The following is a 271838-nucleotide window of genomic DNA, read 5'->3' as shown; positions in this document are numbered from 1 at the left end:
AGCTGATGATATCTGGAACGAAGATCAATATGAGAATACACAGAAGTACCCTGCAACTGATCAAACAAGTCATCAATACGCGGCAGAGGATATTTATTCTTCACAGTAGCACGATTCAACTGCCGATAATCGATGCACATTCTCATCGTTCCGTCTTTCTTCTTTACGAACAATAATGGAGATTCCCAGGGCGACATACTTGGTCTGATATTGAAACGTCTGCTTAATCGTTTTCTTAAAACGTGCTAGAATTTTTTTTTAAAACCTCACTTAGCATTTGGCCGAACCATAAAATATTTTGACATCATTTTAAAAACAAATTAACCAACTAACATTTGAAAATCAAAGGAAATAGCCCATACTATAACCTCTCAAAAACCACTCATAAATAATTAAAAGTCATAAAAATATTCTTAACATAACTTAAAATCATAAATCATAACTAGTGCGGAAATCTAGCGTCGGTCCTCGGGTTATGTGCACCTTCAGTCCAACAAAGTCAACCATCAAGACCTCCATTAACATATTCATAATCAATAGCACCTGCATCAATCACACCTAGTGAGTCTAAAGACTCCACACGTCATATCCTTGATAACAAGTAATACATAATACAGATCACATGCAACAGTGAAAAATACTTGTACTTAAAATATCGTTTTTATGAAGATGCATAAACTTTAACCATAAACGTTTTCAAAAATATTTTCATGATGCATAAACTTTAAAGGAAAACATTTTCATAATGATGCATCATCTTTAAACTTAAACATTTTCATAAACTTTATCATAAACTTTTGCATAAACATTTTCATATCATCATAAACTTATTCATATTCATATCATCATCAACATATACGTATTCATATTATCATCGACATATACATATTCTTTTTTCTTTTCGTTGAATTCAGATCGTTAATTGTGACTTTCGTGTTCATCTACGTCTACGTCTACGTGTTGGGCGATGGATCCATCTACATGTAACCACAGTACTGGGCGGCGGGGACACCAGCAACACTTTCACCGGTCAACTGGGCCTTGGCCTATCCTCATAATATGGAAATACGATCGTCGGGGCTCCCTCGGGGGCCTTCTCCCATAGACGGGCTCCTTTTGGAGCCTTTTCCCACGCATGGGCTCCCTCTGGGGCCTTCTCCCGAAAATGGGCTCCCTCTGGGGCCTTTTCCCCTCACGTTATCCCAAAGCATATCATCATATACATATACATACCCGTATCCAAGGAAACACGATCGTCGGGCTCCCATTGGGACCATAACCCTCACGACATTTCCAACATATCATCGTATTAGTCACAATTACTTCACTTCCTTCAACGTTTCATATTATCATCACTTTATAAAAATCATACATTTAATATCCTTTTCTTTTAAAAAACAAGCATGCAACATATCTTTTAGCGTTATCGTTTCCTCATAAAAATCAATAAATATTTTAAAAGAAACCTTTCAACAAATAAAAATCCATAAATCCTTTAAATAAACATTTCAACATCATAAACATTTAAAATATGCATTTAAATCTCAAATATTTAAAATAAACATTTTAACATATTAAATCATAACCTTATAAAATAACATTTTGACATAATAAATCGTAAACATTTAAAATCCATGTCATAAAAATTCATAAACATTTGAAATAATCATATTAGCACAAAAAATAGCATTCAGGGCACTGCTATGACGTTTACTAATTTTTAGGTGTGGAAAGACCGTTTTACCTCTAGACGTAAAATTTCACGTTTTTTATTTTTTCTTAATTCCATTGGCTCTAACATGTCCCAAATAATTATTTAAGCCTACACGAATTTTATCATATTTTTATTTAGCCTAAATCGAGGTCTTTAAATTTAATCTTTAAATAAGACGTATTACTGCGTTTTAATCCCGAATTAAACCAAACCTTAATATAAAATTCCAAAATTAAAAACTTAGACTTTTAATAATTATTTGAGCTTAAATATAATTTTATAAATCTTAAAAGTAGGCGTTTCAATTAACTCGTTAATTAGCGTTTCGTGCGGCGATTAAATCCCGAATAAATCCAAAACTCAATATTTTGATCTCAAATTTTTAACATAGCATTTTTATGATTTATTCTACCCTTCCAAGTCATGAGCCACACCCGTGGACCCATGGATTCAATTTTTGTTCTAAAATTCGAAATATTGACCACTAATCAAAACCACCGAGCCATCTCCCAATTTACTCGAGCCGTACCCGAGCCACCTTGAGCCAAATCCTAGCCAACCCACCTAGGGACCGTAATGACCAAGCCCAACCCAAAGAACAAGCACCTAAGTTGCTCAAACCCTCCTGGATAGCAGCACCAAATTCTGATGTGTGTGGGCGTGTGTTTCCCTTGATAAATAAGACTCCCACCTAGTCTAGGACCCTTCCATCCCTTAACCACTTGACCCCTCATGACCCTAACCTTCCATGGACCATGCCCAGACCCAGCTCAGACCAGCCCAAGCCCCTGGACCAGCGCACAACCACCTGAACCTTGACAGCAACCTCATGCATACTTGCTGCCAAGAGCTTCTACCTCTCGTTTTCTGTGTTTGGCTCGAGCCCCATCGAGCCACCCTGCACCAACTCATGACCAGCCCCTCTAGGGACCCTCATGCACCCTTAGAACCCATAGGACTCAGCTCCAAGCTTGAAACCGAAGCCCCACTTCAGCACAAGCATGGTCGAGAAACCCACCTAGACTAGGACTCCATGTTTTCTTGCTTAGCCACTTGACCACCGAACCAGGCCTTGAACCAACCCCTTGTGCACCTTCTTAGGACCCTAAGGACCTAACCTATACCAGCCCAGACCCCCTGGCCGAGCCCACAAGCCTGCACCAGCTGCTGAACCTGTGCTGTTCTCTCCTTGAAGCTCACGGGTGGAGTCCTAGCTTGCTAGGACTCCTTCCCAGCCTCTTGTCTCGAGTCCTAGCTTGGCTAGGACTCTTCCCTGACCCCTCATGTGACTCTACCCCAGCCCTGGTCCAACCGAAACCCAAGCCAAGCAACAAGTTCACAAAACCGAACACTTAGACACAAAAACGTGCAACTGGGTCCAGCTTGTTTCTATTTTGATTGCAGTGTTTTTCGTGTGTTCTAAGGTCCCTAAACTCGCTTAAAACTTGCCCCTTAACCTCCTAATTCATGGCAGCCCCATTAACAACATGAAAACATGATTTTGGAACCACAATTCAAGAGTTTAATACACATGTAAGTATAGTTACGAAAATATCAAGTTGTGTGTCTTGTTTTCTTTCAAAACATGTTCAAATAAATATTATGGTGTGATAGATGGTTGAAGGAAAGAAATATGGCGTGCCTTTGCGTATTTTACGCACGAAAACGAAGCGACGATGCGAAGAACGGCGACGTACACCTTGGCCGAATTTTCCCTTGAACTAACAAAGCTTTTTCCCTTGATTTTGAAACTTTTTCTTGTTATAATTTTGTGCGTGCCGTGAGTTGTGTTTGAGGGGAGAGTTTGAAAGATTTGGGGTAGGGGAGGCGTGAGTTTATGATTAGATTAGGGGTAATTTTGAGTTTAAATAATAATTAAACACTAAAAAAAAGGTTTAGGCCCATTAAGAAAATTTAATTAGGCCCAATAGTGTTCAATAAAAATACTAAAAATTATTTTGTTTAGAAAAGTTTGTGAATTTATTAGTCGGGTTGTTAAAACATTTGAATTTTTGTTGAAAAACCAACACCGATGAAATTTACGTCCCGACGTATAAAATCATCTCAAAACTCCTTATTTTCAAAAATATGAAAAAGCATCAACCACATTTTAAATAATTTAAAAAATTATTTAATAAAAATATTTTCCATTTTCCAGCCCTCGGTCTCCGTTCCTCGATCGCAACTCGAATATCCTTTAAAAAAATACATTTTTTATGCAATCATTTATAAAAATATAATTTAAACATGTAAATATGCACAACATAATTAATTCATGCAATTAAAACATTTAATTAAAATACAAGAGAATTTAATAATTTGCATGCATGTGGTTTGCGTGGACCTTTAAATTTTCGGGGTGTTACAGATATAGCCTTTCTCCAGTAAATCCTGTAGCTGTTCCTTGAGTTCTTTCAACTCTGTTGGAGCTAAACGATATGGTGCTCTAGAAATAGGATTCGTCCCTGGTATCAATTCAATGCTAAGATCTATTTCCCTTTGAGGCGGAAAACCTAGAATCTCATCAGGAAATATATCTGGAAAATCCTTGACAACGGGAATGTCTGAAACTTTCAATCGTTCTTCCCGTGTTGCATCAAGAGCATAGATCAAAAATCTTTCATTGCGGATTGACAACAACCTGAACATTTCCATTGCAGATACTAATGGAATTCGAGACTGTGAATCATAACCATAAAAATTCCATTTGCTGCCATAATACGGTCGAAATCTGACAACTCTATGGAAACAATCCACAGTGGCTCTATAATTCGTCAACACATCCATACCCAGAGTTTGTTTGCGATACACGATGTGTTTCATGTATCTATGCTGCGGAAGTACGAGCCCGATCCTTCTCATGTCTTGAGGAATGATGAGGTGGAGTTAGATAGTTCTCTTAGCTATGTTGAGCATCCAGAGCAAATTTTTAATCGCAAAGAGAAGCAACTGAGGAATATGACGATTCCACTGGTTATGGTGCAGTGGAGTAGACATGGGAGAGAAGAAGGTACATGGGAATTAGAGGCTAAGATGCGTCAGGAATGGCCTCATTTGTTTGAACAAGTAATAAATTATTCCATGTATTCTGATTTTCCTATGTGCTATCAGTGGTAATTGTTTATAAATCACTTCTGTACAAATGTTGTGTATGCTAGATTTCGAGGACGAAATCTTTTCTTAGTAAGGGAGAATGTGAGAGTCCAGCCCAAACAAGAAGCCCAGCCCATGTTTTTTTTATTATTATTAAGCAAATAAGATAATTAAGCAAATAAGAAAAGAAGTTTCTCTCTCCTCGTCTTCATCTTCTCGACCGAAAGCTGCATATTTCTTCTTTTTCAATTTCGAAATTCTTTTCATCGATTGTGGCCGTTTTGATCATCCAAAAATTAAAGTAAATATATTTTCGGATAGCTCTCGTCATAAGCTACACATTGATACTCATTTTGCACAGAAATCTCACGATACTTTTCGAGCCCGTCGGAAACCGTCGCTCGTTTTCACCCAAATTTGTGAGGAAACTCTCGGTTTAAGTTTCCTAGAGCTTTACTTCGAAGCCTTGAGGTATTTAGGGTTTCGAAATTTTGGGTATTTTGAATAATTCGAATTCCAACAATTGATATATGTTGTATTATTGATTGTAGGTGAATTATTGAGTCGATTCGAGGTATTTATCGACTTTTTCAGAATATAGTTAACTGAATTTTGAATTTTCAGATTTATAAATTGGGATATTTCGACTTTTGAGCTGTACATGCGCTAGTCGGACACCGTTAAGATGTTGTGATTTGAAATTATAAGTTCTGGAAATTTAANTCAAATAATAGAAAAATAAATTGAACTTGATATGAAATGTATTATTTGCCACATGATTGGATTATTCGGGAAATCCTTAAGAAATTTCAGTGGTAAATTAGGATATTTCAGTTGATNAAGATATTTTGTGGTAAATTAAAGTCAGTTGAGGTACGTACGAACTATTTTCAATACGATGTCTATTATGACGTGAGATGACGTTGAGTATTTTGTAATGAGTTGTGGAGTGTTTTATGTGCTAATGTGATTACGTGATTGCATTCATGCATTTATTTGAGTTGATCTTATTAGTGCATAGAATTTCGAGCCTTGACTCCGTTGATTGCTATTATTATTGATCTATCGAGTGGTTGCGTCATCGATGAAGCGGGTGGGTAGGATTAGCACTCTTGATGACTTGCATGAGGGCTGAGCGGGTAGCTCCCGTACCCTCGATGCTACGTGCATGGATGAGTGGCGACTTGATGTTGCGTTGCTACGTTCCTGGCACGGGTGGCCACTGTTACTGTTGTTGCTGCGATTCATTTGGACTCCGATTGGTATCCGTTATCGGTTGTTACCTTTCACGCATTGCATTGCATCGCATTTTACTTGATTTTATTTTATGTCAGTTATATTTGTCGTAATATTACTGGTTCGTTGTACTGGGGCCCGACCCCTCGTTTCTTTTTATGCTGTGGTTGTTTTTGATGCCATAGCAGGTTATCCAGGAGGATTTGACGCGTCTGGTAGACCGTCAGGTAGTGGTGCCCAGTCGTCGAGTCATGGTTGAGAGTTCCCATATATATATATATATATATATATATTATGGAGTCATACATTTACCGGGGAGATGCCCCGTGTACCTGTACTGTTATTTTTCAATGTTTTGAATTTATAGTTGTGTGATCGAGCCTTGCCGTCTCTGCATGTGTTTAGTCCTGGCCAGTGCGGCTATAGGTTGTGAATTGTTGTTATGACTTTATTTCGAGTATATAAATATTATTTGTGATGTTTTGTTTTTTTGGGATGTCCTATTTACGAATAGGTCATGCTGAAAGGCCCTGGAAATGGCTGCTGAATAGGACCTCTGGGAGGTGGGTAACTAAACTGCTGAAATGATTGGGTAGGAGCATATGGTCTAAAGACTGGTCCACGGGGAACTTGACGAAACTGTTGTGGCTGGAACTGCTGTCTCCCTGCATTAGGACATACCCTGGCGTAATGTCCAACCTGACCACAAATATGACAAGTCCCCTGAACTCCTACACATTGGTAACTAAAATGTCGACCACCACATCGGTCACAATGCACAGTGCTAGACGATCCAACAGAACATCCCCCTCGTGCACTGCCTGAACTGGAGAAGCTGAATTGAGACTTCTTCTTGAATTGCTTTCACAGCTGAAATCGCCGTCTTCCGCCGCTCAAAACTAAAAATTGATTGAGGGGTTTTGTTCCTTATATCGTAAGCTGTCTTTTGATACCACTTTGGCAAATTTTCGAGAACCCCCTGTTTTTCTGCATAATTCCGGTTATCTTCTCCGGCGAGTTTGCCGCCTGTTGCCGGTCAGCTCCGGTTTAGGCTCGATTTTAGTCACTGCTCTTGGAAGTACAAGCTGTATCGGTACGAATTTTTGTCATGTAAATTTAATTCAATTTCGACTCAAATATTGTATCATTATTGATTAATTATTGGGTTATTGTTGTAGGCTCCGGAATTGTGCGAGTTGGAGGTAAAAGAATATTCTGCGACAATTAAAATAAAAATTATTGATTTTACGCATGTTAGTCGAATATTGGAATTTTAGGAATTTAAAATGCCTAAATAGTTGAATTTGGATTTTTATTTGAATTTAAATGGTTGTAGAATTTTAGATGATAATAAGATCATTTAAATTAATATTCAGGTGAATTATCTGAGTTGACATTTCCAGGACTTTCTTGAGGATTTAAGATATTTTGTGGTAAATTAAAGTCCAGTTGAGGTACGTACAAAATGTTTTCATTACGATGTCTATATGATGTGAAATGACGTTAAGTACTTTGTAATGAGTTTTGACGTGCCTTATGTGCTTCTGTGAATATGTGATTGCATTCATGTATTTATTTGTGTTGATACTATTCGTGCATAGCATTTCGAGCCTTGACTCCTTTGATTACTATTGATATTGATATTGATCTATCGAGTTGTTGCATCATCGATGGAGCGAGTGGGTAGAATTAGCACTCCTGATGACTTGCATGAGGGCTGAGCAGGTAGCTCCCGTACCCTCGATGCTACGTGCATGGATGAGTGACGACTTGATGTTGCGTTGCTACGTTCCTGGCACGGGTGGCCACTGTTACTGTTGTTGATGCGATTCATTTGGACTCCGTTTGGTATCCGTTATCGGTTGTTACCTTTCACGCATTGCATCGCATTTTACTTGATTTTATTTCATGTCAGTTATATTTGTCGTAATATTACTGGTTCGTCGTACTGGGGCCCGACCCCTCGTTTTTTTTTTATGTTGAGGTTGTTTTTGATGCCATAGCTGGTTATCCAAGAGGATTTGACGCGTCTGGTANTATACATAGTCATACATTTACCGGGGAGATTCTCATCAAAAACTGCTTATAGATTTCTCTCGAATGACGACCCATGTGCAGTAAACTAACCCGATGAATCAGTTAGGTCTCCAGATACATGACAATTTTTTTTTAAAATATATATGACAAACTTAATTGAAAAGAATAGAATGATTAACGTATTTTATTTTTCTTACAAGACCTCTGGTTTAGTTAGTAAGTACTGGAGATACTACAATTGGAAAGCTTATCATTTCCAATATATCTCCAGGATTTATCACTTAAAAACGTCCAGGGTTAACATTTTTGTGTTTCCGTGTCCTATGTTCTTTCCTAGAAAAACTGGTGTAGTCAGGGAATCTTCTTGAATGACACCGACCTTGTGCTTAGAATCCTTTAGACAACACTGTCTTTATATTAACTATTTAAAAGAAGTAAGTGTTCAGATTTATTATGACCTAATATCTTGGTGTTAAAGTCATTCTAGAGTGATTTGGTTTCTCCTCTTCTTTTTTGTTTGGCATTGTTTCTTCATTTGGTCTGTGTCTTTCATGCTTTCTATGTTAGAACATATCTGGCTCTAATATCCATCTCAAATTTATCGATAACATCTCCAACTCATTTGGAAATGGATTATTTAATTTTTTTTATGGCTACAACTCGAGTAATTCAAGCAGTGAGTATGATGTGCTAGTTATTGTTTACTTAATTATTAATAGTCTCGATTCTTGTTTTCATCTGTTTTGCATGTCAATATGTGTTCAATCTGTGTGTCTCCAGCTTTCCTACTATGTTTCTTTTCCACTTCCATGTCATTATTGTGACTTTTGATTCACTTTCTGTCTTTTTGGGTTTGCTCTGTGTTTATATATTTGATTTTTTCAATCAACTTCATAGATTGTACGACCTATCAGTATATATAGGTCCTTGATGCCGTATATTTTGCAATTGCAGTATGCTTGTCAGCATTTGCTCAGTTTTATATTTCGGTATGGCCGATATAAGGAGGCTTGCCTGTTGTTTTTCCCTTTCAATTCTGTTCCTACTCCACCTCGGCCATTCCCTGGTTGCGAACTTCATCTTCTTCCTCTCAACGACCAGATCCTTTAATAACTGAGTATGGAATGATCGATGATTTATTTGATCTGTGCATTGATTATGGTACCATTCCTGCCCTAGAGGATGTGATATCATCGAGGATTTCCATGCCACAAGATCAGTCCGTGAATCAGCACACTTCCATTTATTTGAGATAAATTTTATTAAAAATTTACATCAACACTGTCTGCGGAAGGCCTAGCCCAGTTTCTGACATACGTATGACTTCTAACTTGAAAGGAGCCATTGACTGTAAGGAATTAACATAATGATTGATAGATGCCCATCTGGGACATGCATTTCACAGTCGAGCTTATTCTTTTGTACCTGTAAATTAGTTTTTTTGTTCAATGAAGCATTTGTTGACTTAGTTTTCCAGTTTGAAGATCACAATGTGATTTACATTTATGTTGGAATCTTCAGAGTTATAACCACATCACTCAGTGGAATAAAACAGAAATAGGGCCTAGAAGTATCTAAGCAATAGATAGAGATTATTCTTTGTTAAAGAAGTGTTGAACTGTGTAACGACACTAGGAGCACCATATTACTTTCGATTGTTTGAATTTTATAGCTGTAAGAGGTTCCTTATTCTTTTGACTGCCTGGGATGGGCTTTTTTAGCATACTGTATGTCCGTCAAAATTAATTCTAAAATTGCTACTTCTGTAAACCCTCGTGAGACATTATTCGTTAAATGTCTCCTTCCAGAAATTCAGATTACAGATATCCTCTCTCTTTCTAGATACCTATTTAATGAGTATGGTAGCATGCTTAGGTTTCTCTCTCTTTGATATGATTCTTAAGTGACAGTCATATAAGATTTTGTATAGGTTTGTATTTAGGTTACTAATTGTCAGCAGTATTTAGGTGATAAAAAAGGACCATTTTGCTGCTGGGATTTTCTGTATTCAGTTGTTTATGAACTCTGCTTCTCAAGAGGAAGCTTTAAAGCACCTGGAACATGCTACCATATTTATAGCCAGGTCTTCCTTGTTATTTACTTGGTATTATTTTCTCCAATTGATTAATAACTTTTGCAAAAAAAACTACTGTTACTGCTAAGACTGGGGTCCATGGAGGAATCAGCCAGCACATTGTACTATGGTAGCTTTTTTTTGAAGATGGTATATTTGTGTTTTGAAAGTTCTATATTTGCATGTTATATTCAATATTCATTTCTAAGGGCTGACAGCAGATGCATTGAGCACAAACTTGGCATGATTGTTAAAAGTAGGAGAATAAAAAATGAATTATTTTTTCCATGGAAATCGTGGGAATTGAGCACAATATTTTTTATGAATATGGTTCAAATTAATGTCTCCAAATTTATTTAGTTCTTTTTGGCTCTTGATGTGTTAATGATCGGGAGCAGAAGTTTTTGGTCTTCTATAACTGAAGTGCTGACTCTCATGATCTTATCTTTTAACTGTTTTAAGTGCATCATATTTCTAGCCTCTCATACCTAAAGTAATCTGGAAAGGTATCAAAAATTGTGATAGGGTAGCAATAAATAAACAGGAAAAAGACTCCCTGGAAAACAGTAGTGAGTGTAGAAAAAGTATGGTTACTTCAAACTCTTCACTTGGCTATGGTTGTATTTGTGAAGTTCAAAATCCCAAAACGAAATTGTTCTTGGTTTTCTTATGTAGACTGAATTTCATCTTGTCTATGTTTAAATTCAACGAATATTCAATGTTTTTTTATGCCTCGGTACATCGTAATGAAGGTTATTTCAAGATTGAGACGCATCTGGAAAGTACATATAAAATTAGACATTTGACTCCTTAGAAAATTTGATGTAGAATCATAACATAACTCATGACATGCTCCTAGTACAAAAATTTTAAGCTGACAACTTTTTTTCTCGTTCTCATGTTTCTTCATTTTCATATTTCAATCTTTTTTTGGTGTAGAAGCATTTTGATGAAGTGTTTTCAGCAATACAGAGTGGGTGATTCTACAAAACTTGTAACCAAAGGTATTCAGGGAAAAACTGCTTCAGAGAAGCTTGCTGAAGAAGGATTGGTCAAATTCTCTTGCGAATTGCGATTCGGGTAATAATATGGAATGATATGAAGTCACTAAGTGGAAGGAATCATATCACTTGCTAGAGAAAAGAAATGAGCAAGGCACAGATCATTCTGATGAACTTATTGGATGCTTGTTCTTTAACCATGCCACTACGTCATCTTGATTGTGAATATCCATAACTTTCATCTGTACCCTGTTTGGAAATAATTGTCATTTATTAGATTCTTGTCTACATCGCTCTGTAGACTTTGTGATGTCAACATTCATGGGAAAATGTTTTGGTTATATCATTTTAAAGCTTAGTTGTCTTAAAATTTCTTTTTGCATGTGCATTTCTTTTGACCCCTCGACCAAAATGTTAGCATTTTCAGTTATCAATTTTCTCGGAACGAAAAAATATCTAGATTTGATATCAGCTTTGAATATTATGGATTGGTTTCAAGTATCTGGTGACTGTTGGTAACATGTTTTAGTTTTGCGAAGACATTTAACATACAATTGTCCTTAAATTATTTGATTGTCATCTTCCCTTTCATCTGAATCTTTGTTTGAGGCTGTGCATTTCATAATGCAAGTTTAACTTGCATTTTTCCATGTCAACTAAGATAACCTTTTTAACTCGTGGCGACATAGATGGATGTCGTGAGATGCTTCAGTGATGTAGAAGGTCAACAATGGAAACACTCTCTTTTCGGGATTCCAAATGTGCCTGAAACGTTCAGGTTTCGTGATTTTATATTTTTGCTGCTCAATAATTCTCCATCTGTCACCGAAGTACCACTCGTTGATATTTAAACATGCCTTATCGAATTTGGGATGAAAGTTTAACAACCTTATGTTTTAATTATTTCAGTATAAGTCCCTTGACATAGCTCAAAGTCAAGATGAAATCATTTTGTCGAAGTCAAATCATATGATGGGTTATACACGTCAATACAGATTTTAAACCCATTTCCTTTTTCTTAAAAGAAAGCTTCCAAATGGTTCTATGCACCTATTTCTTTCCCTTGTTCTGACAAATGATTGATAGTTCTACATTGAAGAATAAATTTCAATTTTATTTCAGGAGCCCAGATAAGGTTGCGAATGGCTGAGACCCAAATATTATTCTGCATCTGTCGAATTTATTGACGATGTTATACAGTTAAAATGGGAAAGTTAAAGAAAATCTACCGCACTCGTTTTCGCACTTGTACTTTTATTCGATAGATTGAATATTAGCATTGTTGGTCTCTTGAATTGAGATCAAAAGTCTTTTTCTCCTACTGAAGTCTTGATCCAATTGTCTTTCCCTTCGCCTTCATTTTTTGTCGATGCAATGAGCCAATATGTATGATGTATGTACATGCAGGAGAAGATGTGAAATAGCAGACACTCTTGGTGAGGAAAAAATTGACTCGGCTTTCCAAGTAATATGTGAATTTAATCTTCTAGGTATTTATCATGCTATGTCAAGTATGGGCCGCTCTATACCTTAATATGTCATGGTTTTTGTATTTAATCTGTTCTGCAGGTCTTGGGGACAGCAATTAATGTGTATGCTAACAAACATAAGGAACACACTGATCGTCTTATTGGCATGCTAATTAGTAGCCATGGGTTGGATATCTTTTTTACTTGCGACTTTAATCAGAGATTTCGCAATTGAGAGCCAATGTTGGGAAATAATTCATTCAATAGTCTGTTGATTTTGTTAATCAGGAATAAAGGTTGGGGACTCAATCTGTTCTCTCATATGCACTCTATGCATGAATTTGAAATATAAAAACAGTATTTCACTGTTTGTCCTGTTAAATGTTGCAAAATGGTGAAATGATGTTGCTCGTCCCTGTGTCATTTTTGAATCCATCCAGTTAGTGGATAATGAGGAGGGTGAAGGGTCAACTTTCATCTGTAATCGTGATTTTCGGTCTACGGAATTAGTTTAGTCTTTCACGAATCTTGTTTTTTTTATTCCCATCACCAGTGGAATCAAAGTGCCTTACAGTCTAAATTGGATTTTGCAGGAAAGTGTTGGCCTGTGTTGTGTGTGGTCGTCTCAGAAGTGCTTTCCAAATTGGATATAGGAGTGGCAGTGTAGCTGATGTTCAGTATGTTACCCATCAGGTTTTGCTATCATATCCAAATTAAATATTGGGAGAAGGTAAACGAGCGGAAGGTTGGCATTCTTCCCTTCTACCAGCAGTTTTTATGGTTGATACAAACATGTAAATACTAGTGTGTTGTCACTCTGTACAAGATATGGTATCTCAGAGGGATGCCATTTTTGCTCTCTTTTTACCTTCTGAGGGTTCATTTTCATATCACCCTCCAAGGTTGGTACATTGACGTGAATGCATTTGTTTACTCACAGGTGCTTTTTCTTGTGATTATGAATGTGAATACATATCGGCGGTGTATGCTTTATGCTTAACCAGTTATCATTTACGTTTTTTCTACTATTTTATGGTACTTGACATGATTTTAAATTGCAATTTTTAATTGCTATTTCAAGGAACTCCTAACACATGGGATATGAAAATGAATTGAAGATGTCATGGTCTTGTAATGGTGGCTTAGGCTGTTTAGTCTAAAGTATTTTCAAGAAGTTGGAAGACAGACAAACGTGCGGAAGAAATTGAACTGCAAGGAATTGTTTATAAAATATAATGAAATTATATTTATTTTCGCTTTCTGAAATTTGGTCGACAGTTTGGTAGGCCCGACTATTATTTTATGCACTCAAAAAACATCAAGGGGAAAAAAAAAGAAGAAATTCTAAGTCAGCGCCCGATGTTGATGAATAAAGGGTAAATTTGCAATCAGTACCTAAAATGATTAAATTTGTGTTTTAATACCTGGAGAGAAAATATTTTTGAAAAAATACCAAGAGTACCCTTATTCCCTAATTTTATTTTAATTGATCCTCGCGCTTCTCAAATGGTATCAGAGCTTTAGGTTGATTTATTTCAAACACAAAATTTATTGTTACAAAGAAACGAAATGTTTGAGGAGGAGAATTTCGAAAATTATGAATCCGAACTTAGGTTCGAGAAAAATAATTTACAATGATTATTCCAATACTTTGGAATATACACAAGAACATCTAACTATTGTTAGATATTCAGAGCCAAAAGGGAAGCCTCAGCACCCTCAGGTAAACTTATGATCAAATCTAATAAGTTTATGGAAATTATACCAGATTCTTCTAAACTCTCTTTAGATCTTAGAGAAATTCAGAAAACAGTACAAAATTATGGCAATATGCTATATTTTGTACCGCAACGAGTTGAGAAGATCCTTGAAAACCAGGAAGAAATTCTGGGAATATTAAAGGATATTCAAACAAGAATTCAGAAACTAGAACAACAACCAGGTTCTAGTAAAAGAACTTCAGGAGGATGGTTACCACCATCATTTGGTACTGAACCTTTGTTACATCAACAAAGAAAGGCCAGAGTGGTGTCAAAACCCTTGACTGAAGAAGAAAAGATGATCAATCTAATTAATTCTGTCTCAGAAAAGACCCCCCCCCGCTGACAACTCTAGAAAGGATTGGTCTGGAGGATCTACAAGAACTTGCGGAATCTTTTGTAAATCTCAAAGTTGTAGATCTAAAGATGAACACAGCAGGAGGTGAAACACCTGCTATAACTTGGTCATCTTCACAGGAACCACCAAGGGAAAGTGTGGGATCTCAAAATATACACATGAGAGAATCTCAAACTGATTTCCATACTGGTGGAGGTTCACACCCAGCGGGAACAAGGACAAGGAGAAATCAAATTCCTTTGCACCAAACACCCTATGGGAAAACTGTTTTAGATCCTATACATCCTTACGTGGTTATGCTGAACCTTGATGTATTAGATTTCAAAAACAGAGAAGAACTCATAGACGATTGGACATCGGCTATGAGAATTGCAGCAGGAACACTTGATCTCAACAGAGAAAGATTCATTAAACTCCTAGAAATGAGTCTTATGGGATCAATGAAAATTGCTTGGGACATGACTTCGGTGGAAACTAAAGAGTCGGTCCTAGCCGGAGAATCTCTAAGCGAGATAGCCGGAAGAATGGCTACCCTATTTAAAGCACAATTTATAGGGGTAGACTATTTTAATAGTCAAGACACAGAGAAGAGGAAGAAATATACTCAAGCTCTGTATAGTCTTGAATTACATGACATCTGTTTAGTAGATGAATACATTATGTTATTCACTAAATATAGATGGAATTCAGGAGTCGAAGAAGATACAGCTATGTAGCTTTTCTTCGCAAAAATGCCAAGTCCCTGGAGAGAAATGTTCATAAGGGAATATGTACCTGGAAATCCAGATACATTGGCACGAAGAGCTTCTTTCCTAAAAAGAAAACTGGCGGAAAGGTGCCATTTGGCAGCATTACAAAAGAATTACAAACGCATAAGGGGTATCAACAAAAGAACTCCTTTGTGTTGTAAGGAAGATGATCTTCGAAGAATTATTGGAAGCAAACCACAAAAGCATAAAAGGAAAAGTTTCAGAACTCATCCTTATGCTAGAAGTGGAAAAAGTTCTTGGAAACCAAGAACAATATGGTCTAGACAAAAAGCCAGATCGTATAAATCTGGACAAAGAAGCGGACCATCAAGGAGTAGGATATCCTCCCAGGCATCGAGTACATCTTTAAAGCACAGGAAGAACACCTACAAAGAAAACTTTCAGAAGGGCTCATACAGTAGCTAATGAAAGTTTTAAGGACTGTAATTGCTGGACATGTGGAGCAAGAGGACATATCTCGACTAACTGTCCAGAAAATGAAAAAAGAGGTATTAAACGCTTTGATCCAACTCCGGATATAGAAGAAGCAGTTTATTACCAAGATATTATTCAGGTATACCGATTTGAGGACATTGCCTCAGATGAAAGTATATATGAAGAAGAAGAAGTCATAAGTCAGGAAGAATCTGATGGAACTGAATCAGAATCTGACTGAAAACGAGGTGTTTCGACACGAAACACGTGAAGATTTGTCTGGGTTCTTTAGCCAGACAACAATATCCCATAATATGGTCCAAAGGATCATGAAAGAAAATCCTAGTCTACAGAGATACCAAGGATTCTCTGCAGGACAGGTAGAAAAGTTCTTAGGAAATCTTGGCCTAAGAAACAGAAAGCATCATCTGATCTATAAAGTTTCTAGAAGAGAAATGGCAATCCCAATGGAACTTACTGGAAATAGAATGGAGATGCAATTAATTCCTTCTGAAGAAATAAAGGAGGAATTACAAAAACTCAAGATCGAAGTAGCAAGGACTATGTCCTGGATTCATATTGGAGCAATTCAAATTATGATAAAAGCTACTTTCAAAGAAGGTATTGATTCACCCATTGATATTGCTATATGCGATAAAAGAATGGGGAACCTTCAAGATTCAGTACTGGGAACTATCTCAGGAAATCTCTGTGCAGGAAAAATTGTAGGAGTTATCTATCCAAGGATAGCCTACAACCTGGCAGATCGGGATTTTAGCCGAGCCTTGACATTACATCAAAATTTCAAGGAGAAAAGGCTAATGAAGGAAGGTAATAGACCATATTCTATTACCTATCAAATCTCATATGCTTTATCTAATACACATCATTCAGAGTTATTTATTAGAAATGAGTTTATTGAGATACCAGAAATATTTGGAAAAGTTGCTCAGGCAATTTATCCAGAACGAATTGAATTTCCTGAAATACAGGAAACCGATATCCAAATACAAGACAAACCGATTCTACAAAGGAATCAGAGTCTTGGATGGGAATCAAGAAGACTATCTTTTCAAGGAGATAGAATTACAAGCTACAGATGGGGAAAAACCCCTGTCCAAGAAACCCAACAGGAGCTAAAAAGTTTTTCAACCATAGGAAAGCTTAGATGCCCAGAAGGGTGGAAGGAAGTCGAAATAGTATTTGATCTTACGAAACAAAGGAATCAATTTCCTTGTAATACAATTTACTATTTAGAACAACCCATGATAGGAATTTACCAAGGAATGATCCGAGTCGGAGAATTGGAAGTTCATATCACAGGGATTCCAAGAAAAGAACCAGATCAATTGGTTCTTGGACTAGAGTTTCTTGAGGAACATAAACCTTGGAAACGGCTAGAGTAAGGAATGGAGGTTATGGAAGAGGATAAGATTTGGAAAATCCAATGACCACAAGTCCATTCTCGATATACATTCCAGTACGAATGATATATGAACAATATAAGGCAGAATATTTTGCTGCTTATATTGATTCAAGTGCTTAAATTTGTACAGCAAAAAGAGGAGTTTTTCCAAATAATTTGGAAGAAGAATTACCAAAGATTGCTGGAAGAGATTTTTCCAGAAGAATCTTAATATTATGTAAAGGGATTAAGATGACTGAAATAATGATTGGAGGTGCTGGGCAAACACCTTGGTACAAGATGAAAACACCACCAATTTATTTTCAAGATACAGGAGCTGACATTTTACTAGGAAACAATTTCCTACAAATGTTCAAATCCTATACTCAAGAAAATGAGACTAGAAGATTAGTGTTTACAACTCCTTGTAACCACAAAATCATAGTCCAGAGACTAAGAGAGGCATTTTACAGAAAATTTCCGATCCAGTTTCGCAGTAAGCGTGGTGATTCAGGACAACTTCTGAACCCAAAAATGAAAGATTCCAGAAGGTTCGGAGAAACAATGCTCCAGTTAAGAGCAGATAAAGAACTCCAACCAGAAGAGATAGAATGCCTTAAGATAGCTCTACATAAAAATGAAGTAGAGTTTGAATCTAAGGTATCCCTGGAAGATGTCAAGAAGAGGATCAAGGAAAATTATAATGAAGATCCCTTGGCGTGGTGGGATAGAAATCAACTCAAAGCTTGCCTTAAAATCAAGGAAGGCAAAGAGTATGAATTTGTCCGTTGCAAGCCTATCCCAATGAATATCATTGACCAAAGGGATATGCAGATTATAATCAAGGAACATTTGGACCTTGGTTTAATCAAAGCAGGAATGTCACCATATAGTAGTCCAGGTTTTCTGGTAAGAAATCATGGTGAGATAAAACGAGTAAAACCCAGATTAGTTATTAATTATCAAGAAATTACTAAGATTCTGGAGTTTGATGGGTATTTTATACCTAGTAAAGAACATCTAATAAGTTGCTTACGCAATGCTAAGATATTCTCTAAATTCGATTGTAAGTCCGGATTTTATCAGATTCGGATGCAAGAAGAAAGCAAGAAATTCACAGCTTTCTCTACACCTCAGGGACATTATATTTGGGAAGTATTACCAATGGGATTGGCTAATTCACCCCAGATATTTCAAAGAAAGATGGATACTCTTTTTAAAGATTATTTTAACTTTATGTTTGTTTATATTGATGATGTTTTAATAGCGTCTAAAGATATAAATGAACATGTTAAGCATTTGGAGATTTTCTCTAATGTTTGTAAAAAAGAAGGACAGGTTTTATCTGAAAAGAAAGTAGTCATTGCGACAAGAAAGATTGAATTCCTCGGAATTGAAATCGATGAATCAGGAATTATTCTGCAAGAACACATAGTGGAAAAAGTGCAGAATTTTCCAGAAAGTCTCAAAGACAAGAAACAACTTCAAAGTTTTTTAGGAGTTGTTAATTTTGTTGGGATGTTTATTAAAAACCTAGCAAAACACAGGAAAGTGTTTAGTCCATTATTGAAAAAAGATGCTAGATTAATATGGACAGATGAACACACAAAGGAATTAGTTCAATTAAAGAAGATTTGTAAGAATCTTCCAAAAATGGCTATTCCTCAAGATGAAGATGATCTGGTATTATATACTGATGCCAGTGATCATTGGTGGGCTGCAGTTTTAACAAAGCTCACACCAAATGGAGAACAACAATGCAGTTATTGTAGTGGGTTATTCTTAGATGCAGAAGCCATAAGATGGCATATCAACGAAAAGGAATTCTATGCAGTAAAAAGGGCTTTTGAAAAATGGTCATTAATTTTACTTGCAAAGAAATTCACTTTGAAAGTTGATAACACACAGGTGAAAGCTTTCTTAAGGAATAAAATTGAATCTAAACCTGAGAAGGCCAGATTATTAAGATGGCAGGCATTATGTCAAAATTATATTTTTGATATTATGATAATTAAATCTCATGAAAACATTCTTGCAGATTTTTTAACAAGAGATGAACAGCATTGACATTGATGCTATTATCAAGATGTAGAGGCATTTGAGGGAACACCTTGAAATGCTTCAAACCGAGTTCAACAAGTTGGCCGTAAACGCAGAAGTTGCGGGAAGGCTACAACAAGCTGATAAGAGAATTGTCTCTGATCGAATTACAGGATGTTTACAAGCATATACTCAGTTATGGTCCGTAATGCAAAGGCCTATTCTCCAAGGCATTGAGAAACCATTGGTTTCCCAAATGGAGAGTTTTCGAGTACAGGACTCTATACCTGTAGCGGGAGATTCAAATATCCCTTGCACAAGTGTTAAGTCGGGATCATCTCTAGATGAGTCGGCTGAAACAAAAATTGAGACTCCAGATCCTTATCTCGAGTCCTCAAGTCAACCCTTCACCTCGGGGATTGAAGAGGGAGAGATCAACCTTAGGCCTCGTACTGACAAAGGCAAAACTAAGGTTGGTACTAATGAAAATGCAATTTCTCCATTTTAGGTTTACCAACAGAATTGGGAGAAATTAAACACAAGAATTGGCATCAACCCAGCCATGGTTCGAGTTGAGGTTGCAGGAAAATATCCTAGGGTATGGATGAAACAAAATTCATATCCAAAGGAGGTCATAGCCTGGTATGAATTTGGGGCTCTTGCCTCAGTTTATACTACTTCGCCCAGCTTCCCGGAGATATCAGCATTACCAAAATGGATTCAAGAAGCTGTTCATGAGACTTGGGCAAATAATGATCATTTGTCCAGAGTAGATGTTTTGGAGCTATATTTTTTCAGTACAGCACCAGAACCAGCAGGAAAAGGCTTACACGAAGCCTTTCATTTTTTCAAGCTAAGGAGGCCAGACATGAATTCTCAAAAATTTATAAAGGATCCTCCTACAAATGAAACCCCCTTAGTCTCTTCATTTAATGAAGATGACATATCTACCAGGAGAGCATGGGGTATCTGGGTCTGTCTCACAGAGATGGACAAAGTCAAGTTTCCATTTAAGTTTTACCAAAATTCTTTAAATGGATCATTCATGTTAAACACTATGACCGGAAAAACTACAAGCTTTGCAGAAGACCTATTCGAGAAGAAAAGAAATCTTCTGTGGAACAGCAAGCTGCCGGCCAGTAAAGAGACTCGCCGAAAATTCTGTAATATGGCACATATAGGAAGATGGTCAGAAAACATCTGTCCTGAATGCCAGAATCAGAAAGAACCGGAGTTCGGTAAATGTTTCAAACCGAGATCTGATCGGAAACATTCCACCGAAGCAAGGACAAGTGGGGAAGGACCACATTCACATTTTCCTCGAGGATACAAAAAGCCTAAGATTCCTCGACAAAATTAAAAGGGACATGTGACCAAGCCCACTCACCAAAAGAAAATCCACCATGTGAGTGGAAGGACAGGACCACCAATAATCGGTAGAAAAATGACAAAGAACATTGGATACCTTATCTTTAAAGATAAAGGAAATCCAATCAAAACAAGAAACTGGACCCAAAAATTCACAATATAAATACGGATAATTTGGAACCAGTAAAACACACCAGAAAATCAAAACTCAAAGATGTATCGAGTATATCTTAAAGTTTTGAAAAGAAGGATAAATTACAAGAGAAGTGAAGCTGCTGCTCTCAGATCAATAATTAAGATGTATAAAGAAAAGGGTGATGAGATAACAGCAGATCTACTCCAGACTCATCTCTATTGGTATCTCGGAGAGTTAAAAGAAGATGAGAAGTTGATTGTTAGATTAATAATCTAGAAAAAGACAAGAAAAGTATAAGGACCATTCAACCACTACATGGTCCCAAGGCAAGCTGTAAAGGCTTATCAAGATTTGAAGTCCGAGTTTCAAATCCGAAGAAGCCTTCTATAAATAAGGCAGAAAGAAGGAAGTGAAGATCATCGAACATTTTCCTCATTTCTTTCAAAACCAATTGTAATATTTTCTCTTTCAAGTTTATGTGTTTTCAAGTTTCAGCTACTATAAGTAGCTAAGCAAGTTCCTCCTCCTCTACAGGAGGTTTCAATGTAATAATAAATGTTTGTGTTTGAATAAAGAGATCTTTGCTCTCAGCCCCTCTCATGTATTATTTTCAAAATTTTATCTTTTATTGTACACCCTAAGGTAGGAAACGAATTAGGGTTGTGCTAAGTGCTGCTGAAGGAATCTGCGTCTGTAACCATCGGTTGCGATCGTGTGGTTGGATTGTGAGGAGCAGTCCGTAAAATACGGTGGATATAACCCGGTGGCATTCTGGTCAAAGATGTAAAAGATTTAATTTATTTTACGGAAGCATGATGGGCCTTTAATTTAAAAAGAAAAATCAATGTAATTAAAATTAAGGTTGAGGGGTATTTTAGGAAAAATTTGAAAACTAGGTACCAAATCCAAAGTTAAAAAACTTTGGGTACTGATACACAAGTTGTCCATGAATAAATGTTGTGACAGTCCACGCACTTATCTTAAGGCACGCCGGTTTATTTCGATGATATTATTTTTTTTAATGAAGTAATTTCATTAAAAAGGTAAAAATAGTTACAAATACAAGTACACTGGACATCTCCAGGAGATACATATAAAATCGAAATACTGCAATCTACTTACGTCAAACTAGAAAACAAATCAGAGGAACAAACTAGAAAACAAATCAGAGGAAGAAAGTAAACATATGTAAGATTGTATGATTTTGATTATATATGAATATGATAAAGATTGTATGATTATTACATATTTGACATATATTAAAGGTAATTTTGTGATTTTATATAAAATATTTGATTATGTATTATAAATAATTAATATATGTGATAGATTATAATTACAAATAAAAGTTGTCCCAATCGAACTCAGTGAACACACCCAAAAACACGGGTGAAGATGTGTATGGGTCGGATGTATACATCAAGCTCGGATTTGATATGAGGAATATTTGAGTAAATTAAATGAGTATTTGTGCGATAATAGTTACTATGGCTTCATTTGAATAAATATTATAAAATGTTTTCTATAAAAAAAATTATACATTTTTTTAAAAGTTGTTTTAAAAATAAATATATGTTTGACACTTATTTTATAAAAGTGTTTTTACAATTTAAAAGATGTTTTGACAATTATTTTAAAAAATATTTGTGTAGTTAAATAATTATGAAGGTGGTTTGAACAACTATTCTATAAAACCTTAATTCATGTTGGACTCGGTGTTTTTTATTCAAAAAATATCTCAATTATTTTTTAAAAATTATAATTGGAGAAAAAAATTTAAACAATTTTTCATACTTTGCATGGGCGTTAGTCAATAGCATTGCCGCAGTCTCAAGGGCAAATCCCCGAAAAGATCGTGGCAATTTAGTTAATCATATCATAGATCAAATCATGTACATCAATGTTCGATTACAACATTCTGACACACCATTAAACAGTGATGTGGCAGGAGAGGGGACACTGTGAAAGAATCTCAATCTCTTTAAGATAATCTTGGAATTCAGTACTCAAGTATTCTCCACCTCGATTAGATCGAAGTGTTTTAGTACTTTTTCTTAGTTCTTTCTCTACCTTAAAGGTAATGAAGTATGAATGCTCATATTTGGTGCTAATACTTAGCTGATCACACACATTTGTAAGCATCAAATTCAATATATCATACACACATTCCACTTTCCATAGGAATTTCCTTAGCAAATGAGCTTTGGTCATATTTCCTTTCAGACATGACTCACATGTATTAAAAGAGTATGTCTGATAAGTCAAACATGTTATCTCCCACTAACTTATGCAACCTTATTTGAGAAAAATGTCCTAATCTAGCATACCACAAGTGTGCTTGATTTAGACTATTTTGTTTACGTTTGTTTGTTTGTGAAAATCATTTGGACATTGTTTAATGGAATATCGCCATATTCTTTGAAATGTAGTTATTGCTAAAACACTTCTGACCAAGATAATTTCCAATGTTCAAACTTCTTGCAGTAGCAACAAACATGTTTTGTTTTATCGGAACTTTTGCACCTTTTTTAAGTATTCTTTGGAGTATGCTTCTTGTTGGACTTGTTTTCTTGTAATGGCAAGAACAATTCTTTTCCTTATTTTGTAGATCATTTTTCGTCCAAGACGATGAGTCCACTAGGAAAACATATTTTTCATTCTTAGGGTTCCATCGTAAGTCGTAAGCATGTTCGTTAGCTCTTCAAGGATAGCCTCTATCTTATTTATATCAAAGTTCACCACAAAATCCGTCAAATGAGGAAAGCAGTGACAACAAGAAGATGTCATCATAGAACTCGTTGAAAATCACCAATTACAAGTCCACCACCTTCTCAATAAGCATGATCATATATACACCACGTTCATAGGTCGAGGCCCTATATTGAATGTGTGTAGTCATGAGCTTCTTGATAGCAGCGTGCATCATTATATAAGTTTGAGCACCATATAACTCTTGTATGTGTTTATGGATGTTAACAACATTCACTCGAGTCCGAGTATCATACAACTCTTGAAAGTAGGTCTGGTTAGCTTGTTTTGATCGAGTATAACAGATACTGGATTACGTGACGAAATCGTAAATGTACTGAATATGAAACATATAATCATTGCCGACTATTTTAAAATATTTTATAAAACATATTATATGGACTTTGTTTTATAAATTATATCTCACTTTTTTTGACATTTTCATCACTATTTGATGTAAATGGAAAACCATATTTTTTTAACGAGTACGCACGACCTAATTGCTAAATCATGATCCCGAATAATATCAGTCAATAATAATTTCCATAATGTAGAGCCTAATTGAAAATCATGCAACCCTTACGTAATTTGCATCACGTTTGATGAAAACCCAATAATATGACGATGTTTCTTTTCACGTGTCGAGCTCGACCCATCAATGTCGAATCTTAGTGGATTGTCACCATGAGATCTCTCAATAATTATTCATGTAATTCACATAAAGTATATCAGTCGAAATCACAGATTTCTAGCGTCCGAGTATCCCAATGATATAAGTAAGATACTGACTGTGGGTACCGTTCGTCATGCAACCGTTGATGGAAGGCAAGAAAATATTAAAAACTTTTAATTTTTGTTTTAATAGGCATGATATAAATTTCGAATCTTATTCAAAAAGAGGGATTTTAATTTCGAAAATTTGTCTCATTGTTTAATTTTAAAATTATATCATGTTAATTTGTATGTTTTTCAGATTCAAACAACTATTGTTATTATAATAATAATAATAATAACGCACACATTGTTATATATAATATATCACATGAATTATAAATAATAATAATGGTCGATAACTGTGAGCTATTTGATCTGTGAGAGCCATACACGGAACGAAGTCCAAAACCTAGGTAAATGCAGGGATACAAATGTATATTAAATAAGCTTCAGCATTTTATATGTCTTCGATCATCAAAACTGTTGATGATCTTGGTCTACCATCTTCAAATTTTGATCTCGCACTAAATCTAATATTTATATTAAATTTTCATGGTATATTGAGATACAAATTTAAGGGGGATAACATTCCATAAACTAGGATAACTTTAATAATTATCAAATAATTATAAATACAACAATGTAAAATTTCTTAACATACACTTAGCACATTGGTCATAGCTCTCGATAATCCTTTTACTATATAATATCTCATATTATATAAACTATATAGTATCATATATTTTTAATATAATATCATATATTATTATGTATCATGTAAATTTGTCATTAATCACTATAATTAATAATAAATCAATAAATTAAATAAACATCTTCATTTGATTATTCAATTAATTTATTAATAATTAAAATTTATTTTTTACCATAAATAATAAAAATAATATTTTAATTATTTATTTTATAATTGAATTTCATGACTTTATCAAAAATTAGTTTCAAGGGTATTAGTAAAATTTTCATAAAACATCAATTTAGTCCATAAATTTTTCAAAAATCATAAAATCTCACCCGGGCGTAAACAATTCGGCCCGTGGGCTAGGGCTGCCCAAGGCCATCTCGAACATCCTGGCTGTGCATCACTCGTTGTCCGAATTTCTCGAGCAGCCACTATGTACTGCCATGCCTCAAATAAAAAAAACAAAAAAAAAACATTGTTTTAAAGTGTTTTGGGTAGTCGTTGCTGCCCAAACCCACCACGGATGCCTGCGAGTAGACTCGCAGAAAAAAAAATGTTTTTTAAAACTGATTTTCATGATTATGATTTCTGAAATTTCTTAAACGGTTAAAATCAAATAACTCAACACAGTTAAAAAACAAACACCACGAAATATATGAAGGAGAATCTAGGCTCTGATATCACTATTGAAGTATCGTTTTCTCGCACCCAAGCCACAATGAAAATTGAAAATTTTTAGCTTTGACATTCAAAATATGACTTGGGCGTCATATTATTCGAATTCATACATAATATGTTTAGAGTTTATTACTTCTGCATTCTAAGCGATGGACGCCAAATTATTCTGGATTTTAATAAGAGATAGCTCTTCTTGTAATCTCTATGAACGATCTACTGGAAGTCGTCTTTCTTCAATCTACAAGAATTAGGTCTAAGATTGAAAACTTTATCCTTTTCCTAGATTGCACTAGAAATTTAGACAAAATTTGCATTGAGGTTTAATCACGGGAAATTTGTAAGATTCCAGTGGCGGGACGGAGGTTTTGCGGTGGGCAGTGTGGCTCACGATGAAGAGTGGTGGTGCTCGATCATGGGATTGTCCAACAAGAGGGTGGCTGAATTTAGACTGATGTGAGGAGATAAAATATGTAGCATATAAATTTGACATGTATTGTCATATTTATAATTTTCACGAATCAAGTTAGAATTCTACAAAGACTCTTATTTTGGAGTTTTTATCTTGTCAAAAATCTCATTCAAGTTTCCACTGGTAGTTTATACCTTGTCAAACCTCTACTAGGTTTTTATCTAACTAAGACTCCTCCTAGTTAGAGTTGTATTAGGATTCTCCAATCTTATAATCAAATAATCCATTATTGTGGTTCATCATTATTCCAATTGATGATCAGGCTGAGACGGTGATACAAAAAACGTTATTATGAAACAAACTGAAAATTTTGAACATCAAAATTTTTTACTCGTTCATTTTTTTCAGCTTCTAATTTTGGAACTTATTCACTAAATTACGCAGATACACTCTCATAACAAAACTAGCAGTCATGTTAACTTCCACAACTTTTAAATATTGAGTTCACTTATAAATATCTTTACAAGCAATATATTTGACCACCATCAAAACTCAGTCATCAAATTCAACTCATTGAATTCGACTATCTCAACAGAACATAGAATTCAATATTTGTGTGATTGGACATCTCCATGTTGACACCAATGAAATGTGGTGTTACTATCAAAGATGCTAGTCTTGAGCTCGAACGACATTTATCCTTGTTTTAGACGACTGATTCGACTATGAACGAATTTAGAATATACAGTTTCGTATAATAAATTTCATGATCTATATTGTAAGATAGATATTATGGTACTATAATATTCAAAGACATTATCTATGCAGCTTACATGGATATACAGATAGAACAAATGTCATAATTAGACAAAATAGTAAAATATTATTAAAATAAATATTGTTTTTATGCAGAATCAATAAAATTCTAGCCACAAGTTGGTTCGCTGAACATCTACTCTAACAAATTGTACTAAAGTTGCAATTTTTCCTTTGATTTCATGATTATCGCAAAGAGTTGTTGAATGCGCAACGACCGCCCTCTCCCAAGCCAATAAATGAGCTTGCGTGGAAGTTGGGAAGATTCGAGTACCACCATTGTTGTGAGTTATAGTTGTTTATCATAGAGATAAGTCATTCATATATCCATATATTAGGTATGCCTTGGTGTATAAACGAACATGATAGTTGTAATGAGATCAGTGGGATGATAGCAGCGGTTATGTCATGGCTTATGTCTGGGATTCGCCTGTGTATATGTATGAGAAGGAGAAGGGCAAGATAGCTGGTGTTCCGCTAGCATGCAGGCCTCCTATCCCTATCCCTATCTATTTGCACAATATTTGATTTGCGGGCGTGTCAGGTGCAAAATTGCACCGATTTGTGTGAAAATGAGAAAATCTAACTTCTAAATATTCAAGCAACGTGAATTCTAAATTCGACCGTCAGTTCTAGTCTCCTAAAACAAATGCAATGCCAAAATAAAGAAAACTATTGGAAATTGATGCAAATAATCCCCTGACATGATTTTGAATTTACAAAACTGTAAGAATTCATCAAAAACTTGAAAAATATAATAACTGGTTGCTGAAATCTAAAGCGAGAAAACGTAGAGTGCTAGGAATATACTGAAACGATTAAAAACTAGTGCTTGAAGATTGAATTTTTGTAGAGAGTTTTTTGTAGATTTTTGTCTGTGTAGAGTTGAGTTGTGTGTAGAGTCTCATGTGTTTGCCGATCCTTTCATTTTCTTCACTGTGCGGTTGCGTGCGGTTTCTTCTCCACTCCCTTATTATCTTTTCCTATACGTTCCACGATGTCCTCCTATATGCACGCTCTTTGGCTCACTCAAATCAATTTAAATTACTAATGGGTTTTGTTTTTTACTTTTGAGCTTGGGTTTGTTTATTTTTGGGCCTAATTAAAATATTGCCCCAACAAATGTCCCCCGCAAGCATTGGCCCATTGGGCCAAAATGCTTGTATATGAGCCCAATTTTAATTCACTTCGTAATAACCCAATTGATTTTTGTGAATTGGGCCACTTGTAATGGGCCAAGAATGTAGGTAGCCCATTTGCCCACTCTTTCATTTCAAATTTCAAGTGCCCGCTCTTTCTCATCACTCCTCAGCCTTCTCTTTTCTCTGTCGTCCTTCTCTCCTCCTCATTAGATCCCCTTTTCACAGAACAAGGGTATGTCTTTTAAAGTGCTGTTAAATTTCTCCAAAGATGCATTTTTCTCTTTCACCAGTATCTTCATTTTTTCTTCAGGTTCAATCTTTGATTGAGCAAGGCGACGTTCTCATGGATTCAATTCCAGCTATTGTTGCTCAACCTAAGCTGTAATGGCCATATCTCTTCTCTAACAAAATGTTTTTCTCTTCTTCGTAAGCCACTACATCCATGCTTGAGATGTCTTCATCGGGTTCACACATTTATCAGTATCATATTGCCTACTTTTCTCGTCATCAACGAGAAGTTCATACGCATCCTGGATCTTTATAAATCGGTGGACTCCCCCACTACTGTAGGCTTACTCCCTTGGCAGCCTTTTACAGTTCCAGTAAATATAATGGCTCTAAGAAAAGATGTGGATTTGCTGCTTCGTATGCTTTAAGATCGAAAACAAATGAATTCTTTCCAAAGTTAATAGTTCTCTTCACTCTACCTTTGAATAGCATATGTGGGAAACTAAGGACCCTTGACATCTTTATGAATAGTTCTTACTACAACATTGTTTCTTGTGTATCACAGTTTATACCATCTCCCACTGTATCACCAGCTGAGAAAGTTGGGCCAAATGTCTGTCCCTTTCCACCTCCATGATATCCATAACTATTTGTTTCTCATCCCGGCAGGTGACAGAGTTTGAAAGTAGAAGTGGTGAATCCGATGGCAATTTTCCTCTTAGACCTGCATTCTTCACTAAGATCTCAAAATAATAAACCAGCTGCTTCCTTGGTACGGCGCGATTCGTTGCACGACTCTGACGTCGTGTCCATGTAAATTAACGCTTGGATACAATACCGAAAGCTTGTTGGGTCCTACCAACGAAAACCCACTGGAGCTCTTTACTGTATCTAGCGTAGTGGGAGCCTCTTCACCATCCTCGTCAAATTCAGATTTACTTTCCGGGGGTTAGGGAAGTGTTGTGCCAAACCTGGAGGGAGTAGGATCCAGTAAAATCGTTGGGCAATGGCAATTGATTTTGTGAAGTTGTTGCAGACATTCTATGAAGGATGAGTTAAGACTGCCATGGAGGAAAGATGGGAATCTTCGATGGAGAAATCAAGAATAAAACTTAATGCGAGGTATCTTGAAGATTAGGGCGAGAATAACTTTCATTGTTCCTATGTTTTGTATATGTCTTTGGCATGTTTGCTTCTAACAGGTATCACTGGATTGAGGTTGGCCATGGGTTAGCCTCAATTCCCTGGTGCACTTGACACTTAAGCATTGGTGTTATTTGGGGTATCTTGCAACACAGGTACCTCTCAACTCTTATGTGCCCTTACGTGCTCTTACATGTTGCATCCGCTCAAGACGACTCCCTTGTCCCTAGCATTTATGCATTGCACTTCAGTCGGACCCCTCTCCCGCATACACGTATATGCATTTGCACTTCATTCGGACCCCTTTCCCGCATACACGTTTAATTGTTCTTGCGTGCGGTGATTTCGCTTTATATTTTGTTGACTGGTAGTTTGGTGTTGTGGTTGTTGGGTGATGGATGTGAAACGAAGGTGGATTTGTACGGGGTGTAGTGTATTGGATGTTGGGAAGAAGTTTTTATTCGTTCTTAATCCATTTAACCCAACTCATTTCAATAGCTTCAATCAGAACCATATGTTGGCTTAAAACTCCCCACTCGACATCATTTCCTCTCTTCATTCTCTATCGAAACATAATGGATCCAATATGACAAAAGTGGCCTACTGGCCAACTTTAATTAATCTTTCTCGTTTTTTACATCATAACCATCAAACATTTACATTAGTGGCCCGACGGCCTACTTAAAACAAAATTTTACAACATGAAGCTAAAAATCGTCCAAAAATGCCTGGATAGCCTATTTCTATACCAAAGTCCACTTCTGGTTCCTCTCGGGGTTCTCATAACGCCCTCGTTTTCTTCTGCTCTTCTTTTGTTACTCGTTGTTCCGCTCGGTGAGCTCAACTCCCTGCTCGAGGTATTTCTTTCTTGCCATATTCCAAGTGGCCGGAAGGCCTACTTCATGGTTGTCACTGCACATGCAAACAACCAATTTATATAATGGCGGTACGGTCTACTTCACCATGATTTCTCGTACAATAAGAACATTAGAAATATCGACCGAATGCATATATAATAAGTGGCCATAAGGCAGACTCCTTGCTGAAACAAAGGGCCTTCAAAATAATGAAAAGGCTTACTGTCCCACTTTCTCCGATCAATCTTATTGTTTAAACATAAACAACATATATTTATTTTAGTGGCCCTAAGGCCTACATCACATGACATCTTGAAATAAAGAACTAAACCCATACAAAAGTGGCCCTAAAGGCCAACTCCCCGCTGGATATCAGTCTTTCTGTTCGCCTCACTCGCTCGCTTTTTCTACTTCTTCCCTCATACTTGGAAAATACGGCTTGAGATACTTGCCGTTTATGCATCTCTTGTGTGGATGACCATCTAAACTTGACAGCCAATATGCATTTCCGTCTAACACCTTAATGTACTTTGAATGGTCCCTCTCAGTTGGGAGACCATTTGCCCAGCTCCCTATCCTTTGTTCCTAATGGCAGTATGGCCTTCCACACTATTTCCCCTTCATGGAAGCTTTTCTTGTTAACTCTTTTGTTGTAGATTCTCACAACCTTCTGTTTCTGTAACAACAGAGCATTGTATGCTTGGATTCTCAGCTCGTCTAGTTCTTCTAACTCCATGATCATTGCTTCATTATAATGTTCAAGGGAAAGTTCATTTTGTCTTGCCACTCGCATTGATGGCACCATGATCTCTAATGAGAGCACTGCATCGTGGCCAAAGGTAAGGGAAAAAGGGCTCACTCCAGTGGCGGTCCTCTTGGATGTTGTGTATGCCCACAAAGTTTCTGATAATAGCCGTGGCCAATCCCTGGGATTCTCTTCCATCATTTTCTGTAGAATCTTTATCAAAATTTTGTTCGATGCTTCGGCCTGTCCGTTGGATTGTGGGTAATGAGGGGATGAGTTTATCAATTTGATTCCATAGTCTTCTGCAAATTCCCTCATATCTGAGCCCGTGAACATAGTTCCCTGATCCGTGGTCAATGACTCTGGAATTTCAAATCTATGAATAATATTCTCTTTCACAAAGTTAATGACATCCCCTTGCTCCGCTTTCTTCAAAAGCACTGCTTCTACCCATTTGGTGAAAAAATCTGTAGCCACAAAGATGAATGAGTGGCCTTTAGATGATGCGGGGTAGATTTTCCCTATTAAGTCCATCGCCCAGCCCTTGAACGGCCATGGTTTGACAACGCTGTGAAGCTCATCCGCCGGAATTCTTTGGATGTTCCCATGTTTCTGACATGGTTGGCATCCCTTAGTATGTTTGATGCAATCTTTCAGTATGGATGGCCAATAGTAGCCATACCTCCTTATCAACCATCTCATCTTTACTCCAGATTGATGCGCTCCACATACTCCCTCATGAACTTGCTTCATGACCTCTAAAGCCTCTGGAAAACCTATGCATTTGAGGAGCAAACCATCCAAACCTTTCCTGTACAAATCTCCCTCTACTAAGACGTAATTCAGAGCTCTCATTTTTAAACCATGTGGAATATCTCTCCCGGTTGATTCTAACACCTGTTTTATGTCATCCCTCTAGTCACCAGCTAAGTTTATATCCAAGTTGAGCGTGTCTACCTGAATTCCCCTTTGCTGGATTGAAGGGTGGTTTCTCTTCTGGATCAACACATAGCCTGTGTGTAAGTTCTGGAGACATCTTCAATCCCGAAGCAACCTGTGCCAACTCATCAGCCTCTCAATTTTCTTGTCTTGGGACGTGTACTAATGACACTTCCTCGAAATCATCTAGAAGTTGGGATGTCGCGGTATAGTATGGAGCCAAGGACAAACTTGTGCATTTGAACTCCCCTGACAACTGTTTGAGTACTAGCTGAGAATCCCCTGATATTAACAATTCCCTCGCCCCTAAATCTTTCAGAATTTCCAATCCAATGACCAGTGCTTCGTATTCCGCCTGATTGTTGGTGCATGGAAAATCCAAATTAAAGGATAGAGCGGTTTTCACACCTCTTGGGGAGGTGATCACAATACCAGCTCCGGCTGCTGTTTCTGTACTCGATCCATCGAACTTCAATTCCCATGGTCGAAATTCCACTCCACAAACTGGAAAACCAACCTGCTCTCCAATAGGCTCATCAAGTGAAGGGTGGTCAGCTAAAAAATCGGCTATAGCTTGGCCTTTTACTGACTTTTGGGGGTAGTATGTCAATGTAAACTCGGCCAATGCTAAAGACCACTTACCAATCCGCCCAGAGAGGATTGGTCTGTTAAGCATATATTTAATCAAATCGGTTTTAGCCACCACAAACACTCTTGATTGAATCAAATAATGTCTCAACTTAGTACGAGCATAATACAGTGTTAAGCACAGCTTCTCAATTACAGAATATTTCACCTCTACTGGTGCGAGGAATCTACTCAAATAATAGATGGCTTGCTCATTTTCTTCGTGATTATTTTGAACTAGTAAACATCCAATTGATTCATGAGCAGCAGAGATGTATAATTTAAGGGGCATTCCACACCTGGGAGGCATAAGAACAGGTGGGATAGATAAATATCTTTTGATCACATCAAAAGCTTTCTGATGCGACTCTTCCCATTTGAACTCCCTGCTGTCTTTGAGCTTCAACAGCTGTGAAAACTCCTTCGTCTTCCCTGCAAGATTAGAAATAAAACGTCTCAAGTAATTTACTTGCCCAAGGAAGCGTTGCAACTCTTTCTTGTTTCTAGGCGGATTTGCTTCCATAATAGCTTTGGCTTTGTCTTTATCCACTTCAACTCCCCTCTGATGTACCAGAAATCCCAAAAAGTTTCCAGCTTTCACACCAAAGGCACATTTTAATGGATTTAACTTTAACTTATGTTGCCTTATTCTTTGGAAGCTCTTCCTCAAGTGTTCAATGTGATCGGCAGCTTGTTTGGATTTCACAACAATAACGTCTATGTATACTTCAATATGATGCCCTATCATATCATGAAAGATTGAGTTCATAGCCCTTTGGTATGTGGCCCCTGCGTTTTTCGGCCCGAATGGCATGACAAGCCACTCAAACGTACCAACAGCTCCTGGACATCTGAATGCAGTTTTGTGAGTGTCACTTTCTGCTATTTTCATCTGGTTGTAGCCCGAGAATCCATCCATGAAAGATAACAGCTCATGCCTAGCCACCGAATCAATCAACATATCAGGTATCGGCATTACGTACACATCTTTGGGAGTTGCACAGTTAAAGTCTCGGAAGTCAATGCATATTCTGATCTTGCCATTCTTTTTCATGACTGGCACAATGTTCGAAAGTCATTCGGTATATCTGATTGGCTTTATAAACTTGGCCCTCAACAGTTTCTCGACTTCCTCTTTTACTTTCAACTCGACTTCTTTTGACATGCGACGAGATGGCTGTTGAAATGGCTTGAAACCAGCTTTGAGTGGAAGTCGGTGTTCGACCAATTTCCGGACCAACCCTGGCATGTCATCATAACTCCATGCAAAACAATCTCTGTATTCTTTCAGCACACTGATCAGATCTTGCTTCAACTACTCTTCCAGTAGCTTGCTCACATAAACTACTTTTGGATTCTCCCGCTCCCCCAAGTTAATCTCTTCCAATGGGTCTTGCACTTCGTGTTGGCCATCTTCTATTTGAGATGGCGCCATCAACAATTCATCAACTTGGAGCTCATCCTCTTCGTATTCTTCTTCTTGAACAACCTCAGTTCCATAGGTGTCTCATGCTTCCTCTTTCCTTAATTTGTCCAGGACTTGCTGCACATGCGCCTTCCATATGGAGGTTGCAGCTACCTCCTTTTCTTTTTGGTTCAAGTCAATCATCAATCTCCCCAATCAGCGGCTGAATTATCGGCCTAGGCGGCACGATAACAGTAGACTTGAGGATTCTTTCTAACACCGAGCTTGGAGTTGGCGTTTGCATGTACAATGGATTTTCTTTCTTGCTATTGCTACGAATTTTGATAGGCCCGAAATCCCCATTGTAATATCTGGCCTCCACTGCACTTGCACTTGTTTGGAACGGCTGTCCATCCGCTTCTACAACCTCCACATCATCTCCTTTCCAAAATAACAACAGTTGGTGCATTGAGGATGGGATGCACTGGTTTGCATGAATCCAATCTCTGCCTAACAACGCTTGGAAGTTGGCGGAGGAGTTTACCACGAAAAATGCACATAAAGACGACATGCTCCCTACAGTAACATCAGCGGAGAATGCCCCAATGGTCTTGGTGGTTTCCCCGGTAAACGCAACAACAGAAACCTCAGTAGGAATCAAATCTTCTTCAGTTTTGCCCAAATTTCTTAACATTCTTACTGGAAGAACATTCACAGCTGAGCCATTGTCAATCAAAACCCTAGACACTGGTTTCCCATTGACATGGGCCTTGATGTACAACGGCCTTCTGTGCTTGGTCATGGCCAGTGTAGGCTTTTCAAGTATCACCTGTTTAGGCTTATTTGGGTGATCTCTCTTTATAATCACTCTTGAACTCCCTTCAGGGAGTTTATTTGCATGCTCTTCCTTTGGCACTGACTATTGGGACGTCAACTCCCCATTCTCTTCTTCTATCAATTTAAACCTCTCTGGTAGTATCACCACTCCTGTGGCACAATCCACAGTGATGTGAAACTCTCCACCGCAAAAATTAATTGTTTTTTTTCGATCATCCTCTTCGCTTAACAAATCATCATCATCCTCTACAAACTTATCCTCAGTCGCCGATCTTCCAAACTTGGATTTACTCCCCACTGGATTCCTGAAGACTGGAACATCAATTTTGGGTTCATTTCTCAACTTAGCGGACTCCTCTATTCTTGCAATAGCTCTTTCCCTCAACAGCCGTCTCTTTTGAGTCCTAGTCGGTGTCCTAGGGAACTTTTTGTGTTGGGCCACCCTCCAAGACTCACTGACCTCCCCTCTAGCTGGAAGGACGTACCTGGGCCTTGGTATTCTGCTTTCGATCATTTTTCCTTTTGAGATTTCATATGCACGCCGCTCTCTGCCTTGATCAGCTGATATTTTCCTGGTTTCCACCCTTCGTGCCTCAACTTCATATGCATTTCTCATGTCCGAATACCTTTGGCGCTGATCGCGAGATGACTCCCCTCTAAACCATTAACTCTCCACCACTGGTCTTTCAAGGAAATGTTGGTTCCTCGGCCTAGAGGCCGCGGATTCGCCAACATTTCTGGTTACACGCTGCTGAACTGTTCTTAGTCGATCGGTATTATACCTTCCAGTGGCTTCATACAATTGACCCTTAGGGATCCAGCATTTTTTTATTATTCGGTCTTTCACTGCAAAGGATCGGCTTCTTTTCTCATTGAGAAGATCTCTCAAATCTGTCACATTCACATTGACCAAAGCTACTGGGGGAAAAAATCTACCGCCATAGACTCCTGTTTGTTAGGGAACTTCACGACTCCCTTGTTAATCCTGTCTTACAAAATGTTCTTGAACGCCCAACAAGACTTAGTAGCATGATTGTAGGAGTTGTGGTACTTACAATACTCTCGTCCCTTCAGCTCTTCGGTGGGTAGCATCCTGTGATCAGGTGGGAATGTGATGAATTTTTCTTTTACCAAGAAATCAAAAACTGCCTCGGTCTTTGACACATCAAATGTATATTGCATGTCTTTGGGGAGTTGGGAGCTGTTCTTCTTTTCAGGTTCTGTTGGCTTCTTTTTTAGCTGGGGAACTGTGCAAGAACCAGCTGATCAAATCTCTGCCAATGCCACATCTTCCACCTCTTGATAATAAGACCCCATAGCAGTTTCCTTCTTGTACGACTCTTCCCGCAATAGTTTTTCGTATCCAGCCACTTTGGCAGCTAGCTCAAAGAAATCCTTGAACTCCATTCCTTGGAATTTCTTCCTTAATTCAAAATCCAGTCCTTTTTGTGCAATCTTCACGAACTCGGTCTCAGGTAGAAACACCTTGCATCTATTCTTCATCTTTTTGAACATGTCGATAAAAGACTCCACAGATTCTCTTTTCTTTTGGGTTACTCTAGACAAATCGGCAATACACACTTCTGGCTCTGTTCTATAGAATTGGATGTGAAATTGTCTTTCCATCTCTTGCCAACTCATCACTGAATTTCTGGGGAGTGAGGCATACCATGCAAATGCAGTCCCTGTGAGAGAATTTGGGAATAGCCGCAACTTTAAATTGTTGAAGTTCTCCAGGTTGGCTAATTCCCCGCACTGGATAGTAAACCTGGCTATGTGTTCCATGCTGGACTGGCCATCCTCCCCGGAGAATAAACTGAAATCATGAACTCTATAACCCCTTGGGTACGATTTATTCACGTCTATGTAGTCTGGATAAGGTTTGTGGAACTCTGTGCGGCCTATCTGTCTCAAAGCCGGCCCATATAGCTCTTGAACAGCCTCTCTCACCATTTTTGGATCAATACCGTGGATGTTCCGAGCTGGGAGTTGTTGGTGGTAGTAATTTGCTCCCCGAGCTTGAAACCCTGCATTTAAACCAATATTACCTCCCGGGAAACTTCCATCCGCTCCCTGATAATCTATGTGTGACATATCCTCATAAGCTCCTGGTTGATACAGAGGATTTGTCACGCTGTACGCCTGAGTAACAGGCTGCTTCGAGCTCCCCACTCCATGAGCTCTTGGATATGGCTGAGCCCTTCCTTCTAAGGTTTCTTCTCTCTTGTGAGGTGGTGTATACCTTCGTTCTGGTTGATTCAGGAGAGTGAACTCCGGGCGGCGAGGATCGCCAGCCTTTGAGTTTCCAACTCCCTGGTCGAATTCATGAACTTGGTTGCTTCCTTGACCAGTCTCTTTGACAGTGGTATTTTGCTCTCCTTGAAGAGACTGATTTGGTTTAATCAAAATGGTCTTCAAACAGTCGGTCATCGCCTTAGACAATGCCAGTGAGATTTCCTCAATCTTTATAGCAGTAAGTTCTTCCATCACCTTGTTTGATACTTGGTCGTACGTAGCAGGAATATGCAGATCCACTTCTTCAGCCTGTGGTTCAACAGTAGGTTGCTCTGGCTGTGGAACCTGAGTTCCCTCTTGATTAGCTAGAGACTCCCCGCTCTCCTGAGTGACGTTTTCTTTTCTTCTTGGCGGCATAGTGATGTCCCACTGGGCGTGCCAAAAATATGTTTGCACAATATTTGATTTGCGGGCGTGCCAGGTGCAAAGTTGCACCGATTTGTGTGAAAATGAGAAAATCTAACTTCTAAATATTCAAGCGACGTGAATTCTAAATTCGACCGTCAGTTCTAGTGTCCTAAAACAAATGCAATGCCAAAATAAAGAAAACTATTGGAAATTGATGCAAATAAACCCCTGACATGATTTTGAATTTACAAAACTGTAGGAATTCATCAAAAACTTGAAAAATATAATAACTGGTTGATGAAATCTAAAGCGAGAAAACGTAGAGTGCTAGGAATATACTGGAACGATTAAAAACTAGTGCTTGAAGATTGAATTTTTGCAGAGAGTATTTTGTAGATTTTTGTCTGTGTAGAGTTGAGTTGTGTGTAGAGTCTCATGTGTTTGCCGATCCCTTCATTTTCTTCACTGTACGGTTGCGTGCGGTTTCTTCCCCACTCCCTCATGATCTCTTCCTATACGTTCCACGATGTCCTCCTATACGCACGCCCTTTGACTCACTCAAATCAATTTAAATTACTAATAGGTTTTGTTTTTTACTTTTGGGCTTGGGTTTGTTTATTCTTGGGCCTAATTAAAATATTGCCCCAACACTATCCCAATCCTTATAGCTTAAGTTTAAGATGAAGTGAGGTTAATCATACTGTAAATGCTCATAGAATCTATATGTTGAACTCAAATTGTATTTCGAATAAAAACTATGAATTTCTTGCACGAGCTAGCCGATTCGTATTCTGTTTGAGCTAACTGTATATCTATTTTTTGTTTTTATTTTCTCGACCAAAATCAACAAATTAAATAAGTATTCTTCAGGGAAAGTAAATCTGGCACAAAATGCTTTAGGAAGTTAAAAGATGGACTATAAGAAAATAGCTATAATAATTTTATTAATTTCTTGTAAATATAAATGGGTTCGTAAGCATTTCTCCCAAGAATAATCTAACCCACTACTTTGTTTCTCATACTGAACTTTAAGTATCAGACTGCATAATATTTTGAGAAATTTTAACGAGATATGATTTGTTCGTCTCTGTCAAATTAGTACTTCATATTTCTATGCCACGTAAGGTTAAAGTTGTAAGTATTGATTATATTCTTTATGAATGCTGTTTCATTCACCTCACAAAATTTTAAAAAATAGTCACAAAATGAAATAAATTAAATAAAACTAGAACTGTGTTGAAAGGTCAAAATAAACCAACAACTAAAACATATGTAGTCAAAAACAAAAACATAATAAATTAAAACACAAAATTATATACAAGAAGTTATGTTTAATCCTATTTCAGTATCGGTTCCATCTCCCATCACGTTGGGGACCAGGGGGTAGCTGATGGGTCAGCCACCCGCCACTTGAAGGTGAACCCGGCTGCTGGCTCGGCATGTCAACCATACGTTGACTTGGCAGGTGAACCTGCAACGGCGGCTTGTGGCTTTGAGCCACCAGATATGGCTGGCTGTGCAGCTGATCTGGCAGTTGCGGCTGCCACTCAGGAATATCATCGTCGTCATTCCATGGTTTAATGATACCGAGGGTCCTATCATCTACCAAGCTCCTACTCGGTGCACCACCACCACTTTGTCCATATTTTTTAATAAGCTCTCTAACTTGATCTACTGAACGCTGAGTAGAATTCACGCCACGATCATGCAAACCTTGTGGCAAAATCCGGGCCACTGATGGGTTCAAATGCCCAGAAAAATTGAACTCCGGCAAGTCATCATCGATTTTTGCTGCTCGGGCAGAAGACATCAGGCCAAACCCAGGTGGTATATCGTCATCCTCACCGGGTTGAGGCATTAGAGCGGGACGTTCAACTTTGGTTGAAGCGGATGTGAAAGCTCTAGTCTCCGCATTAACGTTAACATTAGATGAATCTTGCATCTTCTTAGGAGGGTCGAAAGATTGTTTTTTCAAGCTGTGTTTGTTGAATGAAGATGAGTTATTAGGTGATACTATGCTGCTTTTATGAGCCTTTCTCCACACAACTACACCAATTAATAGTCCATTTTCGATAGTATTATCAGTCTCGGATTGTTTCATGGGTATGTGTTCATTAATCATATTGGTCATTTTTGAGGTCGGAGGGCATAGATAAAGCTCGACGCCAGCAGATGTTTCCGCATAACCCAGCCTCTCGTCCGCAGCAAATGAATCGATAGCCTTTCATATAGAATAGAATTCACGTCACAAAATTAAACGATAACACTTGGCGTAGCCCACATAAATTTAAAATAACGTGGAATGGGAAGTAATGTTGTTACCTCAGAAAGGCTGGAATGCGGAGTTTTAGATGATTTGTCCCCCAAAACAAACTGCAGAACCTGAAGATAAGAGTAGTTTGATTAACGAATTCAACAAGCAAAATGGACATTTTAACGGTAACCTAGCTTTAATGCTTGAAGATGGATTCTTTACTCGTTTTTCTTTCGAAATAACATTTTAAGATTTAAGACGTCATTCACAACGCATATTCGGAATTTTCACGTTCTATGATTCAATTCTTGTAGTGAGCTCAACTATGTAAGGGTTAACTTTCAGAATAACCATTGCTATCCAATTGACAGAATTTTAAATTGGACTGAAACGACATCAAATAACAATGGTAGTTCCATATTTAGACGATTACGCACAAAACAGAAAAAAGAAAAAGAAAGAACGTAACCTACTCGACATTTTGAGTACTGCCCCATTGAATCACAAGCAAACGCTTGCATCAACATTTTAAATTAATCAAAATAGCAGCACCAAAAATATTCGCTGCGAATCAAAAGATTTAAACACCAGCTGCATATATTAGCTTTACTTCTTTTGTGTCAACAAAGACCATGTACTCACCAACATTTTATATGATAATTTATCTTATAAGGACTTGTGTACCAAAGGATTTTGCATTGTGAAAATGATAAACGATGTCAAAAGAAAGATCGCACCACCTTGTGTCCTAGTTCAAATTGTTTCTAGCAATATTTCAGAAACTCGAGGTTAACATTATAATCTAATTCTCTCTTTTGCTTAAGCATATACTTCTTTTGAATACGTATAACATCGTCACCGATCAAAAATCCAGAAAGGATGCAAGCTGCAGAAAAATCTTTATCCTGAACTAGCCATTTTGCAAAGTTTCGATCCAAACTGCTGTTGTACATCCACATTCCACACTAACACTAGATAAACAACACTACACATGACCAATAAGAGGCCATGTGGATTAATACGAAAACAGAAGGCCAAAGTTAAGAAAAACAGGTGGTACAGATTAGTTGCAGAGAAGAGGAAGAAAAGGCATCGGTATACCATGACTGCACGAGTTCGAGACATAGGGAGCTCTCGAAGGAATTTTTCAAATGAGTCAAGTCTAACTCGTCCCTTGATCTCAAGAGAGGCGGGCCACTCCTTGGTAGATGTCTTCTCACCACTGTTGACAGAAACGAACAAATGAGGGAAAGCAATGAAGTACATAAGTACATTAACTTTCTTGATAACTTTAGAAGAAATTTATGATCAAACATGCATGTCAGTATTGATCTGCATGACAATTACAAACACAAGGCAACTGAAGAAGCGAAAAAGAGAAGAATCAATTGTTTATCAGTACAAACACAATGCAACTGAAGAAGTGAAAAAGAAGATAATCAATTGTTCTAACAGTAATTGGTCACAAATTTGTTCGCTGGGTATCTAACACATACCAAATTTGCAAAAACTTGCATATTCTAGTATATAAATCACAATTCCTTTCACCATAACTAAAGATAGGCCACAATATGAACTCATCAGCAATCTTCAGACACTACAGAAGGATGGGACAAAGAGAACTCAACTAAAAGCTTAGCTTACTGTAAAGGAAAAGAGTCATAACTATAGTAATACACAATCTAAGATTTAGAGTCTGACTGGCTAGACTCATTTCATGTATCTTATGCACTTAAAGAATATATAAAATATTTCAAAACTTATAGGTTCTCAGATTTTATCATATTTTAAAATTAAGCTTTCAAAACATATGATAAAATGAGATTTTGTAGAAGGAAAAAAACTGAAAGGGAAGAGGAATAAAATAACCGATAAAAGAATTGATATAATGACAAAAATGGATTTGAAGATAATTCAGAAAATAAAAATAAGATTTGAGATTATTTAGAATAGAACTACTTACTATTATCTTAAATTAAATTGGTACGATCTTCACTCTTCTAAAAAGATTTTATAAGATCTTAAATTTTTTCACAAAAATCTTGCTTCGAGGACTTTCAAATAACTTATAAGCTAGCCAAAAAGGCTCTTATTTCTACACTGAAAATAAGTTTAAAATGGGTAAATATTGGACAACAGCACAGGTAACTTGAATCACGCAAAAATTACTTTCAAATTAAATTCATGCAATTTGCGATAAAACTCCAGTATGTAGCATAGCAACATAAAAATAACACAGCATGAATCAATGGTCACTATTTAGGCTGTCCACCTATAAAATATCAAACCTTTGAAATATGCCACCAACATTGATTGACGTTGATATATTTAGCTGAAGTATGCCCTCCCAGATGTAGCTAACCCTTGATGCATAACTAGGAAGATATTTTTGCTTTGCAGGACTCTCACTTGACTTATCATTCATAACTTCGAGTTTCTTGACAACATCTGAATTTTTGGTAGAAGCATCCTTTGGAGAAACTGAAGCATGATCAGGAGCCCGAGAGTTGACAACCACCTTGGGGCTTTCTTTGTGTGTCACGAGGGTCTTATGTGTAGCGTCTGGAGATAAATTCTCAAAAGGAGGTTCAGAATTTAAAGACTCCATGAATTCATCCAGCGAAACAATTGGAGGTAGAAATTCTGCATCCTTCAATTCATCAACCATCATTCCTTGCATTAAATCAGTCCCATCAGTTGGAATGATCAGGCTACCTGAAAAATCTTGATTTTTTGAACTCTTCTGACCTGCAGCATTTTCTTTATCTTTAGGACTTGCCACTGAAGGAGGAGTTTCAATCTTCTTTTGTGGATGAGGTTGTGTCAATACAGTATTTCCACCAGAAATCTCTGCAGAAATTCCATCATCACGCTCAATTTCTAATTGATATTCACCCTTGTGTGTTTTCTTAACCAAACGTCTAATATCAACTTCTGTATCAGGCAAAACTACCATTTGGGCCATCTCTTCTGCTTTTGCCATGCGCCACTCTGATAACTCCTTGGAAGCAAGCTCTTCTGCCGACATTGAGCACAATTTCTCAGGAGATATTTCACCAGACATGACACGTTCTCTCAGTTCTGGGTTATTACGATCTTTCAGATTGAACAATAGAGACCTGCCCTTCTCTTTGTACTTTTTGTTCACACCACCAAATAGTTTAAACAGTTCGGATTCGATTTTAACAGCCACATTCTCCGGTGTTGGCATTTCTACAACACTCCCGTCACTGTGACCCATAATTATTAACTCTTCAACAGGCTTGAGCTTTTCTGAAGTTTGAGCCTCCAGTCCTTCCCTCATCTGGACATCAAAGTCGAATGCCCAAGAAAGTCCATTTCCCCGTAAAAGGTCATCTTTAGCGAAGAAACTATCACCAAACGGAATGTCCTCATCGGGTAAAATGGTGCCATACTGGAAATCCTGAAAAGCCTGATCATCACGCCCTCTGTTTCCACCTGTAGGGAGCTCATCAGATAACACTCGACAATCACTGGTTGCGCCGACTACATCTGATCCTTTTAATGAAAAATCCCCAGAAATACAACCTACAACAAGCCCTTTTGTAGCCAAATTGGATTCAGAAACTTTTGAATCCACGGGCATCTGAGGCATATTGGGTGAATTAATTTGGTCTTCCTGGGTATTCAAAACCTTGAGTTTGCTCATATCCACAACAGATAATGCAGCACTTAAAGATTCCCTCATTTTGGACCTTACAGCTTCAAATCCATCCTTGCCAGTTATCGATTTGTTTTGCATCAGTTTTTTATCCACCAAGGGTTGAGCTCGCAAATCAGGAGCCACCAACTTTGACTGAATTGTTGAAGTTCTCCTTTGGGGTGCTGATGGCTGAAGAAGTCTTGCTGAACCAACATGAGCTCCCATGTGTGATTGACGCTTGCTAGGTGGCAGCGATTGCTGTCCAGTAGAATTGCTCATAAGAGGTTCCGGTTCCAGATCAGCCTTTCGTTTAACTGGCAAAAATGCCTTGCCTCCAGATACATGACCTACCATGTTCGACATCAAAATTGGGCTTGATACCGGATTATAACCTGAAATTTCATTTTGTCCAACTTGGTTGTTTTGCATAACTGATGTATCAAACCCAGGATTATTTGGTACTGGCACCACCGAACCCATTTGCTCTTTTGACACGAAGAAAGGATTCGATACAGGATTATTCAACACATGACCTACCATTTTCATTTGCATGCCTGATACCGGTAAGTTCAGAGAGCTGGACGAATGCTCCATCTAAATCACCTTCCAACGAGATACAGGGAACTCAAACAATAGTGCGGGACACAATGGACTGGCTACTCAGCTCAAAATTGTATAAATTATTTGACACTCCAAGAGTTTACCTGCACAGGCAAGATTCAAATGTCAATGTCAATGGGGAAAAAAAAAGCTTTTAGCAAGTAAATTTATTACATTTCGTTCTTTGACTAACCCAACAAATCGATGAAGTTATCCATAATTTATATGCCAAAGAACAAACAATTAACATGGATAACATCGTGTATTTTAGAAAAAAATGACCTTAAAATATGTAACTAGAACTATACATTCTGTATCAACACTAACAATAAGAGTATATATAAAGAAGAATTGAGCCACTCAATCACCTAGGAAATAAAAACCATCATCAAATTCAACCATGACATGTTAATAGCCATGACATTCAGGAATCAGAAGTCACAAAAATTTAATTAGTTACACTTGCGATATCAGGCATAAGAATATAATTTGCAAAAGATGTGAACAAAATCTGACACACAGGGGCATGAATGCAGTAACTTCAATAAAAAAAAAAGCATAGAATCAATCTGTATCTATAGAGAAAAGTTCTCAAAGACACTAGGCGAGAATGTAATCATTATCCTGCAATGACAAAAATAACGTCTTTGCACATACAACATCAAGGAGGAGTTCTCAAGGAGACTAGGCGATAATGTAATCATTATCCAGCAATAACAAAAAAAACTTCTTTGCACATACATCAAGGAGGCCAAAGTGCAGAGCCAAACTAGTTCACGGAAAGGTCACTCATGGTACACAGATGTAAAAATAACCAAATCCATGTTTGGGAAAGCGTCTAACCATTTAACCATAAAAAAACCTGCGCCATAAAAATACAAACAAATAAAAATTAAAGAAAAATGAAAGCCATGGACTTGTACTTTAACATTTGACAGAATTTATCAAAACAAATCTGAATTTAAAAAGAGAAACCAACCAGTTTGTCTGATTAAAATATTAGTACTGTACAGAAGCAAAAATTAAATTAACAATCCAAACCAAATTATTCCAAAACTCAGATCAATTACAGTAAAAAAAAAAAAACTCCTTTTCAACAAAATAAATAGCGACAGAAATATTAAAATCTACTCGAACACTTCATTTCGATCATGTGAGCAATATCTGATTACCCAAAATAATTGAATTCCCAACCCAAAGCAAAAACTCAAAAAACATGCGAAAAGATTAAATCTTTTTAACCTTTTCGAAACCTCAAATCACAACCTCAATAATTAAAAGAATCTCATAACTCAAAACTATTGAAATAAACATCAATTCAATTATATGCAAAAATAAATATACTCCACTCTGATAACACAACAAAATCCACAAAGGTAAAACCTCATCTACAAAACATGAAGATAAGAATTTTACCGACCGATTGAAGAAATCTTGAAATCAAGTAGTAAACAGAAATGAGACTGCCGAGCCACAGAAAAATGAAACCCTAGAAAATCGGTGCACATATCGAATTTATATACAATATTTGGGGCAATTTGTAAAGACGCAAAATCGTCTGCTCATATATGCGTTATTGTGATAACGTTTTTAATAAGACTAACGACTTTTGATTTTAAACGAGAGAAACAAGATTACAAGAATCTGTGTGAAATCTAATAAACACGTGCAATATATTTTAAAATTGATTGAACAAATGCTGATTTGCTTTATTTACTAACTCTATTTCTAGATTTACACAATTATTTTGAATAATGTTGAAATTTTCAAATCATTTAATTTATTTTGTAGGAATATTGTATATTATCTTTATTCCAAATCTATATACCTGTTAGTTTTTTTAACAATTAAGCATATCATTGGAAAATTCAATTATGCAAACAGATTTTTATATTATTCTTGAGAGTTTTAATTATAGTATAAAAAAATGGTTGAAAATAGTTAATATTTTATAATATAATAATAATAATAATAATAATTAAATATATAAGTATATTAGTAAAAGAATAAAATAAATACTACTAAACAGATACACTTGATTATATATATTTGAGACGGTGTTTTTAGAATCGGACTGAACCAGTCAGTTCGACTGACTATATATGAAACGTTCATTACTCGTTTATCTTTAAAATGTACTAGAATTTTTTTCTTCAATTAAAATCAACTCACCAACTAATTATTTGAAAATCCAAAACCCAATTCAAAACATAAAAGCGTAAACCTAAAACTATCATTTTTCAAAATAAAGTGTAAGCATCTTTAATCCCCTCAAAACCACTCAAAAGAATCTTTAAAGTAATCTTAAATCATAAACATAATTACGGAAAACTAGCGACGGTACTCGGGTTGTGTGCACATCAGTCCAGCTAGTTCAACCATCAAGTCCTCCATCAACATCGTGCTCATCGGCATCGATCACACTTAGTGAATCTATTAACTCAGCAAACCTTAATCATGACAACGAGTAATACATATATATTCACAAGCAACAATAAAAATACTTTTAATCAATATAGCTTGTCATTAACATCAACTTTAAACATTTTCCTTTCATCATATACTTTTCTTTCCTTTCATCATATACATATGCATTTCCTTTTTTATTGAATTCAGATCCTTAATTGTGACTTTCGTATCAGCCGTAGGTCGATGGATCCATCTACGTATAAACATGGTATCAAGCGACGGGGACATCGGCGACACTCTCACCTGTCAACTGAGTATTGGCCTTACATATCATATATCATCGTATCATCTTATTAGTCACAATCAATTCACCTCCTTCAACTTTTCATATTTCTATCACTTATAAAAATTCATGCATATATAAATCATTTTTCTGTTAAACCAAGCATGCAACATGTCTTTTAAAATTAAAGTTTCATCATAAAATTCAATAAACATTTGAAATAAACATTTTAGCATTCATTACAACATTCAGGACAATGCTAGGACGTCTAACATTTTTCAGGTGTAAAATGATTGTTTTGTCCCTGAAACCCTAACTTTCCCAATTTATCCTTAGACCTTAAAACGATGACCCATATCCATCCAAACTTAACATGACACCTTAAAATACACCCATAAATATTTCTTAGACGTAAACTTAATCTCATCGACTAATTTCCCAATTCGTTTTTAAACTTAGACTTACATCCCGATTTTAACCCGAATCGACTCGAAACTTAACCAAATCTTACCAAACTTGAACCATAGCTTATTAATACTTAACCATACCATATACAACCCTAATCAAGCCAATTAAAACCTTTTAACATGCATGAACAGCTACTGAAAGTTTACCCCTATTTTTCGAAAACCCTAGCTTACTTGACATGCACCTCTTCGGCCCTAGCTCTCAACCAACAAGACCAGCCCCTATAAGTCCTTCCTAGGACCATGGCTGAAACCTAGAGAACATACTGGACAGAATTTAACACGCCTAGAAGTCGCAGCCCTCAAAGCCGATCGCCCCTAGCCATGCGCGCCCAAACCTTACGTCCCAACCCCTTTGCCTTTGAACTAGCCCTCGTGCAGCCACCCTAGGACCATCATAAAGCCCCTTAGATCTCATGGTCACGCCCTAACAGCAACTAAGAGCCGTGCCTCTCTAGTGAACCTTGGTCGAAACCCTAACCTCTTTTAACCCAAATTTTCGTTCACCTTTGTTACCCTCCATGTACAGCCTTTTCTAGCCCCTAAACCCTCTGTAATTCATCCTTTTTCATGCCCCTACCATCGCCGCCCCTTAGTGCATCATAAGCAAGAGGTTTAAAAAAAACCCTATTTTTTGTTATGTTTATGCCACAAAAATGAAAATATACAAAGTGTGTCATGTTTTTCATGCAATCATGTGTTAAAACATATAATATGATGTGAAAGATAAGTGAATGGAGATTAAAGTGTGCCTTTGCGTTTATTACGCACGAAAAACGACTTGTGATACGAGGAACGTTGGCGGAGAGGCGGGGGAAGAAGCTTGCTGAATTCTCCTTCAAATTCATGTGATTTGATCTCCCAAAATCGTGTGTGTGTGGTTGTGTTGCTGATGGAGAGTCCTTGTGTCTTTCTAGGGTGAGGGGCGTTTGTTTTGTGTGTGTAGGTAGGGTTTGTTAGCTTAATTTTGATATATAATACATGGTGCAAGCTTAAACCCATTAACCTAGTATAATAGGCCCATTAGATAATAGTTAACATATTTTGTTAAGGAAAGTTTATAAAAATATTAGCCGAATTCTCAAAAAAAAAACCCTTATTTTTTACAAAAATTGATTGTTGGTTTAAAATACGGCTCGGTGTGTAAAAACACCTCATTTTCGAACATACATATTAAAATATATCATATATTAAATAATTAAAAATAATCATTTAATAAAAATATTCTCTCTTATATGGTCATCAGTCTCCGTTCCTCGATCGCGTATCGAATAACCTTTAAAACACATTTTTATGCATTCTAATATAAAATTACCTTTTTAAACATGTAATCATGTACACCATATTTAATTCATGTAATTAAAACAATTTAATTAGCCATTTTCCAATTTTCTTAGATTTGAATGCAGTTGGGTTACGTTATCGCATTTTGGATCTTAAAATATATGTTTGGGACAGTGTTTTTAGAATCAGATCGGACTAGTCAATTCGAACGAAAACTGGTCTTGAGTTTGGTCCGGACAAGGCTCAAAAACTGTTTTACCGGTTACAATTATCAAAACTGATCAAGAACCAGTCGGACAGAAGGCAGGAATAAACAAGCCAATCTGCTTGGGTCATGGGTTGGGATATCGGTCAGCCAAATATTTTAAAAAAATTATTATATTATTTCAATTTTTATATATTTTTTATGAGTTTTGAAATGTTTATATACGGCGATGAGTTTTGAATGGTTTATATTATTTGTAATGTTTATTTTTATTGATAAATTTGAAATATTTATATTATTTATGTATGATTGTTAAATTTTTATATTATTTATAATGATTTATGTATGATTATCAGTTGATTACTTTTGAAATATTTATTTTATTTATAATAATTTATTAATGATTTCTTAAAAATATATTTTACTAATTTTTTTTAATTGGCTGGCCTTACTCGTAACCCATGGCGAGTTAGGTTGGGTTAAGGTTTTCCCAACATCTTAGTGGCGAGTTAACCTGTTTGACAGCTTTAGACAAATAGTATATATTTGGCTTAAATAAATCAGCATATTATTTGTCCTAAATAAATCAGCATTATGAAATATTTAATTTCATTTTTAAAAGTTAAATCTGAATATTATTTTTTAATTTATATATAAACATTGTATAGTTCAAAACTAAGGGAGGATAATAAGTTTTACTTGTCAACATTTTGGCAATGAATAATCTTTGATATTCGTGTCGATCCCTAGCACCACCAATGGTATTCAACCCCAAAATAAAATCAAGAAGGATCCGAGTGCTTAGACTACAATTAGGAAGGATCCGATCTAATGTTGAGACAACACATGCATCTTTCGTCAAAAAACTTAAACTATTGCCGACTGCTCAATTTTGTTTTCTTCTGTTTATAATTTTATATGGGTCATTATATGAATTGATTTGTCTAATTCAAATATTTCTTATATTCTTCCACTTAACTCATATACAATATAACATTCATGATACGAGAAAACAAAATACATGAATTATGGCTATAGGTCATCTAAAAACAATAACTTATTGTACTATATCAAGTTTACTTTGCAATGTATTACAAATACTCGACCACCCTACTAAAGATTTAGAAGCACTTGTTCAACCGGTCTCAAGATGCAAAAATATCCAACCATTTCAGTCTTAACTGATCATTTGTTATACTCAACCGCTCAAGCGTACAAGTCTGTAGCATAAGGACTACTCAACCGTTCACCATACCGAAGTACATTTGAAAACGGTTGAGTAAGATATCTTCAAAAATAAGTCATACATCTTACAAGGATCTCACCTAATTTATCAGAAAAAGTTGACTATCTGATCCTGCACTATAAACAAGAAATCAGAAGGTCATAATGTTTCCTGAAAAATGCATAGAGCAGAACTGGTTACTTTTTGCTGTCATCGACCGTTTTTTTCCATATTTGGTAAATGCCAAATTGCCCATTTATTGAAGTGTACTATGAATAAAAAAAGAACAGTAACAACAATGTTTTTTGCATTAATGCTCATTCGTTGAGATGCAGTTGAACGTTGAACGGGCAAATGCAAAAAGCACTATAAATTTAGAATGCCAAGAAGAGCTGAAGTTACGAAAATTACAATAACACGTATTCGTAGCAATTTTTCAAGCTCACATTCTCTGAAAGATTTCTTAGCGCTCTTCCTACTGATATTCACTACTGCTCATCAACCGTTGCTTCAAGAACATCTATCAGATCATCAAGGATCATCAAGGACTTCTGTCAATCTATTCAACTGTTTTCATCTAAAACGTTTGAAGAGTGTTCGACAGTTTGAATATGAGGATTCATTATTTCTGAATATTTGTGTTGTATTAGTTGTTGACTGTGTCTCAATAGTTTGTAAGAATTAACTCTGAGTTTCAATTTAAGCAGTGGATAGGACATAAAATTGAAACGAGTTGTTACACAGAATTGTAAAACCAAATTCTTATAATAAATGCCTTCCTAAGTGGAAGAAGGGGTTACGTAGAAGCTTAAGTCTCTAAACATCCATAAAAATCCTTGTGTCATTTCTTTACCGCACTTAATTATTATGTTGACTTGCCATATTTGAGTATAACGGCAAATTAAGAACCATAGGACCGTTATCCGCACTACTTGTGATCCGACCGTTTCTTAAGTGTTGAGAAAAATAGGTCTTATATAGCTAACTTTATCAAGACTGGTCACATTATTTATCAGTATTTTAAAGAAAATTTAAAGTGTTTATTCACCCTACTAAATATAATTTTGATATTTTACCAAAAATCTTATTAATTTTATATAATTAATTACTATTGATTATCAGAATGTGATCCACAGCCACTTAATGCATACTATTTTATAATAAATGATGATGTGGCTATTCTTCAATTACTTAAAATTATAAGGTTCATTGGACAAAATTTTGGTTTTACTAACGTTTTATATAATAATTATTTAGTAACACCATAAACAGTTTCCAAAAGTTCTCAGAGGAATGATTGGTAGGGCTAAGACATCTTTAAAAAGCAAACTCCTTATACAGAGCAGTATTCTTCAGGAAGATCAGTGACAAGTCAATACAATTTATAGTGTTCTATGAAAAACTTCCTCAAATCATACTTTCATATGTCACTTGATAATTATTATTCAATTTAATTATCTACACTATTTTCAATCTTTATAACCAAAACTATCATTAAATAACTTGATTATTCACATTTTAACTTAATATGTTAATGTAAAATAACAACTTCATTATAATTTAATATCAACTTAATGTGAATATTGAGATGTCATATATTTTCGAGCTTAATTTGAATTAAAAAAAACTTCAAGAATTAATGTAACCATAAAATTATATTTGCATGTTAATCAAATAAATAAATAACCATAAATTTGACATAATATCAAAATTAATTCATGGTAGCCACCACATTCTCATGCCAGATTGCCGCTTGAGTTGCATTAAGAAAGAGAGCTATGGGCAGGAATGGGTTGAAGGCTATTAATTATTAAATTAGATAGAGCAAGGCCTTTGATCGGGCTGAATGGTCTTGTTTAGCTGCAGTCAAGAGGAAAATGGGTTTCTCAAACCATTGGATTGGCAGAGTGTTGGATTTCTTGGGGACAACCCAAATCTCATTACTGGATAACGGCCAACGGGTTGGAAATGGTAGGCCGACACGAGGGATTCGTCAAGGCTGCCGCCTGCCCGTTGTCCACTTATTTATACTTGCTATGCTCGGAAGTGTTGAGTCAGATGGTATGAAGGGGTGTCAAATGTACTCGATCAGCACCTCGAGTCACACATCTGTTTTTTGCGGATTACAGTATTTTGTTTGGAACTATAATATGCTCCGATTGGGCTGCGATTAAGGAAATTCTTACTTGCTACCTGGACACTACCTGGACAGAGTATTAACTTCAATAAATCGTCAAATTACATTCAGTCCTAATACTTTGAATGCTACGAAGCGAGAGGTGTTCTCAACTATGGGCGGCATGGCACACATGAGATATATTTTAGGACGCAAAAGACAGCGTGTTTTTTAACTGTATCTTCTTTTTTGACAGGAGTAACTTATTAAAGCTGTGGTTCAAGCTATTCCTGCATAGCTCTTCTATCCATTCATTGATCTCTAATTTCTGGTGGGGTGATAAGGAAAATGGTAATGGTAAAAAGAATGCGCTGGGTTGGGTGGCATACACTATGCAAGGCTAAATCCAATGGTGGTATGGGCTTCCGTCATCTCTTATCCTTTAATCAAGCTTTACTTGCTAAACAGGGATGGAGGTTGTTGGTTTATTAGGATACTTTGCTGGCTCGTCTATTCTAAGCAAAATACTACACCCGAGCTACCTTCCGAGAGGCGGGACTGGGGCATAACCCTTCATATGTTTGGAGAAGTGTTCTTTGGGGGAGGGAACTCCTTAAAAAAGGACTGAGATGGCGAATATCTTTTGATCGAAATGTTTGTGTTATTAAAGATCATTTCTTGATGAGACCCTATTACTCTTCCTTCCCCGGATGTGCATGATCTGCGCATCTGTGATCTGAGGACCCCATATAGAGTATGGGATTGGAATATAGTTCAAAAAGTTCTATGGCTTATTGACCATGAGGAAGTCCGTCCCATTCCACTGGGGAACCTAGATGGAGATGATGAGATGGTCTGGTTTTACGACTCTTCTGTTGCTTACAAGGTGAAATCTGGTTATCATTTGGTGAGGAGTTCTGATGTGGACGGAAGTCATAGAGATCGTGGCGGGCAACATAAGTGTTACAAGCGACTGTGGAGCCTTAATATACCGCCTAACGTTAAAATCTTTATTTGGCGTGCTTGTTCTGAAACATTGCCTACATGCTTTCTGCTTGCCAAACGAGGAATTTCTGTAGACCCAAGCTGCTCTGGGTGTGATAAAAGGCACGAGGATAATATTCATGCTTTTGCAACGTTGTGAAAGATGTTTGGAAATTTACTGCTTTGTGGCCGTTGTTGGCAAGATTTATTGTTCACACTTTCATGGATCTCTTTTGTTGGGTGATCATGGAACAGGGCTTGGAGGATGACACAGCGATTTTTGCAACAATATCTTGGCGCCTTAAGAATATCAAGAAATAACTTCATTTTTGAAGGTTACAAATCTGACCCACGATCTCTAATTCCTCAGGCATCGAGCTCTCATGCACGAAAAAGATAGATTCCCCCTCTACACAGAATCTTTGTCGCTGGATACCTCCACCTCAAGGTACGTATAAAATGCTGCTTTATTTCCAGATAAGTCCTTTGATGAGGGAATTGTTGATAATAATTGATAAAAATATATTTTAAAAATTATATATATTTAAGGATTAATATAACATACATGATAACCCTTTACTTTTTATATTCATTTAACACCTCTCTTACATGATATTTTTAATTTTTTTGAATAATAGATATGGATAAATCTAATTTACTGAAGAAGAAGGTTCAGATATCCATCATGAAATAATATCTAGCGCTAGGACCGTAATCCAACAATAGAATAAATAAACTAAAGCAACCATATTGTCACCAAGAAACATTTTGTTCCAACCCATTTCATATATCAGGAATGTGTGGTTGAACTTGCAGCAATTTGTATCATACTGAAAAGTATTTGCCATATGTGAAATCATTGAAGGCAAATAAAGAGTAACCTAAATCATAAGTCAAGGGGACCAATTTTTGGGTATCATTAAACTGAAGCATACACATTGTGAGGCTCCCTCCCTTGGTATTGAAACCAAGCTGAATATTTCTTCGTAGCAGTCTCATATTATATGGTGCTATTTCGCAGATTGGCAGTTGTTTCGATAAGGGAACTCGAAATGGTCTCGCCAACTTCGGCTTTGCAGAGTGGACACGATGCATTGATTCTCAGCCATTTGTCAACGCACTCCTTGTGAAATAGATGCAAGCAAGGCAGCTCTCTCAGTTCATCATTATTTAGGTACTTGGCTAAGCAGATACAGCATGCCTGTGGATCAGAATAACCAAAGTTACTTTTCAGGGTCGAGTAATGAACTGGAGGGCCACAGACTGCAGGAACATCATGCAATTTACATAAATCAAGTCCAGCAGATAATGTACACCAGAATACATGCAGTTGCGTTGACAGAAGTAGAAGCGATAAGGCTCAAGTCCATGACGGTTTTTAACAGAGATGAATTAGATTTCACATGATCCTGACCTCATATTTTCATCAATAACGAAGAAATGGGGCGACAGTAGTCAATCATTCAAATGTGGCTATTTTTATCAACAATATTTAATAATTCGAATAGAATAAAATAAATCATACTGCATCCTCTCCTGATATTGCACGTTCATTCTCTGTTCCAGCAGCCACTATCCCACCTTCAGCTGCACCAGAGACACTGTCCTTGCTCTTGTTTTTCTTAACTTTAAATTTATACGTTGGCAGAGAACTAATAGACTCGGGAGTAGCTCCTCTATTCTGAGCCAAATCTTCTCTGAAGCCCAGAACGGAAAATATACAAGGAAGGCAGCAGCAAATTGTAGCACAGAGAATGAAAGGCATTGCATAGCCAATACAGCTAAATGTGAGAAATACTATACATAATCTGTGAGTGAAAAAATTCCAAAAAAAAAATTGTAAATTAAATAAGAAACCGAACAAATCTCAATGCGAATATGCTAAGAAAATGTATTCTCGCAGCACCTGTACACATTCGGGGCTTCAGTGGATGAGGAGTGCCCTCCAAAAATCCAAACATTCCCAACAACAAACCAAACAGCAAAGAAACAATCCAAACCCATCTTGAAGTATTCGACGAACGCCTTAAGCCTGCAAAAATAAGGATGGAGAATTTAGTTCACCACAATGTAATTATCAACTTCATGGTCGCAAAGCATTAAGTTCAACATGAATACTTTTTTGATGCATACGAATCAGTTAACAATTTTAACTGTAGCAAAGATATCGATGTTAAAGCACTTTCCTAAAAACAGTTAAGCAGAACAAGGCAAAGAGTCACTGATAAACCTTCATAAATTTCTCACCCCTGGAAGATCACGGTAAAATATTACCTCATGAATATCACACTAATAGATGTTTAGCTCGTTGCTAAAGATAGAAGATGTACAGCCTTGCTAAGATACACAACTGGTGATGATTTAACTGGAGATGAAACAAATAAAAGCACCCAGAAAACAAATTTCCCAGGAGAAAAAGCAGGAGAAAGTTTATTCGTTTTCCATTTATGAATGAGTACAGAGGCAAGAGAATGCATACATGGACCCAGAAACATGTTATTCTTTAACAACCACAATACCATCTTGAATTAAACCATATATCCTATGTCCAAATTCTTAGTGGCTAATAGAAAGAACTGTGTGCTGGTCTAACTTTATCCTCATACAAACTTTTTCCCCCATTAGGAAAACCTCTCTTCCTATCAAAGTACAAGCTTTCAATGGGATATTACCATCACTTAATAGATTGAATACTCATTACAAAACAGAAAAAACTCCATTTGACAGAATCCCCAAGTTGCCAGCCAAACAAAGGCAACAATGAAACCTGAGATCAAATCTCTCTCTAGCAGGTTCAAAATATTTATATTGTATAAGATTTTAAAGCAATTGGGTTTTCATTGGGTACGGCCAGGGAAAAAAACACTTTTATAGAATTGATGAGTGAAAAAATTCATAAAATCATGGAAGATGGTGATTTAGCAACTATTCGGAAGTTGTGAAAAGAAAAATCTTAGAAGGACCTCGAGTAAATGCATCTCAATTGTGGGAGAACATAAAATATTTTATCTTACTTTGGGCACATTAGGATAAAGATCTTAAAAATCCCGTTTAGCTCATTGCTATTGGCCAGCAAGCTATATTAATCTAAGTCAATATCGTGTCATATGATTGTGTTAAAATTAGGTACCCTAATTGCGTTGTCTCCTTATTCCTCAAAAAATTGGCAAGAAGGATTCCTTATCCTTTCGATTATAAATTGAACGTTTATTAATAAATTTCTTTTTCATTATAAAAATATCACATAAGACAGGGACAATGAGATAAAAGGCTTAAACATGGTAATTAGAACAAACATCCTGCATACCTAGAATTTGGTAAACCATTACTTTGAGTGCCTCTGGCTGCTGTACCAGTTGGCCGGCGATCTTCTCCTCCCATGACTCTCCCTGTCAAAGAGCCAGTCATATTGTTGCCCTGAGAAGAATCCTGACGAAGTTGAAATGAAACCTGTTCAGAACTCTGGTTCCGATAATTAAAACGCCAATATAGAAGAGGTAGGATCGCCAAACAGCCAGATGCATAACCCACGATCCATGTTTTCAAAGGAGCACCTGGCTTTTCGTGCTTTGACAGAGACAACACAATAATAGCTGCAATAATTTGGCTTATAGTCAACAGTAGCTCAACTGATATCCATAAACCAGAATTTAGTGGACTCCTTTGGCGGCCACGATTATTTCCTCTTCGCATCTGTAATGTGTTCCTTGTGGTTGATCCATTGGCAGAAAAAACCGGGGGTTGATAAACAGGAACTCTTGAGCTAGCACTAGGTTGATTTTCACTATGTTGCTGCTCCGAGGCCCCAAACGGCCTGTCATGGGACAAACCAGATGAAGAAGCGTCACTGCCACTAGTAATTTCAATAACATGTTCATTATCGTTGTGGGTATCGGCTCGCTCCATTAACAAAGAGGCTTTGTTGGGTTGGCTTTTACGTTGAAGTCCCAATAAGGGCAGAGCCATCCAAGTCCACCGAACGGACACGGCAACACTTCGATGACATGGGACAACAGACCAGTAAAAATATCTTCAGACCCCTTCCTATCAATGCCAAAACCAAATGCCTGATAAGGTTAAGTCACTCAAATGCCGCAGAATTTTCCAACACTTCACCCAGCACACATAATCATTGTCCTGAACCCCTGGTCAAGTAACACAAGGCAGGCTATTATAATCCACTTCATTCGGTCAGTACATTTCAATAGTAAAACCTTCTCTGTGTTTCGTGGACAAAACCAACCTGACAATCAATTCAAAAGGAAACAGAAGTTTCGTGATTTTCTTTCTTGTTTCTCTAACACATTTTCAGGAAACTCAGCACTTCAAAATTTCAGTCGTTAGAAAACAGATCCCAGCACAGTAAAATGAACAATTATCATGATAACAGACAGCTACAACTCTTCAAGAATAATAAACCGTCAAGGCAAAAGGATAAAAATATTAAGTGAATCTTTAGCATTAGTTCAATCCAAGATGACCAATCAAAACAACAAATTTCGTAACCTAATACCAATACCGACAAATAGAATCGTCAAAACCTTAATATCTAACTTTAACACTCATCAGTCCGTAATAAATTCGATCATTTTGGAATTCAAATTGAGAACAATTTCCAAATTCCACAACCCAGGCAATCAAAATCCCGAGTAGCAATAAATCGTTGACCAACCATCTCATGTCCGTCATAAATAACCAAATCTCCGAAATGCAAAGTCTACATATAAATTCAAACCAAAATAAATTATATACAAAACAGCGAAAAAGGGGGGCACATTAATCTAGACTAAGTAACTTGAAAAATCTGCAGATAAATCATATTCATTAAAGCCAAAAAAAATCATGATTCTAACCAACGTTTCGATGAAGGGAAGATTTAAGTGACCAGATGAAAAATCTGTCAAAGCTTTTCTCTGAAAGATGGCTCTGAATCGTTCATTCCGACGACTCTTGGATTGTTATCAAATGCGAATAATATTTCACTATCAGCTATTTAATTTCATTTTTATTTTCTGAACAATGATTATTGGCCACATTACTAAGAATATTTATTTTTTAAAATAATAAATTGGCATATTATAAATAAAAAAATTAATTGTTATAAAAAACTTTAACTATTGAAATATTTATTATAATTTATTTTCTCGTTATTAAGAAAATTAGTGTTTCAAATAAACTTCAACATGTTTTAAAAACCAAAAAACAGTTAATATAAAAAATTTGAATATTCTATATTAATAATGATAATATATTAATAAAAATAACTTTTTGACTTTCTAAAGTATGCAAATAAAATACTTTTGGTTAGTTTGAGAAATTAGACCTTATGTCAGCATACATTGATAAAGTTGAGACACGATCGTAGAAAATGATGAGCCAAACTGCTTGGGGGAATCTATGACAAAGTGAGGATGAAAATCAGATACTCTACACAACTCATCACCAACAAATCAATAAAAATTTCTCTGCAAATTTCATCGATTTTATTTCATTTAACTCGTTTATTTTCAATTTTCATTAGCTTGATTTCCTTAGATTTAGCGTATTCCATCAACTTTTCTAATTCTAATTGTAAAAATTTCTATTACCGTTCATGATGAAGAAGTGTAATTTGTTGTTCTTCATGATTTTACATTTCATTTCTTAAGTTAATTTCCTAATTTTGTGGCTTACTGAGAGAGTTATAACTAACGATCGATTTTAGATTCACATCGCATGTTTTTAAAAGTCGGATTTCATACACTTGACACAATTTCATGCCTAGCACGCCCGCATAATTTTTCTGTGCAAACAGTTTTGGCACGCCCAGTGGGACCATGCCGCCAAAGAAGCGAGTAAACAATGAAAAAGGAGAAATGATGTTGCAAAGTCAGTAGGTTCACGAACAACTGGAAAAGAATGCACTCAGTAGATATTTGACATGAAAGACACATGATTTATGATTTTTCATATTCATATAATGATCTTTCACGAGATAAGTATGGATTTCTAAGACAACTTCTACTTAGAAAGATTGAAAGAATTAGATGATGAATACTGTTGAGGGAGTTCATTGCATCAACTAAGTACATTAATAAATTATTGGGGACATGAATAATATGTTAATCCTAAATCTTCAAGTTTATATAGTTGTGTTTCTACATATTAAATGTGGATTCATTATGTCTCTTTTACAAAAGAAATGAGTATATATGAATGCATGAACAAAAAAAATGGAGTTCAAACTAGAAGCCAATGAATTAGCCAAATATCTCTGGTCAAACTTTGAATCATAAAGTATGAAATATATAAGCCTCATTTATATATTAGGAAGTATATCAAACACCTTACAAACAAGTAGATGAAAAAATGTTGAAAATTTAAGGTGCATATATGCCATGGAAAATTGAGGAGGACAAGAAATTTACTTGTTCCCTGGAGTTCCACGACTGGATGTGGATGATGTAGACTACGTGTTGGTAATGTTGCGGGCTATGGCAAGAGAGGTGGAAGCGCAACGGCTTTTTAGTGGGCGGGGGAATGAAGCAATGAATTGAAAGGCATGCGAGAGTGTGGGAAGAAAAATATAACTTAAGGAGAATCTTGGAGCTTGGAGGATTTGAAAGGAAAGCGTGATGAGGTAAGAATTCTGTGAATTTGATTCTATCAAGTGGATATAGAAGATGAGAGCATGGAGATTGAGTTATTCCTTCATAAAACTTTGAGAATTGAACTTTGGGCATCTATGTGAATTGAAGAGAACTAGAGAAATCAAGTAGCAAAGGTAAGAACAGTTATAAAATAGCCAAATCGGCACATTGGACAAATTGGCTACATGGGCATTTGTGTTGAGTACAATAATTGTCTCTGTTAGGTACAACAATCGAAACAGAGTATTTGAGCTGTTTTACGATTTAAAATATTTGAGTTGCATTTTTACAATCAGTTGTAGCTTTTAGTAAAGCGGCAAACACTCGGTCTTATATTTGATATCAGATCAAGGTCAAGAGTTCGATTCTCATTGATTGTGAAGAGTGAAATTATTGAAAGGGAGATTTTTAATACAATAATTGTCCATGCTGGGTAGAGCAATCGAAACATGATGCATGAACTGTTGTAAGTTTAAAAGATTTGAGTTGCATCGTTACCATCAGTTATAAATTTTGATAAAGTGACAAGTGTTCGATCCAACAATTTGTTAGGCCCAAATTCTGCCACCCCAAATAAAAAAACTAGAGCCCATTTGAAAAGTTGGACCTTAAGTCCGCACACGTTGTGGAAGTTGAGACACGATCTATCACTACAAGAAAAATGATTTTCCGCAGCACGTCATCAACAACGTGTATTAAAAGCACGCTGCGGAAACTACTTTTCACGGCGTGCACCTATATGTGCGTTGTTCATAGTGTTGCACTTGAAAGAAATAACAGCGTGCATTAAAAGCGCGCTGCAGATAGTAATATCTGCAGCATGCATTTATGTGTGCTGTTAATAAATTATATTTTCGCAACGCACAATAAAGGCACACCGTTAATAGTATTATTAACAGCGTGCATGTTTATGTGCGCTGTTAAAAGTAAATCATTTTTTTTAAAAAAATTAATGTTTATACATTAACGGCGTACATTAATCGCACGCCGTCGATAATATCATTCACGGCTTGCATATTATTAGCACGCTGCGGAAAATGGGTCCGAAATTTAATATTAGCGACGGTTTTAGTAAAACAGTCGCGACTTTAAATTTGCGACGGTTTATATAACATTTAGCGACTGTTTACAATAACCCGTCGCCGATTTAAAATTGGCGACGGTTTAATAAAATCACCGTCGCTTTTAGCGCAGTTTTTTGAAACCGTCGCCGATAGTAAATTAGCGACGGTTTAAATAATAACCGTCGCTATTAGCGACGATTCTATTTTAACTGTCGCTATTAGCGACGATTTATTGGGCAACTGTCGCTAATAGTCCCAAATTATCTATAAATATCGGATTTTCGTTCCATTTCCTATGCACCACTTCTCAACACTTCAAATTTCTCTCACTTATACGATTTAAGTTTCGATTTAGTTACCTTTTTTGTTTTAATTTTTGGTTAATTTTTTATGTGTTAGTTAAGATCATGACTATTGTTATCATAGTTGTATTGTATTTTTTTTCAAAAAATTTACTAAATTACAAAATTAATTTTTTTTATTTTTACTAAAAATTTAGCGTCGCTAAAGTTAAAGACCGTCGTTAATTTAGCGACGGAGTATAAATCGTCGCTAAAGTAGCGACGGTTTTGTCGGTTTTTAACTGTCGCAAATAGGCGACGGGTTTGTCAAAAACCGTCGCTAAATTTTATATGTTTTATGAATATTAACGGCGTACATTGCACGCTGCATATAGTTGTATTAACGGCGTACATATGCACGCCGTGAATAATAGTATTAACAGCGTGCACATGTACGCCGCGGATAATCATGAATTTTCAACGGCTTGCAACTTTGCATTGCACGCTGCGGAAAGTCATTTTTGTTGTAGTGTATGACCAATGATCATGGAAGATGGCCCAAACTGCTTGGAGGAATTTGGAACAAAGCGAGAATGAAAATTAGAAATCCTACACAACTCATCATCAACAAATCAATACAAAATTATTTGCAAATTTCATCGATTCTAATTCATTTAACGGCAAATTGCCAATAGATTCCTATTGGAGTTCTGAAATTTATGGTCAGTGCCCAATAGTTTAAATATTTATATTCAATGCCTGACAAATTTTGTTTGTATGTTTAAACTCCCCAATGAAGGGGAAAAGACCGAATTAAACTAATATTTTATTAAAACCCATTACTACCCTCCTTATACTATTTTACTGATACTATTAATTTATTATTGTATTATATCTTCTATCTCTTCTTCTACAGAGTTGCTTCGACCGAGTGAGTGAGAAAGAGAGAAATCTTGAACTGAGACGCAGCAGACGCAGCAAATGGGGGGGAAAAAGGCGACAAACAAATCTGCAGAAGCTAGCACCTCGAATAAATGTCGAAGAACTAGAAATACGAAGAAATCCAAGCAAGGTACGAACGAGAAATCCAAGCAAGGTACGAACGAGAACCACATTTTTCTCAATGTCTAGGGATTGTTAATTGTGGATACTTTTTTGTGGTTTTGAAACTGTTATTGTTTGTTTTAGGTTATTGAATACTTTTTTTCCCAATTTATAGGCTTTGTTCTTGATATTGTTATTCATTCGTTTTGTTTAGTTGTACTGTTAATATTTTAAGAAATTGCTATTTTTTGTTTTGTGTATATGCAATTATGTTCTGTTTCTTATTCTTTTTTGTAATTGTGTTTCTAATAGTTATTGTATAATTGTTTTATGTTTTTTAATGTAGAAACTACAGCAGAAGACAAACTAATTCATGATTATCACGAGAAGAAGAGTGGTAAAGAATATTTTTAACGATATTCCCCTCCTTATTTTAAAACTGTGATGGGAGAATTGAAGCCAATTCTAGGTGAGCAGCATATGAGTCGGATAAATTATACTCATTTCGCCAAATGGATTGATATGCCAGTCCTTGCTATTAGTAGTGGGCGGATCGATTATTTTCTGAACAGATTTCAGGGTGATTCGTGTTATTTTTTTGTTGGTGATAACATTACCATCCCTTTCAAATCAGCTAATTTCTCTATTGTGCTCGGCCTACATCACATTGGACAACCAGTTGACTTGGACTTGAAACTGGAGTCCAAATTTTTGACACGTCATTTTGACGGCAAGGTCACCAATGCCAACCGAATAGGCATTTATGAAAAATTGATTTTCCTTGCAAGAAGTGACGATGAATGTGATATTGATGATTTTGTGAGAACTTTCATTTTGTTCATTTTCAATTGCATAATATTTCCCACGGGCAATATATCACTCCTGGATTTATATTTCCTTATTTCGATGATCTTACGATATTTTTTAAATATGCCTGGGGAGATGCTGCCTTCCGATTTTTATATCGAGAAATATGTCAAATCGGGAAAAAACTTTATGTTGATGGATGCACGGTTGGATTGATAGTGAGTTTTCAGCTTTACTAATTATGATCTTAGTATTTGTCATTAATTTTTATTTTATTTTTTGTTTTAAGCTTGTTTATATGAGAAAGTCCCAGTTTTAGGAGTAAAGTGTGGTTTAAATGTGTACCCTCGGTTGTTTTGTTGGGGGAAAAGCAAGATCCCACTAAATGCAGCTGGCACTGAAACATTGTTGAAACGCATAGATTCAACTCAGGTACTTATAATTATTTTAGTTTATTAATCTAGTTGTGCAAAATTAATGTTTAGTTGATTGACAGTTGTATTTATTTTTATTTGTGAATAGATTCTGTCGATACATCCATTTTTTGAGGAGGAGAAGTTGTTAATGGACATGAATCTTGTTTTAAACCAAGAAACGAATAGATCTGAAGTAAAACGTTTTGAGAAACTTGTCATGAAACAAATGAATGATTTAAAGATACTGAGAAAGAGATGTGCTGAATTAGAGGGTGAAAAGGTTCGACGTAGAATGAAGGGAAAAAGGTTTGTGGCGGATAAACGTGACAATGTTGTTGAATCTGAGGAAAAAGTTGATAAAACAGAAGAAAATATGACTTTTGAGTCACCACATGATGCAAGAGCTAACTTTGGTGATTTTGTTGACATAGTGGTAAATGCAGTTGTTTCTGATTTGGTTAAAGAAAAGAAAGAGTTAGATGAATCTCATTCTTTGAATGAGACGGTTGATGAGAGCATTGGTGGTAGTTTTGTTGCTACTTCTGAAGTGGAGAAGAAAACTATTTCTCAATCTTCAATTGTGGATCATGTGAGGGCTAGGGATGATCGTGTGAAGAAAAAAAAGGTTCCATGTTTGTGACTCCACCTAGCTCAACACCAAGACGTAAGAGGAAGGTGACAAAATTGGTAAATGAAATGTCAATTATTTCCAAATCGATTGTATTAAGTTTAATTTAGTTTTTCTGTTTTTCAGTACTATTGTTGTTATTGATGTTTGGATTTTCTGTTCTATTGCTGAATATATCGCCGCTTTTGGACAGGAAGTTATAAACGTTGAGAAGAAAGGCAATACTCCTGGCAAGGTTGCCATGGATGAGTTTCAAGGTAGATCAGATTTCTGTGGACATGAAGAAACTGATGATGAAAAGAGAAAATTGTTGACAAAATTTCTTGCTAGAAAAGAGTTGGAGTATGTTGATCTTCCGTATGTTTCTTCTTCTTATTTTCGTAATAATGTGTCCTAATTTTTTTTAATGAAATTGAATTTTCTATTTTGTAGTGTTGTCGTTTGGAAAGATACGGTTATGAGTTTAAGTGGACCGATATTATGTCAATTTCTTTTTGGTGATCCTGTTGAGTCTGAGATAGTTAATGTTTACATGAGAATTATGCAAAAACAAAGTTTGCAGCATGGATTTGAGATTTATTACATGGACACAATGGTGCAGGTTCGTAGCAGTACGAGTTTTGCGTTTTTTTTTTGTTTTCGTTTTACTATATTAAGATAAATGAGTATATGTGTTCTTGAATGTGTAGAAAGAAGTCCTTACGAAATGGGAACAACATGGGAAAAGATCGATGGTACGTCGGGATGATTATGGAGCTTTTCTTTCACTAATGACATCTTTTACGATGGCTAGACTGCAGGAAATGACTGGAGAATTATTTAGAAGATGCAGATACATCATTTTCCCTATGAATGACATGTGGCATTGGTTTTTGTTGGTTTACAAAAGAGATGAAGGGATATTTAAACTGTGGAACTCCATGCATGATCCGTTCTCAGTTGGGAAAGCCAAAATTTATGTAAGTTTATTTTGAAATGTTCAAAGTTTATGTAAATACAAATTAAGATTAAATTTTGAAAGTATTGTTTGTTGCAGACAGTTTTTGGCTGGTTCCATACGTCACTTATGGGGATTCAACCTTGTAAGTGTGCCAGTGTTAAGAGAACCTTGTCGTCAATAAGGTGCAACCCTCGATTGTGGTGTCTATGCATGCATGTGGTTGGAGTGTACGTCTAGCCCGTGACACAGATGAGATCTGGAGCTATGCACAGGATGTGAATATGGACACTTATCGAGCACGTTTGGCAGCCACAATATTATCTGATGAAAATGGATTGTTGAAAAACAAGTTTGAGTAATTAATTACTCCTCACTATTCTGATGGTTAATAAGTTACAGTAGTACTGGATTTTGAACATTTCAAGTCTATGTTTAATTTTTGGTTTAAATTATGTAATGAAGACACAAAAATTGATTATTATCGTGTTTGTGTTAGCTGTTACGCATTTCAATATCTATTTCTGTTAAAATTTATTTGTTTCTGGGAAAGTTTGGTGTATCATTTGTTCACTTTTCAGATTTTGATTTACGTGATATTTTAAATGGTACATATCAATTTAGAAAAGAAAATTGAGTACAAAAATTGCTTTATTGGGTATATTATGTGTAACTTTGAGTATAAATGTTAAATAATCGAGTATATCTAACTAATCTAATATTTAGTCATACATTAGTAAACTCACAATATTATTTAACTAATCGAGGTCAATGTACACACAAATTGAGCACAATATACACATGAATTGATTACAATGTACATATATATTGAGTAAAATGTACGCTTAAATTGAGTACAATGAACACATGAGTCGAGTACAAAGTAGAGTAGTTCATCTATTCATGCTAGGATCACCAAGTCATTATCCGATGAAGTTATTATGTCAATTCCGAAGACCTTAAGATATCTGATTGAGTATATATTTTAAAAAATAGAGCACAATTCACAATAAATCGGGTATACATCTGTTATAATCAGGTATACATGTACATAAATCGAGTACTCAAATTGAAGATGTATAAAATTCATGAAATTGACATATAAAATGAATTTGAGTACTCGATTAATGTGCATGTATACCTGATTTAAACACATGTATACTCGATTTATTGTGTAATGTGCCTCATAACATTTAATACGTACTTTCATCAAAATATAGATGAATATGCTGGATTTACCTTGAAAATAACCTATGTCCACCCGGAAAACACAGCAAGAAGAGAAGTGCTCTTGTACGCTTTAGAAGTTCTTGTACGACACATCAAGTGATGGTACTATAAAATGATATCCATCCTTCTACTTTACTCGGTGAAGTATTGTATCCCATATGTATTCGTTATTATGTCAATTTCGAAGACCTTAAGATGTCTGATTGAGTATATATTTTAAAAAATAGAGCACAATTCACAATAAATTGGGTATACATCTGTTATAATCAGGTATACATGTACATAAATCGAGTACTCAAATTGAAGATGTATAAAATTCATGAAATTGACATATAACATGAATTTGAGTACTCGATTAATGTGCATGTATACCTGATTTAAACACATGTATACTCGATTTATTGTGTAATGTGCCTCATAACATATGATACGTACTTTCATTAAAATATAGATGAATATGTTAGATTTACTTTGAAAATAACCTATGTCCACCCGGAAAACACAGCAAGAAGAGAAGTGTTCTTGTACGCTTTAGAAGTTCTTGTACAACACATCAAGTGATGGTACTATAAAATGATATCCATCCTTCTACTTTATTCGGTGAAGTATTGTATCCCATATGTATTCGTTATTATGTCAATTTCGAAGACCTTAAGATGTCTGATTGAGTATATATTTTAAAAAATAGAGCACAATTCACAATAAATTGGGTATACATCTGTTATAATCAGGTATACATGTACATAAATCGAGTACTCAAATTGAAGATGTATAAAATTCATGAAATAGACATCTAACATGAATTTGAGTACTCGATTAATGTACATGTATTCCTGATTTAAACACATGTATTCCCGATTTATTGTGAATTGTGCCTCATAACATATGATACGTACTTTCATCAAAATATAGATGAATGTATTGGATTTACCTTGAAAATAACCTATGTCCACCCGGAAAACATAACAAGAAGAGAAGTGATCTTGTACGCTTCAGAAGTTCTTTTACAACACATCAAGTGATGGTACTATAAAATGATATCTATCCTTCTACTTTACTCGGTGAAGTATTGTATCCCATATGTATTCGTTGTTATGTCAATTCCGAAAACCTTAAGATGTCTGATTGAGTATATATTTTAAAAAATAGAGCACAATTCACAATAAATCTGGTATACATGTGTTAAAATCAGGTATACATGTACATAAATCATGTACTCAAATTGAAGATGTATAAAATTCATGAAATTGACATATAACATGAATTTAAGTACTCGATTAATGTACATGTATATCTGATTTAAACACATGTTCCCGATTTATTTTGTAATTTGCCTCATAACATATGATACGTACTTTCATCAAAATATAGATGAATATGTTGGATTTACCTTGAACATAACCTATGTCCACCCCGAAAACACAGCAAGAAGAGAAGTGATCTTGTACGCTTTAGAAATTCTTGTACAACACATTAAGTGATGGTACTATAAAATGATATTTGAAAATAAAAAATGCCAAAATGGTATTCCATACAAATTGAATTAAGATGTCTGATTAAGTATATATTTTAAAAAATAGAGCACAATTCACAATAAATCGGGTATACATGTACATAAATCGAATACTCAAATTGAAGATGTATAAAATTCATTAAATTGACATATAATATGAATTTGAGTACTCGATTAATGTACATGTATACCTGATTTAAACACATGTATACCCAATTTATTGTGTAATGTGCCTCATAACATATGATACGTACTTTCATCAAAATATAGATGAATATGTTGGATTTATCTTGAAAATAACATGTGTCCACCCGGAAAACACAGCAAGAAGAGAAGTGATCTTGTACGCTTTAGAAGTTCTTGTACAACACATCAAGTGATCGTACTATAAAATGATATTCATCCTTCTATTTTACTCGGTGAAGTATTGTATCCCATATATATTAGTTATTATGTCAATTCCGAAGACCTTAAGATGTCTGATTGAGTATATATTTTACAAAATAGAGCACAATTCACAATAAATCGGATATACATATGTTATAATCAGGTATACATGTACATAAATCGAGTACTCAAATTGAAGATGTATAAAATTCATGAAATTGACATATAACATGTATTTGAGTACTCGATTAATGTACATGTATACCTGATTTAAACACATGTATACTCGATTTATTGTGTAATGTGCCTCATAACATATGATACGTACTTTCATTAAAATATAGATGAATATGTTAGATTTACTTTGAAAATAACCTATGTCCACCCGGAAAACACAACAAGAAGAGAAGTGATTTTGTACGTTTTAGAAGTTCTTGTACAGCACATCAAGTGATGGTACTATAAAATGATATCCATCCTTCTACTTTACTCGGTGAAGTATTGTATCCCATATGTATTTGTTATTATGTCAATTACAAAGACCTTAAGATGTCTTATTGAGTATATATTTTAAAAAATAGAGCACAATTCACAATACATTGGGTATACATGTGTTAAAATCAGGTATACATGTACATAAATCATGAACTCAAATTGAAGATGTATAAAATTCATGAAATTGACATATAACATGAATTTGAGTACTCGATTAATGTACATGTATATCTGATTTAAACACATGTATTCCCGATTTATTGTGTAATGTGGCTCATAACATATGATATGTACTTTCATCAAAATATAGATGAATATGTTGGATTTACCTTGAAAATAACCTATGTCCACCCCGAAAACACAGCAAGAAGAGAAGTGATCTTGTACGCTTTAGATATTCTTGTACAACACATCAAGTGATGGTACTATAAAATGATATTCATCCTTCTAGTTTACTCGGTGAAGTATTATATCTCATATGTATTCGTTATTATGTTAATTCCGAAGACCTTAAGATGTCTGATCGAGTATATTTTTTAAAAAATAGAGCACAATTCACAATAAATCGGGTATACATGTACATAAATCGAGTACTCAAATTGAAGATGTATAAAATTCATGAAATTGACATATAATATGAATTTGAGTACTCAATTAATGTACATGTATACCTGATTTAAACACATGTATACCCAATTTATTGTGTAATGTGCCTCATAACATATGATACGTACTTTCATCAAAATATAGATGAATATGTTGGATTTATATTGAAAATAACTTGTGTCCACCCGGAAAACACAGCAAGAAGAGAAGTGATCTTGTACGCTTTAGAAGTTCTTGTACAACACATCAAGTGATGGTACTATAAAATGGTATTTATCCTTCTACTTTACTCGGTGAAGTATTGTATCCCATATGTATTAGTTATTATGTCATTTCCGAAGACCTTAAGATGTCTGATTGAGTATATATTTTAAAAAATAGAGCACAATTCACAATAAATCAGGTATACATCTATTATAATCAGGTATACATGTACATAAATCGAGTACTCAAATTGAAGATGTATAAAATTCATGAAATTGACATATAACATGAATTTGAGTACTCGATTAATGTACATGTATACCTGATTTAAACACATGTATACCCGATTTATTGTGTAATGTGCCTCATCACATATGATACGTACTTTCATCAAAATATAGATGAATATGTTGGATTTACCTTGAAAATAGCCTATGTCCACCCGGAAAACACAGCAAGAAGAGAAGTGATCTTGTACGCTTTAGAAGTTCTTGTACAACACATCAAGTGATGGTACTATAAAATGATATTCATCCTTCTACTTTACTCGGTGAAGTATTGTATCCCATATGTATTCGTTATTATGTCAATTTCGAAGGCCTTAAGATGTCCCTTCTACTTTACTCGGTGAAAAATAGAGCACAATTCACAATACATCGGGTATACATGTGTTAAAATCAGGTATACATGTACATAAATCGAGTACTCAAATTGAAGATGTATAAAATTCATGAAATTGACATCTAACATGAATTTGAGTACTCGATTAATGTACATGTATACCTGATTTAAACACATGTATTCCCGATTTATTGTGAATTGTGCCTCATAACTTATGATACGTACTTTAACACATGTATACCCGATTTAACTTATATACTCAATTAGACATTTTACGTGCCTCGAAATTGACAACACATCAACTCTGGCGAATATTTTATTTTGACTTTATCGATGGAAACAATATTGTACTCAAGAAACTGTTAAATTATCCTGAATTATGTAACTTATATGCTCAATCGGGCATTTTATGTACTTTGAAATTAAAAAATTACAAGAACTTCATCGGATAATGACTTGGTGATCTTAGGCATGAATAGATGAACTACTCTACGATGTTTTGGATTGACAAACCATTGTACTCAATTCATATGTACATTGTTCTTGATTCTTTAACGTATATACTCAATCTGACAATTTATGTATCTTGAAATTGACACACTACAATTTCGGCCGAAAATATATCTTTTTCTCTAGCTCAAGATATACTCGATTATTTAATATTTGTACTCCAATTTACACATAGTATACACAAGAAAGTAAATTTTGTACTCAAATCTCTGTTCATATTAATGTATGACTAAATATTACATTAATTAAATATAGTTTGAATAGTAAACAACTTCCAATTTGGACATGTATTTTGTATTTTCGGTATAATATGAGTACAATTTTCTTGTGCACAAAATATACTTAATTATTTAATATTTGTACTCATATTTGCACGTAATATACCAAATTAAGAAATTTTTGTACTCAAATATCTGTCCAAAATTGATATGTACCATTTGAAACACCCCTTAAACCAAACATTAAAAAATGAACAAATGAAACACCAAACCTTCCAGAAACAAATAACAATAAATATAAATACATATTGAAGTGCTTAACACATAACACAAACAAAATAATAAATTCTCCAACTTAAAAGATTAACATAAACAACAACCTAAAGTCCAAGTTTTTTTCCAGAGAACATATAAGAATACAAGATATCAACAAGCACTAAAACAACATGACAGTAAGGAAAACCAAACCAACTCTTTCCCAACATTTTCAAAAACAAAACAATCACATAATGCGTAAACCACCAATGCTTCCACTCGAACGCGTACGACTTCTCACTAGTATCAACATGCTTGATTCCCCATCCAGCACTCTCTTTCTCCTGTTAAAGTTTCGAAAAATATTTCAGGTGTCAATCATAAACAAAAATACTGAATATTGAAATATACTAACAGTAAGATAGTTAGTAATAATAAAAACATTGAAACACCATTTTCATGAAACAATAACCGCTAGTTTATAGCTTCTTTGCAGCTACGTCTGTTATGTCCTCCGTTATGACAACGACTACACTTTGACACACGTGATTCGATTTGCGATGGTATCCTCTTGGTTCTCCTACGACCAGGCTGAATCCTCACATCAGGAGTATTGATTACATTTCCATCATCAAGATAAGACTCATTAATGTCAAACGCTGGGATGGGATTAATAATTCCTCTGTACGTTTGGCGGTACATTTCATTTTGAAATACTTGTCGCAAAAATCATAAAACGACATCAACTTCGACTCAATAGCGGCGCAAGCATGCTTGCAAGGAAGCTTGTTGATTTGCCAATATCTACATGAACAGGTCATGGCTATCAAGTCAATAGAAAATGATTTTTCACCATCGACTACTTCAAACCTCCAATTACAAGACCGGCGCACTCTCAACTTCCGGGATTCCACATATACACTACCAATAGCTTTCTCCTTTTTTGGACTTAATTCTTTAACCATCATAGCTGTTGATTCACGTCTTTGGTGCATCATGTTCATGATCTGCACTCGTATATGGTCCACCATACCCACGATAGGGAGATAACGAGCTGCTGTAACCCAATTATTCCAACATTCGGCAATGTTATTATTTATAACAGCCCATCTATTGCTTCATGATCTGCACTTTGCCCAACTCTGTGGTTCAGAATTTACAATAAAATCCCTAGCAAGTGGCATGGACTCCATGATATTTTTTATATGTTGTTCATGCTCCTGCAAAGATGGAGCATAAGCAGCTTTTTTGAATACCGAAGACCAATGCTTTTTGTTATGTTTTGGATAGCTTCGCAACACGTAAAATGGTTACAAAAAAATCAGAATAAATACATCTATTTATACACGAAAAAAAGAATCGGTCTACATAAAATTAAGTAATTGATTATGTACCACTTTCACAAAATTATCAACTAAATGTCTCAAGCAGTACGCATGGTGACTGCCCGTAAATAGTAGATTAACTGCCTTGATAATCCCATGATGTCTGTCAGAGAAAAAAGTGTACACATTGAATGGAATGCTTTGATACGAAAGCAAAACACTTCTCAGATGATAACAAAACCATTCCCAATTAATATCATTCTCCGCGTCAACTACAGAATAAGCAATTGTGAAAAGATCATCATTGACATCCTTCGACACAGCAAGTAGGATACAACCTTTAAACTTATTCTTTATATGAGTCCCGTCCAAAAAATTCAACGGTCTACAACCAATAACAAAACCAACTACACATGCGTGCAAACAAATGAACAGTCGTTTAAATTTGTTAGTTTCGATATCAATCTCATACTCAGCAACACTTCCAGGATTCGTTTCTTTAACAGCTCGACAATACCATCTTAGTCTATCATAGCATCCCTTATATGTGCCATGAATATCATGTATCGCTAACTCCTTGCCCTTCCACACATTGCGATAGTTTAACTCTACACCATGATCTCTTTGTAAGTCTTTTTGAATTGTACAAGGACGATAAGATGGCTCTCCTATAAGTTTGCCTTTCACCACATTAGCTATCCATGTTGCATCTGCTCTAGGATGTCCTCTACTACGTAGATTATTCTCACCACATGTATGCTCTAAATTGCATTTTCGGATCGCAAATATATTGTCTGTTTTGTATTTAGAAGCATAAATTCTCCACCCACAACTAGTCTCAGTACAAGTAACAGTGACTTTTTCGCTATCATTCTTTCTGTACGAAAATGAACGTCTTGTAGCAACAGCATAATTTTTAACACATCTTCTAAAGTCAGCAGCATCTTTGAATGTTTGACCTACACCACGAATGCAATTAATCCAAGCATCTAGTGTATTGCTCAAAGAGGCTTCATCAGCTTCGTTACCACTATTTCTCTGTCTGTCTTCCTCATCAACCCTTACCAATATGATATAAACTTGTTAAGTGCAAGATACAAAAATAACTTAACATAAAAAAATGCAAAGTATGGAATGTAAATAATATTAGTATTGTCAAATAACTCATATCATGGCAACAAAACATATTTATATTATCATAACATAGAACAAATTATATAACCACAATAATCTCAACTAGTGCACAATTTCATGCTTGATAAATTAAAATATAAAAAATTTATCAAAACTAAACAGGGACATAAATCTAATATATTTTACCACCGAATATTTTGGTTGCGGACATGTTCGTTTTTACTCTCTGCCCTCAATTCAATCATGCTGAGCTTCATACACATATGAAGATGAATCATATTTAGGACATCATCGTCGTCGTTCAAAGTCACGTGCATCTTGTGTTGGGGGGCTACGTATTGCAGAATCATAGCTTCATGAGTAATCTCGGCACATTTTTTTCCAAGCCTCTAAAAAATGTCCATCAAACTACAACCGCTGAAAATTGAAATCACAAACAACTGTTTCTTGCATTTACAGCTACCCAAAAACGACATGTTGCAAGACCCACTTTCATATTCTATTTTGCATCTAATACAAAAAACATACAAAAGTAATTGATATGCAGATTTCAAGAATTTAAATAATTTTTCAGAAAATTTTTAAACAAAATTAACAACTTTCTCATTCAAGAACTAATACATAAAAATTGAGGATAAAATTGCATTAATCGAGAAATCTAAAAATAATTTCTGCATTCATCTTTACACTGCTTTGTATTCAAATAAGGCAGTCGTATGATTAAGGCCACAAGATACTTGTATTGCTTTTACGTTATTCTAAAAACTAATCATAATACAAAACCCTAAATTTTCGAAATTCAATCGGTGAAATTCAAAAAAAATAATGAATTTAAAAAAATAAAAAACACACAATAACAATCAAAAAACATAAAAGAATCATTAAATTGAAACAAATAAACACAAACTCACTCGCCCTAAAAGTTGGAATTTCACGAAAAAAATGAGAAACTTTGAGGAAAGAAACTCACCTTCACTTTATTTTCCCTTCGATGAATTTTTCCTGCACGACGTCTTCAAGATTTTGAGCTTCAAGTAGATGATGTTTCACACAGGCTCCCCCACCATGGGATTTCTTCTCACGAAGCCGATGGGGGATTGGGGTAATAGTATTAAAATCCCAAATACAGATGAATTCAACAAAATAAATAAGGGTAAAAAAGGGTTTTAATTAAAAATGAGGTCAATTAGGTAATTTGATGCTTACAAGGGAGTTAAAACATATGAAATGATTTTGTCAGGGAGTGAGAATATATTTGTTTTACACTAGGGCCTGAACACAAACTTTGAAATGGTATTAGGGATTTTAATACAATTGTCCCTTCATTTAATTCACTTATTTTCAGTTTTCATTATCTTAATATCTTTAGTTTTAATATATTCCTTCAACTTTTCCGATTCTAGTTGTAAAAATATTTATTTTAATTCATGATGACAAAATTAAAATGGTTGTTCAAGAATTTTCTTCCATTTCTTAAGTTAATTTCCTAGTTTTTTGGCTTACCAAAGAAATTAGAACTAACATTCGATTCGAGATTTTCATAACTTGCTTTTAGAAGTCGGATTTCACACTTGACACGATTTCATGCCTGACATATCCACATAATTTTGTCTGTGCAAACAATATTATTATTGATCAGCGCTCAAGTAAAAAAAAAAACAAGTTGAAATTAATTTTAGATAATTTTTATTTTAATTAATTATTTGTCTGAAAAACCAAAATATTCTATCTAATCAATATTTTAGTCATTAGACAAATATTTTAGGTTATTAATTAAATATTTGTGAAAATATTTTGGAATGTTTAAAAATTGAGTAGTTTAAACGATTTAATAAATCTGGATACTCAAGAATATAAAGTGTATTTTGTCAATACAATAATAATAAATAAGATAATAAATAAAGAATACTGCCGTCCGTTCATTCTCAAAAATATAATAATTGTTTACTTGTTATTTTGATGGTTTTAATCTATTTTTTTTTAAAAAAAAAGTAAATCAATTACATTACTTCATAATGTTTTGATTTACAATACTAATTAACCAAGATAATAGTCAGGGCCGATCCTAACAATATTTGGGCCTCTAACTTTTAAAAAGAGATCTCCGAATCATAATGTGTGTTCATATTTTTTTTAGTTCCATATCAATTTTTCAAATTAAATCAATACGTTAAAGAAAATATGAAAAACTAAATGAATAAAAATATCAAATATGTCCAAAATGATCACTAAAAAACAACATGTCTAACAGTTTTAGAGCTAAAAATATTAATCAAGTCTGTATAATCAAGTTGTTCAGTAATTTCTTTCTCAATCGATAACATAGCCAATCCATTCAATCTTTCTTGTGACATGGTTGATCGGATAAAAGTTTTGATGAGCTTTAACTTTGAGAAACTTTGCTCTGCACTTGCTACTGTGACCGGGACAATCAACAAAATTTTATAAGCAATATGAGCATTTGGGAAACACTCATCCATTTTCTTCAAGTAATTCACTACATCAATGGCCTCTTTTGCTTCTCTTGGTAATGAGTACCTCAAGAATGTCAACTCTGAAAATAGATCATCCCCATTAATATCAGAACAAACTTTATAAGCCAGAATTTTCAAGATTTTTGCAAGACCTCAACAAAGTTTCATCGTCTGCACGTTATAACCTCTCTAGATTGAACAAAAAACCAAATGTTTCTTCATGTTTTTGAAACTGTTCAAATCGAGCTTTTTTGAAACCTATTTGCTTGTCTTCATATTTCTCAATCAACCACTCGATTTTTGTGAAGGTGGATCAAACATATTTCGAGATCGAGCCGTTGTTCGGGGTTGAGGCCTCGGAGCTGTATCCAAAGGTTGAATATAAAACAGTGGAAGAGTATTTTGATCAGTTTGTGTGATGTCTGATGTGCCTATGGTATTGTTGGGTGTGTGCGCTTATTTATTTGTTTCTACAAATAAATTTCAATCCCGAATGTGATCGAGTACAATTAAAACACATTACAAATTTGTATCAAGTGCTTGCTAATTGCTATATTTATATAAGTTAGTTAATAATCAGTAATATAACAGATGTAGCCAAATCAACCAAAAATAAAATTAAAAAATTGCTTCATGTTCCGATAAACTAGTAGTTTTTTAAGCGAGTTAAGATCATTTTATCAATCGTTTCAAAAAAAACTACTTGCTCATAAATATGTTTAAGTTTTAATTTACTTATATTTTTTTATATAACAATAATTAATTATTAGTATTGACCAAGGCTAAAATCCCAAAATAACCCTTTATTTTTTGGGCTATCTAGTATTATATATAATAAATTTTTTTTAAAAATTTTTGGACCCCAAAAAAGAGATGGGCCTGAGTCATTGGACTCATTTGACTCTTAATAGGCACGGCCCTGATAATAGTTCACCATTACACCATTAAACACAAAAAGAAGAAGATTTAGAGGCTTGACGAGTCAGCCGATGAGCTACCACCCGGTTTGCCCGTGGACAGAAATGAAAGAATCTGAATCCAGCATGTTCTGAATATCCATCGTGAGCGATCCATTTGAACCCAAAGTCTACTGGAAAACTATTGATGGCCTGTATAGCTTGTAACGAATATGAAAAAACACAAACTTCTTTAATATCAATGATGCGATCCGGGTGAAGGAAGAGCCGGGTCTGGTGCTCCGTCGAATCTGCTATCAAGATAATGAAGGAAATAAGAGCAAGGGAGAGTACATCACCTCTGTAAGAGCCCGGGTCATGGATGACCTGGGATATCAGATGGATTCCCAAATTAGGGTCAATCTGCAGGATGGATTCTTCTTAAGCCAGGCAGGTGCAAGCCCGGGCTCTACTCCCTGGGCAACCAGACGCCCGGGCTCTTATATAAGCCCCCGGTAGGCATTCTAACCGGGTCACCTCGATATGAGCACCGCACTCGAGTACACTAGCAGAATAGGATGTGGGCGACCGTCTTATCTCTGACACTAATCCAACTGGTTGACAAAGTCAGACAGGCGGGATGTGACTAGTGTATGATTTGACATGTCAGAATGTAGCCGCCCTACTATAATTAGTAGGTAGCACGCAGACCGAGGTCATCAATGCATCCCCTACTATAAATACCAGGTTATCTCTTTGCATTTGGGATTCATTCAGTTTTTTGCCTACACTCTTACACCAATATCACAACCATCACTTGGTTACATTGGGCTTTTGTTGAGTCATTCACTGACTTAAGCATCGGAGTGGCCACGTCGGACACCCCTCCGGCGCCCATTCATGAGTTTTTTTCCTTGTGTGCAGGTTACAACTGGAACCATATTACAGAGATATATCTTCATAACAGATATACTCTCCCTTGCTCTTATTTCCTTCATTATCTTGATAGCAGGTCCGACGGAGCACAAGACCCGGCTCTTCCATTTCACCCGGATCGCATCAATCAAGTTTCAAGCAAAACTTCATACATTATCTAATGGCCTAATATCTTTGTAGAATCTATTACGGTGGAGTAAGTCTTACAATTATCTTGAAAAGCTTCCAAGAAAGAGCCTACTCGATCAATTCTAAATCTCTTTTATCATCCAACGAATCATGGTTTATTTTACTTGTTTCTGTCTAGGGGTGGCAAAATGCAACACGATCCATCAACCCGACACGATCCAACACGAAAAAATCAGATTCGGGTTGGGGTTTTTCGAGTTCGGGTTGGGTGGGTTCGGGTTAGTGTCAGGTTAGACTGGTTTCAGGTCGGGTTAGACGGATTCGTGTTCGGGTTGGAGGTTTTCGGGTTGGGTTCTGGTTGAAAAAAAATCGCGGGTTGACCTGAAACTCGACCCACCCGACCCGATTGATACCCCTATTTCTGTCCATAAAAGCCAGCACATAACCACAAACAACTCGAAGTCCTCAATCTTAAAAAGCTTCGATATCACATATGCTATCTCAATTAGGAGTAAATATCTTGTGAGACGGTCTCATGAATCTTTATCTTTGAGACGGGTCAACACTACCGACATTCACAATAAAAAATAATACTCTTAACATAAAAAGTAATACTTTTTAATAGATGACTAAAATAAGATATATGTCTCACAAAATACGACCTCACACAAGTTTTCGCCCTCAATTAAATCTGCTCACCTGAATTTTTTTGGCAAAACTTGTCAAACGCAGTATGCCTTTATATCCGGAGAAAATTAAAGCTTAGACTGTGATTTGCTGATCTATTTAAAAAACACTTGGAAAAATCGAGATATAAACTTTTTGTAATTTTATATTATTTATCAATAGAAAGTTAGAAAAGGCTGAAATTGAATCATCGAGAGCCACAAACCAGCACTCGAGACTAATCGGATTTTAAGACATAAAACTTGACATCACACTCAGAGCAGTTAGTAATATTGGCTAATCAATTTTGTTGAAAAGCAAGTAGTTCCATTTTCACCTTCTTCTTCACATGTGAAAGTTGAATTTTAATTTTGAATTACCGAATATAGCGGTGACACAACAAAATCCAGATTCAGCACTTGAATTTGGTAGGTGGTTTTCACTGTTTGAGCCACGCGATTTACCAGTTTTTGGCTTGAATACACAGATGAAAATCTCTCGACATGTCAATGAGATCTCCAATCTGAATCTGCACACACGACCAAACCCAAAATCCAAGCAAATTTATTGCTTCAGCCCGTCTCTCTTTTCTGACATTTCACGCCCATTAGTGGTACATTTGCATTATTAACCCCTCTCTGCAACGCCTCAGGCACAATCAAAGATTCTTTTTTTCCCTTTTCTCTATATTTATATCGAGGAAAATCTAGGATTTGTTTATTTCATGTGCTACTCATGCTGTTATAGCCATTGTAGATTGGTTGGCTTTCGGGATGATGCATAAATGTCAAATCTTTGATGGGATTATGTTCTTAATTAAGGTTCTTAAAATAGTGGGGTGTTCGTAGATTTTGCTGGATTCATCTGAAAATCGTGGCATGCGTTAATGTGATTTCTAGGCTTTGTGTGTACCTTTTTTCTCTTTATTTGGTTTGGAACTTGTTTGAAGATCTCGCTTTTGTACATTATGCTGTGATTTACCGTTGGGGATTCTCATCCCAGGGGGCTCTTTTTCCAGATCCCTAAGTTCAAAAGTATCATGCCTTTAGATTGAAAACGTAAAGCTCCCGTTTCTATCGTCCTAATTTTCAATCTTTATCGAGTTGAAAACCCCAAAATGTGGAAGAAAATTCTCAATAAACTCCCCCGAAAATCCCAGAAGCCAGATCAAGATTCATCAAGGAACCCTAGATTGGGCCATTATGTATCCTCTCAGGCTTCGAGCCAGGCCAATGAAGCGAACACTGCTGCTAAACGGGCTTCAGCTGCTGCAATCTTTCCATCTAATGCGATTGCTGGAATTGAGCCACTGCTAGCCTTCAAGGATGTTTCAAGTTCCGAAAAAATGAATCTTTACATTAGTAAGGTGAGTCTTTGCTGTGTGGTCTTTGATTTCACGGATCCAGCCAAAAGTGTTCAAGAAAAGGAAATTAAGCGAGCTACGCTGCTTGAGCTGGTGGATTTTTTGTCACAGAATCCACCGAAATTCTCGGAGCCTGCAATTTTAGCTTCTTGCAAAATGTGCTCCATAAATTTGTTCCGTGCTTTCCCGCCTAATCATCGGTTGAGTAATAAAAGTGCAAGTGAAAAGGATGATAATGACGAGCCCAGATTTGAGCCCGCTTGGTCACACTTGCAGATAGTGTATGATTTCTTACTCAAGTTTGTGACTTCCACTTCGTTGGAAGCTAAGGCTGGAAAGAAGTATATTAATCATTCCTTCATTTTGAAAATTATTGAGCTGTTTGATTCGGAGGATCCTAGGGAAAGGGACTGTTTAAAAGCGGTTCTGCATAGGATTTATGGGAAGTTTATGGCCCACAGGCCATTTTTAAGAAAGGGTATAAGCAATGTGTTCTATAGATTCGTGTTCGAGACAGAGAAGCATAATGGGATTGCTGAATTGTTGGAGATTTTTGGGAGTGTCATCACAGGATTCACTTTGCCTTTAAAGGAGGAGCATAAGATATTTCTTTGGAGAGCATTGATTCCACTCCACAAACCAAAATCTTTAGGGGTTTACTTTCAACAGCTCTCATATTGCGTGATTCAGTTTATTGAAAAGGAACCTGTGTTGGCTTGCAGTGTTATTGAGGGGCTGTTGAGATATTGGCCGATCACGAATAGCCAGAAGGAGGTGATGTTTTTAGGTGAGTTGGAGGAGATTCTTGAATTGATCAACATGGCTGAGTTTCAAAAAATCATGGTTCCGTTGTTCTGGCGCATCAGGCACTGCATTAATAGTTATCATTTTCAGGTGACTTTCCCTTTTTTTTTTTTTAAGTTTAATTTGCAGTGGTATTAAACTTGACCAGCAAACTTTCAATGCTTTTTAGCTTTTGTGATTCTTGTTACACGTGCATTAGTGTGTTTCATATATGCATATACACATCAGTTTATAGCAAGACAGTGGTTTTATAATATGCTAGTTTGAAGCTGGAATCCAAAATAATTTCAGGCATTGCTCCATTGAGTCCTTATATTTGCTAAATTCCTTGGGAGCCCTTTAAAACATCTATTGCTTATGTTATCGCCATGTGTTTATATAAGAAGTCTGTTATTGCAATGACCTTTAGGCTTTAGAAGACTAGGATTTTGTAAGTGTACTTTTGGAATCTGGTCCAAGAAGCTATATTAAACTCTCCAGGTGGATGGATAAATGACTTGCTCATGAGAAGAAATAAGACAACATTTGCTGAAATATTTGGTAGCTGATACGAATTGGTTTGGTATCTTGATGCAAATACGTTTAAACACGAGGATGTTAAATTGAAATTAATCAAATGGCACATTGGTTGAGATTTTGATTTTCCTAGACATGTAATTGAGTCACATCAAGTCCTTGGGTAGGTAGAAGGAATTTTGGGTTTATGTTATTTCTGCAGGATTCTTGGAAATTTTGAGATTAGAGAGTTTTGGAAGCTTGAGATTATGTTTGTATTCGATAATATTAATGTGTGGAGCTCAAAAACCAAGTTGGGTTCTCCACGAAATAACTCCGAATTTAATATAAATCATTGTATTATTCCTTTACAGGTAGCTGAGAGGGCTCTGTTTCTTTGGAACAACGACCGAATCATCAATCTAATCACGCATAACCGTCATATTATACTGCCAATAATATTCCCAGCTCTGGAATCCAATTCGAAAAATCACTGGAATCATGCCGTCCTGAACTTAACCTTAAACGTGAAAAAGATGCTTGTAGAAATGGATGATGCACTAGTCATATCTTGCACATTTAATTGCCAAGAAGCGCAAGATACTTCGAACTTGGCCATTGAAAGGCGGAAGGAAATCTGGGACCGTCTGGAAAACACAGCTAGTCTTCAGCCAATGCCGATAGTTGGAAATACCGCTGTTCTGGTGACTCATTGAACCCGTGACCTTTGTAAACTGTCTGTCTGGCTTGTGTCCTGGAAGAGGTTGGTTTGTGCCTTAAATTCAGTTTTTTTTTTGGTATTTGGAGGCCAAATGGTAGATCTGTTGTATAATCTAATCTGCTTGTGCTTTGAAGTGAAATGGCAGTGTTAGGATGTATTTTTTGAGATTACTGTCGATCACTCTTGACTCTGTGCATTAAAGGATTTGCAATTTCTTCATCTCTCCTCTTTTGTTTCAATTTTTGAGGAAATAACTATGCATTCGTTCCTTGGTTGTTGAATGCATTAATGTCGATAACATTTTTCAAATGTCATCTAATTCAAATTTTAATTTAAAAGATTTCATATTATGTATTTATTTCTTAGTACATCTGCATCCCTGGTCATTAGTCTATGTTATTAACCTTCTATCTATTAAAAAAGTGTGGGTTCACGAGCCATATAATCATTATATTAACGTTTTCTCAATATTAATGCACACTAACATTCATTGAATATCAATCTTCGTTATTTATGGGTTTCACTGTCCATTTATTTATCTTTTTTTATTTTATATTAATTAAATATCTTTCTAATTTTGTTTAAAAATTTAAATATTATTGAAAATAAATAGTATTATTATTTTAAAAATAATTTTATTTCAATATTGATTAAAATATTATTAAAAAAATATGAAAAAACAGTTGGGCTCTTTGCTATCATTCTTTAAACTTATAAACTATAATTATTTAAAATAACATAATATTATTTTATTTATAATTAATTAATGTTTAATAGTTTTATTGATTATTTTACGAGTTTCATTTATTTAAATTTAAAATTTTATTATAAATTTGAATGAAAGCATATAACATAGGAAAAAACAGTTGAATAAAATTAAAAACAACATATAAATCAAACATTTTGAAATTTGTAATAAATTGATTTCACTGATTGTTGTTGTACTCTGTCCAAATATGCTCAACTAAGTTGGCACGAAGTTGATCATGTACTTGAGAGTCACGTAGTTCGGAATTTCTTCGGAGATAATCATGAAATCCTCAGTTTGAGCTCTGGACAGGTTGTGCGGTCCGTCACCTTCGTCGTTAGACTAATTTGTCACGTTATATTCCTCATCTTCAACAATCATGTTGTGCAAAATAATGCATGTTAACACACATATTTTCATGATTCTCCACACATGCTCCAGATTAAATACAATGCCATTATTTTCATCACGATACTTTTCATATGCAAGCCACAATATGTCCTTATCACTATGGCCGCTTCGATAAGTATTGTAAACACTATTATAATTTGTGTTGAAGCGATTTAGCTTTTTTGGACTGTATTGTGCCAGTCAGATCGAATCACGTTTAAAGCTCTTCGACATGAACCAGTGGGACGATTGTCATTGTAGTAGCTTGCAACACGTCTCCAGAAATCATTCCCTTTCTGATCATTGTCGATGATTGGGTCATCATCACTCATTGTGACATACAATTTCGCTTGGAGCTCGTCTTCCTCCTTTTTCCATATTATTCGCTTCTTCGTACCCTCAACATTTATATCAACATTTTGCACATTTTCGAGATCAACTCGTGTTTCACGCTCGAACAACTGAGTCTCTGGGACAAACGTAGGAGTTGGTGGCTCGTTTTCGATTGGCATAACGGTTGATTATGGATTATATAATCCATAAAAATAAGGCGGCATGAAATCTGAGTTGTCCATACTTTGCCAATATTCGGGTGTAGGCGGTGGATATGGAGCTCGGGAGGCGTAATTGGATGAATCGAAGGATTTTCATAACTTTGGAAATTTGAAACAAACGGTCGATTTGGATAGTGTGGTGGATATTGTGTAGAAGAAATAAATCGAGGTCGATGTTGTGAGTTCTGACTATTGTAACCTATTTTGATAAAAATTAAGAATCAAGAAACAAATGTTGAAAATGAAATTGAGAATATGAGAAGGTATAGAAGAGATATTGAGTGTGATTGCTAAAGAGAAAAGTGTTGAGATGAATTTGTAAAAAATTGATTAGCATTTATATTGAATAAATTATAGTTTTTTCATATGTAAATTTTTTTTATATTAAATGAAAGAGCCGTTTGGCTTTTTAAAAAAAATAAATTTTTTTGGTTGAAATGCAACGGCTCCTTCCAGCCATTGGTAACCTTTTTATATTTTTTTTAAAAAAAACTAAAATATCGCCTCTTTTCATAATAAAGTACAATTTTTTAAATGGAGAAATAAACAGATTTTTTTTTTAAAAAAAAAATCATGGATGTATGGGTATGTAATCCATAGAAATTTGTGTGTATAGTCTATAGAAAAAAATGAAGTAATAAACAGGTTTTTAAAAAATTAAAAAAAAAGTTTTCAATTTTTTTTTTTGAAAAATAAGGTTTTCAATTTTTAAAATTGAGATAATGGGAAAGACAAAAGAATTAAGAGAACGTAAAATATAGAGTTGGATAGTTAATTAAAAGTATAAACAATAGTGATTACATTAAAATTTAATTATTGGAAGGATGCATTTTTCACAACGAAACAAAAAGAATAGATACATATATATAATTTTAAAAAATTAATTCAAAAATAATTTTTTATAAAAAAAGATTGCAAAAATACTGCAATCCGCGCTTACCAAGCGCGGACGCTGCTCCACATAGGAGCGTCCGCGCTTACGAAGCGCGGACGCTCCACGTGGCGTTACTCCACTCGGCGGATCCTTATCTCCTCGATTCCTTCTTCTTTCCTCCTCCTCTTCTTTCATCCTCTTTTCTTTGCCGTCTCATTTTCGCATTTCTCAGTTTCTCCTTTCCTCACCGAAAATTTTTTGAGACGAAGTTGAGAAGATCTACAACATAATTCAGAATGGCAGATAATCGAAATCCAGAAGATCCCAGTGTCCTCTATTTACAAGCAACACATATGACATCAAAAGTTTCTTCCTTAACCGTTGATGATATTGTCAAAGTGAAGAAGTCAGATAATTTGATTTGGAAGTTATATACTGATAATTACTTACACAGTCTTGTACTAGCATATTTAAATCATATGGGTTTTTATGGAGTTTTAGAATGTGGCTCACAGGTTTATGATAATTATTTGATTACTGCGCTTGTTGAACGTTGGCGACGCGAGACACATGCGTTTCATTTTACATGTGGTGAAGTCTTCTAGTTGAGGTAGTGCAGTTTTAGCATTTATATACCATGAGTTGTCTAACGTGTCACGTACAGAGAAGACTACAATGGCTGGACCTTTATTTATCCTGCAGGTATCATTAATGGGATGTGATTATTTAACACAATTTTTTTGTTAAATTTGTTGAACAATTTTAATTATTATAAGCAGATATGAGCATAGAGCAGGATTAAATGTGTTAACCCCGATCGAGATGAGTTAACATTAGTTGTACCTCCCGTTGATACGGATGCTTTTATTCCAGTTTCTCCATATGGTGCACGGTAATATTTAAAAATTATTTTGGTAATATCATATATATCTTGTATATTTTCTTTACATGTATTTTTTTTTAATTGTAGGTGGATATTTGGATTTAGTTACACACATTCACCAACACATACTGTAAAAATTATAAGGGATTCTCTAGATCGTATGAATAATAATGAGGTATCATAGAATTTTAATATTTAATAGTGATTAAATGAAGACTATTTTGTTTTGATTAATATAATATTTAATTTTAACATATTTATTTTTTACAGTTTAATTGGATCGTTTAACAGAAGAATGACATAGATGTGAAGATCGTTATTGATTCATACGACAACAAAATATGACGATGTGTTTGTCCCCTTATATGCTTTGACATCGTGGAGATGCATCGTCCTAATCGGGTCATGCGACAATTTCGAAGAAAATTTCAGAAGTGTTTGAAAGAAATGGTACGGTCTACCTCTGTAATGTGCCGCGTTGTGGTTGTTGAGATGATGTGTATTCACTTCATCATCAACATTCACTTCTTCTTCTTCAGACTCGCTGTATGACATATCGGATTCAGAATCAGTCCTCCAAATATCATCATTATTGGCCTGATCCTGACAACGAGCACTCGTATCTAATGTTGGATTCGGCCAATATGGAGCATTATTTTGTTCCGATGAAACATTTATATATTGATCCCAAGGCCCACTTACATCATCGAAACTCATATTACCGAGTCCTTCAGTAACCTGTGGAACGTAAGATTCTTGCTCCTGCAAACCACCATATGTAGACGTACCGGGTTGGTTATAGAAACCTGAATCGGATGCATGTGGAACGTAGGATTCAGGATCATCAAATCCAACATGATGCTCAATTGAATTTGCTTCCGCGTACAGATATAAAATATGCATATTGTCACATTGCATTATAAACTGTAAAGCATCGTCATCAACGAGATTGACTTGAATTTCATGCCAAGATGCTCTCTCCATGAATGAATACTTTGTTGACATCTTCAGAGAAAAATTCGCTGGATCGATTGCTAACATTTTATGCACAACTTCAACTAACTCCATCAAATTAATAGATCGTAATACTCGTATTGGTCTAACAAATGGAATGCTATATTCAACCGATCCATTATCACTAACTACATGACCACCAAAATATAAGAGTACGTCGATGTTAGACATTTTGCCAATAAAAATTGAGAGAAAATTTATGAGAAAAGTGATAACTCATTCGTTGAATTTTTCGACAATTATATAGGAGAAGAATGTGAATACTACATATTTGAATTATTGAGGTTCACGTGAATTTTCAGATCTTCAGCTTTCACGTTAAATGGTCAGGCAACGAATATACATAATAAAGCGAAATAAACGAAAGGATAATAANATATATAGGGAGAGTAAAACTGGCTATTTGCCTTTTTTGAAAAAAAGTTTTTTTTTAAAATTAATGGGGCAGTGTGTAATGGGACATATCACGCTCTCCTAAAGTGTAAAATGATCTTTTGTCTTTTTTTTAAAAAAAAGTTATGTAAATTAACGAGATTAATTCAGTTGAATTTCTATGCTGACATGACAACCAAGATTAATAATCTATATATCTGCATTGGTGTTTGAATATTAATTGGTGTTAATAATTACCTATTAATGCACCAATGTGGGTGCTTTTATTAATTTTCAAATATTTAATACGGTAATTGAATACATTAATATTGATATCAATTTTTTTATAGCATTTTATTTTTGTGAGAACTTTTCAATATGACAAAAACTCTTACTATTATATATGAATTATCTATTACTTTTGTTATAGTAGACTAGGGGTGTCAAAATCAGATACGACCCACCAACCCGATACGATTCCGTCCCAAAAAAATCAAGTTTGGGTTTATGGTTTTCAGATTTGGGTCAGATCGGGTTGGATCCGATAGCTGACCAGAAAAAATTGATCGGGTTGGGTTCGGGTCAACCCAGGTTGATCCGAGTTGACCCGAAAATTTAAAATGTTTTTTAAAAAAATTATAAGTAATAAATATTGCCTACATTTTTATATATTGTATGTGTGGAAAATATTTATTATATATTTATATCATAAATTTTTCATAATTTAATATTTATTTTGAACATTTTTTATTTTCTAAACAACTGTTTATTTGATTTAGTAAATATATTTTATTTTTCTACAATTAAACTTTCAAATTTAAATCATCTATTGGTCAGTTATGCATGGAATATATGATTCAGGAATCTATTGGTCAAATTTAAATATATTTATTTTTCTACAATTAGACTTTCGAATTAAAAAGATTTTCATCTATTGGTTCGAAAAAAGCAGCAGCTGAAGTTCCATCTTCATCATTAAATCACATCGAATTGAACCCTTCAGTTATGCATGAAATGTATGATTCAGGAACCTCAACATGTACATTATGCTCGATGAAATCCATTTCGATATACAATTCAATACACTGCATTTCATTAATAGAATCCAGCATAAACTGTAAATTGTTGTCATCATTAATGTCAAGATGCACTTCTACACAATGTGACCTATCTATGTAGGAATATTTTGTTGATAATTTTATGTTAAATTTTAAACTTTCGCTATTTTTCGGACGGTACACTATTTCCTTCAATTCATGAAATTTAATAGATCTTGGTATTCGTGTTGCCCTCAATGCATTAGTACTATATTTTACAGTGTGATGTCCTATAATAACATTACCACCTACAAATAAAAGCATTGGCACACTGTCCATTCCTGTAAAAAAAAAAATCAACAGGTCAAACAAAATAAAAAAAAAGGTGATAACAAATTTTTATATTACAATTGAATAACAAAATGTGGAATATCATAAAATAATACACTCTAAAATTATTTTACATATGTGATGGATCGTGTGAACACCTGCGAAGGTGCTTCAAACACAATATTCTTAATGATCTTCAATAGCTCGTGTTCTAAGAATGTTTACACCGATGAATTAAATCGAGTTTGATTTTAAATCAATCGGAAAACATTCGAAATAATCATTCGTAAAGAAAAACTGATATATTTTATATCATGTGCAACTGAATAACTGAAAATAAAGAGAATCAGTTGTGGCATATATCAGTTCAGTTATGGTAAAAACTGAACTGACAGATGCTCTAATTGATCATATCAGTTTGAAAGCAACAGTTAAACAATTAAATAAACAAGATATGTTTATGGATATTCGGAAACTTCAACTGCTCTTACATCACCCGTTCTACCTCCTCGTGTAGGATACACGAGAAGACATTAATCTATACAATGACTTGCACAAAACTCAGCTTAGGACTTACTCTACTGCCTAATTGAACTCCTAGTCTAGACTGAAGGCAACAACTTCCAACCAACACTTGTTTAACGTCTGTGTGTCAACGACTACATACACAAGTTTATTGTCTTTGTGCAAGACTCACTCAGCTATTCAATAAGCTCAATTCTCTGATAAATGTGAGTGATTGTGTGCGTGTGTGAGAACTGAACAATGAATACTACACAAAGGTGTTCTCACACACTGAGGGAAATAGAGCTTCTATACTAAGCTGATAACACATTGAAGTGTTCTCTCACAACAGGGCTGATTGCTTCTCTCTGTAAGCTGATAATACTTTTAATCGTGCCCTCTCTTCTTCACACACATTTATTCTATTTATTGGTCTTCACTGATATTCTATTTATATGAGGAAAACTGATCGTACAGTGAGACTCAATAATTGTATCCGTTGCAGCTTGAATGTGTTCTTAGATATTTGTGTCTCGACTTTTCCGACATCCATTATGGAACATTTTGTCTTTAAGTATTGCTGCAACGTCCATTATTGTACCTTGATTGTATAATTGCTTTTGTATCCTTGTGCGTAGGTAGAATCCACTTGGATAAGCCTGTCTTGATCTGCAATTGATTGATTTCTAACTGATGCTCCTAACTGGTCATTTGAACTAATCTTCAGTTAGGCTGGTGAAATCAGTTGACTCGTCAGTTGAACTGATTTCACTCTTTCAGTTGAACTGGTCAGCTGGGATCTTCATCAGTTGAGCACTTCATCAGCTAGCCGGGCTTCTGAAGTTCTTCTGCTGAACCACCTATCAGCTGGACAATCAGTTGAACTGTTCTTGATATATCAGTTGAGCTGATTCAGTTTGGGCATTCAGCTGGCACTTTCAGTTTGCGTCTCGATAGCTTTAGTTTTGGCTCGGTAATCAGTTTCATCATCCTGCGCACTTCGATAAATCATTAGAAACAAAATAACAAGTTTTGTTAACATCAAATCAAGAACATGAAATGTTCCAACAATATGCTTTGATTTTTATTAGGATTAATTAAAATAATAATGATGAAATGCTAAATCTGTTTGACTATACTACTACTATCAATAATAATAAAAATAATAATAATATTTTTTATTTAATAAGTTAATAATAATAAAAATAATTATGATAATAAATTTCATACTAAATAGGCAAAAAAAAAATAATAGTAAAATCATTTATATGTATACTTTTTAAATAAAAATATTAGAATAATAAATTTTATATTAGTTCTGTAAAATAAATAAACGGCCATATTAAATACGAATAAAATTAATAATAAAATCATACTACTTATTTTTATTTAATAAATTATGAACAAAAATAAAAATATTTATAATAATAGATTTATATTATTTTTGTAAAATCAATCAACTGTAATACTTATTTTTTTATAATCTACCTAAATAAAACAACAACAACAATACTTACAATTATAAGTATTATTGTTAATTTAAAATAAAAAAATCGTATTTCTTATTTACATCTTACAAGTTAATAATAATACAAATAATAATAAAATAATAATTTTATAATAATAAGTTTTCACAATACGCATGTGAAATAAAATAATAATAAAATAAATTAATTATACAACTTATTTTGTGTTTAATACGATAAGAACAAAAATACAATATTTATAATAAAAAAAATTTATATCGCTTGTATAAAATAAATTAATTGTAATACTTAATTTTTAATATGCTACCTATATAAAACAACAACAACAATAATAATATATAATAATTATAAATATAAGTATTATTATTATTATTTTCTAAACAAAAATTGATTATTATTCTAAAATACAAAAATTGTATTTCTTAGTTGTATTTTATAAGTCAATAATACTACAAATAATAATTTTTATACTAATAAGTTTTCATGCAGATAAAATAATAAGAAATGAAATTAATTGTATTATTTATTTGTATTTAAGTAGTTAAGAACAAAATTAACAATATTTACAATAAGAACATTTATATTATGTGTAAAATAAATTAATTGTTATTCTAATTTTTTTTATATACTACTTATATAAAAAAAACAACAATGGTAATTATTATACTTTTAAGTATTTTTATTATTATTTGCATAATATAAAATAATAAGAATAACTAATACATTGAAACATAATTAAGTATTTTAATCATAAACTCGAAATGTAAGATTATGGTAAATTCATAATTTATATTCAAATACTCAAATAAATTAATTTATATCAATACTTACCTCAAATAGAAGTTTTTATCTGCAAATACATAATCACAAAAAAAAAAAAATTAATGGTTTTAATCAAACATGAAGAACAAACTTAATTTAAAACATAAAAACCTATGTGCTGAAGTGCAATTACTTGATCAAACATCGAACGAAAATCCAGAGGAATGAAGAATGATAAAAGCACAAGAATGATACATTTGAAACGAGGGCAAATGATATATAAGCAAATTTTCGGATAAAAAAACACGTCATGTTAGTACTGATCGGTGATATATCACATCACTCTAACACACGAATTTTAATTAATTTTTTTAACGTCTTATTTGTAAAAGAAGGAAGATGCATGCATATGTTAATGATTAATAAAACTGTAGTCGATCGTCAGTCTTTCACATAGTTCTTCCATCACAAGTTTTCAACAATTATTTTTTAAAAAAATTAAGCAAATCAGGCCTATTCAATGGTTTGACTTACTTTAAAAAAAATTATTTAAGCAAGTCACGTCATCTCATTGGCGTGACTTGCATTTAAAAAAAAAATTGCAAGTCACGCAGTTTCATTAGTTTAAGAAACTCATTTTTTCTTACTTTATTTTATTAAATTATTTAAAATTTTGCTGTGAACAGTTAAAAACCCCTGTCCATGTGTATGTATTTAAGTATGAAATTTTTTGCATTTAAATTCTTTGTCCAAATAATTCGGTTTTGTATATTTTCAATATATGTGTGTTATTTAACTCTGATATTTATTTTATATTGTTTAAATTTCTCAATCATGCATATTTTTAACATATCTTTCTAATTTATTCTGTATAAATAATTATTTTAAATTGAATCGTGCAATAATTATTCTAATTATAACAAATTACCGAATAATAAATTTCAGGGACTTATATCGAGATTCACGGTGAACGATTATTTCACATGATACAATAGCGAGACCTACAGCAATTTAGCACAAAGTCCACATATAAACGAATGAAACATTACCGAACTTTATCAACAAAAAGAAGCTTCCATAGAAGAAATTGTAGGGGTGTCAAAATGCAACACGATCCGTTAACCCGACACGACCAAACACGAAAAAAATCAGGTTCGGGTTGGGTGGTTTCGGGTTAGTGCTGGGTTAGACGGGTTTCGGGTTGGGTCGCGGGTTGACCCGAAAATTTTTTTTTTTAAAAAAATATTACCTATATTTTTATATATTGTATGTTTGAACAAAATTTATTGTATATTTATATGTTAAATTTTCATCATTTAATATTTATTTTGTATATTTTTTATTTTTTTAACAATTATTTATTTGATTTATTAAATATACTTTTAATTTTCTATAATTAAACTTTCAAATTTAAATCGAAAATGTTGTTATTATGTGTTTAAATTAAAATATTATTATTATTTTTTATTTTTTGAATTTTTTTCATTAAATTTTTTTAAAAAAATAAAAATAAATAAATAAATTTCAGGTTAGATGGGTTGATTTAGGTTAGAAGGGTTCGTGTTCGGGTTGGAGGTTTTCGGGTTGCTTCAGGTTCGGGTTGAAAAAAAAGTTTGCGGGTTGACCCGAAACCCGACCCGATTGACACCCCTAAGAATTTGTGTTTATATATAGAAATTGTGTTAACATATAGACTCATGCAATCTATTTGAAAGGTCAAAAGGTTAGCCAGCCACATGAAAGGCCAAGAGTGCAAAGGTAACCAATTTTGACTTGGACCGATCCAACATTCGACATACGTAGATCGTGCGCTCATACACGAGTCAAGTCTTTTCGGTGCAAATAGGACCCTTGATTAGCATCTTCTATCGCACTCTCGTAAAATGTATTACCATATATGCTAACTCATTTTTTCTTTTATGTTCAATATGGGACATTCTCATATGCTTCCGTTTAATTCAATTAATTCAAATGACAAGTCCAATTTTCATTTACAAATGAAAAAAGCCTAATATATATAAGTTCAAATCCAAGAATTGTTATTTTGTTTCACTTTCTCTATTAAAAACTCTTCNGTTATTTACCTACATTATCAATTTAGATTTATTTATTTATTTTTTATTATGTAAATTAGTATTTGATATTTTTTATGTTTACTCAAATTATAATATGTTATTTTTAATCAAATGATTTAGATTTTTTTTATTTATCTTTTCTTAGTCAATTAAATTACTTAAAATTTAAAAATAGTTCATTGTTGAATTATGAATTTTCTTTGGTGTCTTATTAATATTTTTTTTTCATGTCCTCATTATTTATTTTGGTGACTTTAGCTATAACTTATTAGTTTTAAAAAATATTTTTTGCAAAAGAAAATTTCTTTAATAAAATATGGTTAAAAACTTTATTTCATTGTTGAATTATGAATTTTCTTTGGTGTTTTATTAATATTTTTTTTCATGTCTTCATTATTTATTTTGGTGACTTCGGCTATAACTTATTAGTTTTAAAAAATATTTTTTGCAAAAGAAAATATCTTTAATAAAATATGGTTAAAAACTTTATTGTGATATACCATTTTTATAAAAAAACTTCTAATTTTTAAATCTCTTTAATTGTTACAGTTGACTAGAATTTATGTGTTTAAATAAAAAAAATTTGAACCAACATTTTTTTGTGGTTTATATTTATAAATTATTTGAATAAAACACGGTAAAAGATCGTTGTGATTAAATCCGTCAATTTGGGTTGGGTTCGTCTATTTGGCCCACATCGTCAAATAATTTAAGTGTGTTGGGTTGAAATTTTGTCAACCTATTTAAAGGTGGGACTAAATGAGGCCGGACGAGTTTGTATTAAATATCAACATATCTACTATTATCGCTTTTCAATCATGAATTCCTCATATAAAGGGGAGATTATCATCTTGATATTAAGATTATGATGTTACTATTAATTGTGTGTTTTTATTGTTGTATACCCACATTACAATATATTAATTTTAATCCAATGATTCAGTTTTTTTATTTTTCTTTTCATTATGTCAATTTAATTAATTAAATTTTAGAAATAGTTCATTGTTGAATTGTGATTTTTTTTGATGTCTTATTAAATTTTTTTCATGTCCTCGTTATTTTATTTTATTTTTTTTTTGTGACGTTGGCTATAACTTATGAGTTAAAAAAATATTTTTTTGCAACGATTTATATTTAAAATTATTTAATAAAATATGGTTAATAAATTTATTATAATATACCATTTTAATTCTGCTGTTTCTTGAATGGTGTTTATTTTAATAATTATCTTCATTGATTATGGTATTTCCTTCTCATCGTTGATTCTTTTGGTTATGGTATTTTCCTCTAACTGTGGATCTGAATTAATTGTGCCAATATTGTTTTTAATGTTATCTACCTACATTATCAATTTATATTTGTTTATTTATTTTTTATTATGTAAATTAGTATTTGATATCTTTTATGTCTACTCACATTATAATATGTTATTTTTAATCAAATGATTTAGATTTTTTTTATTTATCTTTTCTTACGTCAATTAAATTACTTAAAATTTAAAAATAGTTCATTGTTGAATTATGAATTTTCTTTGGTGTCTTATTAATATTTTTTTCATGTCCTCATTATTTATTTTGGTGACTTTAGTTATAACTTATTAGTTTTAAAAAATATTTTTTGCAAAAGAAAATTTCTTTAATAAAATATGGTTAAAAACTTTATTACATTGTTGAATTATGAATTTTCTTTGGTGTCTTATTAATATTTTTTTCATGTCTTTATTATTTATTTTGGTGACTTTGGCTATAACTTATTAGTTTTAAAAAATATTTTTTGCAAAAAAAAATTTCTTTAATAAAATATGGTTAAAAACTTTATTGCGATATACCATTTTTATAAAATAAAAAAAAAAACTTCTAATTTTTAAATCTCTTTAATTGTTACAGTTGGCTAGAATTTATGTGTTTAAATAAAAAAAATTTTGAACCAACATTTTTTTGTGGTTTATATTTATAAATTATTTGAATAAAACAAGGTAAAAGATCGTTGTGATTAAACCCGTCAATTTGGATTGGGTTCGTCTATTTGGCCCACATCGTCAAATAATTTAAGTGTGTTGGGTTGAAAANGTCCTCATTATTTATTTTGGTGACTTTAGCTATAACTTATTAGTTTTAAAAAATATTTTTTGCAAAAGAAAATTTCTTTAATAAAATATGGTTAAAAACTTTATTGTGATATACCATTTTTAAAAAAAAACTTCTAATTTTTAAATCTCTTTAATTGTTACAGTTGACTAGAATTTATGTGTTTAAATAAAAAAAATTTGAACCAACATTTTTTTGTGGTTTATATTTATAAATTATTTGAATAAAACAAGGTAAAAGATCGTTGTGATTAAACCCGTCAATTTGGGTTGGGTTCGTCTATTTGGCCCACATCGTCAAATAATTTAAGTGTGTTGGGTTGAAATTTTGTCAACCTATTTAAATGTGGGACTAAATGAGCCCGGACGAGTTTGTATTAAATATCAATATATCTACTATTATCGCTTTTCAATCATGAATTCCTCATATAAAGGGGAGATTATCATCTTGATATTAAAATTATGATGTTACTATTAATTGTTTGCTTTTATTGTTGTATACCCACATTACAATATATTAATTTTAATCCAATGATTTAGTTTTTTTATTTTTCTTTTCATTATGTCAATTCAATTAATTAAAGTTTAGAAATAGTTCATTGTTGAATTGTGATTTTTTTTGATGTCTTATTAATTTTTTTTCATGTCCTCGTTATTTTATTTTATTTTTTTTGTGACGTTGGCTATAACTTATGAGTTAAAAAAAAATTTTTTTGCAAAGATTTATATTTAAAATTATTTAATAAAATATGGTTAAAAAATTTATTATAATATACCATTTTTATATATAAAAAAAAGTTTCTAATTTTTAAATCTCTTTACTTATAATCGCTGGCTAGAATTTATGTGTTTAAATAAAAAAAAATTTCAACCAACATTTTTTGGCGGTTTATATTTATAAATTATTTGAATAAAACAAGGTAAAGGATCGTTGTGATTAGACCCATCAATTTGAGTTGGGTCCGTCGATTGGCCAACACTACCAAACCAATTTAAATGGGTTGGGTTGAAAATTTGTCAACCTATTTAAAGGTGGGCCTAAATGAGCTCACACGAGTTTATATTAAATATCTATATATCTAATATTGTCGATTTTCAATTATGAATTCTTCATGTAAAAGGGAGAATATCATCTTGATTTTAAAATTAAGATGTTAATATATTGTCCATAAATTGTGGGTTGTTAAGATATTTTGGTAGTCACTGAAAATTGAGTGTCAAAGTTGACATTTGAAATGTGTTTTTGGATTCCTGACAATATATATGTTCGTCAACATATTATTTTTAAGTTATTTTTATCAGTATTGTGAATAATAAACACGTTTATTGAAATAAATAAGTAATATCATATCTTTAAATTAATATATACTTTCATGTTTGACGTGTTCTGAGTCTTAGCAAAATGTGGAACAGTAGATTCAAGCAAACGAATACACAAAGTCTGATACGAAACCAAAATTATGTGGTAACAAGAATTAAAATATAAACAAATAAATTTTTAATAAATTTATCGAGGTTAAGATGCATAATAAATCTTATATCATAATATATAAAATTTCAACCTTATAAATGAAATAAATCATACATATATGAAATATACAAAATTTTATAACATATACAATCAAGTAATTTATTTTAATTGCATTTTATTCTACAAAAATTCTTGTCAAACTCAGTGATTGTGGATTTAATATCTATTAAATCAGCAAACTAAAGAGCGTGTCAATTAAACTAATTGAGTAATCACATATTCTTGAATTTTTTAATTAATTTTTTATCTTGAAAATTTGTTTCATTTAATATTTTAAATTATAAGACACCGTTACTATAACTAAAGACACGTTTTTTTTAAATGTTCATAAGGACTCAATCACTAACTCCTATAAAAAAACATTTATCGACATACTATATTGAAAACATTCTAATTAATTTGGCGCATTTGTTAAAAATTTTCTAATTAATTAAGAAAAATTCATTTACAATAATCATATTTAATCTTTTTGGGCTAACACAATTTATTTTTATGAGATATTCATCGCAATTCTTTATTTGTATGTTAATCTTTAAATCTGAATTATGATGTATATTGTTTTTCTAAAAGTTCTTAAATAATGATTTAATACATTTATTCGACACTTCAATATTGACATTTTAAAACATATTAATTTTATATTATTTGCGTGCATCACTTCTAATCATGATTATAAAAATTCAATAAAAATTCTAAAAATGAATTAGGTAAAACATAAAAAATTACACAATTAATCAAAAGACAGGAAATAAAAACTAAATAATTGTCTATTACCTATAAACTATTAATAACGACTTCTAAATATTGAAGTCGGTGAGAGTGGAGGCCACTATGTACTAAAAAAATAAAAAGTTAATGCTTGAATGAGTCACACTGCAAAGTTAGTTAAATAAAAACGAAGGACAAAGTTGGTTAATAAAAATATTATAATGGGACTAAGTTGAATGAGACTCATATATATAAGTATCTCACTTGGTCTCACCTTATGTTTTGTCACTGTACAAAGCGAAAGTTTATGCACTGTAGTGTTCTACATTTTCTTAATTTTTCTCTTGATTTCAAATTTAATTTCATCATCTATTGGTCTTTAAAGATATATTAGAATTTTTTCTAAACATCTAATCTTAAATGTGATCAATTAACCAAATAATTATTATACTTTGTATACAATAATAAATAGATTAATATATTTGAAGATATAAAAAGTAATATATTGAGAAGAATAAAAAAAGAATGTTAGAATTAATACTATAATTATCTAATGTCAATATTAAATTTAACATCCTACATTCGAAAATGTGTTTATTGAGATAAAGACTATGATGATAAACTAAAAATAATAATTTATTTATCATTGTAACGTAATAATAATGAGATCATTATATATATGTGTGTGTGTGTGTATATATGATTTTTTTATTTTAAAATTTAAATTTTCAAATAAATGAAAAATGATTTTTTTTTCATACTACTTATGTAGGATATCAAGTATATATTCTACTCAAATGTCTTATAAATTCATATGATATAGTAAAAGGTTATTTGCATAAACTTATTTGTTGAGTGCAATAATTGATCATGTTGGGTAGAGTAATTAAAATGTTGTGCTTGAACTGTTGTGCTATTTAAAATATTTGATTTGCACTGTTACCATAATCTATAGGTTTTGATATAACAGTAAACGCTTGAGCCTACAATTGGTATCAGAGCCAAGATCGCGACTTTGATTTTCATTGATTGCAATTGGTGCAATTATTAGGAGATAGATTGTTTGGTACAATAATTGTCCACGATGGGTAGTCGCTTGAGCTGTTGTATGATTCAATTAAAGATTTGACTTGCATAGTTATCATCATTTATAGCTTTTGGTAAAGCGACAAACGCTCGATCTTATATTATTCGATTGTAAAGCTAGAAGAAACATGTTGCATCAACTTTTAGTTTTGAATTGATCCCTTACATGTTACTCGATTTTTAAATTTAGAAGCATTCTACAGTTTTCAAATATTATTATATATTGAATTATAATTTATCCCTTTCAAATTGGATAAATATAAAATAAAACTCATGTAAATATTATTAACAAAAACATTTAAATGAAATATTGGATTTGTCGATAATCAAAATAAGAAATAAACAAATTTTGATCCTTGAGTGAGAAATAAGATATTTAAATAAAGTTATAATTGCCACAATGAAATAGTGCACCTACATGCATTTATCACTGTATTTTGCAACTAAAATGTCAAAAAAAAATCTCAACATATTGTTTTTATATCATATTTAAAATAATTATGAATCTTAAATTTTATTATTTTGAGTTGGCTTTTGTTATGAAAAATCATTGTGAATAAATTGAATTTAAAAATTATTATATCTATGTATATCAAATATTAATATATCAACCTAAGTCCAGGTAATAAAAAACTACAAAATAAACTTATTCATCTTCAATGTACACAAATTATATAGTAAAGATATATGACATTTAAGACAATGAAGTAAAATAAATGTTCACATATAACAAAATATATACACAAGAAAAACAATAAATAAAAATATTTTTCTAGATATAAATATTTTTTAAAAACTTTTTACAATGAGTTGGAGAAGATATAAGAGAAAAAATATTAACTCTTTTGGGTTACACAAAAAAATAGAAATGAAAGAAGTGTTTGTCATACTATGAATTCAGTTTTCAAATTAAATGTATACTATAAAGTTATATTACCGTTCAAACTTTATAAATGCAATGAATTTTTCTCAAGATAAGAGTACACAAATGTTCCCGTTAAGATATTTAAACAATTAGAAAAATTAAATATATTATTTTTCTGGAGTTAATATCAATATGACATTAATAATTTGATTGTGCAAATTATACTTATGAGTTGATATGAAATATTAAAATAAGTATCATAAGAGTCAGTAAAAAGATGATTTATTGTCAAAAATATTATTATTATAAATCGCAAATAAATGACAACATTTAATCAATATTTTTTAAAATCAATCCATCAGTACTTTTTATGTGATGATAGATTGTTATAATAATTAGAGGTGAGCATTCGGTCGGTTTTGTTACCGACCGAACCGAATTAGTCATAATCAGATCGAACCGAAATATTTAGCAATAACAGAACCGACCGAATTAATTTTCATAACCGATGAAAACCGAACCAAATTAAAATCGGTTAATTCGGTTGGTGACCGGATTAACCGATTAGTTTTAAAAAAATTAGTGATTTAACTTTAATTATATATGTAATTTTTTTAACACTACAGTCTACACAAATGCATAAAAAATAAAATCACATACATCACAAATTTTTCTTTAGAATTAGGGCTGATTTTAAAATTAAAAAGTGAAAATTTAAAAATATATTAAAATTGATAAATAATAAAAATTTATTAAATAATAGTATTTATTTTATCGATTAATTCGATTAGCCGATTTCAAAATTTTGAAAACCGTAACCGAACGGAATTAACCGATATAACCGACTTTTTTTAATTTGAAAACCGAATTTCCGAATTGACTCGGTTCGGTCGGTTAATTCGGTTTAACCGAAATTTTGCTCACCCCTAATAATAATGTGTAGTTTTTATGTTATCAAGTATAAGTGTCTAATAAATTAAAGGTGACTAAGAAAGTAAAAGCATCCAGTAGAAATTGTTGTCAATTTACATGAAAAAGAATAATAATCAAACAACATTGTAAATAAAAAATTGCATATAATTGATTGTCAAAAAAATTGTAATAATTGAATATTATAATAAAATNTATATATATATATATATATATATATATATATATAATCAAACAGAAAGATGTACGAGTTTTTGCTTCTTGTTAACGATTCTATCAAGAAACAAGGAGGATTCAAATTATAAATTTTGAATTACATTTGGTAAAAATATATAGGTGCGTGAGGAAAGAAACTTCACAAAATTTATACAGACAATTAAAAGCATAAAAGTTTGGCAAAAACTTGTGTGAGACGATCTCACGGGTCGTATTTTGTGAGACGGATCTCTTATTTGGGTTATCCATGAAAAAGTATTACTTTTTATGCTAAGATTATTACTTTTTATTGTGTATATCGGTAGGATTGACACGTCTCACAGATAAAGATCCGTGAGACCGTCTCACAAAAGACATACTCTAAAAGTTTTTGAACTTATAGCAATGGAAAGGAGAACAGAAGATGCAAGTTTTTGTATTACTATATCAATTGGTGAACTAGGATAGTATTTATAATTGTTGCAATTATTCTATTTATTTTAAATATAACATTCAAATTTTTTTACTTTATAACTTTATTGTTGATTGTTTGAAAAAATTTCAAACTAAATTGTCAAATTTTATCGTTTATGTTATTTAATATTATTAAAAAAAAAAGATAAATCAACTCAATAGTTAAAAATTGCACTTTAAAAATTTATTGAATTGACCAATTGATCCTAACAAGCTGACATACGTCCTAAAGGCTATCAACTTTTTTATGAGATTTCATTGACAATTATTAAAAGTATTTATTTATTAATAATTTAAAATTTTAATCATTTATAATCTTCTCCTAACGAGTGTGTGTGTGTTTGTGTTTGTGTATGTTCTATCTTAAATTTGGATGGGAAAAAAAAAAGTGGTGCGTGAGAGACTCATCAAAATTCCAAATTGTAGCACGATATCAATGCAAGAATCGAATGTCAACCAAATTATTTTCATTAATAGTAAGCAAAGTTCAATCTTGAGAACAAATACAAATGAATTTTCCAGGAAGTTAGAGCTATCATACCAGCCAGCAGATGGTTGCCGCTCTCGAAAAAGTTAATATCACAATAAAGAAATATATAATCACTTATTTAAATCTTCTCGTTACAAAAACAGTCTATAAGAGACCGGAAATACTTACAACAATTGAGAAGTTGCAGTACTCTTGAGTGAAGAATTACAGTGCTTCCCCATTCACATCCAGTTAGTTATCAATGATCCTCCGGTAGAAGAAAGTCAATCGTCGTCGTAATAAATATGAGCCTGTTATGCTTAGAACAGTGATTGAACAGGTTTTTGTGGGCGAAAAGTTGAAACACACTTGAACTGTCATTCCAAAAACTATATCAGTGGAAGATTTCGTTTTAAATTTTTAACATAAGCATGTTTTTTGAAATTATGTATGATGGAGTTAGTAGTGCCATTGATCCCATATTAGCACACATTTAATTTAGTGTAAAAGAAGAAAGTGCACTTACAAACATATAGTGTAGAGGAATCAGATATCTTACTTTGGATTGCTTATATTTTTCACGAATGGCGTCAAGTGTACATGTCTTGGTGTTAAGCTGTAAATCTTGCAACTCAAGAACTGTGTGTCTCAGGTCAGATGTTTTGTACATTGTGTAGTACTCTAGCGTTGGATTCTGCAAAAAAAAAAGTGTGTAGTTGGTTCACTAGTTGGTTTAACGGAATTTAAGTACTTGGTTTGAATAAAGTTGATTTTATGAGTGTCCAAAGGAGAAAAGAAAGAGGCACAAGAAAACCAACCCATGGATGGTCTGATTGATCAAGTGTCCATCTGGCTAGGAACACTGCTGAGGCAGCAATTAGAGAAGGAAGGAACTTCAGGAAATTGTACTCCATCAGTGTTAGTTCTGCTAAATAATTAGCCAAGAATTCTAGCTCCACAGAAGGAATCTGGAAAAGTGAGGATTTAATCTAAATCAAAATGGCTTCTTTAATAATTATCACTAAACATAAATGGAACACCAATTTTTATATCTACCTCATAAGAAACTTGCGCTGCATGAATGAACCTCCTATAATCAGCATTGAAAGTACAATATAAGAGGTGGTGAACTAAGCAAAACAGCCGTAAGAAAAAAAGATTGCAAGGTGCATCAGGTACCTGAGGAACTTTTTCGTGGTGGGAATAGACAATTGAAAGCCTAAATAGTTCAAAACAAGACCTTCCATTTTCAGTACCTGTCGTTTGACAAGAAATGAGTGCTTCGGGTAAGATTAAAAATTGTCCAGACGAACCGGAAACACAAGCTCCTTCGTAATTGGGAAATGTCTTAAAATTACTCCAGCCAATATGTGCGAGGTGAATTTCAGGCAAGGGCATACGACATACCTCTCCTTTTGTGTAGGTGTTGTCTGTAATAAAGCAAAAATTTTCCACACAAGGAGCACAAATTTCTTCGTATTTCCTTCAAACCATTAACCAGGAGGATAAATGAAAGAAGATTATGAGAACACCAATTTTGATTAATTTTCCATGTGGTATTTACAGGAAAAAAAAGTCTCTACCACAATAGAATTTATAGAATCAACATGTTCAAATTTGGCTAGAAACATGGGATAATCGTTGGCAGAAATAAAATCATGATGTATGTGATAAGTTTTCGAAGGACTATAAAGACAGTTCAGAGTCGTGTTTAGCAAAATGAACTTGTGAAGCTTACATGTGCTCTGATTATTGTATGTAACTTACGAAGCAATTAGCATGCATGTTACTCCAAGGAGTTGCAACTTCTGCTTCTCAATGTTAATTGCCGATAGAAATCTATCTATAAGATTTACAGTTAAGTAGAGTGTATCAGGGATCAGCCTATATTCTTCAGAAACCTGGAAAAAAAAAAAGGACAACACACGTGAAATCATTAGGACAAATTAAATTACAGAATTTGAGGAAAATAATAGGAGAAAACGTTAAAGCGAAAGCCAGAAGGAAAGTTACATAATGGCCCTGGGCATCCCTGCTAGGCTGCTACCATTCCCTCACCTCCCAAAAATGTTTTTATATTTCTTTGTAGCACTTAAGGTCACTCTCATAGCTAAGTTAAATTATTTTACCGAATTTTGTTATTCAATAATTTAAAGATGTAAATGGTAAAGAAAAATGTTAGAATGAAAGGGGAGGACAAGAGACACAAAGGAAGGTGCTGGTTTAGAATGATGAGAAATCAGAACATCAGTAGCAACAGATCCAGGTGAAAATATAAACGTAGGTCAAATAGACACCCCTAAACCTTGAAATGGTAATGGATGGTGCCCCAAATCTAAAAACTTAGATTCAAGAAGTAATATTCCATTGAGTAAACTAACCTCCACAAGCCAATCAACCAGAATACCCCTCATTGCCTCAGTGATATCATGCTGCTGCTTTTCCATGTAATCAACCGAAGGCCTTCGGTAAATCTGGAAGAGAAGTATAAAGTGAGAGCACGAAACAGTACTTCATTTGTTAATCGAGAGAAACAGCAGAGTTTCTGGAACATCTATTTAGCTTCCACAGTTACAACAGAAGTTTAAATTTTTAAAGAATCCAAGTTGTGAGCTATTATGCTGTAGTCTCTCAATTGGTATTATAACTTGGTAGTGATGAGAGAGAACAAAACTAAGCCCCCTATAGGATTGTGACAAGCTGCCTGGAATTCAAGCCATAAAAGAAAGAACTAAGCTCGACAAAATGATTTAACAGAGCTTTGGCAACCTTGCGTACCTGTATTGCTCGAAGATTAGAATATATATCAGCTGCATACATGCTACACATCAGCGGATGCTTTTCTAAATCTATATCAGTGATGCCCCTATCACCCAAGTTTTCCTGCTTACTTAAAAGCTTGCCATTCTCTGCATGATAATCCACAAACTGTTAAAACTCATGAGCAAAAACTAGAGAGAGACCACTTATTCAGTGCATACTTTCTTAATCAATTTTCAAGAATAATATCTCTTCAGAGATCTATAATACATAATGTGATGGCAAAGACAAGGATGAAGTCCCAGCTTCAGGTGGAGATTTTATTTTTAACACAATTTGCATCGATAAACATAATAAGATTAATACTGACGTATTGATAATTTTTGTCAAAAGACAACTGATCGAACCAGAAGAAAGTGCCATGGGAGGATTAATAGCAGTTCTTTTCTTATCATTATTACCCAGACTTCTGTATGAAAACCAACCAAAAACAGTCAATCTAGGTTTCAGAAACATTTTTCCATGTTCTGTTGAGACATGAATATATACTAGCGAAGTTAAATTGCTTTGTGCAATGTTGTGAGCTTATATTGTGTGAAACAATATTTTAATTGTCATGTCAAAGTGCTCATAAAATAATTACAGAGAGATAAACATTTCTTTTCAATATAAAAATTTCAGGGCATTCTTAAACTGTAATTCTACAATCACCAAGAGGAATTCGTGTACAAAGTACAAATTACTAACATGCCGATGGCCAGTCCTCAAAATGTAGGACTACTCCGATTCATTTGAAAACTTAGAGCATTTACTGGGACAGTCAGACTCCACATATTATTATTGCATTTTTTACTAGTCAGTTGGGAAGAACTTCAAGTTTTACTTTTGAAAAGCTTAATACAAAGTCTTACGTCTGTTGTATGGAGTTAGCTGTGGAGTGTGGCTACTGGGCATTGTATCCAAAGGAATTAGAACTGCTGTACTCGACATTTTGTGGTCGACTCCTTCGGTTGGTTCAATTGCCAAGTTCACTATGGGACCAATTTCTTGTGATTCCTCCACCTTTAGAATGTTCATTTTCTCTGTGACGTTTCTCCTTTCATACCCAGGAACCTGAACCTCTTTAGCAAAACAAGCAGTTACCATCTTCCCAATATTTTGTCTCGAGCTTTTACTTTCCTGGTTTCTAGCCTGAGAAAAGAGGAATGTTCAGCATTAGTAAGTTTACAGGTTCAAATTTTGAACTCTAGACACAGCACTTCACAAAATGTAGACTCAAATATCCCACGGACAAAAAAATTGAGATACAAATTGAACATTTGCTGTCGACTACTCGAGATGTACAAAGATCATGAGAGAATATTCTTGTCATCGCAATATATTAAATAAATGCTACAATTCTCAAGTGATGATGATTATCTTACTTGTCCTGCAGTTGCACCAACGCAGTTTGTGTACAAATTATCACAAGTGATGTTAGTTATATCCTTGAGAGTAGCCCTTTTCTTTTGCTGGGGACAAGCAGCTGAACTTGATGCATTTTTGTTGTTATACGATGCTGCTCTTTTAGATTTTGTACGCGAGACCCGTTTCCCATCCTGTTTTGCTGAAGGATGTAAAGGAGGCAAACCTCCTAAAGAGCCTAAGGCTTTTAACCGAGCTCGTGTGATTCGCAGATTTGACCCTGTGATGTTGGAAGACGTATTCTCGTTATTCAGGCCTGTTTGCTTCATGATATGACAGTTTGTCAAAGCTAACTGATATGCCTTCATAATTGCTGCAATTAGAAAATAAATGCGATGTTATAACAGGCTATATCTACTGTAGAAGCTGTATTTATGCATAAATTACATCGAAATTTATGATCATAGCAGCATTAGCAGTGGAACTCAATTGAAACAATAATAGTTTCTGTGAGAAATATTGGCACTCCAACCGTGAAAAGAATTGAAACTGGACATGTACCTGCATTGTCGTCAGATGAGATTCTACACTGTCAAGCAATTAACAAGCTATCTTTGTCAGCACATACCGCCAAGCAGAAAACTGCAGCACCTGTACCACATTTTACTTATATATTATATTTCTGAAAGTGATATGACAGGAAAATCACACTGCCTCGCTCTCAAATATATGCGGGTCTTCAACTGATTATTCGATCGTACTTCATCTGAACGACATGAACTCAACAACGTTCAGTTTTTCATACTATTATTTGTTCTTGTCGTGTAATAGTTTTATTGTATGTAGATATGTATGACCTATATAAGTCACTTATAGCCAACATGCGTAAAAGAAATTCACAGAACCAAAATACAATTACAACTAAGTATCCACTATCCACTCTGAGCTTGAACTCTGAGCTTGAATAAATAATATGAGACGAACAATGATGCAAGATTCGTGAGCCCAAAATGCGTTCATATGGCCATAGACGAAGGTAAATTCAAATTTGAAACCTTCCATCAATTGCAGGGAATATGAAAAGATGCCGCAAACAAAAAAAGGCTGCTTCCATGTGTTCACGATATGCTCTAGGAGACAGGAGCTACAGCTTATTCTGGCAGTAGCAGAAACGCAGTGTGCCAAATTACCTTTTCGGCTGACTATACAATATGTTTAAAATCTTTGTCGAACTTTATCAAAAAAAATATCTGATCAAACTATATATCAAAAAAGTCATAATAATGAAATATCTGTTCAAACAAAAAGCATTACACAATTCTACGAATTCCGCGTGTTACTCAAATATTCTATCAATTTCGATTCTAAATCCGAAATTCAAAATAAATCAGAACAGAACCTATCGGAAAATCAATTTTAAAAATTAATTCATTCAAACTTGAAAACACTTTCCATCGAAAATAACTGCCAGAGCTCCGTTCTATGAATCCAAAATCCCGAACGCACTGAAATAATAGATAGTTAACACCGAAGAGCATTTCCTAATAACAATCTTCTCACGAAGATAACGACCCAATAAACAAAAATCGGAGAACAAATGTCATCTGAGCTGCATTACTTTTACAAGGCGAACTTCGAATTCGAATGCCACCGTATACACTTGTGAATCAATAATTAACATCTGAATAACTAAAACAACGAAATAAAATCAAAATCCCAGCTCAACTTCACAGATCTGCATAATCTCTTAAACTGTCAAAATAGAGCTCAAACGATACTCCAATAAAATCCAAAAAAAAAAAGCAATAATGCCTCGCCGATTTCGTCAAATCTACAAATGCAAGAAACATCACCAGCATAAAAATATAAAGCTAAAACGAAAATGCATTAAAACGACAGGAAAATGGAAATGAAAACTCACTCAGCATTTTCATCGGTAGCTCCGACAGCTCAGCTACTGTTCCGATTCTCGCAGATCGATCATCGAACAGAATGAATAGATAGATACAGGAAAGTGTATATATAGCTATGGTGTGTTTTTGAATAGAGTGAGTGTATGTGAAAGGAGAAATTGGTATTTATATATACGTGTGTGGAGTAGAGGGGAAGCGGGGGAGAAGCCACAGTTCAAAACTTGTAAAAACTCCCAAAAAAAAAAACATAACAAGGTGTTCTCTCCACGCCTATTTTGCTATTTCCAGGTCACTCCTCCATTCATCCATTTTCTTTCTGAAATTGTCCACGTGTTGCCGAGTCAAAAACCCAACTGTCCTGAATTTTCTTAACAATAATAAACGGAAAAGGAAATGACATTTGAAAAAAGATAAAAACTTGTGTGAGACGGTGTCACGATCGTTTTTGTGAGATGGATCTTTTATTTGGGTCATCCATGAAAAAAGTATTACTTTTTATGCTAAGAGTATTATTTTTTATTGTGAATATCGGTAGGGTTGACTCGTCTCACAAATAAAGATTCGTGAGACTGTCTCACAAGAGACATACTCTTGAAAAAATTAATAATCATCAGACATTTTTTTTATGGATTTCCATATATTTATTAAATAATTTTTAAAATTATTTTGAAAAAAATGAAATTATTTTGAAATTTATTTCAAAATAATGTAAATTTGTATATAATTCAGTAGCTTTACTTGATTCTTACAATATTTGTTATTAGCAGCCCGTTTTATATCTTATTTATGTGTTTGGACGATCGTTTTTTGTTAAGGTCTTTAATAAATAATATTTTTTAAGTAAATCAATTAATATATTAGATATTGAGAAATTATATGAACATCAAGAATTTATAGAGAAGATTTTTTTACAAAAATCATATATAGTTCATTATGAATTATCACAATCTTGAATAATAAGGCAAGAAAACTCGTGTAAGACCGTTTCTCGGGTTAATTTTGTGATATGGATATTCGACCTGACCCAAATTACGAAAAATGATATATCATTTTTCATGTCAAAATTATTACTTTTCATAATAATTATATATGGATCGGGTCAACTCATCTCACGGATAAAAATATTCAACATCGTCTCCCGAGAGACATATTAGTGTGTAATGTGGATATTATTTTGTAAATTATTGTGAGTTTGGAAAAATTCTAACATGAAATCGAAAAATAATGACATGACATCGGAAATTACTGAAATATCTGATGTCATATATATCAAAATTTTGATCAAGATAGTCGAATAAACCAAAATCTGAGATCGGAAAAGTCACTGAACAAAAAAGTAATTCTTATACGTTCCACCCGATATTTGTATCCATTGACTACTAATATAATGTATATTAACCGGATGGACGATTATTCTTTGTGCAAAGAAACATTCTAAATAATTAAATCTGCCAAATGTTTGAATTTACGAATTCAAATTCATTCGCTCGAATATTTATTTATTCACAAACAATACTTTATGCAGCTGTCGAGGGCCTGGTGGCATACCTCGAGATCTATGATGTAATTATATATAATGCAATAAATACTACAGCTGAGTCGCACACCAGAAGAGTAAAAGTCTCCGTCTGCTTAGCCTCGTTGCCAAAAACTTGCGTGAGACGGTCTCACGAGTCGTATTTTATGAGATGAATCTCTTATTTGTGTCATCCATGAAAAAGAATTACTTTTTATGCTAAGAGTATTACTTTTTATTGTGAATATCGATAGTGTTGACCCGTCTCACAGATAAAGATTCGTGAGACCGTCTCACAAGAGACATACTGTAGTCCATTTCATTTAACTTACACAAATATTATATATGTTTCCTTAAAAAAATTGTTTATATTAATATTAGGCCAGGGCTAGTTTTAATATTATTAGTATTATATGTTAATTTCACAGTTAATTTAATGTGTGCATGTAATTGTATATGAACGTGGAATGTGCGATGAATCGCAATTGATTTCATAAAATATGAATTCAAGCGTGTCCATGCATACATTTTGATGTTTACACTGTTGGTTGGGAATTCTCCATAACACCTTCACGGGATCTGTAACATGAAGATGATAAATCTCAAGAAATTATGTTAGCAAATTCGAAGTCTAGGCAAGATACAACTCTTCGTCCTTGAGATGAATTTTCCCCGCACATGATCCTCGCGGAACATGGCAATCGTCTCCCAAAATAAAAAGACTTTCAACTTGTAATAATAGCACTATAAATCACGAGTTTTATCACCAGAAAATAAAACAAACTCTCTTTTTAGAAGAAGAAGTTTAATATGAATGTAAATGATCTTCATTTGTTTGATCATCTCAAAGTTGATGTTATTTTAGTTATGTAGTTATTAATTCATTCATATAGATTGATATATATAAGTCACAAATCTAAAAAATATGACCAAATTAAAGACACTTTTTCGAGGTAAAGATTCGTGAAAACTAGTAACTCTTGTCAAACAACACTGTTAGGCACCTCCCTCAAAGTCTTTGAAAATTTCAGAGCATAGAAGGGAGCTTAGGCATCTCCTTTGAGCAAAAGAAAGCACTTAGGCATCATCCCTGCGGCCTGGATTGTTCCACACGACATTAGGGAAGCTAACGAACCCTCCAGGAGCCTCAGCACCTCCTCTTACGCATGGAACATTCATTTGAGTTTTCCTTCATATTTTTTTTGCTTATTTCTATTCATTAAGCCATAAAGCATTTCGACAATCTCTCACATGAATGAAATTAATGTGATGTTGAAAGAGAATTTACACAAAAAATCATCGCATGGGGAGAGGTATTTTTTTGCTTTGAACCTTTCTTAGTAGAATATTATCGGATTTACTAGGCTACGAAGTGAACATGATATCTTGAACTTTTTGGTGATTTGTGTAAAATCAGACAACAATATCTACACTACAACTTTCCTATCATTTGTTTTTTTTTGTTTTTTGGTTGTGTCTGTTTTGGTCATGGAACACATTTTGACTTTATAAATGTTTTGTTGAGGCGGTTCATTCTTAAACTTACGTAGTGTTGTCTCTTTTGAATAGTATCCTACCATAATCTTTTTTTTACAAGTAGAAATGATAAATGATTGAGAGATAAATGATAAAAAAAATGATTGAAGTAAAAAATGATAAAATAATATTATGTTTGATATGATTATTAAGAATGAGATAATTTAGAATCTTTTGATGAATTGACTAAATTGCCCTTTCACTATTGCGACGGCGGGCGGGCGGCGGTGTGGTGGCCGGACGGAGCGGTGATGGTCGGTGGGCGGCTGGCGGCAGTGATGGTCAGCCGGCGACGGAGGCGGCGGTCGGCCGTGGGATGATCGGCTGGCGGTGGTGGTCGGCGGCGGCAGGAGTGGGCAGCCGGCAGTGGTCGGTCGGCGGCCGTCAGTGGGCGGCGATGGTCGGTCGGCGGTGGTGGCGGGAAGTGTTGGTGAGTTTGAATATAGAAGAAGGATAAAATTGGAAAAATAGGATATATTAAGAGTTGGATTAATAATCTTAAGGGGGGAGGAGTGATTATTTTATCCTAGTTAATATAATCTAATCTTTTATAGGAGGAATTAACTTGGTTAAATAAAAATCTTATCAAACATGAGATTAGGTGGGTTTAAATTTTTTAAACCCACATAATCACACTTACCAAACGCAGCGTAAAAGTACAAAGTTGTCATCACTATATTTTTAAAAACATTTATCATCTTAGGAATGAGGATAGAGTAATTATCAAGTTATAGCACAAGTTCTCATGATTTAGTTGTCTCGTTGAACCAAGATCTTTAGATGATTTCCAATCAACAAGGTTGGGTTGCCATTGTGAAAATTTATTATGTAGATTTTAAGCTCGTTCCTCTTGACAAGTTATAAACTTGATCTCTATCCCAAGCTTTTTACTACGGATCCGTCAACTTATCTTATGATTTCACTCAATTAAAATTGATAACACTATTGGAGATCAAGTTTATGATATTATGTACTCGAATTACATATTCAGACCTATCATCATTCATTTAATTTTCGTGTCATATTTTAACATGGTATTTCTACATTAAATATGGCACCCCCACACTTTGAGTTATTTATATGGCTTTATGATTTTTTGAAGTTACACAAACTTTGAAATGCGTAGAGCGCTATTAAACTTGAATTCTAATTGTTAAAACTTATAAATCCAAATCCAATAATTAATTTCTTGCAAACTTTGATTTAAGAGCAATTGCATAAAGAATTCGAAACAGACTTCTAATATAATTCTAAAGTTCGAATTTAAGCGTACAACTTAAAAAATCCAAACTCAAGAGTTTATATCTTGTAAATTTTGGATATTAAACTGGAAAGCTAGTAAAATTTGCATGTATAATTAAATTAAAAAAAAAAAAGGGAAATGAAAATGAAGTAGTTCAATTACAGTAAAGTTTGAATTTAAGTGCGATTGCTTAAAAAATTTAAAGTCTTCCAAATTCTTATAAACTTAAAAATCCAAAAAACCAGTATTTCAGTATCTTGCTAAATTTGGATTAGGAGTGATTGTTTAAAGAACTCAAAAATTTTCAAATTCTAAGCAATATGAATTTATTTCTTGTTAAGTTTGGACGTGATCGTTTTTGCTTAAGAATTCAAACCTTATACAATATTGTCAAATTTGATAACATTGTATTTTTCAAGTTTATCATTTCACTTGTCGTTGAATTGGTTTTGAAACTTGCACATTTTTCAAATTTTAAGCTTTATAACTTTGAAATAAAAATATAAGATTTTAAATATCTTGCAAATTTAGATTTAAGCATGTTAGCTTACGAAATTTAAAACTTAGAATCTCAAATTCCATTCACAATTGAAATTTTAAGCTTAAAAGTTTATAAAACATAATTCCAAATTTAATATATTGCAAATTCGAAGTTTTAAGCGTACACAGCTTACAAAATTCAAGTAGAGTCAAATAACAGAGAATACAACAATTTGTTACAACATATACAACACTTTGTATATAATTGATAAATCATTCTTATGTCCAGCAGTATAAGCTTCATCTTTCATTTCACGAGATATAAATCTTATATTGTGTACTGCCATCAATGAATATGATTAAATATTCGTTTCTTCTATTTAAGGAGTCATATAACTTTCTTATAAATAGATTGAGACCATTTATGTTTCAACGTATATCCGATTTGATGCAGTAAAACTTTAGACATATGATTGATAAACTTTTTTAATCCATAGTCTAAATTTAAGATCTCGAATCTCATTTTGATTTTATGTTTCTTTAGTTTCAAAAATATTCTTAAAATCAATACATAAAGTATTGAATTCTTGAGCAAATTACTACTTGAATGGATTTACTCATATTCATGCATTTAACATTATCATCGGGATTCACAATTTACAATTTTTCATTATTGCATAGAAAAATCAACATTTTAATAGTCTCCAATCAAAAAATTCGAAAGAACATCAAACTTAAAGATTATAACAAAAATAAGCAAAGAAAAATTTCGAAACCTAATATTTGAAATTCAGCGATTCACAATCATCGTATTTTCGTCAGACTGCATAATTTGAAGTCGTTCATGTTAATAGTCAACACATCTTTAAACTGCAAACCAAAAAAATTAATAACCAACCAAAATTCGTCTTAAGATTGTTTGTAGGGATTTCTCCAAAACACCTTCACAAGATCTGAAACTCGAAGATAACACACTACAAAATAAATGGCTTTTCGCAGCGCGCAAATACTCTTTCCGCGGCGCACATTGCACGCTGCGCAATTGCAAGCTGTTGAAAGTTCAAGATTATCCGCAGTGTGCATGCGCACTCTGTTAATACTATTATCAGCGGCGTGCATATGTACGCTGTTAATACAACTATCCGCAGCGTGCAATGTACTCCGTTAATATTCAAGATTATCTATGATCGGAAATTCATATTGGTCATATAATGCACGTGTTTTATATATACACACACATACACACATGCAGTTTATTTTAAATGGATCTCATTTTTTAAAGTTGGATTCCACGAACTTACACCGGTTAATGTTCTCATCTAGATTCAAGCTGAATTGTTTCAGCTTGGCACTCTAACGGGNTAGATAAAATACATTTGACAGATCATGTACAATATAAAACAATTTCCGATAGAGAATAACGTTCCCTAAAAAGCCAATGATCAATCAATTTTTCAAAACCCAGAATCATCTATTACAATGTACATTAAATGTCGTGTACTATCAAGATAAAGTGGCAATGCTCTTGAAAATATATATGATCATTGGAAAATTGTGAAAAAAGGTCATTCAAGAATAAAAAAGACTAGGAAGTGTTTGTTGCTGAGAATAGAAAAAGCAAGTGTGATGACTCAAATTCAAATCTTTCCTGCCCATAAACTTCATTTGGTGAGAGTGAGGAAGAACAAGTTCAATGACTAATGGCAGATGTCGAGCTATAGACTACAGAATTTTGTGCTGAAAACTGCCGATTTTAGCTCAGATAAATTTACATGTGAAGATCTTATCACTGCACTGGACGACATGATAGATGACTTCAAAAGACTTCGCAATCATTTTAGGAATTTATGATAGAAACGAAATGCCTAACAGACAAGCCAAGTGACTCTAGCTTCATGCAGTGAATGGAGCTTGATAGTCTTAGGATAAAGATCAATACAAAACTGGCTTAGAGTTTAGCAATAATGAATGGAATTATTCTGAAGCTAATAATCAATCATGTGTTGACAAAGATAAGTCTAAAACGATACAATTTGTCTGGTCCAGCACGATATATGACCATGATCAGCCAGAAGTCCAATCCAAGCGGACTGTAACTTATGAGAACAAGGCTAAGCGTTGAGGACTCGGCTATATTTAATTAGAGACTTCTAAGTCGAGCCAGACATGCTAAAGTATAGACAAATGTCAGCTTGTTTCGGTTACCATAACAACTTAAACAAGTCTCATCAGAAGCTCAGTCCAGCCATGCATTACTCTGTTAAGGGAAAACCTAGCTGGTATTACAATTTCAAGATGATTTAAAAAAGACACAGTATGAATGATAAGGATGAAAGGCCTAAACAACATACTGTGAGACAAAGAACACAACATATAAGTACACATGTTTATGCACATCCTCACACTCTTTCGGATACACACATTAATAATTAGGTTAATTCAAGTCTGGGTGGGTCCAAAAATATTACTCCGATCTGGACACAACTAAATTTGGGTACCAAGTGTTTTATTTCAATAATTGTGAGTATTTAAGAAAAAGCTTGTCAAGGAATATGTCTGGTATTTGGACAGTGGTTATTCCAGACATATGACTGAAAATGTCAAGCAACCTCTTGAAGTCATTCGTTGCAAAGAGCCAAGAATCACCTTTGTACATAATTCTAAAGGTAGGGTTGTGGGTAAGGATTAGATTATTCATGACAAAGTAGTCATTAAAGATGTATTATTAGTTGAAAATCTATGTAATAACATGATCAACATTAGCTAATTATGTGAAAATAGATATTCTATTGAATTTCACAAACATGTGCAGTGTAAAATCTCCTAATGGTGATACCAAACTAACCAGACTGAGATAAAAAAAAACACTTATAAAATTAGTTGGAATGATGATCAACTTGTTGCCTGAAGGCATAAATTCTTCACTTAAAATTTTCAAATTTCTGCAAACAACTATGATGTTATCAACACCATTTTTCTTGTAAGAAAATGACCATCTAGTGGCAATAGCATATTTTTAAGACAGATTTTGAATTTTGCAGCATTTTTAAATGTTTGGCCTTCACATTGTATACAACGACTCCAAATATCCAAGAATCAATATAATTGGTTAAAGTACAAACTTCAGGCTTGTAGGGTTGAGCGTTTGCCGCCTTACTAAAAGTTATAGATGGTGGTAACTATTTAAATTAAATATTTTAAACTGTACAACAACTCAAACACTACGTTTCGACTGCTCTACCCCGCAGGAACAATTATTGCACCATACAATCTACCTCTCAATAATTGCACTCCTTGCAATCGATGAAAATCGAACCCCTAAACTTGGCTCTGATGCCAATTGTAGGAACAAGTGCTTGCCACTTTACCTAAATTTATAGTTGGTGATAACGGTGCCACTCGAATATTTTAAAAGGTACAACAATTCAAGCATCATGTTTCGATAACACTGTCTAATATAGACAATTATTGAGCTCAACAAAGCTTGTTGTCTCCGTTGAAACAAACTTCACCATCGTAATCAAACATTACTATTTTAATACTAATCAATATAATACATGAGCACCAATTAAATATTATTTTAATGATAAATTTAACTTACATTATAAATTATGCCACATATTTTAAATATACACAATTAACTAACACTACAACAAAAATGGCTTTTTGCAGCACGCAAATACTCTTTCCGCGGCGCACATGGCACGCTGCGAAATTGCAAGCTGTTGAAAGTTCGAGTTTATCCGCAGCGTGCATGCGCACGCTGTTAATACTACTATCAACGGCGTGCATATGTACGCTGTTAATACAACTATCCGCAGCGTGCAATGCACGCCGTTAATATTAAAAAAAATCTAAATATTAGCGACGGTTTTTAAGATAACATTCGCTAATTTGCGACGGTTAAATACAAAAAACAACGTCGCTAAATTAGCAACGGTTACTACTCCGTCGCTAAGGGAACGACGGTGTTTAAATTTAGCGACGGTTACAAAATTGTCGCTACATTTAGCGACAGTTCATACAACCGTCGCTAAATTATGCGTAAAAATAAAAAAAAAATTACTTTTATAATTTAATAAATTTTAAAAAAAATTCCAGTAAAACTATCATCTCTTAACAAACACTTAAAATATTAACCAAACATTTTAAAAAAAATGTACTTAAACCAAAATCAAAAACTCGTATTAAAAAAAAGTTTAAGTGTTGTAAAGTGATGTGAAAGTGGAACGGAAATCGGATATTTATAGACAATTTGCGACAATTAGCGACAGTTTTGCATTAAACTGTTGCTATTAGCGACGGTTTAAACATAACAGTCGCCGATTTACAACTCTTAGCGACGGTTATTTATTAAACCGTCGTCGATTTTAAAACGGCGACGGGTTATTTTATACCGTCTCTAAATTTAGCGACAGTTGTTAAAACCGTCGCAACTTTACATTAGCTACGGTTTAGTCGCTAATTTAAAAATTCACTCATTTCAACGGCGTGCTTTTACTGCACGCCCTGAATGCATAGAGTATTAACAGCGCACATTATTGCACGCTGCGGATAGTATATCATATGACTTTCCGCAGCGTGCTTTTAATGCGCGTCGTTAATATATATGTTATTAACGGCGCGCATTAAAAGCACGCTGCGGAAAGTATATAATATTTACAGCACATATAAATGCACGCTGCGGATATTACTTTCCGCAGCGTGCTTTTACTGCACGCCGTTATATCTGTCAAGTGCAACAATATTAACAGCGCACATATTGAAGCACGCCGTTAAAAGTACTATTCGCAGCGTGCTTTTAATGCACGCTGTTGATGATGCGCTGCGGAAAGTCATTTTTGTTGTAGTGTAATATACACAATTAACAATACAAACTAATAGTCATGTACTGCAAAAGATAAACAAGCACAGAAATTTTTTTGAACATTTCAAATTCTGAACTTTGCAATCAAACCAAAACAACAATACAAAAATTACATCTTGCTCTCAATTTAGTTGTATCCATTTTTATACAACTATGAAGATTTATCATATTTCATATGTCACAATTTTCGTTCAGGTTTACTGTAATCTTCTCATGGGGATAATTGCATAACATTTTCGACCTAAGACTCTGGAATTTCTCTATTAGAGTTGCAACATTAGGAATTAAACAAATAAGTAAAAAATTCGCGCTTTCATATCCAGCTTCCATCAATACAATGACCGTGAAATATCTGAAAAATTAAACAAACAATAAAATTCAAAAAATCATAAAAAGAATTCCTTCAAGTTTCTCTAACCTACTTAAACGTAATATACTAACACAAAGTGTAGTGCCCAAAATCAGTACACGTAAATTCCATGCATTTAGTTAATGGTTAAAATCATTTATTTAAAATTTAAAAGTTATTTAATGATGCATTATTTTATTCAAATTGTATTATTTTAAATTACTTATGTTTATGTGATGCACATTAAAATATTTTCTCGAGTTTCATGTTATAGGCGATGATTCGAGGCGGGATCGAGGAAAAGACCGGTGATGATTCTTGGCAAAAATTTTAATGCGGTATTTTATTTTAAGTTGAGAATTGGGCGTTTTAAATAATTTATTTAATTTCAGCATTTTAAAGCCTAATTATTTATGTGGTGATTTAGAAATTTAAAACCTTTAGAATTTATCCATGTTGTGTTTTAAATTTTAATTTGGGATGTGTAGTAAATTATAGGGGGTTAATATTTCAATTAGTATTTTAATTAACACTTAATTAGTCAATTAAGCACTAATTTACCCCTAATTACCTACACCACTCACGCCACACACACCCACTACCCGTTTTACACACACCCATTCACGTTTACACACACACACAATTTCATTCTACCTTCACTTTCATTTTTTAAAAGAAAAACCTAGGGTTCTTCTACCTTTCAGCAGCCGTCCCTTCCTCTGAAATTATAGCAAGGTTTTGTTATGTTTTCTTCAAAGAAAATAGTGCCACGTTCGTCCCGGATCAAGCCTCGCTCCGTTTCCGCGTCGATATCGTTGTTTCGGTACTTTTAATTATCAAAAGGCACGTATATACTGTTTCTTTCTCCTTCAATCATGTCATAGTATGCGTTGCAATGTATTTTGTATGAAAATCATGTGAATGTTGTGTAGAAGTTTGAGCAATTATGTTTAGATCACGTTTGAAACCGTTTTTGGATCTAAAATCACGTTTTTTGCTGTATTTTTAAATACTGCGAATTTTTGGTCATGATTTCGAGAAAATTTTCAACACAAAAATCGTAGAAATTTTTGATACCTTCGATTTGATATAAAATTCAAAAATTTTGGATAAAAATTGAGTGAGTTATGACCGTTTTAGTGGGACTGCTCAAACTGCGTTTTTCCGAAAAATATGTTATTGATGAATTCTTGAAGTTTTATTGTTGCAGGCTTCGTTGGGGATCGATGGGTGATCGCTGCTGCATATAGGTATATTGTTAATGATGTTGGGATGGTTATTGACGTTTCGTTTCGTGTCGTAGGCACTTGGGAGAACGAGTAGTCGTAAAAACTATTTTGGTGTCAAAATTTGAGGTTATGAGTTTTATTGTATTGTGTGAGGTGCGTCGTTTCTTTGGGAATGTTTGGGACGTTTTGGGGAGTCGAGTTAGTGACATGGTGTCCTAAGATGAGTCTCGAGGCGTTGTTCATTGTCTGTGTAATCGAAGTTGGAGAAAATCAGCTTCTAAGTCGCGGGTCCAGTGCACTCGGCGCCCGAGCGGTAACATAGTACCGCCCGAGCGCCACTCCTTCAGTCCGAGGGTAGGCGGCCAGTATACCTAGCGCTCGAGCGGTAATATATTAATGCCCGAGCGCGGCCCCATCTGTAGGAAATGTTTGGTTTCCACTTAGTTGTAGGTTCAAATAGTGAGTTCATGTCTTTTATTGTTGGGAAATGTTCACACGGCACTTTAAGTATTGTTCGGGGTTCGATGTCATGGTTAATATGATTAAACGAGGTCAAGTCCCGAATGAACTAGAATGTCCTAAGCTACTTATTCACTTTGGTGGTGAGCTTGAGTACCTAAGTCTAAGTTATGCAAGTTAAGTATCTTAAAATCATGTTAGTCTGTGCAGCAACGGCCCCAAAGCGAGCTCCAACGAATCCCTCAACGCCAAGTAAGTATGTTCGACGTGCAAAGAAAATATTTTCAAGTTTTTGAGGTATGCTAAATGTCTTGTGACCAAATTATGTATGGGGTTGGAAAGCGCTAAATCATGAACGAGGACCAACCCACCCCGTTAAATTATGAACGGGTTTAGATCAGGATTGGAAAGCGTTAAAGCATGAACGGGGACCAATCCACCTGTTAAAGCATGAACGGGGATCTCATGTATGTGGTAGTGGATACGTCCCTGTCAGCCCAGTACTGTGGTTTGTCTGATCAGGCACTTATTATGTATGGGTCACTTTCTTTGAAACATGCCTCTACGCGAAAATGATGAAGTTATGTATGTTCAAGTATGCAAGCATGTTTAAGAAAAGTTTTATGTTGATGGCACGTCTATATATGTATGTACATATGTTCAAGCTTTTGATATGCAAGTTCAAGTGCCTGATCAGACAAACCACAGTACTGGGCTGACAGGGACGTATCCACTACCACATACATGAGATCCCCGTTCATGTATGGGTCACTTTCTTTGAAACATGCCTCTACGCGAAAATGATGAAGTTATGTATGTTCAAGTATGCAAGCATGTTTAAGAAAAGTTTTATGTTGATGGCACGTCTATGTATGTATGTACATATGTTCAAGTTTTTGATATGCAAGTTCAAGTTTCAAGTATGTAAGCTCTATTTTGAAGTTGCATGTGGTTTTATTACGTATTATTCGTTACTTCCAGTTTATACGTGTTGAGTCTTTAGACTCACTAGACTTGATCGATACAGACGAGGATGTTTATGAGGAGGCTGGAGGTGGGGACCAAGGAGCAGGCTTGGACTGAGCGGGAGGCTAAACCCGAGGACCGCCATGTTTTAAGTTTTATGAAAACATTTATTTCTTATGTCAAACTTTAAATTTCAAATCTTTTGTTGCAACAACTTGAGAGACGTACAGTTTTACTTCTTTTACCGAATTTTGCATGTTCACTTTTTATTTAAGAAAATTTTAAATTTTTCCGCAAATTTTAAGTAGTAAAAGTATGGTACGTTACACAAAGACATGTTATCCACATACCTATTTGTTTCTCATTATCTTGTATAAAAAATAACCTACAAACAAATTAATTTTCTCAATAATAATATACATCTAAAGGAAAAAATGATTATCTGCATTACATTAAATTTCTATTCAATATTATTTTATTGTAAAAAAAAATCAAAATTCAACAATGTAAGTATGAAAAATGACAAACAAAGACAATATTCTTCATGTTTGGAGGTGTGAATTCCGACAATATGCTTCATTCGCCTTCTACAAACCCTCCTCAAAGATGGAACAATAACTCAAATAATTGAGACAATTGGATTACATAAAGTAAATCAAAACTGAAGCAAATCGCCATGTGTGCTTAGCTAATATTGAAGCAAAAACTCAATTATTTACTAGATATTTCAGCAAAATCATATTAAAAAAAACGATACTTGCTTATGAATACAGATCGATCGATTTGCTTGTCAAAACTAAGGCAGATTATCGAACATATAAAAAAGCATGGCTTGTGAAAAACACAGGCAAGATTGAAGCAGAAAATCGAAATAAACACTTCAGATTACAACGATTTGATATGCAAAATAATCCAAATATCTTAAATTTTTTTCGAAATTACTTAAAATCGAGGACAAAATTGAATTACACTGGTGAGCTTGACCTTGAAATATCTTTTTGCGAGATGTATCGACCGATAGATTACGACTGGGGAGGGGCGATGGATTTGGATGGGGGAGGCGTATACGATTTGATGGGGTCGATGAATATATATTTTAATTTCAATAACTATATGTAAATTATCATAAGAAAATAATATAAATCTGACTCTGAAGAGAGTTAAAACTATATTGTCGGATACCAATTTACAAAATATAATACATAAAACTGAATCTTTATTGAAACACAAAGATTGAAAGATGGACGTTATTCTAATTTAACCATGTTTTATCGATAATCTATACTATTATATTAAGTGTGAGGACATGATAATAACTACCTAGAGAGGATATCAACTTTTTTTTTTCCAATTTTACCCTTATATGATATTAATATTACACTTTTGTTTTTTGTTTTAATTTCAACACACTTTTATTTTTATTTATTTTTATTTCAACAATTCAAATATCAATTTAGTCCCTCCATAATTTATCAAATTTCATTTTAATTTATCGATAATAATAAAAAAATTGTACACATATCGCGTGTACATATTAACTAGTAATTAGTAATAATTATCAAATTGTGCCACCTGATATTGCCATTTTGAAGAACGCACCTCATGAACCGGCTTCCTCCCTCTTACCGCCGCCGCTCAATCCTCGATAAAGGCAACGCCCTCCATCGGAGATTCGAATCCGACCAACTCACCTTCTCAATCCCCATCCGCCCCCTTCCTCCTCCCTCAAACCCAACCCACCCTCCACTGACACCACAATCACATCAAAACCCAAGCTCCTCAGACTTCGCCCGCATCTCCAGTTTGCTTTCAAATCCATCTATCCACCCTGGTCCTGCCCTGGAAGAGGCCTTAACTGCATCCCGAATCAATTGGCGCCCGAATCTTTTGCTGGATATTTTCAACCATTTTGATTCCTCTCCCAAGCCCCTTTTCACCCTCTTTCAATGGGCCAAAAAGCAACCCGATTATCAGTTCTCTAATCCTGTTTTCAATGCCATGATTAATTCCCTTGGTAAGGGACGAGAATTCGATTCAGCTTGGCGCTTGATTCTTGATCAGGTAGAGGGGGATGCGAGAGAAAGGCCGGACTTTGACACCTTTGCTATCATGATCAGGAGACATGCGCGTTCAGGTATATATGTTTTGTTATTCGAAATGTATTCACTACATGTGCCTTTTTGCCTTGAGTTTTTTCACCTCCAGTTACTGGTTTCAATGATTAAGTAGACATGTAATTCTCTCTTATCTCGAGTCTGGATTTATTTTCAGTAGCAAGCCGTTTTGTGTAATTTTTCTTTAGATGCTGTGATACGTGAGAGTGTGAGAGAAGTATCTTGTTTTATTAAGTAAACTATTTTTATATGGCTTTTGCGTAGGATTAATTGGCTACACGAAAAGTTGATTTTACTTGAATTTATCACTTAGGTTGCATCTGGATAAATTTCACATGATTATTTCAGATATATGATTTCAAGTCCCTCGATTTGGATGGATTAAATTCACTGTATATATCAATTTAAGAATTTCTAGTGTTGGTGTCATTTGAGATCTACATTTCAAATTATTTATCAAATCCAATCGATCAGTCCAAACACAACCTTAGAGTATCGGATTGTTGTGCTAAAGATGTGTGTTGTATTGTGTTTTAATAGGGTCTGTTGTGAACGTTTTAATGTAGGAAAATAAACAATTCTTGTTATATTGAATATCATCACGACAAGGAATTTGCATTAGAAAGCTGGCTACTTGTGAAATGGATTTCACAAAAATGTATCAGTTTTCGCACCTGTAAAATACTGAGAATCTGCGAAGAAATATTCTAATTTTTCTTGTAAATTAAGTATGTCGTTTGGTCAGTATGGAACTATGAATCCCTTATTAATATTTGATGGGTATACAGGTAATCCCTTTGGTGCAATTCGAGCTTTTAAATACGCATCAACTTTGGGTATCTCCTGTCAGTTGAACTGTGAAAAGAATTTGTTGGAGATTCTACTAGATTCTCTGTGCAAGGAGGGACAAGTTAGAGTGGCCTCAGAGTATATTGATAAGTACAAGGTGGAAAATCCAAGCTGGTCGCCATCTATTAGAGTATATAATATGTTACTAAATGGGTGGTTTCGATTACGAAAGCTTAAACATGCTGAGCGGCTGTGGGAGCATATGAAAAAAGAGAATATCAAACCAACTGTAGTAAGTTATGGGACCTTGATTGAAGGATTATGCAGAATGCGCCGACCTGACATGGCATTGAATTTAATTGATGAAATGAAAATGGAAGGTGTTGAACCAAATGCGATTGTCTATAATCCGATAATTGATGCCTTAGGAGAAGAAGGCAGGTTTAAAGAGGCACTGAGTATGCTAGAAAGGTTTTCAATTTTGGAATCAGGTCCCACAATTTCAACCTATAATTCCCTAGTGAAGGGTTTCTGTAAGGCTGGGGATCTGGTAGCCGCATGCAGGATACTTCAAACGATGTTAAAGAAGAAATGTGTGCCGACTTTGACGACTTATAACTATTTTTTTAGGTACTTCTCGAAATGCGGGAAGCTAAAAGACGGCTTAACTCTTTATACCAAAATGATTGGACTTGGATATGAGCCAGATCGCCTCACGTATCACCTACTGGTGAAAATGCTGTGTAAGGAGCAGGAACTGGACCTAGCAATGCAGATTATTACAGATATGAGATCAAAGGGTTGTGACTTGGACTTGTCTGCTAGTACTATGCTGATCCACTTGCTGTGCAAATTGCGTCGATTTGATGATGCTGTTACCGAGTTTGAGGACATGATTCGCCGAGGCATCATTCCTCAGTATCTCACATATCAAAGAATGAGCAATGAACTAAAGAGACGGGGAATGCCTGATAAGGCACAGAAACTCCATGATCTGATGTCATCAGTACCTCACTCGATAAAGTTACCTGATACACGTACTAGACAAAGGGTTTCTTCTCGTGAAAGAAGAACATGTATATTACAGAAGGCCGAGGCAATGGCTGGAATCTTGAAGACGAGCAAAGATCTTAGAAAGCTTGGAAAGCGTTGACAATGCCGTCATCAACGTGGATGAAACTTTAGGTTGCATTTGGATGGATGAATCTGAAGATATGGATTTCAAATCCATAATAACAAATCCATTAGTTTGTTTAGGTTAATTCATTTGACAATGAATTTCAAATTCAAAATAGTTATTTTTTGGGTCATTTTGGTGGATTTCAAATTCTTCCCAACACGTAGTCCAAATACATCTTCAAATCCAACCGCAACGGAAGGTCAAATGAGGGGGAGATGGTTACGTTTCATCTATAAATTTTTTGAAATTTTGCCTCATTTTTTTGAAATAAGTTTCGTCATCCAAAATGCACTAGACCGTCTCTCATCTCAAATTCTCTTTTTCGTCTCCGACAATCAATGCATGACAGTTGATGGATGAGGACGAAGGGAAAGATAACTTGACAGAAGTTTAGTTCTTGTAACTAAATGTCTATAGGTTAACAAAGAGCTACGGGGTATCAAAGACGCCTGCAGATACACACAATATTACAGAACTCGGGGTTGAAGGATTCTGGTTTAACTTATTTGTATCAAGTGATGATGGATTGAAAATGATTCGAACCCAACATAATATTGCCCGCTATGCTAGTGTGGATGTCATTTGCTAGCATATTTGTGGGTGGTGTTCGACCCGCTCGCTGGAAACCATTGCTCCAGCGATATAAAAACTCTTATAATACCTGAGACAGATCTGTTATCCGATCTGACTTATGAAAAATTATTAATTTTTATGCTAAAAATATTATTTTTCATTTAAGTATGAATCGACTGTTAGAATAGTTTCACGATCAGAGAGATACAAGAAGGGTCATCTCCGCTAATATCGAATTTGTTTTGAGTCCAGAGTTTAAAACGCACAAGTATACAATCTAAACACCTTATGGATGTTTAAATAACATATGAAACCCAATAAAAGTTTTGAACGTAGAAATTAAAAATTTAAAATTTTCGTACGAGAAACTATACATCAACATTAAGTCTATTAGTGGTCGCACAACAATCCTACTCTTGTTGGACGGAACATTAATGCCATTCAAGTCGAGGACTAGGACAACGCACGTTAAGTTTGACATCTGAAAAATGGAAAATGACATGAGAAAAATTGCATTGTTTGATGATATAATATATATTATACGATGTCATACTCTCTAGTCTGTTAGGGACGTGACGCCTATTACTTTCCACATATCCAAAAATTTAAATGTAAAATGCAACACCCAAATAATTTTAGAAAAAAAATTAATTTTTAAAAAAATATTAATTATGAAAATTGATATTTTCCAACGTTCAATGTAAGAAAGCAAATTGTATTAATAAAAAAGGGATGTGGTAATTGTGGTCTGTACAATTATCAGTAAATTGTGGATGCCGTAGTCTACATGTTGATTAGTTATTATTTCAAAGCAATAAATACGATGGTTATTTTAATATCCTTTTGGTAATAAATACGATGGTTAGTAATCGGTGGAGTACAAGTCTGCAATGTTCATGAGGAACTAACTGGTTTATTTTATGAAATCAGTTCAACCGATTGAACCGTTTAATCAGACGATTAGATCGGAAAATTATTATATTATATAAAACAATAATATAATATAATAAATAATATATTTTAAATTCAAAAAATATTAAATATGTAAATAAATAATAAATATATATATTTATGAACGTTCAAAACAACATACATATAATCAAATATATTTATATCAATACTTTTCATGAAAAAAAAATCAAAATAAGCTTAATAATATAAAATAATACTTTTAGCAAAGTTCAAAATCTAAATAATCATATATATAAATAAAATTTAACATATAAGAAATAATTTTTTAAAAAGAAAAATAAGAAAATAAATAAATTCCAAAAAAATGAATAAAAAGTTCTGAATCGGTTGGACCGATTTTTCACCTGTTCTTGACCGATTTTGTCCGGTTCTGATCGCTTTAACTGTTAAAATGATTTATAAAATAGGTATAGATTGGACCAGTGACCGGTTCCTCGTCGTACCGGCCGGTCTGATTTAAAAAACATAGCAAGTATGCATGTGTGTGTTTTTTTTTTAAAAAATAAATATATATTTTGCATAGTAAATTTTTTTTTTTTGAAATATGCTCATTGTATTAAATTCGTACGCCATATTGATGGAACTGTACTTCCGAGTGTGTATTAAAAAACTTAAGTACTAATCTTTTATCTCTTCTACTAAAGCACAATTTTGTTGATAATGTAAACTAAATTACAGATCACATTATATGGAAAAAGAAGGTCGTAGTGCGGCAACGCCAAGGACGTAGTCACTATTTTATATTCATATCATAATATCTTTTTCATCCGTCTGTTTTTCATGCATTTGCTACCATAATTTTTTTTAATGCCGAGACAAAATCGACTCAGCAAACACAAGAAATTCTATATTCATGATCAATATATCTTTTGTGAAATGATCTCACGTATTTTTATTTATGAGACGAGTCAATCATATTCGTGAATCGAATCAATCGTGTCTTTATTAGTATACATAAATTTATAAGGTATCTGTGGAAATAACCATGTTATTTTGATATATCAATAACATTGACAAGAAAGGACATTTGTTATCTGTACATGCCTCATAAAAGACAAGGCTTTTTCCTTTCTTCCCACAATCAAAAGACAATTGTGATTCACAGTTGTCCTTTTCTGAAAATCGTGCTCCCACTTGAGTGTTTATTTTCTGCGTTTCATACTAAAGATTCTAACTTTACCTTCTTGAAACCCCTTGAGCCAACGGCCACAAACAATTTTTTTTTTGGGGCGGGGATGGAAAATTGGTTTGAGATTTGAGACTCAAAAGGGGTGATTTTGGAGTCGTATAATTTTCTCATTTTTGCTGTTTATGTGATCTTTTTTTCTATTTATTGTTGTTGTTTGTGTTATATGGCTCATGCTCCGAGCAATAGTAAGAATACGGAAGCAAATGGTAATATTAGTGCTGGCGGTGATACTGAAGTGAAATCCGCCACTTTTCATGACTTTCTTGGTAACAAGGGCAAACGTCAAGTGTCTACGACCGGTGGGGGAACCCGGCCGCCTCCGGATTTATCGGTGTCGGCTACTTCCGAGCAGGCCTCTGGTAGGAAGAAACCATTAAATACCTATTTTTACTTTGTTTTATTTATTATAGTATCTTGTAACTGTTGTCTTTGTTGAGTAGCGCGCTTGTCTTTGATTCCTTTTATTTCTTGACAGTTAATATTTGAGTAGTTCAATTGATATAATTTTAATTGTGTGAGAGTGAGTGCTCTAGATTTTTATTTTCAAATGATGGAGTGACCTCGAATCTTCAGGGATTTGGCAACTAAGGATTTTAATTTATTCAGCATATTTAGCCCTATAAGTTTGAATTTGCATAAAAGTTGATTCTCGAGTTCTTTACTTACACAAAGCTATTTTGGTGGATTGGAAGGTTGGTACTTTTGGCGACGGAGTAGCTCTGTGTGTGAGGTCATTGATGGATAGTTCTCTTGATACTGTTATCTTGTGTACGTGTAAAAAATTCGAAATGAAGCTGCTAGGCATAGTAAAGTTTCGTGAAAAGGTTATTGATTTATTTCTACAGTTTCAGAGAAGACTACTAAAGTGAAACATGTGTACATTAGATTATATTTTTGAGCAAAAGTTTATCACACGATAGCAGTTCACATTTGTTGAAGATAATTTAAGTAGGCAGCTTGCTATGTATTGTTGGCAATTAGTATTGTTATGATTTCAAGATTATTGTGATGACTTGATGGATCCTTGAGAAATTAATGGTTTCAATTTTTTTCTACACCAATCATGACAGAAAGACATGTAAATAGTCATTTGGAGGGTATACCTTTCTGTGGATCAAGAGGCGAACTTATGGGGCCTGAAACTAGCTACAGATTCAGTGGAAACAAGCGAAGTAACTCTGACTCCTTTATGGTGTCGTCAAGAGATAAATTGCCACAAGGACAACCAGATTCACAAGATAATCCAGTTTTGACAAAGGTGTGCTCTTTCTTATTTCTTCCTTTTATATTTTCCATTGTATCTCTTGAAGATTAGCTCTTATCGACCCCTGAAAAATAGTGCTTAAGATTCTGATGCCTTTTGCTGGCTGAATTACTTAGCACAACGTAATCTACCAATCTCATATCGAATTTCTTTTCAAGCTCAGCTCATGCGATATTCGGGGGGAGAACAGTCTAGACAACCACATGATGAGGAAACGTTTGGCGTGCATCAATTGAGGCCCATTCCATCCTCATTTATATCGCAGCCATCCCAAGGTGTGAGAACTGATGCTAACAATCCCAAGTGGGATAGAGCTATACCGGCGAATCTTGGATCGGGGTTGCAATATCCTCCACGTTCTGGTCAGGTTGCACCATTTGGATACCAGACACTCTCTAGTAAGATTAGAGACACAAATATGGGTACTTCTGTTGTATCGCAGACAGCTGCCGATGAAGGATCTAGAACTGGAATAAAAGGTTCAGGAATTTTGAGCTCAACTAATACAGTCGGAGGTATCTCAGGGAGACAGCCTTCGGGTGTGCTCATACGTAGGGGTGAACAAAAGTCTGGGATTTGTGTATCTGAACCAGAGTCTTCTATTTCTCCCAGGTTGATTTGGTTGACGTGTGTTGTATTTGATAGCATTCTTGAGTATCAACTTTGAGTCTAAATGAATTTTGATTGTTCAATCTCTATTACTTTATGGCAGCCAACGCGCGACCGAGTCTGCTGGTCGTCAGATGACTATATTTTATGGTGGTCAAGCGCACGTTTTTGACAATATTCATCCAAATAAGGTTTTTTCTACATCTTTTAGAAGTTATTACGAATATTGTCTATAATTCTAGTGCTCTTTGATGGAAAATTAGACTGGTTATTGCTAATATTTACTTGGATACACTTGACAACTAACACCTCTAATCAATGTGATTTTATCTGAAGCAATTATAAGTTCTCTCTGCCCCTCCTTGAAATAGGAATATACACATTCCTCAATAGCTTGTAAAAATTGAGCTCTTTTAGTGCTATAATGTCAGAATTTTTTTTGAAACCGCTTTTCTTTGAAGCTCGAGCTTATGGGAGAGGATCTTAACTATTGTTTTATATTTGACACTCGCGCAAATGTAAGGTATAGATTGAGGAACATAGATTTGAAATCAATATCCAGTACACACGTATGACGGATAGGTCTTGGACAATGCATGGCAAAAAATAATTATTGATGGTCAATCCAAAAAAATATATACAAGGGTTGCTTGTCAAAAGTTTTGAACTTGCTACTTTTTCATTCTGATATCATGTCAGAAATCATTTTTTCTAAAGCTCAAGCTCATGAAAGGTTATGTACAATAATAGGCAGCACTAACAAATTATTGTTTGATATCATATATAATAACCGGACATTATCTCTGAAATCCGTCGCATTTTCTGTGGTATACATCAGGCAGATGTTATAATGACTTTGGCTGGATCAAATGGAGGATCTTGGTCTACAGCATATACTTCTAATTTGGCAGTCAGACCCTCCACCGGAGAAAACCAAATGCCTGGTGGTAATGAGAACGATGTGGCAATTTCTATACTGAGGGAGTTGCAAGGGAAATCATCTGACAAAGAGGATGTCTACCATGGTTTTAGCTCTGGTAATCAACAAATGTTTATCCCATTTGTTTACTTACTTGCACTGTGATATATGTTCGCATGTATTTAATCGAGGAAATTAAATGGTACTCCATTTCTTTTGAACGTAACATCAGTCAACCTCTTTTCACAACTTTGTAAAAATTATTTTTCATGAAGAACATCACCTGCTAAAGGTATAATTATGAATTTTCTTGATATAGCTAGAATGCAAATTTGCTAATGTAAAAAAACCATATTGATGTTGTAGGAAATTATCAAGCGGGCATCAGAACCAAGGAAAAAACTGCCTCATTCAAAGAAACTAAAATTGGTGCTGGAGAAAAACCCTGATAGTAATGGTGACATGCCACCTTTTGAACTATAAACACCATTGGATACCAAACATGATCCGAATGGACTCGGTCTTCGATTATATTCTGTTGATCCTGCTGCTGTTTCTCACAATCTTGAAATTAGGGATTATTAAGCTTTCATGTAGTCGTGTTTTTTTAATGAAAAATTGTATATGGTTCTGTTTCTTTGCGACTCTGAGGAGGTTGTACTACCCAAATGCATTAGAAATTCACCTTTAACTCTCCTTCCACTCATGCCAGTTCAGGGCATAGGGATTAAACATTCCACAAGTTGATGTTTCCACCTAGAAATTGCCCCATTATCGAAGCCACAATCAGGTATGGGTACCACACCTTCTCTGAAAGGCTGCGACTATCCATTTCCAAAATTCTAACAGGAACCCCATAAAGATGGACAGTGGCAGAGCTAAAACATTGAGATGAAGGAACAAGTCGAAAGATTTTTTGGAGCGGGAAATTTTAGGTACTAGAAAACTGCCATAAAACATAATTTTTGTTGGTCTTAGAGATGCCCCTGCTGGATCCATTCCTGCATATAGGCTTCGGAGACAAAAATCGATTTAAGTCAAACAAGGATGAAAATGCAGGGATAACCTTACATGGTTCTATATGCTTGCACAAAATCCCCGCATGTCTTATTGACAGTGAGACTGGACAATCTCCTGAAATTTCTGAGGAACATTCACTATATATCAATTTCAGTAGAGATTCCATTTGACACCCACCAACAGTTAATAGACAAATTTTAGGAAACTGATCTATGTTCTATTAATCTTAGCCCGAAGCGTCTCGTTTCTAGCACGTTCTTCCTGGAATTAAAAGGATGCGATATAAGTATGTGTACACTCTGGTTACTGGAATGACGGTAACAACAAAAATAAGAATTTCTCCATCAGAGAAGTTTCGAGAGGGAAGAGTCCTGCCTTTGTTATGAAATTGCTGTTGTGCACTTTTCATTGACAGAGTTGCATAGTTTTTCCTCGGATTGCAGTGTCAATTCCAGTTTCTGTAACGTCAGAAAAAGTTGTTGCTCTAGTTTAAGAAACACAGGGATATATTAATAGCTACAAATTTAATAACCCAAGGGGTTGAAACTCATTAATTTTTCACAAGGAAATCGATACTTCTTGGGTTCCTTTCAGAATTCCCTCCAGGGAATGGATGAGTTTAAAATAGTTTTGTAGCAAGTTCCTTTCAAGAAACAGGACACAACCATTCCATCAAAATATCAACTAGAAAAACACTCTGCTCAAATGACACGAAGCACTATGATAGTAGTAGGATGAGTAAATGATCAACTCAAAATTCAAACTGATTAAAATCTTGCTCGCTCAATCTTTGGGAAATGCTAGTTGATGTGGGATTCTCAAGGACTAATAAGCAAGTGAATTTACTGAACAAATAGGTGGGTAAAAACATTAAGCTTGGCAGAGTCAATCATGTAGAGCTTTAACTTAATACAAATGTAGATAACATATAACGACCAATTTCAAATACTTCAAAGATGAAGCAAAACAACCTCCAAGGACTCCGAAATAAATACCAATCTTGAAGAATTCTGACAATATTTGTCTACTCTTACATGAAGACTAGCACGTGAATTCATATTCTATATAACAAAAAATTTAATTAATAATAAAAATATTTTTTACTCTTTGCATAATGTGATCTAATATATCAAACATTTTGTTCGAAAATATTAATTTAAGTGATATAATTGTTATTTTGTTTTACAATTATAAATAAATAAAATTATCCTCTCCCTTATACAAATTCAAAGGCATCACAATGATAGAAATTTAGAATTTTAACATAAAAAATATAAAAAAAAATTAATTTTAGACTATTTCCCTCCTCTCACTAAAATTCTAATTTGTATATATCAATTCCACAACCGGTGATTCTCATTGCACCAACATAACTTCCAATTTAGTGATGGTAATGTATATCAAGAATTATTTGTGAGAATATCTTGTTCTTAAATTATTATTTTTTTGATTCATTTGTGTCATTTTTTTAAAACAATTTCATAATAATTTTATCTATATAACATTAGATTCTAGTATAAATATATATTTTTGCATAGCATAGATACTGTCATTGTTTTTTAAGAAATATAAGCTGAAAAATTATCAATGATGATTTTTGTGAACTTCAGATAATATATTTTATACTTTTATTATTATTTTAAAAATACTACTAAAAACTTGAGATTAAACTTGAGATTTTATCTATAAAGTCTTCAATTTCTTTCTAGTTTGTATACATTTATATCATTTAAAAAATAATTATTATTTACATTTATATTAATATTATAAATAAAGTTGAAAACTTGTTTTTTTTGGACTAAAATGGAAAAAAAAAGGAAATCAAGGTTACTTATAATTATTAAATTCCTTAATCACCATCGTTTATCATGTATCTCCCTAGCACATAAGTATATTTATAAAAATATCAATGTAATGTCTAATATTTTACACAAATTCTTCAATTTCTTTATAGTTTGTATACATTTATGTCGTTTTAATAATTATTATTATTCAGTGATGTTATATTAAGAATTTCTTGTGGAAAATCTTAGTCTTACTATTTTTTGACTCATTTGTGTAATTTTTCTAAAAATAATTTCATAATAATTTTATCTCTATAACATTCGACTCTAGTATATATATATATTTTTGCATAGAATAGATATTGTCACTGATTTTTTAAGAAAAATAAGCCAAAAAATTAGCAATGATAATTTTTGTGAAATTCAGATAATATATTTTATAAATTTATAATTATTTAAAAATTTACTATTAAAAACTTGAGATTTTATCAATAAATTCTTCAAATTCTTTCTAGTTTGTATATATTCATATCATTTTAAATTTATTATTATTTATATTTACATTTATATTATAGGTAAAGTTGAAAAATTGTTTTTTTGGTAAAATAGAAAAAAATCGGAAATTATGGTTATGATTCATTATTAAATTCCTTATTAATCATTGTTCATTATGTATCAATCGGTTTGACATGGTCAATAATTGAAAAATCATATTTTTATTTAAAAGGACAATAATGTTTTACCATGTATCACCCTAGCACATAAATATATTTACAAAAATATCAATGTAATGTCTAATATTTTACACAAACTCTTCAATTTTTTTGATAGTTTGTATACATTTATATCGTTTTAATAATTATTATTATTTACATTTATATTATAAATAAAGTTGAAAATTTGTTTTTTTTTTTTGGTTAAAACGGGGAAGAAAAAAGTGAAATTAGAATTTTTTTTATTAATTATTAAATTCTTTAATCATCATTGTTCATTATATATAAACCAGTTTGACATGATCAACAATTGAAAAACTAAAATTACCTCTGTCTTTGTCCATCATTTCGCATGTTTGGCTACAAGATGCCCTCATAGTTTCGGTTCATTTCTGATTATGGCCATGTTCTTTTTAATGACCCAAAATAGTCCTAATAGTTTATGGTGTTAACCTATTTTTGTCCGGAATTCCAAATTTACTCTTGTTTTTATTTTTATTTACCCTTTTTTTTCTAGCGCATCATGCTTCCTTAAAATAAATTAAATCTCGTACCTTTTGAGTAAATTATCGCTCGGTCGTGTCAGTCGAATTTTACAGACTTCTCCTTACAGTCTAGCCACTCGACGGCAACCGATGGTTCCTGTAACAGATTCCTTCAACAATAACTAGCGCAACTTTATTTCCTTTTCAACCTCAAAATGTAAAGTGATATATTTAATTTGACATAAGCATAACATGATAAAGACTAAAGTATGGTGATTTTATTTAGACATGCTAAATATTATTATATTAACAACCTCTCTTATAGAGAAGAAAATAACTTGTTTAGCTATTAATTATAGCTGAAAATACAATACACATAAATTGAAATAATATTTATTTGAAATAAAATTGAATAGAATGACCGATGCTCCTGACTTTCTTATGTCTTGGTACTTATAAAAGCCTCTTTTGTATTTGAAATTCAAACTTATAATTTATTTCATTATTGATTTCCAATTGTTGCGGACATCTTGTAGTGGGTGGTTTTTTCTTTCATTGTTAATGATCATGTCTTTTTGTGGTGGTTTGAGTTACTTATCACATTAATCTTTTGCTTTTGAGATTCGTGAGGAAAATGCTTTTTGTGTGGTAGCTCACCACTTGGACTTATCTTCGTAAGATGCTTTTGGTCAGATATTGGTCGAAAATCTTTCTGGAATTCTGGTTATTTCTGGTTCATCCATAGTACAAAATTTTCGACGAATCACTTTGCTTCTGACCACTTGTTATTCCACCGAAAATTTCTTTTCATTTCAAATATATCTTCTGCAAATCATGTAGTTTTTCTGTCATTTACTTAACATGAAATATCCGTTAACTAAATTTTGATAAAATTTAAATGGAAACGTGACTTTGTCCATCTCTTTGAGACAAACACATAATCCTCATGTTCTTTTAGTGGAGATGTCATCTTCAGTAAGTGAAGCAACAAAAGATGTTTCATTTACTGGAGGATCCTTGATTAATTTACATTCATATCTGGTTTCCTGAGCTTGATGAAATAGAAAGCCTCGTGTGAGTCTTTCCCAGCGGTTTTGGTGTTATACTAAAGAAGTATTGCTCCAAAATATTTCTTCGTGACAAATAGTTGTTATCCGCATTTGTTTCATGTACATCTTCCTGAATCCATCTTGATAGTTAAGATCTTTCTGGAAAACTTGGTGATTTGGTATAGATTGAAGAAAAGCTCCAAAGGCATACCATATATTGACGTCTTTGGGAAAAGAATTAGGTTTCATCCAAATTCTTGGATATTTTCTTGATACATCCATCTGTCCAGTAACCAGATTAATTCCTGCTCTAGTTTTAACTTCTCCCCATTTTTTTTGATATATCTGATTTGGAGAAATTGTAAACTCATTAGTTTCAACTTTAGATTTACCCTTATCAGTTTGATGTCTAAGGTTGATATCTCCCTCTTCAGTCCCCAAGATGAAAGGTTGACTTGTTGATTCGAGATAAGGATATGGAGTCTTAACTTCTGCTTGGACCGAATCATCTAAAAATGATCCGACTTAACACTTGTTATATAGGTACTTGAATCCCCTACTCCAGATATAGAGTCATGTACTCTAAACTTTTTTTTTTTTTTTTTGAGAAACCAATAGCTCAAAGGATATACTTTTGCAATACAAACCACAAATGAGTGTAACCCTATAAACAACATGTAATTCGATTAGAGACAATACTTTTATCAACATGTTGTAACTTACCCGCAACTTCTGCATTTAAGGCAAGCTTGTTGAACTCGTTTTGAAGCATTTCAAGTTGTTCTCTCAAATGCCTATGCATTTTCATGGTGACATCAACATTAATGTTGTTTACCTCTTGTTAAGAAATCTACAAGAATATTTTTTGAGATTTAATCATAACATTATCAAATATATAATTTTGACACAAACTTTTCATCTTAATAATCTAGTTTTCTTAAGTTTAGATTCAATGTTATTTTTCGAGAAAGTTTTAACATGTGTATTATCAACTTTCAAGATAAATTTCTTAGCGAGTAAAAATAATAGTCATTTTTCAAAAGTCTTTTGTACGGCATAAAATTTATTTTCGTTGATATGTGATCGTATGTCTTCAATCTGCATCCGCGAATAGTCCACTATAGTATCTGCATGGTTGTTTACCTTCTAGTGTGAGCTTCGTAAGAACTGCAACCCACCAATGATCACTAACATATGTGTACAATATCGGATTATCTCCATTATGATGAATAGTCATTTTCGGAAGATTTTTGACAATCTCTTTTAGTTGGCTAAGTCCCTTAGTATGTTCTTCTATCTATATGAATCTTGCATCTTTCTTCAGTAATAAACTAAACATTTTTCTATGTTTTGCTAGATTCTTGATGAACATTGTAGTAAAGTTAAAAAAAAAATCCAAAGAAATTTGGACTTTTTCCACAATGCGTTTTTGAAAAATTATTCACGACTTATTTATTTCTACTCCAAGGAATTCAATTTTTCTTGTAGCTATAACTGCCTTCTTTTCAGATAATACAAGTCCTTCGTTTACAAACTTTAAAGAAAGTCTATAAATGTTTAATATGTTTATTCATATTTTTTATGCAATTATAATATTATAAATATAGAAAAATATAAAATAAAAAATATTGAAATAGATTATCATTTTTATTTGAAATATATGTGGTGCAATAGCCAATCATATTGGTCCCAAATATAATGACTTTGTGATGTGGAGAAATCTTTGAATTTCTCACTTTCTTCCTTAATCCGAATATGATAGGACACAAAATTACAATAAAATTTAGAGAACATTTTAGCGAAACGTATACAAGTAATTAAATGATCTATACTAGATATAAAATATCAATCAAATTCCAGGATTTTATTAATTTTTAGATAATTAGTTAATAACATGGGTTTGTTTCTTTTGATTTTACCATAATTTCTTATCGTGAAATCTGGGTTAATGTGGGATGATATTTTTTCTTTGACTAAATCAAGGTTCAAATGTTCCTTGATAATATCTACATATCCTTTTTATCAACTATGTTCATTGGGATATGTTTGCATCTGACGAACTCATATTCCCTGTCTTCCGTAATTTTAAGTCTAGCTTGGAGTTGGTTCATTTTCCACCATGTCAATGGATCTTCATTATAGTTTTCTTTGATCATTTTCTTGACATCTTCTAAAGATACTTTTGGTTAAAACTCTACATTTTTCTGGTGTAAAGCTATCTTGAAGAATTTCATTTCCTTTGGTTGGAGATTATATTCTATTCTTATTTGGAGCATCATTTCTCCAAATTTTCTATAATATTTTATTTTTTGGTGTAGAAGTTTTCTTCATCACCATGATTGTTGCAAAACGAGATTGAATTTCTTTTTGTAAAATGTCTCTCTTAATCTTGAACTATGACATTGTCATCACATGGTATTCTGAACGTTAATCTTATAGTCTTATTTTCTTGTGTATAAGATTTAAGCATTTGTAGAAAATTGTTCCCCCACAAGATGTCTGCTCCTGTATCATGAAAGTAAATTTGTGATGTTTTCACATATATCAAAGCGTTTTTCATGCACAACCGATTAAGATTTCTGCTTTCTTAATCTTTTTGCATAAAATTAAAATTTGCAAAATATTTTTCAGCTATTTGAGGTAATTCTTCTTCTAATTCTTTGGTCAAGATTCCTCATTTCGCTGTACAAATTCCAGCTTCTATATAAATATAAGCAACAACTTACTATGCTTTATATTTTTTGTATAACATCTCTACTGGAATGTATATTGAGAATGAACTCGTGGTCATTGGATTTTCCACATCTAATATTTTGTCTTGAATTTCATTTCGTTCTTGATTCGTTTCCAAGGTTTTTATTCCTTGAGAAACTTTAATCCAAGAACCAATTAATCGATTTCTTTTCCTGGAATTTATTTTGTATGAACCTCCGAATATCCGATGTTTATCATTCTTTGGTAGATTCCTATCATGGGTTGTTCCAAATAGTATATGATATTACAAAGGAATTGAATTTTTTTTTTCTTTTAATATCAAATCATATTTCAACTTCTCTTCATCCTTCAAAACATCTAAGTTTTTCTTATTGTTGAAATTTTTTTATGGTGCTGATTGGGTTTCTTGGGCAAATGTTTTTCCCCATCCGTGACTTGTTAATCTATTTCTTTGGAAATATAGTCTTTTTATTCCATTTTAAGACTTTCCTTGTAAAATTGGTTTTCCATGAATATGGATATCTATTTTTTGTATTAAGAGAAACTCAATTTTTCCTGGATAAATTGTGTGAGCAACTTTTTCAAATATTTCTGGTATTTCAATAAACTCATTTCTACTAAAAAAAAACTCTAAATGATGTGTATTAGTAAAAAAATATATGAAACATGATATGTAATAAAATATGATCTATTACTTTCTTTCATCAGCCTTTTTTCCTTGAAGTGATGCAATGTCAAGACTTGACTAAAATATCGATCTGATAGGTTGTATGTAATTCTTGGATAAATTACTTATATAATTTTTCCTGCACAGAGATCTCTCGAGATTGTTCACGGTATAGAATCTTGAAGATTACTCATTTTTTCTCGTATATAGCAATATCAATATGTGAATCTATTTATTTTTTAAAAATATTTTTTATCATGACCTGGATTGCTCCAATGTGAATCCAAAATATGGTTCGTGCTACTTCTGACTTGATTTTTTGTAATTCCTATTTTATTTCTTCAAAAGAATTAATTGCATCTCTATCAGGTTTTTTGTAAGTTCCAATGTGATTTTCATTTTTCGTATGGAAACGTTATAGATTAAATGTTGTTTTTGTTTCTTAGGTCAATATATTCCTAATAAATTATCTACATGTTCAGCATAAAATCATTGATAACTCTGTAAGCTGTGGTTTTTTCTCATGATCTTTTGGATCATGTTATGAGATATAGTTGTCTAGCTAAAGAAATAAGACAAATATTCACGCGTTCGTGTCGATACACTTCGTATTCACCCAAATTCTTATTTTTTCTCCATCCGAATCTTCTTTACTCAAGACTTTTTCTTCTTCATATACAATTTTTCCCGAGAGAATATCATCAAATTGGTATACTTGAATTAAATCTTGATAATAAATAGTTTCTTCGATATCCGGAGTTGATTCGAAGCGCCTATTCTTTTTCTATCATTTTCGAGATAGTTGGTTGAAATGTGATTTCTTGCTCCACATCTCTAGCAATTACAATCTTCAAAACTTCATTAGCTCTAATGTAAGCTCTTCTGAAAGTTTTTCGTGTTGGTTTTTGTCTCGTGCTTTGAGATATACCCCCAAAACAACGTCTCTTTCAGGCCTTTCGAGTTCGATGCCTTAGATGACATCCCACTTCGTAATGGTTTTACTTTTTTGTCCAAATTTGTAAGATATTGTTTTCTGTCTAGATCATATTATTCTTGTTTATTCAACTTTTCCAATTTCTAGCATAAGGATGAGATCTAAAAATCTTTATTTTCTACCTTTGTGGTTTACTTCCGATAATTATTTCTCTATAACATAAAGAGTGTTTATTAATACCCCTTAATTTTTAGTATTTCTTTTGTAATGTTGTCAAATGACATCATTCTGACAATTTTCTTTTTAAAAAAATGGCTCTCTTGAACAGAGTATTATGATTGTCAGTAATATATTCTTTTGTCAGCATTTTCTATATAGGCTTGTATTTTGGCGAATAAAAGCTGCATTGTTGTATTTTCTTTAACTCATGAATTTTATCTATATTTAGTAAATAAAATAATATATTTATCCACTAAACAAATGTTATGTAATTCAAGACTACACAAAACTTGACTATATATTTTTTCTTTTTTGTATCTTAACTATTGAAATAATATGCTTCTATAAAATTTGATGACCACAAAAAATTTGGAATCCGGTTATTAAAATATGGAGGTAGGACCACTCGTTCACATCTTTTGGTCCATATTCAAAGCCGTGACGAGCACGGATTTTTTAAAATTTTAAATACGGACTCACCAACATTTAGAATGGCAGCAGCTCTATCTATAAATAATCTATTAAGAAAGACAACACATGCTTCTCTGTTGTTCTTTGAATGTTTTTGCATACATTAATAAATTTTCTTCTATTGTTTTTTTTTCCTTCTTTTCTTTTCTTTTTTTCGTTTTTTGAGTTTGGGCACCACTTTCATCTGGGATTTTGTTCTTCACGATTAACAATTCTCATGGGACTATGATGATACACCTAACTTGGTTCGCTCGTCGTGCATAATGGCAAGCAGCCTTTGATGATATGAAAACATCTAAGTCCCCCATCTTAGTTCACAGACAGACAAGCAAATGAAATGAATACGACATAGTCGAAATTATCACGAGTACTGTATTAATCAATTTTCTTGGACTGTTTTTTTCTCTCTTTTTTCCCTTTTTTTGAGTTTGAGCACAGTTTTCATCTGGGTTTTTGTTCTTCATTATCAAGAATACTCACGGGACTTCGTTCGCTCGTCGTTCATAATAGGCACGCAACCTTTGATGATATGCAAACAAGTATCTGAGTCCCCTATCTTCTCAGTTCACACACGGACAAAATAAACAAAGTAAACATGAAGGTTGAATCGTCAAAAGTGTAATAATTTTCACCAGTCTACACTTGATGCCCACATAAACATTATTTAAACAAGCCAAGGCACCCCAACGTGTTTAAAACCAATAATTTCAAAACAAGTGACTCGTATGACAATCTCTGTTCCGCAAACCTTGTTTTTGTATCATATAAATGACTGGTTTCCCCGATCTCATCTAGAAATTAAATCTCAGACACAAATTTTCCCCACACAAGTACTCTTACACAAACCTCAGAAAATTTGCTGCAAAGAAGATTCTCGCCAAATGTAGTCATAAACCTCAAAGGTATTTAAGATGATAAAAGCAACAATCAGAAGCTAAATACATTATAAACACACACACATATTCTTCAGTTTCCAAGTTAGATAAGTAATAAAAACTTGAATGCCAGATAGAACAACTTGACAACCAATTCTGACTGAATTCTGAACTGTTTAATATACCAAAGAACGAAAGCAAACGAAGAAAAACAGAGTAACAGCGGGGGTACTAATTCTTCTACAGTTCCATGGAACTTGACCAGGAAAACGAGGCAGACCAGAAGTACACGTCAAACACAAACTACCTTATGAGAAATAGCAGAATACTGAGGATGTAGGTATGGGGGATGAGAGGATTGATCTAAAATTGTCATTTCCATAATTTAACGGTCTTGTCGTGACTAGCAGAAGCAACTAACCCCGCTACTGTCGACACAGCCAGTGAAGCAATCAATCCTTCGTGTGCTGAGAGGGTCATAGTTTTGTTCTCTGCCATGTTCCAAAGCTCGAGCGTCTGCAAATGAATACAATTATATTAACAAAAATTTAATCTTTATAACGTGCAGGGAAAATTGAACAGAGCTAGCTCAGAAGCACCAGCTGCTAGGGAACTTTTTGAGCCTACTCAAATATTATTTACACCTGTCTTCTGAATTGTCAATCTCAAATCGTGCACGAAAATGTAAGAAAATTATTTCCAATATAAATTATTTTGTTCATTCACCACTTTTAATATATCCATCATATCCATATTTAGAAACAAACAATAGGCTCTAACCATATTTCGACTCTCTCTAACAGAGCTCAAAGACTAAATGAACTGATCTCAAATTCAAACTCTAAATTGAGACAAACGTAACTTCATAATAGTTCAATTTTTGAGTCTCCGGACCAAATAAAAAATTCAAAGGGCAAGAAATCGGTAATATTTCGTTTTGCTTCAATTCATTACAACCCTATATTGATGACAACCTTGACAATGATTGAAAGAATCAAAAGGTAAAAACCAAGTAATAAACTTACCTGGTAACAACCAATAACAAGCAATGATGAATATGTAGGATGGAACACACATGAATAGAATTTGTTTCCATTACAACTAAGATCGTGCAAACAATCCCCTTCGCTTCCAGACCTCAACGTCCAAACTCTCACCGAATCCTCACTCACCGACGCCAAGAGTTCTCCAGATGGATCCCAACATACAGAAAGAATGGGTTTTGTGTGACCCTGAGAAAATAATAATGACAAAAAAATTAGGTAATACCGGTTAAAATAGAAACTAGCAAGTTATTATAAAACATATATTATGTGGCAGAAACAAGAAAGAACCATCCAAACTTCAAGGAGATGAGAAAATAAGACCTTGAATGAATGTCGACACGCTTGAGTCTCCGCATCCAGTATTGACACAACATTCTCAGCAGCAGCTGCAAGATATCTTCCAACACGGGGTTGAAATCTCACTTTGGCCGTGCCACCCTAAACCAACAAAAGATTGTAAATGATGTAAATTACATCTTCAACACCAACCAGATATATGAATAATTAATTGAACGTGGAAGTATCTGATTTACTTAATTATTTCAATATTTCACCTTGAAAACTCTTGGACAGCTACCATTATTGATACTCCAGTATCTTATCTCACCATCTCCATCACAAGAACAGATGAGATCTTCTTTGTTTGGATGAAAGTCTAATGACGTCACACCCGCCGAATGTCCAGTAAATGTTCGAAGTGAATAGCTAGGCTGCAGTAAAGGCCATTAATAAGGATGAATTGACATAATATCTACAAACACTAGAATATTCCAGACAATGGTGGAGCCTGGGAGAGGTGACAGGAGCAGTAACCCTCCACTCTTAAAATTGTCCTATAAACTTGCATATTTTTATATGCATTATACATATGTTTACATACAAACAAAAATATGATCTTACTCCCTGTAATTTATTCAAGTTTTAGCTTTATTCCCTTTGCATGAAACTTTTGGCTCCGCCACTATTTCAAAGGATCGGGAGCTAAAAATTGGAAGTGAAGAAAATAATGAGCAAGAGAAAAAGAAATTGCATGAAAATCTAAATGTTTTCCGGAAAAATTCTTTGCAAGCACACAAGAAAAACAGCTGCTGGGGAATGCAACCAGAACACCAAAGGCACACACAGAAGAATCCTGGTAATGAATAATTTAGAAAAGATCATGATTATTAAATTAAAGGAAAATGAAATTCCCAAACTGAGCATAAGACCATGCAATTGATATAAGCATCGTCAACTAACATTATCTGCATCCCAGACCCTCACAGTTTTGTCAAAAGAAGATGTGGCAAGGCGTGCCATGCTAGGACTAAAGCGAATATCAGTAATAAGTGATGAGTGTTCTTCGAGAGTAGTTTTTGGCTTCAATGGGTCAGTAAACCACAACACAGCCTGCATCATTTCAAACATAATTTCATATCATTTCTTCTGTGACTTTAAGTTTTAAAGAATATGCACTATAGATTGCTAAATATTTGTTCTACTAATGTAAATAATTGTTATCAATTGCAACTCTCACCTTCTTGTCATGACCACCACTAGCAAGTAACTTCCCATCAGATGAGAAATGGCAACATGCAACTTTACTAGAACTAGCACGAACTGAACTCACTTCTGTAAATGTAAACCCTAGATAGCACAAACGTCCCAATCAGAACATAATGGTGTTTTACAAATAAGAATTAGCGTTCAATTTCAATTTCTTTCAAGCTCACTCAGATAAAGCTTGCAAGAGTTCATGCTTCTGGCTTCATATAACCAAATCACAATTAGCAGTAGTCACATGACAGACAACACAAATCAACTCAAAGATTAAGTTCTTTACAGCATATTATTACTGAAAAAATGCACTGATATTTTAATGAATGTACACTGAACATTGTCAGGTTTTGAACAATCTCCAACATTTTTGCTTGTTAAACTAAAATTTCCAAGTCAAAGTTTTCTTGATTGATACCAAGAATTTAATGTCTGGAAACATCATTGTGCAAACACTCATCCACATATTTGGCAGATTACAACTCCCTCACCCCCTCACAAAAAAGAAAAAGCAAGTCAATGACAAGAGAACATCATTGTTAATTAGAGGAACTTTGAAAATTGGCACTTGTTGTAATGAAATAGAGTTTAAACACAATAAATCATCACCATAGATGCTTAAAACTGTAAATTCCAAAAAAACTGAATGAAGGCTAGAGAAAATTCAATAAAAAAATCTTTTTACTTACCTTTGCTAACATCCATACAACGGCCAGCTGCATCTCTAGGGTCGGCATCATCATGAGACAAAAAGGACTCAACATTGTCTTCAACATCATCCACAAAACGATCCATATCAGCTTGAGCAAGATCTTTATCATCCCACTGCCAGAGATAGATTCCAAGAAATTGCAAAAATTGAACTCACACTTTATTCGCCAAAGATGAGACATGAGATACGCTCTTACCAATTGATTTGATGGTGATGTAAGACTACCAGCAGTGTCTGCTCCAAACATCATCAGGGGCTTTGAAGAACTGCCACTATGTGGCAAAGCAGACATTGACATCACATCACCAGGTGTATGAGTTGACGGTGTCGAGGGAGCTGAACTTGGAGATGGACCAGCTGTGTTAGCAGTTCCTGAGCTGTTGGCAGGGCCGGAAGATGACACAGGCTGCTTTCTCTTCCTTCCACCCTGGTTTTTTGATACCTTGAATGCATGAAAGCCGTGTTAGGAAACTACTCCATGTTGAAACTTAAGATGCATACCCTGGCAACACTCATCAAGAGTGACACAAAAGCCTGATGCTGGTTTCTTAAGAGCTTTCAGCAATATATAATCAGATCTGTCTAGCTAGTGCTTAACGCAAAATTATCAATGAGCTCGTTGACATCTTAACCCAATTAACAGGCATATACTCAAGCCCAACAACGAATTAGCTAGACTGAACGCTAATAAGCTAGTCAGTGCAAGACCATTTTCAAACATTATCTATATTGACTGCTCGATCGAAAACGGCTTCATAGACTAATTATGTTGTCGCAATTTTAATTTCTAACTGATAAAGAATATTTATATATCTAAATGGTGCATCGATTAATATGCTTTCACGATGTATAACTTTCCAACAGTCAAACCAGACCATCCTCTCTATATCATGGCTTTTTTGAAATTGCATGACATAGAGAAGGGATTAAAATTTTTCATAGTAAATAAAAACCACTCTGGGGATACAAAATATCTTTTCAAAAAATTAAAATTTATAAACCTGATCATTTCCACGATAAGAATTTGACATGCTGCCATCACATGTGACACTAGCGGTACCCATTATTTTCTCTGGCTGGAGATTGTGATTTGAACTCTGAGACTGCTGACCTGAGAGAGCATGCTGTTGAAGCTGCTGCTGCAATTGATTACTGTTTTGTTGTTGCTGCTGCTGCTGCAGTTGTGCCATCCTCAACTACACAACATACAAACACAGTGATAAATAGAATCCAAGAATCATGAAATAATTGCATTGCTCATCTCTCTAGATTAAACAGAGTGGCATGACATGAACAACCAACAAACACATAAATATGAATTGTAAATGTAAAACCAATTATTAGTCGAGGAAAAGGCACCTTCATTAACATCTCTGGATCACGAGGCAAAGCTTGCAATGAGGCTCCAATGTTAGGAACTATATCACCAACCGAAGTAGGATGACCATCTTTCCCCATGGACAAACTTCGGTTATTTAGAAGCATTTTCAGCCTTCTGCTCTCTATGTCACTGGCAGATGGGGAAGTCATATTCTGCTGTGAAAGCATGAGCTGCTGTTGGTGCTGGGGTGTCAGCATCTGCAATTGATGAAAAGGTTGAGGACCCTGCATAAATGACTTTGGTTGCTGGATGAGTCCAGAACGGAGCTGATCAAGATCCTATCAAAGTAGGCACATGATATTAAATGAAAGATGAGATCATAATCGAGGAAACAAGTTGATCTCTACATGAATTTGCATACCTTCGCTAATCTCGCTCAAAATTCTAACATAAAATAACAAGTGATTAAGGAATAGGTTGTTCTGGCAACAAAACCAAGGTGTGAATGCAGCTTGATTAATTAAAAGCCTAAAACCATATGCCAAAATCGATCTCCAACTTAAAAACAAGAGTTGAAGTTTGACAATTATGAATCAGTTGCACATCTGCATCTAAGAAAAGGGTAGGTATCAAAGTTTTAGCGTTGAAACTAGTATTTCTACCACATAAAAGCTATTAGCTAATCTAACGAGACATTGGATACCAAGCAGCATTGCTGACATTGAAAACGACAGACAACCATTGTTTAGTAACAGAAGAAGAAATATGAATTCGGGTTAATTAAACTAGAATGTCATGGTCTGTCGAGTGAAGATCAAACCACCAAAATATAATAACCTCAACCGGTTTCTTCAAGGTTAAGAACCTGTCTAACCACATAAATTATCACGTAGGAAAAGCTACCATGGCTATCAAGATCATGTCCTGCAGTGTCACAACTGAGAAGTCCACATAAAGTGTGGCTTAGTCAATTATCTTCACAAAACACCGAGGTAAAGCCATAATATACTTACTGTAAGAGGCCATCCTTTCAGCATCAAATTGTTTCCACCTTGATTTGACCCTACAACAATAAGAATCATGTAATTACAGCATATACAGCACAAATCAATAAATTTATTAAACAATTGACACTAATATGTTCTAACTCTGTCAGAGTTGTTGGATTTCACACCCTCATCTTGATATAAGATATTACTCACTGTATCAACTAAATATTACTCAAAACAAGAAGAAGAAACAACACAGTGCATGTGTTCAGAGTCAAAACATAAACTATTTGTAGTCAACCAATGCGTAAAAAGTGTACCCGGGATTCCAATCAATGATCCTTCAGGGCCAGCAGCTCTGGGGTTCAAGATGGGATTTATTTCACTCTTGATATCCTGTTTATGGATATCAATTAATAACATCCATGCAAGTACAAACATGACTAGAAAATTTTTAGAAGAGAAGAATAGAGGATAATACTGACTGGTGTAGACCCTGGAAATTGCTGACCTCGTGCTTGAACTTGGGGGGATAATCCACCAGCTGTGCCATGCAGCACTTGCCTGAGAAAATGGATTTTGATCGTTGGCAAAAGATACGTGACAAATACACCTAGGGGGATACAGCTCGCATTTGTTCTTTAAAATCATACAAAGCGAAGAGCACCATTTAGGAAGCTGAACAATTTCATTCTAATCTAAACCAAGAATTTACACCCTCTCAAACTCCCTTATCCACGTCCACACCAGTAAAAAAAAAGATAATCTTATTATCAACAGATCATATTGAAAATACCCAGAAGGTTGGCCAGCTGCTGCAGCTGTTTTCAATATTGAAGCATGATTCTGATCCAAAATCGGTCCTACATTATTGCCAAATCTTTGCTGAAATTAACCATTGCACAGTTAGCAATTGAAAATAAACTTGAATTTCCACCATGCCACTATATGTAACTTGCACCTTCATAGCCGCATCATCCAGTGAATCTCTCTGAACAGGGAGCTTTAATTTCTCCTCATACATCTTGGTTGCCAATGCATTTGCAGTACCAGGATTTTGTCTCATAAGAGGATCATTTCCAGAAATACCATTAGCAGTTCCATTGAGGAGGGGAGCATCCTCACGCAGTTGCTGCTGAGGTCCCTGTTGTTTATGTTGCTGCTGTTGCTGCAGCTGTTGCTGTTGTTGCTGCTGAGCTTGTTGCTGGTGCTGAGCCTGCCGCTGCAATAAAAGCTGCTGCATCTGCAACTGCTGCTGTTGTGGGTGTTGTGGCTGTTGTGATTGTTGCTGTTGTTCCCTTGCCTTCATCAACTGAGACTGTTTTTTTCAGAGAAGTGGAACAAATTATAGATTTCAACACCACAACAGTGCTAGAAACCAGACTAAAAATTCTTGAATTTCCAATGAATGGTAGAAACTGAAAATTCTCAAGAATTTATATCATTCCTGCACCTGAACACTTTGTTTCTAGAACAAATAATAGGTTCATGGAGATGAGCAAAAAATATGTTGAACGTGCTGAAAACTGTTGAATGAATAACATTATGTCGCTTATTGGTGATTCCATGTAACTACCACATATTCAAGTGATGAGAGCGTAAAATTCTGTAAATAGTTCAGGTGAGAAATCACAAGTAAAATCAACAAAAAAAAAGGGAACTGTTTTCTGTAGAAAAACATCAGCACCTTCTATTAAGTGTCATATACCAAATTTCAACGTATTCAGCATCAAGAAAGAAAGAGAATATTCATACCAGAAATACGTAAGGAAACGGATTCTAATATTCATAAATTAAATGTCAACAACATACATGTCAAAAACAAATTTGAATGGGCAGGAAAGAAGAAAAGGTAGAACGCAGTATGGTGTTCAAGACAAGATTGAAGTAAATGCATGGTGATTGGACTAAATTTTTAGAGTTCCAACCTCAATGTAAGAAGCAGCAACATCAGAGTGCTTCTCGTTTGTCCTGGCAATAAATATGTCCCAGAACACAGACCACCATTCGAAGAGAAAACCACCAGGAGCATCAATAGCTGAAGTGAGAGTCAAATTTTAATAAATATTGATAGAAGAAGACTCCTTAAATAAGAATCCCTATTATCCACAACTTGGTTTTTAAATACTTACCGACAGGGTCAGACGATACTTTTCCTTCTGCTTGAAACGCCTGAGCAGAGGCCTTCAAATCTCTTTTCACCAAATAATCATGTATATAGACATCCAGCCTAGAAGTAAAAAATTCAAATGCATCGGTACATAACAAAAAAGTACCCCGGGTCAAGAGGAAACTTAACTATATAGCACAAGAAGTATGTTATAGGAAAAGGGAAAATGAACCAAAAGGGAACTCCAATATCAATTGAGACCCAAAGGACCAAGGACCCAAAGAATTTCACTGAACTTTAGGCTGCTCATGTCTGTCTAACAAAAAATTAAAAAGAAAATGAAAAAACAACAAAGAGATAAATGGCTTCGAAGCTTTTATAACCCCAGAATACAAGTAAAAAAAGCCTCCGGTTCTTTACGCAGACTGATACTTCAGGGGAAAGATAACAACAGATCGTCCTGGTTGACGCACGAAAAGAATGGGTCAAAGAAATAGCGAGCACGAAGATGTTCAAGAAACAAAACATCATATAGAAATCGAACAATTAATTCAGGGAATCACCAGTTAAACATCACACATGAACGAAAATTTAATAGGAACTCTGGAAGGCTACAAAACGCAAATTTTGGCAGTATAAAAATTCACAAACACCAAAACAAGATAAAGAAGCTTACATTTTATCAGCTTCCCAGTTGGTTTGAGACATGTTTTCCTGTCCAGTTGCTAAGAATTCTCAGACTAAAAGATACACCTTTCCTTGAATTTCCACCCCTCGAGCCTCTGAAATTTGTTCATCACATCAAGCTCACACAAATATAAGAAAAGGACAAAGCTTCAATAATCTCAACAGCTGGAATACCAGTATACCACATACAAACTAGCACATAAAATCTAAGCCAGCCACTTCAAAGTTCAAACACCTAATGGCTTCGTAATTTAACATGGTTCCCAATATCGGTATCGTTCGGCCGTTCCATAACCGGAACTTCAATGGCCGATACAAATTTCCTACCTGGAAAGGATGGTGCTCTGGAGCTGCGATAATCACCGCGATAACCGTAGAACGGCCGTTATGTAGGAAAGTAACGAATTTTGGCTATAATCGGAGAGGAACGGCCGATTTACCCCATTTTCCTAATTTTACCCTAATTTTTCCGCCATGTATGTTGGAGAAAGGTGTGTGTGGGAGAGAGAAGAGTTTGGACTTGAGAGAGAGAAATGGGCCAACTTTTTTCTTTTGGTTTTTTTCCCTTCAATTTTTTATATGATTAAAAAACATGATATCAATAATTTTGAAATTTTTTTTTTAAAAAAAAACACTGATTTATTCGAAATTAAAATCGAATGTTTCCGTTTATGAAATGTGGGTAAACCACTTTTGACATATATATTATTTATTTATATTATTTTATATTATATTATTAAATTTGAGACATTTAGAATAACTATATTTTGATCTCATTGTCTATTTTAATAATTATATATATTAATAAAATGTTAAAATTTGAATGCAAGTTATCTCGAGCTCGGTAGATAAAATTTTTGTTTTTGATAAGCCCGTTCAATTCCTAGTTCTTATTTTTCTTTTTATTTTGTTAATTCATATATCAAAATTACAGTGTAGTCGCTCACAATTTTTTATAATTACATTTTGGTTATCATTTAAATATAAATCAAATGAATTATAAAAATAATATTTTACAAAAGAGCGTCGATACACTACTCTGTATTGTGTGTACTTACGATAGTCTCATCTTATTCTCCTTCACTCTCATGAAATCAATTACATGGTTTCAAACTTATATAGCGTGAATTGTTCAGATTTGTAATCTAAAGTTGCAGGTGAACTAATTAATCAAATGCGTATACATAAGATTAAATAACGTCAACAATTACTCTATTTCAGTTTTTCATCATAATTTGTGTTTTAAATAGCGGCGTGGTCCGCGAACTCAAATTGCTAGAATGGAACTTCGATTTTGGCATCAATAAAATTTTGCCTGATGGTCCGTTGCATTGTCTTTTGTTTATCGAGCTTAATCTGTTTGATAAAATGCCTACATCAGAACTACTGTGTCTTTACAAGTTGACGTTGCTACACGTATAAATATTTAAACTTTTTACTTAATTTGTTAGAGGCGATGCTCCCTTGCTCGGTCGGTCGGTCGATCGATCGGGTTCTACGAGTAATATATTAACAACTTCAATGAGACTAGTTGTAGGCACCTCAAATTTTTGAGGTATATACCCAGGTTTTTATGCAGTAAAAGATACGTTTTGGTTTTATTTTAAGGATGATAAATATGTGTTTATATTTGTATATATTTAAGTGCATATGTTTTTTTTTTAATGAATTACAATTTAATAGATATAAGCTTAACTGCAGAAAGTTTTTTTTTTTTTTTAAATAATGGCAAAAACTTGTGTGAGACGGTCTCATGGGTCATATTTGTGAGACGGATCTCTTATTTGGGTCATCCATGAAAAAGTATAACTTTTTATGCTAAGAGATTACTTTTTATTGTGAATATGGGTAGGATTGACCAGTCTCACAGATTAATATACGTGAGACGGTCTCACATGAGACCCACTCTAAAATAATATAGGAAACCGCGGGTACTGTGCCTTTTCCCAAACAATAACCAAGGTTAAATTAGTTGGGTAAGAACTATTAGAGATGATAAATACGGGGAACAAAAAAAACCGTATTATAGATACTAAATATAGTAACGATGTAGTTTATGTGTATGAAGTATATTTGGGTGCAAAGTCATATATTAGATGTGGTAATTTATATATTTGAACACGTTTAAAAGCATACTTTTTATTTTGGTTAAATTTGTGTATGCATGTTATAATGTGCAAAGGTTTTATTTAAGTTTGTTCAAACGATAAAGTAACTAAACAGATTGAAATCAGCTGAGCAATAAGAATAACCAGATAATTAACAACTAAGTACGTTGGGTGATATTTATTTTTTCCTTTATTTTGTTTTTTTTAGGAAAAAGATTACTAATAAAAGTTAAATATTTTCTATTTTTTTGATAATTGTGTGTGGCAGAGATCAAAGTATAGAGTTTGATTTGACTAAGGAGTGACGTATTCTACTTTATTTAATTTATGTGTTACATCAATGTTGTTATTGTTAAGCTATGATTAAAGCATATATATGATTTTTGGGTTTAGCTGGTATTTAAGCATTTTAAAAATTGATTTCGACATTTAGGTTTGTGACAAATAGACGTTTTTGAGTTGTTTAAGGAATGAAGTCTGTGAAAAGTATATAGACACGTAAACAAATTTTTATGTATTTTGTGAACCAAAATTATCCCATTCTTAGTTTTGTGAATATGGGCGATTTTGGTAAATCTAAGAAACAAGTTATAGATTGACTGCATTTTGTAATCAAAATATTAATATAAAGTTTAAACATAATAGAAGCAGGATAATTTACATAGATCTTATGTAATTTTTGTAGGTAGCGCATACCTAGAAAGTACATAAATCATATCTATGTTCCTACTATTACAAGATCACTTCATTCCTCGTTTCTAGCTGTGGGGTTGTACCTGAAGAAAACAAATCCCATAGCTAGGTTAGCTAAATTCTATTATATGCAATAGCTAATTTAGTATATATTGTTAGTTTATGAAAACTAAACAATTGATTAAAGTGTTTAGCTTTTATTACCTCAGTTTTTTCTAGTAGTAAAAGCAAACAATTAGGCGTAAGCAACTGTAAGCAAAAAAACATTTGGATAAGCTATATCATCTGTTGATATTTACTGAGCATATCTACGATTCAAAAGTTATATATACCATTTATTGAGTGAAATTAGAAAAAAGGTAGATACATTAGCCAATAGCTAGCTATTTAGTAATATGTTAAGTAAGATACATCTAGAAATGATTGAGATTAGCAATGTTAAAGGGAAAAAAAGGTATGCCAACAACATGATATAAAGTCATTTATGTAGTGCAACAGGAAAAAGGCAAATCAGTTAGAAAATTAAAATAAAGTTAAATTTTATACATGTAGATTTTGTAGAACATATTTTATTATTGGTAGCAGTCTGATATAAATGTTTTTGAATTAAAAAATTTCTAGACTACAAGATAGCTATTCTAATATATGGTTAATGTACATACTGGGTTTGCCGGATAATGTTGATACCTAGCTCTGTTTCAATATCGGTTGCGTAGTCTAGAAGCAGAGAAAGCTTTGGTTCTATGTTAAGTGCTCTTCATAAGATGATGGCCCATACCGGGTGGGAGTAAAATCTTTTTATTAGGTCTTCAACTTCTTTCTGAAATAGTGAGTTGTGAAAACATTGGGTACAATCGATACAACTGCAGTACAGAGTGTTTTCCATTGGATTTGGTTTAGAGAAAGTAAGTTTAAAGATTGGAAGAAAAGTTTTTAAATGCTCAGGTAAGCAACTGTAAAATAGTAGAGGGTTGCTATATTTATAAATATTAGATGGAGAAGAGTGAGTCATAGATGGTCTATGACACATGTTATGATTCTTTTTTGCCATCTAAGTGTAAGCAACTTTATGGTGAAGGCTGAGTCATAGATGGTTTGTGACACATGGTTTGATTTTTTTTTGCCACCTCAGTATAAGTGAATTAGGTGTTTTAAATTGTTGACAAGTGTAACGCCATAATTTATTGTATTATCATATAAGTTGTAGTTATTATATTATTGATTTTATTTGAACTACGTGTTGTGTTTTAGAAATCCTAGATATTGGTTTTTTTTTTGTAAGTGTTAATGGAGTTAGGTTCCCTGTTTAAAAAAATGAAATATTAATTTATATTTAAGTTCTAATTAAGAAGGTCTTGAATGTGAGAATGATGAAGTTACATCATAACATACGTGGTTGGTATACTAATAGATGTCCTGAAATAATTTTTTCACTAAGGTTTGTTAGTGAATCTAATAGAAGGTTTCAGTCATTCTGAACTTGTAAGTTGTTGTGTATCTGAATGTGGTTTTCACAACTTAGTAACAGATTTAGAGTTATTTGACAAAATATTTGTTAAACATTCGATTGTACATCTTAAGTATCCTCTTTTTTTTTTTACCCAACAAATTGTGCAAAGGATGAAATGTTAAATATAAAAATTGCATGAAAGAAAAGAAGATGACAATATATACCTCATGTAGTGAGCATCAGCAGTTGCTATCTAAATCATCATTGCTGGCATGATGGATATCCTCATCTATGGCTTGGTGTGGTAGGGTGTGCTGTAGTTGATGTTGGGGTGGCCAGGGTGGTGGGGGAGGGAAGGGTGTATCTGTTGGACTATTTGGTGGAAAGCGTTGTTCAAGAACTGATGTAAAGTTAACCATATAAATCATGAATGCAGTTGTTGATTGTCTGTGCTCTGCTAGCTCTTCACGTTGTTCTTTAATGTGTTGTTCCATTTTTGTTATTTGGTCTCCTAGAGATACTCTACTTAATGCTGGTAGTCGTGGTTCTCGGCGGTCTTTGGCACGTTGATCGTATGCTGCTTTTTCGTGGCGCCTTATGTTTTCTGCTAGTCCATGAGGCAAGCTAGCACGAAACACAATGATTGGTGCTTTAGCTTTTAAAATCTGTTCATCTGGACCCCATGTAACACCGGCATGATGGCATAGTTCAGTAACAATATGTGGGCAAGGCAGGCCAGTAGTAATGAGGCTTGTAATTGTACGCAATATTGAGCCATGAATGATTTTACCTAAATCCACTGATTTCCCTGTTGTGATAGCATGTACCAAAGCAACTTTGTCTCTTGTAATTTCTGTTTGGTGTGTTGAAGGTAGGATTTTTGCAAGGATGAATGAGGCCCAAATATTTGGATCACGAAGCATTTCAGATTTTTTTAATGTGACTGGGATTCCTTGGTTTGTTCGCCATTCTGCTCCATCTATGCATAGGTCCTTGATCATCATAGTATAATCTATATTGCCAGCGATGTATTCAGCATATTCATCTTTGTCGAGAACTGGTAGGTTGTAAACCATGTTTATGGTAGTTGAGTCAAATGCTACCATTTTGCCTCGAACCAAAACCTTATGCTCTTCGTGCCTAACACGCAAGTTCTATCCATCCTCGTTTTACAAGCTCTTCCACTAAACGATAATCAGGGCTGGACATATCTATTCCTCTTTCTTTAATAATTGGTCGAGTTAATGTGCTTTCATAAATTCTTTGCGCTTCCTCATTCCAAAATTTGTGCTTATCATAAGAATGAGATGATGGCAAAACACTTCTATTGGATTTCTTTTTTGGAGGCATATTTCTTAGCAAACAATTTTAAGGGACAACAATACTTAGATGCAAAAATTTGTAAGACATTATATTGTATAAAGCTATAAATCTTGTATATAAAATTTAAAAGAAGATGGAATTACCTTAGAAAATGTGATGAAAAGGAGGCGCACAAAAAAGTTGAAGTTCTGGTTGGCGTTGTTGCGTCCACGAGGGTTGAAGACAGTGGTGAATGGGCGGCGTTTGGTCTCGTTGCAGGGGCCTTGCTTAGTTTTAGGGTTAGCTGATAGGTCGGATTTTATGTCGATTGTTAAAGGGGAGAGGAGAAGGCAGAATAAATTTGGGAATTTTTGGTGAGAATGAGGGGGAAATCGCTTTTTTATGTTTTTTTTTTTGGGAGGAGGGCCTGCGCTATTACGCATTTTCAGAATGCTAGCGCGCAGCTGTTTCTGTAAATAAATGGGGGCTAGGACGTGCGCATATGTGCGCCTTGTTTGGGCTGGTACGTGAATGTTACTGGATATGCATTTCAAAAAAACCATGCTAGTGCGTGGATATACTGCGCAATGGCATGCTTGCTTCTGTATTTTGTAGGGTTTTGCGCCGTGTTGATGCGTGCGTAGAACGCGCAACAGCGCGCAAGCTACTGGTTTTTTTGGACGGAATGCACGCGCTTGCACTCTTTTATCGTGCAGGCGCGCACATCCATCTATTATTTTTTTGACTATATTACGCGCAGGTTCACGCTTGTTACGCGTTATGACGCAGTGTCTACTGGAAAATAAAAAAACAAGATTTGTTTTTTAAAAAAATATTAACGAGTGTATTGTTTTAGAAGTCAATTCATGTGTTTATGTAGATTTGTTCATGTAAGGGTAAGTATTTGTGGATTTAAAGCACTTACTTGCACGGATGTTTGTATAAAAGGTTTAATTTTGAAGTTCTTCCATCTTTTTTTTAGTATAGTTTTATTGATTCATATATTTCATTGTCTAATATTTAGCCCATATTTGTTGTTGTAAATATGCATTTTTTCCCCGGAGAAATTGTTTTAGTAGAATGGATATTATTTTTGTTTTTTATTTTCTTTGGTTTAGAGAAACAATACAACAGTAGTTAGTTGTAAACTGTGATTACCTCTGTATTTTGTAAGATTTTGTGGTGTGTTGATGCACGGATAGAACGCGCAACAGCGCGGGAGCCACTGATTTTTTTTGGGATTAAATATGTGTGATTGCAACCTTTTAGCTTGCATGTGCGCGTACCCTTCTGCTATCTTTTTTTCTATATTGTGCCCAGGTGCACATTTTTCCCGCATTATGGCGCAGTATATACTGGAAAATAAAAAATAAAAATTTTTTTTTAAAAAAATATTATTAAGTGTTAAGTTTTACAAGTTAATTTATGTGTGTATATAGATTTGTACACCTAAGACGTATGGACTTGTGGATTTAAAGCCTTCACTTGCGCGATGGTTCCTGTAAAAGTTTTGATTTTGAATTTTCCCTTTCTTTTTTTTCATAGAGTATTATTAAAACATATATTTCATTGCCTAATATTTAGCCCATATTTGTTGTTACAAATATGTATTTTTCTTTGGGGAAGTTGCTTTAGTTGAATGTATTATATTAATGTTTCTACTAACTTTTAAGAATATGTCTCTATAGATTTTCCATTGGCTAGAAAATTGAACATATAAGATACAAATAAACAGGTTTTTTTTAGGCTACATTAATATTGTTGTTTTCATAGTAATAACACCATCTAAGAATGCCACATGAAAACGTATATATGCTAGAGTAAAGGAAAAGGTTTGAGATTGCTGAAAATGTACACGATGTTTTAGCACTTAAAACAAGGTTGTAAAAAACTAAGATGAAAAAGAAGATTTTTATATGTATGTTTTAAAATACAGTTGAGATTTTGAATGACATTAAATATGTTTATCTAGAGACAAAATGTTATTGTATGGATAAGATGTAGAAAATATCAACTGTAAGTACAAAAAACATAGGTAACAAAACATACAGTGGGCTTTTGTATCTACATCTTTTCTTTAGTCTTGTTTTACATGTTTTTGATTCTCATGTAATACCTCTTCGCATTCCAATCTCCTTTTACCTGTTGTACTGATTTGTTGTGTTTTAAGCTCTGTTTCCAAGTGTTCTTCTTGCATTGCAGAGCTGCTTTCTTGGGATTCAGCTACAGCTATATCACCTTTTATCAATCCTGGAATTTTCAAAGAAGATCCTTTATCTTCATAATTGTGTGATGCCGATGATGATTCAGCCACTGGTAGACATGCTATGGCTGTGTTTCGAACAAAAGTTTTGCCTCTTGCTTTGCTCCATGATGTTCTTACTTGGAAAAAGAACTGTATGTCTCGTGATTTTTGGTTGAATATATCAGGATTAAAAGGCTTTTCCTGGAATCGATAAAATCAATCATATTCAGAAACTATATGAAGGTTTTTACTAACAATAAATAACTGGCAAATAAATATACTTGTTCTTCTGCTTCAATTATGTCTTCTCCTGACATACATAACAACATACTTGCTTCTTTGTGTCAACATAAGCAGACAAATCTCCAGTGCCATCAAATAATTCTGCTTGGAACCGTAACCTATACGTATATCATAGTTAAGAGTGTATGCTTTTAATAAGCATATATTTTCAAAGTATATTGATCACTTACAGTGGTTTTGGACTTGGAAAATCATGGTTGCAATAAAAACATGTGAACTCATATTTGTATGCAGCACCGCAAGACTTAGAGCAACCGGGGCAAGCTAAAAAATATACAGAGTTGTCGGAATTTTTTATTCTTATCTTAGCTTTTATCCAAAATGATTTAACCTGTAAATCAAAATATGTTGGTTTTTTAAACTATTTGTTGAGTCGAAATATGAATAAGTCAATGCGTGAATAAATATGAACTTACAACTTCAGGCAGGCTCAGAATTTGGCTGATTTTTCGAATTTGGGAGTCAAACGGTTGGTCTGTTTCCTGGTTTGCTTTGTCATATAATTTTTGGGATACAACAATTTCTATATATTCTTTATTAGTTTGCATCCTAAAAAAGGTGTATATTATCTATTTATTTCTAGAAATATAGGAAGAAGGACAAACATGAGAAAGAAATAGGAATAGAAGCATAGAAATGGAAATGGCACAAGTGAGTACAGCAAAATAGATGTTCCTTTAGCAGATATATCTGTTTGTCAGCTACAACCTATAAGTTCATCCAAACAAATGCAATGATATGTCGATGGCCTGATATAATATGGATCCCTTTTATAATAAAAAAAATAATAAATATGCTGATGAAATTTAGAGGCAACAACATACAAAATGGCTGGAAAAAATATTTGCCTTGCAGAAGCTATTTGTTACCTTATTTCAAGGTATAGTCTCCCATAGCTCCTATGCTAATATAAGATATGGTAATAGTGTTAAACTATGGGGTATTGTAAAAAGTGTAGGGTTTTTTAAATTGTTAACAAACATCTGAGCAATTTAAAGAAACAAATTTTTAAACCTATCTAAGGTTGGAAGAAAAACAATACTATATCTCTTTATTTCTTACACATTCTTGCTTTTTGAAATGCTTTTTTATTATTTTCCTGACTTTATATGTGATATATAGCAGTAAAACAAAATATGAAGAAACGAATGTTCTCTAAAGCAAAAGTTGATCAAGCAAATTACAAAAATCTTATTCAAGAAAGTTACTATTATGTAGGTGTATTCAAGAAATGTAATATTTGTCTACCAAAGCCTACCAACGTATTACATATATATTTTTTAGGATTTCAGCAGGTAGACTTGGAATAAAAAGTTAGAACAAAAGCATTTCATAGAGCAAATTTATTTCGATTTATTAAATGTCAATCTAAAACTATGCGAAAAAATTAGCAATACAAAAAAATATGACTTACCATTGTTTTAGTAGTTCAGTCCTTTGTATTGGAGGGTCAAACAAAATTGAACTATTTGGGACTGTACCAATAAGACTGCAACAGTAGAATATTTTTAACAAGTTAAACAAGCTTTGTTAACTAAAAGTCACTAAAATTTATGAGGCAAGATGTAAACTATTAAAGGAATTAATTTTTCTAACTATGAGCTAGCATAAAATAAAACTGATGGTACTGTAAAATGTATTGACTGAAAGTCGCATGCCTAGGATGACACGAAGAGTATGAACATTTTGAGTTAAAAAAACTGCCTCGGTTTGGATTAATTCTTCCCATAATGTCAGAATTAATAGTCTCCGTCTATCGAAATAAGAAACCTGTCATTTCCTGGTATCCATAATAACTTGAGAAAATAAAGAAACTAATTAATATTGCGTAAATTTTTAGAAAGCAATTTACTCTTCGTTGACGACGACAAATTCTTGTAAATTCCTTTTCGTCTTCTCAACAAACCGTGGTGGGAAGACATGTACCACGCAACATAATAAATATGAAAATTATAGTTGCATGGTATGAAAGAACCTTGGAGCAAGAACTTAGCTGATTTGTTTACTGGGCACATCTGCTAATTCAGGGCATTGTGCAAATGTTGTCAGTTGGTAAGCATGGTCGATAGGTAGTTGTTCTTCCTCATTTGCAAGCTTAATATAAGTACTTCTACTAAGCAACATCTGATATTTTGCATATGCAAAAATTGGCGCATTGCTAGTTATCTCTTTAATTTTGGCATTCCCAATATATTATGTCTTATATAACTGAAGTAATCTATCTAATTGCTCAACATCTTGGTCATAAATTATGCCCTGCATCCTTCCATTCTATGGAAATAAATAGGTAAAGTGAAAAGCAATTCCAAATTTAAATACTAATGAAGAAAGCCAATGTATATGACCTCTTTGTCAACAAAAACAAGCTTTTGTTGTCTTCCCCATTTCAGGAAACGAATCGGAATTTTTTTAGAAACCGATACTTTCACAAACCAGTTGCGGAAATTTGGTTTTAGATTTGCAAGCAATGTACATTTGTCTTCTAATGACCTGAATATTAAAACAAAATAGAAGTAATGAGCACAATCTATTTTCACAGTAATATATGGAATTTAACATAACGTATGTACAAATAATAAAAAAGTATTAGAAGCTGGATAAGTTTTAAAACGTGCACAGAAGTATGAAGGAAAGTTTTTTCGATCTCTTCAAGTGCGAAATTAAAACTACATGCTTACGCAAAGAAACAATTCTAAAATTAAATGTGTAGTTGAGAATATACAAATTTTTCTAAAAAAAAAATAAGTTTAGCTTAACAAAATTTACAGTAAGACAAGCAAAATAAGAATTTACCTTTCAACAAAAATGTGCAGCGGCCAAAACCTCACGGTAAACTACATTTCTTGTGTAGTTAGTACTTTGAACTAATGATGTTGATGGTCTAATAAGTACTTTTATTTGATCTATATTCTTAGCTCTTGATAATGCAACATAAAGTTAGCCATGTGAGAATACTGGTTCTTTTAAATAGATACCAACAAAATCTAAAGTCTGCCCTTGTGCTTTGTTAATTGTCATTGCATAACATAACCGAATTGGAAATTGCTTTCTTTTAAATGGGATGGATGAAAAATCGTCAAGCGGAGATTCTAATGTTATTCGTGGAATAAACACGGGTTTCCCTGCATGTGTGCCAACTGAAATTTCAGCAAAAATAACATTTTTGTTAAACCCTTTGCAAAGTAAGCGAGTACCATTACAAAGCACCTTGGTTGGATTAATATTACGTAATAATATGTAACGTGAGTTTGTGGGGTGGAAGCCCTTGAGGAGTTAAACAGTGGAATAAATCTTCTTCATTTGGTATAACACAATCACTTGTGTTTTCATCACAACTATAATACGTTATTTCTTCCCCAGGAAATTTGTCAATAAGAACATCATTTATCTCGTGGACAAATTCGTTTCTTGTTGTAAATATGACGCGTTTTACAAATGAGGAAAAATCCAAAGATAAATCATTAATATTTGGGAAAACCATATCGATTAATATATTCAAAGAAGCAATGTCATCTGTAAATGGAATGTTAATGTGAGATGGGATTTCAATTTCATTGTTTTCATTAACATTTTCAATCCCATCACCAATTTTTAACAGCCAAGATGAAAATATAGAATCAGATAATGCACGCATATTTTTTTGGAGTTTTATTTTATTTATTTGGTTCCATAATGGTGACATGACAATTGAAGAATCTATAATATTATCTTTCGTACTTTTTAAAATAACTGGTAATGTTTGGCGAAAATCCCCACCAAACACAACAATTTTACCGCCAAATAGTAAATTTGATTCCATTATGTCTTGTAACATTTCATTGAATTTCTCAATAACATCACGCCTAGCCATCGTAGTCTCATCCCAAATAATGAGTTTTGCTAGCTTTATTAAAGTCGGTAATGTGCTTTGTTTATTAATGCTACAGGATTTGACATTGTTTCTTTCTATAGGGATTTTAAATCTCGAATGTGAAGTGCGGCCTCCTGGAAGCAAGGATGCTGCAACTCCTGAAGTTGCGGTTGCAATTGCTATATCCCCATTTGATCGAATTGTAGCAAGAAGTTCTCTATATAAAAAGGTTTTTCCAGTCCCTCCAGGACCGTCAATAAAGAAAGCATTTGGTAAATCATTTTGGACATGATATAAGATTCGATTGTAAGCATTTTTTTGTTCTATATTTAGTTGTTCAACAGCCAAAAGGTCTTCTACCGGTATACAAATGTCACGCTCAGCTTGTAAATCTTTTCCTAGGCTATTGTTAGAATCTAAGCTAGCATTTTTGTCTGTATGGAAAAAATCTGCCAATCTTTTGCCCATAGAAAGAAAGTAGTTGTTAATGATGTCTAAAACCTTGTGACTAATCATTTTTGGATTAAGAGCTTTATTCTGGGCAAAATCTTCTAAAAGGAAGTCCTGGAATTTTAACCATAGCTGGATGGGAGTTTTTGGGCAACAAAAAACGAGAACAGTTGCAAATAATTGACGTAAAGCATGAGGCATTAAATAAGAAGCAGCCTCTTCGATACACATGTCAGCAGTGTTATCACTTTCGATCAAGCCTAATGCTAACGCTGCTTCTCTGAATGTTGTGAAAGTCACATCATTGATTGTTTTCAAGCCTTTGAAAGAAGCTGGTTTTCTGACATGCATCAGCAATAATTTTAAATAAAACTTTTCACAGTCCGAAGGGCGACAACTAAAAATTCGGCCTATGACTTCTTTTTTCCTACGTGGTTCCCATTCTTTGGAATCGTTGTGCCAAGTAAAATATTCAGGAAATTCGACATACAAACAGTTAAGGCTTTGAGCATAGCTATTGTATTTGTTCATATGGAAAAATTGTGTTAACATAGTTTTTTTAGATGTTGGGTTGTTAACAATGCTGTACAATGACTGATTAGCAGGAAATGTTACAACTTGTTCATTTTCTAAATGAACTGGTAAACATATTACGGATGGATGTACATCATTAAGTTCAAATCTGAAAATGCGCCAGATCGATTCAGGAGGTGAAATCCATCTAGCATATTGGAAATTTTTTGGCTCGTCAATAATATGGTTTTGTTCATTTCCAAGTAATGTATACAAAATTTTGTCATGTCCTTTATATATATATTTGTAGATATATTTTACAGCTTGAATTGTCGAACATATTTCAACGTTAATATGGCAGTTAAATTTAGCAAGCAAATATGGATTGTAAGGAACAACCCAACGGTTATCAAGTTGTGAACCCCTTATAGTAATAACACGATTGTCATCCCGGCGGCGATATATTGGGTATGAATTTGTTCCATATTTGGTGTTTTTTGAATATTCTTTGGGATAATTATTTTTGCAGGAGTTTTTTTTCATGCAAGGACAAGTTGGGTTAAGTAAACCACATGGGCCATGCATCGTATGTTTTGCCACAAGCGAAAACAAATATGGTTCAGTACGTATATCAGGCAGCTCTGCACAAACAATTCTATCGAATGCCTCAGGGTGGAACATTTTTGAAGCTTGATTTAAAATAAGCAAGAAATGGGCATGAGGTAAGCCTCTTTTTTGAAATTCTATAACGCTAGTATAGGCAATAATGCGTCCAAAGATATCTTTCTTGAATAGTTCATTCCTCAAAACTTGGAGCTTTGCATGAAAAATCCTAGATACCAAATCAGGTCTATTCTAGATTTCGTCCGATGGAAAGCAAAGAGCTTTTATTTCAGGTCAATTCGGATTCGAAGTTATGGTCAAAAAGATATCAGGCTTCCCATAACGTTGAACTAATGCAATAGCATCCATATATCTTTTACGCATATCTCTAGGGCCTCCAATGAAAGACGTAGGTAATATTACACGTTTTCCGACGTCAGAGCCTATCTCACAACCTTGTGTAATACTATCAATAACCCATTATAAACCTCATTTCGCAAACGGGTTTGCATGCTCGGAGTCCTAAAAAATTCTAATCTTGATGTTTCAATTTTAATATACATGTCTACTATATATTGTTATAGAAGCCTACCAATATGTAATAAGAAAGACATATCATTTTTTCTTATTTGAAGTTTGTAACAGTAATACTCACGACATGAGACGGTCGACCTCTGGTTGCTGAGTTTTTTCGAAACTACAGAAAGAAAATACATTCCTAAGTATTAAAAATCATAGCTATTGTGTAGCAGAATTTTAATTTTGAATGAAAGTTACCTTGAGTTTCAGCCCTTATAAAAAAAATCTGCACTTGCAGAACTTTCTATGCAGTTGATGTTTTCAACTTCACAAGTTGGTCTAGGATGCAAAAACTTTTGGTTTTGGTTTAATCTTTTAATGTTTCGATGCCAACCAGATTTTCCATTTGGGAATATAAACGGATATTGCAAAGGATCATAACAACCAAAGTATTGTTTAATTATCTGTGGGCAACTGTTTTTTGGATATACTTGTATATGTTGACCTGTATATTGATTTTCATCGCTAGATTCTAACCATATTCCAGCAACCTGAGACACGGTAGGTCTGTTAAAAACTCGCTGGTCAGTAACAGGGTCAGCTTGCAAGGCAATGTTATATTCAGCTAAGTTTTCAACACTATTCAAACTACGGAAAAAGTTCCCATAGGGGTTTCTCGACAAAATATGAATTAATTTCTTTATAAGAAGTTCCTTAAATTTTGAACTAATGCACAAACAGTTAGATAGTTCATGTTCAGTATCAAAAAAATACAATTGTAAATTTTTTGGTATTTCAGTTGCTGATGGTATTAATTGGTCAATAAAATGATATATTTGACCTTGTACACGGAATGTATAAATTCCAGCATTTCTTTTAGCAAAAGATGTATCACAATGTACTCCCATTGATGTGAAAGCAAACATGTTATTATAGCTACGAATACATGTGTTGAACTCTTTTGCATCATCATCATTGCCAACATACAGTTGTACTAAATTAGAAGGCATTTCTGAAGGTAAAAGATTTATTTCTCCTGCCGAGCAACAAAATGTTGGTGGTTCAACATATATGCGCGTTGCACCACAAAACTTACAATCTTCTATATTAGGTAGTACATCTGGAGCACTCGCTATACACATCAATGGATCAACCCTAGTTTTTTTTACATCATGTTGTTGTAAAGCAAGCATTTTTTTTTGGTAGCGACACATATTTTTTTGCAACCTACGATCTTCTAAGCAAGCGTATTTTCGTTTACGAGAGTTCTTAGTCCTGTTGGGGTCTATTGCTTTATCTTTTTTTTTTTCGAAGCATTGGGGTTATTTTATAACATTAAATATATCAAGATGTACAATTTTAATATTACCTGGTTTACTGATATATAAAATTTTGAAACAAGGCTAGATATGACACTTATTTTTCAAATAATAACCGCACCAAAATTAGCTATAACCTATAGTTTGCCACCACAAAAGTTAATGGTCACAAGATGCCTATGGTAATGAAAGCAGAAGAATATAAAATATGTTGTAAAAAACGAAGAACACTAAAGGGCAAAGCAATAAAATTCTAAATGAAGAACGAACCTGTATGAAGTACGAGAAGACGAGGTCGCCATAGTTTGAAGCTGTTGAAGCCTCTTATTGATCGCAATATGTTCCTACAAAGAAAAATCAAAATAAATATATACAGAAACGGGAAAGCAGCCTAATGTAGCGCAGTAATATACTAAGATGTTGATTACCAAGCCTGTAAAATAAGCTATTATCAAAACCCCTGATAAAGCCTAAATTAACAATTTCCTTAGTAAATGTAAGCTAAGTTCTTTTTTTATACTACCTATTTCAAGTTATGCATCCTGTACCTACTATTTATTCAGTAGGCTAAATAAAATATAAAAATTCTGTATGTGTAGCTGGGATCAAGCTATTTTTTTTGGAAACAAAGCACCACTGTAAAGCTTAATAGTTAAAGGGGAAAAATAAAAAGCAAAAGAACGGGGTGGTTGTTGATGTTTAGTTAGCGCTGCATCCCTTTGAAATTGATAAATATTCAAGAAAACTGAGATTCGAAGGCTTTACGTAGGAATAACAGAAATTCAGTTTTTAAAATGAAAACACAATGTTTTTAAAGACATACTGTTGTAGACGCACAAAATAGGAAAAACTATAAAAAAATTTCTTGTTCAAAGCAAAAGCCAATAAAATAGTTGAAATGGTCTAATGTTTTGCATAAAAAAACTGAATTATTGAGGTCAACAACATTTAGCCTAACATACGTTCAAAGACAGGGTAAATTCCCAAAGTTTACTGCCTAGAAAAGATAATAACAAATGGGACGCAAGGCATCAGTAACGTATTGAAACAAAACTGAAGCAGGGGGAAAATAACTAACTAACCTAGGAGAAGCTTGCGAAATCAAAAAATAGATAACAACGTTAACCCAAAAGCAAAATCCATATAAGAAAACCAAAGTCAATATAAGCATTTACATTCCTAAAACAATGGCAAAAAAAACTAAAACCAAATATATCATAGTTAGTAGGCAACAAGAAGCAAATCAGAGCAAAAAAAAAAACATAAAAGCGTAGACGAAAGTACAACAAAGGTGTTCCGTTAGTAACTCAATCAAACAGCAAAAGTCGCAACAATAAAAAAACAAAAGCTCAATTCATTTTCTAAACTGGAAGAACATATGTTTTCAGAGACAAAGCGTTTTATCTGAGGTAAACAAGAAAAAACTATACAATTTTCTCGTGCAAAGCAAAAGCTAATAAAATAGTCAAAATGATTCCATGTTTCACAAAAAACAAAAATGAATTCTTGGGGCCAACATCATTTAGCCTAAAGTGCGTTTAAAATCAGGGCAAAATCACAAATACTGTTGTCTAAGCAAGGTAAAAACAAATGAAATGCAAAGCAACAGTAACATATGAAAGCAAAACTGAGGCGGGGAAAAAAGAACTAACTAACCCAGAAAAAGTTTGCGACACCAAGAAATAGATAACACCATTAACCCAAAAGCAAAGGGCATAGCAGAAAACCAAAATAAATATATGCATCTACATTCCCAAAACGATGGCAAAGGAAAAACTATATCCAAATACATCATAGATAATAAACAACGAAAAACAAATAAGAGAAGCAAAATTAAAAAAAAGGCTATACGAAAGTACGACAGAGTTTCTCCGTTAGTAACTCAATTAAACAGCAAAACTAACAACAATGGGAAAACAAAATCTCTCCCCGCAAACAAGGGAGAAACAGAAAAAATCTACAATGACATAAGAAAAATGACCACAAAATAACGAAGCCTACAGCACCGAATAAAGCTTGGCAGCACAATTAATATAGCTACAGAAGAAAGAAAACACATGAAAAACAACGAAATCAAAGACAACGAAACTGAGGGAAAGTCAAAAAAACTTAAAAACCCAGACGAAGGTGCGACAAATTTTTTTCATTAGCCACTCTATTAAACAGCAGAAGCCGTAACATTATAAAGGCGAAAGCTCTCCCCTCAAACAAAGGGAAAAAAGAAGGCATCTACAAATAGATAAGACAAGTGGCTCCAACATAATGAAGTCTGCAGCGAGGACCAAAAATTGGCAGCACGATTAATATTGCTACGAGAGAGAAAATACATGAAGAACAGCGGAGTCGAAGACAACGGAACATACTCGAAAATGCGCCTGTAAACGCGGCTGGTGCTGCGGCGATGTGAGCGAGCAACAACCGAATCTTTTAAGGGGGACTGCTCACAAGCAAAGGGATGCTTGGAAAGAGACGAACGTCAAATGCAACAGCTGAAAGGAAAAAAACAAACAGGTATAAGTGAAAAAGAAGAAAGAGGTGGAAAGAACCAGTTGCAATTATCCCTATGAAAAAGCCCTCCTCTTGACAGCACAAGTCCGTGAGTTGGTGGGCAAAGAAGCACATGACACGTGTTTTCTTTTTTACCGGGTACCGTACCTAAACTGGCCCTCCAAAATTTTTTGGTGCTTTCATATAAGTAGATATGGTGAACGACAAGAGCACCAGACATGACACATTACTTATGTTTCTGTGTAAGAGGCGGTTATATGGCATAAAATTGCGTTGTTGTAAAACTTAACACAAGATACAACATAATATCTCAATATACAAAATTTTACGTAAATAAAATAACATACAACGAATTATGCACAAGTTTGTAATGTCTCATGACAAAATATTCACTAGAAAATACTTTAAATTTACACAAAAACAATACTAGTGAATAAAAGAAACTCTGACGCTCTTAACAAAACAAGATAACAAAGTGCATCCAAAACGCATATCAAACTAAATAACCAAAACTACGAATATAGCTTTTGTAAAGCCGAAAATCTTTTTGATGAACAACACGCAAATCTGCACTGTTATTAATTGTTGTGCCTGCGTGTCTTCAACACTTCACGGCAACACAAGAATATTCTTTGGCTTGAACACTTGCTCTCTTCGATGTATATCTTTAATTTTTGTGTTTACTCGTGCGACGTCTCTCTACTCTTAACACACCTTTCATATCAGCTATTTGTATGCTTCATTCGTCTTTGAGTTTATTTCATAAAAAAATCCTACAGATATTGAAACAATAGTTGTATTAGAAAATAAACACTTTTAAAAAATAAATATCATATCTAGAGCTCTTATCATAAATATAGATTGTTTAAAAAGACAAAACTCTATAATTTAATATATACAATATTTTAATTCAGATTTGCCAATTATTGTTATATATTGAAACTATAAACATGAGGTGCATTTGTTTGTGTTAGAATTGGAAAAGAGTTTAGAAAGGGGATGAATAAACTCTTTAAAATATTTGCTTTTTAAATTGGCTTTCAATCGTTTTTAAGCGGTTGAAAGTTTTTCTTGAACAGTTAAAAATATGAACCACTTGAGAAGTATGGAAAACGGTTCACAATTTCTAATGATAGCTTCAACTGGTTGTGTGGCTTGTTAACAATAAACGATTCGAAAAGTAAGTGCACGCGAAAAGTAAAGGTGCGGGATTTTTATAGATATTTAGAGATAAAAACTCATGCGTCACCCCTTCTTCCTCTTTAGGAAGGATTCTACTAAAAGACTTTGACTTTACAAACTTTCTGCAACAGCCAACTCCAATCAAGACTTATCATAGTGCCTGTTTTGAAACTTTTCGTGATCACTTTACACTTCTGGAATTTAAGAACCTTCGGTTCACCAGACAACACAATCAATCAAATAACCAAAATGTTACTGATAAAAGAACATTGTATGTTTTGAGTAGCACGAAATTGATCATTGAATGATCAGATATCTTTGTGCCGAGTGCGTGCTTGATGAGCGATGAAGTATATGAACTTTAAGTGCGCTCAGATCTTTGAGTATGCAAGCTTCAATAGTGTGTCAATCGTGTGGTTGAAAAGCTTTTTAAATTGATCGAGCTTGAATCTGCATTCTTCGGTTCTTCTTTTATAAGCTATCATCCCACTGTCGAAAAAGATACTTAACGTAAACCTATAGCATTGGAATGATGTGTCACTATTAGCTGCAACTACATTAAATGTTCTCTACCAAGCATTTAATGTTCTCTTTGCTTACACATCTTTGAATCACGTTCATTGATGAGTTGCTGCTAAGCATTCTTTTGTGACAAATGATATTAACATTAGGACTTGTATGATGTATAAGCAATATTTTTATTCTTTGATAGTGACATTAATGCAAATCTTTATAGGGACTGATGCAAGACATAGTTGACTTGTAGCGGTGCAAAACTATTGAATGTCCTGAGCCGGTCAGAGAATATCTTTTATTAAGTGAGCAATAAATGGCTCTTTTAATGAAGCGGTTTGAAGACTTTGATCAGCCGTTTGAAAGTCTTCTAATGGTTGATACTTCTTCAATCTGTAGGCGAACACCCGGTTGAAAGTTCAATCAGTCGAAGAATAAGTGGTTGAGATCTAGACGGTTAAAATGGTTCTTGTTATTCAAGGAAGATTGCAGTTGTTTCCTGAAACAGTTAGTTGCTGTTTTAATTTGTTTTGATTTTGTCAATTACAAAAACTTTTAGGGTAATAATAATTTCTTAACAATTTTCTCTTTTTTGGTGATGACAAAACCCAGCTGCAGAACTATACAATAGTTTACAGAAACTTTAAAACAACGAAATAAAATAAGGACTGTATTTCATTGAGTGAATGAAAATACAAACTACAAGTAATAAAACAACCGTAAGAACAACTAAACAAATACAATACATTAGCCTTTCTTTTGTTATTCAAGTTGTTTAGCTTCATCCGCTTTGACACGCTCTACAATCCTTTTCTTAACTGCGTCTTCTGTTTTCTTAAGTTATTTTTTCCTCTCTCTTTCCCCCTTTTTGACATCACCATGCATCAGAAATTGTATGATTTCAGTAAATTGAGCTCCTTGGGCATCCATGCGCTGATCAACATGTGCACTTAGTCTAGTCATTTGGCCCGAAAGCTCAGTGCACATATTGAGATGCGAAGAATTATGTCTTTCTTGTCGGAGGGTAATTCTTGTATTCATGACAAGAAATTTCTTGGAGATGCCAGATTTCATGGATTGAAAGGCTTCTTTAATATCAAATCGCTTCCGGTTGAGAGCAAGAATTGATGATCCGTAATCTTCAGATGAGCCAAAATTTCCTTCTGACTGTCCTCTTCCACGAGTTCTTCTTCGGGTTCAAATAAATCAGATGAAGAAAGTATTCGAGCCTTGAATGAAGCTAGTTGAGAGGAGGGTGTTTTTCCAGTTGACTTGGAAGGCTGAGTTTCATCGATTTCATAAGATAAAACATCAACAGTGGTGTCAAATGCTACAGACGAAATAGGAATTGCTTCGTTGGGGACTTCTTGTGCTACCAGAATGGTTGATGGATCCTCGGCAACAGAAGAGACTAGAGGCATAGAAACAATAGTTACATTGTCATCCTCAGATATAGCAGGCGAAGATACTAACAGTTCTTGGAGAGTGCCTTGAGCAGTATCATCAGCAAATACAGACTTTGAAGGAGAAGAAGAGATCTCCATGTGAGTTGTGCCCTGATCAAAGTCAGAAAGAGATTGCACAACTTAATCGGCAGAGATGAGATGGACTTTTGAAAGACCGATATGTATCGAAAGAGGAAGCACAATTGATTCAGACTCTTGAACAGATGTATCTTCTTCATGTATCTTTTGAGGAGCTGTCGAGGAGCATAGTTCATCTTGTTGATAGATTGCCTCATTGATGGGAACATCCTTTGTCACAATGATTTCAGCAGTTGGAAAAATGGAGTCCACATCACTGGGCATCTCGGTTTCAACCGGTATCTCATAAACAAGCGAAGCGATAATGGATGAATATGGTGGCAACTGAAAAGTTGATAAGTCGTTGAGGGTCTCAGGTGCCAGCACTTCATCAATGTTCAGATCTGAGAGAAACTTTACTGTTTCTTCAACCGCAGGCATTTTAAGTTCTTGTCGTTTTTGATCAACGATCATTGAGAATGAGATAGCGTTCATCTCAAATTGAGAGATGACAGATGAGTGATCCTTTGCGGTTGGGCAAGTAGGAACAAAATTTGTCCTCTTTAATCAAATCAGTGCTCGGAGTGATTCCAAGAAATCTCTACAAAACAGAGAAGTTCGAACATCATATGCTTCTGTCCATTCCAAAATGGATAGTTCAAGTTTGGCAGCTGCTTTGATCTTGTCGGTTTGAATAAGTGAGTCGAAAGTTGTGACCGTTCGAAATTCAACCCACTTATCAAACATTTTCATTTTCTGCCGAACGATCTCATTGACTCGTTCGCTTGTCAGCACAATAGCAGTGTGAACATTGTTGTGTTTTGGTGGATCTTCGAGCAAAGATTTCTTCCCTTTTTCTGTAGGATGGATGAGAGGAATACTGGAGAAGAAGGATGTGATCTCTGGTTCAGCGATCTTAATCCCTTTGAGTTTTGTTGCTTTAATTGCGGGGATTGGAGGAGGAACCAATGGTGCAGAAAGATGCTTGATCATCTTTATTTTTGCAGGTTTGGGTTTTTATGACCATTTCTTCTTAAATATTTGTGATACCGGTACATCATCCTTCGATTAGTCATCGGAACTGGATTTCAGAACCAGCTTTCTCTTAGTGCCCTTGGAAGGCACAAGCATATTCTTTTGCTTAATAAATTCAATTCCAATCTCTGTTTTGACGGAGACAATCTCCTCATCAATTGGAAGATTTTTCTTTATAAAATTTTCAACCGTGGTCCAGTTGGATAACTTGGTCTTTCCAACTTCAACCATGTCTACCGGTTGGACTCCTTCCTGAATCAGTAGATGACAGATTTGAACTGAAACTCCTTGAGACCGATTCATTTTCTTTATCATGGCAACCAGTGTCTTGAACAGGACATCGGACCAGTTGATTTTAAGATTTGATGCAATAGTGGCCATGACAAGCAACTTTTCCAGCGTTATTTTGTCATATGCACCGACCTTGGCGAAAATCATCTTCACCACTATATCAGCCAACAGTCTGAATTCAATCTTTAGATCCCATTTTTGGCACATAGGAGAAGAGATCGGAGAGTCAGAGAGAAGTCACTTCTCCAAAGCTCAGTGTTGCCCTCTGGAAGAGTAGTAAAGTCGGTAATTCCAGCAACTTGTAGATTAAACAAATCAGCGATCATCTTCTAGGTGATGCGAAGGTTTTTTCCTTGAACGATGCAAAGGATTCACCATTTTCCATATAGGATGTGTCGAAGAATTCCTTCAAAATGGTTTCTGAGAATTTCTCGCTGCATCCCAGAATGAGCGAAGGCCAGAGTTTACGAGTATTCAGAACATAGATTGCATCGGCTTATTGGTCATGGCTAACACGGATGTTAAGTTGATGGCAATGGTGTTGTGAGCAATATATTCAGCCATTTGCGCAGTGAATAGAATAGGTTGAAATGATAAAATCTGCAAGACAATCTTGACAAGAAAAAATATCAGAACAATCAAGTGCGAAGATAGTAAATGATTGTAATAGAGTAAAATGATAATGCAAAGTTCATGTGTTTATATCTGGTTCAGGGAAGCATGGATCAGTCCACATGTAGGACTGTCAATGGATGAATTTTAAAATTTTGAAAATTTTCAGATGACGGTATAATAAGTTATTTCAAATTTTAAGACGATAACTATCACGTCATATAAGGCAATCAGAGAGTTGAGTGATTTTTATGCAATGACGTGGAAAAACGTGCCCTCATCATCAATTTTGGTGAAATGGTCTTCAAAACAATCCTCCAATTTGCTGAGGCAGGTTTAAAATCATCCATTTTTTCCCTCGTTGATTTATGGGATCCTTGAGTTTCAAAGATTCATAAGAGACATTGATGAAGAGCTGTTCGATATGAGTGATTTGCTGAAGATTACCCCTATCTTGTTCAAATGTAATCAGATATAGATTTCCCCTAGTCTGAGTCACATGTTGCCCTAGATGTTGGTGTCACGACCTCATCATCTGGCTTCATACTGATCACTCCAGCACATCTACAGGCTCAGATTGAATTTGCCCTCAAACATATTGTTCAAGCCAAATATTTAATTGTTCATTATGAAGCCCAAGTGGTGGAATATCGCATCTTTTTGGATATGATTGTCCATTCTGGACAAAATGAGAGAGATATGAGTGGTGCACAAACTTCGGAAGTAGGACCATCATTAAAAAAAGAAAGTGATAACACAAGACGGAGCTGCTAACACTGATAGCAATCAGTGATTTTATTTTTTCTGCTCTGAGTTTGTTTAGTTTTAAGCTCTTTTATGTTTCTTTAAGTTATTGTTAATTCATTAGGTGTTAAGGTGTTTTTATTGCTATGCTCTGATTTAGTATTAATTGATTAATGTTTTTGCCCTCATGTTGTCAACACTACTAACAACACTTAAGCTAACATGATCAAATTCAAGAGGATATATGTTTTCAAATTCAGGTGGAGTTGCATGGAGTTGAATCAACTTCAAAGAACTTGTTTGTGCTTATTTTGTCAAGAAAGGCAAAAATGAGGAGAATGAAATGAAACTTGAATTTGCAATGCAAGACACAATTTCTTAAAATTCTTATTTTTTAAATAAAATTGTACATTAAGAGTTTTGTATTTCTAGAATATTGAGTTTTTTAAACTATAGATTTGATATCTAATATTTAAAAGATCGAGTTTGTTTCTAATGAAAGACTATATCCTTATCTTGTAGGAATATATTCGAGGAATCTTATCAATTTCATAACAAGTCTCTATATATTAAAAAATAGTTTATGCATAATACACTAGCAAGATATGAAAAAATAAAGAAATAATATATAAAGCTTAAGAGAATTTTCTGAAGAACTCGCAAATGCGAATCATCGTTGTTTCACTGTGTTGCTGTGACGCGTTAGAGACATTCGAAGAAAACACCCGTACAAAATGTTGATTGAAGAATTGTTTTGTTGCTCCAAATTTTCGCACATTGATCTGCATTATTGTGTTTTGATTATTTTTTTTTATTGCTATTTAATTAATGATGCAATTTGCTTCCTTGACTAAGGAAGATAGTTTTTCATCTCTTCACTAGTATTTGTTTTGTAAACTCAATTTCTTTTTTAGTGATCATTTTGTCGTGAGGCGAAGCACAAGTGAACACACTTGTGCATAATTATCCATGTGCTATTTTTAATTAAATTATACACATAATGTGTTATATTATTACGCTTCATCTTGTCATGAGGTGCTACGACATCCGAAACAATACTTATATCTGATACACACAATCCTTACTATTTTGTTAAACAAAATCCTTTCACCCCTTAACAGCCTCAACAACGCAGATAAACCAAACTGTATTTGCTTCTTTTGCATGGGCATACAAATTAGAAATAACTCGCCTTCTCCACCAAGTTTCAGATGGAATGTTATAATCATCATGATTGTTTCCATCAACAGGTTGATGCCTAAGATTATCCACCAAGTCATCTTCATTCTTCAGATAAGATTTTTCTCCTACCTCCCATTTCATTTTGTATCTCGACATATTCAAGTTCCAAAGGCGGATTCTCATGCTGATTTGGAGGGAAAATGAAATGACCTGACATGAACATAGTAGTAGAAGTTTAGCCTCATTCTCCCTAAGAGGAAAATATATTTAGGATCTGGCAATGGGAAAGTCGGGTTCTTAGAATAACTCGACCTCACAGACGATCGAATTGGAGATTTGTCTCGTTCTCTATACTTTATGTATTCCATACTCATTTTCTTGTAATAAAAATTATAACATGTAAGGGAGACGGGGATGAATCCTAGAATGCTAAATGTCTTAAAAGGTAGCTAAGAATAATGTATTTGTAGTAACGTATTTAATTTGGAGTCAATGTGAAGCTCGCGCGCACATCATAATTGACCTAGTCGAAATTGTTAAAGCGGCGACGTGTCGTGGGGGGCACCACATGTATGGCGTGTCAATTGATAGGTTTAAAATTATTTTATTTTAAGATTATTTATTTATTTATTTTATTTTATTTAATTTAATTTAATTTTTATATTTAATTCATAAAGATAACTTTAATATATAATTATTTTCATTAAACTTTTTTGAATTATTTATTTTATTAGATTACTTGTTCCTAAGAATAGAATTAATTTTTTTTATTAAAACAATATTTTCTTTATATTTAATTAATTTATAGCATAAAGATAACTTTAATATATAATTATTTTCATTAAACTTTTTGAATTATTTATTTTATTAGATTACTTGTTCCTAAGAATAGAATTAATTTTTTTTATTAAAACAATATTTTCTTTATATTTAATTAATTTATAGCATAAAGATAACTTTAATATATAATTATTTTCATTAAACTTTTTGAATTATTTATTTTATTAGATTACTTGTTCCTAAGAATAGAATTAATTTTTTTTATTAAAACAATATTTTCTTTATATTTAATTAATTTATAGCATAAAGATAACTTTAATATATAATTATTTTCATTAAACTTTTTGAATTATTTATTTTATTAGATTACTTGTTCCTAAGAATAGAATTAATTTTTTTTATTAAAACAATATTTTCTTTATATTTAATTAATTTATAGCATAAAGATAACTTTAATATATAATTATTTTCATTAAACTTTTTGAATTATTTATTTTATTAGATTACTTGTTCCTAAGAATAGAATTAATTTTTTTTATTAAAACAATATTTTCTTTATATTTAATTAATTTATAGAAATAATTAATGAAATAAAATAACTGTTTTAAAAAATATAGAATATTTTTTTAGAATTGAGTTTAGAGTTGATGAGTTGGATACCAACTTTATATGGTGCATAAATTGTTTTATTATGAAGTTAAAAGTGCATTAAAATAGGGTAATGAGTTGGTGGAGATTACTAATAGATTAAATTATTTGAATTAATAAAATTTCAAGACTATGCTACTATTTTGATCCGAGTTTATAAATGTTTTAAAGGTACGCTGAAGCTGTTCGAAAGTTTATAAATTGTATAAAAAAATATTTATTGATTTTTTTTAAAAAAAAAGCACATAAGAATACAAAATATGAAACTTGACAGGTGATGACCAAAATACATTTTAGTATATATTTTAAGGCAAAAACTTGTATGAGACGGTCTCACGGGTCGTATTTGTGAGACGGATCTCTTATTTGGGTCATCCATGAAAAAGTATTATTTTTTATGCTAAGAGTATTACTTTTTATTGTGAATATGGGTAGGGTTGACCCGTCTCACAGATTAAGATCCGTGAGACGGTCTCACATGAGACTTACTCATATTTTAAAATGTTAAAATATCCCAACATTTAGCTAAATGAAAAATAAAATCTCAAACAACCCAATGAGACAAAAATCTTATCTTACAAAAGGTCAACTGCACAAAACCATTGATAGCTACTTTTGGAGCCTATAATATGAGTCTCAATACCACAATTCAATATATGACAAACATGCAATCGAACACAACATAACATAAATATCTTTGAAGTGCATTTTGAAGAATATGTCTCATTTGGTGAGAATATGTCTCATTTGGTGAGTTCCAAAAAATCCTAAAGTTCGTTGTTTCTTGTGATTTGGATTGCTATTATGACAAGAAAGAGGGATTGCTATTATGACAAGAAAGAGACTGTTGCAGGGGCGGAGTCAAAATTCTTAAATACATGGGACTGGCTCCATCATGTGTTAAACGATAATAAATTCAGTTAAAATTGAACCGAATATTCTAAAATCGAATTAACTGAATTTTTTTCTAACAAACCGAACCGATCGAATTTTACTGCGAAAACCTAACAAACCAAATCGAAAAAATCGATTATTTCGATCAGTAACACAATCAACCGAAATTTTAGAATTTTTTTTTAAAATAATCGTGTTTTAAATAAAAATTGGATTAAATAAATTTAAATTTTATTTATTAAAAAATATTTTTAAATATAGTACTATTGTATAATAAATTTTATTAGAAATTATAATATTTATATCCTTGTAAACTTTATTCGATCACTCTATCTAGTAGGGACAATTATTGTACCTCAACACCGAACCAAAATTTGAAATTAATTCATTTCGATCTATTATTTTGGTTGAAATCGATATTTTATTCACTCATAGACTGTAATTGATGTTTGCCCGTTATTTTTTGATATATGTTCTTTGGTTTAAAAATAACTTGACGTTTTATTTTCTTCATTCTCTTAGTTACTTAACTAGAAAAATTCAATATTCTCAAAATTTTATAATAAAGAATTATATTTCAAATTTCATACTTATTCAATTTTCAGTTATTATAAATTGAAAAATCGCGAAACAAGTCCAATAATAATTGCACATCAATAATCATTATACATTTCAACCAATTGATTATTATTCCGAAAATATGCAACAATAGATTTTTAGGGTAAAAATTCAAATTCTAAAATTCATATACATCATCAGATAATATTATTGAAACTTGAATAATCACATCTAAATATTCAATATAATTTTAGAGTCGTTGAATTTTTTTATCTCAAAGTTGCATAATTTCATAGCATACGATAATAAACAACTCATAAACAGTAATGAGTTATTATTTATGAGAATTGTTTTATTTTTAATTTTTAAACATGAGACTAAAAAAATTAAAAAAATAAAACTTATAAAAAATTTGTTTTAATTTTAATATGGGCTGAAAAAATATAAAATTTAAAATTACTAATTTTTTTTTTATAAAAAAGTAGGTGGGGCTGGAGCCCACCCTAGCCCAAGGGTGGCTCCGCCCCTGGAGTGTTGTATTTTGTGAGACGAGAGCTATATATCATCATGGTGTGTCCATGCAAATTCGTCTTATAGACATATAGTTTCACTCTAGTTTCGATTTTAACAGAAATTTTCTATTTCAGACTCTGTTCTAGATTCTATTGCAACATGAGTTGAAATGAAGTTCTATCCAACAGAGATATCATAACGATACTACCTAACAATTTGAAGATGAAATTTTATCCGTTCATTCTGAATGACCTCGTCATCAACTGCACATGTTTTAGTAGCAATTACGGCGGCCCATGGTGAAAAAACCGAGAAATTTATGGGTGTTGATTTCAAAAGATGACAAGAAAATTTTTTTCTACCTGATTAAGCTGAGCGTTGCGAGGTTTTTGCGTGAGGATCTTCACACCATTGTAGAAAATGAATCTGACAATGATAAAAACGACGACATATGATGCTTGGGAACATGGCAACTTGTGCCATAACTATGTCTTTAATGACTTGGACAATGCATTGTATAACATATATAGTCCTATAAAAAGGACAAAGGGATTATGAGAATCCTTGAGGAACAAAATACAAAAAGAGAGGATGTCGGTTTGAAAAAATTCATAGTCGGCAAATTCCTAGCTAGACTTTAAGATGGTGGATTCCAATATCGTGGTAAACCAAGTCCAAGAGTTGCAACTCATATTGAATAAGGTATGAAAATGAATGAATCTTTTCAAGAGGCTACAATATTTGAGAAACTACATCTTTTATAGAAGAATTTCAAAAGTTATTTGAAGCACATGCGAAACGAGATGGTACTTGAATACTTAATTGTGAGACTGCGAATTGAGGAAGATAATCTCACATTTGAGAAGAAATGTTGAAATCTCCTATGGGGGCAAGGGACAATTTTTTCGAACCAAACATGAGTGATAAAAGAAAGCACAGTAGAAACAGATCAAACCAAGGCAAGATCAAGAGGTCCAAAGGAGCGTGTTATAATCGCAGAAAGCCAAACCACAAGTCCAAGGACTGCGACGTCCAAAGAAAGGAACACAAGACCAATTGCACATGTATGTTGCACATTTTCGATTGATTATCTCTTACTGAGTATTTCACAAAATGCTCATCGTCTTACTCTCTTCACTAGATAAGAATTAAGATGAGTTAGATGATAAATAACAAAAATATTTTGGGGTTGATGATGAAGATCAATTCAAGTTTATCTTTTCTACTAAGTTTTATGTTATTCCAATTTTGTAATCCCTCCCGTATTTCGAATATGATTTTGTTTCATTGTAAAGACAATGCTTATTTATGAGAAAGACTGATGTGGTTGTATACTATACTGATCGAGCAAAACTTGCAATGTAAAATCCTTAGTAAAAATTAATAATATTCAAGCTCGAAATAATCGCAAGTGCACAATGTCAAGTCTTACATATGTGATATTGGGAATCAAGATAGTTAAGAAATCCAAAGAATTGTCCTCAGACAATCTCACTACGTTGAGATGGTGCTAGGAAAGTTCAATGTTTATGAAATATCCCTTGTGCAAACACCAATTGACTAAGCCAACATCTGATTAAGAATAATAATGAACTCATATCACAATTGGAATATTCAAGGATATTGGCAGTTTGATGTATATCACTAACTGCACTCATTTTGATATTGTATGTGCAGTCGACAAATTGAGCAGATTTAAAAGTAATCAAAATGATGCTCATTGGCAAGCATTAATAAGGATACTTAAGTATTTAAGATACACTTTATAATATGTATTGTATTATACGAGATATCCAGTTGTGTTAGAAGGCTATTGTGATACTAATTTGACATCGAACACAAAAGGCTCTAAATCCATGAGTCTATATAAATTCATTATTAGTGGTGGAGTTGTGTCATGTAAATCTACGAAGCAAACTTGTATAGCCTGGTCAACTATGAAATCTGAGTTTATAGCTTTAAATAAAGCTGCAGAAGAAACATAATTGTTTCAAAATTTCTTGGAAGATATCCCATGTTGGATAAGCCAGTGCCTCATCCTATAATGTATTGAGATAGTCAATCGACAATTGAAAGGGCACAAAGTAGTATTTATAATGATAATTATCGATATATGCATCGTAGACATAATACCATTCGGCATTTGATCTCTAACGGAGTTATCACTATTGATTATGTCAAATCAAAAGATAATTTAACAGATCCGCTTAAGAAAGGTTTAAATAGAGATCAAGTAAACTACACATCAAGAGGAATGAGAATAAAAATCTACATATAAGAACAATCATAGTTGTAACTCAACTTATGAAGATCCCAAGATTTTGGTTCAATTAGACAACATAATTATGAAAGTTCGTCTGAGCGCTTGGAACTAGTTTCCACTCTCATTCATAGGATGAAAAGTGCTAACCTACCACATGTAGTGATGTTAGATTCTAAACTTTTAATGATTTTTATACTTGAAAAAGTATAGTATGATAGGATACTCTTGATAGGATGTCACTTATATAAGTGTGAAGACGAGCCGCTTCAACGAAAGACTTATGAATCCAATATGGTGACCATGGCCAAAACAGAGACAATCGTGAGAACTAAAAAGATGTAAGAAGGGTTATTGCGTGGGTGTCATTGTCTTGATTTGCACAAACAACATAATAATTCAAGACATCATGTTCATTAAGCAACCTAGCAATGTTGTAAATGGCGGGAGGTGGTGGCAGGGCGGTCGGTGACAGCCTACTGCCTCGGCCGCCTAGACGGTTGAATTTTTTAAAGTAATTTTTAATAGATAATCATATATAATTATGCAATATAATCACAAAATAGTCATCATTTTTTTACGTAAGATGTGTAATTAAATAATGTTTAAACATAAATAAACTTCATACAATATAATATCATCTAGATAATGTGCAAATAAATATATAAATGCAAATTAATAACATAATTAATAAAGATTCATCATCATATTAATAAAATTATGCTTACAAAATAATATAATTATTTTTACTAAAAAACTAAATTTAAATTTCAAAGTTTCAATCTATAATTATAACAAGTACTAGACTAAATATAACTAATCTTCCTAATCAGCTACATATGCATCATCTACTACATTCATAATCCTCTCATCATCGGACTCAAAATCAACATCTTAACTTCATGCTCCTCCTCCGAAGTATCTAAATCTTCGTCAAGTTCTCTAATGAGGAGATGTTTCTTCCACTCTTCCTTGGTTGTATCAATTCATCTGCTCCCGAGGCCTCCATAACCATTCTCCCGCGGCGGCGGGCGGCGACGACAGACAGTTTATGTGGTGGGCTTAGTGGTTGATAGTAAGAAGGAGTGAGAACCAAAAGTTAAAAAAATAAAGTGGGGTGTGATTTAAATAATTAGGGTTTTGAGTTTTAAAATTAGTTGACTTTGATTAGGTTTTAAAATTTGTTGACTACAACTTAAAAATGTTGAATGCCACACCTGGCCTGCCTGCTCGTCGCTGGCCCGTCTCGACCGCCTTCCCACCACCGTGTAGCTTTGGACGTCTAAAACAGCCGTCTTATGCATAGATGGTGCGGTCGAGGGCCGCCTACCACCTAGGCGGGTGCCTAGGCGGCTTCCTCGACCGCCATTTAGAACATTGCACCCTAGTAAATCTGATGATATTCTACTACGGAAAGTTCAAAGTCACGAGTTACTTCTTTCGATGTGATAATATTTCGATGGAACTCTCTAATTGTTCGCATTTCGTATATGAATTAATTTATTAGTAATATATATTAATTTATTGAATTTTGAATGAAAAAAAATTATGGCTCATTTAGTGAGGTGACCGGCTCTTCATATGAGGTGATCTTTTGGCTTTTCATGTGTTTGAGTTAATTGTTAGCAATCAAATTTGCAAGATCTTTGATAGTTACTTCTAGAGTCTATAAATAAAAACATCATTTCCATAATCCAATATATGAAAAACATGCAATCAAACGCAGCACAACACAAAGATCTTTGAAATTTCTCATTTAAAGAGTTCCAAAAACATCCTAAAAGTTCGTAAAACATCCTAAAAGTTCGTTGTTTTTGTAATTTGAAGTATTAATTATCATAAGAAGAAAATCGTCTTATCTTGAAAGACAATTGTTTCATATCTTTAGTACCGTGTGTGGGAACAAATTCTTCTTATAGACATATAATTTCTCTCTAACCACGATTTCAACTAAAATTATCGATTTCAGATTCCGTTCCAAAATTGTGTTGTAATAGGAGTTTGAGACGAAGTTATGTAAATAATTTGTTATTTAATAAATTCTACTTACTCAAAAAAAAATTATCCACTATTGTATTAAACTTTTTTTTAGGGATGACTATAATTCAGTTTTTAATATTTATTATTAATGATGTTATTTTAAAAGCTGTGTAGTATCATATTCTTTATAATCAATGATATTAAAAAGATGTTATCATTTATCTATCTCTTTTAGTTCCTTTATTTTAGTTTCTAAATAAATATATTAACTGGTTAAATAAAATATGAAAATATATATGTTATAAAATAGAGTAGGTCCCTTGTGAGACAGTATCACAAATCTTTATCTGTGAGACCGGTCAACCCTACCGATATTCACAATAAAAAGTAATACTCTTAGCATAAAAAGTAATATTTTTTTATGGATGACACAAATAAAAGATCTGACTCACAAAATACGACCCGTGATACCGTCTCACATAAATTTTTGTCTATAAAATATACATAAAAAATAAGGAAATAAATTCAATTCAGCATCCTTTGATCTAAAAGTATCAATAGACCATATTATGGTATAATTCCTATTCCTTATCGTAGCAGAAAAAATTGCATGCAAATGCAAATAAATTATTCTTTCTTCCAAAATGCAAATAAAATAAATCTCGACACGTACGTTTCTGTTTTCTTTCTTTTATATATTAAATTTAAATTATATTAAATTAAATTATATTGAATTAAATTAAATAAATATAAGAACCCACCCGTATCTAATGCGTGTATTGAATAAAATATCGTAAAATAATTACTTGCCGTGTACTTTCTTGCTTCCTTAATTTAATATATCTTTGTTAACATCCAGCAACAAGTTGCGTGTCAATTTAAGTTCAGACATTCTAAATGCGTCAGATGTCTCTATTACATTTTAATAAACATTTTTTGTTATTTAACTCTATTTTTTATTTAAATTCTTCCCACGTTTTTTTTATTTATAGAAATCTGATATTGTGTAAGTTTTTGACAAGAGATTCTCACATATTTATATTTAGAATAGGTATTTTGTAAGACGATCTCACGAATCTTTATCTGTGAGAAGAGTCAACCGAACCGATATTCACAATAAAAAGTAATATTTTTTCATGGATGATCAAAATAAGATATCTGTCATACAAAATACGACTCGTGAGACCGTCTTGCACAATTTTTTGTCTTATAATTTATAAAAACCGTTGTTGAGCCGATCTATATTTATTAAAAAAAATTTGACATAAAAAATAAAAAAAAAATTTTGAATTGAGTTAGATTGGAGATTTATATAACAAAATTGATTCGTGAAATGATATTCCTAAACTTACTTTGATAATAGTAATAGATTTTACAAAATCCCACCTTATTATTACTTTTATTGTTTTAGTTAAACAATTGCTTTTGACAATATTGATTCTAAAGAAAGCTGTTTTGAGATGAGAATTTAGTAAATGTTAGGTAGAAAATAAATAAGTTGCGCATGGAGACAATTCTGGGTATGATATTAAATGAGTAGGTCTATTATGAGACGGTCTCACGATTTTTTATCTGTGAGACGGGTCAATCCTATCTATATTCACAATAAAAAATAATAATCTAAGCATAAAAAATAATATTTTTTCATGGATGACCCAAATAAGAGACCATTCTCACAAAATATGACCCGTGAGACAGTCTCACACAAGTTTTTGACTTAATAAATTATTTCAACAACAAAATAAGTGTGATATAAAATTAACTCTGATTATTTAAAATTTTATTTTAAATTTAAGTACTTAAGAATGCTTGATAAATTAAATATTGAAGGAATAATTCCCACTAATTAAAATTAGGATAGTTTTTTAAAAACAAATTAGAGGGATAATTTCTGTTAGGTATATAATATAATATATTATATTATTATTTGCAAAATGTGACAATGAACGTCAACACGTGGAAATAAGAACCGACACACGTCAATTGAAGAAACAAACGACGACGTTTCAGAGATCCCAACAGTATATAGGAATTCAACGGACGACATATTTCGTCGGTAAGAACTGAACCAAATTTCAACGCATCGTCTCTCTCCGTCGAAGATCTCCGAGATACCTACTGTTTCATTTGAAAACCCTAATCCCTTAATTCAGCTGTCAAATCATCTGAACCCACAATTGGATTGAAATTGCCGATTTTGTTTCAGTTTTCTTCTAGTCAGCAGCTTGGGTTTTTTCTCGGAGTAGTGATGGTTGAGATTTATAATGGAGGGCAGTAAAGTGGTTATCGACAATGTCAGTGGTAGTAGAGAGAATGGCGGCTCCGCCGGTGGACGACCGCCGATTCCCAACACCTTTGGGTCGGGTTCGCCGTACCGACGCTGTTTGAGCTCTGTTGGCTCGCCGTCTTCGTGTACAACGTCTCTGGTTCGGCACCCTTCTTTGGTAAGTTGATCCCCGGTGTTTTGTGCATCAAGTTTCAGCGTTTGGTTGTATGTTATTCATGCCCCAGATTACTCTTTTATTGTTGTTCGTAACGGTTAGATTCAGACACTGCATCTGAATTGAAGAAATGGATGATTGTTTAGGATGGTTGGTAGTTGGTTGTGCTTATTTGAAAAGTTTGCTGTGATCTCTTTGTTCCCTGATTATTAGAGTGACTGCCTTTCTGGAGTAGAGGAAGAGTGTAGATAATCGTAATATTTTGTTATTTATACATTGGGAATGAGAAATGGATGTGATATAAAATGGCATATCTTAGAGCTGAATGATATGTTTGAGGCAAGAAGAAATAACAGAACAGCAGAAACGGGGTTGTAAAGACAAATTATTAGAGGGCTTAAATGTGTCCCATGATGTCGGTTGCAGAACGTATGGTATAGAAACATTGTTATTATTTATGGTTATACATAAAAAGGCAAATATGGTCGCAAATCTGTCTGTTGCCCATAGATATTCACTTGTTGGTGATATTATGTATGCAGCACGTTTACATATTAATGTGTTCCCTGCCAATCTTATATTGGAGAAGGTTGTGGAATGGATTCTTTCTGCTCATGGAAGTGATAAAAGAATCTATGAATTCATGTTAAATTAATTACGCAATGATTAATGTTGGAAATAGATGTGACTGCTTGGCTATTTGAACTGATCACATGCACTAGCAGCAGTGCCGTGCTTTATAGACTATGATGTAACCTCTATATCTCTCTTTTTGGTATACAATTATTTAATATTTGGCACATCTGAAAATATCAGTTCGTTTGTTATCTTGTGTTAAATATACTTTCCATGAATTTGGTTTCAACTTATGTGACTTCATCTGATGTTGAAATTTCTTTATTTTAACTTGCATGGAGGATAGTTTTTTACTTGAGCTTTGGCAGGTTAAGACCAGGTCCTCAGATATTGCAATTGAACAGACGTTGAATGTAGAAGATGCTGAAATTGAATTTATTCCCCTACTTCGCTCAGGTGCGTGGACTGACATTGGTTCTCGCTCAAGCATGGAGGATGTGTATGTCTGTGCTGACAATATGATGAATGATTTCGGGCAAAATGATGGCGATGAAAGGCCCAGGGCATTTTACGGGGTAATTGTTCTCTTGTAACACCTAATATTCTCCGCAATTTCTTACCCTTTCCGATGATTCACATATTTTAGTGAGCAGTTCATCATAATTGTGAATTCAAGTGTTATTGATCTTTTTGGCATTTTTGGTTATGCACGGGTAATTACATGGTTTTGTGTACTATTTAGGTTGCCAGTGTGACACATGGTATGTGATCTGGATATTGATACTTGTAGAACCAAAAATTTGTTTTTGTTCTTTAATATTAAAAGCTCGCTACTCATAATTTAGTTCATTGCTCGTTGGATCAGGTTTTTGATGGGCACGGAGGAAAGCATGCTGCTGACTTTGCTTGCTACCATTTGCCAAGATTCATTGCTGAGGACGAAGACTTTCCTCTGGAGATTGAGCGTGTCATTGCATCAGCTTTTCTGCAGACTGATACTGCTTTTGCTGAAGCATGCACATTAGATGCTGATCTTGCTTCTGGAACCACTGCTTTGGCAGCTCTTGTCATTGGAAGGTTAGACTTCTCGCAATTCATTAACAACTTTATGGACTGGTTTTAATTTAAAAATTCAAACATACTATAATATTTCGTAAGTTGAGTATTTAAGGGACCATTGAAAGAACTAGATGTAAGATGGGGCAGCTTTGGTAACTCTTCAGCCTTGAGAAAAGTTAGTGGTCTTTTCATTACTGGATCTGCCCATTATAATGTTCCGAAGTAGGTTATCACACTCAAGTGCTTAGGTATGTGATTTTGGCTCTGTAAAGCAAGGTTTTGATGAGCTTGAACTTACACTGTTTTGGAAATTAGTTTCTTTGCTCCAATCTCAATCCTATGAAGCTCACACCTATATAACTCATATCCAGCTCACAAATTATTCAGGTTTCGTGCTGAGTGCTGACCTCCCTAATACAAGGACTTATCAAATATCAATAAATAAAAAAATCAATCAATAAAAAAGTTATAAATCCATATCTATACTGTAGGTTTCAAAACTTCTAAAAAAAATTAAATTGAACATAAAATTTAAAATCCATGACAAGTTGACAAATAATAATCGAATTTATCATTTACCAGTCTAAAAAAGTAATCAGTGAACAGCTGAACAAGTTTCCATTTCTTGGGCTCCCAATAAGCAAGTCATCAGGTTGGGCTTTAAATGAGGGCTGAGACTCTCGAAGCCTTATGTCAACTTCAGAATCTGATCAGGCTAAAGCCATGCATATATTCAGCCTGGCCACCAATTATACCGGACTCTTAACTTTTGTCAGGTCAGGTGGGCAGAGATTAAAACAGCATGCTCCAATTGACAGTCCTATGTATGGTTCCAATTTTGTTTCTGATTACTTTCTGAATAAATTTGTAAATATTATTTCTAGAGTCCATCGTTTTCAGTTAAGTGGAAGTGGTCCCAACCTAAAGAATGCTTGTCTTTTATAAGCTATGAAACTGAGTCTGAAATTATTCATGTTATGTAGTGTTTGAATTCACCGTTTATCTCGAAATTTTTTACTCCACGTTAATAACTTTAAGTTGAAGGAACTTGACATACTTCTGCTATTTGTGAATTTTATACTCTCATTCTACCATCAGGCTGCAGCCTTGTATCGATAATGCGTCTATTCTTGAAAATTCTGGTGAAAGTTGTATTGATAACTTGATCTCGGCTTGATCCGCTCTTGTAAATCATAATTGTGTTGGGGCGTAGGCAATGTGAGGATGTAAGTTGTGAGATTTGTTAGTTCACATCCAAGAACCTTTTGCTCATCAAACTATATTTTAGTGCAGTTGCAATTAATTTTGTTAACAAAAATCCTTATGCCTGCATTAAATTATGAACTCAGTAGATAATTCTTACTTTGTTAATTAAATGGTGGCAGCTCTCTAGTTGTGGCAAATGCTGGAGATTGCCGGGCAGTACTTTGTCGTAGGGGTAAGGCAATTGAGATGTCAAGAGATCATAAACCTGTTAGCTTCAACGAAAGAATGCGGGTAGAAGCTTCTGGAGGCTACGTCTATGATGGGTATCTCAATGGACAATTAAACGTCTCTCGTGCTTTAGGTGATTGGCATATGGAAGGATTAAAACGTCAAGATGGTGGGCCCCTTAGTGCAGAACCTGAATTTATGAGCACAAGGCTAACAGAAGAAGATGAGTTCCTCATCATAGGCTGTGACGGCCTGTGGGACGTGTTTAGGAGCCAAAACGCGGTGGATTTTGCTCGAAAAAGACTACAAGAACACAATGATCCAATGATGTGTGGCAAAGATCTGGTGGAAGAGGCCTTGAAGAGAAGGAGCGGAGACAATTTGGCAGTGGTTGTAGTTTGTTTCCAGCTACACCCGCCCCCAAACTTGGTTGTTCCGCGTGGAAGAGTTCACCGGAGTGTTTCTGCAGAAGGGTTGAAGGAACTGCAAAGCTTCTTGGATGGCTTAGAAACTTGAGATGATGATGAAGAAAACTTGTTTCTTTTATCCTTACTTATTTATTTCCTAATTTTCTCATAATTTTTGTTTTTCAATTTACTCCTTAATTGATTTGTGGGAGAGAATGTAATTTATAACTGTAACATATGCGGCGTCGAGACATCCTTTTGTAGTTTTCTACTTTTGCATGTCAATTTTCCTGTTTCATTTGTCCTTGACATCTGAGATTATATGTTTCCATTTATTCAAGAAGATTATTACCCCATTTAGAGCACAGTTTATGATATATGTGACGTCTCGGGCTTCTGTGAAGTGAGTTTGTGTGTGGTGTGGCCTATAGAAAAATGCCCCCTTGTATGTTTCAAGGAGGGTCCATTTATCTTATTATTGTATTTTTATTCACTTTAAAACGTCTTCTAAATAAATAGGACTGATTATTCGACATGGGAGGGATTGAGAATCAATCTATTTTATATACAGTAAGTAAATGGTGAGAATGGCCCACATACGCAATTATTTATCGTTTTCAATTAAAAAAAAAAGAAAGAAAAATTACGTCGTTTTAGAAATGTGAATTGTCCTTCTAAAAAAGCAAACTCATTCTCTATGCAGCTTAAATATATATGCATAAATAAACAATGATTAACATTTCAATGATAAAAAGAAACTTTACGTAACCTAAATGTCAGGTTTTCTTGTATTCTTTAAAAAACATCTCCTTTGAAATTGTAGTTAAAGATATTTAGTTAAAAGAAAGCACGCACAGCATTTAGCGTTTGTAGTCCAACGGTTAGGATAATTGCCTTCCAAGCAATAGACCCGGGTTCGACTCCCGGCAAACGCATATTATTTTTTGTTAAGCAAATATCTAAAATAAAGTATTTAACAAGATTGCAATTTGATCAGTTCTTGCAGATTTCAGCGTTGTTACGACGTTGGTCGTTGAGAAGATGTAACATGGACTTACATTAATCTAAGCAAAAGCTTTTTTGTCCAACCCCATCAATAGGGTTGGACTAAACTGTTTGATTAATGCATCATTAAGAACATTCTCAGTTTCATCTTCAAGTGTGACCATAACTACTCTGCCAAAATTGGCCTCGCTACGGAAGGATCAGAACTTTCCCTGGTCCAACAGCTGGCTCAAGGTAGCATGAAACACGAACCGGGCTTGAATTACCTTCAAAAACGGCATTCTCAAAATTTGCACAAATTAGATGATGGCCTGTCATCCATGGAGGATTTTCAATGTTTTCTTGCTCCAAGAATTCAATCAAATCCATAACTCTATCCTTATCCATTTGTGAGACCACTTCCTTTATAGCAGCAGCGGCTTTAGACACTTCATTTTCGTTCAATCCTTCTCCTTTCACCATATTATACACAGTGCAATTTCCAAAGAACCCTTCATCCATCGAAGCTTTTGTCGTGTATCCAAGCTTACGCTTAAGTCAATCAAAGAACCCTTAATCCCCTTTTCCTTGCTGATAGGCCTCAAAGGGAGTTAGTTTCAACTCTTGTTCATGTCCATCACGTGCTGTTTCAGCCATCTCAATAAATCTTTTTACCATTTCGTGTTTGAATTTTAAGAGTAAAGGTACTTTGTTTTACATCAGATACTGCAGATGGTTTTCCCAATACTGATTTGTAGTAGTTGATCAATTGAAAATAAGGCTGGTGATTGGTGGTGTTGCCTTCTTGTTTTCGTGGTGGCAAGGGGTGGAACGAGGGTGGAGATATGATCTTTCCTCCCAATGTTGCGTCAGCCCAAGCCTTTATCAACATGGTAGCACATTTGGGATCAGAAAGAAGGTGTGTACAGCTCAAACCTATTGCTAGTTCTCCAGTTTCAAATTCAGTTATCTGAGGCATCTCCAAAAAACTCAGACGTTAGAAATCTAATTTACAATCTCAAAATCAAGAATTTCGAGTAGATCTTTTTGTAAACAGTTTCCGAGGCTTAGGCCTCTCAAAAAGTAATTGGGGAGCAAATATTTCTTTACCTGAACATAAAATGTAGACCCAAAGTAGGGTTTGTGAAACATTTCCTCCCAATGAACAAGCTTCAGCTCCTTCTCCCTATCCACATTCCTCAGCCACTCATCCAGTGTCATTCTCGCCCTTGCTTCCAACATTCTCAGCCCTGCATCATCGCATTTAACCATCCAGAGCCCTTCAGGAGACTTTAAAAGTCTCCCCACGACCACAGGAAATGAAGTCAACATCTCAGATATCGATTCTCTAAGCATCATGATCAGTACTCCGACTTTTCTTACCATTGGAAGCTAGTAATAGAGCACAATTCGAAGATTGTTATGTTCCATTGTATGGTCCAAAACCGATAAGAGGGATGAACTTGCCTGGTTGCACTGGCTTATTACTAATCACGGTTCGTTTACAGATAAACAACACTTCAGCCATTAAGTTAGTAGTTTGTAAGATGTTTCAGCTTTAGCGGTGTGATGCTTTCAAGCTTGTAGAGGTGCTTGTTTTTCAGAGTTTTATTCATGGGATTAAACAAAATGCTCCATTTTTTTCTGGGCAAAATGACTTTTTCACGACTTGTGCACGGTTAACGGGAAAAATGTAGCTGATGCAAACCACAAAGAAAGAAGAAGCACACTGGTTTTGGTTTCAACATCTAAATTACGTGATCGTTTTCAGACTCAAACAAAATAAACTGCAAATGGCTTTGATGTATCTAGTTTAAATATGAAATCTTCTTTGCTTTCCTTGTATTGGCACACTTGCTAAATGGTTTTTGAAAAATAAAGGAGCCCTCCGCGTGCGCAATCACCCAAATGTCTCTCACTACACAAGTTACGTTGCTTTAATTCTAACATGATTCACCACAGGGGTTTCTCACTGCACAACAACACAGTTGCTGTTCAAAAGAAGATAATATATTTATATTAATCCTCGTGTACGCAGTATTGTGTGCACCCTTTTGAGCATGCCAGTGACCACAACGTTCAAGATAAAGTATTTCCGAACATGGACCCTCGTTCATGTAAAAGATGTAAATTATAAAATATGGTAATACATCATATTCCTGTACAAATAAAAACAGTATCTGTTTTAAGAGCAATAAGGGATATATTTAGTCATCCATATCTTTACAAACAGATCAACTCTGTAGACCTAATCACAAATGGTTTCAGTAAGCCACCCCTCCCAAAAAACTATCTCCATCATGAAGGACAGATTCTGTCAGCCAATAACCATCCCAAGAACCACCAACCCTCTATAAACGAAATACGATCCATTAGTTGAAGTATTAAAATCTGTATCCCAACTCATTTTTCAACTTACAAACCAAAAAACTCATTGTTCCTACCTTAGAAGCGAGATCTGCAGAAAAATGTAGTCAGTGAAAATAATCGTACCTGAACCATGGTAAATTGAAACACTTCTTCTTCCTCAGGCCGAGGTCCTCGTATCCACACTCGCTGCTTATGGGTATTCTGTATAGCATATGCTGATTGTTTAAAGAAAAGAGAAAATTAATGTGCACAGTAGCTATGATCAGCGCAGACATAACCTCATTAACGTTTAAACTGCTCAAGATCTTTCTTTCCCGGTGACCAAGTAAAACTCTGTAGCTCGAGTGATGAAAGATCCGCCTAAATCTTTCAAACTGCACACATAATCAGTTTTCAATTTTTTACAGAAGATATAATTAACGTAACACAGATATACTATTAATTTTCTCAAGTACCATTCATTACCGGCTTTAGCACTCAGTAAGTAAAAATATGAAGAAAATGTGAGATGAAAATTGCCAAATCCTAAACATAAACTGACCTGGCCTAAATCAAAGAAGGGGCCGAAATATGTTGATCTTTCAAATGGATCAAAACCTGCAAACTGTCCGTGTATAACATCACAGTAACGATGAAAACAATTACTTGAGAGTACCAACCAAATGCAACTTAACAAAAATAAACAACGGATCATAGTTCGCAAATTACCCTATACATTACTTCAATGCCATAATCTGGCCGAGGCTGGTCATTGAACATCAAAGCATCAAGCTGGTATGTGACAGCTTCTTCGGCACTAAACTATAACATGGAAAAGCAAACACAATGAGCTTCCTACAATACAAAGGATGGTAATATATCTTGTCCAAGCTTTCAGCTCAAATGTTACACTCAATCTTGGCCCCAATGGCCTTTTCCTACGAGACTCAAGCCTGCAAATGAACATGGAAATTACTCTTAGTAATCGTAGGCCAGAAAGAAGCAAAGAGCAGATGAGCTAGAGTAACTAGAAGATTGACTTCCACCAAATTAAAAAGTATCCTTAAAATATAAACTTTGTCCGTTGAGATTGTTCTACCTATAAAACACCGCAAATCACCATCTAATCGGCAATTGTAAATTTCCAAAATTATTCCGGTTAACCGAAAACACAAAATGCAAGCATGCACAACAGGAAAAGCTCTAAATTTCACATTCAGATCAAGATTTCCTCGCCTATTATACTGCAAACGAAGAAAGAGAAAGAACAATACCAGTCGGCGGAGAGAAAGTCAGGGACATCGGCGGCACACGCTCGAAAGCGGAGGCTCAAAGGTTTGGAAGAGTGTGAGGGTGCGTAGACCAGAGATGAACCGAACAACACCGTTTCCATCGTCATGTACTTCAATTTTAGAAATTTTCAGTCCTCGGCTGTTATGAAATCCTCGGATGAGACGAAAGGTGGGGACTGGAAAACTAGTGGCCGTTTTTAAAGTTGTAACTACTCCTATAGTCGCATGTCTAACCAGCGATTTTTCGAGGCAAAAAAAAAAAAAAAAGAAAGATTACCACCTTCTGGATTACCCTAGGCACCTTAATTTGAGCTACGGATGTCTTGGTAAACAGGTCGTTTGAAATTATTCGTTAAACTTATAGAGCCGAACTCGAGAATTTTATCGAGCCGAACTTAAACTTATTAATGATATTCGGATTGCAAGCTCGCGAGCTTGTTCGCGGGCTCGAGCTCGGCTAGTTTGTTGGACTAGTTTATTAGACCTTAAATGTAGTATTAGAAGACACCATTCATTGTTTATTTGTTTTGTCTCACGTTGAAATAGTAGTGAAAGAGAACACATGAAAATGTTATTAAACGAGGAGCCTACTCTTTAATTTTTTTTATGTTAGCTAGCTTTTTGGCTAAAAATGCTCAAAGAACTCAAAAATGAGTTTGTTTAACGAGCTCGAAAACGAGTTTGCTTAACGAGTTTTCGAGAAACTCGTTTTCGAGCTCAAGTTAGATTTGTTAAATACGACAAACGAGCTATTAACGAACCGAGGTTGAGCTATTTATGAGCTTAGTGATTTTCAAATGAGCCGAGCTCGAGTGTGATATTGTTCGACTCGACTCGTTTACGTCACTAATTTGAACTGCATTCTGAAATTGATTGATGGTGTAAGCCTAAAACTAACATTCATCTTTTTCCTTGTCTAAAAAAGTGTAACAGTTTCACAAAAACAAGGTAAAATCTGATAAAAATTTCATATAACAGGGAGAATCGCTCTCCGTTGGTTTCAAACTAATATTCTCGGAGTGGGATTTGTATGTTTTCATCTCAGATTGGCTGAAGATAGGTTGTGGAAAAAATGAGTGACCTGAATACAAGCACACCCTCGATTCCACCTTTTTCTCTTCAAGAAAGCTTCCGGATTTCAAACAATCAGTAAAAGGCATGGTTACAACTTAGGATTACTTCGTAACCCGTGTAATGATCATGTTTTGTTGCCTTCGGTGGTTTTATTGTCTCTGGACATTTTCATTCCACAACGTGTATGTTACCATCTCAGATACAATCTCATATCCGTGATCATGTGCTCGACTCTACTGGTCTTTCTATTCCTGTGTACCACGTGATACGCCGTGAACTGCTTTAGGCATATTTTCGTGAAGAGGTCAACCTTGCCATTGATCTTGCTAAAGGATCTTCAAGTCCATCCACGCTGGTGTCGAACGGATTGATTCATATGGGGATTGTTGGGATTCTGCTGGCAATAAAAAAAGTCTACTGGAGATCCAAGTATTCGGACAATAAGTTTTTCTCTTGTGTAACGCAATGGAGGAGGATCCCAACGGGAAAGATGGAGTTGTACAGTCCAAAGATTTGATGGCAGTGGTTGGTGAAGCCTAGGACAAAAAAACATAATGACTCTAGGTCCTCTTGTACTCCCCATCTCGGAACAGTTGCTTTTCTTTGCAAACTTGGTGAGGAAAATTGCGTTGAAGATGAAGATAAAGCTGAAGCCATATATCCTTGACTTTGAACTGGAGAAGAGTAATCAGTTGTTGGAGCCCCACATGGAGCCGTCAAAGATGGCTCTGTACCGTTTTGGTAATATCTCTAGGAGCTCTATGTGGTAAGAATCAGCTTGTGCAGAAGTCGAAGGAAAGATTAGGAGGGAGGACTCAGGACAGGCTTGGCTGATGGCCTTTTACCGGGCTTCAAAGGTGACAGGGCAGTCTGGGAAGCTCTGAGGACTTTAAATCCAGAAATGGAGATGAACCCATGGATTCATGAGATTCACCAGTTTCCTGTGGAGGTTCACAATATCCCGTATTATACCTTTTTTTTTCAATTGTTTTTTCTATTTGTTTGTGCTTGGCCTGTCGATGGACTTTGCTGGTACTGATTGAGTTTAAAGATCGTGGGAACTCGATTAAGTTATTTCATATTCGTCTTCCTCTATTTCTTGGATATCAAGTGCTGACTGCATTTCTTGGATTGAAGTACAAGGATAAATCAAACGGTGCCACTTTTTCTTAAATGTTCGAACACACAATACGAGTATACACCATGTTACATAATGCTCATCCATCCAACAAACACATGAAATAGATATTGGCAATAAAGTCATAAACACCGGACAGCACATTAGACATGATATGGTCCATGTTGCATGAGTGTGTTTCCTTGAAGCTCTAAGACAGAAACAAATCGATGAATCCCAGTTCAACAACATGCCACAAATTAAACAGATGTGTAGACATCCTAAGCCGAGTCCTCAAATCCACAGCATTCGTTAGCCACTCTCACTTACTCAAGAACAAGAAAACAATAGAATCCTACTCCTTGGAGGACTTGTTGATGAGTGACTTGTGTATATGTGGAATCACACCACCACCAGCTATTGTTCCTTTGATAAGAGTATCAAGTTCCTCATCACCACGTATAGCCAGCTGCAAATGCCTGGGCGTGATACGCTTCACTTTCAAGTCCTTACTCGCATTGCCAGCTAACTCCAACACCTCAGCAGTTAGGTACTCTAAAATTGCTGCGGAATACACAGCAGCCGTAGCACCCACACGTCCATGAGCAGTAGCTCGCTCCTTCAGGAGTCGGTGAATGCGTCCAACAGGGAACTACAAGATTGAAATGGAGTAAAAGAGAATCTACTAAATTTACATCACGATCTATAAAAAGAAAGTATATTTTCAATTCTTCAACAAATGTAACAGAAAAATTACAGATACTGGGGCAATCAATGAAATTTAGTCTTATCACCAAGGTTTTCTCACCAAAGCATCGAGCACATACTGTTCAACTGAAAACAGAAATCTTGTTTATTTTAGCCTCTTTACAACTAAAAATGCAGTAATTATGTAATCATATGGCTCTCATAGGACAACCAAAACATTCTCAAGCAGCTGATAATATTTCTAAAGAAAAAATTTATCAACGATCCTGGCATCTCCCTTTAAATAAAAGGACAGTAGCATTCTCTGATTGTCTACAGTCTTTAGAACATATACTTTTATGCTCTAGAATACATATGCAACCTCAAAACACGCCGCATTCAGGGAAATATTTCAATACAACGTTTGGATTACATGGATTGAAATACCAACTCTCAGAACCAAACCGCACGCTCTAGCAAAATCATTTTAGAAACCAACTATCCATTCATTAAACCCAACAAAAAACCTGAACATTCGTCCCAATGCTTAACAAGAGTCGAGAAAATTTAGTAACGAAAAATTACATTTTTATATTACACTAAGGTACAACTAATTCACATTTTCACTTCACTTCCGATTTCTATTAAATATACAAACTACAATCTGCGCAGATATTCCTCTATAATGGAACATCAACAACCCAAAAAAATTAGCCAAACAGATTATACCGACAAGAAACTACAAAGTACAAAAAAGCCTCTAGAAAGAAAAATGCATAAAATCGAAAACCCTAACAAAAGAAACAGCAAAAAGAATTCAATACTCAAAGCAAGAGGTAAGATAGGAAATCATTCCTCCTATTAAAAAACCCAGAAAGATACGAAATAAACCTGAAGTCCAGCGCGAGAAGAGCGAGAAATTGGCCTCTTTTTGTCCTTGTCCTTGTCCTTGGAAGCTGGGGTCTTCCCCGTTAACAATCCCTTTGCCCCTTTACCTGACATTCTTCTGATCTACAAGTTTCAATACCCAGCAAACAAAATCGAATTCCAGTGAAGAAGAAGAAGATGACAAGAGAATCGAGTGCTACTTACGCTTTCTACAAACAACTAACAAACTGTTTGGATCCGTAATTCGGATGTTGTAGGGACTGACTGATGATTTATAAATAAATAGTTTATTATGTTTTAAAAGAGAAATAAATATAAATTATTTTTCATCTTAAATTTTTGTCATGATTTTTTTTTTTTGAATTCTTACTAAAAAAATCCCTTTAAACAATCTTTTCTTATGAATCAGTCCACCTTAGTTTAATTTTTGGATTCAGTCAAGCTTTGTTTTGTGTTTTTTAGAATCATATTTTACTTTGGTTTCTATTGTATAATTATCTGATTTGAGGAAATCTGATTTATGGGAACATTAATACAGTTCTTCATGTTTGAGTTTTATTTTGTATTGAAATGGTAAGGGTTCTGTAAGAGATATTGTTCGACAGATGTGTGTAAATATATAATCAGTAGTGTAAATTATAAATACTAAATTTGTGTTTTATCAGAATTAAGTGTTGTGTCAAATGTTACAACATTTAAGACAACATACAGCGGAATATTAAAGTTTGTAACACAAATTAACTTTAAATAACTAAATGGACAAGATTAAATTTGCACAAGTATAAATACTTGTTTATACTTGTGCGGTGCCTTATGACAAAAATTAATCACTAGAAAATCAAATCGTTTATAAAAGCCTATCACTAGTGATTATGACAAAAATCAATTTCCTCAACAAGTTGAGAAAATAAACGCTTTCTAAAACAAATAACCAGAATAAAAACATAATCAAGAAAGCAAAAACATGATGCCAAACGAGGTGGACTGAACGATCAAATTGGTCATGTTTCCAATGATATAGGCAGTCAAGCCGAGATTGAATAGCATAAAGAAAATGTCAAACCGGGGATTCATGAAAATTTTCAATGAAAGGAGCAATCCAAGTCTTCTGTGGATCAGGGTATCTATCAGCAAGAAAATAGAAGATGCAACCGGCAAAATGAACCACAAAAACAGTGACCTACACAAAGCAAATACACTCGATCAAAAGAGTTACGTTTAGGGGTGTGCAAAATTTCGGTTAAACCGAATTAACCGACCGAACCGAACCGACCGAACCGAATTAATTCAGAAATTCGGTTCGGTTAATTCGGAAGTTCGGTTTTGAAATTTTAGAAAATCGGTTAATTCGGTTCGGTTTCGGTTTTAATTTGAAAAATTCGGTTAAACCGAATTAACCGAATTAGTATATATATTAATTTAAGTTGTATATGGACATTAAAAATACATTATAAGGAAACCAAATTTTTCATATATTAGAAAGAAGCTCATTCATCCAATAATTTTAACTTCAATAATTCTATTTATTATTAGTATTTTTTGTTCAATCTTCCTTGTTATTTATAAGATTTCCATTGTTTTCTTTTTTTGTGTGTTAAAATTCGCCTTTTTTAAAAAAAATTCGGTTATTTCGGTCGGTGTTACCGATTTAAAAATCGGTTCGGTTAATTCGGTTTCTATGAATATTTCGATCGGTTCGGTTATTTGAAAATAAAATCGGTTAAATCGGTTATAGGTCTATTCGGTTCGGTCGGTAACCGAATAGACCGATTGCACACCCCTAGTTACATTGGGTTAGTGAAGTAACCACTTGCCTCTTGAGATTCTTACCCGGGTAAGCTTCAAGATTCGAATCAAGAAATAGTTGTAGTTTCTATCTTTCTCCAATCTGCAGCGACAATTAAATCATATTAACAAATATGTCTATCTTATATATTAACTTCATTTTAACCAAATGAACTTTGCAACATCCGAATATGGTACCTCTGAAACATTGCACTGACTCGCCTGAGACGCCAGAGGCGAAGCATACTAAAGTATCCATATGTTTATGCCGTAGAGGGAAAAAATTTTCGAACAACTGTTGGATCTCAGTTTTCTACACGCCCAAACGCAGCGGAAGTTTTAAAATTTTTATTTTATTTTGACAATCAAAATATATTTGATTGGGCGTTCGTATGGTTTTCAAAATCAAACATTCATAGGGCGTTAGAAATTATATCTTTGTGAATTAAATCACTTGGCTCCAACTAATCCGGTAGTAACGGATTAGCTCTTGATGAATCCCTACGAACTTTCTTCGATGAAATCCTTGTTTGATCATCCTATCAAGTCCACGACTAGATCGCTTGATCCTCTTCCAAATTGCACTAGAAAATATAGAAGAGATTTTACGTAGGAGAAAAATATTTGAGAGACGGCTCAGACTTCTTTCTCAAGAGAGGTGGCCGAATTTTTTTTTTCTTTTGGAAGAGGGATTCTCGAAATTATGGTGGGTGGGAGGTTAGGGTTATGACTTCTCAAACCACTTTTATAATCAACCCATGATATAATTATCACAGTATAATAATTGGGTCTTTTAATTAACATTAATGAGCTTGATTAATTAATTAGATTAGTCCAACTAATTTAATCAATTAATCAAGGTCCATTAATAACTTTAATTATTTAATATGTTGGACTTGTACTCTTACAAACCCATTAAACATATTAACCACTATATTTAATTTATTAATTAATAAGCTCAACATTTGAGTTTAATAAATTAAATCATTTATAAATTCAACATTTGAATTTATTATTCAAATTATAATTCAACTCCTTGAATTTATATCACCTCCATAATTTAATATCTAATAAACCCAACATTTTGAGTTTAATAAAATAAATTCTCAAATTTTATAAATTCAACTCTTTGAATTTATTGTCTCAAAATTTAATTATCATAAATTCAACTCCTTGAATTTACTATATAATATAAATTCAACTTCTTGAATTTATTCTATCAACGGGAACAAACGATCCAGTATTTGTGTGACCCTCAATGGTTCAGGGATACAGCTAGCCGTGGGTTCACAACTCTTTGTGATTCAGGACATAATTCCTTATTCGGGCTTACCCTAGTTAGCACCATTCTTTTCATCAACACCTTGATCAAGAATGTCAGAACTCATTTCTGATTGCACCAATCGGATCATGGTAAGAGCGTCTAGTAGGATCGCCCCATGATCCCCTAGGTATCACTGATAGTGCCTACAAAAACCAGTCGATTATGATTAACGTACAGTACGGTCCCTTCATCTCATATATTCTGATCGAATCTGCAACCATTGGTTCATCGAGTGTTGCATATTAATTCGATAACTATGTGATAACTATAAATAGCGGCATCGCATGTACCATTCGAGAAGTCCTTCTCTAACGTACATCTCATACTCTGGCCAGAGATTACATGCACTATAATTTCATCAGATCATATAGGATATCCACACCCGCGGGTGAGCGGTGAATCCCCGACTACAATGCACTGGCTCCTATATGTTTCGCAACTGTACCCAAACTCGCCACCCGATGACTCTCCTGGAGCCAGTAAACGAGTCAAAACACAGCCCTAGCATATAGAGCCTCAGTGTTGTCCCGGGTCATAAGGAATAATGGTGTACAATCATAATCACGGACTTATCCTCTCGATGAATGATAACCACTTGGAAAGTACGAGGGAGGGTTGTTCGGTATAATCATCATATGACTACACATCTGCATATTTGGACATCTCTATGTCCTTACCAAGAAACGCAGTACACAACATCACAGATGCTAGTCTCGAGCTCAAGTGACCTTTATCCATGTTTTAGGCGGCTGAATCGACTAGGAACGAATTTAGATCATACAGTGTTTACAAACGAGTTTCAACATCGAATTACGATTCATTTGTATTAAAGTATAATCAAGGTCTTTATCTATGTTTGATTACATGGGTATACAGATAAAAAAATAACAAACCATGAAATAATGAATTATATCAAAATAAAGATTGTTAATTACAACTGAGTCAATAAAATCCCTAACCAACAGTTGGCTTGCAGGGCATCTAATCTAACAGTTCAGAAGGTATAGTGGAGGTCACATCAAACACCAGCCAGGTTCTTGAGTATCTCAAGGCAATAAGCTTTTGGTCATCGATTAAAAGAAATGACTCTTTGTCAAGGTAGGCGACAAAGAATGTTAGAACGATGTCAATGAAGAAAAATGTGTTTACGATGTTGTCTGTAACGGCGAGAGCCCCTTTAGGTCCTTTAAGGAAACCAATTTCGAACGGGGACGCCCATGCTGTGTAGAAGACCAGTAGCACTAGGTAGGAGTCCCAAGTTCTGAAAAGATGGAACAGATATGCATTATGTATCATGCCCATTTCGTGTTATGAGTAATTCTTCTTAAAAGAACTTTTTTCAGCCCCAAATACGGACACCTTAATCAATCCAGGGTCTCTCAGCCCGTAGAGGGCAAAAGAATTAATATTTTTCATATAGTACCAAGAGCAGACAAAATAAAAGGGGGGAAAAAAGAAGAAATAGGGTGAAATAGATAGATGACTGTAGCAACATTAAATCTTGATAAGCAAACACACAAGCTGAATTAATTAGCATCCCAAGATTTTCCCAGAAATTGCAATCAAATTAGAAAATTGAACCAAGAATGTGATCATGTAATTACATAAAAACAAAATCCAATTCAAAAATCATGTCCACGACCAAATATGCATGCAAAATAAAACACAGAAGATGAAACGGAAAATTAATAAAAATTCTTGATATTTTCCTAAGTGCCGATCTCGAAAACAATTATTAATTAAGTGGGTGTACCGTACCTATAACGAGGATCGAAGGGGGAGACAATGAAGCGACGAGGCTTGACCGTGCGATTGCTGTTGGCGCCGAGAGAAGGAAGAATGCCCCTCGAAATGGCATCAGAATATTTTTCATCTTTCGAGACTAATTCGATTTCATCGTCTATCTCTCTCATTCCACACATTGAGCCATTTAATCTCGTGTTTTTGCCAAACTTGTTCTTCATTTTGCCCTCCGATTATGTTTCTTTGTCCGATCGATAATATAATGATTTCTACTCCATTTTTCTTTTGGATTGACTCTTCGGCGCTATCGTTTCTGTCTCTGTTTTTCGGACAGTTGGACGATGCATTTTCCGGTTAGGCAGCATCCTCTTTGGATACTTTTTTATTGTGCTTTCTTTTGCGGCAAATCACGAGTTTCCTCGTTTACTATGAGTTCACTCGACTTTCATATGATCGTGAACAGGAAAAATGACGATTTTAGTTTGTAAACGAGTTTGTTTTGAGTTTTAATTAATTTGGTAATATTAAAAAAAATCTCGTCCTGAGCAAATATATAATATTGTTTATTTGAAATTGATGATTTTCGACATAGTTCATGTAATGATACATAATAAAATAAATCCAAACAAAAACAAAAAAAATAAAAAAGACATTCGATATTTTAAAATGAGAGGAAAAAACTTATTGTTTCCATTTATTTTTACATAGAAAGATATTATGTGGATATTATATGTTTTATTCTCCTAACATGAGCTATGTAGGAGAACAATGATGTCAAAAAAACAATATTTGGTAAATTTAGTTAGACATGTCAAAATGGGCTGACAGGACGGGCCAGCCCGCCATTTCGACGGGCCTCTAAATGGTCAACCCAGCCCAACCCATCTTGGGCAGCGGGTTAGGCGGGCCGACCCGCTTATTTTTTTTTTTAAAAAAATGATAAACAATATCGTAGTAAACATAGAAGAAAAATATATTTCAGTCAAATAGTTTCATAAAATACTTAAAAATATTGAAATAAGAAATTAAGACATCATACAACATAATCCATAAAAAGTAAAGTGTTTAAACCAAACATGAAGATCGAGACATGGAAGAGAACATAAAGTCGAGGAAAGAGACGATTGTAAATTTTAAAAAATATTATGTCTTCAACAATACACATAATTAGAAAAATATTATGTCTTCAACAATACACATAATTAAAAAATATCATGTCTTCAACAATACACATAGTCCACAAAATTTCACTGCAACTCGTCGGACTTCAAACGAAACCTTTCTTGGGTTCACAAACAAATGTTATGCTTAAAAATTATTTTAAGATTCATGAATAAAATTTACAAGAATTTCTGCACTTTTGTTTTCTTTATGTATATTTGTAAATTTCTCTCTTTTTATTTTCTTTATATATATTTGTTCTAAGAGTAAATTATCAATATATTTGTTTTAAGACATGGAAGCAAATGAAACTTATTCCAATTTTTATATAAAATTTAAAAATATAAAATTTTATCTTAATTTGGCGGGCCAGCCCGCTCCGTTTGGGCTTGACCCGTCTTGACCCGCAACCCAAACGGGCTCAATCCATTTGGCCCGCCTCCAAACGGGCTGCTATTTTATCAACCCAACCCGTTAAATTTTTATAGCGGGGCGGTTAGGTCCAATTTGACAAGTCTAAATTTAGTAGTTTCAGGTGAAAAAGATCAAAGAATAAATACAAGTTATTGGATGAAAATCAAACACTGACAAGTTAAAAAACTAAATCTCAAAACATGTCAATTTATTGGACTAAAATTTCATTTTCCTCGTTGTGAATATTAAGAGTGTAGACAACACAAAATATATATATTAGTGGATTGCGACATACACAAATGTGAAATGTAATATATATAATTGAACAGTTAAAGTGTGTGTTGGGAATTATAACGAAGTTAGTTTTTAAAGGTCCCATACGAGTCCAAAGGTGGAGGTGGGTACAAAAGGGCGGCTCTAAGGTTCGTGGCTAGAGCTACGCGAACTCGAGTTTTGTTTTTCAGCACATACTATAACACGAGGAGCACTGACTATGCTTCACTTTGTGACTGATGCCAAGTTAGCCAGCGTTCCCAATATGAGGCCATTCTAGTTTTGTGAATAAATATTTGGTTAAAGTATACCAAACAAACATCGATCGTGTGAGGGGTACAATGATTTTTTGTTTTCTTGCTTCCTACGAAAGACACTTGATGTGAAACCTCGATTTTTTTTTTTGGTAAAATTTTCACAACTGGATTTCGAACTTAGCGGCTCTGATACCACTTAAATGTCACGTCTCGAGACTGAGGTTAAGTGACACGGCGTTGCTCAACAATCACATAATCGTCAAACAACAAGCTTCATAGTACAGTATATACCAAAATCAGTTTATTTCTCATAATCAACAAAAGAATCGTCTTTACAACTTAAATACCAAAATAAACTGATTAAAAATGTTTTAATAGTGCGGAAGCAAGAAACATAAACTAAGTTTCAAAACTTCTTGGATAACTCGAGATCTTCAACTATCTATAAAACTGCTCTAGCTCCTCTTCTTCCCTTTGCTCTTCGTTCTTATCTGGGGGAGGTAGTAAGGGGTGATTATTTTCGGAAATACTCAGCAAGTGGGGGGTTGTTCGAAATATGTAGCAACATATAGATATACTTGAATTCAAATTTTACATAGCATATTATAACTTGAATAATAACGAATATTCATACTTCATAATGATAACATATCATCTCATATCATACTCGAATAGCATACTTGTTTGGCACTGAAATTCATCTCATTTCCATGGTTTCCTGATATCAGTCTCCTATATGTGAATCCTCTAAGGAGTGAGGCCATGTCCAATATGTTAGTCCTCTATGGAGTAAGGCCGTACAATGGTTACTATCCCACCGTATAAAGGTTATAGTTCGAAAATCCTTTCTTATATCTAATCAAATCCAACAGTGCTTTGAACATATAATTTGAAAAATCTCGAATAAAATATATAGTGAACAAGAAATTATGCTCGAACGAACTTTCAAAAAAAAACTGGAGGGAGATTCATACACAAATTATAATATAGCAAAAACCCAATTACGAAAGAATATATGCATAACAAAAGCACACTTACGAAGGACAAATGTGCAAATTATAGTATAGCAAAAACCCCATTACCTTGAATAATTCGAAAAATGAGAACTTTGATGGTAGGAACCGAGCATGGATCTGGACTGCTGCGGAGCTTCGATACTCGGCACATTAAGAGAGCAAAGACTCGAAAATTCCTATGGAGAACTAGAGAGAAAATTTTGAAAATGTGGAGTGTGAATTTCGAATGGCATGACTGTGGCGCCCTAAACCTCGCCACGTAATCATACAACATGTGACGTCATATGCATAAAAATTTTCTTTTCAACGACGTAATAATATAATGCATATACGATAATATAGTGCAATTACCACACTATCTACGTAAATGCAGCAGAAACAATATAATAAATACACACATACAACTCAAATAAGACAATAAACTATACTGTCTCTATCTACTATCAACTACAGGACTGTTTGACTAGACACACCTAGTCCTTCACCACTATCTTGTCTCACAGCATAGTCCTGTAACCTGTCCAACAGAAACAGCTCCCAAAGGGTGAGCATACACAACAATCATCATCGTAATACATAACAATTATAGTCTCAACAATATAAAATATAACTTGAATGATAACAGAAATACTCCATTTGCTGTCTCTGGACAATCAAACCACCAACGATCTCAACGTCATCACTCCCATACTACTGCAACAACAACATCGACGATACGTCGCACCCCAACACCCGCGACAGCAATATCGTCGAACGAACCACATCAACGTGACGTCTCCCAACAAACGACAGCCAACAATATCAACAATAATAAACAACAACAGATATAATATCAAATCACCCAATACCAGTGATTTATCATCGTTCAACGCAATAGTATTCATCAATACTAAACAATAATAACATATGCTCGTACGTCAACACGTACCTAATAATCGAATATATATAAAATCTGGCTATTTCTTTGATCCCGAGGCTTGTGATGTATCTAAATAATTCAACAACAATTATCAGATCATTGTCACTGTATCAACACAATTATAACAACCTCAATATAGCACAGCAAATAGCCCAACAACAATTAATTCAACAAAATCTACAAGTCGATTATAAATTCTTATCGTTCAATAATTAATATTCTGGTGTATTTTATTTCACCATACTAACATCAAATACACCCTAATTAATTAACTTCAAATAATAGGCTATTTTACAACATCCGTCAAATTACAAAAACTTTATATCAACGTGTAGCCTATACTTCATAGACTTCGAATATATAATTAGAATTAATAACAACTGACAAACAACTCTCCAATCTCAATCCAACGATTACAAATCCCTAATTATAATAAATTAAGAATAATTCAAAACAACAACACAATAATCTTCTCTACTTCGTTAAGATCATACACTATTCAAAAATCTTCAATTTCAGTATGATTTAACAATTTATCGGATTTATTCCAGAAATCGACGAATTTTAAACATCACCAAAACTATAAAATTTATACCTAAAATCGAAGACCTCGTGACGATCCCAAAACTGAAGTCGGTTCGTCGATTGGATAAACCGATAAGTTACACGATCGAAAAGAAAATTGAAACTCTATTCTTTTTTTTGTTCTTCTCACCTCACTGCTAAAACTCTATGTGAAATGAGTTTCACCGTACAAAAATTTCACATTTATTTACTTTTTTTTTAATATTATATTATATTATATTAATAAAATAAAATAAAATAATATAATATAATATATAATATTTAACATCTTAACACTGGTATATCCCTTTGGATCAGTCAAAACGATCACATTTTCCAAAACTCAAAACATAAAACTTCTATATATTTGAGTTTTCTACGTTATATCCAAATCTCAAATCATTTAAACTTCATATGAGCAAGATATGTCACTAATTACCATTTTGTTCTTAAAATTAATTCATTATTTTTCAACTTATTTACGAAAATGTCATCAAAATAAATTGAATATTTTTCAACTTATTTACAAAAATGCCATCAATACTATTTTATAGTTGTAATATTTACTTCAGGCATTACAATGACTCTCCTATTTATAGGGGTTGACTGCTATCCTGATCGTGTATTATCCTCGCGTTTGAACTTTTAAATTAAACATTGAATCTAGGATAAATTATCATAGCTTATCCATGATACGTACCGGATAATTTCGAAATCTATATATCAATTCCTTATATATATTTTCGAAATATTCTCCTATCCAAGCCTGCAAAATTTCGAATTTTTTGTCTAATTCTCAATATTCGGTAGATCTTTTATTTTCCAGTACGATTAAATCCTTGCTCTTAAATCCCAAAAATCTCCTTTAGTAATTCGAATTTTGTGGTAAATTATCCCAAAATAATACTCTTGATTTTCCCTAAAATTCTGGTAGGCGAACTTTTTAATTTTCCCATGCCTGCATTTTTTTATCGTGTAGATTTTTTTCCTAACTCCATAATTTCGAAAATCCTAATTAAATATTCTAAGATTTCGAAATTTAGGGATCAGATTATCATCTTGCTTAATCTTTATCCAGTTAACAATATCATATCAAATATTAGATCTTTATCTGGTATATTTTTTTCAACTTTGAATTTATATAAAAAACTTTATCTGCTTACATCCAAAAAATATTCTTTATTTAAATTCTTAGATCTTGATTTATTTATCCCAAAATTAGGCTTATCATCAAAATTCTTATTTTCGGAAAAAAATCGTGGTTTCACACTTGAAATATCATATGTCACATGCTACTTTTAAGTTAAATAACCTGAAAAATTCTTTGAATTTGTTGATGTATTGTAAAACTCGTTTTTCTTGAGATATATTTTATAGTTTCTTCACTCGGTTCGAATCGCCAGTCAAATTTTATGTATGCATACTTTTGTTACGTTTAGGTGCACTTTGGGTTGATACACACACAAGCTTTGAAATGTTGATTGATGTTTACCTAGATAGATTTTCGGAGCTTTAAAATCTCCCAAATAATAAAAAACAACAAAACAAGAAAAAAAAAACAAATACAAAAGAAAGTATAACTATGTATCAATTCAAGATAACCACGTGAAAAAAACTGTTGGAAATTTAAATCAATTTTAGAGTTTGAATTAAAATTATGACTCGTGAATTTAGGAGTGTCTTTTGGTTGTCTATATTTTTGAGTTAGTTGTAGCTCATGATTGTAGAAATGTTTTTTGACTTTCCGCATTCTTGATTTAATTGAAGACTTTTGTCTCTTCATATTCTCGAGTTAATGAGAAGATTAATTGAATTAATTAATCTTGCATGACTTCTGATATGCATTTTGGGGTTTATAAATAATATGTTCATTTCCTCATTTCATAAAAATAAAATGATTTTTACAAACACTCAAGATCTCTCTCAAGCATTCTCTTGCATTTCATATTGTTAGATTTTCATTTGGCCTACGATAAATTTCTGTGATAAAGTGAAGGTACGTTTTCAGTTCGTCGTGTAGTTATTTTGTGCTAAGTTGTTGCAAGGTTTTCTTGTTGAATCTCGGGAAACAATTGTCCGTCCAGATCCTCGAAGCACTGTCGGAGGGGACAAATATGTTTTAAGAAAACTGCATTTCGTACATGCCTCGGCTTGGGTTACTGTTTTTTGTTGTTTTTTTTTTTACACGATATTCATAATTTCAATAATATACTCATATTCGTTTAGTGATTTGTCTTTACAAGATTGCATTCGTTCCCTATTTTTATATTTTTTGCTTCTATACTTTTGTCATTAGCAATTTGGCTAACAAAAACAAAAGTAATAAGTCATCATTCCTTGAAGGACAATAATTTATCTTTGTTTTCAAGAATATGTTTTTTGCGAGATCGTAAGACCTTCTCACAAGAGTTTTTGTGTATTTGTAAAAGCGGAGCACTATTGTCAGTAATTTCAAGAGTCACGTCAATCTCCGCCACCGACAGCAGAGCTCTATTGTTAGTAATTTCAAGAGTCATGTCAATCCCGCCACGACACAATATATGCTTCGATTTTCTCTATATATCTTCCAATAAACCGTCTCACTGAGAATTAAAAGTATTTTATTTCTTTTCAAGTAAACCATCTCTATTTGGTTTTAAAGATTGAATTTGAATTCATATATATTGATGTTGTGTATTAGATATGGCAAGCAATTGATGGATTAGAATAGAATTTAATTCTACCTATGTACTTTTATGTATAATAATAAAAATTGTGGAAACAATTTGGGCTCCAGACATGGATACTGACTTGATAGTTTTATATTTGAAACTGTAAAATATTTGGACAAGCTTCTCCATAGGCCCATAACTTGTTTCTGTAATTGGGCTATTGGGCCCAAGTATTAAGCCCGATACAAAACATTTCTAGAAAGGCGTGTCACCCAACGAGGTGTACCCCTAACACGCGACAAGCATGTGACACCGCGACTACAATTGATCCAACGGTTCAGATCATCGCGTCAGCTTAAAGCTACTCGGTTTAGCACAAATTCAAGACTCTACTCCGCATTAGGGCTTCCGAATCTATATATATATATGCCACGCATATAAACGCACCACCATTCGCAGATTATACGCATTCTTCCTCTCTCGAGCATCGTCTTTTTACTTTCAACCGCAGAAAATACACATGGTATATGTTTATACGTTGATTCGTGTAGCAGAATTATATTTTTGTCGATGTGTTTTTTCTTATTTTTTTTTCTTTTTGTGATGTTCAGGCTTTGCCGAACCAACAAACCGTGGATTACCCGAGCTTCAAACTCGTAATTGTCGGCGATGGTGGCACTGGTAATTTTTTAGATTTATTCAAATATTGATTCTTGTTTTTGAGTGTTTGTTTAGCCGACTATGTGATTATTGCTATGTTTCTTTCACCGATAATAGATTAATTAATGATGGTTTAGGCAACTTATGTTATATGTTCGAAGGCGTATCAGTAGTTAGTTTGGATCTGGATTTAGTTTTTTTTCCAGTTTTACTAATTGATTAGGATGTTAGACTGCTTCAAAGCCTTCAACATGTACATTGATTTGATAATTAGGGTGGTATGGTTTGCGACGACGATTGCATTTTACTTTTTTGTTAATTTCTTATTCAATTGATTATTTGTTCTTTTTATGAAGCAGTTTTATACGCATTAGTTCAGTAACTACGATGACGGTATCTCTGTTATAAATTTTTGTAGGTATAGTTTGGTACACGAGATAAGTCTCAAGTTTGGTACCTTCTTAGAAAGCGGTCCCATCAAATAAATATTTTTATTTTATTTTTATATATTATATAATATGATAATTATATAAATGAACTTGATATAATTATATAAATGATTTTTATAAATCTCAATAAAATTATTTATATCACTAGATTAACTTTAAAAATTGATATTTGAGTTACTCACTCAATTATCATATTATATAATATATAAAATTAGGTAAAAATAAATAAATCATACAAGCACTGTCGGCGCACGAACAGATAAGAAATATGAACTCAAGCGATATCTTTGAAATTATAAAATTTATTATGATAAGGTTAATTTTGTCATTATAATTTAATATATAAATTTAATCACTCTTATTAAAATCATACCAAACATTAAATATAATATCCTACATCTTATATATGTTCTTATCCTTATATTATATATCACATGTTTATCCTATCATGTGTACCAAACTATGCCGTAATGTCTTGTCTAACATCTATCTTAGAACCTTGAATTTACTGTTTTATGACAAGGTGTTTCTGAGCAGAGTAAAGTAAATTGCATTAGCAAGAGCACATGATTGAGGATTCTTTTTTGCAACTTGGTCGTTGTGGTTTTATAGATTTCTTTTATTGTTGTAGGGAAAACCACTTTCGTGAAGAGGCATTTGACCGGAGAATTTGAGAAGAAATATGAGCGTAAGTTCCAGTGGAATATGTTCTTTTTGTACTTATTTCAGATTATTCTTTTTCTGTGTGATTTTTATTTCTGAAGTGCATCTTTTTTTTCTTTTTTGTGCAGCTACCATTGGCGTGGAAGTTCATCCACTAGATTTCCATACTAACTGCGGGAAAATCCGATTTTACTGCTGGGACACGGCCGGACAAGAGAAATTTGGTGGCCTTAGGGATGGATACTAGTAAGTGAATTTTTTATCTCATGAACTCATAGTTATTTATAGGAGACAAGTCGCGCTAAAGTGCTAGGTTGCCCTGGAGCCGCACAGCTTAGCACACATTTTCTTGCAAGAAAGTGCATTTGATATAAATTTTAAAATTCAATAAAATACATTAAAACAAACCGCGTTTTGGAATTTTGGATAAAAAGAAGCATGATAAATGTGTAAGGAGTAGTGGAGTAACTTTTACTACCTGATTCAACAATGCAAACGAGATATGGGCGTGCCTGAGTAACAAGCCAAGCACAATGTCGCCTAGGCGCACGCTTTTAACAACCATGCATGAACTGTTACTTTGCTTCTTGATTATGCTTTTGTTTGTTCACAATTGGAGACGTTTTGGGAAGAAAGGATAGTATTTGAAATATTTAATCAGCGATTCTGTGGATGAGTTTGAATAATAAGTGAAATTGGTGTCTAGAACATATGGTTGATATCTTTTTGAGCTGTGTGCTTCAAATTGTAGTAGGTTTGCGACATTTTTCTTATATATTCTTCCCATATTTTTAGAAGATAATGAATTTTATAAATGAATCTGTATCTTGTATCAATGGAGGGTGTAGTGAGTAAACTTGGTCGATGAGAAAAACCAAGGTCCATTTCTGTCACCTAAATTCGGTTGGATGTCGATGTACTTTAGACTGTCTTGAGTATGCTATCGCTGTTTGTCTAGTTTTGGCCCACTGTTTTTATTTCTAAGAATGATTCTTATATTGTGTTGTTGAACTGTTGCAGCATCCATGGACAGTGTGCCATCATTATGTTTGATGTAACAGCTCGACTTACATACAAAAATGTCCCTACATGGCACCGTGATCTTTGTCGGTATGTTTTATTCTCAGCTAAAATTGTGTGAGGTTTGGACTTAAAAATGGTGATGACAAAATAACATATATAACATTTTCTACTGCCTAAAATCAAATTCAGGGTTTGTGAGAATATTCCAATAGTGCTTTGCGGAAACAAGGTTGATGTTAAGAACAGGCAGGTCAAGGCAAAGCAGGTCACCTTCCACAGGAAAAAGAATCTGCAGTATTACGAAATATCAGCGAAGAGTAATTATAATTTTGAGAAGCCCTTCTTGTATCTCGCCCGAAAACTTGCAGGGTGCGTGCACAGTTTATTACATTTTGAGAAAACTACGTGTTGTAGTGTTTTTTCAAACCATCTGATGGTTTACTATGTTTCTGTTTGCAGCGATGTTGCTTTGCATTTTGTTGAGTCTCCTGCTCTTGCTCCGCCAGAAGTGCACATTGATATGGCTGCCCAGCAACTGTAAGTATCTCTCTCTCTCTCACATCCGGCCATTCTTGGCTAAAGTTCACACATCCACGCATAAACCTAGCCCAGTCGCAAGACTAATTGTGAATTTAAACAAGGCGTATTTTTACCTCGTATTTAATTTTTTGCAGACATGAAGCTGAGCTTGCTCAAGCTGCTAGTCAGCCGTTACCAGATGATGATGATGAGTCATTTGACTAGAGGAAAGTTATGGAAAGAAACTGGAGTTGAGATGTTGCAATCTTCATGGATTTAAGACTTGATTTTGGAATATATGTAGGTTGACTACCAACTGTGTTGTGATTTGATTTGGTTTAAGAGAGTTTTTACTCTTCGGAATGTTGAAGTTGTCGTTTTAGCCACTCGAGGATGTGAATGAATTGTGTCTTATCATGTATTCTGATCACTGGACAAAATAGTCGTATCAGGTCACCCATTCTGTCCGCTTTTTTCAAATCACTTTGACAATGTTATTTTATAATGTTGGTTGATACAACTGAAAATTCGATTGATTTTGCCACCAAATTGAAATGTTTTGTCGACCAGCTTTTTTTTTATCAATATATTATTTGACAAATATTAAGTTATATTTATAAAAATCAATTAGTAAATTTAGAATTTATGTTGATATTTTAATTAATTTCTGCTTTCCAATTAACGTCGGATTGGCAAATCATACATTAGGTCTCTTGTGAGATGGTTTCACGAATCTTTATCTGTGAGATGAGTCAATCATACATTCTCAATAAAAAATAATACTCTTAGTCAAGGTTCTAAAAAGCGTGAAGCGTCTCGAACCGCGGATGTCGAGCTCCAAGCTTTTCAAGCTTAAGCACAGGTTTAAGCGTGAAAAAACGTTTTTTATCTTTAGTGTAATTGTAATTATCTCAAATCAATAAATAGATAAAATAATACATAAATGTGATAAATTTAAGCCTGATGCATTAATTCTCATATTTATAAAATCATAAAAATATAAAAATTACAATATTTATTTGTTTTTGCATTTAAACCACATTAAAAATGTTAAATACTTGTCAAATCATTATCACACACTTTTAATCATAATTAAAATTAAAAATTAAATATCTAAATTATAAACCTAATTTATTATTTTAAAATAAAAAGACATATCTTCAAAATAAAAAAAATTAAAAAATAAATAGATACGATTAATTATGTTTAAGTACGCTTAATTAAACACTTAATTATGTTTAGTTTGACTTTTTCTCCATTTTTTCCGAACCGGGGCAGTTTTGCCGAGCTTCAAGCTTTAGCACGCTTAAGCGGGCTTATTAGAACACTGCTCTTAGCATAAAAAATAATATTTTTTCTTAGATGACCCAAATAAGATATCTGTCTTACAAAATACGATCCGTGATATCGTCTCATACATGTTTTTGTCGAGATGTTAATATATTGATGTTCCCAACACTATCCTGGTTGAATTATGTAAACTACATTATTGAGATGTTATGACTCGAATCCAAATTTTCTGTTAAGAAATTTAAAATATTAAGCATTAAAAATAAATATACTCAATTATAAACGAAATATTTTGACTAAAAAATAGAATAATAAAGCTAATTTGAAATTAACCAATTATATATTACTTGACAACATAAATGTTTCAATGTCATTGAAGACAATACTAATAATTGATATTTAATGTAGCATCCTCATTTAAATACATTAACTAATATATCTTTTTTTTATTCTAATTATGAATGCATAATTCTACAATGGAATTTTTTTGTATAGAGTTAAGTGTTGAATTATATATACTAATAAGTGGCTAATAAATAAAAAAGCAGTGGCTCAGTAAAGTGAAGTAAAGGTTCGTATAAAGCTTCGAGGTTCAAGTTCCGATCAGTCCTCCTCCCATTTCTTTGTCAAAAAGTAAGCAATGAGTTTCCTCTAGCTACCACGGTTCCACGCCATCAAAATCAAACTGCCCAGCTTAATTATCTCTCTCGACATATTAACCCATATCAGATTCTTGTTCACGATCGTACTCACTTGTCTGAACCCCGAACATATAGAAATGAAATGATGAGGCACAGTGAGCAGAATTAATTCATTTACTCTTCTGGATAAATTTGTAAAATTTTATTTATTAAAAAAATAGTTGATAAGAGTTAAAATACATAAATAAATAAATGACAGCTAGAATAGCCACTCGAGACATGAGCAATAGTTGACACTAAACATACTTAAATGTGGCAGATATCAAATTGTGTACATTGCTCTTTTATTTTTTATTCCCAAATTGATTTCTCATATTTGAATGTGGCAGATATCAAATTGTGTACATTGCATCTTACTTGCAGGGGTATGAAGCAGCTTGGCAGAATGGTGGATGATTTGTGATGATCAGATTTTTTATTTGATTCCAGTTGATCAATTCGCTGGTAATATTTAATTTCATTCCAGTAGATCAAGTTGATTTGCCTTGTGTTATAGTAAATATTTAAATTCATCTAGTTTGTTTTTGTTAATTGATCCAGTTGGTTTCTTGTTTGAAAATGGAAGATAACAATCAACTGTCACATGAAGAGGTGGAAGGAGACTGCAATGAAGAAGCTGAAAATGTTGACGTACAAAATTATAACTCTTTTGTCCATGTTTTGGAGAGTAAAATAAAAGTGGGGCAGGTTGTGAACAACGTTGAAGATACTTATTTGTTGTATTGTCAACATGCGCATGCCAAGGGATTTAGTGTGAGGAAGGGTGATCAACGATATTTTTCTCATACCAATGAACTTCAATCAAAAGAATTTCATTGTTCATGTGAAGGTTTGAAAGATGAGAAATTTTCTAGTAAAATGATTCCAGTTTATCAAAGCCGGTCATTATAACACAATGTAAAGCCAAATTGAAGATTACAAGGGAAAAAAGGTGTGAATGGCGGGCTAATAGATTTGTTGAAGAGCATAACCATGACATGTTTGTACCTGATCAAACTCACTTGCTAAGATCGGCACGCAATAAATCACATGCAAAAAAGTCTACTCTATAAGTTATGGTAAATGCTGGAATATCCTTTTCTAATGATGTTTTTTTTATGAAAAATGAAGCATGTGGATCACAAAATTTAGGTTTTATTAGAAAGGATACATATGACCATATGAGTCGGTTGAAAAAACATACCAAAGTTGAGAATAGAGATGTCACTGCACTTATTCAATATTTTATAAATAAGGCAAATAAAGAGAATTATTTTTACCGGAATGTTCAATTGGATGATGATGATAGGTTGATGAACTTTTTCTTTAGGGACTATAGATGCGAGGTTGATTATGAATATTTTGGTGATGTCGTGTCGATAGATACAACATATAGAACAAATAAGTATAATTTAATATGTGCTCCATTTGTTGGTATAAATCACCTTATGCAGAATGTATTGTTTGGCTTGACTTTTATGTTAGATGAAACTTAAAGTTCTTTTGAATGGTTGTTTGCAACATTTCTTGATTTTATGAATAGACGACAACCACAAACTATCTTTTCAGACCAATGTCAAGCCATGATGAATGCCATTGAAACAATTTTTTCACTTTCACATCATCGTTTATGTAAGGTCCTGAAATTAATTATCCGGTAATTTTGGCATAATTAGAATAATTATTGAGTGTTAAATTAAAATAATTATTTATGCCAAATAATTTTTGTAGGTGTGTTAAAAATATGTATTTTAGAATATCGGAGAATTTAACGATATAAAATACATATAGAGTTTAAATAACACACGGGAGCAAGATTAATGCAAAACCCAGATTTTTGAGCATGTGTTACTATTTTTTAGTAACTAAATATACATATACATACACACAATTTATCTTGTGGAGAAAGAAAGGAAGAAATCAGAAACCATTTCCCTCAACCCCATTTTCGCAACACTTGTAGCAGCTGCGGGAAAGTTGCGATATCTCCTCCGTCCGGCGTCCAAATCACAAACGGTTTGAGGGGTTTTCTTCCTTACATCAGTAGCTTCGTTTTGAACCATTAATCGCTACTTTTGATGCTCGTTTTAGCCCCAATCGAACCCTGTTTCGTGGCTGTTCCTGTTCAAGTTTCTTGTTCGATTTCAGGTGAGCTATTGCTTGGTTTTTCTTGGTTCTTTGGAGTATTTTGAGCAAGGAATTGACGCTTAAATCTTACCTTGCTGTTCCTGCATTTTCCAGCTAGTTTTCAGTTCGGTTTTTGGTCGAGAATAGTGTTTTCCGGTGTCTTTTCCGGCGAGTAGCAACATTGGACCGCTAGCGACTAGTTTATACTTCGATCTTGGTAATTTTTGGATCCAATTCCAGATTTTTCGGTGCATAAGTAGGCTGCCCCGAAGTGTAATTTTACTCGCTTCGATTTAATTTCGCTTTGTCGATTTTAATGCATTATATTGACGTATATATTGGGTTTATATTGTAGGTTCGATCGTTGGAGAGCTTTGAGGTATAAATCGAAGAGTTTGTGAATTAGTATCGAGCTAATCGTGTGATTATTTTGGAGAATTACGGTTATTTAGTTGAAATTTCAGAATTGTTGAAATTGATTTGGGAATTAAGTTTTGATAATTAAAAATCAATAAGTTGGATTAATTTAGTTTTATTGGCGAATTGTGAATTATTCAACCTATTTTTATCATTGTTAGGTCGAGGAGATTAAAGTTGAGCTTGTTGTGATTTTAGAGTCGGTTTAGGTATGTTACAGCTCGGTAACATACAACGGTAAAACATAAATTATGTTTGATTGTCATTCTGTGTTACATGGATTGTGTTTATGAATTGCTGACTGTTATAAATTGTTAAATGCCTTCGTTGTGATCTATGTTTATTATTATGACATATTATTGGCATTTAGCATCGGGCATACAGTTATGACATTCATGTTGAGCCCTATCGTTCTTGTTAGCCCATTGTTGATATCCGTTGTTATCTGGCACTGTTGTTTATCTCGGGATCATTGTGTGGCTGATAGGCCTATACACATGAAACCGTAGATGTGATTGAACAATTCCGTGGTTAGTGCAGCCTTTTGAGGTGAGCGCTGGGATTGTGTCATCTAGTTCGTTCTGTTGTGCCATCCTGTTATAGCTTATCAGCTGTATGGAGGCCGAGTCAGGGGTGTTATTCAGCACAGCTTGGCATACCTCGCATACTTGGCAGGGCGGTTTAGTTGCATGACGATGTAGCTCCCCTGTGTTGTTGCTCGAGCATTATTCCAATTGTTATCGTACCGTTTGTTGGCTCCTGTTATCCCGATTATTCGTTGAGCCTTTCATGCATTGCATATTACATTTTACTATATGATTATGTATAATTTATGATTATTGTTGTTATTGTTGAACTGCTTCATACCAGAATCCTAACCTCAGTTGTTTACTGGGGGGGCTGCTGTGGTTGCTATTGGGCACCATGGTAGATCTCCCGAGTCGTTTTGCAGCATCAGGTCGCGGTTCCGCCAGTGGAGCTCGGGATTGAGGTTGGATTGCTTGGTTCTGTCAGTGGAGTTTCCCAGTTAGTCTATATGTATGTCTTGAGTTTGTTTCAGTCTTGTATTGTAGTTTATTTACCGGGGAGATGCCCCGTGTATCTGTAATGATATTTGGTTGTTTTTGTGATGTTCTGAGTTGACCCTATGATTCTTATGATCTGGTGAGTATGTGTTAAGTTTTAATTTCTGTTTAGTCCTGGCCACTGCGGCTATAGGTTGTTGACTTTGGTTTTTGTTTTTATGACTCTAGTTGGAGTATATTTTGATATAAAATGCTGCTTGAGTTTTTCGGGATGTCCTGCTTACGGGGAGGTCATGCCGAAATTTTTCTAGGCCCTGAGGTCCGTTTTAAAGTATCTTTAAACCATTTCCGCTGCAGTTTTAAATCAAACCATTATTGTTTGATCATTAATTATCGTTAGAGTAAATGGGCCTCACAGTTTATGTCAATGGCATATAAATCAAAATGCTCCTTCACACTTTGGGAGTTTAAATTGTGATTCTGCTTGTAAAGGATTGTGGTATAAATGCATGAATCATTGTGATTTTGAAGATGAATTTGAGAGCACATGGAAATATATGATTGAAACATATGATTTGGATGCTCATAAATGGTTGAATGAGATGTACAAGCTTAAGGAGAAGTGGTCTATTGATTTTATGAATGGAAGGTTTAGTGCGGAACTTTTGGCTACTTCGAGAAGTGAAGTCACAAATATGGTTTTAAAAAAGACAGGTAACTGTGGCGCCCCAAACCTCGCCACGTAATCATACAACATGCGACGTCATATGCATAAAAATTTTCTTTTCAACGACGTAATAATATAATACATATACGACAAAATAGTGCAATCACCACACTATCTACGTCAATGCAGCAGAAACAGTATAGTAAATGCACACATACAACTCAAGTAAAACAATAAACTATACTGTTTCTATCTACTATCAACTACATGACTGTTTGACTAGACACACCTAGCCCTTCACCACTATCCTGTCTCACGGCATAGTCCTATAACCTGTCCAACAGAAACAGCTCCCAAAGGGTGAGCATACACAACAATCATCATCGTAATACATAACAGTTATAGTATCAACAATATAAAATATAACTGAAATGATAACAGAAATACTCCCTCTGCTGTCTCTGGACAATCAAACCACCAACGATATAAACGTCATCACTCTCATACTACTGCAACAACAACAGCGACGATACGTCGCACCCCAACACCGGCGACAGCAATATCGTCAAACGAATAACATCAACGATACATCGCACCCCTACTCCGGCGACAGCAATATCGTTGAACGAATAACATCGACGATACGTCGCACCCCAACACAAGCGACAACAATATCGTCGAATGAACAACATCAACGTGACGTCTCCCAACAAACGACAGCCAACAATATCAACGATAATATACAACAACAGATATAATATCAAATCACCCAATACCAGTGATTTATCATCGTTCAACACAATAGTTTTCATCAATACTAAACAATAACCACATATGCTCGTACGTCAACACGTACCTGATAATCGAGTATATATATAATCTGGCTATTTCTTTGATCCCGAGGCTTGTGTTGTATCTAAATAATTCAACAACAATTATCAGACCATTGTCACCGTATCAACACAATCATAACAGTCTCAATATATAACATCAAATAGCCCAATAACACTAATTCAACAAAATATAAAACTCGATTATAAATTCTTATCTTTTAACAATTTAATATTCTGGTGTATTTAATTCACGATACTACCATCAAATACACTCAAATAAATTAACTTCAAATAATAGGCTATTTTACAACATCCGTCAAATTACGAAAACTTTATATCAACGTGTAGCCTATACTTCATAGACTCCGAATGTACAATCAGAATTAATAACAACTAACAAACAACTCTCCAATCTCAATTCAACGATTAAAATCCCTAATTATAATAAATTAGGAATAATTCAAAACAACAACACAATAATCTTCTCTACTTCATTAAGATCATACACTATTCAAAAATCTTCAATTTCAGTATGATTTAACAATTTATCGGATTTATTCCAAAAATCGACGAATTTCAAACATCACCAAAAAATATAAAATTTATACCTCAAATCGAAGACCTCGTGTCAACGATTCCAGAACTGAAGTCGGTTCGTCGATTGGATAAACCGATAAGTCGCACGATCGAAAAGAAAAATTAAAACATTTTTTTAAATTTTCTTCTCTCACCTCTCGTATCCTTCACTGTAAGAATGAAAGATTCATTTCACGTAATACATCTTTATCTTTTATTTTTAATTTATATTATATTATATTATATTATATTAATTTATATTAATATATAATATTTAATATTTTAACATCGATATATCTATTTGGACCAGTCAAACGATCAAATTTTCCAAAACTCAAAACATGAAACTTCTATATCTTTGAGTTTTCTATGTTATATCCAAATATCAAATCATTTGGACTTCATATGAGCAAGATATGTCACTAATTATCATTTTGTCCTTAAAATTAATTCATTATTTTTCAACTTATTTACGAAAATGCCATCAAAATAAATTGAATATTTTTCAACTTATTTACAAAAATGCCATCAATACTATTTTATAGTTGTAATATTTACTTCAGGCATTACAGTAACAAAATGAGTTCTTTGTACGACTTTGTGCTGAATTATGCAAAGATTCAAAATAACTGGCGAGAAAGGGAGAAGACTGAAGATACTCGTTGTCGCCATGGTAATCTTACACAGATTTTGAAAAACTATCCATTGTTGATTCATGCTACTAATGGTTATACGATGTCTATATACCATATATTCGAAGTTAAATTGGTTAATTCATTGAATTGCAAATCGGTTGAACCACCATGTTGTTTTGGTAATGATTGGAATTGGATTCAAATCAGAGTAAAATTTCATGATGAAAACTCAAGGGTTCGGCATGTGGTGTTCAATAAGTAGAATCATGAAATAAATTACAGTTGTCATAAGTTTGAGACAATGGAGATTTTGTGTAAACATGCTTTGATGGTGTTTAATTGTATAGATGTCACTGTTATACCCGAATGTTATATTTTGAAGAGGTGGATGAAGAATATAAGAAATAAAGTTACATCTAACTTTGACGAAAGTGGGAGGGGTGGTGTTGGTCATGTATCTGAAGTGGTGTTTGTCAACGAAATAATGAGATCAACCTATGATCTAACTCAACGGAGCAAATCTCATGAGGAGGCAAGAAAAATATTATATGGATTGTTTGACACTGCAAATGAAATCTCCAACCTTGTGTCAAAGTTAAGTGTAGATGATGAGACACAATGTGATGATATTCGAAGTGATGGAGTATGCATATGTAACCCACATACTGCTAAAACCAAAGGAGTTACTAATGTTAATATTACACGACACTGGGATACTAAGAGCAAAAAAAGAAAGGAGAAAACAGAAGTTTCAATTAACTTTTATTATTTTCAAGTAAGTGTGCACACTGCTTGAAGTGTTTTGCTTACTGAATTTGCATATTGTACTAAGTTTGTAACTTTGTTTGACTTGCTAGGTGCTAAAGGAGCAAAAAAAAAAATGGACAAAGTTCACAAAAAACCACCAACACACGAGAAATGAGCTATGGAATTTTATCACAACACTCAAATTTCACATTAACGCATTTTCCTTCCATATTTTGACAATCTCAACATCTCTTTCGGTCGCCAAATCAAATGGTAACTTTTATTAAAAAAAATATTTCATTGTTGAAGAAAAATATGTTTATATGTTATATATTTTTTTCTGTTTAAGATACATGAGGGTAATGCAAACATCTATTTAGGTGATCAAATGAATTTATTTCCTTATCAGTTTGGGGGTCCTCATTCATCACAAGTAAGGAATTTTGTCTAAAAAATTTGAACTTTTTTATAAATTGTTTCCCACTAATGTTTTAATATTGTTCAGGGACGTGGTAATTGAAGGAAGACCTTTTGTGCTTACACAACGTTTCAGTAGTGTCATTTTATAGTCTCAAGTTTTTTGTTTCTGTAATTGTACACCAAGACAAGACAATAATTTTAGTAGTACCATGTTGTTTTCTGTTTTCTCATGTCTCTATAATTGCACACCAAGACAATGTTTCTGAATATTTATGCAGACTTTTGGTGTGTTTTGTATTATACAAAGTTTGTTTATGCTAGTTGTCTTTTAAACTCATGTTGAACTTCAGGAGATTCAACACTTCTTTGAAATTGGAGACAGATTCCAATTTTTTTGTCTTTCCTTATCTTTTTTCATTTGCAACTGTTATTTATTACCTCGCTCATATTGAATCAATGAATGTCGTTTTTACGATATGGCAGAACTCTTTTCCTACCCTCTCAGGCCTTAGATTAACCAAGAAAAATATTTTTAACTTTTTGTTCGTTTGTGATTTGTATTGGTGAAGAAAACAGGACATCTGATCATCGACAATTTATTCTTGGCAATTATCTTTAGATAATGGATCTTTGGTATTTATCCTTAGATAAGTTATCTTTGATTTAAAGTAGAGTTTTATTCTTAAAGTAGGTCTCTTGTGAGACGGTCTCACGAATCTTTATATGTGAGACGGATCAACCGTACTGATATTCACAATAAAAAGTAATATTCTTAGCATAAAAAGTAATACTTTTTCATGGATGACCCAAATAAGAGATTCGTATCACAAAATACGACATGTGAGACCGTCTCACACAAGTTTTTGCCTTATTCCTAATAAACTTTTGTTTCTATGTTTGTAGGATTTGTTTTATGGAAAGATAATTAGGTCAAGATATGAAGATCTATATATACGAAATACTCCATGAAGAACGGTGATCACTTTTGCAGAGGAGAGCTGCTGGAGTTTTCTCTGAACCTACTGAAGTTCAGAGTTAAAGATTTTCGTGTGAAAAATTTGTGTGATTGATTCACATAATTATCGTGTTGCTGATTGGTGTTGACGACGTTCAAGAACAACTAATAAGAACGAATCATATAACTCTTTTAGGAATTTATTTTGTCGTATTCGTGCTTATCTGGCATTTTTATTCCGATTTTTATGGCTAAATCGTCATATTTTTTTATTGTTTGTAGGTTTGACCAAAAGGTGTAAAAAGGAGATAAGGTCAAAGAGTTTAGTGCCAAATAGGAAAGATTTCTGAGAATGAAGGAAATAATTGATAAAGAATTTTTTCTATCATCCAAGAATTCTTATGATAAGATCGAGGAAGTTTTGTGATCTTAGAATAAATTTGGGCTAGAAATATGATTTATATAACATTTGAAGTTGCTAAGATGAAGTTATGGAGAAGGAGAAAAACAGAAGAGGTCTTGGAACAGATCACGCCTTGTGTCTGCTCCGCTCATGCCTTGACAAAAACAGAAAAGGTCCTAGAATAAGAAGTGATCACGCCTTATGTCTGATTCACTTTTGCCTTGTGACAACATGGAGCTCGTATTTAAAGATAAAAATACCATATTTTAAAATCTTAATTGTGGTATTTGAGTTGTTGAATATTTTGAAGAAAAAAAAACCTTTTAAAATTTAGATAAGGAAAGATTTGATAGTGTTTTTATTCCTTAAAAACTCAATCTTCCTTAGGGATAGAGGATCCTATCAAGCAATAGGGAGATTTTATTTTGGAAGAACATTACTCTCTATCCTCCCTCTCCCATATACACAATAATAAAACTACAATCTCGGTGGAGACTTTTCATCATCAAGACGTGAAGAACAAGGAGAAGAAGACGTACTGGACGAGAAGATTCACGCACCATCGCTGAGATTTCTTATTTTTATTTTTATTTTTATTTCTTTTATTTCTTGAATTTGAACATTAAATTTTTGTCTAGTTTTGATTTTATGGAGCAGTAGCCTTATGATTGGGACCACGATAGGGCCAAACTTGTGATTGTCGCTTGCATATTGGATCGATAAGAGTTTTGATTTATTTTATGTTATTGATTGATATTTGCGTAGGTCTCTTGCGTTTAATCTAACCAACTGATTGCATGTTTGTTGTTTGATCTTGACTTGAAAGATAATAGATTAAAAATAACTTCAAAAATATTGATCAACACATGATTAAACCAACTAGAAATAGTATTCGGTTTCAGTGTGTGATTTTAGGTAAAAAGCTGAAATTTCATAGTTGTTGAATGCGTTTTTATTTAATTAAATTCAATTAAAAATAGTTGGACTGTTAAATAAAAATAAGATTATTAATTCTAGAAATAGAATAAATATTAAGATAGAGAATTTCATCGTGACTTTAAAATAATTATTATTTGATCAAATCCAATACGTGTCAATAACTGATGTTTGGTACCGTTGTGTATTCCCGGTCATTTATTTGAATTTGAATTTCTCCTAAATTTAATCTGTTATTTAATTGAATTGTGTTATTTTCTTTAGAATAATTAAATTTATTTTAACTATTAACAAAAATCACTTCTTCTATATAGCATAGATTAAATTAAATAATTTATATCATAGTAGTTCGATAATAGTCTATGTGGGAACGACTTAGACTCTATCCAACTACATTATTACTTGACCTAGTGCGCTTGCTAGTTTTTTTCTCAATCGAAATCATCGGTCAAGTTTTTGGCGCCGTTGTCGGGGACTGTTTTTTTAATATTAGGATCGATTATTTTGCTATCTCCTAATTGAGTTGAGTTTGAAAGACTCTTGCAAGACGGTCTCAAGGATTTTTGTTCGTGAGACGGGTCAACCCTACTTATATTTATAATAAAAAATTAATACTTTTGACATAAAAAGTAATATTTTTTCATGAGTTGATCAAATAGAATATATGTATCACAAAATTGACCCGTGTGACCGTCTTACTAAAGACATCTTTATCCATAAGAAGAGCAATGTACATTCATTACTCGATAAGCATAGTTGAAATCAAATTCCATAATAAATTTTGGGAAAAGGGGTTGCTTTTAAAGCGCTGCTGTTTTTCTTTATTATTTCATCGTAAGATTCAAATCTAAACTAGTTCCAATAGATATTTGTAATTATAAAGCAACTAATACATCAAAACTTAAATCTACTCTCAGTCTAATGAAACACGCCTTCAATAATGATTTTAAATGATGACAATATTCAAATTTAAACCGGTCATATATAACATAAACACAAATTACTTATCGTCATATATTGCAAGTATGAATAACTATAGTTTTTTAATCCGAACTTCGTACCATGAGAGTAAGAAGTTGTTACATGATATAATCCTTACAAGATATTATACATTGTTCTTCTCCCTTTTCTTCTTCTACCCAAAGTATAATATCTTGTAAGGATTATAAAACCCAAAGTTTTACAAACTAATAACACATTATTAGTCACAACCCAAAGTCCAAGGCCAACCATTCTTTGGGCCTCAATTTATTTCCTTTTAATTAAAAGACTAGTGGAAAGTTCCTCTTATTAAAGATAGTATTTCAGACATAACAACAACTACGTGATAAGATCGATCACTTGTTGCTTTATTAAAATAATTATATTTCTTGTAATTCATGGTATACTGGTCAATTCTTAATTGTTACTCTCTTAAGGGGACGAGGTTATATATCGGTTATTATGACACGCCGCATCAGGGTCTTATCTTATCATGTTCCGTAAATGTCCTTATCACTTTTAATTCGAATCCTAACAGTGCATTTTCAAGACTTCATAGCATAACAGATGAATCATGCAGAACGACACATATACGAATCAAATGACGTGAAACGAGTAGTGTACTATTGAGTTTTCAAAAACAGGAACAATCATTATTTCAAAGCACATATATATAAGCCCACTTACTTGATCTTACGTTGCGTGAACAAAGTTGTCGGAAAGATCGCTAAAGTTGACACGATTCTTGGACAACAACTCTTCTTTAAGAACTCGAAAGTGGTTGTCTTTATTTGCTTGACGTGAACAGAACTTTGCTTGCAAATGGTTGCTCGAAGATGGGCAGAAATCAACGTTAAAGAATGTACAACACCTCGTTACCCAAGTTTGGACAAATTTTTAGCTCGGAATTGGTTGCACTTTTGCTCAAATATGTTGTTACAGGGAAACTCAAAAATAAAGAGAGAAATCATTTGTGTTGGGTATGATTTCCTTCAATTTTGGGGTGGTATTTATAAGCTAGAATGGAGAGAGATCCTGAAGAGTTTTCAGCCTACAATAATCAATATCTTAATGGCCTTAAACACCCATTATTTGGTTATTACATGCTAACCAAAGGGCTGTTCAAAATTCAAAGTTTAAGGGTCATTAATGGTTGTTAATGATGGTCAAATTGTGATTCAAATTTAGAAATTGGCTTGATGTGCTGTAGGTTTGTAAGTAATTATTGGGCTGAAAATGTGAGGCATTCTTTGATTTACAAGCTGCAGGTTTCTTGAGCTTAAGTTGGTCCACTCTTGGGTTGGGTCTTCACAAAATAGGTGTAGAAATTTTAACTGTAATTTATTTGTAATGATATGAAGAATAATATACATTATGTTGGGATACGAAAATGCTAACAATTTTGATTTTTATAATAACACTTATTATTATGTTTATAACATATTTAATCAAATGTGTTGTTGGTAAATAATAATTTGGAAGTGATAAGTTGCTGAAATATAATTTCAGAATAACTTAGTTTATGATGAGCTCAAGTATTTCAATGATATCTCGTACCTGATAATAAAAAAGACCAACAACCAATGCAGCTAAATAGACATGGAAGTTTCTAAAAAACATATTTCTGATCAGCTCTACTAATTTAGATGTTATATAGGCGAAATAATGATTGCAGAATTGAGCTGAACGAAGTGGAAACAACAACCAACTTGAAGGTAGCGCTTCTGGTCTTTTTGTCATATATCTTAGCTCAATAGTCTAAACGGAATGATTCAGTATGCATTACTAAGATAAAACAATCATCTTCAAATCATCTTCACAAGTCGAAACCTAAATCAAAGCTTAATTAGGAGAACAATTGCGATAAAATTGCTAGTTATGTACTTAATGAAGAACAAGTTATAACTTATATATAGTTTGATATTTCGAGCATATCTCCAAATTGAGTGATTCATATTTATATGGAAAGCTAAAAGAAAGGAATACAACTTTCGTGTTCATCACTTTACCTATAAAGCAGCGAATCAAAAGTTACAATCAAAAGAACATATCAGCTCGACTTGGACCAACTCAACTCAGACCTAGCTGATCCACCAGCTCGATCTGGAACAACCAGTAGACCCAGCTGATCAACTTGCTTGATATGGAATAGCTCGATCAACAGTAAAATCAGATCGATCTTAGAAAATGATCAGCAACTCAAATATGGCTGTTTCAATGTCAGAAACCATACAAAAACTTTCCAAACGGTCATATTCTTGAATCTAATGTCTATATCATTATTTAATTTAAAGTCATAAATACATCACTTTGAATATCAAACATAAGCTTTTGATAGGGATTAAAAGTATGAACATATTATTCAAGAAAAAAGCTACAATGAGAGCAAACCCAAGAAGAGAGTGTGATGATACATTTGAGAAACATACATTGTAATATATTAAATCCTCACGCACAATCACTCACACACATATATATGAAAAGTTGAGCTTTAAAGAATATTTGAGTGATATCTTTACCCAAAGACATCAAACATTGTGTTTGTAATCTTGGCATAAGAGATGTAAAATATTGTGCGGATTATGAGATTGCGGCCTACCATTGAGAGTGTTCTAGGAGTTTTCGGTTAAGGAAGTGCTAAGTCTTAAGTAGAAGTGGATTTGTATAAAGAGTTGTACCAATCAAAGTCTTCTAGTGGATACCTTCTTAAGTGGAAGAAGCGGTGACATAGGAGTTATTAATCTTCGAATATCCATAAATAAATTCATGCATCTTTATTTATTGCATTTAATTATTGTTGTTGTTTTGCTTGGAATTGTTGAAGTATTTTATATTTTCTTTCAAATACCAATATATCATATAAAAAATGTTTGATAAAATGCTTCAACCGAAACATTTTTATATATTCAACTTGCATTTTTATCAAATGTTTTACAATATGTTTAATCAATTTTTAGAGGGTTATGTTGAGTTTCTTCTGTTCGGTTTAAAATCGAACTCAATATAATTTTTCGATGCTCCATTCATTTTTAAACATTCCAATCACGAGATATTGTAGCTCAAGTTTTGCAAGATGCTAAAATAGTTTCACCATTGTCTAAACTATTTTTCTGATCTCGTTGCTCGATAATTCAAAATTAAATTCCATAATACGTTGTTTGAAAAAATATTGCTATTTAAGCAAATCAATTATATATACTAGCGGATTGTAGTATACCTAATGCATGTTTTCCTTAGAAATACTAAAGAATTAAATATTTTTTTAAATGAAGGTTATTAATTTATAAAATTACAATAGTATGACAAAAAAATAAAATGTAAAAAAAAAAGTGATATATATAGTTGGATTGTTAGATGATGTTTTAAAAATGATTAAAAAAATTCAGCCCAAGTTAATTGGTATTAAATCTATTATCAATCTCAACATATATCTAACAGTTGTTTACAATCTTTTTGATCAATGACGATATTTAAATATAAACTTAATATTCTTTTATTTTCTATCTTATTAGTTTATCAATCTCGTATTTTGTGAGACAGATCTCTTATTTGGGTCATCCATGAAAAAATATTATTTTTTATGCTAATAGTATTAATTTTTATTGTGAATATCGGTAATGTTGACTCATCTCACAGATAAAGATTTGTGAGATCGTCTTAAAAAAAAACTACTCTATTTCAAATCACCACTGAAAACATCATTATATAATTATTATATCTTCTCTCTACTTTTTTTACATCAATCATTATATATATATTTTTATTTTCATACTGTTATTAAACTATGTTTCTTATTAAATATCACACAACCTTCAATTGTATCCAAACAACATTTTTAAAAAAATAATCTCCCCAAAATATTTTATAAAATATGATTTTTTACGACAATTTATAATTATTTAGATCTATGCTTTTTACTCGATCAAGGTCATAAATTTAGAAAAGGTTTTCGGACCTAAAATTTGATTTTGGAATCCCGATTTCGGAATTAGGCTATAAAGGTGAGACATATCATGGTCCNATTTGTGTGTGTGTGTGTGTGTGTGTGTGTGTGTGGTAACCATCATAAATGTGGAAGCCCATTAGCCCCTATCATCATTTGTATATGATAGTTATTCACCACGCTTAAATTCTTACAATCATTGCTTCCTCAAGCCATGTGGCTCTTCATAATTTTTCACATTTTCGGGGGAAAAATAATATAGACCAGTAATATTGATAGAGATTTGATTTGGTGTGTGTATCCAAAGATTTTACGTATAAATTGGACAAAAATATTCGGAGTTGAACAATTATCGTGTGAAGAGAACTGGATGAAATAGAAATATATTTGTGAAGTGAAGAGCAAGGACGTGATTGTTGCATGGTGAAGGAAATTAAGACGTGAACATAATATTTTGATGGGATAATGAATGAAGCTTTGTCGGTTTTGCTCATTAATATATACATATTTCATTTTTTAAAAAATCAAGCATATATATATATTTAACCCTCGAGTTTAAAAAAACTCAGCATATTTATTACATTTATAAGAAGTTTTATGTCTGATTTTAAAAAATATAGAGATTTAAATATAAGTAATTTTACAGAAGATTTTTTTTTTTTTTGGAGAAATGCTGATTTAATTTGCTTTATTCCCCCTCTAAAGTCATGAATTGGAATGTGCACCCTATGATCTTATATTAAGTTAGGTCCCCTCCCACTTGATATTAGGACCATTCAGAAATAAATTTAATTGCAACTCGCCTTGCGGGATTAATCTCCATTTCTCTTACTTTATGAAAACAGGAGAATCTAAACTTTTATGAATAATTTTATATGTACAACATATCTATCCATATTTATAACAATTATATTATGATATTTTTCTATTATTTTATGAGATTTTTATTGAATTTGTCTTGAGATTTTGATAAATTAACATTTTATATTGAATTTTTTGTATTATAAGAATTATTGTACAAATTTCGTGGTACATATAACGTGACTCGACATCTATATCATACGATCACTAACGAGTCTCTTATTCAATTGCATGAAATATTTATTTATTTACTTGAAAAAATGAATGGATTCCAAACACGTGGACCACAATTGAAATTTAAATTATTTCAGGTAATAATATCGACGACGGGGACCATTATTTGAGGCTAATTTGAAAACTATTATTAGAATTAGCACTTGAGATCTTTTACGTAGTTGCTTTTTTTAATTATTATTATTATTTTTTAAAAAAAACCATTTTTAATTATAAATTTTAAAATTTAGTAAAAATATTAAGAAATTCATGTTCAATTTAAAGAATATATACTTTAATTATTTCCTCAGAATTCGTCGCCCTTTTTAAAAATACAAATGAAACCAATTTTGCAGTTCAAAATTTAAAAATTCATATTCAATTTTTTTTCTGAAAAATTATATCTCTTCTTTGGGTTTGAAATGAAAATTCTATCTTTTTCGCCCTTCCTTGAAAGTAAAAATCCAAATGAAAACTTCCCCATTAAAACTATTTCATTGATTTTAGAAAGACATAAAAAAGTTTGTGAGGAATGGAGGAGATACCTAATTTTTTGATAAAAAGAATATTAAATTTCAGCTTTTGATTATTTCAAATTTTAAATAGATTATTATAAAGAGTATGTCTTTTTGAGACGGTATCACGAATCTTTATCTGTGAGACGTGTCAACCCTACCGATATTCAAAATAAAAGTAATATTCTTAGCATAAAAAATAATATTTTTTAATGGATGACTCAAATAAGATATTCAACTCACGAAATTGATATGTGAGACCGTCTCACAAGAATTTTTGTGTATTATAAAATACATTTTCTCAAATTAATTTAATTCGGACACATTGGGTGGGTTACCATTTGTTGCTAAAAGCCGAAAAACTTGGCTACTCTCTCTCACACATGCTACCTATATTATTCTCACAATATTTATATTATCTCTTTATACATACAAAGGTCTTACTCCATTTTTTTATATACACTAGTGTTCTGACATATAATGGGTGTTATATTAATTCTTTTCATTTGATAATTTTTGTTTAAAAAATACATATTATTTTATTTAGATATAATTCTTATAGATTATTAAATAGATAAGATTTATTGAAATAGTTTAAACTTTTACATAAGTTAAAGATAAATCGAATAAAAAATCGAAAAAAAATAAAGATATGTATAAAAATTATTAACAAACTCACACCAACAAAGTTACTTAACAAATATTTTAAAGAGTAACAAATATTTTGAAGAATAAAACTGTAAAGAAATTTTTTGGTAATATTAAACTTTAAAGTAAGTATCTTGTGAGACGGTCTCACGAATCTTTATCTGTGAGACGGGTCAACCCTACCGATATTCACAATAAAAATTAATATTCTTATCATAAAAAGTAATACTTTTTCAAGATGACCCACATAAGAGATCTGTCTCACAACATATGACCCATAAAACCGTGACACACAAGTTTTTGCTTAAACCTTAAACATTTCATATTAACTAACTTGGATATATGTGATTGTGACATCAAGAAACTATATATATTATAAATATTATTTTTATATTTTTGATTTTTCTGAATTTTAATTCCACATGTTTCCCAAAAATAACGTGGGGGGCAAAAATGGCCTTAAAAGATTAGGATTTAGGCGTGCGTCGAGGCCTAAAAGCTTTTACAAAATAGGTCCCAATTCTCTGTGGACACCGCTGTCTCAGTCCAAAGGAGGGAGCAGGTCCCCCTGCTCTGCGTACCACTACTCCATACACTCACACCAACAAATAAATACACACATCGTAGGTGGTCTCTCTCTTCTGCAAAATTTCAGAATAAAGCTGAGCTATGACCATTCACAAACATGGGATACTCTTGAGATTCGCAATTTAAAGAAGAAATCTTGGAAAATCAGGAGGAGTTATAACAAAGACGGCTGGAATTTAAGGACCCGTCTTTAAGTATATGAGGTTGGTGTGAAATAATCTGTCAATAGTAACGGCGTCATATTATACATGTCATCGCAGTGATATAATGCAATGAGGTGTATGCATGTTTGATAAACTAAGACAAGATAAGAAGAAGAAGAGGAGAGTTGAAACTATTTTCTGCTGTTTGGCCCGGGGGACGAGGCATTATCTTAAAGTGGTGTGGGCAAGAGAAAAAGTGAAGACATTTCTGATCCTGCTCTCGTCTGGGATTTTGTTTTATTTTTAGTTATTTTGTTTTTTTCTTGTTGTGGGGTTTGTTTTGTTGTGTTTCTAGTGGTGGGTTTATTCTTTTTTTCTGGCATGGGAGAAGTGGGAGAGGTCGTGGGCTGAAGTAAAGTTTCAAGCTTTGGTCCTTTTCAAGCAGGGAACAAGTTCCAGTTTTTCAGTGAATTTTAGTTCATTTCTTCACTAGCTTTTATTTGTTTCCTCGGGGCCAAGTTTCTTCTCAAGTACTGTTTGCAGAGTGGGGAGTTGGTGAAATAGAAGTTAACTTTTTCTTGGGGCTGTAAATTCTTGAAATCGAAGACAGCATTTTCTTGAAGGGTGAAATGAAGTATATGAAGTTGGGATCAAAGCCTGATGCTTTCCAAGCTGTAGGGAACTGTGTACGGTGCGTTATATTCGCTCCTCGACGTATTCTGTATTTATGAATTTTTTTATACTTGTTTTTATTTTGATTCTTTATTAGTTCATGATCTGGTATATACCTATATATACGTTAACTATTTTTGACAGCTCAAAGTCCAACGTTTAAATTCCTCAAAATCTCCGTTGAATTTAATAGTTAAATAGAAGCCCGTGTTTCATTCCGATTGGAGCTCAGAGGTTTGTAAATAATTTTTGTATCATAAAAGAAGTTAACTGTTCTTAGTTTTTTCTTTCATTCTTTTGTCCTTTCTTGTGGTCCCTTCGTGGGGTAATTTATTTCATGTAGATAAAAGAAGTATAACCATTTCCCCTCACCGTTGTTAAATCATGTGTTGAGAAGAGGATAGGCATGCAGTTTAGACTTAAATGTGCTGCGCTTATGTTTTTATCCTAAGAAAATAACAATCTTGGGAGATTGTTGCAAAGGACTGCGAGTCTCAACTATTTGAAAGGTCGTGGATGAAATTTTATGGCATAAACAATTGGAATGCTATCGACAAAGTTACTAAATTTTGCACCTTTATCACAGTTTTGGGAAACTACTACCATTTGATGAATCGAGTTAGTGATCCCATCACCATTTTGATTGGGAAGGTCCAAGAAATTTGATTGCGGGTCATAAGTTTTTTTTAGAGAAATAACCTGAAGTTTGAAGTTTTTTTTTGGTCACGTGGTCCAGTGATTTGTGGTGTTGGTATTCGGATTATCGTCTATGGAACATTACATAATCCAGTACTGTTTACTGTTGGTTACATATAAGTTATCGATGGAACTTATAGAATGCATTGAATTCTGCAGGTTTGTGTCATCTGAACTGGAAACTGATGTTGTTATTAATGTTGGGGAACTGAAGTTCCATCTCCACAAGGTGACTTCTTTTGAGGCAATTCATCGGCGTAGTGAACAAGTTTGCTTTATAAATATCCCAGAATGTTACCTCGAGTGCCGTGTTTTGAATAGCTGATAATTTCGTAAAAATCGCTGTTTATACCCTGTCAAAATCGATGATTTTCTGTTTTTGAAATGTTGCAGTTTCCTCTCCTGTCCAAGAGCAATAAAATACAAAAACTGGTATCAAAATCCAGCGAGGAGGGGCTTGACGAAATTGAGTTGGTTGATTTTCCTGGTGGATCAAAGGAATTTGAAATATGTGCAAAATTCTGTTATGGAATGGTGGTGACTCTCAATGCCTACAATGTCGTGGCAGCACGATGTGCAGCGGAGTATCTTGAGATGACTGAGGATGTTGATAAAGGAAACCTTATTTTCAAGATCGATGTATTTCTCAATTCCAGCATTTTTCGCAGCTGGAAAGATTCTATTATCGTTTTGCAGAGCACGGATTCTCTCCTCCCATGGTCTGAGAATCAAAAGGTGATTGGAAGGAGCATAGATTCTATTGCATCTAAAACTTCAGTTGATCCCTCGTTAATTTCTTGGTCGTATACTCATAACCGGAACACGTCATCACTGGACAAGATAACTCAGAGTGAAATAAAGTTCCCGGATAAAACAGAGTATGCTCCTAAAGATTGGTGGGTTGAAGATGTATGCGAGTTGAACATCAATCTTTTCAAGCGAGTTATGATTGCCATAAAATTGAAAGGCAGAACTGACGGTGGAGTGATTTGTGAGGCATTGAAGACTTATGCAGCCAAATGGCTGCCAGATTCTGCCGATGCATTGGTCTCTTCTGTTAATTGGCTGAAGAACAAATCTTTAGCCGAAACAATAATTTGTTTGTTGCCTTCGGACAAGGATGTCAGCTGTTCTTGTAATTTCTTACTTAGATTACTTAAATTTGCTATCCTGTTAAATGCTGATGAGTCTTTAAAGGAAGAACTGATAAGAAGTGTGGGTTTAAAGTTGGATGAAGCTTGTGTAAGTGACCTGTTGATCCCATCAAAATCGCCTCAGACCACCATATATGATATCGAGCTTGTTCAGAAACTCGTAGATCAATTTGTGACCAAAGGAAGAAGCAACAGGAACTTGAAATTCACAGAAAAGAATGGTAGAAATGAAGGCGACTTTGTTTTAGGACACGGGTCTTGGTTAAGAGTTGGGAAGATCGTAGATAGTTATCTTGCAGAGGTTGCTCGTGATCCAAGTCTCTCGGTTGTCAGTTTCATTGAGTTATCACAGTCAATTCCCGAGTCAGCAAGGCCAATTCACGACAGATTATACTGTGCCATTGACATCTACTTGAAGGTATCCTAGTTTTACCATACTCATCTCATATATGTGTTCTGAGTACTATATGATATATCTGATTCGAACTATTTGATTCGAACTGCATAATATTGGACACCATGTTTAACAGGAGCACCGGAGTTTGACAAAAATCGAGAGAAAGAACTTGTGTGGGCTAATGGATGTCAAGAAATTGACAACAGATGCATCCATGCATGCAGCACAGAACGAGCAGCTACCACTTCGTGTGGTGGTTCAAGTCCTATTTTGTGAACAAACTAGAGCAGCTGCCAGTATTCACACCCCAAGAAATAACGAAGAAAAATGGACGAAAGCAACCCCCGAAAACCCCAAATCCCTTCGAAAGCAAATGGATGATTTGAAGGTGAAAGAAGAGACCGGAAAGTTAACAAAGAGAGGAAGCAAGAACGCAGGATCTGGAGTGATGTTGCTGCCGTCTCGCTCAAGAAGGATCTTTGATAAGCTGTGGATCGTGGGTAAAGGGCTGGGAAATGGTGATAACAAGAGTTCAGAGACGTCTGCAAGTTCACAGAGCCCCGTTTCTACGGTACAAGGGGAGATAAAGTCCTCTAGTTCGTCTTCAAGACGGAGGAGATATTCGATTTCTTAGAGCATCATCTTGAAGTTTGTATGAGCTTGTTAAATGAGGGAAATCAATGTAAATGTAAAGTCGTAGGATCTGTGTTGCAGTTGATTAAGGTTTGGTCAGATTTAGAGGCTTTCATTATCAGCAGGTTCTTTGGATATTGTTGTCTTGTGTATTACTGCGTCAATTGTTGTGTATTTATTTTATCGTGATCTATCTTTTTCTACTTGTGCATTTGTACTGAATTAAATACTACTCTTGTTCTCCATCTTGTTTCAGCGATTCATGAATAAAATCTCAACAGCAGATCCGATTGAATAAAATCCTAAACAACATATCCAAACTAAATCCTGATAAAATCCTAAATATTCACATAAATTTAAAAATATCTTGTAAATTTGACAATTTATCTATCGTTCAGCTCACTTGTAATATTGTCTGCTTTGACCCAAACAACATTGAGTAGGTCTCTTGTGAGACGGTCTCACGAATCTTTATCTGTGAGACGGATCAACCCTACCGATATTCACAATAAAAAGTAATACTTTTTGCATAAAAAGTAATACTTTTTCATGGATTCACACAAGTTTTTGCTAACAACATTTATATACTCGAAATAAATTCATAATATCAATTCACAAACCTATAGCCGCACTGGCCATGACTAACACATGCAGAGCCAACAAGGTTCGATCACACGATTATCAATCCAAAACATCGTAAAAGTAACTATACAACTACACATGGCATACTCCGGCAAATGTATGACTCGATGATATAATACATATATATATACTTATATATATGAGAACTCTCAACAACAACCCAATTACCGGGCACCACTACCTGACGCTCCACTAGACGTGTCAAAGTCTCTTGAATAATCTGTTATGACATCAAAAACAACAACATAAAAAGAAACGAGGGGTCAGTTCTTAGTACGACGAACTAGTAAAATTACGACAAATATAACTGATATGAAATAAATCTAAGTAGAATGCAATGCAATGCATGTCAGTAATAACGAAATAACGGATACAAAAACGAAGTCCAAAAGAATCGCATCAGCAATAGGAACAGTGGCCACCCGTGCCAAGAATGCAACAATGCAACATGAAGCCACTGCTCATCCATGCACGTAGCATCGAGGGCCCGGTAACGACCCAGTCATCCTCATATAGTCATCAGGAGTGTACTAATCATATCACTCGCTCCATCGATGAGATGTCAGGAGTGATCTAATCCTATCATTTGCTATATCGATGACTCAACATCTAATCAGATCAATAATGATAGCAATCAACTAAGTCAAGGCTCGAAATGCTATGCATAAATAGTTAATATGACTAGTCAATAAATATATCAAATATTCCTTTCAAAATAAATAATTTTTTATTTTATTATTTTCAAAGGATAAAAATATAGATTATTTGTCAATCTAAGCATGTCAACTCAAAAAAATTCATGAATGCATTCACGTTATTCCCATAAGTATATAAAGCATGCCACAACTCATTACAAAATACTTAAAGTCATCCACGTCATTATAGACGTCATAATGAAACAATTTATGGGTACCTCAACTGATACATAATTTACCACTGAATTTTATAAAGATTTTTCCGAAAAATCCGATCCTGTGGCAAGTAATTCATTTCACATCAACTTCCATTTATTTTTTCAATATTCACCAATTTAACATTAAATTTCAAAAATCCATAATTTATGCTTTATAATTTCTAAAACTCATCTCAAAGTCAAATATATCGATTTATTTAATTTAATAAACCTAAATTTCTCAATAATATACAAACTGAAATTTCAAAAATTCAATCGTATCTAATATGAAATTTTCGATATTTGCTTGGAATTTCCAAAATCATCATTTTATATTTCTCATGCTATAAACACATCACAATAATTTTAACATTTAAAAAATCAAAAAATTCCCAAATTAATAGGCTGAAATTCGAAATATTATCCAATTAAATTCCGAAAATTAGCCCAATACCTCCAATCGGCTCAATGATTTATCTACAATCAATAATACAATATATATTAATTGTTGAAATTCAAATGAGTCAAAGTACCCAAAATTCGAAACCCTAAAATCTGAAATTACCTTCTACAACTCGAAATCCAACTCAAGTCTGATAGACCGAGCCCTATGAAGCCTAAAACAAGAGCTGTCCCACGAATTCTGGAGAAAGCAGACAGCGGTCTCTGACAGGTTCGAACAGGGTTGTGAGAAAACATTGCAAATGGGTAGCACTGGATATCTCTTGTCGAGATCTTCCTGAAACTATTTTTACTTTCAAAAATCGATGATTGATGGCAGAAATATGGCCGATCAAAGATGGCAAGAATAAATGAGAATTGTTTTGAAACGTCCACTACTCGTTTTTCTTTAAAATATACTAGAAAATTTTTTCCCCACCTAAGCATTCGGCCGAAAGTATACATAAATATATTTTAAAGTACTTTTGAACAATTTAAAAATAACTCAACCAACTATTATTTGAAAACCTAAAAACACATATTTAAAACATAAATCGTAAACGTCAATCAACCTTAAGTTAACATTATTTCCAAAACAAACCTAACTCTAACATCCTCTAAAAAACCTCTCAAAAACATATAAGTTGTAAAATCTCTGAGTAATCATAAATCATAAACTTAAATTTATTTGCGGAAAACTAGCAACGGTCCTCGGGTTGTGTGCATCTTCAGTCTAGCTAGTTCAACCATCAAGACCTCCATCAATATCAAGCTCACCTGCATCGATCATACTTAATGAATCTATTGACTCAGCAAACCTTAATCATGATAACAAGTAATACATATACATTCACAAACAACAATGAAAATACTTTTAATAAAATAGCTTTTTTTGAACATGTATAAACTTAAACATTTTCCTTTCATCGTGTGCTTTTTCCTTTTCATCATATACGTATATGTTTCACTTTTTATTAAATTCAGATCCTCAATGGTGACTTTCGTATTAGCTGTAGGTCGATGGATCCATCTATGCATTACCACGGTACCGGGCGACGAGGACATTAGCGACACTCTCACCCGTCAACTGAGCATTGACCTTACATATCATCGTATCATCGTATCAGTCACAATCAATTCACCTCCTTCAACTTTTCATATTTCCATCACTTATAAAAATTCATGCACATATAAATCATTTTTCTTTTAAACCAAGCATGCAACATGTCTTTTAACATTAACGTTTCATCATAAAATTCCATAAGCATTTGAAATAAATATTTTAACATTTATTACAGCATTCAGTGCACTGTCAGGACGTCTAACATTTTTCAAGTGTAAAATGACCGTTTTGCCCCTGAAACCCTAACTTTCCCAATTTATCCTTATACCTTAACACGACGACCCAAATCCATCCAAACTTAACATGACACCTTAAAATACACACATAAATATTTCTCAGACGTAAACATAAGCTCTTCGATTAATTTCCCAATTCATTTTCACAACTTAGACGTACATCCCGGTTTTGACTCGTATGGACTCAAAACTTAACCAAACTTTCCAAAACTTGAAATAAAGCTTATTAACACCTAACTAAACCATATACAACCCAATTCAAGCCCATTAAATCATTGGACAATCCTAAACCAGTTACTTAATTTTCCTTGCCCTAACTTGAAAACCCTAGCCATCTACCCATGCAACCCTCGGCCCTAACCCTTATCCACCACGACCAGCCCCTATTTGACCACCCTAGGACCCTACTGGAACCCTATGGACCCTACTGGACCGAGCTTGCGAAGCTTAAAACCCACAGCCCCTCAAACCCGTCCCAAGGCATGAGCGGGTCCCCTCTTGCCTCACGCGATCACCTAGCCCTTCGAATCTAATATCATGCAGCCCCCCTTGAACCATCCTACAACCCTTTTAGGTCTCTTGGACACACCCTAACAATAGCTAGAAGCCGTGGCCATCAAGGACTCCTAGCCGAAAGTTTGTAAAAATGTTAGCCGATTTCTCAAAAAGTCCATATTTTTATTGAAAATCGATTACCGGTTTAAAATACGACTCGGCCTATAAAAACATATCAAAACACCTCATTTTCGAAAATTTCATTTAAAATACACCACACATTAAACAATTAAAAATAATTATTTAATAAAACATTTTTTTCTGATATGGTCCCCGGTCTCCGTTCCTCGATCGCGTCTTGAATAACTTTTAAAACACAGTTTTATGTATTCATGTAGAAGACTACATTTTGAACATGTAAACATGCACACCATATTTAATTCATGTAATTAAAACTATTTAACTATAATACATAAAAAATTTGATAACTTATATGCATGTGGTTCACGGAGATCTTCAAATTTTCGGGTGGTACATGTTTACAGGAGTGAGAAACGGATAAAGCTAATAGATTGTACCATTGTTATTATTATTACTTAACTTAAATATTTAATTGGGTTAGGCTTAGGAAAATGGCATTCAATTTGACTGTTATAATCTTCACTTAATCTGCAACACCTGTATCACACAATAGTGTTTTGAGCCACGAGTATCCGCCACTGTCTGGCAATTTGAAGATTTTCTTTCTAATCATAACCTTAGGATTGTTATCATCAGAAGATGATATATATATGTTGTGGAAAGTTTCTAATGCGGTCTATTTATCTCACTCAATCTTAATTCGTGTAAAATTAAGAATTAGTTTGTATTGTCGCACAAAAATATGCATATGTATATATAAGGTCACCAGTTGAGGTTCTAATGATATAATTCCACAATTTATGGCATTATATGTCTTGCAAGTCATTAGCTATTTATTAATGACACTCGTTAGTGACATTTTCTTTTTAAAGTTTCTTTTGTGTAAAGTGTTGTGAAACTGATACTTCTGCTGGTCATTTATCTGTCATATTTACAGGTGGCTATAATGAATGGTATTGTGATGGGTGTGAAAGAGGATCGATTAAGGTGCCCAGATGCGCAACAGAAGTTTCAAAATAATTTTTGTAGCTAGAAATTCGAACATCTTAAGCCTATAATATGTAGCAAATACAAAAACACGAAATGACATTCACAGGGTGTTTTTAAGATTTTTACCTATCAATCTCTTGAGATTGATGATAGCTCCAACTAAGGTGTAAACACCTTAGCTCTTGAGTGGCAAGACAATCTTCAAGCTTCCCTTTGAGCACAACTTGCTCAAATATTAAGCCCACCACCAACTAGCTGGAACTCCTCTTATTTTGCACTAGAAAAATAAAAGGATTTTTCTTTTGAGAAGTATGTTCTTTCCTCAACAATTGAAGAAAGAAAATTGGAAATAATTTTTCAAGAAAAATTTCGGCCAAGGTGAGAGAAAAAGGAGGAGAGAACTTTCTTGGTTGTGAAAAAAGTTGTGTTAAAAAGTTACAAAGGCATGCATGCTTTTTACTCAAAAATTTGCCTCCAACCTTTCACCTCCCAAGCATGCAAATTATTTGGGCTTGTAACAATTACAAGGCCCATGGACTTTTATTTAAATGTCTCAAATATATTTGAGCCCAATTAAACTTTACTTGAATTTACTCAAACCCACTAGTTAAATAATTATTTCTAATTGGACTCTACAAGGCCCAATGCAATTCAATTAATTCAACACTTGAATTAATTTAATTATTTGGACTCTACTAGGCCCACTAGTGTTTAATTAATTCAACACTTGAATTAATTTAATTTAGTCCATAATAATGTTTATGAAAATCACAATTTTCAAATACATTATTTATTTGACCAACTTTTAATTTAGAAACACATTCATAAATTAAAAGTTACATTTCCCTCTTAGAAGTCATACTTCTATTTTTCCTTACGCTTATAAACTCCTTTATAAGCCGTTTAACACATTAAACTATTTTACTTCTCAACGATATCTAGAAAGCTAGTACTTGTGTGGCCCTCAATGGTTCATTGATACAACTAGCCGTGGGTTCACATCTCCATGTGATTCGGAACTAAACATGTCCTCATATGAGCATACCCCAATTGCTCCATTCTTACTTATCAACTCCTTGATAATAAGAACGTCAGAACTCAAGTCTGATAGTACCCAACCAATCATGTTAAACGCCTAGCAGCATCGCTTACATGATTCCCTAGGTATCAAATGATAGTGCCTGCAAGAACCATTCTATTATGGTTAGCGTACAGTACGGTCCATTCAACTCATATATCCCGACCGATTCGACAACCATTGGTATATCGAGAGTTGTCAATGAATCGATACTATGTGTCATGTCGTAGTTTCATCGATGGTGTAATCTATGAAACCCCTTTCATAATTACCACTATATTCTGATCAGAGATTTCATACTACATACACATAGGATATCCATACCCGAAGGTAAGCGGTGAATCCCCGACTACAATGCATCGACTCCTATATGTTTCGACAAAACACCCAACCTTGCCACCTGATGACCCCATATGAGTCGGTAAACAAGTCAAAGTGTAATGCTAGCACATAGAGTCTCAATGTTGTCCCGGGTCATAAGGACTAATGGTGTACAACCATAAACTAGGACGTTTCCTGTCACGCCCCGAGACCGGGGTTAGTCGACATCGGCGTTGTTCATCAATCACACAATCGAAAAACAACCAGCCTCGTAGCATAGTATAAACCGAAACCAGTTTATTTTCATAATTCGCAAATTTAAACATTGTCTTTACAATTGAAAAGTAAATAAATTGCGGAAACGTCTTACATGAAATTTTAAGAACTAAAATTCGAAAATCCTCTACTGCCAAAACTCGAAATTTAAAATAATCACCAGCCCCAGAATTGTTCAGAGTCTTCTTCTTCAACCTGCTCTTCGGATTTATCTAGGGAGGGGAGTGTAAGGGGTGAGTATTTTGAGAAAATACTCAGCAAGTGGGGGCCGTTCGAGTACACAACAACATGCACATAAAATTTCGAAATACATACACACACACACCATGCATATTTTGACTCGTACCACATTCGTATCCTTGACCTGACACTGAGATTCCTCTACTTTCAATAGTTTACTGAATTCAGTCCCTAATTTTTATTCCTCTAAGGGGGCGAGGCCGAATCGGTTATATCCCCACCGTATGAGGGTCATATCATAGTTGGGATTCCCTCCCATATCAAGTTGAATCCTCACAGTGGCAACATAAAACCCATGCAGAAATCATAACCAGAATGGGTAGAAGGAGGATTGTACTCGACCGAAATTTCAAAAAAACGAAAATGTATACACCGAAATTACACATTTAAAACAAGCCCACTTACCTTAAATTCTTGCTGAAAAACGTGAAAAGCTAGGGTTGCTTGCACAGGAAATTTCGAAAATTTCCTCGTCGGCGACTGGACGGCAGCGCTTCGCTACTCGGCTGAGCAAAACTCGAAAATTCCTAGGGAAACTAGGGAGAGCAAACTCAAAAATTTGGTGAGTTATGAGGTGTGATTTTCGAGTTATAGGGCCCTCCTATTTATAGGGGTTGGCTGCTATCTCGATAGGTGTCATCCGCGCGTCTAAACTTGAATCAAATCTTCATCTAGAATCGTGATCTAATCTAAACCTTTATCCCTGATCCTGGATAATAATTTCGAAATTTAGATATCTTTCCTTGGATAATTTCGAAATTATGCCTTATCCAGCCTGCAAAAATTTCGACTTTTGCGTCTAATTTCCAATATTCGGTAGCCTTTTTATTTCCCAATTATATTTCTTAAATCCCAAAAAATTTCCCTACCTAAATTCGAAATTTAGTGGTATTTTTCCAATATAAGATTCTGATATTTTTTTCTTAAAAATCCTGGTAGTTAAACTTTTAAATTTTTCTCAAGCCTGTATTTTATAGTGCAGACTTTTCCCTATATCTCATCAAATTTCGAAATCCTCCCTAAATCCTTCAATATTTTCGAAAATCCTATGATATCTACTTTAATATTTTGTAATCCAAGATTGAGTTATCTCCCTGTTAAAATCTTTATCCAGGTATATCAAATCTTAGATCTATATCCGGTATATTTCTGCATATCTCAAATTTTGAAAAAAATATACACGATATTAATTAAATTCTTGAGTTCCAATTAATGCTCAAGAAAAAATTATCCATTCCATTTTCGAAAATCTTGGTACAAAATATTATCATGATAAAGTCTAAAATCCTGGATTTTACATCCCTCCCTCCTTATGGGAAGTTTCGTCCTCGAAACTTGGGTTGACTAGGTCTACGAAGAGGTAATGGTATTGGTTCCTCATCCTTTCTTCTAGCTCCCATGTGGCTTCTCTTTCAGTTTGGTTAGACCATTGCACCTTGATGTAGGGAATGATTCGTCGCCTTAGTACTTGGTCTTTGGTGTCCACGATCCTGATGGGAATTTCTTCGTACTTCAGCTCTTCTCCCAAGTTACTTTCGATCATCAGCGGTTCTACTTCCAACACGTGGCTTGGATCCGAGATGTATTTCCGTAGTTGGGACACGTGGAAAACATTATGAATTCTTGACATGTTTGGCGGCAGTGCCAATCTGTATGCTAGTGTACCCACCTTTTCCAGAATTTCGAAGGGTCCTGCATAACGGGGGTTCAGCTTCCCAGCTTTGCTGAATCGGACAACTCCTTTCATAGGCGAGACTTTTACGTAGGCCTTCTCGCCAACGTTGAATTCCACTGGCCTTCTTTTCAGATCTGCCCAACTTTTCTGTCGATCTTGGGCTGTCTTGAGTTTCTCTCGGATGACTGTAACCTTGTCTATGGTTATCTGTACGAGCTCGGGTCCTACTATTGCCTTTTCTCCCACTTCATCCCAATAAAAGGGTGACCGACATTTCCTTCCATACAGAGCTTCATATGGAGCCATCCCAATACTGCAGTGATAGCTGTTATTATACGCAAACTCGATCAATGGCAGATGATTGCTCCAATTGCTACTGCATTCTAGGGCGCACGCTCGCAGCATGTCTTCCAAGGTTTGAATTGTTCTCTCGGTTTGGCCATCGGTTTGTGGATGATAGGCCGTACTAAGAGTCACCTTCGTTCCCATTGCCCCCTGAAAACTCTTCCAAAAACATGAGACGAATCTTGGGTCTCTGTCAGACAGGATGCTCACTGGTACTCCATGAAGTCGTACAACATTGTCCATATATAGTGTGGCCAACTTGTCAGATTGTAGTTCATCCGGACGGGTAGGAAGTGTGCGGATTTTGTAAGCCTATCAACAATTACCCATATTCCGTCCTGACCTTGCCTCAACTTCGGTAACCCTACTACAAAGTCCATGGAGATATGTTCCCATTTCCATTCAGGTATCTCCAACGGTTGCAATAATCCTCCAGGTTGTTGGTGCTCTGCTTTGACCTGTTGACACACTTGGCATTTAGCGACAAATTCTGCCACGTCTCTTTTCATTCCATTCCACCAAAAATTGCTCTTAAGATCTCTGTACATTTTTGTACTCCCTGGATGGACCGAAAATTTGGACTTGTGTGCTTCTGACAGTATTTCTTGGCGAAGGTTATCGCTGTCTGGTACACACAGTCGTCTTTTCATCCATAAACCTCCTTTGTCATCGATTTGTAGATCTTGAGACTTCCCGCTTTCGACTTGTTCCTTAAGTTTCTTTAGCTCGAGGTCTCGGTCCTGATTTAACTTGACGGTCTCTTGCAGACATGGCTGAGCGGAGAGTAAGCTAGAGTGATCTTGCCTCCATTTTTTCGACTCAGAGCATCGGCCACTTTGTTCGCTTTACCTGGATGGTAACTTATAGTTAAGTCATAATCCTTTAGTAGTTCGATCCATCGCCTTTGCCTCATGTTTAGTTTTTTTTGGGTGAACAAGTACTTGAGGCTTTGGTGATCTGTGAAAATTTCATACTTGGCGCCATAGAGGTAGTGCCTCCAAATTTTTAAAGCCAAGACAACTGCTGCTAACTCAAGATCATTCGTAGGGTAGTTCTTTTCGTGCGGTTTCAACTGTCTTGACGCATAGGCGATCACTCTTCCATCTTGCATGAGTACGCATCCCAGACCTTCCTTAGATGCGTCACTGTAGATGGTGAATTCCTTATCTTCAGTAGGTAAGATTAGCACTGGCGTGGATGCAAGTTTTTCTTTCAATGTCTGAAAACTTTTCTCGCAACCTTCGTCCCAGATGAACTTGGAATTCTTCTGAGTGAGCTTAGTCAGTGGTATAGCTATGGAAGAAAAACCTTCGACGAACTTCCTATAATAACCTGCCAGTCCAAGAAAGCTCCTGATGTCTGTGGCGTTATTAGGTTTTGGCCACTCTGTAATTGCCTCAACTTTCTTGGGATCCACTGATACTCCTTCTTCAGAGACCACATGTCCTAAAAATGATACACTCCTTAACAAGAATTCACATTTTTTGAATTTAGCATAGAGCTCCTTTTCTCTCAAGGTTTGTAGTGCAAGGCGGAGGTGCTCTTCATGCTCTTCCTCGTTGGGAGAATAAATGAGGATGTCATCAATAAATACCACTACGAACCGATCCAGGAATGGCTTGAATACTTTGTTCCTTAGGTCCATGAAGGTTGCTGGCGCATTGGTCAGCCCAAAAGGCATCACTGTGAACTCATAATGCCCGTATCTTGTCCGAAAAGATGTTTTGGGGATATCTTCAGCCCTGACCTTCAGTTGGTGGTATCCAGTTCTTAAATCCAGTTTAGAAAAAACTGCGGCTCCCTTGAGTTGATCAAATAGGTCGTCAATCCTCGAGAGGGGGTACTTATTCTTGATAGTGATCTTGTTCAGTTCTCTATAGTCGATGCACAATCTCATACTCCCATCTTTTTTCTTTACAAAGAGTACTGGTGCTCCCCATGGAGACACACTAGGTCGAATTTGCTTTTTGTCCAGCAACTCTTGGAGTTGCTCTTTTAGTTCCTTGAGTTCAGCCGGCACCATCTTGTAAGGTGCTTTAGAGATCGGTGCTGCACCCGGAACTAGATTAATTTTGAACTCAACTTCGCGGTCCGGGACTGTCCCTGGGAGTTCTTCTGGAAAGACATCCGGGAACTCACATACCATTGGGATGTCTTCTATCCTTAGTTTGACCTCTCCTTGTACTTCACTGACCATTTCTAGGTATACGTCTTCTCCGGATTTCATGGCCTTTCATGCCTGGGAAGCGGAAATGAGTGATTTTCGTTCCTTGGATTTACAATGATACACAATCTCTTCCTGATTTGGGGTTCGGAGCTTAACTCTTTTCCCTTTACAGTCCACTATTGCATTGTTATTGGCTAACCAATCCATCCCTAAAATGATGTCGAAGTCGACCATAACAAATTGTATTAAGTTGGCGCTGAAAGTATGATTAGCGATACCGATCTTACAATACTTGTGAATTTCATGAGTTTCTATGGACTTACTTGTAGATGTGGCTATCCGAAAAGGTTCAGCTAGAGATTCGGGCTTAAGTCCTAATTTCTTAACAAACCTCTTAGACACAAAAGAGTGTGTAGCACCACAGTCAAACAATGCATAAACAGGTACTTTTTGAAGTAAGACGGTACCTGATACGACTTCATTGGCGTCGTCCGCCTCCTCTTGGTTTATAGCGAACACCCTGGCATTAGGCTTATTCTCCTTTGGTTTGTTGGGGTTAGCTCCCAAATTCGGCCCAGTTCCCTTGTCGGGCCCAGCTGCTTGGTTGGCGGCCGTAGGACAATTCGCGATCTTGTGCCCTGCTTTCCCACATCCGAAGCACGCACCACTGGCTCTTCGACATTCCCCGGCGTGTCTGAAACCGCACTTCGGGCATGGCTTGGGTTCTTGATGGTTGGCCGCTGAGGTTTGCCCTGAGGAAGGTCCGCCTGATTGGTTTGGCTTTCTGAACTTCTGACCGCCCAGAGAAGACTGACCGGCATGAGATCGCTTGTTCTTATTCTCTCCCTCCCTGCGGCGGATGTCGGTTTCAGCTCGGATAGCTGCGCCCATAAGATCTGCAAAGTTGGCGGGCTGATAAAATGCTAAGGCCGACTGAATTCGGCTGTTCAATCCCCTCTTGAAGCGGTGCAGCTTCAACACTTCGTCCGCCATAATCGTCGGAGCATATGACCCAAGGGCGTTAAACTGCGATGTATACTCCACAACTGACATATCTGGGGCTTGAGTGAGATTTTCAAATTCACTCAACTTCTGCAATCTGACTTCCGCTGGATAGTACTGTTTCAGAAATGTTTCTCGGAAGTTCTGCCACGTAACTGGTCCAGTAGCGGTCATGGCTGGCGAGACTGCTTCCCACCACTTAGCTGCTTTATCTTCCAGAAAAGGCACAATCACATCAACCTTGAGTGCCTCGGGAACTTCCAATAGCCTTAACTGAGTCTCGATACTCTTTAGCCAACTCTGGCCAACTTCAGGATCAGCGTCCCCTTTGAATATCGGACACCTGTTTTTGCGGAGAGACTCATAATGAAATTTGATTCCATTTGGTGGTGGGGGAGGAGGTGGTTGATTGGCGTTCGGGTTTCCCAACCCTTGCAGTGTTGTTGCCACAATGGTGGCTATGGCCATGAGATCAGCTTGGCTTAGGCCCATCCTGGGAGGTGGATTTCCGTCCGTATTTGGATCTTCGTTATAGTCATCGCGGTTGTTGGCGTACCGCGGGTTGCGATTGTTTCGTGGAGGTCTTCCGGCCATTTCCTACAATTGCAAGTTCTAAGAATTTGTAGTAATAGTAGGATTCATGCAATAGATTGTGCAGAAGTAAATTGGAATCAATGGGACAAATAAAATGTTTTATTGATTTCTCAAGCAGAAAAATAAATGAACATGACCAATCTAAGTGAAATAAATAAATGTACTGAAAAAAACGTAGCAACAATGGGAATAAACTACTAAGAACGGTTCACTAAAATGCTCTAATCCGCTATCTCTCCATTCCCTATGGCCACTTCAGGTGGGGCTTTTTCCTCCTCGGGATCCTCAGGCATCTCTGGGTCTAAGAACTCTGCAAGCTGCATCTGAAGACTCTGATTTTCCGATTCCAACTCCGCAATCTCTTCCCTGTGGGTCAGAATCTTTCCTATCGCGTCATTCAATTCATTTCTTGCATGTGCGCAGTTTGCTTCATTCTTCTGGATGAGCTCCTTCTCCTTTGCTTTTCTTTCGTCTACCTCCTTGGATAGCCTTTGGTTATTCTCAGATAATTGCATGATCACATTCCAAGATTCTTCAATTTTTTTCTTATCCCTCAGCCGTGCTGGACGGGCTTCAGACAGTTCTATGGTGCGCCTATCCAATTCCTCCTTAGCTTGCTTGGCTTGACCCATCTTTATTTGTAATGACTCTCGCAGTTCGCAGTTATGTTTTTTAACGAGCTCGAACATTTCAAAGACCTCATCGATCCTCTTTTCCGTTGCCATCGGCTTGGTAGTCAGATTCTCCACTTGTTGCCTTCTCTCAAGATTACTAGCTCTCAACCTTCTGATAGTCTTGTCCTGATTGCCTAGGGCCAATTCCTTTAAACGTATAGCAGCCTGAGCGCGCGTGTGAGGTCGGTGATCGTCCAACTGAATAGTCTCCCTATGAGTAATCGGGGTTACTTTCTTACGGGCAGTGACACCCATGCGAGCCATTTCCTGGAAACAATAAAGAAAGGAAATGCTCAGAATATCATAAATAGGACAAATAGAAATATCAGAATCATGTAGGGTCAAGTATATGAAAATAATTAAAATTTCGAAAATTTCCAAAAATGGAAAGTTTTGGGATAGACACATGGATTCAAAGCATATGTCGAGAGGATTCCAGAACAGTTGACGAAATCGAATTTGGAGTTTCCTACGAAAAGTTATAGGGGTTACGAAACCTTCCTAAAACGGCAAAAACGAGGTTTCGGAGGCCTAAACGAAGGATTTTCGCGATTTTGACCCCTACCTCACGACAGTCGTGGCTATCGATCGTTGGGCCGTTTCGAAGGGGATAGCGTTGGTCTCGAGTAAAAATTCCACCGAAAATTTTTCGGTTTTTTTTTTTTTTAAATCGATTCTCCCTCTCAGATTATGAACCTGGCGGCTCTGATATCATTTAAATGTCACACCCCGAGACCGGGGTTAGTCGACACCGGCGTTGTTCATCAATCACATAATCGAAAAACAACCACCTCGTAGCATAGTATAAATCGAAACCAGTTTATTTTCATAATTCGCAAATTTAAACATTGTCTTTACAACTGAAAAATAAATAAATTGCGGAAACGTCTTACATGAAATTTTAAGAACTAAAATTCGAAAATCCTCTACTGCCAAAACTCGAAATTTAAAATAATCACCAGCCCCAGAATTGTTCAGAGTCTTCTTCTTCAACCTGCTCTTCGGATTTATCTGGGGAGGGGAGTGTAAGGGGTGAGTATTTTTAGAAATACTCAGCAAGTGGGGGCCGTTCGAGTACACAACAACATGCACATAAAATTTCGAAATACATACACACACACACCATGCATATTTTGACTCGTACCACATTCGTATCCTTGACCTGATACTGAGATTCCTCTACTTTCAATGGTTTACTGAATTCAGTCCATAATTTTTATTCCTCTAAGGGGGCGAGGCCGAATCGGTCATAACCAGAAGGGGTAGAAGGAGGATTGTACTCGACCGAAATTTCAAAAAAACGAAAATGCATACACCGAAATTACACATTTAAAACAAGCCCACTTACCTTAAATTCTTGCTGAAAAACGTGAAAAGCTAGGGTTGCTTGCACAGGAAATTTCGAAAATTTCCTCTTCGGCGACTGGACGGCAGCGCTTCGCTACTTGGCTGAGCAAAACTCGAAAATTCCTAGGGAAACTAGGGAGAGCAAACTCGAAAATTTGGTGAGTTATGAGGTGTGATTTTCGAGTTATAGGGCCCTCCTATTTATAGGGGTTGGCTGCTATCTCGATAGGTGTCATCCGCGCGTTTAAACTTGAGTCAAATCTTCATCTAGAATCGTGATCTAATCTAAACCTTTATCCCTGATCCTGGATAATAATTTCGAAATTTAGATATCTTTCTTTGGATAATTTCGAAATTATGCCTTATCCAGCCTGCAAAAATTTCGAATTTTGCGTCTAATTTCCAAGATTCGGTAGCCTTTTTATTTCCCAATTATATTTCTTAAATCCCAAAAAATTTCCCTACCTAAATTCGAAATTTAGTGGTATTTTTCCAAGATAAGATTCTGATATTTTTTTCTTAAAAATCCTGGTAGTTAAACTTTTAAATTTTTCTCAAGCCTGTATTTTATCGTGCATACTTTTCCCTATATCTCATCAAATTTCGAAATCCTCCCTAAATCCTTCAATATTTTCGAAAATCCTATGATATCTACTTTAATATTTTGTAATCCAAGATTGAGTTATCTCCCTGCTTAAATCTTTATCCAGGTATATCAAATCTTAGATCTATATCCGGTATATTTCTGCATATCTCAAAAACCGAAAAAATATACACGATATTAATTAAATTCTTGAGTTCCAATTAATGCTCAAGATAAAATTATCCATTCCCTTTTCGAAAATCTTGGTACAAAATATTATCATGATAAAGTCTAAAATCTTGGATTTTACATTTCCACTCGATAAGTGAGAATCACTTGGAAAGTCCTTTATGGAGGGTTGTTCAGTGCACTCTACTAGGAGCACCTATCTGCATGCTCGGACATCACAATGTCCCCTACCAATGAAACATGGTACTCAAATCGCAGATACTAGTCTCGAACTCGAGCGGCCTATATCCTTCTTATCGGCGGCTGAATCGACTAGGAACTGTTTAGAATATACAGTATTGCAAATATGAGTATCATGATACTCATCATATGAGCATATCATATTCTTTCTACTATTTATATATTAAAGTACTTTATCTATGCAACTAGCATGGTTATACAGATAAAGAAGTGTCAAAACAATAATTTCAAATATTATAAAGACTGTTTATACATAGAGTTTCATTGTGAACATTCGGTCAACAATTGGCTCGACGTGCACCTACTCTAACAGAGTGGTAGTGCAGGTATTTCACTCCAAGGGATGTTTCGTGTCGTAACTAAGAAAACAGTATGAATTTACTCAACGACTGAATTTTTGGCTAAATGCGTACGGCTGTCATATAATTGTGTTATCTCGGCCTCATGGCATCCTTTTTTAATTTCTAACCACACTTTAACATTGCTGCAAATTTAAGCTGGGCTTACTTTCCTCGATATGCCTGGCCACCCTTAAACCTGCGTTAGTTAACCCTGAATAAAAAGGGAAATAAATTAAAGAAAAGGGAATTCGTTGTCAATTATGCTGTACAGGAGTAACATAGAATTTTGTTACTCTTTTGCTGAATCGAGATAGATATTTTTTGGTTTCTCATCCAATCATTTGGAAAAGACTTGTTTTGCAGGCCACACCAAGTTAAAATTCAAAGTGTGGTAATGCCTTGAAAAATATTCGACTATTTATGTGAATTCTCGGTCTTGATGAATACAATCGCCTTTTCTGATAAATATCAGGTCTATGCATCTCCTGAAGTACAAATAGGCTTTCATCCTGATGCAGGGGCTTCATATTATCTTTCTCGTCTCCCTGGCTATTTAGGTATGGTGAAAAAATAGTTTGACCTTTGAATTATAATATAGGAATCTTGATATTGACAGATATTCAAATTGGTTGTCAAGTTACTTCCATATCATTACATGTTTTCTTTTTTGTGGATAATAATTCCAAAATTCATGTAAATTTGCTGAAGTTCTCAAAAACCTCGGTCATAGTGCTTAAACCATGAAGTAGATATGCCCCTCAAAATACCTGTTGGAGAAGAAACATTGCACCAAAAGATATTTAAGAGCAGCTCGATAATAAGAGAATAGCAATTCATCAGTGTGTTGTCACTAACATGCAGGAGAATATTTAGCTCTGACTGGAGAAAAGCTCAATGGTACAGAAATGATGGCTTGTTGCCTCGCTACACACTACTCGTTGAAGGAAGTCAGTCTTCCATTTACTAGTATAATTTTACCACATTCCATTTTAAGTACATGTTTGCTGATTTTTTTTCTTAACAGAAGCTTCCTTGGATTGAAGAGCGCCTTGGTAAGTTGATAACTGATGATCGTTCCGTCATTGAAAATTCACATGCTCAATATGGTACCTTAGTTTATCCAGATGAGGGGAGCCTGCTTCATCGGTAATGTCTCTTTGATTTAGCTTTTTTTTACCTTGTACTTTTTTCTTACTTCAGTTTCACTAGAATAATGTTCTGTTTCTTTGGTATCACTTTAATTTTTTATGTTTCAGATTAGAAACAATCTGACAAATATTTCTGCCGTGATACCGTGGAGGAAATTGTTGAAGCTTTGGTAAGCATACCATTCTGCTATTTATTTCCTTCGGAGTTTATTTTTAGTTAAAATTTGTTAGATACCACTTTTTCGAAATTTTGGAGAATTTTGGAGCTCATTAAAATTGTTCAATGATAGTTTAATGCAGGGTTTTAAAAAGTGTTGGGCGGTAGGTGGGCAGCCACCCGTCACCTAGACGACTCCTAGGCAAATTTTTAGCCTATATATCTGATTGTTCTTCTTGTTCATCTTTATATTTTTCCAACACATACTCTGTATCGGATTCAAACAGAAAATCTATTTGCATATTCCTGCTCTTCATCCGAAACAAATTCTTGTTTGTGAATCTCTGTTAAATGGGGAATAGATGATGGGCAGATAAAGTATAAACGTGTTTTAAACATAAAGGTTGTTTAATTTTCTTTTTATTTTGAATCCGATTTTTTTATAAAAATATTAGTGTTCTAAATGACGGCTGAGGCGGAGCCTAGGCGGGAGGCGGCCATCGACCGCACCGCCTTTGCCTTAGGCTGTTTTGTAGGCGGTCGGAGGTGAGCCGAGGCAGGCAGTTGAGGCGGTGAAAAGTCAATAAAATTTAAACACCCTAATTAATATTAATACATTATATACTTTATCTTCAAAACATAATACCCAACCCAATCACCCTCAAACTCTGCCTGCCTCCTTCCGCCTCAGACCGCCCACACAACATTCGTGATGGCCGTCCGCCGCCAGTCCACTAGGTTAGCTATAGAATATTTCAAATAAATGCTTATTCTAATTTTTATCTTTTATTGTTTTATTTCATGTTTTTTTTTGGTGTCTTTTGTTTGATTATTGAAGATTAATGGCGGAAAAAGAGAAACAATCGGGTGTGGAATTAAAGCGAAGTCTAGTTATTTTTGTATGAAACTTATTTATGCATAAAAATCATTTAATTTATGCACATATTGCATGATTATATATAATTATTTATAAAAAAATAGTAAAAACACAGCCTCGGTAGGCGGTCACCACTCGCCCCGCCACCACCTACCGCCATTTACAACACCGACAAATATCTATGTTAATCCGCCTAGGAGAATTTTGAGCTGCCTAGGGGGTGCCCGGGCCGCCTGGGCTGCCGACTTATGCGACAACACTTAGAGTTGTCGCCTTTCTAAAAATCGTGGTGGTGGGAACTGCCTACGACTTAGGCGCTTTCTTTTAAAACACTTGTTTTATGATATAACATGAACCAAGTTCATGACTATTGATCATGCGGAAGCAACAACAGGACACATTCGAAGACTTGTCCTTTCATATGCTTCTATATATATGAGCCATTGACGCAGACACTGTGGTTTGATCATGTTTTTGTAATTTGGTTTAGCCGTCAATAGAAAAGAAGAGTCACTAGAGATATTTTGATGTAAACAAGGTTGTTGAGCTTCCTTACATAGAAAGCATGAAATTATATAGGGGAAATACTACTTTTAAAATCGAGGAGATAATCTCATATACAGTTCTGTGATAGTCACTGAAATTGATGTTGGGCTATACATATAGGGATCTTCCGTTTAGCTACATTTATCATTTGCAAGCACCATGAGAACAAAGTGTCCATAGATGATAAAGAATCAGGCACAGATGTGGAATTTCCATGTATGAAATAGAGCACAATTTTTGCAAAGCTGTTGGCATTAAAATAATAGTCTTTCTAGATAAAGTTGACATTAAAAAATCTGAGTTTTAAAGCACTTGTTATTTTCACGACCATACCTCCAACTGAATTCTGTTTCACTCTTGTAGGAAAATGGAGTTGGCCGAATCTTCAACTGTACTTGGTAAAATTAAAGAAGCCTCTCCATTAAGCTTAAAAGTAACTCTGCGATCAGTAAGTCACTTTCCATTGCCTATATCCTGGCAGAAAATTTCATTTTCCTCTATTCTAACCTCAATGTCTATCACATTCAAAAGATCAGAGAAGGTAGATTTCAAGCTCTTGATCAATGCCTCACCAGAGAATACCGAATATCGTTAAAATGGATATCCAAAAAGGTCTCCAATGATTTCTCTGAGGTATTTCGTTATCTGATTTTCCATTCATATCCATTTTTACTTTATGAAATATTTAATTGAAATTGCTAGAGTAGCCACATGTGTAATCTTAAAACTTTGTCAAACATGTTCCACAAATCGACGTGGGACAAAGATACTATATGTGACAATTGGAATATTTTCTGTAAACTTGAAATTTGCCTTGTGTAAGGCGTTCGTGTAAGATTAGTTGACAAGGACTTTTCTCCCAAGGTATTTGCTTATTTTTTACCTCGTATTTTGCAAGAAATTCTATTTGGCAACATAGTAATCCAGTTTTAACATCAAAATTTTTAGTGGTATCCATCCAAATTGGAGGAAGTAACAGTTGACATGGTTGAGTCCTTTTTCTCCCCTCTCGGTGAAGTTGAACCAGAGCTAAACCTGCCCACTTCGCTACGAGAGCCAGATGTCTGAAATTCTGCCATACTTTTTCTGTATGATTCTCCATGTACGACTCTCTTGGATTAGGATTCATGACGGAGACGAAGGAGTTCCTGTGGAGCCAATACAGTGGTAGTGAGTAGAAAGTAAAGAAGCTGAAAGAATCAATTTTGGCATTCTCAGTAGCTTGGTTTTTTTGTATTCAGAACTCTGAAACCTTAAAGCGACTTAGGCTGTGTTTGGTTGACAGGAGAAAGGAAGGTTTGCCTTTTTATTTTCCCGGCTTGACCGAAACCCGGAGGCCCGGCCCTCGTATCATCTTTAGAAAGTGCAGAATCTGATTAGCCTTCTCGTTTTTTTTGTTGTTGGAATTTGTGCATTTGAATCACGTATTAAATGATGAGCCACTTTATTTCATATAATTTTTATTTTGTTTAAATTTTATCAAAATATATCTTTTTGGTGAGATAACCATAGGGATTGGGGATGATTATTTTAATCTATCATGTTTCGTTAATGATTGGGCTGAGAGATATCTCGATCAGAACTAGGTCATTAGAAGAAAGTATGTTACTCAAATATTTAATCATTGTGAGTTTAAATGTGAATATCAGTTTTTATTGACATTTTGAAAATCAAATGAGATTTTTTTGAAAAAATTCGAGTCTTGGTTCGAATTTTCGCCTGACAGAGATAGGAATTTTTTGCTTTAAGAGAGTTATTTGTTGGCTGTGATTATATGTGTCGAATCTTGAACTGTAGTGCAGCTTAGAAGGATGATAAATCGGGGAGAAATAATGAAGGCTAAACCAGAAAAGTGGACATTTTAATAAAAAAGTCTGAATTCTTGAAACAATTGATGATTTAATAGTGTACATATCTAGGAAAGCACACTGTTTAATTGCATAACATGATAAGATTTTCCTTTACAAAATCTTGAACTTAGTACACAATTTGATAAAAACAAAGTTGTCAAAAGAGAACTTCTCATCTCCTCTGGAAGTTGAATGTCTTGATGGAATAAGCAAAAATGATGGTGAAAAGAATGACGAATCCAAGAAGTATCAGGGCGACTGGCACAAGCATATGACGTTCGAATCCGAAGTAATCTTTCAGGTATTGTTCCACTGTTGTATCAGTGCCTTCTAGTTTGTCCTGAATTTCTCCAAATTGTGTTATAATAAAACCATACAAGGTGTAAGCCACGGGAGTTGCCCAGTAGTACCATCTCCACCATATGGGTATTCTCTGTTATAGGCAAGATGACAAACATTTATTAGTTTTTGTGAACTTCTTATGTTTGTACTTGGACTAAAAATTATCGATGAGGTTTCTGGTACTTACTGGTCGTGGGATGATAAATCCTGAGAAGAGATTCCAGATTGCATAGAAGAAAGAAGAAATAACAGCGGCCACATTGTGGTTAGGAGTGACAGCCACAGTCATCATGCCGTACAAGACAAAATACAACAATGAGATGTACATGAAATACAAGAACCAGAAGAATTTTTCAGCTGTCCAGTCGAATCCCATCATTGAGTAGACAATGAGACTGTATACTAATGATTGCACGAAGACGTAGGGAATTTCGATCAGGAACTGCAAAAGCATTAGATAACTTTGTAAGCGAATATATACTTCAAAGGTTAGCAGAATTCAAATATGTACCCCGGGTTAGTGGTGCAATAGGCTTTAGCTAATTACCTGTGAGAATGCATGTGGTAACGCGGAATACATTCCAGCTGCCTTTTCTCTGTAAAAGACCGTTCTTTCGATAGCCACCACCGGCTGTACTGATGAACTATATTGGAATCCTAAAAAGTTGATCGCGGCATACATGGAACCCATGGCGTTGAATAGATCTTGTGGTGTTTTCCTGCAACAAATGACACGTAACTCTATTAGCTAAAGTGGAGTGAAAGATTGTAAACCTGACATTGATTTGTTTCATTTTCACTCCCAACAAACCATTTAGAGCCAAGGTCCCAGAACATTGTCCCAAATATGAGGGCAATGAAGGTTGTGAACAGAATTCTGACAGCGGTATAAGGGGGATTCCTCCAGTATGACCAGTGTTGTTTCCACAGGCAGGCCAGGCATTGAACGAGGAAAGGTTGGGAGAATTGGGTTGGGAAATACAGGTCTTTTGTGCCAAGGCGAGGGACACTCAACTCCTTGATTAGGGTCTTATTCCTCCTGTAATTTTTGCACAAAAGATTTTTAGCATAATGTAACGCCGTGCTTGATCCAAAAAAGGATGTTTCTTTTTCTTTGGGGGCGATTATGATGTAATTATACTAACCCGAATAGTTCTGATTTTTTGTAGTAGTCTGCAAAGTCAACCCCCAAAACAAGTTCTTGTGCAGCAGTAGAGACTTCCAACATCCAGGCAGCTGGATTGATACCATCTTTGATCTTTTGCACACCTTCAATTCCTTCAAAGTACTTGATCAATTGGGATGAATGATGGCCTAATGGTCCAACATATATTTCTCGTCCTCCTCGTTTCATTAAAAATAGCTGCAAAATCATGTTATATTAGCAACTAATCTGAAAAAACGAGCCTCATGCTATATTAGTATATCATGAAAACTAATATTAGATCTTTCAATAACTACTTTTACACTTTAATTTAGCTTACCTCATCGAATGCTTCAAAAATATCGATGCTAGGCTGATGGATGGTGCATACGACTGTTCTTCCAGTGTTCACAGTATTCCTTACTGTTCTCATCACAATTGCAGCTGCTCTTGCATCAAGGCCTGAAGTTGGCTCGTCCATGAATATGATTGAAGGGTTCACTACAAGTTCTACTGCAATAGTGAGCCTTTTTCTCTGCTCGGTGGAGAGACCATTCACCCCAGGCAACCCAACAAGCGCTCCACTCAAGGGGGTAAGTTCCACAAGTTCCATGAGTTCCTCAATAAATGCCTGCAAGTCAAAAGAGAAGCTGTCTTACTAATCAAGTCTGATTACAGTAACCGATCGCAAAATATTACAAAATGAGGTCTCAGCGTATTAACCTTTCTAGTTTTTGCATCAACTTCGGAAGGCAGCCTTAACCAAGCTGAGTAAATGAGAGACTCGTGAACGGTGACATTTGGAGAATGAATGTCATTCTGCTCACAATATCCAGAAATCCTGGCAAATGTTGCCTGGTTTTTTGGGTACCCTGAGATTGTAATGTTTCCCTCTATGTATCCCCCCGTTTTTCTTCCAGCTAACACATCCATCAAGGTTGTTTTACCAGCTCCACTAACACCCATCAAAGCTGTAAGAACACCTGGCCTGAAAGCACCACTTACACCCTTCAAGAGCTCCAATCTATCTTCAGTGGCGCCTTGAGCTTTCATCTCCTGTAAATCAAGTTAACTCATGAATATCCCTTTCAAGAACTTTTTATTTTTCACTTCAAATGGCTAATATATTTTTTATTGTCTACAAGTAATGCCCATTTTCAAAGTAACATTTTTCTTTCAGCTGGAAACTAATGTTTTGAGGTGAAAATTGTTAAGTAGGAAAAACTCACAGTTCTTTGACATTTTCAGAAAAAACACGAGTCCTTGAAATATTTAAGCAAAACTTACCGCTGGCATGTCAACTGAATATCTGATATCATCGAATGTGATAGAATGGGGTTCAAATGGAAGAATCATTCCCCTTTTCTTGTTTTCATTGTCTTCACTGGCATCTGCTATTACGGATGAGGATCCAGATGAGATGCTTCTCCTTTTTCCTGCATCTGAAGCAGCCTGCTGGTCATTTTGGCTTTCTTCTGGTAATACAGTTCGAGGCTTCTCAAATGCTGCAACAATATGATCATGTTAGTTGCTGAATGTCATCTAGAAAGTGCTAAAGTATACGAAGTAGAAACTCACGGTTCAGGCATGTAAGAGCAACGACATAGAGGATGTTGAATAACCATATGAAACCAAACATTACCCCAGCTCCTATCCAATACCAGTATGCATAAGGAAAGAACCCTCGAGATTTCATCACTTGAACTCCCAATGTGGTTCCATTGAGCATCTATAAAATGAGAAAGTCATTTCCTCGCAATGATCAGATTTGTAACCATATGGAATATACCAAATGCAAAGATGCCTCGACTTACTTTACTCCAACTGTGCCCTGTGAATTCGTTGACTAGTATTGCATTCTGTGCATACATTAAAGGTGAGGCCCAGTAGCCCCACACCCACCACCCCTTTACATTAGCTGCCAAACAAAAACGATGATGAGATATGATTCATCATTTTAGTGTAATATATTTTCAAATATCTTATCGTTATTTCATACTTCTTGCCAGCACAAATCCACCGAGTGCAAAAAGCATGAGCAGCGCAAATAGGCCAAATGTGTTTGCAATGATCATGGTCCTGCCCAATGCCCCAATAAATCTGAATAATGCCCCGGCTGTCTGGTTTAGAAGTAGGAGCAATAGGTATTGCTTAAACAATCTGCAAGAATGATTATCGATTAGTAATTGTTTGAAGAAGTGATGAATAAGTTGGTTTGAGGCACTGCTGATCGATTCTTACCTTCCTACATTAGGATCAAATCCAATCATATAGTACGAAAAAAAGGTCCATATTCCAACTTCAATGAAGGTGATTGGAATTTTCAGGACCCATGATGGAAGAGCATAGGTCCATGGGGGGAAGAAAAACATATCCCTTTGCTTGTAGAAAACAGGAAGCTTGTAAATCGTCATAGCAAGCTCTGACAATCCATTGAACAAGTTAAGAATGACCGCATAGAATAGAGCGCCAAGATATATTGAACCATCAGGTAAATCCTCTTTGTGCATTTTGACACGGAAGAAGACTGTTGTGGCAATCAGTGTCATCGTAATAAGCTGCACGAAAGTATACTTTCAGTAACTGAATTCAATTTAACGTTTTAGATGAACAGTTCAGGATTTCAAGTGTGTAAATGCATGCCTGGAATAGCTTGAAGTAATAAACAAACGAATTTCTTTTCATCAACAAGGATTCTCTGTCAGTGCAGGCTTTCAGAAGTACTTTTTGTCCAACACCGTATTTTTTTGTTGTCAGAGCAGCAGGATGGCTTTTGCTCTTATCATATGGAATTGCAAGCTCGTCCCCAAGTCTCCGCCCTTCGTTATAAGATTGGAACGCCTCTGCAAATTCACTAACCTTGACAAACCCGTAAGGCTCACCCGTACGTGCCCAATATTGTCTTTGATCTTTCTTTGATGTCACCTTAATATCGAAATCAATCTCATTAGAACCAATGAAAGAGTAAAACTTCAAAGGTGGGGTTGGTTTCTTTTGCTTACTTCTTGCAAGAAATCAGCCACTCCTTTCCTTTTTGGGCATTTGAAACCCATTGATTCGAAGAAACCGACAACATTTTCTCGAGGACCATGATAAACAACCTGGCCATCTGACAAGAGCACAATGTCATCAAACAGGTCGTATGTCTCGGGTGCTGGCTGCAAGAGGGAGATGAAAGCAGTTCCCTTCATAACGTGCACATATTGTCGAAGCATGTTGATGATTTGGTAAGTCGTAGAGCTATCCAATCCAGTGGATATCTCATCCATGAAAAGTGCCTTTGCTGGTCCAACCAACATTTCACCTGTGGTGACACGCTTTCTTTGTCCTCCGGAGATACCCCGGATCATCTCGTCTCCGACCATGGTATCAGCACAAACATCCAGCCCCAAAACCTGCATGCAGGAGAGTAGTTCAAATGGTAAGATTAAATCAAGAAAATGTGATGTTTCAAGCTGATGATCATTTGTACCTTAAGAATGTAATCCGTGACAACATTTGCCTCATCCCCTTCTGTGGCTGCTGCCTACATTATTCATATTTAGAAAATTTATCAGATATTATTTAATTTTGTTAAGGCAAAAACTTGTGTGAGACGGTCTCACGTATCGTATTTTGTGACACGGATATTTTATTTGGGTCATCCATGAAAAAGTATTACTTTTTATGTTAAAGAGCATTATTTTTTATTGTGAATATCGATAGGATTAACCCGTCTCACAGATAAAGATTCGTGAGACCGTCTCACAAGAGACCTACTCTAATGTTAAATTCACTTGTTTTCTTTAGTAATTTCCATTTCATCAAATCTTGACTGCAACTCTTTATCACGTCATTGTGGATGGAAGTATGACGATTAGTGAATGAATCATAAACATCAATAATGATCACTCTCTTGGAATGATCAATAAGTAACTGCTTTAAAGTCAAGAATCAAATTTATATTAACAGGAAAAGTAAGCCGTCGTGACGTCATAAAACAACTAGAATTTTTTATTATTATTATCATTATCTATTTTATTTTTGTACCTTCATAAAAATGTCAATATCAGGATCTGGTTTAATATTTGCTGCTTTCTCTCTCCTTGACAATTCAGCCAACATCTCTGTTTCCACAAATGAAGCAATAAGTTTAATAATAACCCCCAATAATTAAAATTTATATGTATATATATATATATATATACACACACACACACACGAACCGTATCGATCACCAACACCCTGACACCTAGCGGAAAACGCTAAGGTCTCTCTCACAGTCATCTCTCCAATATGCAAATCATTTTGGCTAATATATGCGGCAGTTCTTTCAGGTACAAATTCATTCATTTCATGTCCATTGTAAGTCACCCTTCCTGAAACCTGGTAACATAAATTCATTCAGTTTCAGACACCATATTCCGAAAACAAAAATTATGAAATAGAAGTGACCATTATTAAAATCTTTTCACCTTTAGAGTTGGATCTAGCTTTCCTGCCAGGGCTAGCAGAAGGGATGTCTTTCCTGAACTTGGAGGACCTAATAAAAGTGTCATTCTGCCAAAATTTTGCATACAAAGATCAGTATTCATCTAAGAAATTATTATTATTACTTAAAAAAAGTGTGAATGAATCAAATCAAAGTATTACCTGCATGGCTTGATTACTCCACTGACGTCCTTGAGGATAGAAAAAGGCTTCTTTCCACTCGGAAGTAAATGGAGAGTATTCAAAATTCTCTTTAGAAATGGAATCATATATAACTTTTAGATTGAGGATTCCTCTTCATCAAGAAATAAAGAGAACAAATCTTGAAATGTTTTTTTTTTATTTTACCTCTATGATGTTGATATTGAAGTTGAGAACAGTAGGCAGAGATCTGCTCTGACCGTATGCTTCTGCATCAATAGTCAAATGCTCATACCTCACTTCAATTGTCGGCAAATCGATTCCAACCCTGTCGATTCTGTTCCGGAGTTTAAGCAGGAACTTCTCGTTATCTTCATCCACAGTATTAATCAACCTATCCACCAAATTCCTCTTATCAGCAAATCCAAGATTTTGGACATCAATCTCATTTGCACCCTTTGATCCAAACAGGAGCCCTTTTCTCAAACGATCAAAAGTAGGCAGTTTCTCCAGTGCAGCCCATTTCAGAGCTTCCTCATCGTCTTCTTCCCGAGAAGAACGTGAGAAAACTTCAATCCCTGTGTTTCTCCAGAGATTCGAGCTGTTAACCCTGAAGCTTGAGCCCTGTCTCCCGCTTGCTCTTAAGCTACTACCTCCTTTGTAAAGATCNATATATGTATGTATGTATATATGTGTGTGTGTGTCTCTCTCTTTTTCTTTCTGAGTATGAATGACAATGTCAGATATTTTTTCTGGGATTGATTATGGAAGATGGTTGGATTTATATTTGTGCACACATACTACTCTATATGTTTGGGATTCAAGAGCGGCTTATAATCTTCACCAAATCGATTTGCCTGCCTGTCACTTTTAAGGTCAATATTGTTTCCAAAAATAAATAAATTTTTGTAATTTTATGGTCAATGTAGTTAGGACTTCTAGAAGACGAATTGATCTACGTTTAAAGAATTTAGTCGTCCCGTACATTTCTTTGAATCATTAAACTATTTGAAAATACTTAATGATACAATTTAAAAAAAAAATTATATATATATATATATATACACACACACACACACTTTATAGGTGGAAACGCTATTTTAAATTAATTTCTTGATCTTGTACGTACATGCGTACGAAGCTATAAATTTGATTATACCAAAAAAAAAAACGTAGTACGAAGCTATCAATTTGATTATACCAAAAAAAAAACGTATTAAAAGTAAAACTGAAATATTAATTAAACATATAAAAGAAGTTCAAATAAACAATTTCCAACTTTGAGATCTTGTTCACACCACACGAGTGTAACACTTTCCTCTAGAAGAATTGACCCAACTTTTTATGGATTAGTCTATTAGATCATGTTGATCTATCACATTTTTATGAAAATAAATATATATGTTGATGATATAAAGACTAATATTTGACCACATTACCAGGAGTAGCATAAAACTGTTTTTATAATGATCAACTTTTTCAAAAAAAAAATCAAATTTAATGTGCGATAAATTTTAACTAAAAAATTGGATTTTATTAATATTATTATTAAATATAATTATGGTTGAGCCAAATCTCAAATATCCAATTATTAATTATTGTTTTCCCTGATATCATCATTTAATAAACTATTATCTTTCTTCTTTTTCCTTTACTAGGAAAGACACGTGCAACGCACATGGAAACATATATCTGTTGTTGATAAATGTTGTATGAGTTTAAAAGAGATTATAAGTTTGCAACTAATTAATAATTTTCATGCTATTTTATTTAGTCAAATAGTAAAATTCAATGTAATATAATTTATATAACATGTATTATAACGTGAAAATGTTATTTGTTCAAAAATTGTTGTATATTTCAAATCTAATTGAATTTATAATTGTTGCAAAATATATTAATAATCAATCTTAAAAATGTAACATAAAATTGATGTCATAACAGAATTATTAAAATAAATATGAGATAAAGAAAAAAAATATAAACCATAGTGTTGACCACATTATTTTACCACTATTGATTTAAGAAAAATAAAAATATAATGTAGACAATGTATTTTAAATCTTAAATCAAATAATTGTGTCAATCTTTTCTTCCTTGATAAATGTTGTTAAAGAAATGAGTTGAGAAGAGATTATTAGTTTGCAACTAATTAACTAATTAATGGTTTTTATGCTATTTTATTTAGTCAAACAGTAAATTCAATGTAATATAATTTATACAACATGAAAATGTTATTTGTTCAAAAATTGTTGTGTATTTCAAATCTAATTGAATTTATAATTTTTACAAAATATATTAATAATCAATCTTAAAAATATAACATATAATTGATGTCATAGCAGAATTATTAAAATAAATATGAGAAAAAGAAAATATATAAACCATAGTGTTGACCACATTATTTTACCACTACTGATTTAAGAAAAAAATATATATAATGTAGACAATGTATTCTAAATCTTAAATCAAATAATTGTGTCAATCTTTTCTTCCTTGATAAATGTTGTTAAAGAAATGAGTTGAGAAGAGATTATTAGTTTGCAACTAATTAATGATTTTCATGCTATTTTATTTAGGCAAACAGGAAAATTCAATATAATATAATTTATACAACATGTATTATAACATGAAAATGTTATTTGTTCAAAAATTGTTGTGTATTTCAAATCTAATTTAATTTATAAGTTTTGCAAAATATATTAGTAATCAATCTTAAAAATATAACATAGAATTGATGTCATAGCAGAATTATTAAAATAAATATGAGATAAAGAAAAAAATATAATCCATAGTGTTGACCACATTATTTTACCACTATTGATTTAAGAAAAATAAAAATATAATGTAGACAATGTATTCTAAATCTTAAATCAAATAATTGTGTCAATCTTTTCTTCCTTTATATTTTGGACTTTTATCTCTTTCACGAATTTTTCTTTTGTCATTCGTCTTTTCTTCTTTGTGAAAGAAGCAATACTATCATCATCTTCAATAACAATTCTTGTGATGATGTCTCCATCAATCATTTGCATTTTCATTTCTTTATGCTTTGATGATTCTTTTGTTGAATGNTTTTTTTTTTTTTTTTTTTTTTTTAATGCTGAAATCTTTCCTTGCAAGAGTAGCAATAATTTCATCATCCTTAATCTCCATTCTTGGATTGTCTGTCGCCTTCTATTACTTGTATGCCAACATCGTTAATGATCGATACGTTTGTTGGACATCCTCTTTTTTTTTAATTTCTTTTTGTTCGAAATCTACTCATCTCTTTTTGCTTGCAATGCTTTTGTTGTCGAAATTTATGCTTGGATTTTGAATGCCTTCAATTACAAATGCTAACGTTCCGTCTTTTATTTCAATGTACCGACTTTTCCATTTTGAGAAAGAATGTATATTCTTTTTTATTTGGTGTACATGTGGATTCAATTATTTCATATATCATGGAAGTGAAAAATTTGTAAAAGTAATGAAATCTATTTCTTTAAATATATATATATTAAAAAGAAAAAAGACATAAAAATGTACCATATTGTTCCTTTTGAAGGATATTTTCAATATAAGAAATGTTCGATTGGATGAAAATATTATATTAAATTTGATTATTAGCTTCCTCGACTTATATTTGGGAATATTTGGATGCCAATCATTCTCTCCATTCGGGGAAAAAAAACGGATATTGTAAAGGATTATAACAACCAAAATAATGTTTAATTATATGACTCTGAACATTGCATCCATGAATTACGATGTCTATATCATATGGTATATTAGCATCATTGTCTTCGATCCAAATGGCAGGAACTTGATCAGATGTAGGCGTATTGTAACATCGTTGATCCACAACAGCATTTTTAAAAATACGTAGCCTAATTTCCTCAAGAGACGACCAATCATTTATTCTGCGTAATAATTGAGCGTAAGGGTTTCATTTCAGAACCTCCATTAATAGCCTCATTGGGTCTTCATCGATATCAGCATTTTCTATCACATTCATTCTATTATTTAACTCATTACTAGTATCCCAAAAATACAATTGGAAATGAGATGGACCAGCCTCATCGCGCGTCATAGGTGGAAGAGTATAGAATATTTAACCTAATGCTCGAAACGTGTAAATTCCATGATTTAAAGAAGCAAGTTCTTTGTCTATCTTAACTCCAAACGAAGTAAAAGAGAAGAGACTATTATAAACTCTTAAGAATTTTTCGGAAATCAATAGCTTTGTGAGATTGATTTCCAATTAACAGATCTATCAATTCAGACGGCATCATAGTGTTTGCCAACTTAATATTCCCATTGTCACAACAAAATGTTGGAGATTCAAATTTAAACTTTCTTGCTTCACAGTAGCGACATATATTCATAGGTTTCAATTCATGGAGATCAACAATAACAAAAAAAATATACAAATATGATAATAATAATAATAATAATATAAATATGCAGTTTCCTAATACTTCATAAATGTGTGTGAAATTAAACTTGGTTTTACCTTCATGAATCAAAGATTTCAGTAACCAAATTGTATTTTCCTTATATAATTTTGTAGATGTGCTGGATTTATATTCGTTTAATCTTTTTTCTTCTAGAATTCACAACATTATTAATGTAATGACATATTTTTTTTTATCTATTGCCAAATTTGAATATTTGTTTTCGAAAGTGCAACGCCTATTAAATATCATACATCTGCAATTTTAAAAAAAATCAAACAGCTTGTTAGGAATCAAATTTGGATATATATTATTTCTTTGAAGCATTAAACTATTTGAAAATACTTAATGGTACAATATTTTACTTTATAGGTGGAAACGCTATTTTAAATTATTTTCTTGATCTTGTACGTACATGCGTACGAAGCTATCAATTTGATTATACAAAAAAAAATATTAAAAGTAAAACTGCAATATTAATTAACATATAAAAGAAGTTCAAATTGTTATGAAAAAGTAAAAATTTATGGTAAAAAGTAAAAATCTCAACTCTCAAAATTATCACACTACACACTTTATAATATTTTTCTCTCAACTCAATTGTGATTTTCTTCACAAATGAGAGATCTATTTATAGAAAATTTTTGGAAATAATCCAAAAATAATTACATCATTACATTCATCATCACACACTTATTTTAAATATTTTCAACTCTTATTTTCAACATTCAATTTTCTTATTTTCAACATTCGAATATTACAACGCATATTTTTCAACACTCCTATTATTTTTCAACACTCCCCCTTGTGATGATGATCATGATACAATGATTGTCTTCATTACATGTTTTATACTTCCTCGTTAAAAATCTTATTAGGAAAAACCCATTGTGATAAAAACCATAGTAAGGGAAAAAGAGTGCAGTCACGTAAACTCCCACTCATGTTGACATGAACAATTCTTCACAAATTTCGTAGATTACGCATCCCAATATTATATATGTGCTTTCTGAATATTGTCGTAGGAAGTGCCTTTGTGAAGAGATCTAATGAATTTTTACTTGATTGAATGTGACCAACATCAATATATTTATTCTTCTCAAGCTCCTTGGTGAATGCGAAGAACTTAGGAGGAATATGTTTAGTTCTGTCGCTTTTTATGTATCCTTCTTTCATTTGAGCAACACATGCAGCATTATCTTCATATAGTATCACAGGCTTCTCGTCGAATGATAATCCGCATGAGATTTTGATATGTTGGGTCATTGATTTTAACCACACACATTCACGGCTTGCTTCATGTAGTGCAATAATTTCGGCATGATTTGATGAAGTTGTTACGAGCGTTTGTTTCTAAGAACGCCAAGAAATTGCAGTGCCTCCATGAGTAAATACATATTCAGTTTGTGAACGTGCCTTGTGTGGATCAGATAAGTATCCAGCATCGGCATAACCAATTATAATTAGATTAACATCTTTTGAATACAAAAGTCCCAAGTATGTCGTTCCTCGTAGATAACAGAACATATGTTTAATTCCGTTTCAGTGTCTCTTTGTTGGATATGTACTAAATCTTGCCAATAAATTTACGAAAAAAGATATATCAGGCCCTGTACAATTTGTAATATACATAAGGGCACCGATAGCAATTAAATATGGTACTTCTGGACCAAGAATATCTTCATCATCTTCACATGGACGGAATGGATCCTTTTATATGTTTAATGATCTAACAACCATTGGAGTACTTAAAGGATTTGATTTATCCATATTAAAACGTTTAAGGATCTTTTCTGTATAATTTGTCCGGTGAACAAATATTCCACATTCTTTTTGTTTAATTTGTAAACCCAGACAATACTTTGTTTTTCCAAGATCCTTCATTTCAAATTCTTCCTTCAAATATGACACAACTTCTTGAATTTCTTTATTTGTTCAAATGATGTTTAAATCATCAACATATACAGCAATAATTATGCATCCGGATGTTGTTTTCTTAATGAAAACATAAGAGCATATTGAATTATTTACATATCCCTTTTTCATCAAGTGATCACTTAGCCGATTATACCACATTCGGCCGGATTGCTTTAACCCATATAATGATCTTTGTAATTTCACAGAATAACATTCTCTGGGTTTTGAACTTTGTGTTTAAGGCATCTTAAATCTTTCAGGGATTTTCATATATATATTACTATCAAGTGATCCATATAAGTAAGCTGTAACAACATCCATAAGACGCATTTCTAAATTTTCAGATACCACCAAGCTAATCAAATATCGAAACGTAATTGCATCCATCACGGGAAAATAAGTTTTTTCATAATCAATTCTAGGCCTTTGAGAAAAACCTTGTGCAACAAGTCGAGCTTTATATCTTACTATTTCATTTTTCTCATTTGCTTTCGAATAATAACCCATTTGTATCCAACAACTTTTACACCTTTAGTGTAAGGACTATAGGTCTAAAAATATTACGTTTATTTAGTGAATTCAATTCAACCTGGATGGCATCTTTCCATTTTATCTAATCCTATCGATTTTTACATCACCAAAAGATTTTGGTTCATGATCTTCGTTATCATTTATGATGTCTATTTCCACATTATAAGAGAATATATCATCAATTTCTTCTATATCTTTTCGGTTCCATATTTTTCTAGTATTAATATAATTGATAGAGATTTCACGATTCTCGGCAGTTTGTGGTTTTGACAGAACATTTTCATCATCCTGTGTTTCTTCAGGAACATTATTCTCTATTTTGTGAGCATCATGTGTTTTTTCAGGAACATCATTCTCTATTTTGTGATCATCATGTTTCTCTATGAATTTTTTTTTCGAGGATTTTTATTCTTGGAACCGACTGGCCTTCCACGCTTCAGGCGTTTTACGACATCATGAGTTTTTTCAATTTGTTTCTTTGGAATTTTAATTCGAGCAGGAGCATTTGCAGCATGTATAGATGATTTAGTTACCCCTTTTGTGTCTGCAAATGCATCTGGTATTTGATTTGATATTCTTTTCAAGTGCACAATTTGCTGTACATATTTTTCACATTGTTTTGTTCTTGGATCCAGATGTAACAATGATGATACATACCATGTAATTTTCTTTTCGGAAGATTTCCTCATTAAAATGACAATCAGCAAAACGTGCTGTGAACACGTCATCTGTCTGAGGTTCAAGATATCAAATGATTGATGGACTATCATAACCGCTATAAATTCCAATATTTCTTTGAGGTCCTATTTTCTTTCGTTGAGGTGGTGCAATAGGCACATACATCATACATCCAAAAATTTTCAAATGAGAAATGTCTGGTTCTTTACCAAATGCAAGCTGCAATAGGGAGTATTTATGAAATGCACTTGGTCTGATGCGAACTAATGCAGCATCATGTAAAATTGCATGTCCCCATATAGAAATAGGGAGCTTTGTTTTCATAATCATTAGTCTAGCAATCATTTGCAGACGTTTAATCAATGATTCAGCCAATCCATTATGTGTATGTACATGAGGAACATGATGCTCAACAATGATTCCCATAGACATACAATAATCATTGGAAGTCTGGGAAGTAAATTCACCAGCATTATCAAGTCTAATTTTCTTGATTGTATAATCAGGAAATTGATTCCTCAATTTTATTATTTGAGCAAGTAATCTTGCAAATGAAACATTTCGAGTTGACAATAAACATACATGTGACCATCTGCTGGAGGCATCAATCAATACCATAAAGTATCTAAATGGTCCACATGGTGGCTGAAGTGGTCCACAAGTATCACCCTGAATACGTTCAAGAAACATTGGTGATTCAGTTTGAATTTTAGCTAGTGATGGTCTTATAATAAGTTCTCCAAGAGAACATGCTTTACATTGAAACTTATTATTCTGAAAGATCTTCTGGTCTTTCAGCGGATGACCATGCGTATTTTCTATATTCTTCGCATCATTGTTGAACCAGGATGTCCTAATCGATTATACCAATTGGTTAATATTGAAGAATTATCAACTACCATGTTTGATTCAATGGGACTTATATGTGTATAATGCAATCCAGTAGAGAGCATTGGTAGTTTTTCAATCACATATTTCTTTCCTGATTTATATGTGATAAGACACATATATTTCTCATTCCCTTCATTTATTGTTTGAGTATCATACCCATGAGAGTATATATCATTAAAACTCAATAAATTTCTTTTCGATTGTGGTGAATACTAAGCATCATTGATAAAAAATTTTGTACCATTAGGTAACAAAAATTGTTCTTTACCGCATCTTTTAATCAAGTCTACATGATCTGATATTGTATTCACCATTGTTTTTGTTGGTTTTAGTTCCAAGAAATATCTTTTATCTCGAAGAATAGTGTTCGTTGTACCATTATCAGGTATGCAAACTTTCATGGGATTAGTTCCTTGTTTTGATTTGTTCATGGCATTTTCCATATTTGAACTTCAAAAATATGCAATGAAAAAAAATTTACTGACAATACATATGTAAATATAACACATATCATAATTGTACAATAAAACATGATAATATGAATACATGAAAAATAAATTATTGTACATTTATATTCCACCAGTATATTGTTCATTTTCAGAGAAATCATTGAGAAAATCCGCAGCATCAATATTTTTCATTTCTATCCCACCAACATATTGATCATTCCAGAGAAATCATTCAGAAAATCAGCATCATCAAAATGAGTTGAATCACTCAAATGGTCACCGCGTTCAGTGAAGTTGGTCTCTTTTTCTTTCTCCTTTATCGATTCTTTATAGAACTTGCAAAGGTGCTCGGAGGCTCGACAAATACGAGACCAATGTCCTGGAGTGCCGCATCTGAAACAAGAACTTTCAAATCTTTTCGAGTGATTTTCATTAACACTCATGTTCTCATGATGCCTTTTCAGTGGATGGTTCGTGACGCCCTTTTGAGATGAGTTATAAAAATAACTATCTCGATTGTTTTCAAAACCACGTCCTCGACCATGACCACGACCATGACCAATTCCACGTCCACGTCCACGTCCACGACCACGACCTCGACCTCGACCTCGACCAAAACATTGTCTTTGAATTTGATTTTGGTTTCCAGGTTTAAATTCATTTTTACTTACATCATTTACTTCTGGAAATGCTGTTGATCCAGTGGGTTGGGACTGATGATTTCTCATTAGCAGCTCGTTGTTCTTTTCCGCCACAAGAAGACAGGCGATGAGTTCAGAATATCTCGCAAATCCACGCACTCTATATTGTTGCTGTAGAGTTATATTTGATGCGTGAAATGCGGAAAATGTTTTTTCAAGCATTTCCGATTCTGTAACCTCATGTCCACAAAATTTTAGTTGCGAGATTATTCGATACATCGCTGAATTGTAATCACTAACTTTCTTAAATTCTTGGAATCTTAACATATTCCATTCATCACGGGCGGTCGGAAGTATAACTTCCCTTATATGTTCAAATATTTCTTTTAATCCTTTCCACAGAGACATGGGATCTTTTTCGGTGAGATATTCACATTTTAAACCTTCGTCAAGATGTCGACGCAAAAATATTATAGCTTTTGCTTTTTCTTGTGATGAAAATATACCATTTTCTTTAATGGTCTCGCTTAGACCCAATGACTCAAGATGCATTTCTACATCGAGAGTCCATGACATATATTTTTTTCTCGTAATGTCGAGTGCAACAAATTCGAGCTTTGCCAAGTTTGACATGGTAGTACTAAAAAAAATTATGATGCATTTTATTAGTTAATGAATATTGCAATACAAAGTAATGGATAAACAACAAAGACAAGCATTCGTAAAAATAAATAAAACACACGAGGAGGATATTCTCCGATAAATAAAAGATTCGTGAGTATTATAATCAAAATAATTAAAAATAACCTTGAGAAAGCCATCTTCTTTTTTCTTCGAAAATTGATAAAGAATAATTTTTAGAGAAGAAGAGAAAATTGGAGTGATTGAATGTGTTTGTGAGATAATATTTATAGGGCAAAAACTAGCCGTTTTGTTACCGTTTATGACCGTGGTGTACAAAAAAATAAATGTATGTATTTGTATAATTTTATGGTAATAATATGGTATATATAATATTAGTCATGTTTAAATAATTATGTATATCATATTACATTATTATAATGAGTTGTCATAAGGTATTTTGTTTAAAAATCTTATAGGCTTTTAAACTTGTCGTATCTCTTACCGGGAGTGTAGGACCGAGCGCTTGCCGCTTTACCAAAAGTTATAGCTAGTGGTAATGGTGCAACTCAAATCTTTTAAACCGCACAACAGCTCAAGCACCATGGTTCGATCGCTCTATCAAGCAAGGACAATTATTGCACCCAACAATCTCCCTCCCAATAATTGCACCCCTTGCAATCAA

The 271838-nt window shown here is 34.1% G+C and overlaps 17 protein-coding genes, 4 long non-coding RNA genes and 1 other non-coding gene across 35 annotated transcripts; 11 read left to right on the top strand and 11 right to left on the bottom strand.

The window, feature by feature from the left end:
* Positions 1–6910: 6910 nt before the first annotated feature.
* On the top strand, positions 6911–8012 carry LOC140980095 (uncharacterized). The gene is made up of 3 exons (XR_012175877.1): positions 6911–7136; positions 7222–7245; positions 7420–8012. It is a non-coding gene; the product is annotated as an uncharacterized lncRNA (long non-coding RNA).
* A 30727-nt stretch (positions 8013–38739) lies between these two features.
* LOC140980604 (uncharacterized) lies at positions 38740–45547 on the bottom strand. Of its 3 annotated transcripts, none has more exons than XM_073446533.1 (5): positions 45442–45547; positions 42046–44125; positions 40859–40979; positions 39826–39885; positions 38740–39724 (listed from the first exon to the last, which is right to left on the bottom strand). In XM_073446533.1, the coding sequence occupies exons 2-5, from the start codon at positions 44013–44015 to the stop codon at positions 38846–38848; spliced, it is 3030 nt and encodes a 1009-aa protein (XP_073302634.1). In that variant the 5' UTR covers positions 44016–44125; positions 45442–45547; the 3' UTR covers positions 38740–38845. The 3 variants fall into 3 exon arrangements, with proteins under 3 accessions (XP_073302634.1, XP_073302635.1, XP_073302636.1); XM_073446534.1 differs by having other exon boundaries at positions 45438–45513; XM_073446535.1 differs by lacking the exon at positions 45442–45547 and adding an exon at positions 44196–44220.
* Positions 45548–53744: 8197 nt separating this feature from the next.
* Positions 53745–57991, bottom strand: LOC140980861 (E3 ubiquitin-protein ligase At4g11680-like). 7 transcript variants are annotated; one of them, XM_073446934.1, is made up of 5 exons: positions 57848–57991; positions 56302–57139; positions 54901–55026; positions 54520–54802; positions 53745–54195 (listed from the first exon to the last, which is right to left on the bottom strand). In XM_073446934.1, the coding sequence occupies exons 2-5, from the start codon at positions 56958–56960 to the stop codon at positions 53995–53997; spliced, it is 1269 nt and encodes a 422-aa protein (XP_073303035.1). In that variant the 5' UTR covers positions 56961–57139; positions 57848–57991; the 3' UTR covers positions 53745–53994. The 7 variants fall into 7 exon arrangements, with proteins under 7 accessions (XP_073303035.1, XP_073303038.1, XP_073303036.1 ...); XM_073446937.1 differs by having other exon boundaries at positions 56302–57237; positions 57848–57976; XM_073446935.1 differs by having other exon boundaries at positions 56302–57396; positions 57848–57962.
* A 3958-nt stretch (positions 57992–61949) lies between these two features.
* LOC140980853 (uncharacterized) lies at positions 61950–64824 on the top strand. The gene is made up of 5 exons (XM_073446925.1): positions 61950–62064; positions 62359–62409; positions 63109–63251; positions 63342–63922; positions 64057–64824. The coding sequence occupies exons 1-4, from the start codon at positions 61950–61952 to the stop codon at positions 63873–63875; spliced, it is 843 nt and encodes a 280-aa protein (XP_073303026.1). The 3' UTR covers positions 63876–63922; positions 64057–64824.
* A 13818-nt stretch (positions 64825–78642) lies between these two features.
* On the top strand, positions 78643–81989 carry LOC140980916 (serine/threonine protein phosphatase 2A 57 kDa regulatory subunit B' kappa isoform-like). The gene is made up of 2 exons (XM_073447032.1): positions 78643–80656; positions 81436–81989. Exons 1-2 carry the CDS (start codon positions 79517–79519, stop codon positions 81775–81777), a joined length of 1482 nt encoding a protein of 493 aa, XP_073303133.1. The 5' UTR covers positions 78643–79516; the 3' UTR covers positions 81778–81989.
* Positions 81990–101135: 19146 nt separating this feature from the next.
* LOC140980343 (cyclin-A2-2-like) lies at positions 101136–107431 on the bottom strand. The gene is made up of 13 exons (XM_073446109.1): positions 107242–107431; positions 105882–105971; positions 105341–105693; positions 104828–105107; positions 103935–104065; positions 103538–103630; positions 102924–103057; positions 102564–102639; positions 102336–102412; positions 102213–102246; positions 101975–102124; positions 101716–101850; positions 101136–101530 (listed from the first exon to the last, which is right to left on the bottom strand). Exons 3-13 carry the CDS (start codon positions 105686–105688, stop codon positions 101477–101479), a joined length of 1512 nt encoding a protein of 503 aa, XP_073302210.1. The 5' UTR covers positions 105689–105693; positions 105882–105971; positions 107242–107431; the 3' UTR covers positions 101136–101476.
* Positions 107432–121456: 14025 nt separating this feature from the next.
* LOC140981787 (uncharacterized) lies at positions 121457–124581 on the top strand. Its single transcript, XM_073448252.1, has 2 exons — positions 121457–122012; positions 122781–124581. Exons 1-2 carry the CDS (start codon positions 121481–121483, stop codon positions 123932–123934), a joined length of 1686 nt encoding a protein of 561 aa, XP_073304353.1. The 5' UTR covers positions 121457–121480; the 3' UTR covers positions 123935–124581.
* A 1973-nt stretch (positions 124582–126554) lies between these two features.
* Positions 126555–130178, top strand: LOC140980983 (protein TIFY 8-like). The gene is made up of 6 exons (XM_073447155.1): positions 126555–127054; positions 127766–127953; positions 128123–128571; positions 128672–128759; positions 129407–129605; positions 129854–130178. Exons 1-6 carry the CDS (start codon positions 126859–126861, stop codon positions 129934–129936), a joined length of 1203 nt encoding a protein of 400 aa, XP_073303256.1. The 5' UTR covers positions 126555–126858; the 3' UTR covers positions 129937–130178.
* Positions 130179–140531: 10353 nt separating this feature from the next.
* LOC140980281 (transcriptional corepressor LEUNIG-like) lies at positions 140532–149376 on the bottom strand. 5 transcript variants are annotated; one of them, XM_073446016.1, is made up of 19 exons: positions 149148–149376; positions 148810–148915; positions 148156–148253; positions 147952–148061; positions 146985–147341; positions 146820–146908; positions 146509–146587; positions 146344–146419; positions 146048–146097; positions 145073–145372; positions 144715–144909; positions 143910–144155; positions 143691–143826; positions 142982–143091; positions 142705–142854; positions 142020–142175; positions 141787–141903; positions 141445–141651; positions 140532–140935 (listed from the first exon to the last, which is right to left on the bottom strand). In XM_073446016.1, exons 2-19 carry the CDS (start codon positions 148839–148841, stop codon positions 140792–140794), a joined length of 2652 nt encoding a protein of 883 aa, XP_073302117.1. In that variant the 5' UTR covers positions 148842–148915; positions 149148–149376; the 3' UTR covers positions 140532–140791. The 5 variants fall into 5 exon arrangements, with proteins under 5 accessions (XP_073302117.1, XP_073302120.1, XP_073302121.1 ...); XM_073446019.1 differs by having other exon boundaries at positions 145073–145330; XM_073446020.1 differs by having other exon boundaries at positions 145073–145318.
* Positions 149377–156693: 7317 nt separating this feature from the next.
* On the bottom strand, positions 156694–158393 carry LOC140980432 (uncharacterized). Its single transcript, XR_012175947.1, has 5 exons — positions 158336–158393; positions 157338–157470; positions 157092–157252; positions 156900–157019; positions 156694–156819 (listed from the first exon to the last, which is right to left on the bottom strand). It is a non-coding gene; the product is annotated as an uncharacterized lncRNA (long non-coding RNA).
* A 1751-nt stretch (positions 158394–160144) lies between these two features.
* Positions 160145–161572, bottom strand: LOC140980851 (ATP-dependent DNA helicase PIF1-like). The gene has a single exon (XM_073446921.1). The coding sequence runs from the start codon at positions 161570–161572 to the stop codon at positions 160145–160147; it is 1428 nt and encodes a 475-aa protein (XP_073303022.1).
* A 21835-nt stretch (positions 161573–183407) lies between these two features.
* LOC140981143 (probable protein phosphatase 2C 22) lies at positions 183408–187582 on the top strand. Its single transcript, XM_073447432.1, has 4 exons — positions 183408–183842; positions 184784–184990; positions 185281–185492; positions 186860–187582. Exons 1-4 carry the CDS (start codon positions 183663–183665, stop codon positions 187422–187424), a joined length of 1164 nt encoding a protein of 387 aa, XP_073303533.1. The 5' UTR covers positions 183408–183662; the 3' UTR covers positions 187425–187582.
* A 596-nt stretch (positions 187583–188178) lies between these two features.
* TRNAG-UCC (transfer RNA glycine (anticodon UCC)) lies at positions 188179–188250 on the top strand. The gene has a single exon. It is a non-coding gene; the product is annotated as a tRNA-Gly (tRNA).
* Positions 188251–188368: 118 nt separating this feature from the next.
* Positions 188369–192145, bottom strand: LOC140981377 (uncharacterized). Its single transcript, XM_073447762.1, has 9 exons — positions 191923–192145; positions 191559–191601; positions 191378–191470; positions 191211–191273; positions 190948–191043; positions 190793–190870; positions 189410–189691; positions 188693–189269; positions 188369–188631 (listed from the first exon to the last, which is right to left on the bottom strand). The coding sequence occupies exons 1-8, from the start codon at positions 192045–192047 to the stop codon at positions 188958–188960; spliced, it is 1092 nt and encodes a 363-aa protein (XP_073303863.1). The 5' UTR covers positions 192048–192145; the 3' UTR covers positions 188369–188631; positions 188693–188957.
* A 2016-nt stretch (positions 192146–194161) lies between these two features.
* LOC140981389 (probable histone H2A variant 3) lies at positions 194162–195970 on the bottom strand. 2 transcript variants are annotated; one of them, XM_073447777.1, is made up of 3 exons: positions 195911–195970; positions 195710–195824; positions 194162–194783 (listed from the first exon to the last, which is right to left on the bottom strand). In XM_073447777.1, exons 2-3 carry the CDS (start codon positions 195818–195820, stop codon positions 194487–194489), a joined length of 408 nt encoding a protein of 135 aa, XP_073303878.1. In that variant the 5' UTR covers positions 195821–195824; positions 195911–195970; the 3' UTR covers positions 194162–194486. The 2 variants fall into 2 exon arrangements, with proteins under 2 accessions (XP_073303878.1, XP_073303879.1); XM_073447778.1 differs by having other exon boundaries at positions 195710–195821; positions 195911–195969.
* Positions 195971–204024: 8054 nt separating this feature from the next.
* Positions 204025–218874, bottom strand: LOC140981857 (uncharacterized). The gene is made up of 3 exons (XR_012176148.1): positions 218775–218874; positions 218190–218249; positions 204025–204196 (listed from the first exon to the last, which is right to left on the bottom strand). It is a non-coding gene; the product is annotated as an uncharacterized lncRNA (long non-coding RNA).
* Positions 208181–211571, top strand: LOC140981426 (GTP-binding nuclear protein Ran-3). Its single transcript, XM_073447819.1, has 8 exons — positions 208181–208336; positions 208425–208494; positions 209554–209610; positions 209714–209831; positions 210606–210695; positions 210798–210977; positions 211068–211145; positions 211283–211571. The coding sequence occupies exons 1-8, from the start codon at positions 208334–208336 to the stop codon at positions 211350–211352; spliced, it is 666 nt and encodes a 221-aa protein (XP_073303920.1). The 5' UTR covers positions 208181–208333; the 3' UTR covers positions 211353–211571.
* Positions 215009–215894, top strand: LOC140980358 (uncharacterized). Its single transcript, XR_012175931.1, has 2 exons — positions 215009–215245; positions 215339–215894. It is a non-coding gene; the product is annotated as an uncharacterized lncRNA (long non-coding RNA).
* Positions 218875–230528: 11654 nt separating the features above from the next.
* LOC140980917 (phototropic-responsive NPH3 family protein NPY1-like) lies at positions 230529–234491 on the top strand. The gene is made up of 4 exons (XM_073447033.1): positions 230529–231421; positions 232258–232327; positions 232492–233670; positions 233783–234491. The coding sequence occupies exons 1-4, from the start codon at positions 231360–231362 to the stop codon at positions 234281–234283; spliced, it is 1812 nt and encodes a 603-aa protein (XP_073303134.1). The 5' UTR covers positions 230529–231359; the 3' UTR covers positions 234284–234491.
* A 10919-nt stretch (positions 234492–245410) lies between these two features.
* On the bottom strand, positions 245411–246940 carry LOC140980847 (uncharacterized). Its single transcript, XM_073446918.1, has one exon. It carries the CDS (start codon positions 246938–246940, stop codon positions 245411–245413), a length of 1530 nt encoding a protein of 509 aa, XP_073303019.1.
* Positions 246941–250365: 3425 nt separating this feature from the next.
* LOC140980526 (small ribosomal subunit protein mS47-like) lies at positions 250366–254241 on the top strand. Its single transcript, XM_073446402.1, has 9 exons — positions 250366–250587; positions 250665–250702; positions 250787–250871; positions 251176–251261; positions 251339–251460; positions 251571–251632; positions 253406–253490; positions 253574–253675; positions 253991–254241. Exons 1-6 carry the CDS (start codon positions 250575–250577, stop codon positions 251584–251586), a joined length of 360 nt encoding a protein of 119 aa, XP_073302503.1. The 5' UTR covers positions 250366–250574; the 3' UTR covers positions 251587–251632; positions 253406–253490; positions 253574–253675; positions 253991–254241.
* Positions 254242–254882: 641 nt separating this feature from the next.
* LOC140980525 (pleiotropic drug resistance protein 1-like) lies at positions 254883–261243 on the bottom strand. Its single transcript, XM_073446401.1, has 20 exons — positions 261197–261243; positions 261011–261099; positions 260833–260917; positions 260584–260743; positions 260408–260484; positions 259851–259904; positions 259381–259773; positions 259022–259303; positions 258620–258936; positions 258378–258538; positions 258193–258296; positions 257957–258107; positions 257666–257883; positions 257102–257434; positions 256719–257009; positions 256380–256597; positions 256046–256273; positions 255782–255953; positions 255422–255676; positions 254883–255325 (listed from the first exon to the last, which is right to left on the bottom strand). Exons 3-20 carry the CDS (start codon positions 260914–260916, stop codon positions 255065–255067), a joined length of 3759 nt encoding a protein of 1252 aa, XP_073302502.1. The 5' UTR covers position 260917; positions 261011–261099; positions 261197–261243; the 3' UTR covers positions 254883–255064.
* Between the last annotated feature and the right edge of the window lie 10595 nt (positions 261244–271838).

The sequence above is a fragment of the Primulina huaijiensis genome, chromosome 7, assembly GCF_012295235.1.
Source record: "Primulina huaijiensis isolate GDHJ02 chromosome 7, ASM1229523v2, whole genome shotgun sequence".
NCBI lineage: Eukaryota > Viridiplantae > Streptophyta > Magnoliopsida > Lamiales > Gesneriaceae > Primulina > Primulina huaijiensis.
The sequence above is the reverse complement of the archived record's forward strand: the minus strand, read 5'-3'. Positions and strand labels throughout refer to the sequence as shown.

Bases quoted from the DNA above. Each gene is read 5' to 3' on its own strand.
- LOC140980604 (XM_073446533.1), bottom strand. From the start codon at position 44,015: ATGGAGCATTCGTCCAGCTCTCTGAACTTACCGGTATCAGGCATGCAA. The intron at 40,980-42,045 runs GTTTGATATTTT...TTCTGTCAACAG, and splicing joins GTTGGTGGCATATTTCAAAG to TGGTGAGAAGACATCTACCA. The intron at 39,886-40,858 runs GTATACCGATGC...TCTTATCTTCAG, and splicing joins CTCGAACTCGTGCAGTCATG to GTTCTGCAGTTTGTTTTGGG.
- LOC140980861 (XM_073446934.1), bottom strand. From the start codon at position 56,960: ATGGCTCTGCCCTTATTGGGACTTCAACGTAAAAGCCAACCCAACAAA. The intron at 54,803-54,900 runs GTGCTGCGAGAA...TTTCACTCACAG, and splicing joins GAAGCCCCGAATGTGTACAG to ATTATGTATAGTATTTCTCA. The intron at 54,196-54,519 runs GTATGATTTATT...TCTGATCCACAG, and splicing joins CAATATCAGGAGAGGATGCA to GCATGCTGTATCTGCTTAGC.
- LOC140980853 (XM_073446925.1), top strand. From the start codon at position 61,950: ATGGGGGGGAAAAAGGCGACAAACAAATCTGCAGAAGCTAGCACCTCG. The intron at 62,065-62,358 runs GTACGAACGAGA...TTTTTAATGTAG, and splicing joins GAACGAGAAATCCAAGCAAG to AAACTACAGCAGAAGACAAA. The intron at 63,252-63,341 runs GTACTTATAATT...ATTTGTGAATAG, and splicing joins AACGCATAGATTCAACTCAG to ATTCTGTCGATACATCCATT.
- LOC140980916 (XM_073447032.1), top strand. From the start codon at position 79,517: ATGTGGAAGAAAATTCTCAATAAACTCCCCCGAAAATCCCAGAAGCCA. The intron at 80,657-81,435 runs GTGACTTTCCCT...ATTCCTTTACAG, and splicing joins TTAATAGTTATCATTTTCAG to GTAGCTGAGAGGGCTCTGTT.
- LOC140980343 (XM_073446109.1), bottom strand. From the start codon at position 105,688: ATGAAGGCATATCAGTTAGCTTTGACAAACTGTCATATCATGAAGCAA. The intron at 105,108-105,340 runs GTAAGATAATCA...CTCTTTTCTCAG, and splicing joins TTGGTGCAACTGCAGGACAA to GCTAGAAACCAGGAAAGTAA. The intron at 102,125-102,212 runs GTAGATATAAAA...TCACTTTTCCAG, and splicing joins CAGCGCAAGTTTCTTATGAG to ATTCCTTCTGTGGAGCTAGA.
- LOC140981787 (XM_073448252.1), top strand. From the start codon at position 121,481: ATGAACCGGCTTCCTCCCTCTTACCGCCGCCGCTCAATCCTCGATAAA. The intron at 122,013-122,780 runs GTATATATGTTT...ATGGGTATACAG, and splicing joins CAGGAGACATGCGCGTTCAG to GTAATCCCTTTGGTGCAATT.
- LOC140980983 (XM_073447155.1), top strand. From the start codon at position 126,859: ATGGCTCATGCTCCGAGCAATAGTAAGAATACGGAAGCAAATGGTAAT. The intron at 127,055-127,765 runs GTAGGAAGAAAC...CAATCATGACAG, and splicing joins TACTTCCGAGCAGGCCTCTG to AAAGACATGTAAATAGTCAT. The intron at 129,606-129,853 runs GTAATCAACAAA...TTGATGTTGTAG, and splicing joins CTACCATGGTTTTAGCTCTG to GAAATTATCAAGCGGGCATC.
- LOC140980281 (XM_073446016.1), bottom strand. From the start codon at position 148,841: ATGTCTCAAACCAACTGGGAAGCTGATAAAAT. The intron at 147,342-147,951 runs GTTGGAACTCTA...TGAAAAAAACAG, and splicing joins TTGCTGCTTCTTACATTGAG to TCTCAGTTGATGAAGGCAAG. The intron at 141,652-141,786 runs GTCTTATTTTCT...TTATTTTCTCAG, and splicing joins CGTGTCGACATTCATTCAAG to GGTCACACAAAACCCATTCT.
- LOC140980851 (XM_073446921.1), bottom strand. From the start codon at position 161,572: ATGCATGTCAGAAAACCAGCTTCTTTCAAAGGCTTGAAAACAATCAAT.
- LOC140981143 (XM_073447432.1), top strand. From the start codon at position 183,663: ATGGAGGGCAGTAAAGTGGTTATCGACAATGTCAGTGGTAGTAGAGAG. The intron at 183,843-184,783 runs GTAAGTTGATCC...GAGCTTTGGCAG, and splicing joins TGGTTCGGCACCCTTCTTTG to GTTAAGACCAGGTCCTCAGA. The intron at 185,493-186,859 runs GTTAGACTTCTC...AAATGGTGGCAG, and splicing joins GCAGCTCTTGTCATTGGAAG to CTCTCTAGTTGTGGCAAATG.
- LOC140981377 (XM_073447762.1), bottom strand. From the start codon at position 192,047: ATGACGATGGAAACGGTGTTGTTCGGTTCATCTCTGGTCTACGCACCC. The intron at 191,471-191,558 runs GTAACATTTGAG...TCCATGTTATAG, and splicing joins CATTGGGGCCAAGATTGAGT to TTTAGTGCCGAAGAAGCTGT. The intron at 189,270-189,409 runs GTAAAGAAATAT...GAGATGCCTCAG, and splicing joins GGTCTACATTTTATGTTCAG to ATAACTGAATTTGAAACTGG.
- LOC140981389 (XM_073447777.1), bottom strand. From the start codon at position 195,820: ATGTCAGGTAAAGGGGCAAAGGGATTGTTAACGGGGAAGACCCCAGCT. The intron at 194,784-195,709 runs GTTTATTTCGTA...TCAATCTTGTAG, and splicing joins CTTCTCGCGCTGGACTTCAG to TTCCCTGTTGGACGCATTCA.
- LOC140981426 (XM_073447819.1), top strand. The intron at 209,611-209,713 runs GTAAGTTCCAGT...TTTTTTGTGCAG, and splicing joins ATTTGAGAAGAAATATGAGC to CTACCATTGGCGTGGAAGTT. The intron at 211,146-211,282 runs GTAAGTATCTCT...AATTTTTTGCAG, and splicing joins GATATGGCTGCCCAGCAACT to ACATGAAGCTGAGCTTGCTC.
- LOC140980917 (XM_073447033.1), top strand. From the start codon at position 231,360: ATGAAGTATATGAAGTTGGGATCAAAGCCTGATGCTTTCCAAGCTGTA. The intron at 232,328-232,491 runs GTGACTTCTTTT...GAAATGTTGCAG, and splicing joins TGAAGTTCCATCTCCACAAG to TTTCCTCTCCTGTCCAAGAG. The intron at 233,671-233,782 runs GTATCCTAGTTT...CATGTTTAACAG, and splicing joins CCATTGACATCTACTTGAAG to GAGCACCGGAGTTTGACAAA.
- LOC140980847 (XM_073446918.1), bottom strand. From the start codon at position 246,940: ATGGCCGGAAGACCTCCACGAAACAATCGCAACCCGCGGTACGCCAAC.
- LOC140980526 (XM_073446402.1), top strand. The intron at 250,703-250,786 runs GTGGTAATGCCT...GATAAATATCAG, and splicing joins ACCAAGTTAAAATTCAAAGT to GTCTATGCATCTCCTGAAGT. The intron at 251,262-251,338 runs GTCAGTCTTCCA...TTTTCTTAACAG, and splicing joins CACACTACTCGTTGAAGGAA to AAGCTTCCTTGGATTGAAGA.
- LOC140980525 (XM_073446401.1), bottom strand. From the start codon at position 260,916: ATGACACTTTTATTAGGTCCTCCAAGTTCAGGAAAGACATCCCTTCTG. The intron at 257,884-257,956 runs GTGAGTTTCTAC...ATATTGTTGCAG, and splicing joins TGCTCTTACATGCCTGAACC to CATTTGAGAAGCCTCGAACT. The intron at 255,326-255,421 runs GTAAGTACCAGA...TGCCTATAACAG, and splicing joins GATTTATCATCCCACGACCA to AGAATACCCATATGGTGGAG.